The sequence below is a fragment of the Desmodus rotundus genome, chromosome 6 (assembly GCF_022682495.2).
Source record: "Desmodus rotundus isolate HL8 chromosome 6, HLdesRot8A.1, whole genome shotgun sequence".
NCBI lineage: Eukaryota > Metazoa > Chordata > Mammalia > Chiroptera > Phyllostomidae > Desmodus > Desmodus rotundus.
In genome coordinates, this window is record NC_071392.1 from 154,420,261 (window position 1) to 154,662,094 (window position 241,834).

General features: G+C 51.4%; 2 protein-coding genes across 6 annotated transcripts; both read right to left on the reverse strand.

Annotated features, from left to right (window-relative positions):
* Window positions 1-43,015: 43,015 nt before the first annotated feature.
* Window positions 43,016-146,579, reverse strand: FBXW11 (F-box and WD repeat domain containing 11). Of its 5 annotated transcripts, none has more exons than XM_053927104.2 (14): window positions 146,375-146,573; window positions 108,843-108,944; window positions 84,664-84,726; window positions 81,245-81,470; window positions 72,573-72,759; window positions 71,596-71,686; window positions 64,206-64,343; window positions 60,239-60,357; window positions 58,127-58,376; window positions 55,174-55,292; window positions 53,629-53,739; window positions 52,701-52,779; window positions 51,494-51,679; window positions 43,016-45,474 (listed from the first exon to the last, which is right to left on the reverse strand). In XM_053927104.2, the coding sequence occupies exons 1-13, from the start codon at window positions 146,417-146,419 to the stop codon at window positions 51,518-51,520; spliced, it is 1,692 nt and encodes a 563-aa protein (XP_053783079.1). In that variant the 5' UTR covers window positions 146,420-146,573; the 3' UTR covers window positions 43,016-45,474; window positions 51,494-51,517. The 5 variants fall into 5 exon arrangements, with proteins under 5 accessions (XP_053783079.1, XP_053783082.1, XP_053783081.1 ...); XM_053927107.2 differs by lacking the exon at window positions 108,843-108,944 and adding an exon at window positions 137,597-137,756 and having other exon boundaries at window positions 146,375-146,559; XM_053927106.2 differs by lacking the exon at window positions 108,843-108,944 and having other exon boundaries at window positions 146,375-146,579.
* A 4,846-nt stretch (window positions 146,580-151,425) lies between these two features.
* Window positions 151,426-240,806, reverse strand: STK10 (serine/threonine kinase 10). The gene is made up of 19 exons (XM_024577085.4): window positions 240,391-240,806; window positions 220,311-220,475; window positions 202,434-202,482; window positions 200,431-200,580; window positions 188,718-188,790; window positions 187,523-187,717; window positions 186,933-187,014; window positions 178,625-178,759; window positions 176,510-177,046; window positions 173,921-174,051; window positions 170,317-170,440; window positions 169,698-169,877; window positions 167,779-167,871; window positions 165,154-165,283; window positions 163,226-163,350; window positions 161,912-162,100; window positions 161,229-161,354; window positions 157,294-157,407; window positions 151,426-153,826 (listed from the first exon to the last, which is right to left on the reverse strand). The coding sequence occupies exons 1-19, from the start codon at window positions 240,544-240,546 to the stop codon at window positions 153,686-153,688; spliced, it is 2,895 nt and encodes a 964-aa protein (XP_024432853.2). The 5' UTR covers window positions 240,547-240,806; the 3' UTR covers window positions 151,426-153,685.
* Window positions 240,807-241,834: the final 1,028 nt, after the last annotated feature.

The window sequence follows — 241,834 nt, forward strand, 5'->3', positions numbered from 1 at the left end:
ATTTTTAAAAATGCATGTTGCTTACAAGAGACATAAGAATGCAGAAAGGTTAAAAGTAAAGAGATGGGAAAATATAGCCATAAAAACACTAAAAAATAGATATCTTGAAAAGCAGGTATATGTCCACGAACATAGATCCAACAGACATTAAGATCAGTAGGTTAGACATAAAGACAAACATTTCATAATTATAGAGCAGTCAACTCAACAGCAATATATAACAGCCCTAAATTCAAATAAGCTTAATACAAACGCTATAACAACTAAAAAGAGAAACAACCAATTCCATAATCATAGTGGAATGTTTTGAAACCCATCTCTCAGTAACTGATAAAACCAACAGATATAAAAATTAAGAAGGACGTACAAAGATTTAAATGACACGAGCAACAAACTTGATCACACCACCCAAACCTGAAGAAGTCACCTGACTTATAGCAAAGGTGCCACCCCAGCGAAGTGGGGGCAGGACTGTCTTGTCACTAAGTGATGCCACATCAACCGCACAACCGTGGGGAAAATGTGGACGCTCCCTCTTACCTCGTGTACCGTGCTTGAAACCCTATGTCAGGTGAATCAGAGGCCTACCTGTGGAAAGTAAGACAACAAAGCTTCTAGAATAAAACACAGGGGTATACTTTCATGGCCATGGATAGACAGAGATGGCTTAAACAAAACGCAGAGAATACTAAACATAGAGGAAAAGGTCAGTAAGTTAGACTGTTTCAAAACAAGAATCACTGTTTATCAAAAGGCACCATTAGGAGAGTGAAAAGGCAAACAGAATGGGTGGGATATTTGCAGTATATGTCTTTTACAAAGAACCTTCATACTGTATAACACAAAAGGAACTCCTAAGGATCAATGAGAAAAAGACACATATACCCCCCCCCCCTGCAAAAGTGGGCAAAATCTTGAACAGGCTCTTCACAAAAGGGCAGAGTCAAATGACAATTAGTTATCCATGAAAGCCTACTTCAAACCACAATGAGACGTCATCGCTTAGAGATATCAGAAAGTCCACTTTTTAGAAAAACTAACACCAAGGATTTAGAGCACCTGGCAGGCTCATGGACATCCATGGAGGGTAAATTGGCACAACTGCCCTGACCAGTGTGGCTTGGTTGGTTGGGCATCATCCTGCAAAGCAAAACGGTCACCAGTTCACGGCACATGCCTGGGTTGCGTGTTTGGTCCCTGGTCAGGGTGCGTATGAGAGGCAACTGATCGATATTTCTCTCTCACATCAATGTTTCTCTCCTTCTCTTTCTCCCTCCCTTCCCCTCTCTCTAAAAATAAATACACAAAATCTTTAAAAATAAATATGTAAAAATAAAAAATAAATTGGTACGGCCGCTTTGGAAAAGTACTGGAAGTAACTACTAAAGCTGAACCTACGCATGTTTTATGATCTAAGAATTCCACTCGAAATGCAGAGTCTTAGAAATGCACATCTATAAATACATATGGAGAAAGAACTCTGAAAATATCACAGCAGCACTATTTTTAACCCCGAAGAATAGAAGCCATTCAGAAGTTCATCAACGGTAGAATGGATGAGTAAATAGTATTCCGTTCCTAAATGGAGTACCACCCAACAATGCAGAAGACCAAAGCCATCCACGCAAAGCCAGGGCTACGTCTCGCAGATCCGCTGTGGCCGAAAGAAGTCGGACGTGAGCGCACAAATCCTCTGCGACCCCATTCACGCCAAATCCAGAGTCAGGCCAGATGGATCGAGAGTGACGCAAGTCAGGGGGCTGCCGGCTCCTGTTCGGGGCAATCCTCGGGACAGAGTACAGACACTACTCTCTCTGGGGAGCGGGTGATGTCCTCTATCTCGAACTGGGTGGGGGGTACCTACTTGTGCTCACTTTGGAAAAGTTCATCAAGCACTTCACTTCATGGTCATGCATGCAGCTGTATCATTATCTTCCAGTTTAAAAGTGTAGCAAAACATAGTATGTGCCTATTAGTAAAGCTCATGAAACGTATTGCCGTATGACCTGAGGGGAACATTGTACCAATTCCCACCAGCATCCCAACCAATCCTCCCCAAATGTTGAACATTGTCCTCTTCGGAGACATTCTTTGGCTTCATCTTAACTCAATTTTACCCAACAAGCCAGCAAATAGGTATTACATCTCAAGCTGCAATGAATCCAGGCCCTCTGAGCTCCACCCTCCCCCCACCGAAGCAGTGGGGAGGGAAAGGGGTGACCATGAGAGAGGCTGTCCACCCTCCACCCGGACTCCTCACAGACTGCACCCGCTCGGAAAGCAGCCTTTAGAGCAGTGGCCACGGGGGAGGAGGCGGGGGTGGCCTGGAGGAAAGGGTCCTGGGGCGGGAGTCAGGAGTCTTGGTGTCTCACCCCCCTCTGCCTCTGCTGCTGCTGGGTGACCTGGGCAAGTGCCACCCTGCAGCGGGCCTCCTGGGCCTTGTTTGAATTGGTTACCATCACATAGGATGCTGCGGGCCTACCTACAGGGTCTGGCACAAATAACGCCCCTGTGTTATTACAAAATCTTTTACTACAAAATCATAAGCACATAATTCTGTGATGTAACAATATCACACTCAAGCATGCCATATGACATCTTAGGTGAGATGTTCAAATTAAAACCACAAATTATTACATCCTAGCAACCACGCTCAAGCAGGCCTTACTTCTGCCGGACTACATATGTATATATATATATATGTATATATATATATGTATATATATATGTATATATATGTAGCACTGTTTTAAATGCTCTGTATGGCACCTACGGGTACACTGAGGCTTGAGTTGGACACTTCATTAACATTTCATTCTCCTCGGGAAGGGAAATGTATTTGCTGCGGGGTGTGAGCCCCGGGGGTGTGTTTTCTTGTGGAAACTGATGAAGGAGTCGAGCTCCATGTGCAGCCCAGCCTGGGTCAGTCCCAAGGCCGCTCCCTGGAACACAGGGGCCCGGAGCGAGAGGGCAGCGTGAGAACATGCTCCACGGGGACTAGCCCACGTGCAACAGCCACGCAGCTTTCTTACCACGAGCAGGGAACTGGGGCTTGGGTTTCGCTGACTCCAGTCTCCAGGGCACAGGACAGCCCTAGGTGACAACCACATCGCTGCCCTCAACCTGCAGGAAATGACCTTGGGGGACAGACAGGGCTCTTCTCCCACAGCTCCCGTCCCTTCCAGCTGGGTTCTTCGCGCTGGGGCTGGGCTGGACGCCACTGCCCACCCCCCCAATCCCCTCTGACCTCTCATTTGGCGGCACCCTCACCTGGGTACTGAGGGCTGGCAGTGTGTGCTTCAAAAACGCGGCCCTCTCCACCTGCCGCACAGGCTTGGCACCCTGCAAACCGCACACCCCTCCCTTGATTGAAAACAAGGTTGAATTCATAATTTTACAATTTTTCAAAACTGCCTAACTCTGAAGGGGGAAAAGGGAGCTTTCAGTAACCCCTATTCAGTAGCCAAGAATTAGCAAGGAAAACACTGCTTCCCACTTTCTAATTGACGCCTTTGCCAAGGGCCCAGGTACGTGGGCTCCTGAACACGGTCTTCGGGGAATTAGTCTCAGGAAACATATCCCCCTAGGCCATGTGCACTTCCTGTCGCCTGCAGGACTCCCGGGGGCCCCTCGACCACTAATTTTCCTAATACGAAACCATTTCTATATTTGAAATGAAAAATGACTTGTTAAACCCCTGCCGGGTCACTATTTTTTTCTCCTCCCAGAGACACACATTAAAGTAAACAAACTTGAGATGTAAAATGAAAACAACCCTCTGGACCCCTCCCCCCATCCAGCACCTGCAGGTTTTACCAGCTCAGGTTACAAAGCTGGGTCTGAAGTGGCCCTAGAACTCTTTCCATTACAAATAGCCAGTTCTCTTGAAAGTAAGGCACAAGCTGAATTAGTCAGATTACATCAGGATAGATTTTCCTGTAGTGTAAGTTCTTTGGAAACACCTGCCCGACGTATTTCAGACGTGGGCTGAGGCAAGCTGGGCCCTCAGTGGTTCCGGGGCTTGTCAAAGTCTCGGCAGAGGCGGGCGCTTGGGTTGGACTAAGTGAGACCCGGTGAGGCGGCTGTGTGGGATGGGAGTGGCTGCAGACTGACTTTCTGGCACCTCTAGCCAAGTTTTAACCAGCTCTCATCCCTGCAGCGCTTGATGGTGCCAAGACAGCCCTGGAACTCAGGCAACCTGTGCCCGCACCTCCTTTGGAGGGCAGAGGGGAGAAACGTCAGGGCTCTGCGGTCGGGAGGGCTGGAGGGTCTGGCTGCACAAGGAGTGTGTTTTCGCTCTGCGGGAAATGCTAAAAGCAGGGAGGAGAGCAGGGCCCTGAGCCGGGCAGGGAAGATACACCTGGGCAGGTGATGCTCTGGATCACACTGGCGGGCGGTGGGGGGGGGGGGGGAGCAGACACCCCAGCCCCTTATCACTCTCTACGCCCTAATTAACTTTCCATCCTTGGCAGCCTTCTCCAGCTTTGTTATTTATTTCGTCACCACTCAGTCACTGCGGATAATTTACTCTTTCGAGTGACCTGCATTGGCTAGAGAGTGGCGCCCAGCACAGCGGGTTAGTAAATAATGGCAAACCCACACCACGGAAGGCCATAGCCCTGCCAATGAACCAGGGAGCGCGGCAGGGACTCTCGTGGGAAGACCTTTAAAATACATTGGGGGAGAGGGGAATCACGTCACAAGACAATATAGGTATGATGACCTCATTTACTAAAAAGGGGGTGGAGCGACAGTGGATCAGGAGAAGGGACAGTGAACTGTTAATAGTGACCGCCCTGGAGGAGGGAATGGGGACAAGAGAGGTGAGGAGGGACTTTCGTGTTCTCGTTGGAATACGCTTGAAACGCTTACACTGGGAGTGGACTTGTGCGTTGCCAGTGTAACAAGAATGACATAATATAAACAGTGTGTCTGGCGGGCGGAGCCTCAACACCCAGGGGAGTTCTACATCCTGAAGGGTGAAGCGCCCACACCTCCAGCTACGGGACAGGCAGGGCCCCGGGGGAAAGGCCAGGCTCTGTGTCCCTGGATTTCCTTGTCCCCGGCTGGGTCACAGCCAGCCGGCGACACACACAGGCAAGTGCTTGGTCTCAGAAGCCATTCTCAGCAATGCTGCCAGGGCCTCTCGAGGCCCAGAGAGGGGAGTAAACGCTCTAGGATCAGCCAGCCTGGATTCCATCCTGACCTGGCCGCTGACCAGCACTGGGACGTAGGACAGCGACCTTGACCTCTCCGTGACTTGTTTTCTTAGCTGTGAAATGGGGGTGAGAACAGAAGCTACCTAACAGGGTTGGATGGTCACAGGGATGGGAACAGGTTAAACTAGTAAAAACACAGGACCTGGCCCACAGCAAACACTCTCTGTGACTGTTAGTACAGAGCACATTCTACAGGCTCTCCTTGCCCACGTCTCTGTGCTAAGCAGGGACTGGCCGGGTCCAAACCAGTAGATGAAAATTTCCCCTAAAATAAGGACGCGGGTGTTTCCCTCTGGCGGAGCAGGGCCCCACGAATGCCCCGCGGGTCAGGGGAGCAGGGCTGGGTGGGATCTTGCTCCCTCATGAGAGAACTCTTTCTTCTTTAGGGAGATGTGTACACGCAAGACTCCAGGTTACTCAGGTCACCCAGAGGGCCAGCAGCAGACAGCAAAGCCAAAGGAGGCGCTGAGCGGGACACCAAAGGCCGAGAAAGCGGCCTGTCTGTATTCAGGGTGCTGGAGACCTCGAGTTGGCAGGAGGAGCGTGGGGAGGGGCACCTTGGAGAGTCCCACCCCCGCTGTGGTGCCTTGCCAGGGCGCACCAGCTGTAAGGAAAGACCAGGGTTGAACTGAACAGCCAGTGTTGCCTAAAGCCAGGAAATTAGCGACCTGGAGAGCAACTGTAGACAGCCGTCAAATGCAAGACACGCCAGGTCCAGCCTGCCCCCTCTCCCAACCGGCAGGAACCCGAACTGTGCAAACCCTGAGACCGGCCCCCTGGACCCCTTTGTCTCATGCATCACAGCCCAGGTCGGCAGCATGACTCCCCCCGGTCGGGTTTTTATGACTCGTGATGATGTAAGGAGGCAGAGAAAACACAGCTGGTCCTGCGTGCAGTTTACAGAGAGGGCGCTGGGAGGACATGTGCCTGTCCCCAAACACCAGCCCGTACAGCTGCTCGGCTCCCCCTCGAAGGCGGAGGGGTCCCTACTGCCTCTCATGGAAGGAAACACGTGGCTCAGACCAACCAGACATGTCTTTAATTTTTTAACAAAAATCAGGTGTAGACATTGCTGAAGGACCGAGAGGTTTGGGGTTCTCCTTCCCTCACCCCAACATCAGTGAATCCTCATCCTTGCCAACTTCACCCATGAAACACCGCTCTCAAATTCATCCCCTTCCACCCCATCCTGGGTGGGGCCTGGTTTTCTCCCTCGGAGTCTATAGCCACCTTCCGACCGTTCTGCCTGCCTGCAGTCTTGGCCTCCCTGACCCTGCCTCCACCCAGTAGTCGGAGGGGCTTTCTCGAGCGCAAGTCTTATGTCTCTCTCCAGTTGAAAAGCCTTTAGTGGTCTTGCTTCCAGAGTAAAGCCTGAACTCCTTTCGCACGATACAGCCCGGTCTTGTTATTCGCAGTGGTCACAGTCTGCGGACGCCACAAACACCGAATCGGCCAATAATGAGACACTCGTCTTAGGGGACAGCCAGGGGCAGGGTCCGACAAGCCTCTGGTCACAGCGTTCTCATCAACCAGTCGATATAAAGCCTTGCTGTATATGCGTTTCTGTTTCATCTTAATATACATTGAATATACCCCGCTGACTCGCTGACACTGGCCTGGCCAGCAGAACCACGTGACTCACGCCCCAATGAAATGTTCTGGGTAAGGCTCGCCCTTGAGCTTGAGGAAAGTCGACAGCACTTCAACCCTATGGTTGGGGGCATTTTAACCAGCGGAACTGTCATCAAAAAGCTCATAAATGGGACAAATGTGGCACGAAAGCAACCATAAAAGGGACACCTGTTAAGGGCGTAGGAGCTGAAACAAGAAGCCTGAGCACCACCTCGCTCATCCTGGGCTGGCGACCTGTCTGTGGGGTGGGTGACTCGCATTCTTCATGGCTCTCCGAGTGTCCATGAATGACCGCAAACACACTGTGAGCACTGATTTGGGGAATACAAATGAATTTTAGTGAGTGAACTCGCAAATATAAAATTCATAAGTTATGAGGATCCACCATATTATTCACTGTTCACTGCCTATCCAGCTCCTGTGTCTTGCTTCTGTCTGGGAGCACAGTGAACACAGCGGGCACATGACCACACAGAGCCAATCCTAATATCCTATCCCCTGGGCTGCCATGATTGGTTCAGAGATTGGCACGTGACTCATGCACAGCCAATCAGAGGCCTCTCCAGGGATTATTCTACTAGAACTGGGAAGAAAAAATTGGGGGAATGGGTTTAGAAAGATGTGACCCTGGGCTGCTGATGACCTTGTTGGCCACCTGTGGTAGAAAAGCAGGTAACTGAAGATTGGGGGGGGGGAGGGGGACGAGAGAGAGAGGGAGACCAGGTTCTGTCAGGTCTGGTTTTCTTTAAGCTCTGCCCTCAATTCTCTGAGCTACTTCCCCTCTTGTTTACCTTAATTCGGTTGCCTCTTACAACAAAAAAAATCCAGACTAACACAGCATAGGAGGCCCTTCCTTCCTGATCTGGGCCCCATGTACATAACTTCATGTTCCTCCATCATAAGTGATGTCCCCTGATGCAGAAACGCTCGCAGTTCCCCATGCGCACTCTGCAGCTCCTTGCCTGCATGCCCGCCTAAGCCGGTCCCTCCACCAGGGACCCACTGCCTTCACGCCTCAGCTCCGTTTGCCAGCCGTTGTCTGACCTCGCCCCTCTGGCTACCTAACTCGCTCTTCAGGGCTCCTGTTGCACCCAGACCAGGGTCCCATCTCCACAGGGTTCCCTCAGTGCCCAGCCCCAGCCCCTCTCTTATCTCAACACCTGACATCGAACTTACCTGTTTACAGACCATGAGAGCCTGGAGGACAGAACCGGTTGCTACAGCTTGTAGCAGGGGCCTGGTGCACTGGGGATGCCCAGTGGTAGGGTGACAAACTGCTGAATTTCTGACCTGACGTGCAAAGCCCAAGTCTCAGCGGTCACTCCTTTCCTGAGGCTAAGCCAGTGCTGCCGTGCCGAATTAGGCCCTTAGTACCACACTGCACACTGGACGATGGCCGGCTGTTCACAAAGCCATTCTACCTGTGTGAGCTCGTTCAAGCCTCCCAGGAGCCCCGGCAGGCAGCTGTGCCCTTCGCTCCCTTTGAGGAAACCGAGCCTCACAGAAGTAAAGTGCTACTGTCCCGTGGAGATCGCTGGCAGGTGACAGAGCAGGGCACAGAAGGCGGGCCTCCTGGCTTTGAGGCCAGTGGGCTCTGGACTGTAATGAACAGCTGGGCCCTTCTTCGCTGGACTGTCCCTGAAACTCTACATGCCTGTCCCTCTGCCCGCATGTGGGTGAAGAACTGGGGCAGAAAGCAGCGCTGGTGGGAGAGGAGAGCGGCCTGTCCCTTGCACTGGGAACTCGGGCCATCTTGGAGGAAAGAGCTCTTTGAGTTTCCCTAGCCCCAGTCACAGGGTCAAAAACTAGACAGTAAGTAACACACTCAACCTCTGTGGAACATTTTATACGTGTCTTAGATATCCAGCCAACCCCGACCCGTTAAACCCTCGCAATCAGGTAACTAACCCATCGGCTTTTGCTGAGCAGGTAGGTCCCAGGTCTAAATCTCCAAGTCCCACATCTCAGGAGCTCCCTCGATCCCAGGCAAACCAAGACACGTGGCCTCCCGACCTTACCACTATGGCATGAGGCAGGTATTGGAATTATTCCCATTCCACAGATGAGCTCACTGAGGCTCAGGGAGAGAAAGGGACTGCCAAAGGTCACACGACTCACTGGTGGCCCAGCCAAGACACAAACCACCGTCCCTCTGACTCTAAACTCTTCACACCGCTCAGCCAACCCTCTGCTAGCAACCACTTAATCGGCCATCTGGAATGCATTAGCAAAACTGGGGCGCCGTGGAGGAAGAGTGGGTGTCAGGCCGTAAACATCACACAGCCGTGTCAGAAAGGAAACAATGCACCGTACCACCATGCTCGCCGGGCCTCTCTGTCTCATTGGTCTGAGCTGAGTCTGCACGGGGCTTCCACATCAGCTAGTGGGACAACAGGCTTGACAGATGGGTTCCCCCACTGAATTGGCCAACGATCTGACTGTAATTGTGTCTGTACCCGATGCCAAAACAACAGGCCAATTAATCCAACTCCATTGGCCAACACAGTGGAAAGAGAAAATAAACAAAGCCAGTTGTCCAAGAGAGATGACCCAGTTGGGGACTGACGCTGCTGGTCGTCTCACCACACCGACCAGCACACTCGGTTTCATTGGGCCACCTTGAGGCGCGTGGCAGACCCAGCCTGCAGGAGCTGAATTAACCAGTTGTGTGGCAAGGTCTATACGCGGCCCCTATCTCCTTGGCTTTAAGAAACCAGATCGAATTGTTGATGGGACCTACGTACTTCCCATGTTATGTAACGCCTGCCATGCTAAGTGCTTGCTGGGAATCGTTATTTTCAAAGGCCTCCGGGTTCATTACGTAAGAGGCACTAGCTCATGCATTCTGAGCAGACCAGGGCGAAATCGACATTTAAGATATTGCACAAGTTTTAAAAGTAGTGCCTCAATGAATAAACAGTGATTTTTAAAAGAAAGTGGGGGAAAAGAGTTTATACACCCAATAAAGATGCAACAGGGGCCAAGCAAGACAGAAAGAGGCTTCAAGCTATGGGGGAGCCTCCCTGTGAGGCCTTCGGAACACTCACATCCAGAAGAACCCCTCGCACAGGAGGAGGAAAGGGCGTATTCTCGGAAACGCCAACCAACGCCTTCCCCTCCTCCTGCACCACCGCATCCCCACCACGTCCCCACTGCGTCCCCACCACACCCCCACCGCGTTACCACCACCCTACTGTTGGGATTCAACGTGCAAAGAGCAGGGAGGCCAGCAAAGGATTTCACCAAGGATGAACCTGATTGCCCATTCCTTCTCTGGCCCTGTAAGCAGACTCAGCCCACCCACTCACCTCAGGAAGAGCTCAGCTCCTCAGGGTAGCTCATAGACACCTTCCCGGAGCCTGGGTAGCTGAGCTGGTGAAGCATCAAACACCTTCCCTGCTCGCTACTAACCTGGATCACAATGGCTTACCCATTGCAACAGCCAACAATGGGTAACATTTATTGCCCAGTGACCAAGCCCAGCTCTAAACACCTTATACACACACACACACACACATCATCCCACACAAGCCCCCACAAAGCTTTGTGACAGATGCTATCAGCAAGCCCAATTTGAAACTGAGACATGGAGAAAATGATTTTTCCACTGGTCATAGTGGCCGAGCTGGGATTTGAAGCCAAACATCTGATTCTAGAACTTTTTGCTCTGGGTACCTGTTCCCAGCCCCCCGAGACTCTCCAGCCATCGGTGCCACTCTGGCTCCCAGCAGCTGCCCTCCATTCTCCTCATTTGGGGAGCCCGAGCTGGGAGCCAGAGCTGAGGCTGAGTCAGTACACGCGGGGCCCCCAGCAGTGGGTCAGTGGAGGGTTTTGGCTGCAGGAGAGAAGAGGCGTGCACAAACAGCACAAAACCAAGGCTTTAGATTTGCATCTGAGTCCAGAAAGAAGCTAAAGACAGAAGTTAAGAATGTGTCAAAATGTTTCACACAGCGATGAAAAAAAAAAAACCAAAACACCCGATTCAAACTGGCTTGAGATAGTTAATTTATCTGTTCACACAAGAGCAAGTCTTACGGTGACTGAGGGGGATTTCAAGTTCAACTGATACAGCGTTGCAACATGTCCTTAAGTGTAGGGAACCGCCCCGCCTGGTTTCAGAAGCTGCAACCCCCCATTACTAAGGCTGAGTGAGAGACCTTGGGACCATAAGGCACTAAGGAGACAAAGCTTATCTTTCTGGTAGGGGCACCACCTCTGCCCCCTTTTACTTCACCCTGCTTGGCCCCTGGAGGATGACCGGTTAGCCAATGACAGGTAAGGTTCTTCAAACGAGGGACAACCTAAGACAGGCATGGTCATGAAGGGGCCCTCAGGGAAGGACTTGGGGAGTTATAGAAAAAGGGGGTGATGGACCCTTGCCCCTCCATTTTGACATAGCCCAAGTCTTCATTCTGTCTGCAAGAAGTCTCCTAATCTCTTGACTGCCTTACTTCCCCTGCCTGACTTAAGCCTGAAACAATGCCAGAGGGCAGTGCAGCCCTGGGCAGGAATGGGCAGTTCCCCGGGGCAATCAGGCCTAAGAATGAATGCATAAAATCCTGTGAAACCTGCTTCGCTAAGAATGTCCTCAATTTCCTGATAAGGGTCCAAGCATGAAATGAGTCTGTTCCCCAAAGTTTTATGGCCCTTTGGCTAACTGACCCTGACTCAGAATAAGCCCTCAGAGTTCTTTGAATATTATCTGTAAGAAGTAATCAGTAACATCCTTTCCTTTGTTATCTGTAAAAGGTAATCACCGAAAGCAAACCTGAGCATAATGAGTGAGAACCTTCTTTGATGTATGCTATTAGAAAGCAATAAAAGCCTGTCAGGCAAGGGTCAGGGCGCTCTCTCTCTCAGAGAGTGGCCGAGCCGTCCCTTTTTCTCCACAGGACTTCTGCAGTCCATGTGAATTTGTTCGTCTCATCCACAACATACAGACCCTGCTGGACGGAGTCCGCATCACTTAAAGACTTGGGATCTTTCTCCTTTTCCATCGCTCACTGACCAGTGTCAGCTTCACTCCAAGGCTGGTCCCCTTGCCCCTGTGAGACAGCTGTCGGCCGCAGCCATGGCTGCTGCGCCCTGCTCTCTCGGTTTGCTGGCAGAGGAAGGGAGCCTGTCTCCTCTCAAAACAGTAAGAAACCTTCTTTTCCCAGAAGGGACCCTCCCCGCTCTGCCTGGAACTCCTCCCAGCCCCAACCTTGAGTGAGCTCCCAAGGGATACTGCTCGATGGTCCCCTTGAGGGGCTATGGGAGCACTCCAGGTGCCACGTCCTCAGGTCTACATCTCAGTCCCACAGAGCTCCCGGGGACACTGACACTAGCCATGTCCTGCCGTGAGTCGGTTTGGGGGCAGCAGACATTACTAAAGCGACTACAGAATCAGCTCAAAGGATCATTTGTTGGTTCACACGAAAAGACACCCCCAGGGATTCCCAGGGGGCCCAATGTCCCACACGGCGTGAACTGTGGTAAAGCTCTATGAAATCCAAGTGCATCTGCACCATGAAACTGGAAATCCCTGAGAAACACTAGGTTCCATTGCTTTAGTGACCCTTCTGGAGCCATACAGACCCCTACCTGACCCTTGGCTCTCTCCAAGACGTGCGTGTCCCTTCTGGCACTTTGCATCAGAGCAGGGGGTAAGAGCCACCCTCTGCTGGCAGGGCCTGTTCCAGATGGTCAACCATCTTTGCCTCCCAGTCAGGGGAGTGGCTCAGACACCAACCAGCTCAGTTTATCGTTAACTTGCACAGCCCAAGGGGTGGGAAAGAAAGTTGGCTTAAGTCTCCGAGTTCCCAGCCTGGCTCTGAGCATTCCAATAGCCCTGACAGTGAGCAGAACACTGCATCAAGGAAATGCATCCAACCACCTACCCATTCACCCACCCATCCATCCACCCACCTACCCATCCATCTACTCATCCATCCACCCACCCACCCACCCATCCACCCACCCATCCATCCACTCCCTCTAAGAACTTGCTGAAATCTCCTCTGCAATCTGCTCTGCGCCTGAGGTGGAGGTGGAGTACACTGGGAGATGCTTGATGATGTCATTGCAGGGGACCCAGGAATGCATGGAGATCCTACCTTTTACCACCACTGCCCTCCCCCCAGAGGAAACCAGAGGCCAGGGCAGAAGAAAACCAGAGGGGCCATTTCAAAAACAGCATCTCAGGGGACCCTTATAAAAGGCAGAGCACCCTAGACAAAGCCCAAGGTCAAAGTAAGCCCACCTGTCTCTACTTCAAATCTTATGGTTATCTCCTCCCTCCAGTGAACACAGTGAAACATGTTCAGTAAAACTCCAGATGGTGTTGAAGAGAAGAGGGTTTCCTGGGGCGGGGTATGCTAATCAGGAGAGCTCAGGAGTCAGGCTGGGCTTCCCCCACTCCCTCCCGAATCACGGGTATTTCTAAAGTTGGTTTGTGGTGCGCACACACACCCTGTCCTCTCAGGATGCTCGGCCTCCAAGCGCTCCGCACCCTGTCCCTGAGTCCTGCCGAAACAACGAATACCCTCCACTTGCACACAGTGAGCAAGAGGCGGGCCACGTCCGACAGGTCTCTGCTGCTTCCAAAATGACCCGGCAAGCTCGCTGGCACCGGTTCCCATTCTTCCAGGTTTCAGCAGGGGCAGAGGCTGAAAATTGGCCTCTTGAAGCACCCTTGGCTGAACTGTGTGAGTTCATGAAAAGAAAAAAAGAGGAAAAAAAACACCTGCGGAACAACTGCTCCAAAAAAATCCCCACTGGGCTGCAGTTGTGCCGTTTCGTCCGACCTTTTCCGAAGGAGGGGAATCGTCTTTATAGAATAAATTGCCCCAAAGCGAGGGCACACCGCACAGGGTCATGGAGAGTCCAGAGGCTTTGGTATCAAAGAAGCCAAATTCAAAGGCAGGCTCTGCTTCTGTGTGGTCTTCAGCTACCCCACAGAGCCTCGGTGTCCGAATCTGCAAAATGGGAATCCTAATTGGCTCCTCGCATGGATCAAAGGAGAGAGTGGCTGTGAGGTGCCTGGCACCCAGCACTGGCCCTTGGAATGCTTTTGCCATAACTGGATTGCTTTCACAGACTTCGAGTTTGTTGGGGTGGGAAAGGGCCAGAGAGAGCATCGTGTCCAACTTGCAGTTGAACTCATAGTTCTTACAGCCCCGGGGGCTCCTGGCTGATGGCTGACCTCACCCAATGCGGGCAGAGAGGTTTCAAGAAAAGAAATCAAGACAGTATCCTACTTAGAATAAAATACTGGAAGTGTATCCTGCCACCCCAGTTTCTGAGAGCTCGCTGCTATCCATGGTGGCTGTGTGGGCCTGATACATGGACCGTGGCGGGGTGGGGGGGGGGGGGGGCGCGCAGCGAAGGGGGCTAGATGAGGCTGGTGCTTGGCAGCTGGGCAGGAATTCGTGACGTTGTGCCCATGATGTCCCAAGAGCCCAGGGCAGGGGTGTCACTCTGAGACTGCCCCTGCAGGCTGGCCCGGAAGTGCTCCCAACACGAAGACCCCAGTGGAGGCTGGGGCTCTGCAGATCACTCAGGCACAGCTCGTTCCCAAGTCACACAAAACGGATGGACTGAGAGAGCGTATTGGCCCCTGCAACGGAGAAGGCCAGGGCAGGGCAGTTTTCGGCAAAGCTCAGCTAGCAGCTCAGTGGAGTATCCAACAAGCTTTTTTTCCACCTCTGTGCACTGCCTTCTGCCCAAGTCTGCCTCGTGTCAGGGCTGCCTCCCCTCCTGGCCACAAGGTGGCTGCCAGTAGCAGTGAGGGCATCTCAGTCCAGTGAGAAAAAAGAGCTTCTCCCAGACAGCTTCTGTGAAAGGGGGGAAAAAAAAAAGAATTCCTTCCCCAGGACACTGGCCAATCACCAAGGCCAGGCTATTGAGCTGTGAGCTGGCCAATCACTGAGGCCAGGCTATTGAGCTGTGAGCAGGTGCTTCGGGCCAACCAGGATCCACTTCCCAGAGCTAGGACTTGGGCCTGCTTCCCCTTGAAACCCAAGAGCTATGTGGGAGACAGCACCCAGTTGCCCCCACCAGGATGCTGATACCAAGATGAAGGGGGAGTGGGTGGTGGACGGCCAAGAGCAGCAGGTGTGCCCGTCGCCATCAATGCTTTGCCCGCCCCACACAAGCTTCAGCTCTGCCCCTGCGTCCCTGCTCTCCTCTCTCGGGAAGGCAGACCAGCAGACCTGACTAGTTCCTCTCTCTCAGGGCAGACAGGGGGCTCCTTGACTGACTAATGTTTTGGAGGAAGGGGCCCAGGGCTGCCCAACGGCCTGTGCTTGGGGATGGAGGAGGCAGAATGGGTCAGGCTGTGGATTCCTTTCTGCCTTCAGTTCAACATCTGACCCTGGCACCCTCTTAAAACAGGTCTCCGACACCCACTCATTTGCAGTCTTGACCCTGGTCTTTGACCCAAACCTCACATCTTATGCAAATGCCAAGTCCTCTGCCATCCAGAGTCCGGTTACCTGCTTGTGAGCGACCCCAGTCCTCAGTCTGTGTCCCTGAGATATGCCCCCGTAGTGGCCCTGAGCAGACCCCTAGCCCTTGTAGGTCATGGTGGCACCACCTGCACACAGATGGTTCAGCACTGTCACCGCGCCAGCCTGCTTCCACCATGTCCTAGCTGTGTGACCTTGGGGAGGTCACTTTACCACTCTCGGCCTGAACTTTCCTCTCCTTTAAATTGCAAGAACAACAAAACCAACAATTTACACCAACAAAAATGCCGCTTCCTGGGCACTGGGCTGATGATTCCATTTGTAGAATCTCCCTTTTTAGGATCAATAATCACTGGAATTGCGTGACCCGCTCAACACGAACGCTAACTGTATCCAGGCTCCACTAAAAAGAAAGTTCTTTATAAAGGGAATTAGAAGCCCCTAAAGACAACACGTGCACTAAGTGGGCTACGAGCGGCCCCAGGCTGGTTCCCCAGAGCTCCATAACTTTCTAGAGCCTCTCCAAATAGGAGGCTGAAGCTAAGACCCCATTCCAAAGCTGGGTCTGCTTATAAACCCGCCTGCCCCTCAGGACTGCTTTCGGCCGCTGCTGCTGGCAGCAACTTGGAGAGCTGACTGCGAGGTGGATGCCCCTGTCTTTTCACTGCTGCTCCGACCCTCCTGCCTTGGGAGCCCAGCTGCTGCGCTCAGCCAAGGGCCTGACAGTGAGCAGAAAGCTGCCTCGAGGAAATCCATCCATCTATCCATCCATCCATCTATCCACCCACCCACCCAACCTCGCTGGCAGCTACTCTGCGTGACCCATTCCATGCCTGAGGCCGAGGGGAGGAGAACGAGGAGCTCTTTGATGGTGTCGCTGCAAGGGGCCCGGGAATACCACCACCCCGCTCTCCCTCAGCAGGAACCCAAGGAGCAAAGGCAGAAGAGAAACAGAGAAACCGTTTCAGAAACAACATCTCAGGTGACCCTTATAAAAGGCAAAGCACCCTACACAAAGTTCAGGGTCAAAGTAAGGCCACCTGTCTCTACTCCAAATCTTAATCTTAATATCATCACATCAATGTAAGCTGAGAATAAGGACCAGAGAGGGGGAAAGATGGGGGTGGGGGAGCAGGAGGGAGAGAAAGAGAACAACCATGAGAGAGAATGAACCAGGCACCAGGAAAGGGCCTCGCACAGGTATGGAGAGGGAAAGGAAGGCAAGCAAGAATGTCCCCCATCCCTGGAGTCAGACCAGGCTCACGCAGGAATGATGTGGTGAGACCAGGTGGGGGAGGCAGGAAGAGCCTTCCAGGACCCCCAGCTCAGCATGTGCAGACACACAGAGGGTGCGGAGCATGTCCAGGGGATGCAAGGGGTCTTGGGGCTCCAGCAGAGATGCCAGAGAGAAGAGAGGTGAGGCGGGTGAGGGCTTCAGGGCCCAGGCAGCAGAGGGGTGTTCCACAGCCCCACTGCGCCGTGGCCCCGGGGTTCCTTCCCACTGGGGTTAATCACGTGACTTGCTCTCACCTGCGGATGCTAGGGGGCATGAGGGGAGCAGAGCCTAGAACTGTGCCTCCAGAATTAGGGCTGCACTCCTGTCCCCCTGCCTTTTGCCATGAGAGAAACACACTTCAGGCAATCAATGACCCAAGGAGGAGGAGACACCTGGGACAGACCTGGGACTCAACACACAGCCCGGAGTCAAGCCTGTTCAGGCCCAGCCAACAGCAGCCGCATCCCAGCCAACCCACAGATGCGTGCGCAGGAACCGTAACTGCTGCCCTGGCCGGGTGGCTCAGTCGTTTGGAGCATCATCCTGTACACCAAAAGGTTGCTGGTTCTGTTCCTGGTCAAGGCACATACCTAGGTTGCGGGTTCAATCCCTGGTCAGGGCACATATGAGAGGCAGCTGCTTGATGTTCCTCTCTCACACTGATGTTTCTCTCTCTCCCTTCCTCCCTCTCTAAAAGCAATAAACATATCCTAAGGTGAGTATTAAACAAGTAAATAAATCAATAAATACTTATTGTGGCACACGGCTGAGATTTTTGCGGTTACTTGTTATTCGGCAAACGCTGACTCAGCCTTGTATGCTTAGGTGAGACATTTGGGATTTCTGCAGAGTGCAGAAGATGACCATTTACCAACGGCAGGCAGACAGTCCTCTCGCAGGCTTCCTAGTTATCATCTGGGGTACGAGAGCCACTCGCTCCTCATCCCCGGAACAGTGTTGGGCCTGTGGGACCTGCACACCGAATCCTCGTGCGGAGCCGACAGAATTGTGTGCTTTTGCTCAGGCTGGTTCCGCTGCCCGCCTCAGCCACCTAACAGGCATTTTCGCCTCCAGCGCCCCGTTCAGGCCTTCGAGAGCCTTCCCCACGCTGGACTGGGTGCTCCAGCCAACATCACACTATTGATTTGGCTCCTCCTCTTCTGGACTGTGAGTCCCTCGAGAGCTGGGACAATGTCTCTTTTCTCTTGGTCCCCCAGTGCCAAAAGCAGGACCTGGATCAAGTCTGTGACTGCTAGACGTTTGTTGAATGAGTGAATGAACAAATGAACTTCCCAAGAGCTCCTAGCATGAGAAGCTAGGCCAGTGGCCCTCATGCAATGAATACTTGGTTGCTGGGCTGCCAGTGTCTGTCCTCATTAACTCCCTCGCCTGCTACTTCTCTCTTCTCTCATTGAGAATCACCAACTCCCTCCCGTGGGCTGCTCAGCCTCTGCTACAGTGGCCTCTTTATTCCATTTTAATAATACCTAGACTATGGACAGAGTGACATAAAGGAAACCCGGGAGTCAAAACATCCATGGGAGGAAAAATACAGGTGACCTATAAAGCACTTCACCAACTTTCCCGAAGACTTCATGTTTGGACCTTATAAATCATGGGCGTCTGTCCCGCGCAGGCCTGGCCGGCGCACTGCAGCGGGCCGCCCATCTCTAAGAGGCCCGGTGGCACAATGGCTTGTTGATGCCGCTTATTTATACAGAATTTCCCACATCAATCTTGGGGTAAAAAGGGAGGTGATGTCATCCAGCGGCGAAACAACTGTCATCTGTAGAAAATGCTCAGCTGTCTCTGGGCCAGAGTCACGCCTGTTTGCTTACTCAAGGGTGTGTGGATGGTAAGGTGGATGCCCAGGCTGGGCTACAAAGACCGGGAGCTCTGCCCAGGGTCATACCCTCTGACCCAGGAATTAGTCCCCTTCTAGGAATCTGGCCTAATAAAATCATCAGGGAGGTGCGTGGAGAGTTGCGCTCATGGTTTGGGTCCCAGGGTGGTATGTAGACAAGGAAAAACACACACCCAGCCTCTACTTAATACAGCCGGGATCGGGGGAAGCAACTAGACTACGTCTACTTTATGTCGTGGTCGGCAGTCATGAAGCATGATCATTAGGTCCTTTCCCCTTCCCTTCCCTTCCCTTCCCTTTCTTTCCCCTTCCCTTCCCTTCCTAGTAAAGTCTGTCTAAAAACCAGTAGGTATGGCTGAGCAAGGCAGGGGCCTTCGGAACAGCTGGGTGCTGGGTTCCAGAGCTGAGCAAGGTGAAGAGTGTGTCTGTACAGGGTGGTGGCAGTGGCAGTGGTGGCCCAGCCCAGGGTGTTGACGCACGAGTGTCCATGAAGGAGGGTGGCCTGGCACGAGGTATCTCACTGAGCAGGTCGGAAGGGGATCCCTGCAGGGAGGTGGTAGTGGCAGCCTGGCGTGGGGGTTCAGAGCCCAAGCAGGTGGAGGAGAGCAGCCGCCGTGGGCTGGCATGGGGTGGGGGAGCCTGCCTGGGGCTTCAGTACGGGCAAAGGGAGATGAGTCCCGCACATCGGGTCAGAACCCTGGTGCTTAGGTCACCCGTGTGACGGAGGCCGAGTAGCAACGGCAGTGATGAGACTGCAGGAGCATTGGGCAAGCAAGTGCATCTGTTTTGGGTTTGTCATTGCCAGAGAAGGTGTTACAGATATGAAAAGGCGGGACCCTGACTAGAAGGACCCTGTGGTGCTGGATTGGAGACATCAGTGTGAATTCATGGAGACAGACGGACGGACAGACAGACAGGCATGGGTGTGTGTGTACATACATTTCCTAGCTCCTGTCTTCTGAGAGCATCTAAGAGCAACAACGGCTCAATAGCAATGAGCACGCCTACCACGTGACCATCTTGCTTGCTAAACACCGATCTCCACTAAAAGGAACCAGGGGTCTGTGGAGAAACGGCTGCTTGGAAGAGGCGTTTGCTACGGGTCTGCGCACCCCTGCACATTCTTACTTGCTGTGCTAAGAACGGCAGATGTTTTTAAGTGGCCACCCGACAGCCACTCACATCTCTCTTCTTCCTCGCTTTCCTCCTCTAGCAAAGCTAAAAACAATTCACCCTGCCGGACTCCTTTGCAGCTAAGAGTGACCATGTGACCCCATTCTGGCCAATGGAATATAAGGGAAATAATCGGGCTGGGCTTCCAGTAGGGCTTTTTAAGACATAGACTCAGCTGACATAAGGAAGGCAATGAAACTTTTTCCTTAAAAAATATCAAAAATATTACTTACCAAGCTGAAGTTTCCTTTGACTACCCCTCAGCCCTAGCCTCGCACCCTCCCCGCCCCACCTGTTATCATTTTGAGGTACGCCCTCCCTGACCACCCTCACACACCATTGCTTTAACATATTTGTGTTTGCGTATATGTGATCCAGAATATTGTGTTAGGGGTTGCATAAATGGTCTCATCGCGAGAGTATCATTCTGCAACTTGCTTTTTCCATTCAACGACACACTGCAGAGATATTTTCATGCCTCACTTAGAGATCTACCTCATTCTCTTTAATTGCTTCATAGTCTCCCATAGCGCGGATGCTCCACGACTTGTTTAGCCATTTCAAAAACCGACGGACATGTAGAATGTGTCCAGTTTCACCGTTTACTCCTTGTGTTTGCAGAAACAATGCTGGGATGAAAACGCTGTCCATGGCTCTTTGTGCACATGTGCAAGTATTTCTCCAGGGTAGACACTCAAAAGTGTAATAGCTGGGTCAGAGGCTATGCACATTTTTTATTTTTATGTCCTTTTAAAATTTTAATAGATCCTGCCAAATTTCCCTCCAAAGTGGCAGTACAAATTTATAGTCTCTCAGCCGTGCAGGAGAATTCCCCACACTCTCACCAACCTTTCCCCCCCTCCCCAATCTGATGTGTAAGAAATGGCTTCTGGTTGTGTTGCTTTGCAATGTTCTGGTGAGTAGTGAGTTTGGCTCCATTTTTCCAACTTCTCTCTCAGCAGGGCCTTGTCCGGGCCCCCTCCGCCCAGTGGGTTTGGGTCGAGGACCTGCACCGTGTAGACAGGGGGTCTCTGGAGTGGGAACTGCCGGGGTCGGACCCACCATCTCTGCTGCTGTAACCCGGGGGAGTGACGGAACCTTCCTGGTTCCAAAAGCAGATGGGGACTCAACGAGACAATGCATAGAAGGGCACTGGCCTGGTGCCTGGCACAACGAAGCTCCCCATAAGTGCCAGCTATCGTCACCAGCCTCAACACGGGCGTGATGACTACCAGCTCCACTTTTCTGGGGCGGGACAGGCAGCTCTGACACGGCTCCCGCGATCCCCCTTCTGGGTGTGGTATTCACACCTTTGTCTCATCCGCTCTCCTTGGGTGCGGGCTGGACCTAGTGCCTTGCTCCTGCCCCGCTCGCGGGGCCCGTGTGGCCAGAAACTGAGGGGCCCTCAGGCCCTGGGCCAGTGAGAAACTGAGGCCGACAGCCCATGGGGAACAGAGGCCTGTGGACAGCTGTGAGAGGGACCTTGAAGACAGATCCCCAGTCAGCCCTTCGGAGGACGACAGCCCCGGATGACACTGTGGCAGGCCCTGAGCTAGGGGACCCAGCTAAGCTGTGCCCAGATCCCTGACCTCTAGAAACTGTGAGAGAATAGATGTTGCTTTCTCAAGATACTACGTTTTGGGGTAATCCATAGCACAGAAACAGATCATTAACACATGACGTAAGTGTCCCGAGGAGACAGGCTCCACTGGACACGCAGAATCTCCCCTAAGAACACAGTGATCACGTGTATTTGACTGAAAAGAAACCCATCGAACAGTTCCCTGAGAGAGGGAGGTGCTGCGAGGTATTTCAAAGAAAAAGCTTCTGGGTGTTTTCTTAGCCATTAGCCTGACTGGACATCCTGTGCTTACAGAGATGGAAGTCCATGCACAGAGACGGGGGAGCGAGGGTTTGACGTCACACGGACTTCAAGGTCAACTTCGCCAAGTCCCACCTGGGCCACCTCGGGCATGTCACTTCTCCTCTCTGAGCCCCGTTTCCTCAACCATCCAGAGAAAGTGAAAAAAGAAAACCACCACACTGACTTCCCACGGTCCACCGTGCGGACCCAGAGACACACAGCCTGGCCAAGCATGCGGCAGGCACGTAATTATTACTCTCTCCTTCCAAGGCTGTTTTGGCCTTGAAATTTCTGCACCTTTACACCCATGGAAAACACTAAAAATAAATAAATAAGCACAACACCACTGTAATGGTGAAAAAGAAATAGCAGCCTTGTCGATCCTGTACGGAAAGAAGGGAGGCCCGGGAACGGACGGTGTTATAAGAGAACGTTATCAGACTTGTAGACAGTTGCCCTCTCTTCAGCCTTGGGGAGGAAAAAGACAGAATTTGGAGCGCTACCTAAAAGGGTGAGAGTTGCTTTTTCTTTTAACTTCTGAGACCATCTTTTCAATCCCCTCCTAGGGGGAGCCGAGGGCCGAGAAGCACAAGTATGCTGGCTTTGGAGGCACTCATCTGGACCGCGTTTCCTTCTTTTCTTCCAAAAGAAATACTCTCTCTAAAATCACAGACCTGCGCCCGTTTCTGTTGATTTCAGGACCCCCAAAATGATGTTTTTTCATTTAGCAGATGCTTTTCTCTCTATACTTGACCCGAGGCCAAAGCTTTACAGCTCGAAGAAGCATTTTCCCTCACCTCCTTCCCAGCACAAAAAGGTAAGAAAGAGAAGGAAGCGTCCACTCTTTTCTTACTTTTAGTAACGTTTCACTGTGCAAATTCAAGCTTTTCCTTCCGTGGAAGCACGAAGCCTTTGGAATCGAAGCAACAACAGCCTGGGCTGCCCCTGGCTGTGACCCTGACAGGCGAGGCTGAGGGTGGCTTGGGGAAGATTTCAGCTTTGGCCAAAGCCCACTTCTGTCTGCCCTCCTCCCCGTCAAGAGCTCGAGCTCCGTCTAGACAGCCAGCCCTGTGGATTTTGTCCCTTTCAGCTCAGCTCCTTCCTTCGCCTGCCCCTGGGGGACGAGGACTCATTGGTAGGGGCTTCAGAACGACCCCTGGGTTCTCTGCCTCCAGGATGACCCCGCGGGGGAGGGGGGAGGAGGAGGTATCTTTCATGTTGTGAAAAGCAGGCCCAGGAAACGGGCGGCCGTGTGCGTCAGCCCTGCCGCCCAGGCCCTCTCTGGGGAAAAGCAGCTATGGAAACAGTCAGACAGGTGACTTTTAAAAAGGGGATGTTTTGAAGGACTGCAGTTGATATTTGGCTTTTCCGGCGACTCTACATCCAACAACACAATCAAGCCGGTCGCCCGAGGCTGGCGTTCTAACCACAGAAACGGAAGAATAGGATGCGCTGCCCACCGACCTCGGGCAGAGCACAACCCTCCGGATAAAAAAGGAAAACACGGGGATGCTCTGTTAAATGGGAACTGCAGGTAAACAGCATTTTTTCTACTAAAAACAATTTCTTAAAATCTGAGATTCAGGTTTCACTGGGTGTCCTGTGTTTTATCCAGCAATCCAGCTGGTGGGGGGTTTGACTCAGCAGCAGACGTGAAGGTACCATCACCGGGCATGGTCTTCCCTGTGCCTCCGTTTCCCTCTTCCTGCCTAAGGCTCATCCTGCCCTCTTCCTCTTGATTCTGAAAGCTATCTGGGCCTCATCCAAATTCCTTTCCTGCATTTTTAAAAAAAGATTTTATGTATGTACGTTTAGAGAGATGGGAAAGGAGGGAGAAAGAGAGGGAGAAAAACATCAGTGCGTGGTTGCCTTTCACGCACCCCCAACTGGGGACCTGGCCCGCAACCCAGGCCTGTGCCCTGACAGGAAATTGAACCAGTGACCTTTCTGTTCGCAGGGTGGCCCTCAACCCACTGAGCCACGCCAGCCAGGACCTGATCGTGCATTTTTAATGGTAGTTGTCCCAAATGTAGACCTTTTCTCAGCTAAAAACAAACAAAACTGGAAGATGTGCATGACCGCTGCTCCCAGTCGGCACCCAGGACGGCCACCACCCAGGGCCCGCACCCCCAGCCCCTTCGCCACCCAGAGCCCGCGCTGGGAGACGTCAGCCATGCCACACCAAGGCCCTGGTTGGCCGGGCCACCTTCTTCTCTGCCGTTTGTGGGTTCACGAGGAAAGAGGCTGTTTACGGGGTGGATTATAGTGCAACGGGGTGCTGCCATCCCAGCACCAGCGCATTTTATTCGCCCCAGAAGGCCGGTGCTGGCAGGGGCAGGGCGGGCTCTGCACTCCACCCTCCTCCTGTAAAGAGCCCCTCGGGCCCCCTTGTGACTGAGAACAGGTCGATCGAGCCACTTGCTAAAGAATTCAGTGGGGCACAGAGCGGCAGGGTCCAGCACCCGCCGAAAGCGAGGGGCCCCTCTCCTTGCAGCTCACACTGGCGGCTCCGCCACAGCTGGGGCTTGGGGGCGGGGGTACAAATTCAAGTTTGAACTCTGGCTGTACCACTCCGTGGCAGTGGGATCTCAGCCACTGCCCCTCTCTGAGCCTCGGCTTTCGCCTCTGTAAAACACAGGTAAAGAATGAATCCAGCCCTGGGATGTGGTGAGGACACAGTGAAAGGATGCAGGCGAGGTGCTCCATCAGTGCCCGGGGCACCCCTGGCCTCTGCTCGGGGCCTCACTTGTAAATCAGAACTGCAACCCATCCCAGCAGGCAGCTGGCTAAGTGCTCCAGCTGAGCTGGTCTTGTCTTCCTCACTTGGACCATCGGCCCCCAGACAAAAAACCTTAGGGTGCCACACACAACAGTCAGCCAGTGCCTGACGAGCATGGGTGGTAACAGTGATGATACTGGTCCCATTCATTTGGTGTCCTTATGTCCCAGGAATTGCAGCGAGGATTGAGCTAAAATAAAACAAAACGACCAAACCCCTTGCCCTCGGGACGTTTACCTGCTTTATCTCAGCCCATCCTCACTCTCACCCCATGTGGTAATAAGTATGATTGCTGCGCCCATTGTATAGATTAGGAAACTGAGCCTCAGAAAGGGAAAGTGACTTGCCCAAGGTCACACAGCTTGCAAAGTAAGTGAACTGAGATTCAAACCCAAACTCCAGAGCCCACGCCTGCGTGACTATTCGGTTTCCCTGAGCCTCGTGAGAAGGCTGGGAGCTCGAGATCACCGGGCACGATATGGCCAATGGTGAGGATAAAAGAGGGCGAGCCAAGGTGAGTCGCTCTCCCCAAGTCACCAGGCTGGCCAGGCCCAGAGCCCTGAGTGGACACTGTGCGTCTCAATCCACAAGGCCACGGGGCCCTGATCTTACTGCTGGAAGGACCACCCCACAATATCCCTAGGGGCAGCTGAGGCCCAGGGTATAGCAGAACCCCTTGAAAACCCTCCTTTCCTGAAAGAGGCCCCAAGATCTGGCGAGAACGGCAGAGATAAAAGCCAAGGGGAGGTCGGGCGTTCACTTCACGACCAAAGGAACCGGATGCTGAACACCCTGCTCAGCTGTCTCTGCCTTTCTCCCCATTGCTGGGTGGCCGGTGGGGTCTGCCTCCAGCCCCTGCCCCCCCATGAAGTCTCAGGAAGCCAGGCCCAGAGGAGCGTTGTTCGGCGACTCCTACCTGTCAGCAGCTGGAACAAAGCCACCGAGCTCTCTCTGAGCCGCTCCCCGCAGCAACTGCCAACCTGTGAAGCACTATCTCGGGCTCCTTCTTCACAGCCTTTTCAAAAGGACTTCTTCCCTTCTTGAAAGTCTCTTTGGACACAAACTACCTTCTTACTTTTACCTGCCAGCACCCCAGCCTGCCCAACACGATCAGAACACTGGGTAAAGGAGGCTTCCCCAGCTCAGCCCCTCTCGGCTGCGGAGATTCCTGCCTGCGTGGGAGGAGGCCAGCACCGGCTCAGCTTCGTTGTGCTCTGTATCTGCTACCTCTAGCTCTTGGAATTGGACAGACAAGCACTATCTTTGTGAGCTGTGATTTAATTACAGGCAGACTATTTAATAGTTTACTAACTGGTTCCCCTGCCTACTGCTCAGGAGTTTTAGGTGGAATAAGTAGCAGAAATGCAACTCAACCAGTTTAAGAAAAAAGAGGGGAATGGGGCTTAGGTATTTATTGGCTCATAACACTCAAGAGAACTCCAGAGTCCAGGGGAGTATTAGCTTCAGCTTCAGGCACAGCTGGATCCAGGAGCTCAACTAAGTCAGGACACAGTGTCTCACTCTATGTGTTTCCCTGTGTCAGCTTTTGTCACAGGCTGAATTGTGTCCCCCAAATTCATAGGTTGCTGTCCTAATCCCCAGCACCTGAGAATGTGACTGTATTTGTGATGGAGTCTTTAAAGAGGTCATTAAGGTACAATGAGGTCACATGGGTGAGCCCTAACCCAATGTCACTGGTGTTCTTATAAGAGATTAGAACAGAGACATGCACAGAGCGGTGACTACGTGAAAAACCGGAAGAAGACATCCATCTGCAAGCCAGGAAGAGAGGCTTCAGAAGAAACCAACCTTGTTGGCCTTAACCTCAGACTTCCAGCCTCCAGAACTGTGAGGAAATAAATTCCTGTTGTTTCAGCCAAACACGGCTTCATTCTCAGGCAGACAGCGTGGCCCCTGCAGTTCCAGGCACACATCCCAGCTCAGCAACCTCAGTGGGAAGAGTCTCTTTGTCCTCACGAGTCTAACAAGAATCCCAGAGTTGAGTCTCATTGGCCTGGCTTGGGTCACATGTACACTCCTGAGTCAATCCCTGTGGCCAGGGGAGTGGAAGAGGCTGACTGGCCAGACCTGAGTCATGTGCCCACCCTCCGGCCCCCTCCCTGGTCTGGCTGGAGTCCCCCAAACCACATGGCTTGCGAGTAAGGGTGGGCAGTGTTCCCTGGGGAAGAGCGGAGTGAGCAGGTGAAATTGCGGGTGTCCATTCTGCCCAGTTCTAATCTGCCCCACCCACAATCCATTCTCCACTCAGCTGCCCCAGAGCTCTTTCTTCATTTAAAATCCAATCCCATCACCCCTCCTTCAATACAGCTTCCTTATCTGGCCCTGGCTGCCTCTCCATTCCCCGCCCGCCTCGGGACATACCTGCCCCCACATCTCCTGGTACGTGGCAGGCACCCTCAGCTCTGGGGGCCCCATGGTGCTTCTTCCTCTCCTTTAAACATCTCCCTACTTCCTCCTTGAGACCGAGATTTTTAAAATTCCTCTGGGATTATTCCCCTTTCGAGGCAGACCCACCCCATTTCCAAAGCCCATCTGGGGAGCCCAGCAGTAACAGGTGAGACAGGCCATCAGGTACAGGTCTGTTTGCTGTGTGGCCTCGGGCAAGTTGCTTACATCTCTGTGCCTCCACTTTCCCAGGACCTAGCTCCCAGCATTGTGGACAGAAATAAGCAGCTTCACTCATGGGAAGTGCTTGGAGCAGTGTCTGGGGCATGGAAAATGCCTCATTAGCAAGAACCATTACTGGGTTGTGTTGTTTGGACACGCCCCTGTGGGGAACCCTACGGAGGCTGGGCTCTCCTCGGAAGGCGGACATACCCACTCACCCCGCGGGTCCCTGGGACTCAGCAGGGGTGCTGTGTCCCCAGCACACAGAAGGTGTGCAGAACTTCGAAACCCTGAATGCAGAAATGAGAGAGGGAGCAGGTAAGCAAGGGAGGGAACGCACACAGCGGAAGAGCCTCCAAGGCGGAACGGAACAGCATCCTCCCTCCCACACAAATGGCCACCTGTCCCTGGACCGGGGCTCACCTCTGAGTCAACCCCACCCCTTTCTCCTCAAAGCCATTTTTCCTCCCGCCCCCTCCTCCTACTTCATTTCGTTGAAGTCCAAGTGCAGGAAACCACCAGGAAACCCCAAGGAACGTTCATCGGATAAATCACCCGATCACTAATCAAGTCCACCCGGTCCCCCCCACCCCTCAACCACTATTTTCCCTGCAAAAAGTCAACACGCCTCCTCCCCACCGCCTGACAGCGAAGCCATTAAACCCAGGAAGGGTGGGGCTGCACAGCAGCCCAGAAACAACTTGAAAGTGGAAAAACACGGTGGATTCGGTGATTCAGTGGTCGTTAAGATAGCCAAAATGTTTGGTTTCAGCTTTGGCGGAACCAGTTCCTCTCCCCCATTTTGTCTCTTCTCAGATCAGAGGGGCAGAGCCTTGGAAGACACCTGAACCGGTTTGATGCCTCTGTGTTCCCCCAGGTGGGTTTGGCAAGCCCTCGAGTTTCTTCCTGATTTGCCCCCTTCCCCTTGGGACTGGGCCTGGAGGTGGCCAGAGGTGCTGACACAGGCAGGTGAGCCTGAACAGCGCCCCCTGGAGGAAGCCAGAGTGGTGCTTGAGAAACCAGGGCCCCCAGCACTTGGGCGACACGTTTGGCTCTGGCTTCTGGCAGCAAAGGCCGAAAGAGAAACACACTGGGTTGCATAGCTTTCATTTTCCGACAACAGAAAGCATGTTCAGACCTCAGCAGAGACAACATTTTTACTGGAACCAGGCTCCAGAAGGAATGTACTGGGTCGCTGCAGGGATAAAGGACACTGGGTGACAAGGCGGGGGAGCCTGGACACTGCGCTATCATTGGTCCCCACGTTGGGTCCTTCACTCTCAGCACAAACACCTGCTGAGCGTGCCTGCCGGAGTCCAGGGCCACAGAGAGGGCGTGACACGCCCCCTGCCGCCCGAGGCTTCCTGCGCTCTCCCTCCACCTTCAGCGCTAAGGGGGCCCACACTGGAGGAGGTCACCTCCATCCACCCACAGGAAGCAGCCAGGACGGCCATCACTAGTTACTCTACGGGCTGGATCCAACTTCCTGGCTTCCAGGCTGTCATTATTGGGAGTGAAGATGGGACCGGGAGTAGCCCACACCCCCAGGTGCTCCCCACTCCCACTTTGTCTTTGCTAACAGAACCCCGATCTCAGAAGGGGGTGCCCAGCCCTAGGGTACATGCGATGGATCTGGGAAAGCCAGGGTGCCCCGACTCCCCTCTGTTTGTTAAATACTCACTTCCCCATCCCTTGTAGCCAAGGCTGACTACAAACCCAGTTCTGGTCAAAGAGATGTCTGCTAAAGTTCTTTTCTCCCTAATAAATGGAAAGCCCCTACTTTCTGTCTTGAACACTGTGACGATGTGATGCTCTGAGCTCTGGCAGCCACCTTGAGACGAGGAGGTAACAAGGCTGGAGTCTTAAAGGAATATTCGGAGGACAACAGAACAGAGAGTTCGTGGTGTGGACCGTGACTCACTCAATGAACCTGCGACCAGCTGCCTGCCTGTAAAGGTCTTTGTCACGCACAGTCCTGGCTGGGCTGGGTCTCTGCCAAGAAGGCTCCCCTACACCCTCCCAGTCTCCGTGCTCCCCCAGAAACGCCCCCACCCCTTTCCCTCCCATCTCCACACACAGTCCTGACCTCGACGAGTTCAAACTGTCCAGCTTCTAGGCCACCCCCCCAACTCGGGCCTGAAGCACTTGCTGGTGCCGCTGCACCCTCCGCACCAGGCAGTGCAGGGCCTGGCAGGGCTTCATTGCCTGGTGAACATGGCTCTGAACTGGCACAAAGCTGCAGAGAGAGGTGGCAGCCTGCTGGCATGCGGAAGGAATGTTTTGGAAGAATATTTTTTAGATGTTGGGGGAAGGGAGCAGGCTTGGGCCAGGCTGTGGGGAGGGGCCGCAGGGAGGGGCCACAGGGAGGGAGAAGGGCCTCTGCAGCCACTAGAGTCTCAGAGGGAGGAGTTCACCTGCCCCACCCGAGGAAGACAGGAAGCAGGCTTTAGCTCCTGGCTTTGAGCCCAAAGGAGAGGGTGTCCATACCTGAGCTTCCCATGTGTACTTCCTTACCCAAGAAAGGGGGGAATCTCTTTTTCCTGCCAAGGACAAGGCCTCGCTGGCTTTTGGTAGAGAAATAATGACATCCAGTGGACGTCCACGTCATCCTCAGACTCGGCCAATGGCTGCCCCAGCCAGACGACCTCCCAGGGCTGGGACAAGCAGCCATGAACTGCACTCTGGGAAGGTAAACTCTAATCCCGATTCCGCCTCCCAGCTGTGTGACCTTGGGTAAGTCACTTCCCCTCCCTGGGCCTCTGTTTCCTCCAGGAAAACAGGGGGAATTCTGAAAGCCTTTTATGTGAGCTGTTAAGCACACAAGGGTTCTCCTGCTCTCTGAACTTGGGTTTCTTGTAACAATAGGTTCCAGGCACTACTACCAACTAGAAACAAACATTAGAATTAGACAGCCCCAAGTTCAAGGGCCGAACTCCCGAATGAATGACCTGAAGTGAGTAACTAACTCCCTCACTCAGTTCTGCAAAACGGGGTCCTGGCTGTTTCCGACCCCAGGAGTGACGGCCAGGGTGAAACCCTACTGCGGGTGCAGAGGTGACAGCACTCCCGGAATATGTGAAGGCCACGTGTCCCCACCCCAGGGGCACAGGGAGGGCTATGCTGGCGGTCAGCACCCGAGAAAAGGGAGGAGAGGGTCAAGCCCCCACAGCGCCTGGGCAGGCTCCAGCAGACCTCCAGCTACGTCCAGGGGGTGCAGCTGAGATCCCAACGGGCTCCAAGGTGAGCGCCAGCTGGAGGGCAAGGACGCCATCTGGTAGAAGAGTCACCAGGCTGGAGAGAGGTGGAGAGAGTCGGAGGGAGAGGTGGACCTTCTCCCGCCCACCACCACCACCACCAGGAACATGACTGATTTGCACACCCCATCAACAAGGCTGCAATCCCCGTCCCGGAGCCAGGCTGGAAAATGACTGGATTAAGTGGTCTGCCGCGGGGCACCCGGGGGCACTCGACACCAGAGTGGTCAGCCAGCCTTCTAGAAACACAGCTGCATTGTCATGTGCCTGAGTTAGAGCCTAAGAAATTAACACTCCTCTTTTCTTGTTTTTGTCCTCACCCAAGGAAAATTTTAAACCGCTTTTATAAAGAGAAGAAGGGAAGGAGAGAGAAACACTGATGCAAGAGGGAGGTATCAACTGGCTGCCTCCCACACACGAACCAACCGGGTACCACACATGCCTGGACCAGGGATGGAAATCGCGACCTAGGCATGTGTCCTGACTGGGAACTGAACCTGCAACTTTCAGGATGATGCTCCGACCAACTGAGCCACACCGGCTAGTGCAGAAATTAACCCTCTAAATGGAGGCAAAGCATGTGGACCTAGGGGGCCCACCTTTCTCCTTCCTTCTTCCATGAAATTAGCTGCCGGTTGTGTAGAACCACCCCTGCCCCCCCCCGGCCCCCCCCCCCCGCCCCGGCCACACAGGGCTGCGCTTGCGAGTGTGCTGAGGCCCCTTCCCATCCATCGATTTCCCACAGCAAGGGAAATGGGGGTGTAATCCTGACCCCTCAGAGTCTAACCCCAGCCTGGGCAAGTTCTCAGCACTAACATGGTCTTCTCGAATGCCGCAGCCAACCCGCAAGGGGGATGTCATCCCTCAGCCCACCCAGGGTGCGGTGCTGCCCAGGTCACACAGGTAGGAAGCTGAGGGGCTGGAGTTCGAGCCTGCCTCTGGCCACCGCCTCCCAGAGACAGGACTCCGGGCAGTGTCTGCAAGGCCTCAGGCCAAGGCTTCCTAGTGGAACAGAAACAGCCACTTACTCAGCCAGCATTACATGCCACACCCCCTGCTTCACTGCCTTAGGTCCCTCGCTCCCCCAATATTCCTACGCACTGCTCTTACTTCTCCACACCTGTCCCGTTTTGTAGATGAGGAAACTGAGGCTCATGAAGGTTATCTATGACCCACTAGGGGTCACTCAGCTGGTCAGCGGCAGGGCTAGGACTCAGTGCAGATGGCAACGTCCTCAGGCTTAACCACTGTGAGTCCAGGTGGGGCTTCAGGCTGTGACAGAAGCCAGTACCACCCTGCCCATGTCCACACGCCAGGTCTTCTGGGCCCCGGTGCCTTTCAGTCGCCGTCACCATCACCTTGCCGACAAGCGGCCCACCCTTGTGTCTCTCTTCTCTCCCCTCCTCCGTTAGGTCTGTGACACGGTGCCTCCGCCTCTCTGAGCCTCCACGTTCTCACGGCCTCACGCAGCCGGTAGGTCCCGTTCACACACACAAGTGCATAAAGCTCTTGTTTTTATCCCAAATCTCTCCCCTCCCTTAGCACACCTATGAGGTGCCCTCTGCCCGCCCCCCACCCCCAGGGCCTGGATTCTAGCCACCAGCCCCTCCATCCTGGCCCTCAACGCCCCTAGGGCCCCTGCAACAGGCCGGGCCATCTGCCTGAGAACACCCCAGAATGCTGTGCTGAGCAGGGACCCTGCCGGCAAAGGGTTTGAACAAACAGAGAGGAGCAGGACTGGAACGGGCTGTGCCGCGCTCACGGGCTCGGGTTTCATGATAATCCTAGCGATGGCTCTCCTGAGGAGGGTTGGGAAGAAAGTGGTAGGGGGCTCGGAGGGGAGGGGGAAAAATGGCCCTGTACCCAAGGCAAACACCACCAAGAAAGGGGGCCCTGAAGGTCAATAAACCGAAGTTGGGGGAGGAGGCGGTGAGTGGGGCGCTCACGGGAGGAAAGTAGCGGGGCTTTCTCCGAGTCCTCTGGTGCCTCGGCCAGAGGTCTACCCACTGAGTCTGTGCAGAAAGACCACCAGCAGCCCGGTCCCACTGTGGGCAGAGCTGGGGGGGACACCTTCATGGGAAGACAGGGCAGCAAGCTCAAATGTGCTTGGAGGCCACACAGGGAAAGCACGAGAGCAGAGAGAAGACAGAGTGCACACAATGAGCCATGACAATGGCGCTCGGCTTCGGTGGCAGGAAGGCAATAGGGAGTACTGCGGCCTGTGGCGCTGGGGACAGCTGGGCCTGAGCTGCCAGCTCCTGCCGATCCCTGCCCGGCGGGAATGCAGGCCCCGTATTGCCAATCTTGTTTTTTGTGTGTGTGTGGTTTTTTTTCAAGAGAAGTAGAATGGAGCAGACTCTGTGTTTTAACGTGCAGTTCCCAATTTTTAAACATGGGCTACCAGTACACGTTTTTTGAAGGGCTACATGGGCCAAACAAAATATATCTGTGCACCGAAGCTGACTCACAGGCCGGAGATTTGCCGGTTGCTGAAGTTCTGTGTCATGGTCAAGGCAGTGGGATGTGTCGGGATTCAAAGCCCACTTCGCCCATCCGTTGCAGGGTGGCCTAGCCTCTCCAAGGCTCAGTTGCTTCATCTGTAAAATGGGTGTCATAGTAGCACCTTCTTGATATGATATTTGAGAAAATTATATAAAATTGTGTCATGGACAGTCCTTGGAATAATGCCCAGCACATGTTAAGTCCTGGAGAAATGTCAGTTCTTTATTAACGATGCACCCAGGGGGACGAGCTAGAACAGCGGCAGCGGACAAAGGAGGAAGCCAGGAGAACAGACCGAGTGAGCGAAACAGGGCCCAGCCTGGAAAATACCAGTCACGGAAAATGCAAGACAGGGAGCAAGGCACTCCCTGTCTTGCTGTGGCAGGGGTGGCCCTTAAGGGCCTCTTGTCACAAACTGGCACCAAATTGATAAGAGAATTTTGAATGGGTTGGACAGTCACCTGTAGGGTGGTGGCCTTCCACTATCCCTCCACCTCCTTCCAGAATTATCACCAACGAGACCTTGTGAAAACTTCTAGACTATTGCAGAGCAAAACATCGTTAGGGAGGGTGCCCTGCAGAAGGCAAGGGGCCCCCCAGGTCCGTGGCTCGGAATCGGCCCAGCTGTGCGACTGTGGCTGTGTCATTTCTTCTGTCTCTGAGACTCCACTTGCCCATCTGTAAAGTGGGTGACCACAGCCACCTCTCGGGATCCTTGTGGGAAACAGGAATAAAGCAGCGTAGGGTCTGGCACAGAGCTCACGTTCGACAGGTGGGGCCCCCTTAGTGGTTACTGCAGCTAGAATTTGCATTGTTCATGGGGCAGCAGAGGTGTTCGCCAGATCAGCATCCGGTCTGGACCTCTTCAAGTGACTGTCCTGATTTTCCTCTGGGGAGCCACCCCTTCCCCCTTCCCCGCTGAACAGTCCCACCCTAGGCTCCAGGGATAGGTGTGTGAATCAGGCATGACCAAGGAGAACAGCAGAGTCTCCTGGGCCAGGGGGGATCAGAGCCACGATTTTTGTTTGAGCTGTGAGGGAAGAAAAGCTCTCTCTCTTCCACTAGGCCTGCCAGAGTGACGAATAGGACAGAGCTACTCACCCCCACATGGGAAGAGCCTAAGAATGAAGGCAACATCAGGGAAATCAGAGCAAAGAGTGAGGGGAAAAAGTCTTCTTTCTTGATAACCTTGCTTAAGCACCTGGAGCCAGCTATGCCTAAAGTTCACCCTATGCTGGACTATTCCATCACATGAGCCAAAAATTCCTCCTTTGCTTAGGCCATTTTTGATCGGGTTTTCTGGAACTTGCCACCAAGCCCCTCGACAGATACATGAGCCTTAAGGATGAGTTATTGAAACAAGCCCCAAAGGAAGAGTGTGAGTGGTTGGCAGGTCTTACAGACTCGTGGGGCATGCTTCCTGCAAGACAGCACTCTTGCTTCTCCCAGGGGATGGTAAGATACTCTGACAGCCTTTCCCACGTTGCTAGTCAAGCTTTCCTCAAAGCAATGGTTCTCCGCCAGGGGCCATTTTGCCCACAGAGGATTCGGCAATGTCTGGGGAGATTTTTGGTTGTCACGACTGGGCAAGGGAGCTGCGCCAGGGGCATTAGGGAGGAGAGGCCAGGGATGCTGCCCAATGTCTCACAATGCACAGGAAAGCCCTCCTTCTTCCCAACCAAAAATGACCCCATCCAAGCATCAGCAAGAGAGGTTGAGAAACCCATCACCCAACATTTTACTCCTACCAGCCCCTCCCTTAGCAACCACGGCTTCCCGGGGGTGTGAAAGCACCACACGCACACTTGAAGGCAAAGCCGGGCTGCTTAGGAACTTCCCACACTTCGTGGTGTTCTCTCCAAGCAGGCAATGCTGCAGCCCAAGCACAGTTCAAAGAAGTTGCCTAGAGTTGATACAAAGCTTACACATGATCCCCTCCTGGGTCTGCAGCCCTCCCATCACCATGACAACCACAGCCCGCCCCTCCCGGACCACCAGGGAGAGCAGGCCACCTCTCTGAAGACGAAGAGTCTCGTCCACCGACACCTGCGTGTCCTCCCACATCCAGCAGTCAAGGATCAGACAAGGGGGCAAATCACAGGAAACCCACACATGCACTGAAGGGGGAGACAGCAGCTGCCTCTTCTGTCTGGAGCAGCATTCCTCACGTGCTGCTCCTTACAACTCTAGTCCCGTGAGACCCTCTTGGGGGGAAAAATGACTCCAAGTTCAAACACAAACGCCTCCATGACCTCAGAGCAAACAGTAGCATGTTAGCGGCTCTGCTGAGTCCAGCAGTTACAAAAAAAAATCCCACTTAACTTTTTTAACCGGGTATTTCCCAAACTCACTTGACCGTAGAATCCTTTTCCACGTATGATCCTTATTTAACATTCCACGGAACTACTGGTCTACAGGACATACATTGGGGCACATGTCAAGGGAAATACAGAAAGGTGAAACAGAGGGTACTAATGAGATGTAAAAACCGACCCGGGGCAACCAGGTAACTGTGGAGATGGACCAGGGCCCTTTGGCCAGGGAACCTGCCTTAAGCTTTTCAGAACGGCTCTTCCTAATTTCCTGTGAGGATCCCTACACTTCTATGGCTACTTCAAAAATGTCTTTCCAAGGTGGACCAAGGGCCAGGCACTGGGATTCGGGGCAAGGTCAGACTCCGGCGGACACTGCAGTGAGGGGCCAGACCTGGAGAGGCTGTGCAGAGGGCTGGAGAGCCATCACGTGTGATGAAGAATGAGGCCTTTGCCCTTCGATTTTAAGACCTCCAAGTGATTTCAGGAGCATGAAATTCCTACAGATCAGTCAGTCATACTGACCTTGTTAAAGTTTATGAAGGAGCCGGGCAGGGTTGGAGGCTGGGAGAAGCCACATCTAAGGGTCCTCTTAAGGGAAATCGCCCCACCCAAGGCCACAGTGGAGGGAAATAGCTTTCGGCTGTGCTTGAACAAGGGACGGGCATGGATTGGACTGGAGATGAGCACCTGACCCAAGAGCAGCCCACCCATTGGCTGATCGGTGACCTACAAGGAGGCCAGAGCAAAAAAGTCCTGCCTATCAGTTTCAAGTAATTGAGCTGAGCAGCCTCTGTCCCTCTGGGATTTAAATAGGTAACTAAGGAGTGAATCAGCAAGTCGGTGGCAGAAGAAACAGAAGGTGACACTGGAGAGACAGTGAGGGTTGGGGACCTCCTGTTGTGGAGGGATCTAGAAGCCACAGCTGCCCAGGTCCTGCCCTCAGAGCACTCACAGGCAGAGGCTGGAGTCAGGCCCAGGCTGGTGACCCAGCGACCAAGGGTCCTGGCTCCTAGGAGGAGGCCGGCACAGGGAGACCAGGATTCTCCCGTTCTGGCCTCAGCCGACCTCGCCCAAGGAAAGGAGTTTTAAAGCCCACTGTCACCAGGACAGCTGGGACCGCGATGGTGACAGAGGTGTCCACATGGCGGCTGGGACGGGCTTGGCCTCTGTCAGGAAGACCCGGGGCCTTGGAACGCTCCTTTGGAGTCTCGGGCCATTTGAGTGTCAGTGTTCCTTCCTTCCCGAGAGATCTGCAGTCCTGACACATGACAGCTGAAGTCCCCCCAGGGGGTTGGCATGACTGTCCCAGAAGTCACACAGAGGGCATCGCAAAAACAATACACGAAACCTTGTTCCAGAAATAACGATGCTACGGTGCTCTTGATGGTTGGGAGGCATTTTTGTTTTCAGTGGGGAGGGATGGTCAAGGTCACGTACTTGTCCTGAAAATGAACTTATGCTAACCAAGACGCAGGAGAAAGGGGCCAAGGTCAACTTCACTTGCCTGAATTCTGCTCTCTAGCCAACAGGGAGCAGCAGCACCCCATCGTGTGCCCTTGAACTTCAACCCGGGCTCTGGGCCCTAAGCGTCAGTGACCCATGTCTTGGGCCAGGCGTGTGAGAGCCAGTGTGTACAGCTGCCCGTGGGAGACAGAGGCAGCCGGGCCAGACCTCCTGGGCAGCAACCTAGGGAACCGCGTCTTCGTCAGACCACCGAGCAAGACTTGAGCCCCCGCCCCGCGCGGCACACTGTCCTCTGCGCACTCGCACACGGGATCACGTCCGTGCTCCCACAGCAAACAAGTCTCTTGACACATATGAAAGTTATACAATAAGGCTGCCTATGAAGCCAGAATGGAGTGAAACCTGCAGGCAATTTAAAACTCAGAATTTACCATTTTCGCTTCTCCTTTTTCCCCTCTCACCTTCCGACAGTCGTTTTAAAAGCAGCATCAACTGAACGACTATGTGAGACTTTCCCAACGTCTCCCAGGACCAGCTGGGTGGTTCTCACGCTCTGAATGGGTGTCGGAACACCGAGCTGCACACGCCTCGTGTACTCTACCCAGGGCACACTTCGGAGGGTGTCAGCAGTCCCTGACTCTGGGGTGTTTCACCTGAAGCACTCGCCTTGGAACCTGAGTGCCACAAAGGGAAGACCCTCTTGTACCCGCATGGCTCTGGAACCCGTGGGTCTGTCCGTTTGGCCCCCGTCTGTCAGTGCGTGTGATGGGGCTAGGGGCACAGACATGGGCCAGGATGGACCCTGGTGTGAAGGAAGCCGCCTGGGAACCCGGGCTGGGCTGGCTTCCTCTCGCTGACGGGCACGGAGCAGGCCCAGGAGGGGGCAGTGACTAGAAAGAGGTGACTTGTCTATGGTTACCCGACCGATGAAGAGCAGAGAGAGATGAGATGTGAACCCAAACCCTCTGACCGCAAAGGTGGGCTCATTTACTCCCTCCGTCCAGGGCTCCTCAAATGTGCATGTTAGTGGCAGGGCCTGGGAGGAGGGCAGGCATGGAGGGTGTGGCACCTGCTCGGTGGGTTAGGGAGGAGGGGACCTTTGAGCTGAGCCTTGAAGAAGGTGTACAGTTAGTCATTTCCCATAAGGAGATGGCGTGCCTGGGGACAGGAACGGTGGACTCTGTGTTTTGTCTTCCCAGTCCCCATCCCCCTTCTTTGTGGGCCTCAGCGCCCTGATCTTCCTTTGGGGATCTGCCTCCCTTCCCTTCTCATCTGGTTGGTGTGGGGTGGATTCCCACCCTGGGGCTCCGGGGTGGCCATGTGACCTGGGCCTGGCCAATCAGAGCTGAGACCTGCAGGATGAGGAAGCACCAGGCAAACAGCTGGGGCAATGCACACTAAGCATGCGAAGGTCTTGAGGCAGAAATAAGGAAGGAAAAGAAAGCAGGGTAGCTGGCGTGAGAGTGACAGAGCGAAGCACGATACAAGATAACACTGGAGAGGCAGACGGGGGCTACATGGCTGCGAACAGTTACAAGGAGTTTGAACTTGATTCTCACTAAGCACAATGGGCACCTCCTGGAGAGAGCCGGGCGGGGCAGAGACAGGACTGACCTACGAGTTCAAGAGGTCTCTCTGCGCGCTGTGTGGCAGACGGATTTCATCAGGACAGACAGTAACGCTCGGCCTCCGGGACACGAAAGGTGTTCTGTAAACAAGAAGCCCCCTCTGCCGCTCCCAAGGCCACAGCCACAAAGGCCCACCCTCTGTGCCAGGGTCCCTGGTCTGTGCCAGGCCAAGAAAGGGGCTCAGGCTCTCTCTCGCTCCCTCTGCGTACTGTGAGGGGCAGAGGGAAGCCAGCAGACTAAGCTTGGGGGGAAACTGACTACGGTTACGGTCCAGGAGCGCAGATAAGGAGGGGCGGGCGGGCCGCGAGCGGGAGCCTTCTGTGAAACGTGGAGTTGCTCCCAACATGCTTTTCAAACACGCGTCTGCTTTTTGCCCAGTCTCCTCCGTAAGAGACATGCTTTCGGATGTGTTTTGAAAAATATTCCATATGCTAATGGAATGTCACCATCTGCCAAAGAAGGCAGAGCTGTTTTTAAAGGAAAAACTATTACAGAACCGAGGTATTCACAGAGCGGCACTAAAGAGCCCAAACGTCTCTGACCCCAGCCTGACCTGGGCCGCCTCCTGTTACCAACATGAAAAGGGAGTGAGAAAATCTGAGGCCAATTACCTTCTCTCTCTCTCCTTCTCTCTCCTTCTCTCTCTCCCTCCCTCCCTCCCTCTCTCCACCCCCCTTCCCCCTCCCCTTCTTGGAGACATGATGAAATTTCCTGAAACAAAAACTCTCAGCCCGTTCTATAAAATGCTTTCGCCTTCAGTGGGAAAAGCCCCGATGGTCCCTTTTATCTCCTCATTCCTGAGGCGCAGACCTGGCCCCGCTCTGTTTGTGCAGATGGGCTGCAGGGAGCACGCCCAAGACCGGAGGGGCAGGGGCGGCGGCGAGGGGGGTGCGGCGCTGGCTGGGAAGGGACGTGGGAGCCGGTGAGGTGGCCTGCGGCCTCCGATGAGTGGACCGGCATTGTTCCCCTGGAGGCCCCGGCAGCCAGGGCGGGGGTGGGGGGGGCAAGTGTTTGGAAAGAGTGGTTTTCCAAGTCGCGGAGCACCACCCGGGCCCCGCCAAGACCGCGGGTTATCACGTCCCTACCTTTCCGGCCGCTGCGCCGCCGCCTTGGTCGCTGGCTGTCGTCCTGTGCCCTCTTCCTAAATGCGGTCGACGTCCTTCTGGCCGCAGTATCAGACCCCGTCAGCGCCCGGGCTACCTCTCCGGCACCTGCAATGTCCAAATCCAAATGCGTCCCTGGCCACGGCCTCAACCCACCCTCCTTCCCTTACCAGGGTGGGGGTCCAAGCGCCCTCCAGCCACCCTGGTCCAGGACATCCCCACCTCGGGTCTTTGCGCCTCCCTCACCTCCGCCTGGGACTGCCCGGCTGGCTCCTGCTTGTCACTGATGCCTTGGCACAAACGTCCCCCAGACAGCTGCCACCCACCGCCTCATCGGCCTCCTCCGGAATGGAAGCTTCCTGAGAGCAGGGCGGGCTCTCCTTCCCGTCACAGCCCCGCCCCCTCGTGGCGCCCGAGAGACACGCATTAAACTGCCACGCCGGTAGTTGCGCGCCGAGGCAGCACCAGTCCAAACAGCCCCGGGCTCCGCCTTCCCCAGACCTCGATGTTCCTCTCCCACGTCTCCACACTAGCTCCCTATCCGGTCACTCCCGGCTTAAAGCCCGCCAGTGGCTGCCCACTGCCGCGGGACCGAGCCCCCGCTCCTGGATCAGCAGGGCGCACCGGGCGGCCCCAGGGACCCGGCCTGCCCAGCTCCTTGCGCGCCTTGTGCGTGGCTGAAGGCGCGCCGTGTACATTTATGAATGAACAAAGAACACACACAAGGAAATGTGCAGAGGGTCGGCTAACGCAAGCGCTCTGTCCAGTAGGAGGCCTGGCTCCTCAGGGAGCCTGCTGGTGTCTCCGTGCCCATGGAGCTTGGAGAGGTGAGGGCACCGCCCTCTTCCCTGCACCACCCAGCACCCCTGGCCCTGCGGCCTACACACACACGGAGGACACGAAAGTCTCTCCTGTCCACTTTGGAGACCTCATTCATTGAGGATGATGGCAGATGGAGGTCTCAGTCCCTTCCCAGAAACACACTTTGGGGATGATAGGTTGACTGCTTTTCAAACTGAATTATTCTTAATGACAAATTTAACAAAAATAACTTGGTATAAACACTGTTCACCTGGTCCATCTCCCTCCGTCCCACCCACTGAACAGCCCAGGCCCTGGTTACTAACTTCCATCCTCTCTGGGACAGGTCCTCACTGGTGACCAAGTGTCAGCTCCTGCCTGTTCCCTCAGAAGCTCAGACAAGCCCCAGGCGGCCTGAGCATGTTTAATGTCGTCTCACCTCACACCACCCTGAGCCCTGCTGACAACCCTGGTGGTGACTTGCTCTGGTCCGGACAGTCTGTTCCACCTGTTTAAACACCACCGTTGAAGTGATCAAGTGCCTACTATGTGCTAGGCATTGTAGGTTATGCCATTTAACCCCACCTCCTCGGTGAGGAAGCTCAGGTTCAGGGAGGGAATGTGCTTGCCCGTGGGGCCCCCTGCCTTTCCGGGGGCAGGACGCCAATCCCGAGCTAGGTGTGCCACCCTGCAGACCAGGGACCCCCCGGGGGGCAGTCTCCATCAGGACCTGATGGCTGCAACGTTGTAAGGGTGTTCCTTCCCAACCCCCGAGCTGTTGGGAGTAAGACAGAGTCCTTGAGAACAGAAAGGTCTGTTGGAGCGAAGGAGGTGAAAGGCAGGGGGAGCTTAGGTTGCCCTCCCTGGATGTCATCAGAACAGCAGCTTTAAGCTGTCCCTACGGCGCGCCCGCTACAGATGATGTCTCTGGCGTTGTCCCTCGCGGTTTCCCCGAGCCCAACATTAACATACCTTCCCGGGTGTGCGGGCTGCCTCGTCCCACCTCCCGGCAGGTAAACACCTGGATGGTCATGTACTTAGCCCACAGATGTTTGTTGTGGTTTTAGACCCAGCCTTGTGCAAGAAAACGAGCTGGAGCTCAGAGACCCCGGAGTTCCCAGAGTTCTCTCCGGCCGGAAGACCTAAAGATGTTAGGCCTAAACCCTGCCTAACGTGAAACCAGTTCCAGCCCATTAGCAGGCAGCTGGTCTGGACGCTCAGCGATTGCAGAGAGGTTGCCTGCTCTTGGCTCCTCCTCTTCCTCCTCCTGCTCTTTCAAACACCTCCCCTTTTTGGTCATTTTCATCAACATGCACTGATTAATGTGTGCAGGTCACTTTGTCACAAGGCATATCTTTTTCTTGCCATTTCTCTGGAATCACTTCTGTTCTTCAAGACTTCAGTCACGGTACTTGGGCACAATACTTCAGCAGGTCACTACTACGAATGCTTAAAATCATGTTAATTCAGGGAAGGCAAACTGGTGCCCCACAATTTATTAAAAAAAAAATCCCAACTTTTCTAAAGAGGGTGTCTACATAATGTGGATTCCACCTTTCTAGAAAATGTAGACCTGCCATCCCTGGGTCTCCATTCCACAAGCAACATATTGTCCGGAGTTGGGGCCTGTGCCCTCCAGAACTTGAACTAGTGAAACCTTTCACACACACAACCGCTAGGACCCAAAAGGGGGAACACTCACACAGCTAATTAGTAACAGCAGGACTGGCCAGACGGCCCAACTTCTTTTCTCCCTAGTGACGGGAAAACTAATAGGCCGACGTAGCAAAGCACCACTGGCCTCTGATTGCAGATCCAAGTTCTCCAAAACCTCTCTTAGAACCTCCAGCATTATTTTGGGGTGCATTCAGAGCTGTAAATTCCTTGCAGTAACATCTCACCTTTCGAGGAAAAAAACTAGTCTTCACTGAACAGCAGCTACGTGGGGGTAGGAGACGACCAGAGAGGGGCAGGAAGACCTGGCCCACATCTGAAGGCCTTCCCACTCTGCAGCAATGTCAGACACCTGCTAAGGGTCAGCCCAAATCACCAAGCTTATCTTGCTGAGCACGAGCAGGGATAGAAAGACCTGAGCAAAAGGAGAGTAAAAAGCTGGACACCACCTAATGGTCCACCCTCAAGGAACTAGCTAAATAACTTAACGGGGCACCCTTATAACCAAACACTAGGTAGCCATGGACACAAATGCCATCGACGGACCATGGACTGACATGGCATGATCTCCTGAGGAGTGTTAGATGAAAAAGCAAGATACAGTACATGTATAGCAACGTTAAAAGGCGGGGGGGGGGGGATTAACCCTTCTATGCAGAGTATTACACATGGTAAGGTATAGGAAAAATTGGCTAACACTGACTGGGGACTGAGGGTTAAGGGAGAAAAAAATCACTTTCACCCTTCCTTTTATGGTTTATACATTGGTTTTCTTAACCATATGCAAGTTGCATGTTTTCAAAACTTCTAACAAAAAAAACATGGGTAGGGGCAATACTGTCTAGAAATACTCCAATTTCATTCCCAAAGTCCACAGTACCAAATCGGTGGACGAGTGGGGGCCAATCTAGTTACCTGGAAAACCCTTGCTCTGTCTCGGGGCTTTGCAAGCAGTGCCCCACAGATACGGACCCGACCGTATTCTTTCGGGCCTAGGACTCAAGTAGTGAGGTGTGAATCTGCAAACGTGAAGAAGGGAGCGGGGGCAAGTCACACCTCCCCCTTCGTCAGGAACCAGGAACCAGAGATCGGCTCACACCAGGGGCCACTGTCCTACCTCTGTTGAGTTGTGACGCAAGGCAGTGCTTCTGGGAGCGGGTTTGCTGGGGAGGAGCTCTGAGCCAGCTCCCAGGAAAGCCCCCAAGGCACAGGCTGGCGGCTGTCCTACAAGTTCTCACAGGCCAAAAGCGGTTTGCTTTCAACCTCACTTTACAGAGGAGATGATTTTTTTTAAGTCTATAAACTTTAATTGTATGTCACTGAATTACTAATAGCACACGACAGGGTTTTTTGGGTTTGTTTGTTTTTTTTTGGAAAAATTTCTTAACAGAATATCAGAGTATTGCAACACTTTATTTAGAGTATTGGCGCTGAATTAGTAGCCGAAGTAACAATTGCATGAAGCCAGATTAGATGTACCGCGTAATACTCATACTTGATTTATTGACATTACTTAGCAATTTATTGGACAAAGGTCAACGTTTTGTTTTTTATTAAGCACATTCCACAGTACAAAGCTGTCATGAATAATATCTGTACAAGTTAACAGCTTCAATAGCTGTTCAGACACAAATTTATTTCAAACAGATAATTGGCAAACATAATTAATTACAAGTTAGAATCAGACTATCCCAGTGCTTTAAAACATTAATATAGCAGTAATTTACACTTGCTCAATTATGGATTAGCAAAATAAAGTCCAGAGTACGGCTGGGAATTACTACTGTAGTCCCAGAAAGTCAGAATTCCTTGGGTGCCGACGTCCCCTGCTATAGTTTTAGTAGGCACAATTCAAAGGGTGTGTGCGTATTCAAAGGCCATGATCTCCCAAGGAACAAGAACTTTTATATTAAACATGCAAAAACAACAACGGAAAGTCCACTCGTCCAGAAGAAGTGCCTCCCCCCGCCCCGCCCCCGGCGATCCCCGCTGGTCCGCCAGGACGGTGTAAGGCGACGGGCGGTGGAAAGTCACATCACTTTCTCGACCGCTGTCAAGCTTACAACACCCACCTTACGAATGGAGGCCTGTCTTTTTACACTCTGAGGCTCAATTTCTCAAAAACAGAAATTTAGTCACGTGGGAGGGAAGGATGTATTCAGAAAAGGGAAAAGCAAAGCCGACCCGATAAACAGATCACACACACACACACACACACACACACACACACGCCGATCCCCACGCCGTGCTCAGCGTGAAGACCCAAGGAGCCCGGGAGCTTGCCTGCAGCAGTAGAGTGTGCTTCCACGGGAAGAGGTTCATCAACAGGAGGTTCGCATTGGTCCTTTAAAATGTTACCGACATTCCATGATCTTTGGAAACAATGGCGAGGGGCAAATCAACACCTGATACTGGACAAGGGAAAAGGGGTGCCCACCGCTGCCCAGGCCCTTCCCACGCACGGTCAGCACGACAGCGCCACCCACACGTTCAGGCTGTGGGCACTCCGGAGCCTGAGAACTTGACAGGCCCACAGCAGCAAGGGACACCAGAGACGACAGGACAGGATTCGTGAGTCTGAGGCTTCGCACCACACTCGAGTCCCCTTCCACTCAAGACGTGCCCCTGAGCCAGCCTCACCTGGCGCCTGGGCTCCCACACGCAGCAGGGCCTGCTGGTGTGCTGACGAGGCCAGGGCGTGAGACTCCCAGAGCCGGTGGGCACGGGCCCTCCTGTTCCTCCCTCCCCAGGGTTACTAATGCACAGAGTAATGGTTTCGACCGCGAAGTCAAATGAATACTACGGGAAGTGACCACTAGCACTCAGGAGCACTTCGGAGGAAAAGAAGAAAACACCGTCCAGGTACCTCTCTACCATGTGTACTGCACCAACAAATAAAACGTTCTGTGTTAAACTTCAGAAATGACACTGTAAAACAGGGTGCCCGTTAGACGCACGCCACACACACACAATGACGAACTAAAAACAGCGCATGAATACTGCAGGAAGGGTTCCAGGCAGTCCACACCAGCCCTCCGCTGAGTGCCAACGCACTCGGGATTAGTGTCTCAGGCACGGGGCCCTGGCTCCAGCCACCTTGAGGTTAAACTGTTATGTACATTTTATCTACATGCGGATACAGGATTTAAATTAGGAGGCGAGCACGTGTGTAAAGGTGTTACTCTACCAAATACCGGGAGATGGTTGGGGCACAGAGAACAGTTAATGAAAGAAAGTTATGTTACCTGTTGGGAGGTAATACAACCTGGCTTACAGTCCTTTAAATTAAGAGAAATGGTACAGAAAGGAAGTATAACCCCCAAAACGTTCCTAACACAACCCAGAGAAACTTCCCCGTAGTCCGCACGTTCCAACACAAGTCAGATGCAGAGTGACGTGGATGGTCAAGGGGAGCTCCTGCAAAGGAGAGCCCTGGACATTCCGGGTAGGTGTTTGGCACCCAAAATTTCTCCAAAGGATGCTGTTTCTTAGTATCAGATCAAAGTGCAGAGCAACGTAAATTAGAGGCCAAGTCTTCTCTTGACCGTCAATTTACTTCCGGAGAACAGCCTGCATGTTCCGTTCACACGGACAAGTCACACGGGAAGCATTCGATTTTTTTGACGGATGGGGGAGGAATGGGCTGCTGTCTTGCTTGAAGTCGGTGAGGCTAAGGTGTCCTTCTCAAAGTGGAGGCCGGAGTCGGAGGTGGGAAAGGTCGGTGCTTGAAGAGTTAGGCTGCTTTGCATCTACCCAGCGTCTAGAACCAATTCCAGCTTCGTGACTCAGCTGTGAAGAACTCCCTTAGGCATTTGGTAGCCATGTAGCCAGTAGTTCAAGACTAGGAAACCCTGGGGAAAAAAAACACCAGGTGAGTACGGATGGCTCTGCTGGTTAGAAGACAGGGAGCACGCCACAGCCCACCCACAGGCATGCACTGCTGCACCCGGAACACAGGGCTGATCCTCAAGTAATCGGCACCGGGAACGGAAGCTGCGGCCGTTTTCTGCGTCCTGCATGCCGGGGATCACGTGCACCTAACCCTCACAGAAACTGTGTTCGGTACAAACCACTACAGCCACGCCACCGATCAGACCACTGAGGCTCAGTTCAAGGTGTTCAGTACGTTGGTTGGTAAGGAAGAGTGGGGGTTCGAAGCAATGCCTGAGCCTCTGACCTACCATCTTTCAGTGCTGTTGCCGAAAGTGTGCCTCTAACAAAATGCGCTTACTGTCAGATTTTGTATGTAGCATAATCTTTTAGGGCATGCAGAGCCTACGAGCGCCTGTGCCGTATCTTCCTGGAGGCACTAAGTAGCACTGTGGACAAAAACATGCTGAGCGAGTAAATGAAGTAGCTGCTCTACACAGACGCTCATCATCAGAACTGCCTCTGTGAAACGAACCACGGGTGCAAGGGCAACGGTGGAGAGGAAAGACCATTAGGTGGTCCAGACTTTTTGCCCATGCCTCTGAGTCAGGTGCACACTCAGTCACAATCTTCACACATCCCTCGGCAGAACGTTCACGGAACAAGGTGCCTCTGAGTCAGGTGCACACTCAGTCACAATCTTCACACTCACCCACTGCACACATCCCTCAGCAGAACATTCACGGAACAGAGTCAGGTGCACACTCAGTCACAATCTTCACACTCGCCCACTGCACACATCCCTCGGCAGAACATTCACGGAACAAGGCTCATCACCGCGGTACATTATGATGCGGGCTGACATTTCCTATTCAAAGTTTCATCAAAGTCACATTCCACTAAAATGATTTCACAATCACTAACGCATCACAACCCTTTCCAAACGCCACACTAAAGCACTGGTCTCGAAGAACTAAAAGTCACAGGTCTAAAATTCTATTGGGGAGGGAGTGGGAGTAAGGGAGGGAGAGAAGGGGAGAGAGGGGGAGGAAGAGAGATTGATTTTTTTAAGGGAAACTTTCCTAAAAAGTTGTCAATTTTCATAGATATCAAGAATTCAAATGACCTTTCTCAGTGAGTTCAAGAAAGATTCAATTTCACGTGCCACTATTTTCCCACGAGGGATCTTAAGGGTACCCGAATGATTTTCATGGAACACCCAGAGGTGAGAGGCAGGCCGGCTCAAACGCTGCTGGCGGGAAGATGCGCTGACTCAGCCCTTGCGGAGGACAGCGTGCCTCCCCGTATCGGGAGTCTTCACATGTCCTACCTTTTCACACAGACACTCAAGACATGTCTAGAATTTTAGCCAAAGGGTTGGGCAAAGATTAGGCTAAAAAAAAAAAAAAAAGATCAGCAATGTGTTTTATAACAGCTAAAAGCTGGGGAGGGAGGTTATCAAGTATGTAACAACTGGATACAGCCAAACAATCAAACATTATTTTGCCATTAAGATGATAATTCAGGCAAACACTGACATTATTGACACGCAACAATTTCACAACAAAGGGAAGCAAAAACACTTAAAAACGTGTGGTTATCGACCATATTTTTAAAAGCCTGAAAGGATATATATGGCAGAGTTAACAATGGTGAACCACAAACAGAATTTTATTTCCTTCTTTTGGTTTATCTGGTTTTTTTCCTAATTTTCTAAATGATCTTATATTGCCTGGTTATAAGAGAAATGAGAACTACTGTATCTGTATCTCTTCGGAGCTAGTAATTTAAAAAAATGACTTGGCAATAAATCTATTGCTAGGCTCCCTGACAGAGAAGTACTCTTACCTAATATTTTAGGGGTATTTTACTCCAAGGTTAAATCACCATTAGGGTACTGTTTCTCATGATGCATAAATCCTACAGCATCAGATGGTAATAATTTTTTTCCTGTTACAATAAATGAAAAGAATTTGGAAAAGAGCAATAAAACCCATGAAGTTGACTGCCAAGGTTGTCAAAAGTACTTGACTTTGAAGAGACAAACACATTTGAGGTTTCATTGCTTGTGCTGCTTAAAAAGCAGATAAGATTTTTCCATTGATTTACAATTGTGGGTCCTAACAAGACAGCTGTTCCCTACAAGGGGCTGGGGCTGGGAAGAAGTGGCACCCGTCTCCTTTCCCCACGGCCAACGACAGAAACAGCGCCACTGACCCCCGTCTCATCCCTCAACCAAAGGAGCCTGGGCTCGTGGCCTTTGGACGTGACGTGTAAAAGCCGTCCGGTTTACGAACGTTTACTATGTCCCACAATTCACCTATCACGTGTGCCGGGGTGAGGCACATGTGGGACGTCTTGAATTTTATCACGTGCCGCTTCCAACACGTACCCAAGGTGCAGCGGGGCGCACTGAGGCTGCTCTAGGGCTCGCCAGCTCCCGCCTGGGCCTGTCCACTCAGGAGCTCAGGCCCAGCGCGGCCTGTCCACATTCTGTTTCACGTGCTTCCCGGACGGGGAAACTCAAGCAGAGGCCAGCTGCGGCTAAAGCAACGCAGGGAAGGCATTGCACAGCTTATAAAGGAAAAAGTTAAGAATGGAATAAATTGAACAAAAGGTGTGCGAGACTTCAAAAAAAACCCTGCAAAGCAGTGCGGAAGAGAAACTGAAGAAGACCTAGATAGTAGAGATGGGCCGTGCTTATGGGCTGGAAGGCTCAACGAGTGTTAAGATGAAGATTCTCCCCCCAAAAGGTTTTAGATTCAACGCAGCCCTAACCCTCACCCCAACAGTCATCTTCACGGAATCTGACAAATTGAATCCAAAACTGAACGTGAAAACCTGAAGGACTCAGAGCAGCCGAAAGGGCCTTTTCAAAGCTGGGAGATTTGCTGTCCAGCCCGGCACTGGCGGAAGGGCAGCCACACAGCAGAAGGGAGTCCAGACGCAGGCGTACAAGGGAGGGGCCGACTGGTTTCTGGCCGAGGTGCCGCAGCAGTTCCCCGGGGAGAGGAGAGTCTCCATCACTCGGTGCTGGAACAGCCAGCTCACCGCACAGAACCAGGGACTGCGGGGTCCTTACCTGGGCCCCACAGAAATGAGCTCTGGATGCAGCAGAGACCCAACGGAAAGGCTGGAAGTGTAAAACTTGCAGAACAACACTGTCCACAAATGGCCACTAGCTACACTGAACTGTTTAAATATAAGTTTAAAGTATAATTAAATATAATTAAAATCCAATTAATTTCAATCAAAATATAATGAAAAATCCCGTCCATAGGTGGCACTGGCCTCATTTGGAGAGCCGCAGGGCAGCGCACCCACGGGAAACAGAAACGAATCCGGTGGCAGGGCGAGGGGCGGGGCCTGCCGAGGTCGGGGCGCGGTCAGGCTTGGACTAGAAAGGCGACACGGGGGAACTTTTGGGGGCGACAGAAATGACTTTATCTTGACTGTGCGGCGGTCCGTCGCAGGGATGGATACATTGTGAAGACTTGTTGTGCAGGACACTTTAAATCGGGACAGTCTATTCCACACACACCACGCCTCAGTAAAACGGGTTAGAAATGCCAGGACAGAGGCTCAGCGGTGGCGAAGGGGCAGGGCAGGGGGAGGCGTGTCCTCTGGGCCCTGTCGGTGACTCTGCCGGTCTAGACCCTCGGTTCTCAAGTCTCACTGAGCCGTCTTTGTGTTTGCTGCAGCAGCTACACGAATGCCCTGCAGTTCCACACACGCTTATGTGGGGCCACAGCGCTGGGTGGCCCAGGAAAAAGAGCACAAATGCGACCTGTTGGCCCTGGGTGTCACTTGCCGAGCACACAGCAACGAGCACTTAGAATACAGTAAGCGTTTCCCTCGACACTGGGCTGCAGTGGCAGGAGCTCCCCTGTGAGGGGACAGGCCTGCGTGCCCTGTCGGCACCAACCCCTAAAGCAAGTCCGAGGAATGAAGGGGGTGGCGGCGCGCTGGGCGCGTCTCCCCGGGGGGGGGGGGGGGGGGGGGGTAGCACAACGAGGGGTGGGGGCGTGGGGAGGTCTGCACCACCCAGCTGTACTGGGAGGAATTCAATGGAGTTCCGTCAGGTGGGAGCAGACTGCTGGGTGGCAGATAGCACAGGAGGGAGAGGTAGGTGCTGAACCGACCCCCCCTGCCCCCACCGGCCAGCTCTGCGGTGAGACCGTGGTCTGCAGACAACAGGGCGCAGGGAGGCAGAGGACAGCCGAGGCGCGGCTGATGCGACCCTGGTAGGTCGCAGGGTAGAAGCTGGGCTGAAGAGGGAGAGGGAAGGCCAAGGAGGGAAACCAGTTTTCATCTGGGTCCATTCCTCCTTCCCTCTCTTTTCTTAGGCTTTCTGGGAAGGGAGACTGAGACAGGAGCAGCAATCATTCAACCATTCTTCTCCCTCTGTACTTCCCTACACTCAGGAAATGGAAGGACCACATTCAGTAACGTAAAAGTCCTGCCCTGCCGGGGCTTTGCACCTGACTTAAGAATGCATCCAGGGACAAAGCAGCAAGGGGGCCGGTCGCTACCACAAGACCCAGTGTGACCACACGCGAGACCAGGAAGAGAAATTATATTGGCTACCACGGTGGTTCGCCTCCACACCCAGATCGGCACAGCCAACTCATCATGGCACTGAGTCATTTGGGGCCCACGTGGGGTCCCAAAACCTTCCAAAGGAAGCACCCCCCCAGTCACCACTGGTCAAACTGAGTTAGCGTAAAGAAAAGACGAACCTGCCATTCCGGCTGCAGAACCCTTGGTTCATGGCTAATAGATGGAACAGGGCAAGGCCAGAGGTCAGCAAACGGTTTCTTAAAGGGCCAGATAAACATTTAAGATGGTTCGGGCCCTACAGTCTCGGTCAAGTACTCGACCGGCCCCGGGAAGCAGCTACGTACAACACGTGAACAAATGAGCTCGGCCGTGCTCCATAAAACTTGGTTTACGGACACTGGAATCTCAACTTCGTATAGTTTTCACGTGTCGTGAAATATTCTTTTAATTGTTTCAAGTATGTAAAAGTGTAAAAACACTGCTCATAGCTTGTTGTGGTGAGAAAAACGACCGGGTGGTGGTTCACTACCTTTCCGTCAGAACACTCGCAATCCTGCACCCCCACTGTGCTCACAGCTTTAGTCGCCACCGGCCGGAGAGCGTGTAGTGCTGAGAAGCGACGAAGCACTGAGTGACGCTTTCCAGGAAAAACGGACTGTGTCAGTCACACACATACATGTACGGTACGACACACACACACACCCACACACCCACACAGAGTGTTACACACCACTAGGTACACTGAATCCACGGCGTTTACTACGCAAGGAATGCACTGGCTCACTTGCAGATTCTCAGGGTTGGGGGGAACGCCCCAAATAAAGAGGGTCGTCAGGTCCGAGGACACAGCCAAGTAAGGTTTCTCGTTCCCGAGGCTGGACACGCTTTGTTACCAGAACGTGCCCTCACCGATGGCCCCAGTCTTCCTGGAGACAGAGCGAAGGACCCTGCTTCCAGAGCGCCCGCAGCGTCCCGTGGACGAGGAGCGAGCTGTGGGAGCCCTCCCTACACACACCCTTCTCCGAGGCCTCTTCTGGGGGCCCACGGGCGGGGTGGGGGGTTGAGATGGCACAGCAGGCAACTCTGAGTGCTGGCTATGGTGTTTTCTTTTTTGTTTCTAAATTAAAGACAGAAGTGTGGCACAGGAAAGGAGGAGAAAAAGGAGATTCCTACCCCCTGACACGGAGGACTTTACTGGTGTTAAGTTGGTATGACAGGAGCAAACCTGTCTGTCAGTACGAAAACCAACGACACGCAGGATTCCCACGCAGACTTCATTTCAATGGGACCGTAAAGACGTAGCCTCGGCCCGGCCCTCTGTGAAGTGGAGGCATCTAATACGGATGGACCACCTGGGCCCTGTCACCCAGAAAAGCAGCCTAACCATGCGCCCCCCCCCCAAGTGAACCCCGACAGCGAAATCACACCGGGCGCACTCACCTGGAACGGGCGGAGCGCAGACTGTTATCTGGAGATGTACGTGTACGTTCTGGAGGGCGAGCGGGTCTCACTCTGGGCGCTGGGAGGCACGTTTAAGAAATCCCAAATCAAAATAGTGTCATCGTGAGAGCTGCTGATGATCTGAAATTCATCAAACTGTAGCCGAAACACACGTCCAGAATGCTCCTGTGAAGTGTAACAGCTGGGTGAATAAAATGAGACCTTCATAATCAGTCCCTCCTCGCCCGCCGTCAGGGGTTTGGCCCAGGTGGGAAAAGCAGCCGCTCATCCAGGCTCCCGAATGAGTTTCCAGAGCTTACTGAGCTCTGTCCTTCGGCCCAGGAACAAATACTCTGCTTTTCCTTCTAGGCCTTTTCTTGTACCCTAGATCCTGGCCCACTAATATGACAAAGAGAAACTGTGATCATGTCACAAAGGGAAAGGCAAAACGATATTTAATGCCCGTCCTTGGATACGCCGTCAAAACTAGAGCCAGGACAGTGTTTTGAACGTGACCTCGACTATCTCCGACAGCAGCCAACACTAAAATTAATGATGAAGTATCAGAAGCATGCCCACTAAAATCAAAAGAAAACAAGAATGCCCCTAACTATAGTTCTGCATGTTCTAGTCAACGCAAGAAGTGAACATACAGAAATAAAAGGTAAAACTACTGAAAACAAGAAAAATCTATCAATATTTTCAAGCAACTCTCTCTTCAAAAACACAGTGAAAGCAAGCAGACTGTTAGAAATGATGTGTTTGGTAAAATTACGAAAGCAAGATTAACATTTAAAAATTAAGTTCTCCTATGTGTCGAAGCAATAATCCACAAAATACAGCCTGGGGGGCACCCCACCCTAACAGCACCAGAACACGCCGTTATAAAAAAAGTGCAACGTGGCCAGACACCCACATTAAGGACTCTCCCGAACCTCCAGGGGGAAATACCTTTTGCTCTATGGGGACATCAGCCCACCGACAGATGAAGAAGTCTGCTTTCACACCCTAAGCTGTATAAATAGTCCCTGGGGAAAAGCTCACGGTGATGGAAATGTCAAGAACTCCAATTCTGGCTAAGCAAAATGACCACAACGGTACATTTCTCTGGAGACACAAGCTTCCCAGTGACACATCCCACGGGTCTGTATACAGGCGGCCACCCCAGCACAGGGAACACCCCTGCCCACTGCCACAGGCCACATACCACCAGTGTGCGCAGACACAGCGTGCTTGCTGGGGCCCGAGGGTCGAGAGCAGCTTGCAAGTCCCAAACTTTAATTTTCCTGGAAAGGACAGAGGATCGTGATGAGTGGACAAGGTAACATTTTAAACACTGCCACGCATTCCCTTGACCAGAGAGGAGCACGTCTGAACTGCCCGTTACCAAAGTGAATAGGGAGCTATGTTATCTTACAAGTAATTTCAACCAATTAACTTTGAGAAGGATAAGGACCTACGCATTCTCTGACTTGCTGGAATTGTAAAGGAGGGTTTTCAGGGACACAAGAAAACAACTCCAGGTTATCTAAATCCAACCCTGACTTGGTATTCCACGTCACCAACTTCGTTCATCGGGGCTCTCGGGGGCTGGGGAGGTGCTGCCGGCAGAAGCTGGGGCTGTCTCTGAACACCCAAGGGTCCCTTCCTCCCAACTAGGCAGATGTCCAGAGTTAGCAACGGGAGTGTCAACAGACCAGCAAACCCATTTGTGAAGTATATATAAGGTCATCTTGAAAGGTTTACAGTTGCCATTTGCTCATTTAAGAAGTCATAAGGCTTTTAAAAGAGGTTGTTCAGTTCACCAAAAGGAGGAAGGAAATTTATCATTGAACTGGAGAGAAAAAAACCCACACGTGGTTTAAGGGCGAGGGCAAAGAACTGAACTCCCCCACAACCTACGCCACGCTGAGTTTACAACGGTTAAAAGCATTCCTTCAAGGGTCATGGAGGCTGTCCCCGTGGGGTCCAGGGCTAGGGGGCCTCACCCGGCGGGCCCAGCAGTGCAGTCAGACCGGCCATCCATCAGTAACAGAAGCTGCCCGCACAGGACCCGGCCGCACGCAGCTGCTGCCCCTGCGGCACCTCCCCCTCTTGCTCTGTGACAGCCGGCACCTGCAAGGGGACATACGCACCCGTCGTAGGCCCCACTGACGATCCTCTTGTTGTCAAACCGGATGCACCGCACCAGCTCCTCGTGTCCCTCTAGGACTCGTAAGCAGGCGCCACACTCGATGTCCCAGAGCCTAGAAGGAAAACAAGTGTCTGTGAAACGGCCCCACGTCCCTCACTCCGTCCTTATGTGCTTTCCACCGTCCCGGGGTTTACTTCCGTCCACACCACACCCACTTCTGCGGACACTCGCGCCGTCTGTGTGTTTCGAAGCACTCCCTTGGGAGGGAGCCTGCCTTTTCACTGCATACACTTTGAAACTTAAAAATCCCACGTGTGTACTACTAATTAGATAAGGTCAACATGCAAGAGACTTCCATCCCAGGCACTTCTGGCCTGGCGTCCACGAGACCCACGGAGGCCGGAACCAGCACGGTGGTCTCCCTCTCCTGATGAGGCCAAGGGACGCCCCTTCTAAGACACAAACTGTGCACTGGGCTGTCCAGACTGAAAGGCTGGCGGGGCGGCTCGTCAGGTACGCACAGTGTCTTAGGAATATAAACCCAGTATATGGATACACACCGCCAGCCTTCTTCTCTGTACATGATTTACATAACAATTCTGGAAATAAAACGTTTTCTATTACCATTGATTTTTCTACATTATTTGCAAAAAGAAAGCACAGCAGCCTAACATGTACAGAGCAAAGCCAGGACACTAATGCTGTATAATGAACTTTCCTCGGCCTCCCCACCAGCAGCCCCATCATACATGGAAACTGCACAGCAACACACAGTTACTTTGTAGAACCCCAGAGACTCCAGTGAGGAAGTTGAGGGTTGAGTACCGCGGAAACGCTAGGTAGCACAAAGCACGGTGAATACAACAGAACCAAGACTGCAGTCCTAAAGTGACTTTTATCATATCTTAAAAGAAAACTTATAGCAGTCAGAGCCTCACCCTCCCTCCCCCCCTTCCTCAAATAATCTCGTGCCCAATCTTAATTTTTGCCCAAACATTAGGCAGTTTGGTTATTTAAAAAAAGCTGCTAGTACATACGGGCACAGGGAAAATGACTTGGCATAGTGAAGCAGGTGTTTAAGGCAAGCTCCACTGAGATATGAAGTGTTTCAGGGAGGCTATCTTGATCAGAAAGCGAGGACACTGAGCATTGGGAAGAAAGAGGGAAATAAAAGCCATGACCAAACAGGAGAGGATGACCCTGTAACCCAGTCCCAGGAGAGACAGACAAAGCGGCCGCGCCCTGGCCGGGTGGGAGGCAGGAGCTCAGGGTGCGGGAACACAGAGTCAGGCCGGAGCACGCTCTCTTCTGAGCTGGGCTGGTATCAAGGGATGTTGGGTGGAGCTAAGGTCACGGCACCTGTATCCTGGGGGAATCTTGGAAGAATATACACTGTACCCACGTCAGTATGCAGAGCCAAACAGACTCAAGTTTCCTCATCGGAAGCTCCCCAGAGACTGGTCTTTCGAGCATTAGGAATGGGAGGGGAGCGGACTTGATGGCAAAATCATCCCTCCGGCTCTGTCGGGGCCCCGCCTCCACCCACCTGATGGTGTTGTCCGACGACCCACTGACCACCAGCCGGTCCCTGTACTGCAGACAGGCGATGCCTCGCTTGTGCCCATTCAGAGTGCGGACGAACTCACAGGTACTCGTGCTCCAAACCTGCAAGAGACCAGCAGTGTTTTACTTTATTCTATTTTACTTTATTTTATTTTTAAGAGTTTATTTATTTATTTTTAGAGAGGGGAAGGGAAGGAAACAGAGAGAGAAACATCCATGTGTGGTTGCCTCTCGTGCACCCCCTACCGGGGACCTGACCTGCAACCCAGGCATGTACCCTGACTGGGAATCAAACAGGCGACCCATTGGTTCGTAGGCTGGTGCTCAACCCACTGAGCCACACCAGCCAGGGCCAAATCAGCAATATTTTAAAGAGTGAATGCAGAGAAGCCTCCTCACAATATACCTATTTTTTTAAAAAAAGAAAACTAGACCTTCTAGGAATGATCAAAATACTTGACTACGAAACATGGTGGGCAGCTGGGGGACAGACTGGACAGCAAACAAGTCTCGGTGAGCGGTGACAATGGAGTGGACCAGAGTGCGGTGGTCAGGCTCCAGACCCTGTGCTCGTCATAGAGAGTGCATCTCTGGGTTGGTGCGGACAGTCGGCTGCCCAGAGGGAGGAGTCTGGGCCAGGTCTTATGTGTTCACCAGCTGTCTCGTCACACCCAATTAAGTGACGTGAGCGAGTGCCACCCTTCACACCTCCCTCTGTCCCACAGCGTCTTGGTCAGCTCTACTGGCTGTGACCCATCGCCCCCGACACTATAAATGTGGAACAAATAATAGTGCTCTCGTGAAACCGTCTGCAGGGTGGAGGTGTTCACAGACATACAATGTACACCAAACCAGGAGACGCAAAACAGCCCCAGTGCCCCCAATTACTGCACCAGCCGCACCTGCCGTTGAATGGGTAACTAGACGTCCACAAGCGAAAGAATGACGGGAGCCCCTACCTCACACTACGCATACAAACTGAATCCAAAAGGACCAAAGACTGGAATGTAAGAACTTAACGCTCTCAGAAGAAAACACGGGAGTCAATCTTTGTGACACTGGATCAGGCCATGGTTTCTTAGATGTGACAACACAGCGACAAAAGAAAAAAGTTGTTAAAATGGACTTCATCAAAGTTAAAATTGTTTTGTGCTTCAAAGAAAGCCATCAAGAAAATAAGAACATTAAAAAAAAAGTAAAGTAAAATTACAACCCACAAGATGAAAGAAAACATTTGCAAATAATTATCTGATAAGGACTTTAGAATCAGAACACATAAAGAACTTTGTGTGCAACTGAACAATAAAACGACAAACAATTCGATTGGTTAAATGAGCCAAAGACTTAAGAGTTTCTCACGTGAAAATGGCCAGTAAGCACATAGAAAGATGCTCAACCTCATTAGTCATTAGGGAAATGAGAAGCAAAATTACAGAGACACCACCACACACCCACTGGGACGGCTGCGATAAAAAAGACAATACGAGTGTCGACGACAATACGAGTGTCGACGAGGACGTGGGAAAACCTTGCAGGCCGATACAATGCCACGGCTCTTTAAGGCCCAGACCCTCCTGACTTCCAGGCACTGGCTGGTCTTGTACCAGCTGGTGTGGCTGAGCGGTGAGTGGATTATGACAAACCCTAGCTGGTCAGCGTCCAGGCCACCCAGTCTATGACCTGTGGGGTGACACACTACAACGCTGCCAGTGCTGTCATAAAAAGGGTTTTCTGAGCCAAGTCCAAGTATTCGTACATTGCTGGTGGGTCTGTGAACTGGCGCAGCCACTTTGGAGGCCAGTTTGGCAAAACTGTTACCATCCAGGAGAATTCCAGATGGACGTCCACACAGTGTTCGTGGGAGCAGCATCCGTAACAGATAAAAAGCGTACACACCAGAACGGCCGTCGGCTGACGGGCGGGCAAGCACGACGGGGTGCACACAGCCGCCGGACGGCCCTCGGTCACTGGGAGAGGTGAAGCCCGGCTGCGTGCTGCAGCGTCTGTGGCTGGCCTCAACGCAGCACGCCAAGTGAAAGAGGCCAGACCCGGGAGGCCACGTGCTGTGCGACCCCATTTACAGGAAACGCCCAGAGCAGGCAAGCCCACAAACAGAAAGTAGACTAGGGACTGCCGTGGACGAGGGGAAGAAAGCAGGGGGTGACTGCTAATGGATACAAAGCTTTCTGGGGGGACTAAAAACGCTGTAGAACTAGCTATGGTTACACGACACTGTGAACAGACTGAAGGCCACGACTGTGAGCTTTAAAATGATGGGCTCACTGGTTTGGGAAATACAAAGCTGCCATAAAAACGGGAGAAAGCTAACAGTTTAACAATCAGACGGATATTGGGATCAGAACTGCATTTACCGTACCCTGGGGATTACCCTAAGCTACAAACACTGCTTGCCGCCTGCCTGCGGCCCGCCACGCGTGGAGTTTCTGGGCGCCAGGACATGTGCTGCTTGGTGCCACATCGCTAGCACCCAGCCCAGCGTCTGTGGCACGACGGGCTCTGGATAGAAGGTGAACACGTCGAGTCTCAGCTCTGCCGCTAGCTGGCTGTGTGGTCCCCGGTGCAGTCTTCACTCTCCGAGCCACACCCGTACATGGGAGGCAACATCTACCCGACACAGTGCCAGGAGGGAGACGCAAGGAGGCAGTGGAAAAGCTCCGAGCACACGGGACATGTTCAGTAGGTTAGTTCTTGTCCCCTTGTAAAGGTGGTTGACAATGTCAACCCCTGAAACAGAGTACCGCTCTCTATCCCGGTCCCAAGACCCTTTCCTTCTCCTGCGCCCACAACTCTAGAAGCACGCAGAACGGCATGGCTTCAAGGGCTCCTGAGCACAAATGGAGGAGGAGTACCAGGCTGGTAGAAGCCACTTCTGCTTTCTCTCCCTTCTAAAGGGACAAGAGGAAGCAGACACTTACCTTGATGGTTCTGTCACCAGAGGCAGACACGATGTACTTATCATCAAAGTCTACCACGTTGACAGCAGCGCGGTGGCCAACCAAGACCCGGCGCAAAGTGATATCGGTGGCAGAAGCCATGTCCCACACGGCGATGGAGCGGTCCTTGGAGCAGGTCACCATGAGGCCATTGCTGAAGCGCAGGTGCAGGACGGCCTCATTGTGGTGGATCAGCGTGTTCAGGACTTCGCCCGTGTTCACGTCCCAGACTCTGGATGAGAGCAGAGAAGCACACTCTGAATCATGAGACAACCGGGAAAAGACCCTGGCATCCATCTTTTCTGGGCCCTTTCTTTCTTTCTTTCTTTTTTTTTTTTTAAGATTTTTATTTATTTATTATTAGAGAGAAGGGAAGGGAAGGAGCAAGAGAGGGAAAGAAACATCCATGTGTGAGAGACACATCCATTGCTTGCCTCTCACACGCCCCCAACTGGGGACCTGGCCAGCAACCCAGGCACATGCCCTGACTGGGAATCGAACCAGCGACCTTTTAGTTCACAGGCCAGCGCTCAATCCACTGAGCCACCCCAGCCGGGGCTGGACTCATTTTTAGTAGTAGCCTGGGGAAGTGGGGACTCGACTTGCATTTGGTGATTGGGACCTGACACCTAAGTATAAGCTTTAAAGGAGCAATTTCCTTATTTGCTGAGAAGAGTTTCAAAAGAGAAGGCCAAGTCTGGTTCAGGTTCAGGTTTATTTAACAGTCAGGGGTTCACAGACTGTGTTTACAGGCTTGCGTTGATGGCATCAACAACAACAACAAAAGATTCTGCGAGTAAGCGGGCTTTGCAGCGAGTGTGAGAAAACGGGAAAGGAGGCTTGGCGGCCGCAGAACTGAGGGCAGTGCGTGCCAGGCTTACAGTCCTTCTTCACCTGGACAGGCCTCCGAGTCTATGGACACTGTCTCGATGCCACGCTGTTTCCCACACCCACCTATTCACCCAACTGCTTATGATGAAGCCAGTGTCTCCCAACTGGTTCACCCTTGTCACATGGGTGCCTAGAGACAGTCCTTCCATGTCATAGCTTTTCCGCAACCCCAGTCCCCTCCAAATACAGGGTGATGCAGAGCAGGGGCGGAAAGACTCAGGCTCCTCAGGCTGAGACGTGATCTGGGCAGAAGGAGTGGCTGGGAAGTGCTGGGCCAGAGAAAGGACAGTAGGCAGGCTGGTGACTACACTGTCCCTTAGGTGTGCCTGTGAACCCATCCCCTTCCCCTCCCGATGACGTGCTTGCCTAAGCCCCCAGCAGTCTAGCTAGGGCGTCGCTGCACGCCCCCGGCTCTGATGCACCCCTCAGCACGCCCAAACCAAAGCCAGCTGTGGTGGGAAATGTCCTCGTCCCAGTGGTTCAGTTAGGAGTGACCCCACAATGTCTGCTTCCTACTGTCCCGACTCCCACCCAGCAGTCACCGCTCCCTCTGCCAGGGAACGGTGCTGTTTCCTGTGCCACTGCTCTGTCCCGGGGGGGTGGGGGGGAGTGGCATTGGAAAATAGCGTCTCCGTGACTGGAAAGGCTACGTAGTATGAAGATAGTCTTGACTGATACAAATTCAAAGTCCAAAATTAACTATTTGAGCAAGGAACTTAACCTTTCTGATCCCGGTTTCCTCATACACCTGTAACAAAGAAGATACTACCTACCCACTTAGAAAGGTTGATGTGAGAGTCCAATAGGATAACATTCTGCAAAACATCTAGCACTCTGTCCCTCCAAAGGTTCTGCACACAACTGCTCCTGGTTCTGCAGTATTTTCAGGTGACTGCCCACCACACCTCACTTGTAGAACATCCAACTCTTCCTTCCTGCTCTGGAGGGGGAGGCAGCCAGCATGTGCCAGGCAATGTGCCTCTGGAGGAAAGCATGCTGCCATCGCTACACTGTACGGCAACGGGAACAGGTCCTACTTAACAAAAGTTAACTTTCCTACCTACTTAGCTCAAATGCACCTACGCCCACACCCAAAGTGGTTCTGAAATATGGTGTGTAAAACCATCCACAGAGGAGGTGGTGGGAATCTCACCTCCTCAAGGAAGGCCCCCGAGTTCAGACCACTGGAGCCAAACCACTCACCTCACTGTAGAGTCTGAAGAGCCAGTCACAATGACACGCTCGTCATACTGGAGACACAGGACAGAGCCGGTGTGCCCCGTTAACACTTTCAAACACTCCAAGCTGGTTTTGTCCCAAATCTGTTGAGACAAGACCAACCACAAACAGTGAGTTAGCACATTGTGTTCTGATGCATGTTTCTGGCTCACCCTATTTTCTGAATCATAGAAGAAAACAAACCTGATACAGTACGTAAGAGAGTTAAACATCAAACAGGTAGAGAATGACAAGAAGGGAAGAGGGAACAGGAATGACTTCCGGAACAGATGACTATTTGGTGTACTGGACTCACACTTAACAGCCTTTTGTATGGGGAATTTAAAAACAGACTCAATGAAAAGAGTGGGCTCGCCCTCTGGAAAACAATGCGACAATATCTATTAAGAGCCTTTAAAAAATGCGTGCTCCTTAACCCCTTATCAAATTCGTTTACAAAAATATTCAAAATTTCAGAAAAAAATTCATATGAACTATTAAGTTTTTAATGAGAAAATACTTTACTAAAGTTGTGTTTTTAAAAAATCATTATAGCCCTGGCTGGCGTGGGTCAGTGGACTGAGCACTGGACTGTGAACCAAAGGGTCACCGGTTCGATTCCCAGCCTGGGTTGCAGGCCAGGCCCCCAGGAGGGGGCATGTGAGAGGCAACCATACATTGATGTTTCTCTCTTTCTCCCTCTCTCTAAAAATAAACAAAGTCTTTTTAAAAAATCATAATAAAATTTGTCTATAGCGATATAACCACTATGTAAATTTTTTAAAAGAACAAATATATTAAAAGGTAGTAAAATGTCAGTAACAGCCGATTTTGTAGGCTGAATGCTCTCTTTCTCACTTCTTTTGGACAGTTAAAAAAAAAATTCTGTGGACCTGTTTCTTTCCTTGCAAAATAGCATCATAACTTGCAGTGTCCCTAAGGCTTGCTGCAAATGGCCAGGATACTGCCACGCGCTCTAGGCACTTAAGTGACTTTCAGCAAAATAGCAAGGCTTGCTTTTAATTTCCGGCATAGCAGAACCACCGTGATTTTGAAGGACCGATTAGTGACCGACCGATTAGTGCAGAATCAAGCACAGAGGTTTCCAACCACTGGAATGACGGCTGGATCTAGAGATCTGGGCGATCCCTCTGGGGTGCACTTCTGCTGTCTTCTAAACCGAGCGTAAGCTGAATTTAAACACGGGTGTGCCTCTGTGAAGAGAATTCTTTAGAACACATCCAGTGTCAATAAAATGCAAGCCCGCAGCCAGCCTGCCCTCTGACGAGGTCCTTATGAGCCATTCCCGTCTATTCTTAAAGGAGAAGTGCCGGAACTAAACGGTAGCACGTGCCAGCCTTTCCAGAGCGCGCCTGCGGCCACGTGTTAGGGCAATCGGCACCTGCAGCATCACCCTAAGAGTTCTGCAGCAAATGTGTTTTGGAAGCCGGGAAACACTAGGCTTCCCTACCGTGGGCCTCCTCAGAGCCTTTTTCATCCTGTCTCCTGTGAATTTCTAAGGAGAAATGCAGTGTTTTCTGAACTGCTTTGAAAGGAGTTACCCTTCAAATGAACATTCGTTAGATTCACATCCATTGCCAAACATAGAAAACAAGAGAAACACTTCCTTTATATGCTTTAATCCAGAGGGCTTTTTGCCCTAAGCTGCCTGGTTTACAGTAATTCCACTATTTTATGTATTTTATATAAACATGTATATTATATATAAATGAAAAACAAACAAACAAAAAGACCCTTTAAACTCACCCAAACTAAAACAATATAGAGAACAGGGCTGAGATGGAGAAAGCCCACTACGAACTATCTTCACAGTTGATTGTAACTAAAAATTCAAGAAAAAATACAAAAGCGACTGGCTGAGGACAAGGGGAGGGGCAGGAGGAAGGGGGCAAGTGGACCACAGCAAGGAATAAAAGCTTGAAAAGTGAGCCACATGGGGTGAGTCCACCATTCTGTCTGCTTGTTTCCGCATCTCTTTCTGTTGCAGCTTCGGCCCAAAGCTGGGTCTGGGTAGGGGCGCTACACAGGGAGTCAGCGGCAGAGGCCGTTAAAATCCCAAGAGAAGCCACTCTTTCAGGACAGAAGGACTGGAGAAAGGGACCCCTGGGGGCCAGAGAATATGGGAGGACCCCACGCCCCCTTCTCGCCTGGCTGTGCTCAAGGACAGGGCGCAGTCATGCAGATGTGCCGCAGACTGCAGTGGCCCAGGTGACAAGGTTCTAAGAGACACCCCATTTGCCTGGCCAGAGGACAAGGGAAAAAGGACTCCCAAGGTCAGGAGACACTCAGGAAAATCCGAGAGAAAAGACCTGGACAAAAAGGGTCCCGTAATTCTGTGCGAACACCCACACACCACCTGATGCGAGCTGTGCGTGCCCGGGCACACTGAACCAGCGCGGCAGAGGTTATGCAAAGTGAACTGACGTTTACGTTGCTGCTGAAGCCTCGGACCCAGCTCTGAGGCCTGCAAGCTCCAGACAGACCCAAAGTAGAATGGCAAAGGCTCTGAGAAGCAGAGAAGAGATCGGAACCCCTCTCCGCCTTCTGATCCCTCCCCAACCCCCTCTGCAGAAGTCACAACAGAACTCGTGTTCTCAACACAAGTAGATGAATCACCTGCTTCAAAACATACCCACACATTTTCTCTGGGGGGTTACAACAGGGTCCTTCGCCTTTACCATCTAACACCATAATGCCCAAGGTAGAATCCAAAACTCCCGAACACCAAGATCACTTCTCAGGGGAAGAGGCTCGATAACACAAGCTGGAGGTGACCCCGATGTGGTCACGGTCAAGGCTTCAAAGCAGTTACTGTAACTCCTCCCCAGGAAGTACAGATAAACACGCTGGATGGGAATGAAGAGACGTTCTCAGCAAAGAAACAGAAACTAGTGGTGAAGAAAAACTGTCTGAAAAAGTAAGTGCCAGAAACATCTGAAATTTGGTGAAAGAAAGACATAAATTTACAGATTCAAAAAGCTCAGCAAAAATCTTAGCTATGACATGAAGAACACGATTTATTTTTTAAAAACTGAGACTTTATTTCACCAAAATAAAATCTACTATTAAGAAAATGAAAAGACAAGTCCCTGATTAGAAGAAAATATTTGCAAAACATATTTAACCAAGGACTTGCATGCAGAATATATAGAGAACTCTCAAAACTCAGTATGAAACTGAAAATCCCATTCAAAACATATATAAAACATCTGAATAGAAACCGTACCAATGAATATATTGATGGTAAATAGGCAATCTAAATAAGTGAAAAGAGGCACATTATCATCAGTCATTAGGGAAATAAAATGAGGCGTGTCTCCATACCTATCAGAATCGCTAATCTAAAAAAACTGGGAACACCATGGCCTGACGAGGAGGCAGAACAAAGGAACTTCCACGCACTGCAGATGGGAAGTAAACGGTACTGCCGCTTTGGAAAACAGCAGTTGCTTACTTATAGCAAGTTCAGACATACACTTACCACATGAATCTGTAATCTTACTCCTGGGTTTTTACTCAAATGAACTGAAAACTTACGCTCTCACAAAAACTTGCATGCGTATTTACAGCGACTTTATTCATAATTGTGAAAAACAAACCCGAAAAGGTAATGACTGATTCACAGGCAAATTAGCAACAGTTTCACCAGCAAACTAAGTGGTCAAGAGCCCACGGAGACGTTCTTCCGGGTGCTCTGAATACAGGATGGAAACGGCAATGTGCTCAGAGAAGGGAGAAGCGAGGCAGCCCAGGGGTCTGGTGCCAGGGAAGGAGACGCTCTGCCTCTGGTTCTTTAGAACCACACCAACAGCTGCCCACCTCGAGTGGGACAGACAGACCGGTCTGGCATCAACGAAGGCTTTGATGCCAGGTCCAGCGTCTAACACGTGACCGCACCCCTGACAATGGTACACATGGGATGGCCCATCACCTTGATGGAGTTATCCCGCAGCCCGCTGATAATTTTCTCGTCATCGTACTGTAAACAGTAGACGCCTTTACTGTTTTCGGAGCGGCACTGGATCCTCTGCAGGTTGTGTCGTCCACACCGCCAGTTAGATTCTATGGTCTGGGGAGAAAGGAGGCAACAAGTGAGTTTCGGGAACCAACCTTCGGACTCCGGCGCTGCTTCCAGAAACGGCATGGCCCCGATACCCCATCTCGGTTTACGTAACGGTCTGCGGACAGGACCCGCGCTCTTTCCAAGGAGGACGTTAGCCCAACAATGGTTTTTCTCAAACGTTCCCTGCCCTCTGGCAACCAGCACAGGATTTCCAATGAGTTTGGGCTGGGTTTGAAAAAAACGTCCTAGACAGAACTCAGTTTGTTTCAAGAACGCCATTCGCATCCAGAACACACAAATAAATAGTAACTCATTGGGTCACTCTCTAATGCCAATTAAAATATCTGGCAGAAGACTCCCCCCACAACCAAATTAAGCCTATACCAAGAATCTGTGTGCCCATCCAAAGTATTGTCTTGATCACTGAGAAAAGATACTAAACAATTACTACAGGCCAAGTTCCATAGAAAAAAATTTTGTTATCTATTTTTCACCTTCCCCCAGCCTGGAGGTCGTCTGGAGTAAGAACAGCGCCGTTCCACCCTGGGTTCTCATGCTTCCGTCACTCACGTAACACCTGCTGATACGCTAGCGCACCCCAGCTCCTGACTGGGCTAGGCCCAGGGCTCGGACGAGTGACACGAAGCACACTGCGCGCAGGGGCACTGCCGCACTATCGGGCACACCGAGTCTGGAACTGGACACGCTCCAGACTTGTCTATTTGGTGAACTGATCCACACACTGACCCTGGGAGGAAATTCTTACTATTCCCATTTTTCAAACAAGGAAGGAGTTTCGTTTGCCTGAGCCCACAAAACCAGTGCTTGGCTGAGCTGGAAGTCACACCCAGCTCTTCCTGAGTCTAAGTCCTTGCTTTCCCCACTAAGCTATGCAGCGTCTACAAGAAGTATAGTCTTAGCCATTGAGGCAGTGAACACGGAACCTAAGAAGAACGGCGACAATGCCAGATAAAACCTAAGTGCCAAATGAGTGATTAAAAAGTCGGCACCGCCGGCCTCAGGGAGATGCAGGGCAGCAGGGCATGAGAGCAGAAGTGGCCACGCCCAGGGCACTGGAAGCCCTAACCTTCAGTGGTGGGTAGCGGGGATTTTCAGGATCCAAAGACAACAGAGTCTCTACTAACAGCAACTACAAGTATAAAGTCCTGATCCTTGAGGATTGGGACCAGAATAACTGTTTACACCTGAATTCGGGATATAGTTCAAAAGATCAGCTCTAAGAAGTTAGTTATCTGAGTAGGTAAAAGTGTCATTAGTTGCTTTGCCGAAGAAAAGAGGTAAGTCTCACCTTCTTCCATGACAAGCACTAAAACACCGGCTCTGCTGACAGCTAACAGACTGCATTTCCTCCCCTTGTGAAGGCAGTAGGCTTCTACGCTCTCGAATGCTAACACGCACTGGGCGTTACGTGCTGGGGACTACTACGCTCCTGTAACACTATGCTGCACACTTTAAGTATTTTATAGCTAATTTAAGCATCGCAACTCTGAAGCCGATTTACTGTCCTCATTTTATAGAAACGGAAATGGAAGATTGGAGATCCTGATACACATACACCTAGAAAGGGAAATATCTGACCATTTGTGGCACAGGCAGCCGTGAGAGAGGGCGGAGCGCCCATTTCCTGGGCCCAGCGGGTGCAGGGAGGTGCCACAGAGATGCAAGGAGCAAGGAAATGCTCCCCGGCCCACCTGCTACCTGGTCAGAGCTTCTGAGCCAGCAGCATCCCCACCAGTGAGTTTGTCAAGTGTCAAACCTCAGAGCACTTGCCCGAACCAAGTTACCCCACCGCACCTCTGCAGCGCTATCGGGGCAGGCTGGCTCACCAGTCAAACTGAACTCAGTGCCTGGAACCAGAGAAAGCGCATTTTCAGGTGTGACCGGGAAACTCAGCATGCCGAAGCACACAGGACAATGCTGACTTGGGAGGCAAGTGTGCTGGTAACAGGTCTTATTCGTGGCCAGTGACTCTCAGTTACGGCCACCGGGGTCGGGCTGCACCTCGTGGGGCTCAGAGTTGCTGGAGGATGTACGCCTCCCCATAAACCCCAAATATTCCACAGGTGCATGTGTAACATCTGTCTGTCTGTCTGTCTCCCCCCCCCCTCACACACACACACACAGAGAAACATACACCAGGTGTTATTTTTAAAATTCATTTAGCTGTTCTTAAGTTTTAAAACATCCACAACTATTCTTACAGTATTACTGAATCAGTAAGTAGTTCTGTTGTTCTATATTTCAATGAACAGAAAAAGCACATTTACCATCACATGGGAGTTTAAAAAATTTTTTTCTAAGAGGGAGTAGAGGGCTCCGCGTGTCAAGAAGAATCTCCCACGTGTTATGCTCCCCCTCTGTGCACCGTGTTCTCTAATCCTGGGTGACTTGGCTGTCCTCTACTGTACCCAAGGCCATTGAGTGGAGGGCGCTGGGGTGAGGCAGCACGGCCAGCCCATACCTGGGCAGACCGCACCGCCCTGCTCTCCACCTACAACCCTCACAATGACGGCCTGACACGGGCACCTCTCAAAAGGTCTGCAGGCAACAGCCCTTCCTTCTAAGTCAAGTGGGAGCTGAGAAATGGCTTAGCTTCTCGGCACTTAGAACGAGCCCAATTTTCTAATACACATATCTGAACTTTAAAAGAGGTTTGCCAAATAATCCTTGATGGATCATTACAGGAAGTCCCGCTCAGGGCTGTTTCAGATATTGTTAGGTTCCCTAATCCCCAAACAAGTCTTTTTGCTTCAAAACGCCAGGGAGGTGACGCTCACCCAGATCAGGGAGTGGACTGCGCTGCGGCACACCGCCCCCATCTACTTCGTAACCCCCTTCTCCGTTCCGAGGCCGCCCACAAAACAAAGCAGCACTTCCAGCTGGCTGCCGTCTGCCCAAAATACTAGGCACCGCCTTACTGGACGACCTCAACTCTCACTAGAACGCTTATAAGCCAGGTCTTTTTTAGAAAAGCTAGACCCTTAAGAATGGAAGGCAGCCCATTGTGGTAGAAAGCACCTCGGTCAATTTGCAGCTCTGGCAAGTGATTTGGACTGCTGGGGCTGCAGTTTGCTCCTCCGTAAAATCAAGGGAGAAAACCACACCTATTTCCTGACGCAGGTAAGTGCTTGTCGCAGTGCCGAATGGCAGCAGTGACTCTCCTCCGTGCCTGTGCAGGACACTGGCCAAGAGGAGTCGGCTCCGACCCAAAACCCTCCCCACCAAACGGCCAGGAGTGGCGTCTGGGTCAAGGTCTGGGTCTAGGCTGGTATTTAATGCCTGGAGCCCTGCGCCCCGCCCCCCAACCGCGCCCAAGAAGGGGGCTTAGCCCCCCAAGGTAACCCAACGACTGTCTAAACATCAGCAGCAGGCAGACAGGGCACACACAGGCACACCTGGTCAGTGATGCAGGTACCTGCCACTTCACCTGGACATCACGCCGTGTGGCTACTGCAGGGAGTACTTCGTGTTTCTGAGAACTTGTAAAATCCCCTTACCCTGTGCAAATTTTCAAAATACTGGGAAAGTGGCCACAATACACAGAGTATACAGCGGCATTTAAATTGGCAACAGAGTGAAAACAGATGTCTGAGTATGCAGGGATAACATTATTTTTAGAAGCCTAAACACAACTGGGTGGGTGGGCAAGTTCCAGCGTTCTCTGGTCGGGACAATGTTAATATCAAGTCTGCAAACCACAAAAAAGCTCCCCACTTTCCCCGAACAAAATGCGGTTTATTGAAAGGTGTGACAGGACACGCCACGATTTCGCCAGCGGTCCGTTCCAAGGACAGTGCTTCACAGGCTTTAACCCGTGAGGAGGAGGAGGACAAGGCCTGCTACACGGAAGGCCTGCCACCACTCTGAGACAGCAACAGAGACAGAGCCCTGTGCAGGACACCAGGACTCTGAAAGGCTGAGAGAACGCTTGGGGGCTTTGACAATTTGAGGACTACATTAAGTCTCTGGAGCAAAGTATCTGTTATTAGTAAGCTCACCATTAACAGTAACCCTGATGACGATGAATAATAATAACTAAGACAGAGTTGGTGAAGGAGACACAGCTGCTTCTTCTTTAGGAACGGGCCTCAGGTTTTCCAGGAATGCCTTCTCCGTTCAGAGGCACCCCAACCCCCACCCGGCACCCTCTGTGGAAAGAACACCCCTGAGAGAGAAACTTTTGCTCTCAGAAAGCTAAGAATTCTTATTTATTCTCCCCAGGCTTCACTTCTTACATCCTCCTTTCCTGAATCATAGGGGCTGGCCCACCAAGCCAGGTTCTCAACTTTTTCCTTAAAAATTAGCCAATTTCTGGTGGGTCAACATGGAAGGGCAAGGGCAAGGTCATCTACTCATGAGAACCAAACCTGGGAATGGCTAGAGGACAGAAGTCAGCACAAAAACTAGAGCTGTCAAGGAAGAGCAGAAGGAGAAAAGGAAAACAGGTGTTGCAAACTGGCATCCTTGCAAAGTACACAGGGGAAAAAAAGAGACACTGCAACTGTGTGTGCGCAACGGGGGGGGGGGGGGGGGGGCAAAATCCCCCTGACATTCAGGGTATAATGCTTCATTAAAGTCCTTTAGAACACCCCCTGTACTGTAACTGGACTAAAGCAAGGCCAACTAACCCATCTCAACTCATGCCCTTTTTACAACGAACAGTCAAGGACACTGAGTACTCTCGCACCTGGAGAAAGACGGCTTCACCTTGAATCTGTAGGTGTATAACAACACGCACCTTTCTCCTTCACTCCTTGAATTTTCCACTTTGAAAATGACAATACTGAGCCCACAGCTCGCCAGACCTCAGTTAAAATCCCATCTCTCCTTCGTAGAACTATGTAGCAAGTTCTAAAACTCTCTAGTCTCGGTTTCGGTTTCATCTTATTACAGAAGGGGATCTGTACCTTGTAGGAATTAAATGCAATCATCTTGTTACAAGTATAATAGTTACAAGTACTTTGCACTGAAGGTACTTGTAACTATTATATTCTGCTTATGGGGGTTTCACATCTGCCACATGGGCAAGAGCCAAGCCCCGGAGTCTCTCACTGGTTCAATCCATGGATCACTGACGAAACTCTCTACCTGTGTGTGTGTCCACCCTCAATAGAATTAAACATCCTCCCAAAACAGAGCTCTGTAAAGAGCAGAGGTACGAAGTGCAGAAGAATGTGAGGCGGATCACAGACTGTTACTCACCAGACTGTTTCTGCGGGATTCGGGGCAAGCTATTTAACTTTGTGGAGCCTCAGCTTCCTCAGCTTCCTCAGCTTTAGTAAGGACATGACCCACCTTTCACGGATGGTCCAGGGTGTTAAGTGAGAAAATGTATCATAAAGTGCTTAACAAAGTATCTAGCACAAGTAAACGCTCTGTACACAGTCCATTATTTTTACTATTATTCCTATTAGTGAATAGACCCAAGCATAAAACACCACCCCTTACCCTAAGAGATCCAGCCCACAAAAGTCCGGAGGGGACCCTTGTGGCCGACCGGCGGGTTTTCCAAACCACACCTTAGAAACCACTGGGCAGACCACCATGGCATGGAGGGTTTGTGTTGAACGCTGGGCAGACCACCGTGGCATGGAGGGTTTGTGTCGAACGCTGGGCAGACCACCGTGGCATGGAGGGTTTGTGTCCAACGCTGGGCAGACCACCGTGGCATGGAGGGTTTGTGTCGAATGGGGTTTTCCCCCGTAGCTCTATTTTCCCTCACATCTGCCTCCTCTGCTGACTTAAAAATATTAGTCCAGCCTGAGGAAACAGGTATGGTAGCTGGAGTCACATAATGTCACGCTGCAGAACATTAAGTTCATACAGTCGATCAGAACAGCACTCGTGGGGGTTAAATAAAGTACGCCGTGTCACCAAGCTGTCCGCCCGATCGCAGTTCTCCCAAATGCCTGTTCATTAGTGACTGGTTTTAAACATCATCCTTCTCACGATAAAGGGTTTACGAGACCGTTCGAGGAAACTTAGAGTCACTTTGGAAAGAACAATGGGGGGGGGCAGAAAGTTTCTATGATGGAGGAAGAAGCAGTGTCTCAGCGTAACTAACGGTCTAGGGTCATGAGCTACTCTCCCCTGAACACACACCGACCGAAGATTCGAATTAACACTCTGTCCCAGCTACTAACACTGCAGAAGCAATTTGTTCTAAGTGTCGCCAATGGATCAATTAATTCCGACCCTTTATGACTTGTCCAGCAGCAGTTTGAAATTATTTAAGCCTCCCTAAAAGGTTACTTTAATAGCTCATTTTGGGGAGCCGGGTACTTAAGACAAGGGTTTGTGCTTTAACTAATGATATTCCAGTCACACTCAGATTTACTGTTAACCAAATGACTCCATTAGTTCACATCTGCCTCAGAAAGGGGAGGGGGGACTCTCCAAAAAGCACGTGTTTCTCCATTAATGAATTTTGGCACAATAACTTTTATGTCTATCACCTGGGGGAGAGGATTACTTCACGTTTGGGAAACCGAGTGTAACTTTACGGGTGATGCAGCATTGCCCAGAGAAGGCTGCATTTCTCTGCCAAGGAGGAAACAGTGAAGTAGCCAGGACCGGCCAAGAACACGTGTGAAAGAGTTAATGAGAAGCGCCTGTGTGCGTCTTTCCTGGTTCAAGGAAAAGGGCTAGACAGTAAAACTGCACCAATTAGGACACAGGAGCAGTATCAAACAGCTCCAGTGGCCCCCGTCAAGTTTACAGAGCCTCCCTGGTCCGCTGCAGTTACACGCACTTCCCAAGTGGTCCAGACGCTCAGTGTGCTCTGTGAAACCCACTTAATTATTGCTCACAATCGTATTTGAGTCATTTCTATGAAAAAACACGGGAAACTTACAGAGGACACTGAGACTGTGCCTTCTCCAGTCGTTAGACGTGGCTCAAAAACATAAAACTGTTGCCTGAAACACTGGGCCTTGGACTTTGGGAATCTTATCAAATTAGAAGGAAAAGTTGGTTTGGGATCAAGGTTTTAATGATGGCAGCCCCGCAGACGCACTTCGTGACTGAGAAAAGTTAGGTCACTTTTTACAAGAAGACGTGATGTGTTCTGAATAGCTTCAGATTATTCACTGATGGTGACACATTTGCTCCAAGAGTTGAACTTGGAAAAAAAAAAATTACTTGTTCCGTGATTGCGGATCAACAGAACACCAAGGCAAGAGAAAACGTTGAGAATGAGACACAAAGAGGCCATGAAGAAGATAAATCGTAAAGTTACCTCTATATCCTGGATGATCTTTGGGTACAACGACCTATAAAATGAATTGGGAGGGCCGTCTGTAGGTCTGTTTTTAAACAGGTACTGGTCCCTGGCAAATGAAAACAAACAGCGGTTACGTTTTTGCACACAAAAGGGTGAATTCTGTTTGAACGCGGCGCTCACAAAGACGCTGAGTCTCCTGACTGCACGGACCTTTCACACGCGCCAGGTGAAAAGCAGGGCTTCTGAGTCGGAACTCACTGGACCGCAGTCCACTCCAACGTCCAGCTCTCTGACACAACCCTGCCCTCCTACTCACCGAGCACTCAACACACGACACCTGGCCTTTCCCTCCACAGTTTGATAGAAATTGCCACTGCGGCTCTGGGGAAAACCAACCCTAGCGCCATCCAACTCCCTCCGTGAAGGAGACGCAGCCCCGCCCTTGCCCCCACCGCTGCCAACGGGCTCCCACTGGGCCCCCACCCGTGGCTCTTCCTCTGTGCTGGCTGGGCCAGGTTTCTGGGGAGTACAGAGCTATAGAGCTGTGCTTAAGTTCACGGGTTTTCTCTAAAAAAATGGCAAGCTGCCTGCTGTGCCTCCCACTACCTTCAACCAGGAGCAACCAGGAATGACCACCGACAGGGAGATGGCACTGTGTGATTTTTCTCAGTCTCTTTTTTCCTATCTATCTCTTGGTGAAGCTATCATCACTTAAGGAAAACGTGAAAGAAAAAGCATGAATGCACAACTTTGAAAAGCCAAATCACTCAAACGATACAATACTTCCTAGCACTTAATAAATATAAAGAAAACATACATTTCAGAAGGAAACATTCTATCAGCTTTAACTCCACCCTTCCCTCAAACTCCTTTTCTGCTCATTTAAAATAGGCCAACGCATTTGGCAGGTATAACGGCTCTCTCGAGTCATCAAACTGACCCGGGGTCAAAGACACTTTGTGACCTAGGGAACAAGCAAGCCCGGTACTCACCACCCTCTTCTTTCCGAAAGCCCCTTCCACAGGGGGTCAGTGCGCACCATCCGCTCGATCAGCTTCTTCCACAGCATCCCTTCGGAGATCACCCGCTGCCATTCTTTGCACACCAGCTCTGCTGCACACAGAGACCTGGCGTCCAGGTAGGAAAGAATGTTCTCTGCTATGTGATCTAAGCCTTGCTCTGCAAAACAGAAAAGGCAATGACGGGATGGGGAGGGACACGGGCCTGCACCAGTCACCGTTCAGGAGGACAAGAGGAATACAGAAGTCCTGAACCAGGCCACATACTTGAGTGACATCAGTCGTTCTGCAGACACACGTGTGTCCATCAACGCACCCACTTCTTTTTCGTTCTGATTTTTTTAAGATAAAGCAACTCACGGCAGCAGTTACTGGGTGTGAAAGCTGATCCCAGACAATTCAGCATTTGTCAGCTATGACAATAAAGTAATTTTACGTAACTCAAATTTTTAAACCACTATGGGATAAGGACTTCCCAAACTTTACAGATGGGGCACAGAGAAGCCTGGTAACACACCGAACCCCAGAGCAGTACGGCCAAGACGGGGACTCTGGTCTCCTGCTCCCAAGTTTGTGTTCTGTCCCCTCTGATTTACCGTCTCTTGTAACAAACTGTCCTATCACTCCATGATCTGTGTGAATCACTCGGGGATATGGAGACAAAAAAGTGCTGACATCTTCAAAGCTCTAAGTCAGGTGTGCTCACATATAGTTTTGTCACTACTTCTTCATCTCCTTCTTGTGGAGGTCAAGTTCTCAAAAGCAAGAACCACGTGTCTACAAATTCTAGAACCTTAACAGGCTTATCCCATATGATGCGAGGGTCCCCTTACAGGCAGCCAAGAGTCAGCCTCTGCCCGCCATCCACAGCATAAGCTCACAACAGCCAGCCCCGGGCTCTGTGGCTCTAAGGAATAAAGCTCATCACCGGGTGTCTGCTGTGTGGTGGGAGGAACACTAAGCCTATAGGCAGAAGGGTCCAATCTCAAGTCTAGGTGCAACACGCAGAAGATCTGTGACCTGAAACGAACACGGAAACACCCTGCCCCTGGTTCCTTTCACCACGCACAAGGGGAGTTCACCAGTAACGGCGGTCCTTTCCCTCTGCCTGTAAAAATCAAACGAGTTTACAAAAAGATTTTAAAGACAACAAAGCACCGTGAGAGCTTAACCTCTGCTCACTTTTGGAAGAGGAACAGGAGCAGTATGGCAGCTCTGACTTGGCAGGGCGCACAGGTATGGCGCGAAACTTTCAGGACCTCGCTCTCCTCATCTGCATAAAGTGGGGACAGTACCCTCTGCCTGTGTGAAAATATCAAAATGAGACGAAATGCCTCACAAACTAAGGTTTTCTTCGACTCTACCGTGACTACATACACTGTTGACTGTGGTGCACGGGCCTCCCTGTACTGGTCCTCACCCTCCGGACTAGCTCCGACACTCAGGTTCTGACCCGGCAGTGAAGACCGCGCCGGGACCACGGTCTCTACTGGGACACAGCATCACAGTGCAGTTTAGGCAGCCTGAGCCTGTGCCGCCTTCCTCTGACACCCCTATCACAGCGGACTCCTAAGATGCAGCAAGTTAGAATCTCCCCTCCAAAACATCCATTAAAACAATCCTCCCGAGTCTGTATCGGATGGTTAGTTGAAGAGGTGGGGGTCAGCTTAGTGCAGGAGCTTATAGTTATTCTTACTCTAATTCCCCTTCAACGCCTCATCTGACAGCCATGTCAGCCTCCAGAGTTCTGATCCTGTCATCCCAGGGAGCGGGTGTTCCACACCAGACCTGCACGATGGGCAAGTGTAGTAAGTCTTCACCCCAAGTTGTGGGCAAACGTTACATGGGTCAGAACCAAGGACAGCACCCATGATTCCAGGAATTTCCCTCCAGGACACTCCTTGACCCGGAACGACAGAGACACCAGGCCTGTGGCCCTCCGGCTGCACTGCTGCCCATCCCTCTGTTCAGTGTCGGGGACATCTGGAGAAACTCTGTCCCACGAAGACACCCCCACCCCCACCTCAGTTCTCCGACACACTAGCGCAGTGACTTTGCCCGAACAAGAAGCGAGGTGGATGTGGTGTGGGCGTGTGTCCCCTGGTTGGGGCTTACTGCAGAAAGGCGGGACCACACGTTTTCTCTACAAGTCGGCTTTGGCTGCCTCGTGTCCCTTTTTAACACACACGACCCGTGTTCAAAACAGAAATGGGAGGTGCTACATAATGCACAGAGGCATTTACGCCCTCAAACCCCAGCTCTCAGAGACGACAAGTTTTCCCAGGCTGGGGACACCCTTCTGGCTTACACAAACCTACACAGTCTTCTCAGGTGCTAATTAACTTTTAATACTACATTTAGGAGTTCTGCTGGAGTGTAAGATCGCGTCTATCCACCAACACCCCCCCCCCCCCACCTCCTCCAGCTCTACAACCAGGCAATCTGCTCACCGGCCAGCTGCCTCAGGGTGCGGTCACGTGCAGCCACCAAGCGCAGCCCGCAGCCGTACAGGCACCATATCGGGCCTGCCCTCCGCCAGGTTTTCAATGCCCTCCAGTCTGGAAACCACACTGCAGGCGCTGGCGCTGTCCTGACCGGCGCTGTCCCCCACTCTGCTTGTTCCCAGGAGCTGGGTGTCTCCTAAGTACCTTCAGAGCTTTCTTGGACTAGTTTCTCTCCTTCCTGGTGTTAAAGCCGCCTTCTTAGTGGGAAAGAGCAAAAGGGGAGTGGAAATCTGCCACCTCCTGCCACAATCACTGCACACCCGGTCCCAAGGACACCATCCCGTCATTCTTCGTGCTGTTGCTCCAAGTACAGTTAATTTTCTGTGTTCGTTTCCCACTCTCCCAGATTACGTAGCCATTTCAGACAACGTTACATTATTCAGGGTTCTGCCTTCTTGGTACATTCTCTAAGGTTCGGGCTACCTTTTCGTGTATCTCCATGATGACGCGCCCCTTTCCTCCACCTTTCCGACCTTGTTTATTTCTAATCAGGGAAAGCCATGGATAATCAATCAATCGACCGCATGGGCTTCTCCCCGTGCCTCTCCATTTCTGGGGCCGACCAAGTATTAGTCGGAATTTCAGATTTCAGAACCTCTCAGCCTGCTTTAATCACGTTTTAGAGCCCTGCCCATGGGCCGATAAACTTGGGTCCTCTCTAAGTCTTCCTCCTGCCAGAGTACTTCTAGTACTGTCTTCTATCTTCTAGTCCCACACTTGATGTTAGAACACGCCACTTCGCAAGGTCTTCATTACTTCCCCGTCAACAACCAGTTCCCCACTGAGCCGTCTGCTCTCTGAGAGAGGAAGCGCACAGCAAGACCAGCAAGCGTCTGACGCTGCCTCCCCAGGCCGGAAGGGCTGCAACATCCCCACTGCCTGCGCAGCATCCCAATCTCCCACCTGGCAGGGTGCTCTGTGCGCTGGTTCTCAGAAGCCTGTACATTGTGGATGAATCACTCCGGGTTACTGATTTTAAAAGCCGGCAAGAACAACGGCAACAAAAACAGAGTCCCCAGACATCCTCCCGATCTACTCCTGAGTGAGCATCTTTAGAGGGGAGGCCAGGGATGTGCGGTGAAGAAGTGCCAGCAGGCAATTCTGGTACACGGGAGCTGCTGCCTCTCAGCACTGGCACCCCTTTCGTCCTCTGTGACTCTGCCTCCTCCGCCGGGGAGCTCACCCCTGGGCCATCAATGAGTTTCTGCAGGAGGAAACATCTTACTCACACACACTCCCTCCTCTCAGAGGCCATCACTCCCGTTCAGCAACATTCCAGTGAGATTTAATTCCTTTGGGTAACACTTTAAATTCACTGCATCCTTCTAGGAGGCAGCCTGCTTTAGTCTCTTGCAAATGCACTGGCTGCAGGCTCAGATAACCTGGGCTGGAACAAATCAGCTCTCCCGTTGGGACCTCGGTCTTCCAGACCTCGGTCTTCCGTATAACAGGTACGGTATTAATCACTCGCAATGGATTACCTCCTATCATCTGCCCACTCACCCCTTGAGGGAGGCCTCTCAATAGCCTCAGTTTAGAGAAGGAACTTCCTAAGCTGGGAGAGGAACTAACACGGGGAGGTTACCTAGGAGCCAGATACACAGCAGGTCCTGCCAGTGACCCCTCCCTCAGTCCCCAGTCCCCTAAGGCTGATACTGTTGATCTAGGAAGCTAAGTAAGCAGTGTTCCTGGTCCTTCCCTGGTATTTTCTGAGAGAAAATATGACACACCTCCTCCAGCAAAGTGCTAAGCCCCCTCTAACATCTTGGGCATAAGTCTCAGATTCCATAAGTGTCTGAGGACTAGCGCTCACACAAACTCTGCCTGAGCGCCTACGAGCAGCTGCCCCCGGACGCTCTGCAGACCTTGTGACGCTGTTTCAAGCCTATTCGGGATGAAGAAGTCACTGAATAAGGTGGTCCGTCTGCCTGGGTTAAATCGTGCTCTGAGGTGTTCACACTAAGCATCCTCTTAAGTACCAGCCCCTGGCTCTCACTTGCTCTGTCGAGCGAGACTCCCCATCTCCCACCACCACCCCTCCCCAAGGCAGCAAGAGGACGCTCTGCACCGTGGCCTCGGGAAGTAAGGCAGAACCCTGCACTCACGGTGCTGAAGAAGGGCTGCTGGAGCTAATTATAGGCACCAGATGAAGGTCTGGAAACATTTCAACAATAAATTAAAACAATTAAAAGGCACGAATTTCAAAGCTCAATATGTAAATAACACTATATCAAAATGAAACTCAAATGTGTAATGTCAGGTCGATGCCCTTGACTGCAGCTGACTCTAACACAGCTGCTTAGATCAGACAATTACAGCAACTTTTACTGTTTCAGAGCCGCATTTCAAAGAGTAGCCGCAAAGAAGCTTCCTTCCCCACCCACCCCTGCTGTCCCTTCCCCCTCCCAGTGGCAGAGATCTGTGCAGTTGTAAAATCTGCAGTGAGAACCCAAACAAAACAAAATGCAGTTGCTGACAGCAGTCTGTCAGTGCGGGCCTTGAACTTGGAATATATTGACCTCAGGAACCAGAGAGAAGTGAAGTGACATGATGCTTGGGTCACAAAGTCCAACATTTTGTTGTGCCAACAAAGTGCCACACACACCCACCTCTATGATGTCAGGATGAATCAATTCGGAAATCAGTGGGTGAATAATAACAACTTCCTGGCAATAAATCTTATTACCTCTGGAGAAGCAGGTGTTTCCTGTCTCTCTGGGCTTCCCCCCACCCCCAAGCTGCCATCCTCAGAATACCCACCACATGCCAGGCATATTATATAAATTCTTTAATCTTCACAATATCCCTTGAAGTCTTCTTCTTATTATTATTCCCACAAAAATAAGGAAACAGAGGGTCTGAAAAGTGGCCTCCAGACCTGCTCTGTGCCCGGGGCTCACGTTGAGGGGTTGTCTAAATCCAGTGAGCACCCCGTGCCCCTGGGCTGTGCTGGGTCTCGGCCCTGCATCCAGCCTGAAGCCTTAGCTTTCCTCTGCTTCTCCTGCGGCCCCAAGACCTCTGATCTAGTCCCCGTCACAGTTCTAGTCCGTAACGATTTATCACCCTTACTTAGGGATAAAACAAACGAACGAACCACAGCCAAGAAGTGCAATGTTTCAAAATTCTTAATTGCTTAAGACACCTCATCAAATGGATCATCAACGCTTATCATCCTTTTTGAAGCACAGTCTGCCTCTACTTCAAATGGCACAAATTTCCCCTTTAACAACCGTCCTTACAAACCACAAACTTAGCCTGCAGAAATTGACATTGCAGACTAAACATTTACCACAATTTTTAGAAAACCGTATCATAATTATCACTTTCTCCACTGAACCAAAAGGAGCCAGAGACCACAAACATTTTTCCATTCTCCCAATACTGACAGGTATGCTATTCACCATAAGCACCAAAAAGGCAAAACTGTGGACAATTTTTATAGAATTAATGGTTTTTACAACCAAAAGAGGCCTTGAGTTGACTGTCCCTTTCAGCAGAGGAAGAATTCAAACTCAAGGTCATCCACCGTAAAAGTTCAACACCAAAGCAGAACAGTGACTAGGAGCTGCTCCGCACACGGCTACGTCCAAGTGTGAGCATGCACGTGACCTGTTTCTCCCCCGGTGCTGTTGCGTCCGGGTCTGGGTTAGAAACTAACGCCAGGTTTAATGCAAGTCTACGGACACCAACTAACACAATCCACTTGGCCAGCTTGTCCCCAGCCATTAGAGTCCCGTGCATGATATACACTGACAAATGTATGTATGTTCAGATCAAATCCTGTTAAAACAAATAGCATTTTAACAAAAATATTTCCACGTCCCAGCCAATGGTCCATTCCTTTCATGTAATACTTAATGCCACAAAATTCCACTTTAACAGAGATACGGACAGTACCTTTAAATTCGCTGCAATGAAAGCTGGACTGTATGTGATTATACTAACCATATTTATATACATAACACATGTCCGTCTGTTCTGTCTCTTCTCCAAGACTGTACACTCCCCAAGAAAAGGGGGTTGCCTCTGAACAGCACTCTACAAATGAAGAGAACAACAGTGCCACCTCGTGGATATTCTGTAAACACCAGGTGAGTTCCCTGGCACTGAAATATTTGAGAAGCAAAATACAGGGGAAAATAGAATAAGACCCAACCAGTAAAAACCAAGCAACAACAACAAAAATCGATAAACGGATCTGCTTAAGAAAAATGGAGGCATAGCTTCATTTAGTTAAACGCACTTACGAAGAACAAGTACAACCACCAGTTTTAAAAACTACCCTGACTTTTCTGGGTGAGCTGCAGCCTGAGGCGGTAGAAAGGCCTGGACGACGGGGCTCCGAGTGCGGGCGCTGCACACCCGGAAGACCTGTATCCCACGCGCTCACCTTGCTTAACTCCACCTCCAGCTCTCCAAGTCCCTCCCTCTCACAACTACAAATAAATACTGCGGAACTGTGTCGTAAACCACGTGTTCTACACTTCAGGCCGATGTGAGGAATCTCCTGGAGTAATCTCACCTATAAGCAAACGATTTCCGCCTTTGCACGCATTTTTGAACCAGCCTGCGCAGTTGCCACGGCACTCAAGATGCAAGACCTTGGGTGTCTCACCCACGTTCTCCGATCCTTGGCTCCCTAGTCTACAAATGAGAAAGAGGACTAGGTGATGGCTCAGATTCTTTGTGGCTATGAAATACTACGATTCTTGAAAGAGAGGGATCGTATTTTGCTTTCCTAGAAATACTAATGAACGAAATGGGGCAAACAGTGCTGTATTTCAGCACAAAAACAACAACAGAGTCAAAATAATCCAAGCCACCTCTCAACATCCTTAAGCACTGCCCTGGTAGCAAGTAAACTTACAAGTACGGGAGGCGGGATCAGAAATCTGGAGCTGGCCTGTCAAGCTGCGGCCCCAGGGTCTGGTCTGAGACCTCAGCCCAGGCCCCGTTTGCTGTGGAAGCACCTAGAACATGGAGCCCTGCTGCACTGAGGATCCCACAGGGGCTGAGTGAGGCGCTGCCCACTGAGCAGCCGCTCAGAAGCTCCGATGGGGGCAGAAGTGGTGGCAAGGGCCCCGGTTCTTCCCCAGCTATTTCGAGGCCGAGCCTGGCATGGCAGGTATAAGCGCCAGACTGCACCGGCCCTGGTAGGGACACCGTTCTGCCAGTATTCTCTTCAGGAACGAAATCCTTCTAGCTTTCCTAATCAGATATAAATTAAAAAATTTTAAAAAACCCCAGAAAGATGACAGAAAGAGATGGAAACAGAAAAAAAGAGAAAAGAATGAGTAAGTGGTAGACCATCAAAGGGGGTGAACAGGCAGCGCACAGGACTCTCAGAGCAGGGAAACCCTCTGCAGGGTACTGTAAAGGCAGAAACACATCATTACACATTTGCCAAAACCCACCTCATCAGAACACCCGAGTGAACCCCGAGGTCAGTACGGACTGTGGGTGACAAGGACGTGCCAGTGTAGGTCCACGTATGGCAGCGAATGTGCCGGGATGGTACGGGGTGCTGACAGTAGGGAAGGCGGGAGTGACAATACGGGGACTTTCTGCACCTGAAACGATTCTATCAGGTAGTCCATTTAAAAATAACCCAAAGTAGACTTGACCAGAGGCCTGAGGGCGGGGAGCACGCGCTCAGGGAAGCAAGGCACCGAGGAAGGGCGCAGACTAAGTTTTGGAATGAGCACACGCTGTCAGTTTCCCCGGTAGGTTTCCGCCATCCCTGCCTCACTTCAGACACCAATGACCGCCCGAAACTTCCCAAGCACAAGGAGGAGAGGGAAAATGCTTCCATATTTTTAAAAAATTAGTTATAAAGGCAAAATGCAGAATGTACACAGACTACATAAAAAAACAGCTTGGCAATCCCAGTCAAACAGATTAAAAACGCAGCATTGACCAAAGGCCCACACCCTCAGTCGGAGAACCCCCTCCATCTCCCAGACAGATGCTCAGTCAGAGCCGGTCCTCCAGTGCCGCTCATGAAAACACCGTGTGGGTCCCAGACAGCTGCCTGGCTCTGTCCCCGTCCACTGCTCTCACAGATTCCTAGTCAGGGCCACCCAGGCCCTTGGGCTGGGCGTCCCTCCGCCGCTGGGCCTTTGGAAAGCGGAGCCGCGTTACCTGGTAAAGCGGTAATGAAGTCCCGCTGCAACATGGGCTTCAGGTAGGAGTTAATGTGTCCATGCTGGTAGTGACACATCCGGGAAATGAGGTGCTCCACGAACTCCACTTGATCGGACTCGGACCACTGGTCGAAGTACTTAATACACAAGTCCTTCTCTTTCTGATAGTTTCCTTCTGATGGCCTCTTCCTGGAGACGATCACAGATGATGTTCCATTACTGATCTATTTTAGGAAAACAAAAAACTAATTAGTCTGACAAGCAAAAAAAGCTCATGTGCTATTTCATTAGAAACATTTTTCACTCTGTGTATTTAATTTTAAAATGCCAGTTTTACCCTAAAGCCACTCATTCCTTTATTAATTCATTCAAGAAGTAATTAAAAATGTATTCAGAGCTCACATCCTCAAATTAGTCTCGAAAGTGAACGCCGAAGTTACAGCTATTTCTAAAGCTTGACGATGTCTTAGATCGTCATTCCCCAGTGCATGTCCCCAAACCGTGCTGTTCTCAGATGACTAATGCTGGAGATGGCCATCTCGAAAAACTGCTCGACTTGGCAACCGATCGTTTTACTTCCTCAAAGCTGAAAGTTAATGCTTTGCCTGCGCCAGTGGTTCTCGCACGTCAGAATTACAAAGGGCTTCTTAACACACTGATCAGTGGGGCCCCACCAGAGACGCTCTGATTCTACTGGTCTGGAGTGGCACCCGAGAATCTGCATTGCTAATGAGTTCCCAGTGATGCTGACGCTGCAGGCCACACTTTGAAAACCACTGTCTCCCAGACACAGAAACCCCGAAGGCAACTGCATCTAAAAAGCTTAATTTTACCCAACAGTTCTTATTTCCACATTGTTTCCAGGGCTACAGACTGCTGGCAGAACGCCTAAGCCTTTCAACTCCCTTCTTTTGGTCACCGACTCAGAAGGTGACCCAAGGCCCAACACGGATGTCTGACAAGCCCTTCGTTTCATATAGGAGGTTTACGCACACCCCACTCCTATGCTAACTGCATCTCTCATCAAATCCGCGTGGTCCTTGTATAAAACCAGTATGATTTTCAAAACACTGAAATGACATTCACTGCATCTGAACCGTAGCATCGACAAAAAAACTGCATCCCTAGACTGAAACCACCACTGCTGCTAAGGCCATGAGGCTCAGCATCTCCCCCGTTTAAAACGAAGGCACCTCGATGCTTCCATCCAACACTGGTCCCGCCACGTGGGCAACAGCAGGAGTGACGTGTCGGAGCGCTTTAAAAACCGCAGCATTGTATTACAAACACGCACAGTTCCACGAGGAGCTGCTCTCGCAAGTAGTTCGCAGAAAGAACCGAGAGCGCCTGTCATCCGTTCGTCCCTAACTGAAAGCAGGCTGACTAGAGCTGTTCCAGGAAGAGGACACCCTTGGTAAACGCCTGCCTTGGCGAACTCGTGTAAGCCCTTCCTGTGGGAGGAAGGTTCCCATGTAGAACCCTCTCTACCTCATGGAGACATAGAGAGTGAGGGCATTTACCTCCCACCCCTTCTATCTTCTGTGAACCTCGGCCTCATCTAGGAATGTTTTCGCCCTGGGAACGGGCGGGAGGGAGAGCCCACTGACACTGGGCACCACCAGAGGGCAGCACCAAACAGAAGTTTTTAATGTTTATTCAGACCTCAAAAAATCAAAATTCCAAACCAGCCAGAGTAAGTGAAAGTTCTTCACTGTGGTATCGACTGGGATAAGGAGCATCTTTGCTACTTTTGAGCATAAGATCATTCATCATAATGTTTATAATAGAGAAAAATTAGAAACAACTGACCAATTACAGGCAACTGGTTAAAGCGAATTATAATACATCAACACAGAGCACTATAATGTAGCCATTAAAATTAGGTTTATAAAAATACGACTTAATAACAAGAGAACATTTCTATGAAACCATGTGAAGGAACAAAGATGAGATGCAGGGTTTTACGCAGCCCAATCACAACAGTCCGCGAGGGGGACACTCCCGGACAGAGTTAAAAGTATACGTGAACATGTTAAAAGTGCCTAATCTTGAGAAAGAAAGCTCTGTGTATCTTCCTCGCCCTCTGTTTACTGTATTTTTTCATAACAACTTGCCAAAATACTATACAGTTGTTTTCACAACAGGTTAAATATAACGCTGTAGTAACAAAGCACGCTGCGTACTGCTTTACAACTCACAAAATACTTCCGCAGCCATTATCTCACTCGATGAGCAAAAGGCTCCTCACCATTCTCCCTCCCTAGGGCTGGGGTGCGCCGTTAACTAGCTGCCTGAAGGGCAGATGGAAGAGAAACTGAAAGCCGGAGCGTTCGGTGAGAACCACTGTGAGCTGCAAAGGCAGCAGTAAACGAAGGGACTCCTGCAGCAAACAGCACATGGGAAGGAGGGGACGGAAGGCGGCCTGCACACAGACCCGAGAACCAGCGGCAAAGGCTGGATCCTAAAGCCCATCTCCTCTCCTACTTCTAACCACCCACCCGGCCCAGAAAGACATTCCTGGCTTGCTTTCTTTTTTATTTTTACTTATTCATTTTTCGAGAGAGGAGAAGGGAAGGAGAAAGAGAGGGAGAGAAACACCAGTGTGTGGCTGCTTCTTGCACGCCTGCTACTGGGGACCTGGCCCGCAACGTAGGCCTGTGCCCTGACGGGGAATGGAAATAGCGACCCCTTGGTTCACAGGCCTGCGCTCAGTCCACTGAGCCACGCCAGCCAGGCCAAGCTTTCTTTCTTTCCATCTTAAATTTGTTGGGGGTACTTCATTCTTGCTAACTCATCTACCCTTTTGTTTCAAATCAAACCTAGAGAATTTCACCATCATGCTCTTCAGTTTGGATGGGTTCTACCTTTGTGCCCTCACGAAGGGAAAAACGATTTGCACCACAATGACTGACAAAGACACCGAAGCACGAAACTTCACATGCTCGTCCCCCCGCCCCCTAAAAACCTGGGGGGTTGGGAGGAAAAGTGGCAAGCTCCGACAGAGCCAGGAAAGCAGAAAACAGAGTTGAAACGGGCAAAGGCACAGGAAGTGAGGGAGAAGGGGGGACAGGGAGAAAGACTCATCGATGCACACGTCCTGGTGTGTGGTATGACGCCACTTTGGTGACAAGGGACGCCACCTTGTCCATCTCTGGCTTAGATGGTAGACACAGAAGATTTGGGGCTACAGGCCCTTCAGAATCTTTGTGAAAATTCCAGTATCTGTACTATTCACAGCGACACTTCCCTAAGGTGCAGCAGATAAAATCAGGGTGAGTCCTCAAAGTAGCCACTGCACGAAAAAACCAAAAAAACGCCCAGACTGCTTGGCTCTTGCTTTCGTTGCGGCACGAGCTGAGGGAGCACCTTCTCTACAGTAAGTCCACTGCTATCTTATCTGTGCGCGGTCATTCCTACCTGCCAAAGAGTACTTTTCTTGGGGGACTCATCTTCATTTTGATCCTCCATAACTGAAGTGTTCTAAGGGGGGAAAAACAGGTTATTTGAATTATGCCAAGTTTTGCAAATGCTAAATAACTACATCAAAATATAATTTTGAAAACCCACACTGGAGTGTACCAACGCAGACCCGAGAGCTCATCTGGCTTATGGCTAACGTGCTATTTTGGGTCACGGAGGCTGCGCTCATCTGTCATAAATCAGAAGTCGGTGGCGGGACAGAAATCTCACTTCTCTGAAGGTTGGGCTGACTGAGAAAACGGGCTAAACTAGGGCTCGGGGGCTGAAGCTCCACCTCAGGTATCACCGTTATTCTTTCACTTGTGGCAGGAGCCCCAGAGACCAGCCAGTCCCTGACTGCTGCACAGCACACGCACTGGAATGTCTGCGGTTCAGGGACCCACCCCAGCCACCCATGCCAAGCAGAGCTGACAAAGCCCTGGAAGTACCCGCCCACTCCCAGCCTTTCCCGCTCCTCCTCTGATGGCCCCGTTTTTCTGGACTGCCTTTGCGATCTCCCCTAAGAGGCATGGTGGGTGCCCCAACCTTGTCCCTGGAGAGGAGAATGCTGTCAGGCAGTGACAATCTGGCTTGCCTTAGGAATGCATTAGCTTCTGAGTTTGTGTTTACCACACAAAGAGGCACTGTGTAGTGGTTCTTCCTGGTGACCTAGTCGTTCAATAGATGCCCATTAACAGGAGATTACACATGACTGGGTTTTCCCTTCTGAAGCTCCTGTCGAGTAACTAAATGGAAGCTTAATGAGAAGGGGAAGGGAAAGAGTTGTGCCCAGAACGGAGTGACAACTCATCTGTGGTCGGCAGTCCCTGCAGGATTCCTTCCCAAACCCCAAATCAGAAGCCTGGGGCACAGAATTTAAACTGCAGCGTTTGTCCCATAGCATGATTCAAAAGGACCCCGCAGACCTGGTTAAGTTACCAGTATTGACGTGACTCTGTTACTGCCTGTTGGGGAGCAGCCTACCTCCCAGACTTTCCCGACTTTTCCTCTATGTTCTTCAAGTCGTAACATGCTGGGACCCACACAGTACTTCCAAGCAACCGTCTGGAAATGCCCAAAGCAGGTAATGGCAGAAGAGTGGGCACGAGCACTGGCGCTCTGCTCTGCAGGTCCCGCCACTGGCGCCGATCGGGAACGGGTGTGACAGAGAGGGAAAGCGGAGGCTTTGGAAACCAGAGAGAAGGTGGGACCACGATCTGGTCACTCGCTCAGAGTGTGTGTGTGGTCCTGGGCAAGCTGTGTTAGGCACGGACAGATCAAAATCACACCTGTTCACGCCTTGCTTCGAAGATGCTCCTTCTCCCCCACCCCCCCAGCCCCACTGGCCCCTTCTCGCACTTTTCTAACCTCACACTTTGAGGGGATGGCTCCAGATGGTTGGCAGTAGAGAAAGCCCACTGCTTCCTCAACAAATCTTGTAAACCCAAAGCAACGAGGTCTGCAGCAGGGAGGAGCAGGAGAGCGGGGCTGCAGCTGGGAAAACCAGCGATGAGCTAGGGAGGAAGGCAGTGTGTCCAGGTGCCCCAAAAAGGTCCAGCGTGGTGGCAGGTACGGGATCCTGAATGGGAAGGGGGGAGGAGTACAGTGGGAAGAGTGACTCAGTACATCGTCTCCTGTGTCTGACGGGTGGGCACAGCACCGTCCTTGCTATGTCACAGTGTCCTGGGTTCCAGGAGGGTGGCGAGAAGCAACAACGACCACGTGAAGAGCTGAGCACAGGAAGCAGACGAGAGATGAGGAGTTCCTCCTGCCCCCTGTCTCTAGGCACCCCGGGCACCGTATGAAAGTGTGTGTGTGACGTTTTCAGCTGAGAACTCCTGAAATGCAGGAGCCTGGACCGCCTGAGCCGCCTTCCTCACTCCCTCAGAGACAGAACAAAAAAAAAGTCCCTGAAGACCACCCAGGAAACAAGTGTCTTCACAGTGAGAACCGTAGCTCGTGCTTTCCTTCTTTCCAAACCAGAGAAATGGTTTCTGCGCATGCAGTTGAGAGGGAAACGACCCCTCTGACCAAAACAGCAACTATTTTCGGAAGGCTTGATGAAAGCGGACAAGGACACACCACTCAATAAAACTAGATTTCATGCAGCCCTGTGGGGCCGGAGGAGTTCCTTATGCATTTTCGCAGCTTGCCGTACAAAGCCTCCAGGAGGGGGCGCCACGGGGAAGGGCTGCTCTCAGCAACACTGGCCAGAGGACCATTTCCACAGAGAGTTCCAGGAGCCACCAGAGACGCTCAGAGAAAAAAAGGGTCCCAGGGTCTAATGAAGTTTAAGAAATGCCACTTGTGTGCACCTCCTGCTCGTGCCCCCTCCCCCTAATATACTTTATCAACTTACTAAAGGCTCTGCAAGGCTCACGATTTAAAAGCCAGGTTAAGGTGGCTGAGCCTAGCTTCCCCACGTTCGTGGGGTGCGGACACCCCCACTTCATGATAACAGCTCGGCTCACACTGGCAGACACTGGACTGGGGCAGTGTCTGAATTCCAGCACCGCCAGACCCCTTCCTCCTCCCACTCCAGGACGAGGACTGCAGGGAAACAAAGGAAACGCCCACTTTCGGCAAATAAAGTACATACCTTTTCCACCCCCATCATCTCTCCCAAACTGCCATATGGGGTTGTGGGAATAAAATCCCCTTACAGGGCCACGATTTTGAAAATTACTTTGGCATATTCCTTAGAGGTACAACAGACAGAAAGCCACAGGCTCAAGAGTGAGGTAAGAAAAAGCAACGTGAAAAAGGAGGTGGTTTCCTACATCCAAGCTCGCAGGCAGAAGTGTGAGGTGAGCTAATCTCAGAGCTGAAATCCTCTTTAAACCTCAACACTTCTGGGAAAGTTCTTTGAAATACCAACCTGGCTTATTCACTTCCTATCCACCTCGTCATCTTCTCTGTCCTCCTACACCTCTACCAAGAAGCATCACACGTAAATAAAAATGTAGACCTTGGTATTCTGATATCATTGCCGATGAAAGATACAATCTAGGAAGCAGCAGCTCAACTCTAAGGCAGATCAGCCTCCGTACTACTGACACTGGACCCAACCACTCTTTGCTGTGTGGGGCTGTCATACACATTGTAGGATGCTCAGCAGCATCCCTGGCTTCTACCTACAAGAAGCCAGCAGCATCACCCTCCCCTGCCCTAATGGTCACAACCAAAAGCGTCTCTAGACTGACAAATGTCAGGGGGTGGGGGGTGCCCCCTTCCCTTAAGAGCCACGCTCTCAGGGTGTCAGCTCCTAAACCCGCCGCCTTGGGGAGACACGCTAAACAGCCATCATCTCAGGACTGGCCCTGCTTCCTCTTTGGGCTTCTCTGGCCCGTACCGGGATGCGACTTCTTCAAGCACAGTCTGCTCTCCCCATGGCTGTGCAATTCATGGAGGACACAGACAACCAGATTCTGGGATGAAGTCCTGCTGGACGTGAAATTCCTATGTGGGGAGACCTAATTCAGGAGTCCTTACTGTATTAAGACCCTGGGCTTGGGGGTGTGGACGAGGGCTGTAAGTGCCATGCAGTCAGGGACGGAAGTTAGCGTGCGTGCATGCCTCCAGCAAGAAAGCCCAGCACTCTCAGTAGGTTCTCAAAGGCGTCCCAAATGCAGTAAGACAGCAAACCGTGACTTTGACCAAGAAGCAGACCACAGTGGATAGAGCCTAGGCGTATCTTTGGGTTTTTTTAAGTTCCCCAGGAAATTTTTATGTGTATCTGTTCTAAAATCACTGTTCCGGCAAGATGATGTGGTCTTTTTACAGGGTGGCCCACCCACAGTAAGGAATCTGCACTGGTACCATGACGACAGACTCCATCCAGTGCATGATATCTAAGAACCGCCAGGAACCACGAGAACTAGTAACGCCCGTCCCTTCTCATGCAAAGCCTTCAGGAGGGGATGCCACAGGGAAGCATCCCCTTGAGCGTTGAGCGACACTGGCCAGAGGACCATTACCACAGAGAGTTCCGGGTAGCACCAGAGACGCTCAGAGACAAAAGGGTCCCAGGGCCTAATGAAGTTTGGCAAGTGCTATGTACTCAGTGAGTGCTCTGCCCACCCCCACTTGCAACGCACTTCACTCAGACAGCAAAGGCCCTGTGACATCTCGTGACTTAAAGATCAGGTTAAGGGAGCTGAGCCTCCCTTTCCCAAGTTTGGTGGATATGGACGCCCCCATTTCACAGTATCTCTTAATCAACCGCTCAGCACCAGCCAAACACTGGACTAGGGCAATAGCATGGTAGAATTCCTTCCCTCTCCCACTCAACCAGACAAGTAAATACTTCGGGGAGATGAAGGAAACACTCACTTTTGGGAAATACAAGATAAGCTGTCCTATTTCCCACTGCCCTTCCCAGACTGCTCCGCGGGGTGGTCCGTGGGCAGGCAGAACAGGCTCTCAGCAACAATCTATCTTCGCCAGTGGGTGCCCCCAGCCAATGCAAACTACATCTCCCTTAGAAAAGAATGCACTCGAAGAGCCATATGAGAGGAACAAATTCCCTCCTTTAAAAATGCCACCCATTCCCTGTTTTCGGTTTCACGATGAGAAATGCATGTACATGTAAGATTGTCATACAAAAAGCATCTTTAAGCCTGAGAGGAGGCAAAGGGAAACCCACACAGGGTCTGGAAAACAAGGGGGCATTCTGCCACTTTCTCTTGTGCCTTCAGATTTGGGGATTTAAGGCATTAAGGGTGACAGCTACATAATCCAAAATGCTATAGCTAACTTTGTGGAGTCTGTAGTAGGCTTGTTCATACATTGTGTTTTGATCTTCAGAAAAAAAATAAAAGTAGATATTCCAAGCCACTGAGGATCAGAGAAGCAAGCAGTGATTAAGAGTTACAGTTGGTGAACTTGACACTCAGATCTAGGTCGGTTCCACTCAGAACTCAACGTACTTTCCATATTGAAAAATACATCTCAGGTGTTTTCCGACTGCTGGCTGTAGCCTAAGAAATCGACTTCATGGGCTGCAACCGGCGTTTTTTAATAAAATGAAATTGAATCTGGGCATTCCCCTGCCCATGATGATAAGCATAAGACAAATCACACAAAAAGGCTAAAAGGAATGAGCAAAAACATAACAGGAAAACTCAAATTAAAAGGACGGCAAGTCATTACTGCAAGGACAGCAATATTCAAGTCAAACCACTGAATAGCCTAAAAGTTCTTTAAAATCGCTAAAAGGCAGAATGTATAAAGAGGATAGCATGTGCTTGTATGCACCGAATAAAATCCCACCAAGTACATCAAGGAAAAACTGTGTTTCGTTATTTAAAACACCTTTTCATATTTGACAGAACAAGTAGGCCAAACCATCTGATTTCCCACGGACCATTTGTAAAAGCCGATGGAGCACCCTGGGCACATGAGAGATCTCAAATGCAGTTAGAAATCAGGGAGAGATTACTGTGTGTTTAACGTCAGGCCAGCCAGAAAAGTCTAAATCTAGTCTGCCAATTATGACATGCCATAACTTCCGAAGATAAGCACACAGCACAGTGACTGGCGGAGGCAAGCCGAACACCTTTGTTTTGTTGCCGTTAATTCCACCAAGGCCCCTAACTTAGCCTAAAATTCTTTCTCCTTAAAACTAAACCTTACCAACACATTACTGAGAAAAATGAGATCACTAGAAAGCCAGAAGCATTCATTTGGAAAAAGAGATGAGCTTAGCCAAAAAAGCAGCCCAGTTCTCACACTGATCTTGCAACTCAGAAGGAGAAGGCCAGGATACATCTATGTACAGATGACTTTTTAACACCATGGCTATGGCCACCATTAAAACATAGCTTAATCGGAAATCATCTCTCCTCCCTCCGCATAATACTAAAATGTAGGGGAAGTTGTTTTCCTTTTACAATAATTAAAACCTAATGCATTTTAGATCCACTGGGAGTTTGACTGAACTTACTGCTACATGGTTTTTATAACGTATAACTTTTTTCTAACTTATCTAACCCACAGTTCCACTCAAACTTACAGGCGTGTCCCCCGGAATGTGGCAACCTAAGCAATCTCCACCTACACAAAAAGAGGAGAAAATGCAGCTAACGGAACCCCCACACATAAAAGAGCAAAAGAGAGGATAAAGGGTAGAGAAAAAGAAGAAAATGAAAACAATACCTCAAATCAGCCTTTCTTAACTGGAGTTCTGCAAGATGACCAAGTAACTATTTCCTTAATTTCCCTAAGGACGGGACATAGATACTATCCCTCTGGTTATCACGAGAGAAGTTAACCCATCCTGTACCACCGTGCCTCTGTGCATCACGGCACACTGCTCTCATGGAATCTCATTGAAAAAAGCCATTCCAAACGGAATGAAACACGCTCAAGCAAGCATTCGAAGTTATTTTTCAGTGCCTTGAATCACATATTCAAAACTTAAGAACAGAAATGTACCAAAAGCGGAAAAAAATGACACAAGGTTTAGCTCACAGGAGAAATAAAAACAAGATTATAAAGGAAATGAAAATAAATTATGATGTCCAAGAAGGATAAATTCAAATGAAAAATATAATGAGGCATTGAAGAAAAGCAGAAAAAAACCCTAAGAGAATGAAAATGAGGTAAAGAAAGAAGCAAAATGGGACAGAGATGAAGTAGTTTACATGGAAGACAAGGAAGATCCAACCTATGTGTAAGTGGAGTTTCTAAACACACACACTCAAATAAAATAAATAGAAATAACGTTCAAAACTATAATCCACATGGTTACCGAGGGCTGAGTGAGAGGCAATGGGGAGTGACAACCAAGTGTTTCATTTTGGGATAATAAAAGTGCTCTAAATTGACTGTATTGTAATAGTTGCAGAATTCTGTGAATACACTAAAAACCAATGAATTGTATATTCCAAGTGTCGAAATTGTATGATATGTGAATCATATCTCAATAAAGCGGTACTTTTTAAAAACTGTAATTCCAGAACACTTTCCAGAAAGAAAAGGAACCCAGACTGTGCGGTGACAGGGTCTCTAGGTACAGGGAACCCTGGCTGACAGTACTAACCCAAAGCCGTCGCAGGTACACTACCAGATTTTAAAGATAAAGAACACACTTCTCTGTCTCCAGTCCCAGGTAATTTAATTGAGAGAGAGACAGAGAGAGAGAGAGAGAACGCGTGCACATTAGTTAGATTGGCAGCAAGTGACTTCAAAACACCAGAGCATTTTGAAGAGCATTCTCCAAAAACTGTAGCAAAGAAAGTGTAAAGCAACAATTTTATAACCAAAGGCAACAGAAAATAGTTTTAAATGAGTAACAGAGAAGGGAAGTTTGGATTCACGAACCCTTCCTGAGTAACCAAGAGATGACTTGAAAATTTTGAGCAAAAAGATTAATGGTAAACATTTAGGATAATTACAAACCTAAGAATAAAGCAAAGATGAAAATGAAGGTAGAAGAATATTTCATACATTTTGATAAAGTGCAAATAATCCAACTTAAAAATTGGAAGGAACCCTGGCTGGTGTGGCTCAGTGGACTGAGTGCTAGCTTACAAACTGAAAAGTCACTGGTTCGATTCCCAGTCTAGAACACATGCCTGGGCTGCAGGTCAGGTCCCCAGTTGGGGCCGTGCAAGAGGAAACCGATCAATGTCTCTCTTGGACACCAATGTTTCTCTCCCTCTCTCCCCCTCTCTCTAAAAATAAATACAATCTTTTAAAAAAATTCTTAAAAATTGTAAGGATAAGGGATCAGGAAGACAAAAGAAAAATAAACTCTGATTATCGTACAGACAATAGGTGGGAGGTAAAGAATACCATTAAAAATTGATAAAATTGTTAATAAAACATTAAATAAGAAACCAAGAATTATAGACATTTAAAAAAATTATAAGTAACGGTTAATTAATAGAACAAAAACAAAACTTCCTGATTTTCAAAAGAAATTTTAAAAATTAAAGAGCAAAAAAAAGAAAACAGTATAAAGAGAGAAGCCAAAGACATGGACTAAAAAATATAGTAACACACACTCCTCACAGTAAGACTGATCAAAAGGACACAGAATAAAGTTCAGAAGAATAACCACAATCAAGAAGGCAGGCAGATCTTGGAAATGCCAAACTTTACACTATTAACTGAGACTAAACCTCCTCTTCAAGCACCCATGAAAAATTTATAAAAATTGGTCATGTATTAGGTCACAAAGAAACAGTAAGTTCCATAAAGGAGAAGAATCATAGTCTCTGATCAAAAGACAATAAAACTACAAATAATTCCTATAAAGAATTAAAAGTCTTCCTTCAAAAATCAAAGCTATGGAACAATTTATGAAGCTTCTGGCCTGTATGTTCTTTGAAGATTTGGTGGAATTCCCCTGTGAAACCAAGTTCATTTGATGCATTTTTGTGGATTACTTAGTTCTTTGGTAAGTGTCTCTATTCTTTTCTTCATAACTTGTTCTTCACTAAGACAACTCAACATTATAAAAATGACAGTTCACCCTAATTTATAAATTTAACACATACCCGACAATCACACAAAAAGCTCCTTATGGAAAAAGGCAAATTGATACTCAAGTTCATATAGAAAAACAAACTTGTAAAGAGTACTCAGAAAAAAAAAGGAGAAAAAAAAAAGCTACAAGGGGGATTAAGCCCTACAAGAAGAAAAAAACACGGTAAGACGCTCTAACTAAAAATGAGGTGCTTTTAGGGCACATAAATACACAATTACTTCAGTGCAGGGGTCAGCAAGCTTTGTTCTGTCAAGAGTCAGGGGGACAATATTTTAAGCTCTGCAAGCCTCGCAGTTTCGGTCGCAACCCCCCCTCTCCTGCGGCAGCACTGAAGCGGACACAGATGGTATGTGAGTGAACCAGTGTGGAAGTGCTCCAGTCCAACATTATTCACAAAAACAGGGCTGGGCTCGGCCACGAGACCACAGTTCGCCAAACCTTGGTCCAATGAACAGAATGTCCAGAAAGAGCCCCAAGTGCATATGGAAATGTAGTACATGACAAAAGTGGCATCTCAGATCACCGGGGCACTTCTTAGTAAGAAGTGCTGGGACAAATGGGTAGCCATTTGGAAAAAGATAAAATTAGATCCATACTTAATACAATATACATGAATAGACTCCAAATTGGTCAGAAATGTAGAGTGAAACCCTAAGTACTGGAGAAAGACATGTGAATGTCTTTAAAACTTGGGTAAAGGGAAATGTTATTTAAGTATGAGTCACAATTCAGATGAAATTAAAAAAAAGAAAAATTTGGCTAGATAAAAATGTTAAACTTTCACGCAGCAATGTTTTTAAAAAACACCATGAACAAAGTCAAAGGACAAGTGAAAAACTAGAAAAAGTATTTGCAACACAGCTCACAGATAAAAGGACTTGTATGCCTTAAAAATTTCTTTTAAACTGAAGGAGGTAAAAATCACCAAACGGTCAATAGGAAAAGACATGAACGCTTTAGATATAAAACGACCCTTAAGTGAAAGTCGTTCAGACGTATAATCGAAGAGAGGCAAATTAAAGCTAGGTATCCCTCACCCAACACCGGTAACCCTCCAGAAGCATGACCGCACATCGCGGCTGTGAGCCGGAGGAAAGAGGCCCTCTCGGGGGAGAATCCGGCACCCGACAGAACTACCCAAGCAGCTTTACGTTTTGATTCGGCATTACCTTTGCTCCAGCGACCCCACTTCTAGGAATCTTCCCTGAAGATACACTATAGTTAAATAATATGCAAATACATGTGTACAAGGTTATTCACTAGAACATTGGAATTTTTTTAAAAAACCACCCTGAAACAACCTCCATGATCATACATAAGCTACTGGCTGAATAAGATATGGTATCAACACAAGAGAGTGCTTTGTAGCCTGAAGCAAGAATAGGGAAGGCCACTATGGACCGAGAGAGAGTAATTTTCAGGGTTCGTTTTTAGGTGAGAAAAGCAAGTGCTAAAGAGCACACCTGTTCACAGTGCACTAAAAAGCCCAGGAAGGACAAACCAGAAACTACTCAAACTGGCTACCAAGCAGAAACCGGAAGGGAACAGAGAGAGACGGGGAACACGACAGAAAGGATAACTACGCCTTTCTGTGCTGCTTTAATTCTGAAATTACACTAAATGCTTTGTATACTCAAAAATAAAATCAATAAGGACCGGGGGAGAGAGATGGAACTTGAGCAGAAACAAACAGACCTAAATATATTTCAAATGAATACGAATCACACTTAATGGCAGAGGTAAACTAAGCCAAGTGACTCTTGAACTCAGTAGTTACACCACAGCCACGAACAAACATAGTTTTCAATTGTAAAGAAACAGTCAGTGTGGTTAGTACATTTATTTTTCAGTGATATAGGGGAGCAACTCTAAAATCACTTGATGTGTACCCTAGAACTGAGCAGGTATACATACTGCGGGAACCAGAAACCGGGTTCTCACTGTTAGAGAAGGGAGTTATGGGAATGAAAAGGTCGCCTTACAGAAGGCTGAAACGGAGATACCACTGTGAACTTGGTTGTTAAAACGTAACAAAGGAGGGAGTCGTTTTTCATGCAGAGAGACAGAATCAGACCACCAAACCAGACTAAGAGAGCCCAGAAGCAGTGACCCCCCAGGAGCACACTAAGCACACCTACCACCCAGACCTCGGTACCACTGCTCCCTGGAAGAACGAGGGCCTGCTGGAGGACCGAGTGACTGCAAGGCTGAGCATGGGGAAGCGTGAGATGAGCGTGGAACAACTCTGTTCCCGCAGAAAGGAAGTGCTTGAGGAGGAATTATGAGGACAGATCCCAGGATACAGGAGCCAGCCTGAAAGGGTACCCACTGGACAAACTGTGCCCACCAAAACAAATGATAAATACAAATTATATCCCACTGAATAAAAGAGGAAACCACAAGTCTATACTGACAGACCAAATGAATAAAATAACATTTCAGTGAAAAGAGAACATTTGCAGTTTCGATAGACCTCTCCACAAAACAAACAAATGACCTTAATTACAAAGGAAAAAAGTGTAACTTCACAGCTGAGACCCCTGCTAATACCACCTAACTCAAGGAGTCGGAGGGATCACCATTAGCGATGGGACAAATCAAAATCACACGCCAGCAGAGAGAATGCAGTGAGAACACAGCACTACTTCTGTGACATTTCCGTCACAGATGCATAACCTAAATCTGATCACGAGGAAGCACCAGACAGACCCCACCTGAGACAGGCCACGAAATAACTGATCTGCTATCAAGTGTCCAGGCCACGCAAGTCCAGTGAAGACTGAGAAACTGTTCCCGGTTGAGAGAAACTAAAGTACGACACGTAAAGGCAACACAGCACTCCGAACTGGACACCTGTGCTAGAAGGGACACTACTGGGACTGGACAGTCGTGGTGGGCTGGACGGCAGAAATGCAGAAACGGTCATTTACTGACTTGCTCCTCACGCCATGATGCTGGGAAACACGCTCCTTTGTAGACATCACATACTGAACCACTACAGGAAGCATCCAGTCCACCTTACACTCCGGTTATTTCGGAGTCAAATACGTCTTGGTACTCCACTTACAGCTAAGCGCGAGACTGCCTCAGAATAAATAAATAAACAGCAATCTTTCAATGGCTGGTTCACATTAATAGCCAACACTTCAAACTGTGGGATCATATCCCCAGGAAAAAAATGTGCTGAAATCCCTTGTGCCCCCTTTCACCGCCGCTGTCAGACGGCCTTACTAAACACCTGGAACTAGCACTGACTGGTCTGTCTTCCCCAGGCCACTCACTACTCATTGCAAATTAGGGGTTCATCCACCTACCCCTACCCTGTGAACACCACCAGGACCCCCTGAGCAAAGCTGGTTTTGGCAGTCTTTTCGTTGTAATTAACTAGGTAGATGACAGTTTCTTCTGCCTACCACTTCTCTAATCCTTAATTCTTCATTTCCTGTGGGCTTAAAGACACTTGCCTTTTACTCCAAAGCAAACAACTAGAAAGCACCCTTTAATGTAAGAGATTTTACAAGGACTCCAGTTAGTGACACCTGGTTTTCTAAAGGGAGGACGGGGTAGAAAGAAGGTTCCTTGCAACAGGCAAATGAGTCTTTAGAAGCGATCCACCTGCAAAGGTTGGCAGCTGGTTCTCTGCATTAGCAGACCACGGCAGAGCGCATGGCGCAGGGCCGGCGGTCAGTAAATATGCACAAGATGTACGAGTGATTATTCTACGCTTTAAGTCATTCCTAAATAACCTCATTCTAACTGAGTGGTCTTGATTTTGAACTCTAGGCACAGCCCCAGGCAATTTGGCAGGGAGGTGGCTCTCCAGCTCCTTCTCCTGGCCACACAATCCAGTGGCGAGAGACCACTCAGCAGCCCGTGCCTCAGCTGACTCCGCACACACTCACACCGCTCAGAGGAGAGCTGCCACTGGTAAAGAGGCTCGTGAATTCAGTTACTGCTGAATCACGTATAAAAGGCTTGTCAGACTTTTCCACAATAATAGTGTTCAATCCTAGTGAGTGTACAAACCCTAGTGAGAGATGCAAGCCCTCTGGAAAATAACTGGACGAGATATACACAGTACATTTCCTAGAAATATATCCTAAATAACTCAAAATAGAGGCGAAGAGTCACACACAAAGATAGCGATTCATTTTTCAACAGCTAAAAGTGAAGATTCTAAGCACCCAGAAAAATGACAAATTTTGGGATGTTCAAAAAATGCATTGCATAGAACTTTCAAATGAGAAAATTTTAAGAACAGAAACATACCACCTCGACCGTCCCGGACAAGCGCACAAGGCACGCACAGTAACACGCAGCCTACAGAACTGCAGCCGGCCCGTGAACGACGCAGGGGTGCAGGGCGCTGTCCCTCAGCACGGCCGGAAATCCACGTATAACTTCTGACCCCCCCAAAACTTAACTGCCCCTGAGTACCCGCATGGGATTGGTTCTAGGACCCCCGCAAATCCCAATTTGAGGATGATCAAGGCCCATGCAGAACATGATGTGTCCAGATGAACGCATGCGTTAGCCCTGTGTATCTGTGAATTCCAAACCATGGAGGGAAAGCAGTATTTATTGAAAAGAAATCCACGTATAAGTGGACCCATCCAGTGAAAACCTGTGTTGTGCGAGGGTCAACAGCATATATAAAAATATATAAAATATTCTCAGCTATGTAAAACATATGCATAGATTAAAAACTAAAACTATGCCAAAATATTGTGTGGCACTCCCTAAGTTGAAAATTATTTCTCATTTTCTTTTCTACTATCCAACATTCCTCAATATGCATATGTTGTGTAATCAGAAAGAGTATTTTATAAGCAAAACGAAAATACAAGTTCGTCTCCAAAGCAAACAATTTTTATTCAAGGTGCTCTTTCAACTCACAGGAATACTTGGACTCAGAGAACTAAGTCCCAAGCAGGTGTGGCTACGACAGCGAATACTACTCCCCTAGTCCTCCCGAAGCTTGGGGGCAGCCAGCAACCCCCTCCTACTCCACTCTTATCACGTGCACTCAGGGCCTTTTCTAGACACGGGCATATTTACCACGCAGTGAACAACATGATCCTTTTTCTCGTGGAACGTGGGTTCCGGGGAGGGAGAAAGGCCGGAGGAAAACAGACAAACATGGGGTATAATTTCAGGCAGTGCTAAGTGCTATGAAGCGGAGAGTGAAGCCGGCTAAAGGAACCAAGTGAAGAGGAGAAAGCTATTTTAGACTGGGTGGTTAGAGAAGGCCTCTGAAGAGGTATGTGATCGTGAAGCCACTGGCATAACGACAAAAATAGCAGTCCTATTGCGTAACTGTCCTAAGATTTAGAAAAGTCCGTTTACAACTTAAAATACTCGTCTCTCTGGAAGTGAATTCCACTCTAGGAGGCAGTGAGGTGTACTGGAATGGGGACTTGGCGGTGCCTCTCGGCAGGCGCGTGCCCTTGGGCAGCCACAAGCTGCTGCCCTCCGAACCTGAGTGTCCTCACGTGTAAAACAGACGTAGCAGCCGCGAGGTGACCACGCTGCTGGGAGGACAAGAAGGGGGAGGTACGGGAGAGAGCCTCGTCAATGTGTCGTCAATGGGTCTGGCACAGCCGTTCACGACCTGAGCTCCCCATTCACTCCCCCACATGGTGAGCGCTCCAAACAGAATGACCCCTCACGGAGGCCCATTGCTGCGAGCGGACAGACCACACGTTCATCGTCTGACCACACCCGGGACTCCCAAGTCCAAATCACGTCTGTCTGCACGCCTGTTAGACAGCGGTGACATAGCTGCTGTGGCACATCAGCCTGACAAGACTGGTATCAGTTTTACCAATGGCACACTCGCCTTTTCGTTCTTCACTTGGCCATGAACTGCCTTTGACACTATCTTTATCCCTAACTCCAGAGTCTGGCTGCTTCTCAGTCAACGGCTGTGATGGCTGATTTTAGGTGTCGGCCTGGCCCTGCCACGGGGCCAGGTGTTTAGTTAAGCACTAGCCTGCGTGTTGCTGGAAGGATATTTGCGATTAACGCTGCTCATCAGTAGACGCTGCGTAAAGCCAACTACCCTCCACTCTGCAGGTGGGCCTCATCGGTCAGGTGAAGGCTCCGCCTCAAGCCTACAAGACAGAAATCCCCAGTTTCCAGCCTGCGGACCTGCCCCCAATTCCAAACTGGCCAGTCCCCAGAATCATGTGAGCCAATTCTCTACAACATCTGTTTGCCTACCTACCTACCATTGGCCCTGTTTCTACGGAGAGCTCTAATAGCGGGTCAGCCTTCGGGTTGGTCTCGCCCCTTCCCTCTTCATTCTATCATCTACACGGCAGCGAGAGATCCTATTGGGGTGTTAGATAAATTACTGCTCTCCCCAGATTCTCCACGACTTCCCGCTTCATGAAAGATTTAAGCCTCCGACTCTGGAGCGTCCTAGCCCCCCCTTCCCCAGAGCACTTCTTACTGCCTAACATATTATGTGTTTTACTCACGACTCATTGTATTTCTTTATTTCCCCCCCCCCAAATTTAGTTAACCACAGACTGGTTTTCAATTTATTCTTTGTGCCTTCCTGTTTTCTACATTGGGTATATGTTTCTACTGTAATCATACACTGCTGAGCATAAATAATGTAAATTAGAATAACCCTTTTGATCGAAGTTTGGTCAAAGTTTAAAAGCCTTAAGAAAGGTCCTGTCTCCCTGACCGGTGTGGGTCACTTGGCTTGGCATCACCCCGCAAACGCAGAGGTCGCTGCTTCGATTTCTGGTCAGGGCACACCCCTACATTGTGGGTTCAGTCCCCGGTTGAGGCGCATGTGAGAGGCAACCAATCCATGCTTCTCTCTCACATGGATGTTTTTTCCCCTCTCTTTCTCCCTTCCCTCCCCTCTCTAAAAAAATAATAATAGTAAATTTAAAAAATGGGTCATATCCTTTGCCTCAGAATTCTTCCAACGAATAATAACAAATTAATGAGCATACACGAAAATTTAATGACCTAAATAAATGTCTACCAATATGTGACTGATTAAGTTGCTGTACGCCCAGACAATGAGAGCCTACAGTTATTAAAAATGAAGGTCTAAGTTTACTAATGTGAACTATATTGCTAAAAATCGGTTTCTAGTTCAGCACGCAGAGCATGAGCCCATACATAAACAAACACAAATACACATAGTGCGTATGTAGAAATGCCAGGAAGAAACAACAAAGAATGGATACTAAAGCGAAGTGGGATTATGGCTGAATGGTTGATTTCTGTACTCCTTTACTGTCTAAAAGTTTTACAATGAAAAAGTGTTACTCTAATCAACAAAATAATATAAATCAATAGAAATACATAAAACCTACAAGCAACACAACGAACATGGGTAGTATGAGCTCTATCAACATTTTTGTTGAAAAAGGAAAGAAGACATCTTCTAATGTGGTATGAATCCCATTTACCCACTTCCCTAGCCTCAAATTATACCGTGGAACCTCATCCATCATACGGACTGTTCTGGAAACCGTAAATTGAAACTGTTAGTAAAACCAGTCTTTAGTTTTCACTTTCCCATGGCTGAGGCTCTCTCCATGGGAATGCGTGCGATCTCCCAAGTGCCAGTACCATATGGGAGGCACGGTGCCACCGTCAGAACTTTCAACAAGAGACGGGTGTACCTGCTGACCACTCAATCTCCCTGTTTTCAGAAACTATGACATGGGAATGATTAAAATTTTTTTCAATTCATAATAAGAACAAAATCACTCTTTTAGAAAAATGTTAAAATGAACCTCTGGCATTAACCTTTCAAAGCCTATCGTCATTAATAAGACACTTTGAAACCAGTGTTATGTGTAAGACGGCACAGCACGGGGACCACAGGCCTACAGAGGCTGGCCCACGGTGACACTAAGGAAAGCGAGAGCAGCCGAAGCTCCATCGGCACTCTGTGAGTGGGCGTCACTGGGCAAAGGGAGGTGAAACATGCGTGCGTGATCACAAGTCAATGGGATCACCGAAAAACTGGATCACAAACTGTAAGAATTAAATGTAAAAAATAAAGCCATAAACCACTTGAGGAATGGCAAAGGCAAGTAGTAACTATGACTACATAAAAGGTAAATTTCTTTCAAAACTTTCTTCAAGGCAAAAAGCCTTATAAACCAAACTGAAATGCAAATGTCAAACTGGGGAAAATATCTGCAATAAGAGTTCCTACAAATCATACTCTTAAAAAAAATAATGCCATCAATAAAAACAAATGGAATAAAGGAATGAAGAGATGACTCATAAAACAAGAAAGAGAAGTGGCCAATAAATAAATACGCATGTATATTCCATCTCACTAGCAGGCAAATAAATGTATATTATGGCATTATATTATTTTTACATTTTCATCCATCAAAATGGCAAAGAAATACAAGATTAAAGTATCCAATGCCATTCCGTGCATATGAAAGGGACTCTCACCCACTGCTTTTAGGAGTATAATTTGATCCAGCCTCTCAAAAGTACAATTTAGCAACCTTGGGTTTCTTTTTTTTATTTAAATCATCACCTGAGGACATGTTTATTGATTTGAGAGAGAGAGGAAGGGATGTGTGTGTGTGTGTGTGTGTAGAGAGGTGGAGAGGGAGGGGGGGAGAGAGAGAAGGAAGAGAGCGATCAATCGGTTGCCTCCCATCCGTATATGCCCCAACGGGGGATCAAACCAGCAACCTAGGTATGTGCCCTGACTGACTGGGGACTGAACCTGCAACCTGCTGGTGTTCGGGACGACACCACCCAGCCAGGGACCTTAAGTGCTTTAATTACGCGTACACTTTTACCTAAGGAAACAATCACAGAAGTACACAGACTTAGGTACAGTAACGTTCTACTCAACACGACTCAAAATGTTTCAAAAATTTAAAGCAGTCTTTGTACAGAAGGGAGGTTTTCTTAAAATCAGTAATACAACTATTAAACGGAACGTTATGCAGGGATTTAAAATGATGGTAGAAAGTCTTAAGTCATTATGTTACTATGTCACTTTTTATTAGTTTAGTTCTGAACAAGTTTTAGGTTGTTTTTAATATTTTAAAAGTAAAGTTTAGCCTTTTTTAAAGTGGCACCCCAGCTGCGGCAATGCCTGGACTAACCCAGACTGCCCTCCACGAGAACGATTTAGCTGTAGCTAAAGCACTGCCCTATAATTGGTACTCATCACTGAGCTACATACGCTTAGGATTTCTGCACTTTTCTTTACATACGTTGTAATTCAAAAAAGAAAAAGAAAACTACTCCCCCTCACCCCTCCCAATCTACAAACGGTCACAGAACCACTGGTGAGAGAGTCACAGATTGCACGAATCTGGGGACACGTGCGCAATACAACATTAGGTAAATAAAGGAACTGAAGAGAGCTGCGTGTGGTTTTTCTGGGGTGAGCCCACAGGGGAGGACTTCTGCAACTGTAGCTCACACACCCTCCTGTGAACAAGGGAAACTAACAAGCAATGGTGGACAAACTGTGTACATCTGTTGAGGGGTGGGAGAGATGATTAAAATTGTCTGTCCAGAGATAACTGAATTAACCTGAAGCCTAAAGTTCCTCGAATAGGGAACTGGCTATATTTTTTTTTTTAAATGACAAAGTCATTTGATAGAATACTATTAAATAGCTATACAATAGTAAGGTTTTAAATGCTGATATGGAAAATGATCAAAGTATATTATTAATTGAAGAAGTTACTGGTTAACAATAATGTGTATTATTTTTAACATACATACAGTACGGTTCTATTGGTAGTTTTTAAAGCCTTTGTCTAAAATAATGGGAAACCGTTAGGGAAGACCTGGGGTCGAAGGAAACTACGTGTCTTTTAGAACTTTCACTACCGACTGTATGGTTTTTAATTCTTTGAACCTTGTTTAAAATTTTTTAATGCTGACACAAACTCCTTTTTTATTTAAGACATCTTACATTTGCTTTAAAATGCCCCAGAAAAAAAACCCCAAAGTTGGAGAAGGAGAAAGCTGAACTAAGAATGAGAACAGCATAATTTCAAAAACTGCTCGAGGCTGGCCTGAGTATTGTTTTCTTTAATCTTGTGTGTATATGAAAACGTCAATGAGAGTAAGAGTTTTATGTAAAAGGTGCTACGAGCTCCACTACATACAGCAGATACGCACAGAGCTGTTCTGGGAGAGGCGGCAGTGGGGGCCCGTACGCTCAGCCCTCTGGTGAGGACTAGGTCCAACTCGGAGCCTCCCAGGGGGCATTTAAAACACCACTGTTAAAACCGTCATCATCGCCCTAACAGCAGAGAGAACCCGCACAATGAAGGATGCTCCCCTGCCCGACCGGCAGAAAGAAGACAGACCGAATGTCTCTCTGGGTGGTGATTAAGTGGGCAGATTACCAATGGATTTTTTTTTCTGTAACTACATTTTGTAAAATTTCTTAGAAAATATGTTCTTTTTAATATTCACAAAATATCACAGATTCTACCATCAAACACCCCAAAAGGTTTCTCCAGGCCTTCACATGATTGGACCCAGAGTGCAACAGGATAATCAACACGGAATGACAAAACCCCAGCAGTCAGTAGAGAAAGAGACAAGGAGCGGCCCAGCCTGACCTGAAGCAGACAGGACCCAAAGAAAAAGAGAAGGGCCACCTGACAGTAGGAGCCACGTCACATGCGCAGTCTTAATTTTCTTTTTTAAAAGTAATGACTCTTTTATTTATTGATTTATTGATTTTAGAGAGAGGAAGGGAGAGGGAGGGGGAAGAGAGAAAGATCGATTTGTTGTTCCACTTATTTGTGCATTCATGGGTTGCTTCGCATATGTGCCCTGACCAGGGATTGAACCTGCAACCCTGGCATATCGGTATGGCACCCTAACCAACACGGCTACCTGGCTGGAGCCACGGTCTGAATTTTCTTATCCTCACCCTGCCCTGGAATCTAAGGATCTAAGACTGGAATTTCCTCTTCTTGAATAGCGTAGGAGCAAGCAATGGAAGAAATGGATTTCTGTCCCCAAGAGTAGGCAGTCAGTAAGAGAGGTTGCTGTTTTCTTCCTCTACTTCACAAAACCCTGCAAGGTAGCTCAAACTACCTGCGTTTGTGAGGATGAGGAGACTGAGGTTCAGGAGAGTAACGTAAGGGGCCTGGTGTCAGAGCTGTGAAGCAGCAGGAGCAAGACTAGAACAGAAATGTGTCTGCCCCAGAGCCAGGGTTCTTTCCCCCCAGCTACCTCCCTTCTCTAAAGAGGCCCCTCTTACGTAAGTAGCCATGGTAAGTCTGACTGCGCTGTTCTCCAACCACGGCGGCTCACCGTACATATTGAAAGTAAGAAAAGAAACAAGAAAAGCAGCTGCCAAGAAGCTGCATTGCTGTCTGGCTCTGTCTCCACTGGAGCTAGGAAGGAGGCACTGAAAGTGGACTCACATGACCCGCACTGTCCTTCCAAGGAATCGGGCCTACCCTTGAAAAAACTACCACCACTCTCCCCAGCCGAGAGCTGGCCGAAGGCATTCCCGGGAAAAGCTGCCAGCCCACTCACATCGGACCTCTACATTCAGGAGCACTAGCTTTAAGCTCTTTTTTTAAAAAATCAATATATTTTATTTATTTTTTTTATTTTAATTTTTTTTTATTTTTATTGTTGTTCAAGTATAGGTTTTTGCCTTTTCCCCCCACCCCAGGTCAACACTCCAGCACTCCCCACCTCCCTCCCTTTTCCACCTCCGCACGCTGTTAATCGTCCATGTGTCCTTTATAATTATTCCTGCAAACCCTTCACGCTTTTTCCCTGAAATTCCCTCCACTCCACCCTCTGGTCACTGTCAGCCTGTTTTCAATTTCAGTGTCTTTGGTTATATTTTGTTTGTTTGTTTTGTTGATTAGGTTCCTGTTAGAGGTGTAGGGAACACTAGCTGTAAGCTTTTAATACTAAAAATAAGGAGGAATTTGTTTCAACCTAAAAATGGCAGTTGCCAAGGTGATGTCACTGTATGATGACTAAAACGCTGGCTTTGCAGTCACCCAGACCGCTGTTCATTACCCAGTTCTGCCACTTGAAATACCTGTGGAAGCTTAGGCAGGTCGATTCAACTTCATACACAAAACAGGCATGACAGGTAACTTCTCCATGAACGGTTAACGAGAGAACCTCGCGCCTGAAGCCTGACACCCAGGAGGTGGAAAACAGATGGTCGGTACTATGGTTAACAGTGGTGTCACTCTTGTGCCGTAGCAGTCTTGGAGTCTTGGTAAACACCTGGTCTGAACTCCTGATGGTCGGGTGTTAACCATCACCTGGCTGAACCTGGGTATCTGAACCGACTGAAGTATTGGTCCAGTTCCGCCTGGTCCACCCACATACATCTGGATACTCCAGTTCAACTGTTCCAAAAACTGTGGAGGGTTTGGTCCTAGTCTAAACTGCTTCATGTTTCTTTAAATGCACACATAGGTTTGGCTAACTTCAGGGTTTTATTACACACGCACACCCACACACACACAGACCTGGACTTTGTGGTTCAGCCTGGATTTTTGTTCACAGGCCTGCTTACCCCAACAGGCTCCCTGACAGCAGGTAACGAGGCTGTACTGTCCATTTTTATGTGATCAGCACCAGCACGGGCCCTGCCACACACCAGCTGCTCAGTAAACAGCCAAGGAATTTAATCTACGCAAGAGCCACTGCGCAATCTCACTAGCTTTAAGATTCGGAAGGCTCATTTTGGCAAAGGGAATACAATTCCTCACCCTCTCCCCCACAGGCATTTGGCAGGTAGTTCTTTTTTTTTTTTTTAATTTTGAAATAAATAATGACTTAGCAAGCTGTAGACCAGATTATCAATAGTGAAGTTTTCACGAACAAAATAAAGATGGAAAACTCTAGAAATGGCTAAACTCCAGAATTTTGGAACCAGGCAAATCTGGGGTTCAAATGCCAGCCCTACCACTGCACAACTAAGTAATATTAACTTGGATCCAATCACACAGGTCACAGGAAACTCACCCTCCACATCTGAAAACTGCGGATAACACCACCCCCTACCGAACACAGTCGTCACCAAACTTGTGTACGTGAAGCCCAAGTACGACTGGTGGTGAGCGGGTTTTTTTAACAGCTTCGTTGAGGTAAATGAATTTTATTTTTTAAGACTTTTCCATTCTCACCGACAGCAGAAACTAGAGGGATTTTATTAGGCCTAAAGTTATCTACATCTTTACTTCTGCTTTTCAGAAAGTACATTAATTCAGCCATATAAATAGGTTAACCGGCTAAAGTTGCAACTGTCAAGAGGTCCAGTGTGATCATTTTAAGGGGGGCCCCTTCAGGCAACTCAAGAGCCCGAGTGAAGTCAAGCAGGCTCTTCAGCAGGCTGTCCTCCTCCTCACCTGGGGCCTGCTGACAGTGGGCCTGCCGGGAGGTGTGTGCAATGTCAAGCAACAGGAAGCTCTGGGATAGACCAAAGACAGAGTATATAAGGCACAGGCATGCTTCGAAAGCTCAAACCCAAACAAGTCATTTTATATGTGCGTTATGTAAGTGCATTTCAGCACAGGTCAGAGACGGGAGATGGAAAGGAGGAACACTGCTGTTAAATATGTAAAGCCAATGAGAGGGGAGAAAGGAAGTCTCCCAGGTTCATCAATACATGTTTACTTTCCATTCACAAGTAGAACAAAACACAGTAATGATTTTCTCATTTCAATCAGCTTGGTACATATTTCATTTCATACACAAAAGAGGAAATAAAAAGCTAAGTAAACAAAATTCCCTACACACCTCAAAAGACAATATTTGCTCCATTCACATTTTAGTATCTATCATGCAGTATCTCCCCTTATTTCAATCCAATCAAGGCAAAGTTTCCATTTTCTTCTCTTAAATGATTTTCTCTGGGAGAGATGAGTCAAAGACAAATTTTTAACACATCTGGGTTTCCATTTTCAACAAGGTAGGAACCCATACTTCCTCCCACTCACCCAACCTTGCGAATTCTCAACACTGTTCAAAAATATATTGAGTGGTGCCTTCCACCGGTCAATTACTTTAACTGAGCACAATAAAAAGAACCTGTGCTTCCAGACCTCATTAACGACTAGTACCATTCTCCCCCTACTTAAACTTCTGGGGGGCGGGGGGAACCCTACTTAAATTTCTGGGGGGAAAAAAACTAAAAAAGCAACTGTAACATTCGAGTAATAAGCATTTTCAGGAAAATAGAAACAAAGGTTACACTATGACTACAATGCAAATATCCATTATTTAGCACCAAGGGGAGCACATGCAGTAACTCCAGCCACGTCAAGAACATTTCTGTTAAAGTTACATCGCATGCAGGGAAGCTGCTCTTCCAGAGACAAATATACACACGGCACTGGCGCCTCACTGGAGCACCTACTCCCTGGGCCCCGGGGAGTCATCACCCACCTTTTTACACGGACTCTAAGACAACCGGATCCTTTACTGAATTCACTTTCTAATTATGTTGGTGAAATTACAGAACAATACTCTAAAGAAAGCAATTTGAATCAATAATCACACCACTGCTAATCAGAATGTTTGCCGACAAGCAAATAAAGTGCACAATCCCAATATGAAAGAAGTTCTCCTCCTTCCTGGCTCCCCAGCTCCGTTTACAGACCGGAACATGAACAGAAAGATAACCTTGAAAACAGTAAAGTCACCGCTGACGTCAATAATATCCCTCTAACTCATTTCCTGATTTTTACTGTGTTTCCCTAAAACGGGGCAGCCTCAACAGGATGCCAGGAATTTAATAATGCTTTTTAAAGATATATCAAACTGTCTGGAATATGCAGTGATGAAAACTGAATATTGCCACTGAAACCGTACTTAATTGAACACACGCTTTCTCTAAACAGACTTCCCCAGCAAAGCCACAATGCCTTCTGCCCTGGCACCCTTAGAATCTGCCCCAATCGTTGAGATTGGTCCAGCTGTACTCCTGTTAGCAGTTTCTTGCTTTTTTTTTTTTTTTTCAAGCAACCCCTCCCCACTCCCCCCGAAACGTTTCACTTTTATCTGTGGAATTCTCTGCCGGCCTCGGCCTGGAAAACTGGGTGGGCCCAGAGGACAGGTGTCAGATCTGGCCTTTGGGAAGTGGCACAAACTGACAGTTGTTAGCAGCGTAAAGCTGTGATCTTTATAAACTTCAATTTGAAGCTTTCTACCATTAGTGATTCTCTCCCCCGCTCCTTTTTTGGAGGAGGGAGAGAAAGCAAGCCAAAAGGATGAGTTTCAAAATAGGAAAACAACCACTTTAATTATAAAACCCTCCCAACCCAACAAAGAACTGTTAAAAGTAGCCAAATGGAAAATGTCAGGGTTTTTTGGGCACATGCACAACTCTTAAACATGAGAATCGCAGCTTCAAGGTAGGGGGGTGGGGGGAGAATTAACAGCAGGAGCAGAAAAAGAGGAGCAGAACAGGGCCCAGCCGGAGGCCCATTTGCTCAGAAGGGCCCTCTGGGTACTAACGCCCCCGTGTGGGGCACCCAGGCTGGAGGAAAGCAGAGGGTTACACAGAACATTTAGCAGACTTAACATTGGATTAAACACACTACTGCAAGTTTCAACAAATGTTCATGGCATACGTAAAAAACACATTTACAACAAGAAAGAAGAGAGGCACCTGGAGACATCTGACACTGGGCATGCTCTGCAGGCAACTCAGTGCGCACATGCTCTCTACCAGGTTGGCGCAGCCTAGCCACAAAGACCTTGGCACAGAACACTGCAGGATGACAAAAAGGAAGGAAGAGAAGAAGCAGTTAGAGGCCGCAACAAATCACTCCTTCACACAGGCAACTTGAATGTTAGTGGGGCAGGGGCTGTACCCTGGGCGGTCTGGAGGTCAGGGATGGGGGGCGTAGACAACATACTGAAACCTTGGGAGAGGGCCCACTTTCTGTCCTAGTCAAAGGTTCCTGCTGCCAACCACTAATCCTCTGGATACACGAACAGGATCAAGAGGGAGAGAAAGAACGATTAAATGACAACCCACTAAAGGGAACTGTGAAAGTCTGTGTGCAAAGCAAGATTAGCGGTGAGGCTGTGACTACGGCTTCCTGAAGTGAGTTTCTGGTCTAGGTCACAGTTATAATTGCCATCAACACTTCGCCTACTATGTGCCAGGCACGTGTTATATGTGTTCTCTAAACCCCACACCAGTGTCAGGAAGCCGAGGCTCAGAGGGGAAGTCAGTCGCAAGGACACACGGCAGACGGGGAGCCGGCATTTCAAACCTCAGTTTGTCTGCTATTAAAACCCACCCCCATCACACAACACTGACGCCTCTTCTGTAAAAACTCTGACCATCTGAGTTTGTACCATGTGGCCGCAGTTTTGCACTTCCCTAAATAAAGTCGCAGGAAACCAGAGACATACAGCAAAAGGGACAGGAAAGACGAGTGATAGATTGATGGGTACAAGTAATAAAAAAAGAGCTGACTGAAAACATCTTGATTTTCAGGGTCACCCACATCTTTGCTGTCCCAGAGGAAACACTTAGGAACACACGGTCTTCCCTTTGGACTCTGTTTACAAAGTTCACTGGACGACTAAAAGCTTATTTCATTTGCCTATTCCCATTCTCTTTAAAAGCTTGCTGGTTTTCAGGGAATTAAAAGAGAAAAAAGTAAAATATAAAAATAAACATACATTATGTCTAGTATTTTAAAATCATTAATTATCCGTGGTATTATTCATAAGTATGTTTTCTGACCTAAGGTCAATTAACTGACTAAGGCAAAATCAATAATCATGCAAAAAAATTTAAAGGTGGACGTTTGGGTTTAACGAAATACTCCAGAAGTGTTAGACCCGACCTCATAAACTCCTTTATCCTTGTTAGAACTAGTGCAGTCAAACACGGTCAAGCATCCGCATTTTCTTGGGACGGTACAGGTTTACACTTATTGTTCCAGCATAATTTTCACTCCCAAAGTGTTCTGGTTTGGCAGATCAATTCTGCGGTCACTCCAACTGCGACAGAAACAAGGCAGCTGTACTTGAAATCAGATAGACCTGGCTTCCCATCCAGCATCGGCCACTTCCTAGTCATAGCTCACCTACAGTGTAACTAGAATATTGAGATTATTTCAGAAAGGCAGTTAAAACAACACAAAACCAGAGGAATCAAATGGAATCAAAGAATAAAAGCCTAAGCAGTTTGTCGGGCTTTGTTTGTTTGTTTGTTTGCTTTGGGAACGATGAAAACCCCACGCGTTTCCAAGGAGCACCTGCACCCCAAAGCTCCGCGTGGCCACTGCGAAAGTAAGTACACTACAGGCGTTCACACTCCGCGGCCCGACACCTGCAGAGAGCGCCAGAGGGGGCTGGATGAACGTCTGCACAACGGAGATAGCTGCCATTTCTCAAACTCCCGTCGCGTGCTAGGCAGCTGACACAGGAAACCCTCACAAAGCCCTCGTGGAGACAGGTACGACTCCATTTTACAGAGGAGGGGTCTGTGAGGGTCAGGGAGCAGAGCCTGATTGGTTGAAAGAGCAGCTTGTCCGCGGTGCGAGCGGCAGAATTAGGACTGGAGGTTAATCCGGTCTGACTCTGAGCAAACTTGTTTTCTTCCCTCTACAACGAACTCCCTCTATCCAGAGATATCTAGCAAATGCTTATTAAAAGAACCCTTACATCGGCATGTATCAGAAGTAGATGCGGAGAGAAAGGGCCCAGACACATCACGTATGTACACATAGACTGCACAGATTACGTGACTTAAACAAACCCCCAACACCCTCACAGTTCAATTTAATTTCTCCTTTGGAATCTTTGCAGTTCTCCAAATCACAGAATCATCTGGGTCTGAGAACAGAGTTTAAGGGTCACACGTGCAGTCATCAACTAATTCCAAATTAGCACCAGAGTTCCCCTGCAAATCGATTTTCATTTATTCAGTAAAAACAAGCTGGCTCCCTCTGCAAGGCTCCAAACGTATTTGCCTCAGAGGTGAAAAACCATGAAGGCACGACACTGTACCCTGACTAGATTCTGCTAACGACTGGGACCCAAGACTTAAAAAATAAAATTGAAAAAGACGAAGCTTCACATTCGATAAATCAAAGAATCATGGACTATAAAAACTGGAACACTATTTAATCCAAACTTCCACCCCTGACTTTAGAAGTGAGGACAATAAAGTCCAAAAGAAAGTACCAACGTCCCCGAGGTTCCCTAACCATCTAATGATCTGATCGATACTTACACAAGTTTGGAAAGCAATTATAATAAAGAAAATTTTGAGGAAGTTCTAAGGACTTATTTTCAAAATATTCACCATAATGAGCAAAAATGTTAAGGATTTAGCTGAAGGCAGACAGTGGTGACCCGCGGTGTGCCTGGGCCCACGCACACGCACCCCCCGCCCCCAGCAGGGCCTCGGGACGCTGGTGAGCACCCAGCTCTGCGCTTCCTTGTTTTCACGCCAGCTCAAGACACTGGGTCCGGCTCTCTCTCCCACCCTACCTACCTCTGCTTGCTTGCTCTTATTCCCTTAAGTGGTAACTAAAAATGTTTTCCAATATATATATATATATAAATCACTTTTAAATGCTTGTTATTGAATGTCTATATTCAGGAAAGAAATTTTAAAGGACCTTCTGAGGGTCTAATTTCCAAGGATTTATCATTGCACGACCCGTGGAAAACACTGTGGGTCAGAGAGAGTGGCGCCAGTGTTTACAAAAGGTACCAGCACTGGCCTACTTTCACACTCCATTACCTGGAAGCTGAGGGACCAACCACGGCGCTTAAAAATAGGCTTTTCAACAGAAAACGCCACTCTAGGAAATACACCCATCTTTAGTAAGCGAGGCCACGCTGGCAGTCTAAACAAGGTCTCTCTTCGGTCTAACAGACCAACAGAAAGTACATTTCATTCGAAAATAATAGGTAAAAATAAAAGCTCCACATTTATCACCTAAGAGCATTAAAATGCAACTAGGACCACAGCAGTAATTGATTCTTGAAGCTTCCAATTTTAAATTTAGGGAACTAGCTGGAAACCCAGGTTGACGATTGTAGAATAACTATTATCCATCATTCTTCAGCTGAATAATGTGAAGCTTCTTCATACTGGCTAGATTCACAATGTAGACTACCCTCTCTCTCTTTTCCCTTCTTTCTTTCAAAGCTAACTTTTAAGTAGTCTACATTTAAACTTCTAGAACACTACCTCATTGTTAAATATGTCTGGAGAACTTACCCTGACACCTTGGGTATTTACCAATTTTAACAAATACTTCTTGACCTACTTATTAAGCTAAGAATACAAACTAAGCCTCTTTCCTTTCAGGCTTTAGCCTTGGGCTCAGCAGGAACCCAGGGCGATCACAACAGAGATACTTAGGGGAGCCCTTTCATGGGCAGAAAACCCCCAAGAAGTGCTTGTTACAATTTCACACTTAGCTGCTTGTAATGATCACTGTTCTGACTTTGGCCTGTTCGTAGAGCCCAGGAAATGATTCACACAGGTTCCTCTAATAGCAGCCACCCAGTCAGACTGACTATGTTTGTAGGTGCTATAGCCGAAGATTGTAACATTAGTTAAGGAAACTAATTAAGGAAACTAGTAGCTTATTAATTCTGTCATACCCACAGTATAACCAAAATTCAGGATCAGGGCCGCCATGCTGAGAAGCACTGGGAGTCAGTACAGACCAGAATAATAGCTTTTGGCATTTTTCAAAAGCAGAAAATTATTAAAAGAGGTAGGAGAGGAATACCCTAGGCTCTCTTCATATTGCCATAGGAACCACAAATCAAAAGGAAAAAGTGGCTGCAGGCACCTTGTCTTCTGATTGGCCGGCTGGAAGAAGAACTCACAAAAGCTAACTTTGGTCTGTTTCTAGATGGGATTGTTTTGAATATTCTCCCCTGATTCCTTCTCAAAGAGGCAATTCTTTTAAAAGTTAACCAAAGAGGTATTTTATATAAATTGTCTCTCATATCATTCTGATTTAGAAATATGTCTTATTATAGGTTTTCTTTCCATAAATCTCATCTTTTAGTTTAAACTACTTCCTACAGAATCCGTCAGCACCGGCCTCATCTAACTCCTGTCGTTAATGCCTGCGGTAACCAAACTGAGTGGCTTAAATACTATTCCTCCCACAAAAAATTCACCTGAACTTCTATCTATCTGCAGACAGAACAGTGAGACAGTCTCTCCATTCTCTGTCTCGTCTAGCTCAGGATGGAATCTCGAGAATGCTCAGTGTAAACATACACACACACACACACAGGCGTGCACACACACAGAGACTTAACCACCCAAAGGAGGAGGGTGCCTGAACTAAGCCATAAAGGATGAGTAGGAGGCAGCCAGGGGGAAAAGCCAGCAAGACATTCCAGGCAGAATACACAGCACAGGCAAAGCCAAAGAGCTAGGAAATGGCACGTCCTATTCAAGGCTGCGCACAGGATTTAGCATCACTAAGGTATTTAAAGGGGAGATTTTATTAACGTGCACAAGACTTTTCCCCTGCAATCCCGCAAACGTGCTGTTTCGGCACTATCCATCAGAGGGAAGGAGGGGTCCTGCAGCACCCTGGCAAGGGCGGAGGCGTGCTTCTCTGGCTAAGAGGCAGCGGGTAGAGCTTACTATCAAGCCAAAACCTTGCCAAGTCAAGCCAGCACCAAAGAAAGATGCTGTTTCCTGGGACACGTGGGGAACACCTGCCACATGCAAGGCAGAGAGAAAAGAAGTCTGCTCAACAGTAACCCAATGATAAAGCGAGGAGGTAAGTAGTACAAAACCACGTATTTTGTATAGATATTGTGAAATAAAGTGTTTTGAACCTTTTAATTCCTTCAAGTGAGGCATCAAAAACTCAAATATTCAAACCACTGCTAGAGGGAAAGATGAGGCCACTATTCAACTGTTCGGAGCAGAGGACTGGCCCCCGGCAGCCTGAGCGAGGCACGCTGGGAGAAGTCAGTCTCTGGGGAAACTACACAACGGACTCTCATTTGTGTCTGACAGCCAAGGCGGATTTCTTTCGGCTGGGCCACCAAGGGTAGACAGGAGTGCCAGCACTTACCTTTGCAAGTACACATCTAAGGCAATTTGTATCCTCGGCCTAGGTTCCTTTTTCCAGTAACACTTCTACCGTGCCCACTGAGCAGATGTAAAACAAAGGTGCCGTGCCAGTGACAAGGGGGCGACTGACTGACTACACAGAGGTCAGAGGATGAAATAAAGGACCTAGTTTATGATAACCATTGGGCGCTGACACCCTCTCCACGGGACTCTGTGTGGGAGTGAGGATTTGGTCCCGAAGAATCACACAGGAGGCGGGCTCAAGGAGATGTCATAACCCCAGCTCTCCGAACCCAGGTGTGAAAGCTACAGAGCATCCCCTCGGTTTTTGTTGGGGGCCGTCTTCACTGCAGAGCAAATGAAGCAAGTGTTAAAGTTCATCAAATCAGGGACTATCCTGTAGTGCCTGAAATCTCAGACTTGCTTTTCGAGAAGGAGCAGTAGCTGTACTGAAAATAGGGCCACAGAGCTTTAAACAGATTCAGAACGTGGGCTTCTGCTCTTTAAATGTTTGATGGCAACCTGTAAGAAAGAGCTAACTCTCACCAAAATAACTGTTCTGTTTTAAAAACTAATCAGGTTGTAGAATAAAAGTTAATTCACAATTTAAAAGCATTTTCCAAGGCCTGTTAAAGAACAGGCCTTGAATAGTGGCCCTCTGTTTTAATGTAGAAAGGGCCCTCTCTTTCTTATCATGGTATCTCATTGTAGCAGCATTGGACAGTAACTATGTGATGTGTAACTAAGAAAGGTAATATACTTTAATTCTTAGCGACTGCACTGTAGAACGACATATTCAGAGACAATAGACCATTGGGTATTTTCTTCAGGCTAGAGTTTACGTTAGGGGAAGAAGGGGCGTGGGGAGCAGGAGGCAGTGGAAGGAGACAGGAAAAACAAGAGTAGAACGAGGGAAACTGAAGTTTGCTACCTGCCAGGTTTTAAGGATTCAAACCAGGCTAGCAGCAGTGAAATCAGAACTCAAAGGCAGAGCCCAAACTTTCCTTAAACTCTACTATTTAAAACAAAACAAAACTTTTAATGTCCGGACAATTATCTCATCTTGAATGATTATCTAAGATAAGATGCCAGAACCCAAATATTAACAAATGAAATCTTTGCAGAGACTTATCTTTGGTAGGAGATGAAGGGTAATTTTTCTTTTTAAATTTGTATTCATCCATATTATCTAATTTTTCTTAAATGAGCATCTGGTACTTATGGAGATATTTTAATACTACCTTGTATAATTTTACATATGCTTAATTTTGTTTACTTATGTAACTAATTATGTAAGTTGTTATGTCATAAATAGTAACTTAACAACTTAAATAAAAACAAATTCTTTTCCCAAGAATTGAGTCCATCTTAAACACCTATAATTTAAATGTGTTAAAATGCTGATACTTGCAAAATATTTTACCTAGGTAACCCTCAGAAACAGCAGGAAAGATCAAAATAATAACGGTCCATTCCTGAGTAATTCCAAAAGGGTAAAAAAAAAATCCTTGTCTGTTTCACGACTACCACCCGTGAATCAAAAATGTCACCAGGTTAGAAGCTGGAGAAGGGAAGCATTTAGATGTATCGGGGGAGAAGCAGAATCTCTATTCTAAGCACCGTGGCTGAGAACAGAATGTAACAAAATAATCTATTTCTGGCATAGAGACAAAGATCCTCAGTGGTACTAGGACCAGTCGGAGGTTCCGCTGCCAAGGAGAAACAGATTCCCCCAGCAAACTCCCGGTCAGATCATTCTGGACCCAATTCCAGTGGGATTTACCCCAGACCCGCAAATCCTGAGACTGGAGAGAATTAATCAACAGTTCAATTGAGTACATCTGAGCCTCTGTCGGTTAACACCTGTGGCCCAATTAGAAACGCAGCTCAGGACCCGGGGAGACACTTCACTCTACGTGTAACCTCATTTTCGATGAAAATGATAAAAGTAAATGAAGCTTTACAAAAAAGGAGGGGGTACACAGCGATCGTTTCCAAGTGCCTCCTCCTGGGTGCCAGACACCGTCCGACTATGGTGGCCTCCCAAGTGTCCCACCACCTCTGGCCGGACAGGCACCGCAGTTTACAAAGGAGGCCACGGAGGACCAGGGATGTCAATTAAGGGGCCAGAGGTCAAAGGTGGCAGGTGTGCAGTTCTACCTGATTCCAAATCCCTACACTCTTCCTTGACCCGCACTGCCCGTCAACTCCTTTGTTTGACGTTAAGTTCCCCAAAGCAGCAGCAATTTCCTCTGTTCGTTTTCAAATTTGTCTCCTTGTCATTTGTCCATGCTGCCGAGTGAAGCGGAGCTTTTCAAGCTCTCGCACGCCTGTCTGTCTCCGCACAGGCTCAAGACTTGAGAAACACGTGCAGCACTTGACTCAGCAATTTCACAGAGAAAATCATACTACGGGAAAAACAGACACAGCCAAAAATGCAGCTAAGAAGACATTTATCCTATCGCTGTCATAACGGCAATAGGGGCTGGCAAACGAAATGACCCAGAAGACAGAGTGTCATGTGTCCACCGAATAAAAGTCACGGCTGAGCGTATTTACTGGCCCAGAGGAAGTCAACAGTGTGTAAAAGAGTCACAATACCCCGGGAAAGTTCTAGAAACATTAAGTGAACAAAAGCTACAAATCAAGACGCATTATAATTCCATTTTTATTTCATTAAAAAAACACACACAAAATATCCAGAATTAAATACAAGTGATTTTTATTGATTCATTTGTCCACCGTGCTTTTTTCAGATGCAGCCAGTACACAGCTGACGATAACAGCGCTCAGGTTTCTCAGCCCTTGCTCCCGGGGCCACCTCTGAAGAGTAACCGGTATTCCACAGTGTGACTGGGGGTCTGGTTACAGCGCCTGGCCCCTTGATTCGAAGCCATTTTCTTCCATGTTGCATAAAGTTTGGCTGCACCCTGAAGTGACAAGGATACTACCCCGAATTCATTTCAATGCCCGTGGCTTCTCGATAGCTCACTGAGGGCACCTGGCCAGAAAGCTCTTAAGTAATGGTGTTGTGTCCTAGGAGACTACAACTTCTAAGTATCTGACAATCCCTACTCCATACTGCATTACACCTGAGAGGACTTCCAGGAGGCAACTAAAAACGCTTCTTGTTTTTCAGACACCATCTGAGAACTGGGAGACACCTGTTCCCATCACCCATACCAGGGCCCCGGCCCCGAGTTGGTCCCACTTCCCTTTCCAGCACGGGTGCTGGCCACGCCCCTTCCTAGCCCTCTGACCCATTCTCACAAGCCAAAAGGATGCAATGGGAGAAACTCTGGAGCTGCCTGCACAAGCTCTCACCGCCCTGTGATGCACCGAGCCGAAGCCTCGCCCCACTTCCACTAAGAGAGTACAAAGTTTACCAGGTTTTAAAGAGAGCATTAGAACACAGTGGAACTTTTCTTCTGCCACATAGTGAAAACATTCTCATTTCTTTCTAGGAAGAGATAACATTTTCAGAAAAGTGGCTTGAGGAATATTATTACATCTACTCTCTATGGGTTTGACTCAGTGTGAGATCACATCTTCCTATTTTAACTTTATCATTTTAAACTGCTTATTCATGTGGAAGCTTACTGACCATGTCACTATACCAAATGCTTCAACAGGTAACACAGAGTTCTCAACGCTAAATATTCGGGTACTAAAAACTGTTTCAGGACATACAGCTGTATTATTTCCTGGCTCACTAAAGGGAGTAAGATGACTAAATTCTTTAAAAAGTACAAAATCTTTTAAAGAATGCAGTTTCACCGTTTTCAAAAGTATTAAAATTAAGTTCAACTAATGGTATTTTAAAAACCAACACCAAACTCCAGAACTTCCACTTCATTAAGAACTCTGAGTAAGCACCTGCAGAATGGGCCTGCTACAGGTACCTCCTGGATTCCTACCTCACACCATTTAAACAGGCCCTCAACGATTTCATAAACACCGCTCACTTCTCAAATGCATACTCGCTCTCAGAGACTGAACCGAACCTACCCCAGAAAAACACACTCTCTTGAGTTTATACACCGTCAGTGTTGAAATTTTACACACTCACAGGTGTGAGGGGAGAGAACAGTGGAGATCAAAATCGTGCTTCAGTAACTAGGAACAGGCATGAAGAGGGCGGGCTATCGAAGCCAAGACATAAAGGGGCGCATTTTATCATCCCTTAATGAAATTCCTAGTAAACCTAGCACTTGCTCTGCTTTCTCCGAGAGCCCACGGTTCTCTCCTAAGCTGACCTTGTTCTGGAGTGAGGCTGAAGCTGTGTGCCCCACAATGCATTGGACTCCTCGCCCAAACGGCTGTGGCTGGCTGTCAGCCGAGCTGGGCAACCCAGGAAGGGGCCGCTGGGCCCGCTGTGCACGCAGCACAGAGGGCTTCGATTCCCTTCTCACTGCCCGTCTCCTGCGGGCAACTGGGCAAGGGAGTTTTCTCACCACCTGAAGCCAGAGATTTCAGTACACTCTGGAGCTGAAAGGGACCTTTCAGAGCACTCGGCCCAACTTCTTAACATGCTTTCCCAGCCCAGGTCCTCTGCCATGCTTCGCGTGGCATTTGTGGGGTGGGCCCCCTTGAAAGCAGCTCATCTCACAGCAGATGGTGCCTGCCAAACGCAGGCGACAAAGCCAGCCACCCCGGAACTTCTCAAGCAAAGGAGGTCAAGAGACACTGGACCTGTTCTGCCAGAAGCCCTGTTCAACTCCATTACTCCGACAACCTCATCCGTAACTCAGCTACACGCAACCTGTCAAGACACAAGACCGAGCGCAGAACACGGATGTCACTGCGATGGTCAACTGTCGTTAGCGCCGAGAACACAGAACAGAGAGGGGGCCAGAAGGCAGGTCTCGCAGGAACAGCTCCTGCTGCATTTAAGAGAAAAATGAATGTGACATCCGCCTTCCTGGTAATGGGTGAGTTTAAGTGCACAGGGAGACCGCAGAGACAGCTACCAGAACCGCGACACGAGCGAGGGGTTTGAAAGGGTGACGTTCCTCGGACTTTGCAAATAATCAATGCAAAAACCAAAACTTGGTCTCTAAGCCACAGCGGAATACTTAAAGTCACGAACTTTCTTGTAAAAACTGTCCTTTATCTCCAAATAACCTCTATGTTTTATTTCCAAAGTAATTTATTAAAAAATATTACGATATAGAGGAACCAAGATGGCGGCGTAGGTAGACACACTGCGCCTCCTCGCACAACCAGAACTGACAGAGAATTGAACAGCAAGAGGGACTGACACCAAGGAAATAGAAAATAAACATTCATCCAGACTGGTAGGAGGGGAGGAGACGGGCACCGGGGTGGAGAGGACTCGCGTGGCTGTGGCGGGACTGAGACTGGCGGAGTGTGGGACAAACGGCGCAGGCAGTCCGAGCACTAGCAGACCCTGCGGCCCCACATTTGCACAGATAAACCCAGAGGGCTGGACTCAGAGTGGCGGAGAGTGGGGCAGGCAGAGTGGCGGGTAGCACCCTGCGGCACCACATTCGCCCACAGATAAACCGGACGAACGGCGGGCAGCGAAGCAGACCGCGCAACCTAGGGCTCCAGCTCGGGGAAATAAAGCCTCAAACCTCTGATTGAAAGCGCCCCTGGGGGTTGGGGCGGCAGCGGGAGAGACTCCCAGCCTCACGGGAGAGGTTGTTGGAGAGACCCACAGGGGCCTAGAGTGTGCACAGGCCCACTTACTCGGGAACCAGCACCAGAGTGGCCCAGTTTGATTGTGGGTATCGGAGTGAAAGATTGAAATCCGGAGGAGAGTGAGGTGGGCGCCATTGCTCCCACTCGGCCCCTCCCCCACGTACAGTCACAGCGCAGCGACCAGCATTACCCTGCCCCCGTGAACACCTAAGGCTCCGCCCCTTAAAGTAACAAACAAACAAAATGGCCCAAATGACAGAACACTTCAAAGCTCCAGAAAAAATACAACTAAGCGACGAAGAGATAGCCAACCTATCGGATGCACAGTTCAAAGCACTGGTTATCAATATGCTCACAGACTTGGTTGAATCTGTTCGAAAAACAGATGAAAAAATGAAGCCTATGCTAAGAGAAACAAAGGAAAATGTACAGGGAACCAATAGTGATGAGAAGGAAACTGGGACTCAAATCAATGGTATGGACCAGAAGGAAGAAAGAAACATCCAACCAGAAAAGAATGAAGAAACAAGAACTTGGAAAAATGAGGAGAGGCTTAGGAACCTCCAGGACACCTTGAAACGTTCCAACATCCGAATTATAGGGATGCCAGAAGGAGAAGAGGAAGAACAAAAAATTGAAAACTTATTTGAACAAATAATGGAGAACTTCCCCGATCTGGCAAAGGAAATAGACTTCCGGGAAGTCCAGGAAGCTCAGAGAGTCCCAAAGAAGCTGGACCCAAGGAGGAACACACCAAGGCACATCATAATTACATTACCCAAGATTAAACGCAAGGACCTACATCCAAGATTACTGTATCTAGCAAAGCTATCACTTAGAATGGAAGGGAAGATAAAGTGCTTCTCAGATAAGGTCAAGTTAAAGAAACTCATCATCACCAAGCCCTTATTTTATGAAATGTTAAAGGAAGTTACCTAAGAAAAAGAAGATCAAAAATAGGAACAGTAAAAATGACAGCAAACTCACAGTTATTAACGACCACACATAAAACAAAAACAAGAGCAAACTAGGCAAACAACTAGAACATGAGGGTTGTCAATAAGGGAGTGGGAGGGGGAGAGGGGGGTAAAGGTACAGAGAATAAGTAGCATAGATGATAGGTGGAAAATAGACGGGGAGGGTAAAAATAGTGTAGGAAATGTAGAAGCCAAAGAACTTATAAGTATGACCCATGGACATGAACTATGGGGGGGGGAATGTGGGAGGGAGGGGGGTGGGCAGGATGGAGTGGAGTGGGGGGGGAATGGGACAACTGTAATAGCATAATAAATATATTTAATAAAAAAAAGAAAAAAAATATTACAAGCAACAGGTAAGGCAATTCACCAATTTACAATGTAATATGCTCGGGTCCTTACAGTGCCTGGCCGCAGTAGAGACCAGGTAAATATCTGTTAAATTATGAAGTGATAACATGCAGAACCCAGAAAGTCTACACGCAGGGCAACACCACAGTCAGAGGCTGCAGAGACTATACTGTTACAATGTGAGGGGCAGGGAGGGGGGGACACTGGTTTGGCCGCACGGCTTCACCCCAGTACTGGTTCAGAGCCGGCACATCCTCCAGCCCAAACCCCAGGACTTCGACATGGAGCCTGGAGAGAAGCCCCACCGAGCCTGACGCGAGCAGAGGACAGCGGGAGCTGCTGATGCCACCGGGCTAGCGCAGGGGCAACCTGGAGCAGTCCCGGGGGGTCCGAGGCAGGAGCCTGGATCCACCGCTCTCTCTGAATCTTTCAAATTCTAAACTTCCTTTTTCGGCTTAGGCCAGTTTTGAGTTGGGTTTTCTGCCACTTTCAACTGGAAAAATCATAAACCTTAACTATTTAGTTCAAGTAAAACATATGCAACTCCAAAAAGATATTTGGCATGGCCAAGGTCATAAAAATACAGTAGTCAGATGAAATATAAATTATTACGTTTATATTTACTTCCCATAAGTCTTTTTATTCTACTGACAAAGGTATTTAAAACTAAGTGTTCCCAACGACATCTGATTCCTGCTACCCCAGATACTAGAGAAAGAAAAGAACGGGCGGCAGGATGAACCACTCAGCACCTGCAGAGAGAAAGCGCCGCAGAGAAAAGGAGTTCTGATTTTCCAAAGAGCCCGGAAGCCGACACTGAGAACCCAACCCACACCTTCACAGGCACCTCACTGCAAATAAGCAAGGAGACTGGGATTACCAAGTAGAAACATGAGTACATAAATAACCCTGGAGAAAGGAATATATCACCTGAAATTACAAAAGCCCCGCAAACTGCCGCAGATGCAGAATATTAGGAGCAGAGCGTAATCTGCGCCCCTCCTGCAACACAGCGAACCTTATTCTGGCCGTCTTTGCAAACTTTATCCCTGCCCTCATCTGATTTTTCTACATTTACTTTTCCTTCCATCTTCACTTTCTTTTTATCACCTTACGTCATCTGTGTCACTATAATCACTCAAATCCTTTTTGGGAGGAATAAAGTAGCAAAGGTCATTACATTTCTGAACTGAGAAAAAGGAAAAAGTTAAAAATACAAAATAATACACATGCCTAGAAGTCCTGTCATTCCTCAAGGATCGCTTACTTGGAAAGGATGGAGAACATCGCCAAAATACGAGAAAGCACCAGAAAGAACAGGGATTCTGGTTTTGCTTCACTTTCTTTTTTGAGACAGAAACACACTAAATCTGAACTCAACAACCTTCTGGATGTAGCTACCAATTTACAAGAAATACAAAGGGAAACAATATGTAGACCTAATGAGAACATGATCAGCAAAATCCAGAATGGGAGACATTACACAGAACAAACAACCAATCCAGTTTCTTCAATGAACACATGATAAAAATAAACAAATAAATAAATAGGATAAAAAAAGGTGGGGGAGGCACCTGTTACAGATTAAGAGAGATTTAAAAGACTGTTAACTATATGCAATGTGTGAACCAAGTCTGGCTGCTGAATTGGAAAAAAAAAAAACCTATAAAAAATTATGAGAAAAAAAGCAGTTAAATTCCAATAGAGGGCAACACAATAATCCTAACCAGTCAGTATTCCTCAAAACCATCAAGGGAAAGAAAGGATGGAAGGGAGGTGGAAGGGAGGGAGGGAGGAAGAAAGAAAGGAAAGAAAGAAGGAATGAGGGCAGAAGGAAGGAAAGGTGGAAGGAAGGAAGGAAGGAAGGAAGGAAGGAAGGAAGGAAGGAAGGAAGGAAGGAAGGAAGGAAGGAAGGGCAGAAGTCTGAGACACTGGAACACTCAAGAAGAACCTGACCACATGACAACTAAGGTGTTATCCTGGCGTGGGATCCTGGAAAAAAAAAAAGGACATTAGGTAAACACTAACCCATGATTTCATAAATTGTAATTCCTTAGTGTAGGCTTCCTTTAGCAAAAACATTATTGAGGCAAATCAACAACATCAACAAAAACAAAACCCAATGAATACTATGTGACCTTAAGCAGGTCAGATCTTTGACAGGCTAGAGAGGTACAGTATCTGCTTCCCCTAAAGCAAGCACCCAATAAATATCAGGTGCTACGTTATTGTTAAGAGCCGACCTGTAACTCCAACAGAGATGCCAGATGCCAGTAGCAAAGACTGGAACTATAGGAAGTGAGTGAAGGCTGGCACGAGGGAGGGGAAGACCGATGCGGACGGGACGGTGAAGGCTTCGGCACCCTTTTCTTCTCGATCACCCCAAATACTGAGAATCTGCTGCTGCCCACCTCAAACCCGGTGCCCCTGCTGCTCCTGAGCCCAAGCTGCCTACACCCCCCAGACTGAGGTGACACAGCCAGAGGAGCAGCCTCTAGAATCATCAGAAGAAACCCCCCAGGCAGGGATGAGAAAGTGCACGAGGCCCTTGCGGAGACAGGGACCGAGTACAAGATACAGACAGACAGAATAACCATGTGACCTTGAGCAAAAAAATAATCCCCTCTCAAGTCTCCATTTCCTCACACGTTGAAATGTGGAAAACAGCCTACCTTTCAAGGTTAGAGAGAAGGTTAAACAGAATAGATGTAAACCTGGCATCACTGAGAGCTAGTTCCCGCCCTCCTTACTTTGGCGGGTGATGGAGGGCTCTTAAGGGAGTTGGGATGAAATGCACAGAAACAGTAGGGAACAGCCCTCGGACTGCGATGGCCTGGAGCCAAAATAAAGGAGGAGAGTAATTCTGGGGTCAGAAAGTTTGGGGGAGTGCTGGGAAACACATTATTAAAATGACAATTGTCAAGTGAATTTCCAAGAGAAGGCGATTACATGCAGCACTTACTAAATTTACTGGACCTAAGGAAGCACCATTCACGGGAACAGTGACCCTATTAATCACTGCCACAAACACACACAAAAAAGACTCCGAAATGGAGGGAGGGAAGGAGGCAGGGAAAGGGAGAGAGATGGAGGGAAAACAAAAGAAAGATGCAGTTGACAACTCCTTCCAGGGGACAGTGAAAGGATTAGTGAGATAAGACTATCTGGACAGGTTTTAAATCTGGTTTAGAGGCAGAGAGAAGAGATGCTTTTTGATCTTCTGAAAGGAGTCTGATGCCAAGTTGATTTTTAGGATCAAGTCATTTTAAAATTGAGAGATGATACTGAGAAACAGCACCAAGAGTTTAAGAAGTGAATGTATCATTTTACAAGCACAAGCAGACTTCTGAGGCAAGATGGTAATTCTCATTTGCCCTCCCAAACGTCTCCCTCATTCAACTGGGCAACTGTAGGGCATGCACTTACTGTGCTAGGTGCTGAGAATGCTCCGAGCTGAACGGGACGTGACAGACACCATCTTTGTCCCCACAGGGACACCTTCCAACAAGGGATTATGCAGTGCGTTTATCAACTACAACCGCGTTAACAGCTGTGAAAACGCAGAGTGCTATAAGAGCACGACAAAGGCACCTAACCTCGGGGACCCCGACACAAGCCCTGAGGAATTCATACTTGAGCTCAGCTCTAAAGGACAAGCAGAGGTTACCTGTGCAAGAAAGGAGGAAAAAGTGAAGCCACCCAGATAACAAACCACCATAATACTTGTTAGGTCAAGACAGAATGTGAGGCGCTGGAGGAAAGTTGCGGGGAACTGGGGAGCGGGGGGCGGAAGACTGAGACTGAAGAGCAAAAGGCTAGGATGAAAAAGCAAAAATTGACAAGACTCGGGAGGTAGACGGAGGTGTCAAGGTTGGGGTTTCTGACTGGTGCAACTGCAATCATCAACAGGATATCAAAATAAAGGCCGTCGACACAGCACTGGAAGCCTGGCAAGGGGACCCTTCTGGAGGAAACAGGGTTCACTGCATGTGAACAAAGAAAAGCCTCCCTGCAAAGCGGGAGGAATTCCCAGCGGACCCTCACCTCCTAGCTCACACGGAGGCCCGGAGGAGTGAGTGTCCCTGCAGCCGCCCACGAGGCCACACGCCCGAGCCTGAAGTGCTCCACCGCGGGCATGGGGCGTGGGGAGCCGGGGTCCTGCCAGAGCTGGGCTTCCGCCCGCCTGCGTGGTGTGCTGAGTGAAGCTTGATGCTTCTGCAGCTGGCCTCTGGCAGAAACGACCACTTCAATCACAGGAGGGCAGCCCTGGCCCGGCCACAGCCAACTCAGAAGTTCCTTCCCCGGGGGACTTCCTTCCACCACACTCCCCAGATGCACCTGGATGGAGGATCGGTAGCGCAGAACCACAGCTCATCTCAACATTTCCCCTTTCTCAAAAGAAAGACAAATAACCACAAGCACAGGAGAAATGGGCCAACATCACTAGTAATTAAACAGTTTTTAATTAGTTTAGCCAAACTGGGATTTAAAAACTATTGATACCCTAAAGTGGCCTACAGGTGGAGAAAACAGCACTTTCAGGGAGAACGTGGTCTGTCAGGTCGCCCTCACTGAGGCAACAGAAGGGGATAAAATCTTTGGCATATGAAACACACATGCCCTTCAGAATGCGCACACCCTCCAACCCAACGTTCCACCTCTGAGAACCCACCCCAAGGATGCACTCAAAGGCTCAACTGCAGGAGAGCGCAACCCGGCGTTCCGCTGCTGTGAGTCAGATAACTCAAATGTCTAATAAAGGAGGAGTTCGACGAGCTCGCCATTTACACAGTCACTATACACCAGACACCCCTTCGGAATGTTATAAAGAAATATATAAGGGCTTAGACAGATGTTACAAATATTAGCGAGTTTTAAAAGCAGTTTGCAAAACAACTGTAGGTAAAAAAAAAAACCCAAATATATATGAAATACACATAAAAACGTGTATATGAAGAAAGGGAAGTATACCAAATATTAAGTCACTAAGGGAAACTTATTCTTTTTGTTTCTTATTTACATTATTTTTATTTTCAATCTTCCTATAATAAACATGAATTACTTCTGTAAAAAGAAAATATACATTTCTTATTCAGCAATTTTTCCATAATTTTTTAATGTGTACGTGTAAATAATAGCACTAGGCGAACTGGATAACCACTTGGGAGAAAATAATCTTGATCCTCATCTCAACCATAAATACCATTATTTTCAAATGGTAAAATAAAGCTTCTAGAAGAAAATAGTATCTTCTAGGCCTTGTGAGCAAATGTTTCTTTAATAGGACACAAAAAACTAACTAGGAAAGTAATGAGTAATTACACTTCATTAGTACGAAGACCTTCTATCAAAATGACACAGAGACCCCGTCACGGAGGGAGTGGTGCCTGGGGCAATGGGAAGCAGTCCAGGATGGGACTAGCTAGAGTGCATGGGATTGTGGGCCAGAAGATTTAAAACAAAGGAGGGCAGAGACTGGCTCTCAGGCTCTTCCTCCTGGAGGGAGGGTGCCTGGGTGAGGGTGCCGCAGCTGCCTGCGTTTCCCACAGGACGGTGTTTTGGATGGGAAGGAACTCCGGGCACAGCCTAGGGTCAGGCTGGCCTGGCAGAGGGCGGCAGGGTTAGTCTTCTTGGGTGTTCTAGAAGGGACGGGCTCTGAGGCAGAAGCCTGCAATTCTTCCAAAATTGTGTGGGTCTTGTACCTTCTGTTGTTTTAGTTTGTAAGCTATCCCTATGGAAAGACAATAAAAACTAACGGGGGGGGGGGGGGGGGAGGATAGGAGAACTCTGGCGTTAAAGACTTTAGCCTTCACTGATAGGCTTAAATAACTAATGCCTGTGCAAAGCGGTTATTCCAGAATTGTGTGGTTTCTGAACACAGACCCGTTCCTTTACCACCACACCTGTGCCTCTGGAACCCTGCCCGGAGGGTGAGGCCGCCAGCAAGACCCCACTTGCTGTTTGGTGACAAGCGTCAAGACCTTGAAAAGCAAGAGCAGGAGAACAAGTGCGTGTCACGTGCATCCGCCAGGGAGCTTACTTCCACATTCGTATACAGACCTCCCCCAATCAGTAGGAAAAAGACACCTCATTTTTCTAAGGTTCAGAAGATCTGTTAGGCACCTCTGTAAGGAGGGTAACTGAATGGCCAATAGGCACAGGGAAAAATGCCCAACAGTCCCTGGGGATTCAACACGAGACACTGATTCACACCCATCCGAATGGCTGAGGTCGGATAACAACGCCCAGTGCTGAGGAGGACCCAGAGCAGCTGGAATGCCCATACGCTGTAGAAGGGACTGCAGGGACGTACGACCACGTGGGGAAAGACCTCGTAGTTCTTTGAGAAAGCAAACAACATCTACACTCTATCCCAGCAATTCCCCTCCTAGGTATATCCAAGAGCCCCAACAAGAACGTCCACGCAGGCTTTGTTCCTAACGCTCAACCCGGCCACAATCCGAGTTCCCGTGGGCAGGGCAGCGGGTGAACAAACTGTCCTATGCGTGTGAGAAGGAACAACCAACCGCTACGACAAGGACCAACCTCAAAAATGTCGTGCTGGGCGACATAAGCCAAACACACTGAGTATGTGCAGCGTGTACGTGCTGTGCAATCCCACCCGTGTGGAATTCCAGAGCATGAACAGCAAGTCTGAGTTACGGAAAGCAGGTCGTGAGGCCAGGGATGGGGTGGGGGACCACAAGGGGGATTGAGGGAAGTTTGGGGGAGGCAGAGATGTTCTATGCATTGATCGTGGTAGTGGTTATATGAGTGCATACAGTTCTCAAAACGCAAATGGTACACTTAAGTGAGTGCGGTGCATTACATGCTGATTACATAAAAAACAAACAAAACCACAATTCAGATGCTACTGCACACCCATCAGGATGGCCAAAATTAAAAGGACTGGAAAACGAGTGGTGAGAGAACTGTCGCATCAGAGGTACAAGCACTCGGAAGCCAGCTTAGCAATATCTACTGAAGCTCAACACGCCTATCCCACGGCCTAGTAATCCCATTCTGGGGTTTTATAACCGATGGAACGCACTGCTATGTCCACCTTAGAAGTGTTACTCTTAACAGCAGCCAAAAATTGGAAACAACCCAACTAATTCATCAAAAGTAACATGAACAAACCACAGACTCTACATACAATGGGATAATTTATCGGGGGAAAAAAACTAGTTAACGAAGTAGATGAATTTCACGGATATAATAATGATGGGGGAGGGGTGTACACAAGAGCACATGCTGGATGATTCCAGTTACATAAAATCCGGAAATAGCCATAACTAACCTACAGTGAAAGAGGCCAGAATGGATCTTCGGGAGGGTTCACGGAATGAGAGGTACAGACACGAGGAGACCCTCAAGGGGCTCTGGGAATGTTCTGTATCTCGATTTGGGTAGTAGTAACACAGTGTGCTACGCACATATGTAAAATTCACTGAGCTATACTTTTAAGATTTGTGTTCTACACTCTATGTAAGCTTATACACAATAAAACACACACACACACACACACACACACACAGCAAATGCCCTTTTACCGAGCTTAGCTCTTCCCTCGACCCTGGAAGCTTAGGTCACAGTACCCAGGAGTGGCTTCTGTCGGTGAGTCACTCGCACTCCGGGCCCAGTCCTTTACATGTTCTCCATGACTCAGACCGTCAGAGCAGGCGGCGCTACCGGGTATCAGAAGTAATGGCGCTGCCAGAGGGACTGGACAAGTCACGCCCCAACCAGACAGGGGAGATTTGCAAAACAATTATTAACAGTATAGACAGACTCAACACTGGTGTAATTTTAAGTGTATGGGACAGTCCCTTGTCAATTCACTATCCTTCTTATTAACTTCATGAAGAGACTGTGGGGAAAATTAATACAAGCAGCCAGCTCTCTGAAACAGGTATATAGCTTTGCTAATACTTCTGCTTGAAAACTTAACCCCATAATTACAGTCACGTGCCACTGAACAACGGGGACACCTTTGGTGAGACGCGCCATTTGGCGATTTCATCACGGGGCAAACATCACAGAGGGCACTCACACAAACCTAGATGGTCTAGTCTACACACGCCAAAGCTACATGATATTGCCGATCACTCTGCAGGGAGAAAAACATTCTCCCTCTACCCTTCTGGTTCTTGGCCTAAGACACCCCTGAAATAAAACGCAGGTTAACAGGAGACAAACAAACACAAGTTGAATCACTCGCACACCTCCTCCATAACGGGAGAGGCCCAGGAAAAGCGTCAAAATGGCCAGAGTCCTTCGATACAGTACCACCTGCACCTGAAGACCAAAGGGGCTGGGGGCGGGGCCCATTTACCGGGAAGCGCACCTTAAACAAAGGTAAGGGGGTTAAGCAGATTTAAGTCCTCGTCTTGGGCGCTGACAAGACTTTCTAGAGATGAAGTCATCCTCTTCTTCCAGGTAAGGCCAAGGAGACACCCTTACAAATGTATTTTACAAAAGGTAACTTCTATTTGGTGTGCAGGGTTTCTCCCACATCTGCAGTTTCTTAAAATTACCCAGCCTAAAATAACTTCATGCCAAATAGACATATTTGGGGGTGACATTCTGTGCCCCTACGGTTTCTAAGCTACAAACCTGGGCGGCATGTTACTGTACTAAGTACTTGTGAGAGTGACACAGTGATACTTGTAGGTAACTGTAACACAGTGGTTTGTGTAGGGTTGCATTACAGCATTACACTGGCTACAACGTCACTAGGTGACAGGAATTCTCCAGCTCCATTACAATCTAACGGGGCCATCTTCACATATGTGGCCATCATTAATTGAAACATTGTTAATATAGTGCATGACTATATAAGAAAAGTGATTTTTTTTAATCACTATAAATTTTCACTTTACACACAACTTTCAGAAATGAAACGTAGCCGGAATTAGTCTTTTTGTCAAAGGATGTGATTTGCATATTGCAAAACTAAACTTTGCCCAATTACAACCATGAAACGATTACTACTGTTTTCCAAACTTAACCAGTAGACTACAGAAACATGCAGTTAACATCTAGAAACCGATTAGTGAATACAAAGCCTTTGAGAAACGGAACTTCATGCTTCAATATGGTCTGATTTATAGTGCTGTCGATACACACACACACACACTCGTATCTATCTGTACAATCTATCCATTCTGCACTTAAAATGATGCGTTTCCTCCTCTTCGGTCACCGGTTCCCATCCTGTCACTTGTCCACCCCCCAGCAGTCCAACAGTCCGCTGACTGGGACCGGCCTCCCGCAACAACGCGCCCTCCAAACTGACGGAAGCACAGATCTTGCTCAAACTTTCCCAGTCACCTCTCTCCTCAAACCATACCTTCCACCTTCGCCGCCCTCCAATCCCTGGGATCACAAGCTCAGCCAGTACAGCCACGAGGACACGGTGGATCTACAAGGGCTCCCGTGACCAGGAGGGCAAGCCCGGACTCACGAAGGCAGCCACTGTTCAGCTCCAACTTTCAGGTTACCCAGAAATTAGTGTTCGACATAAAATGTCTCAATTTTTTAAATCTATACAAACCAAATAAAATATATTGGTGGAGCTCTCTCTATCCACAGGCTACTAATTTGTAACTTATGACCTTAAGGATAAAGTCCAAGATTTGGTTATAATCTATTTTTTTTAATTTATCTACCTCAATCTCCTCATACAAGCTACCCCCAATAATCCAAGAACTACATAACCTGCCCCTCCTAAAAGACAGTACCCACCACTGCCTGCTAGCCATTGTTCACGGGGAAACAAGAGAAAACCAAAAGACTAACGGGTTCAGAAAAATGCCCCTGTGATACTACATTTGACTCAGAACTAACATGAACTGCTGGTTCTTTTCAGATGTACTCCATAGCTCTACCCACTGAGCAGGTTCTAGAAGCAATGACAGACAACCCAACGGCAATCGTTTCGATCATTTTGGTTTCTAAGGTATCATTCTCCATTAAAAGGGACGAAAGCTCTTGGAGAAATGGCTGATTCCTGGTGCAGGGCAAGTAAAAAGCCGAGACACACGCAGACTGATGGGCTCGTGTCAAAAGGAAGCAGGAGCCGCCCCAACGGGGCTCTGGTCAGCCAAACCTGGACACACTGAGCATCAACAAAGACTGGAAGGGACGGGTGGCACGCTCAGTGCATGGGCGTCCAGGGCAGTGGGGTGACACAAACAGGAGAGAGGAAAAAGGGAGTCAGGTTGTGTGAATGCTGGCTAGCAGAGGTAGACGGAGGGCAAACCACAATTTTGTAACTCCTCCTGTAGTAACTGATTCCAGGATCAGGAACAGGATATTCACAAGGTGCCGAAACATCCCATGCATTCCTTTCTAATGAGCTATTTCACAGGTGAAACTGTACCTTTTTAATGGGGAATGAGAGAACCTGTCATTACGGGCCTCCGAGCGAGCGTGACTCAGAGCAAGGTACACTTCACCCGTGATGAAGCACCCTAGACAAAAGGTTTCACCTGGCTGCAGTCGGCCTCTCACCTAACTTCCAGTTTCCGGGAAGTGCAGGAGTTAGAGAAACAAGTTAAACGACACAATGAGGAAATGAACAAGCAGAGAATGCTGCACATCCTACAGGACAACGAACTCAGCCGGCCTCCTCCCCCCAAAATCAATGCCAGGAGAAGGGGGCAAAGGGCGCAGGCAGGGGCTGTTCCAAACGAAAAGAAATTAAAGAGACGCGACCAAATACAAAGGGTGTATTCTGCTTGGTTCCTAGTGTTGTGGGTTTGTCCGTTTTTTCCAAGGGGGAAGGGGACTACTAGAAAAGACATTCTTGGGACAATTAGGAAAATTTAAATTAACTGAATATTTACTATTATATTACAGAATTAGGTTCATTTTCTTGGACGTAAAAATAGCATTGTGGTTTTGTATAAAACAGTACTGTGGTATATGTATAAAAATTATATGGCTGTAGCGTTGGCCGGGTGGCTCAGTTGGTTAAGGTGTCGTCCGGTACACGAAAAGGGTTGTGGGTTCGATCCCCAGTTGGGGCTCGTATGGGAGACAACTAATCGATGTCTGTCTGTCTGTCTGTCTCAGATCAATGAAAAAATATCCTCAGATGAGGGTTTTAAAAATGACTGTATATAATATGTGGTTATATAAAGATGTGTATACACACACACACGTGTGTGTGTCTGGGTCTGCAGTTTGAGAGACAGGAACACACCATCCTTATTCTCAGGAGATACATGCTGAAATGCTTAGAGGTGAAGCCCCATGTTTTCATCTTACCTTCAAATTTTTGACAACAAAAAAGGGTATTATTTGGAGAGAGAAACACGGAAGAGGAAGAGAGAAGGAGGGAAGATGGGAGTACAAGGAGGGAAGGACGGAGGGAGAAGGGGAGAAAGATGGGAGGGAAGGGGGGGCGGGCCTGGGGGCAGAAGAGAAATGATCCAAATATGGGAAAAATGTCAGTAATTGTTGAACCTAGGTGGAGGGTATATAGGGTTTTACGGTTTTCTCCCCCAAGTCTTCAATATGTATGAAATTAAAAAATGTTACGGGGGATTAAAAAAAGGAAACCGATTAAAAAAAGCAGTGGGCTGAAAACGCACAGAACACCACGAGAGTCGGACACAGAGCACCCTCACACGGCCTGGGAGAGCAGGGGCCGCCGCAGGTGACAGGAGGGCCGCATGCCGTGTCCGCCAGGTTTCCGGAGCCTCCGACCCAGGGTGCTTACAGGCAGGAGCCTTTCCTGACCACTCCTCCACGTGACGTGGCATACCCCCTGCGTCATTCTTCACGGAATTACGTGTAATAGCGAAAGACTGGAAACAACCTACCCACGTGTGTCGATCCAGACTGCGTTCGCACATTACCGCGCATACATAAATCAGCACGCATCTCGTAAATTTTTAAATCTGTGCAAATCCATGAGAGCTCTTTGGGAACTGATATGAAAGATGACCATGTCACATTTTACATTTGAAGAAAACCAAGGTGCAGAATAATGTGGTTGAGTCGCTAGAGCCACAAAGAAGGAATGGGACACTTTATTTTCCGTGTACTTCTTTCGGTGCCGTGTGAAATGGGTACCACAGGCATATATAATGGATTCAGACTATTTCTTGTTAAGTATTGACTGACTGCAGCAGGAATGAACTTCTCGCATCTCCTTGCTCTTATTACCAAACCTAATCACAGTGCCGTTACAGCTCACCTGGGAATGGGGGCTGACATCGTGCAAGCGGTGAAAGTAGCACATAGTAAAAATCTGCCTTAGAAATCCCTTAAATACGTGCCCCTCTGGACCCACACACCATCTCAGTAACTCCAACACAGCCAATTTTAACTCCAACACAGCCAATTTTCACTCCAGCACGTGAGGACTTTGCTGTCTCTTCAGCGAAAGACTAGGGGGTGAAGTATCTGGTCTGCGCTTGCACCTAGCCCAATGCTACAACTGTGCTTAAAACTCCGCACTCACTCCCATCACAGCCAGCTGAGAAGCACTCGGGAACAGAGACGGGCTCAAAGGAAAGCAGGTTTCCATGTCTACCTCACGCATGACCCAGAACCTTCACTGTTTAGGTTATTTTCCCCTGGTTTTTGTCACCAGATGCATAGAATTGAATTTGCATAAATGTACATAAGACGTATAGTGACAACATGGAGTTTTTAAAAAAACACTTCAAAAAACGGTACCTCTATTAATTAAACAAACCACTACAGTGCAAAAGAAAACACAACCCAAGTGTAATGCGCTAACTTCTGGCTGGGAACGGGCTGAACAGGATTCCCAGATCCAGAAGGAAAGACAGAGCTGTAAGTTCTTCATCAGTATCACATGTGATTTACAAGGTCACATGACCTCAGCTGTGGCTCACTGCTTTATGTCGGCATTCTCATACACCAATACACAGAGTCCTCAACCTGTCCACTGAGTCACCTCCCAACCCTAGGCAGCGGTGGCTACCGCGGAGGCTAAATAAACACTCTGGAGTCTTCCTATCCCTGCTCTCTCTGGGGAGCTCCAGATCAATATTCCTACTAGACACTTACCCTCTTAGAGGATTCAGTCATCAGGCAACTCAAATTCCTGATAAACTGAACTCATTCTTTCTCAACCCCCCACCCCCAGCCCAGCCAATCTGTTCTTCTAGTATTCCATGTCTTGGAAAGAGAAAAGCATCCCTCCTTGGTGCCCATGCTAAAATCTAAAACTCATACTACGCTGCACTGTGCCCTACCCCCATGAACAACCCCCGAGTTCTGTAGCTCCTCCCACCACATCTCTCTGAAGTGCGCCCACCCCCATCACGGCCACTGTCAACCCCTGGTTTGCCTTCATCATTGACCTCTTGAACTAACTGGTCTCCCTGCCATGGCCTCTTCAATCCATCTTGCACACACCTGAAAAGTTAACAGCCAAATATGAACTTAGTTACACTACTTTTTCTATTAATATTTTAAAAGCAGAAGAAGAAGTCCCAGAGTACTGACATAGTAAGCTAAAAACAAGCTCATTTAATGACACACGTAATAATGCAAAGAGGATGTATCACCAGGTGTATTTTTTATGAGTATGTTCCTGTTCTAACCCACACTATACGGCCAAATTAAGTAAGCGATTGTGTGTGTTTCGACAGAAAGAGGCCATAGGAAGCCAGGAAAACTCAACTGCCTTCTCAGAGTCAAACATGTGCACAGAATGGAGCACAGCAATGACAAAGTGACTGGTGGAGAACAAGGGCTTCCGGACCTGGGTGAGTGCCTTCAAACTGAACTTACTAACACGCCTAAAAATGAGTGCCTCACCAGGAGAGGATCTGGGAAGTGAAAGCCAGCAGAGGCTGAAAGAAGGGGTTCTGTCCTAAGGAAAAGCCACCCACCCCCAAAGTAGCCCGAATGAGGCTGTCTGAGTCCCAGTTCAGCAAACACCTCAACCCCCTGGTTGGGTCCGTGCTAACGAAGCTGACCTGGTAGGTAAAGTTTACCTACGTGAAGAGAATATTCCACAGTTATTTGGCTTGAGTCTCAGGTTTCTTACTTGAAAAATTAAACTGGCATACTCATTAGAACCAAGTAAGCAAACGTACTTATCAGAAAAGGTTACGTTAACCATGACAAGCACATACTATAAAATAATAAACTGGGATTCTGGCTTTACACTTCAGCCTTGCACAGATGGTTGATGTGAGCCCAGCCCTGGGAGAAGAGGGGCCTGGAGCATGCTGACCAGATCAGATTTCAGGAATGTTAAACCAAGGACCAGACCTAGGATAAAGGCAAATTCTAGAACTGTATCTGTGGCTATTTGGATATAAATTAAAACTAAAAATTTAGTGCCTCACTTAGAGAAACATATTTCCAAATAGCCAGATGTGGCTGGCGAGCGGCTACCACGGGGAGCAGCACAGCCCAGACACGGAACACGCCCCACGTCACAGGAAGTTCCGTTGGCAACGCTGCTCTGGAAGATGACCTTCAGCGACCCTGCGGCGGGTCCTCCCGGGAAACGAGCGGACAGGCGGTCCTGGATGGCTAACGGGGCCTGAGAGCTGGACCGTCTCTACGGAAGGTAAGGGACAATGAACAACAACTGTCCCCTTTCCCTAAGTGATGATTTCTCCAAGTCAGAACACACAGGTGGGTCTTCAGGGTCTGTGCCCCTCTTTTTATCACTGGGTGATACTCTAAACTAGAAGCAGCACGTAGCACAGAGGTTAGAGCACCTTCTCTGAAGCCAGATTGCGTGGAAACATATCTCATCCTTGTCTCTTACCGGATGTGTGACCTTGAACATGTTATTTAACTGCTCTATGCTTCCACTTCCTCATCAATAAATAGAAATAACGTTACCTCCCCACCTACCTCACTGGGTTACTGTGAAAACGAGGTTAGACATAGAAAGTGCCTAGAACTGTGCTCAGGACAGAGTCGGGGCCCGGGAAGTACCAACTGCTATTCATTTCTATCCCCACCACTGTCCTGCCAGCTCTTCAGATGGCAAGCGCTGAAAATGCTCACCGAGGAGAGTTACTAGCTAATATAAAGGATTAAACTAAAAGGATCACAAAGTCAAAGTATCAGTCTATAATAAAGAAGAACTTATTTTATTTATTTATTTTTAGAGACAGGGGAAGGGAGGAAGAAAGACAGGGAGAGAGACATCAATGTGCGGTTGCCTCTCATGTGCCCCCTACTAAGGACCTGACCCTCAACCCAGGCATGTGCCCTGACTGGGAATCGAACCAGCGACCCTTTGGTTCACAGGCCGGCGCTCAATCCACTGAGCCACAGCAGCCAGGGCAAAAAAGAACTCTTTAAAGATTAAAAGGAATGGGTAATCTGGAGAGAATATTAAATACCAAAAAAAGGCACATTTTCAAGAGAGTTGCCTACGACAATGTCCTACTTATAAGGCTGACAACACAGAGATCAAAAGAAGTCTGCGTAATAAGCTACTGAGCTATTTAAATAACCAATAAAAACTCAGGAGGAACTGAAAAAATACAAGTTTGAGTTCACTAGACCAAGCGATACTTCCCTCTATAGAACATGCTTTGACCTTTAAATTCATTGCCTCTCTCACACTCCCTAAGTAACCTTTAATGTCTGCTCGACGAGCTGACTGGAGATCTCCCAATTTCCTCATTAAGTTGGGAGAGCACCAGACATAATTAAAACACCCTGCCACACCACGATCTACCGTGTGTTCTCCGAGCAGAAATCTGCTGTAAAACACCACACCTCGCTCTTGCAGAGAGGCAATTTTGAAAACCCAGAAGTTGAAGTACACACACAGTCCCAAGCTTAAAGCTTGGCTCTGCCATTTCCTTGCTGTGTGACCCTGGGCAACTTGCACTTGACGCTTACGAGCTCCACGTCACGGTCTGTAAGATACACAGGTACAGCGTGTGCCAGCTGAGTAAGTGTATGGAGAGAGCAGAGTGCCTGGCACTCAGCAGATGCTCAGTAAACAGCTGTTTTTAAGAAGACCTTCCAAGAGTCCTGAGAATAAAAGACCACTACTTTAAATGGTAACCACAAAACCTATTTCGAGGAGGTATTAACCCTAAATCATGAGATAGTATCATTTGTTTTCCCTATTTTACAAGCTATTGCCTAAACCAAACTCCCCGTTGGGCTATTACCATAAACCGTTCAAGCCTTTAATAAAAGTAACTGCACTTGCTACACTGCAACCAAGTTTTTACCAGCACTTCTGCCCCGTCGCGCGGGCCTGCAGTAGTCCACACCCCAACATGACACTGAAGTAAAAAAACTTCAAGTTTCTTCCAGAAAGTTGAGTTCCACAAAGCAAAACAAGACAGGGTAGTGGCTTACCTGGGCAATATTCTGCACGTCAGATCCACCAATCCAGAATGAATGGGGATTCCCTCTCAGACTAGTCTGAGAAAAGACAGCGGTCAAGCAGCTTCCCAGATGCTTTCCGTTTACCGTATCCAGCTTTCTTCAACAAAATCCCAAACATGCACTTCGGTAACTGTTGAAAGACAGAAAGCAATCCATACACCCACCATGGCACCAGCGGCAAAGGACAGCCACCAAGAAATGGAAGGAAGGGTCGGTGGAGTGGTGGACCTGAGGCACAGAAAGGGCGCTGCGGCCCCTGAGCACGCTACCTGCTCTGGAAGGTCTGCAGCAGCGTCCCCGCCTCTGTGCTGAGAGGAGGGTAAGAGATTCTGCATGGCAAAGGCTAGCGTCCCTAACATTAATATTTACTATGACAAATAACGTGCACTTTCCAAATGAGAGCGGCTGAAAGCTTACACCGTTATCCACATATTGTCCCGGACCATTCGGCTACAACGAACTTGCTGAGCCATTTTCTAAGACAGCTCCTCCACCGTTACAAAAAGGCTGTCGGCCAAAACCAAGGATGATGGGAGGGCTCCGATACCTCCCAACAAAGACATTTATTTAAGCGCCCAACAAGGTATCTTTCGGTTTGCGACACGTAAGACGTCAAATCTGCACATTACCCAAACCTCCCCTCCGCTGAAGTACGGACATTTTAAACCACAGCATAATTGTAAGAGTGTGCTTTTGATTCAGTAAAGACCAATCCCCACAATGGCCAGTCACTGGGTAAACGAAGGAACATAATACAGCACGCTACTAAGTAATTTACGGGATGACACCTTCAGTAACATAAGCCCAATCCACATTACATGAAAATTCTTTTACTACCATACCAACTTGTCTATGGGACTGGAAATCCCAAACAAACTTTGAGAGAGAAAACGGCATTCAACAGAATGGCACAGATACGAACTTCGAAGACCGCAAACTTTCTTGCGCATGATTTTCTACTTCCTCACTTGCCACGCTGTTGCAAAACTACTCCCGCAGTCATTAAAATACCTGCCTTGACCGAAGGGCTCCTAATGGGCCAGGCCCTTTCCAGTCATCACTCACTCACTTCTCAGAAGAGATGAGAAGAAAGAACTTGCCAAAGTCCCCCACCTACTAGGTGGTACAGCCCCAACCCAGCCCTTTACACACAGCCCAGCTGCACCCAAGTCCAAGGATTCGAAAGGGCCAAGATTCCCGGGGGCGGAAGAAACCAAGCTCTACTCTCAAAGGTCCCTGAGTCCATGAACGTCACTGGAGAACAGAAAAGAAAATAGGGAAGAGTAAAGACTTCAGCCTGGCTGGACGAAACACAACGGAACCGCATGAGCCGTCCTCCAACAGCTACCTCCCTACACCTTGCCACTTAAAAAAGCTCTTCATTCACGAAGAGCCATGGAAGACCGCGGCCTACAAAATCAATGATAAAACAACACAGTACAGTGTTCCCCAACTAGTCTTTGTGTTTATAGGCAAAGACTGTGTCTCTGACGGACGATCTCAGGTCTGGTTGAAATGGAGGAATTTTTAAATTCCAAGATATGTTAATAAAGCAAAGGCAATGACTAAAGATGCTGATTCTTCAAGCTGTAAGCAAAGCATCTGAAGTGAATGAAATACCAGTTAGTGACCAACCTCCCCAGAACAATCCGATGGAAATATCTTCATACCCAAAACAAGTAAAACCTCAAGTGAGGTATTAGTGCTCACATTTTTCCCATCGAGTGATATTACTCTGGAGCCTAAGAATAAACTAGAAGCCCAATTTTGATAAAAGCAGCTGTTGTGAGCTGTGGCTAGTAGCTACCTAAGGCAATCTTCTGTTTTTCAAAGCGTAACTTACTGCTGTAACGAAAATGCAGAACAGTTATAGCAAAACACAACCACACAACTTGACTAGCGAACTCACTTCTGAACCTCTTGAACTGTCAGGCCTCCTCCCTGTATTACTGAGTCAATTTCCCCTCTTCCCTTCAAATTAACATGGACTGAAGGCCTAGAGGGTGGGAGGCCTTCCGCAAGAGACGCAGGGATGGACAGATGCCAGCCCAGGGGTGTCAAGACCGAAATCTTCCTGTGCTCCGTCCCTCTCTCTCTGGAAATCTCCCAAGCGATCATTTCACAGAACCAAAATATGTTTGACTATTAGTTCTCGTAAGTGGTTAAGTGTTCTCAATGTAACTCTTAAACAGATGAAAAAGTACTCCAGTTCCTTTTTTTCTCTGTAGTAGAGCTCTCAGTTTTTCTTTCCCTTCTGTGGACAGAAGCTCGCTATTAGACAATAGTTTCCCATGCTCATTATTATCCTTACGTGTGCACACCTCTCTACTCAGAGACTTTTTTTCATGTTACATGTCCACGTCCCACTGTTGCTACCGCACGGCTTTGCGCTGGGTGAAATCCTCCTTGTTAACTAACCCTGAGAGGGAATTTCCTAAAAGTGCTTCCTGCTGACATCACGCACAGAACTCTGTAATCTTTGAAGTTTGTTAAGACAATAGTAAGATCCAGTTAGAGATACCAGCTCGAGTGTCAGGTCTTCCTGGTTTGTCTCTCATTTGCCTACACAGACAAACTTCCTGTTGGGCAACTGTGATCAGCAGAAACTAACTGAGGGTGACAAGCTCGCTCTTGACCAACAGGTTTTCCCCCTTTGTCAACTCTTCAATGAACAACTCAAATACAGCTCAGGAGGAAATCTTGTATTGTACTCACTGCTCATTCTGTTAAAGGTTGAAATCATCAGCTTTGCTAAAATGACAAGAAGTCAAAAATCCTACACCAATCAAACATAAATCACAATGCTCGGTGTTAATCCAACGACTCACCCGTCTCTTTCTACCAGGAAACCTCAGACAGGGGTTCTCTCTCGTTCGAGTACAGTCCAACGATGCCTCACTGCAGTTCTTAGTCATTTTAACAGTACTGCCCAGATTTCCAAGACAATACTGTGTCAGTCCGTCATTTTCCCCAAAGATCCTGAAACAACTGTATGCTGAGAAGCAAGTGAACTTCAGGCTTCTGTAAAGCTTCCCAAATAAATACATACACAACTTGGGGGGGGGGGGAATTAAAGCCTCTTCACGCCATCTGTCTCGACGGTGCTTTACAGATGCAGTCCTTGAACTGGGGGGGAACGCTAGTACCACAAGCAGGTGCCGAGAGACCAGCCTCGCACACACGCATCGCTAAGGCAACCCACAGGCCTCTCAACAACTCACGGCAGTGACTACATTTTCTTTTCTTTACATGTAATAAAATCCTCAGGTTAACTTCCTTAGGTTCACACAGCTGGCCAGTGACAGAGCTGGGAGAAAAATCCGGGGTTTCACTCTGAAGCGCATGCCCTTTCTGCTAAATCATGCTTCCGAAAGGCTGCAGGACCCTTAGAACTCATCGCCTGTTTGGCCGGTTGGCACCCACAGCTGTGCGAGGAGTCCAGGTTTCCTCAATACTGTGCGATCGACCGCACTCGGGGGTGGACGGAAGTCAACCTGTGTGTATGTCAGTGTCAAGTTCTGTGAATACGGTTAACATGTCCGCCACACACCACCTTCTTCTTCCCCTTACCAGCCTCTTCTCGTCCATCCACGCGTCCGCCCTTGTCGTAAGGCTGTCAAAAGGAAATCTTAAAACGGTTTCGCAGCATGGGAAAAAACCCTAACGTTAATTTAAATCAACAAACATCTACCGCACACCTAGGTGCTAAGCATTAGGAAGGACGGATTCGAAGGACAACTGTGTGCAGCCTCTGGAAGGGAAGCTCAGACGTGACCAGAAGGCTTTGATAAACGGGAAGGTGTAAGCACTGTAAAAGTCGGGATCCGATTGTGATGAGAATTAGTGATGTATGCCGGAATTCCCAGAAAAGAGGGTTAAGATACAAGCAGACGGCAATAATGCATATAAACGATCAACCAAAAATTCAACACAACAGTTACCAAACGCCTGCTACAAGAAGACACTGTGAGTTTCTCCTTTAACAGAGCACACAAGCCGGAAACTGCAATCCAAGCCCGGAGTGCGTGGAGTGCCACAGGATAAACACCAAGTGCCAGGACCCGTTCGCTTCACTGGACAATGATTACCACGTGGGCGGTGCTACAGATACAAAACCCAAGTGGTACCTGCCACCCTAACAGACACTGACACCATGAAGTGGCACCTACATTGTTCTGAGGGGACAGGACTTTATCAGCACAGCTAGGAGAGAATTGCTGAGACCTGACCTAAGCTAATTTAGCCAGAGAGCCAACTATTACATTAGGTCCTTCCTGAAAATATGATTAGCCTTCAGTACACGGGCTTAGGTCAGTTCCTATCAGTGCTGACCAGCGTGATCAGAATCAGGACAAGCAGGGTCCTCCAAGCTTTGGCTGGGACATAAAATAAGTGAGAAATGTGGGAAGCAAAGCCAGAAGGGAGGCTGGGATTGGAATTCGAGGACTTGAAATGCTTTCTTTCCCTTAGAAGTGTGACCGTCACCACATAAAACTCAGGACCCCAGGCACCCCCCAGCACAGAAGAGTTTGCTTCTAGAACTGGTGGGCTCAAACAGCAGGACCCGGAGGGACACGCGTGCTGTTCTGTGAGCCCGAGTAATGGGGTCCCCGGCCAACTCTCCATTTTCAGGGTACAGCAGTCAGGCCAAGAGACTGGTATGCGGGATCATGCTTCTCTTCGGCAGATCTGAGAGGACATCTGACCGACTCCAAAATCGGGGGCCAAAACTGATGCATTTTATCCACAGCCTCTTGAGGCACGTCGATGGGATCTATGAATATGCATACCATTTACTTCATTCGGACCTACTTAAACCTTTCTCTATTTAATCTGCATTTGGCAAATCAGCACAGGGCCAGACTTAGACGAGGCTAAGTGACAGTCACATCCAATTTCATAAAGGAGTTACTAAACAATCCCACTTACTCCACTTTGGAAGCCAATGATAGGAAGGGAGCGATATCCAAAAAAATGTCTTCCCAGTATCTGCACTTGTTTCTTTCATCTCCGTGGCTTTGTGGCCTGCCTTTCTCCAATAGCTCCGAAAACAGCGCTGACATCACACCTTCTTAATAAGGTCCGATATACTTGACCTACATTACTGCATTCAACCAGGGAGACAGCCACTTAGGCGTAACGCAGAAGGGAAATGGCTCACTTAAGGTCACTTAGCAAAGAGGGGAACCATTCAACAGATAACAACAGAGCACCAACCGCCCATTAGTTTGGTAAAGGTGGGGAGAGGGATGAGTTCACACCCATAGAGGAGCCAGGATGACCCTTCCTACACTTCGAACACCACCTTCTGCCACCTTCTAATAGAAGATTATCCATCTTTCTGTCCCAATTCGCAGCTCCGCGAGAGCTTTCTAGTAACGAGGGCCCCATATCCTAACTCAAGCATTAATACATATCACGTGATATACGATGCACAATTTTCTTTCTTTCCAGTGAAGTCCACCAGACACAGCCTGGTGAACTTGGTACAGCTAAAATTGGTTACTACTTTTCTACCTCATTAATAATAATGAAGCTGATTTGCCAAAGCCAGAAGTATGAAAAACAGTCCCACAAACAAGGTAGTATATACTGGACCAATATAAGGCCATAAAGGTCATTTGGTGGTTAAATTATTTACCATCAGCAATTGCAAGTATAATTATCTCAGTCAGAAGTACCTAGTCTGTATTAAAGGCCGAACCCAATGAGGCAGGTCTAGGGGGAAGCACTCTTTGCGGACCCAGCCTCCGGCGGGAGCAACAATCACAACAGGGTTTTATTTCGGGAATTTTCATTGCCCTGTCACCAGCTGTATTTCCTAGTAAACTAAAAAAAGTGCAAGAAAAAAAAGGAGAATCAAAATGAAAGAAAGTAAAAGAACGAAGATTAAGAAATCAGAGATGCCCAAGAAGTCTGTGTCCTCTCTTTACTACACAACGCTCCGAAATACCGAATGGAGTTGCCCTGTTAACCGTGAAGTCCCGCGCTGGTACAGGCAGCACACTCACAAATATTTGAGTACTGAATCTGACTCATAAACATCTAAAAATATTCCATGCTTTAGGCTTTCAAAACACCATCCCTTTAACCCCTTCCGCTCCTTCCATCATGTTTGTTTTGAAACCAATGTAAAATGTTAGTTTTAACTTACTGATTTTGAGAGAGAGAGAAACATGGATTTCTGTTGTTCTAGTTATTTACGCAGTCATTGGTTGATTCTTGCATGTACCCTGACTGGGGATCGAACCCACAACCTCAGGGTATTGCGACAAAGTTCTAATCAACTGAGCGACTCAGCTGGGGCTGTAAAAATTATTTGTAACCTACTTCTGCACGCTGCAATGAGAATGCAGTGAATACAGGAAGCCACCCGCAGTCAGATTTAAGGCTTTATCATTCCTACCTCTGATCCTGGATCAGATGTATTAAATCAGTTGTTAAGTATTTGTGCTATCCACTACACTAAAACAAATACATATAAATAAAATAAATAAGTAAATACATACATACATTTATGTTTATGAAAAGGGTTGCCTAAGAGTCTTAACAGGTATCCCTTTGAGGGAATATCAAAATCCATATATAAAAAGCCATTTTAAAATTGATCTAAACAACTACTAAACTCTGTGTTAAATTTCCAAGAGTCCAGTTTATAATGTCTTTAAAAGGCTGAAATATCTTTTCTGATCATAGACAAATACAATCATGTAAAGTCAAAATATTTTTAAGTTGTAAGGATAGAAAGCCAGTAAATTTAGGCAAAAGATTTTTTTTTTTTTTACCATACACCCACACTTAATGGATTACACTGTATTTCTCCTAATCCTTTTGAAAATAAAGACATTTAGTTATTTTTTAAATGAGTATGAGAGGGGCACAAAACAGCCAATGTCAAAGAGGCACCAAGATACAATTTTTCAATTATGAAGTACTCCTGTGTTTTAAGCACATGTACTGTAAGTACGTCCATAATAGGTATTACCTTTGTAATTCTAATTAAGATATTTTACCAAAATAATCTACAAAAGTTGCAGAATGTCAAAGACTTGATAAATTACAGTGAGAAGAAAAAAATTACTTAATAAAGGAAAATGAAATAAAAATCCACATGTGACAGTATCCCTTAGAAAGCAACCACACGTGTACACACACACACACAAATCGGAAACTACTAGGGCTATTGTTTTTATGGTTCTCAAGAATGAGGGAGAAGTGTAGTTCTGGGGATTACGCAAAGGACAGCAAATATTAACCTGCCTCCCTATTTATGCTACTGTACTTCCATTTTTAAAACAGGTATCTCGACTCCCCAGATACCAGCATCCACAGAGACCATGTGGCTCTCCAACAGACTCTCAGTGTCACCATTTATTATTTATAGCATTAAATGGGGGAAGTGGCTCTGATGTCACCAACCCTACCCAGTGGAATCACTGACTCAATAAGCATTTTCACACTGGAGAAAATCTGGCTAGGAAAACATTTTGCTGGGTTAAGTAGATTCTTTCACCTTTCCTCTGGATCCTGGGTAGAAGTTGTTACCTTGTTAGGAGAGATACAAAGAAACTGTGGAGGTTTCCACAGGAAGAAGCCCTGGGCTTGTCCATTTGCTGAGGCAATGACTTCCTCCACAGCCCAGTCTGGTTTCCCTAACGTTCGAACTGGCAGGTAATGTAGCTGTCGTATTTTATTTCTCCCACCCAATCATCCACCAATTAGCAAATCCTACTAGCCAATCCTTCCCGGACCTGTTTCTGAAAACCCCTTCTGGCTCCACGTCCTAAGGGGGAAAGGGGTTGGGGGTGTCTGCGGGGGCGAGGAAGTCTGGCCTGGCTACCAGTGGTTTCTAACAGAAGAGTGACCGCTTCCCCAGGGGCTTAGGATTCTCCTTTTTCTTTCCTTTATTTTATTTTATTTTATTTTATTTTATTTTATTTATTTTTTTCTCTTTTTGAGAAGAAAGAACTGGCGGCAGTCATGAGGACAACCCCTCCCCCCCTCCTCCCCAATTTCCCCAAGCAGCTCTGGAAAACGTGAAGTTACGGTTTCCCTTTTCTGGGAGATGGAATCCAGAGTACCTAGGGCCTCGCTATGCGAACATCCCTCTCGGCCCAGTAGGAAACCCTTTGTCCCAGAAGCTGGACATCACTGGGGTCCGGGAAAGAGGCCCCTAATCCGTCACAGCCTCCAACCCCAGAGCTTCCACCTCCACCCCTGTGGGGCTTATCCCGGCATCTACACAGCCCTAGATTGTTGGGGAGAGGGTGCTGAGACCCCTATTGGGACGCGGAGGCCCGAGGCCCGGACCGATCTCCCACGGGCCTCCTCCCACCACCATCTCGCTCGGCCTAAGTGGGGCTTGCAAGAGCGGTGCAGGCCTGGGCCGGAGGAATAGAGGAGAAAAATAAAGAAATCCACTTCTAAGAGGAGGATGAAATGCTAGAGCGAGTGTGAGCTCAGGCCACAGCGTTAGCGAGCGAGGGTCGTTCGAGAGACGGGCCCGGAGACAGGGCAGGGGGAGGGAGAACCGAGGGGCAGGAGGGGGCCGGGCCAGCTCCGGCCTGAGATCTCTAGGGATCCGAAGAAACCCCGCCGGGCCCGAGGCCATGGAAGGCAGGGGGCCGGAGTGCGGGCCGAGACAGCGGGGAAGGGCCAAGGGCCGGCCTCGCGCCGGACGCTGAGGTGGGCAGGCCCGCCCGGGGCCCGACGGACAGAAGAACAGACGGTCCAGCGGGCCGCACTCACCATGAGCTCGATGGTCTTGTCCTCAATCACCGAGTCGGGCTCCATGGCGGCCCCGGCGGCCCCGCCTCGCTCTCCCGGCGCAGCAGTGAACCGCCCGGGCGGAGGAGGCGACGGCGGAGGCGGCAGAGGCAGAGGCGGTACTCGCACCCACTCTAGCTGCCAGCCCGCCCGGGCCGCCGGCAGCTCCGCCCTCGTCCTCGGCGAACGCAGTACGCAGAGCGAGGACTACAGCTCCCAGCAGGCGCCGCGGGCTCCGCAGGGCCTTGTGGGAGCGAGAGTCCGACGCCGGGCCAGTCCCTCCTGGCAGCGCGAAGCTGAATTCTGAGCCGAAAGTAGCGCACTGCAGAGTGAATGCGGGACGTGCAGACCTGAAGAAGTAAGGGCTCCCTCCAGGTAGCGCCTCGAGAGTTCCTCAACTACATGTCCCAGAAAACCCTGCGCCCGGTTTCTCTTTCCGCCACTTTCGCCCGACTTCCCGGCAGCCCAAGTCGACTCAGACAGGAAGGGAAACTCAGAGGCAACTCTTCACTTGTCAGAGGTCCTGCGTGTGCGACCTATTTCCGTACATGCGCGGTCGGTGCCCGCAGTGCCCATTAGACGTTTAGGTAGCGGCTCCGCTGGTCTGCGAGTGTCTGGTGGTAGGGACCCAAGTTGGAGACAGGTGGGTTCTACGTGCTTTAGGAGGGGATGGTCTTGGGGCCCAGGTGTGGGAGAGGGAGGGAGCGCGAGAGAAGCTCAGGCAAGGGAAGAGGATCCGTGAGGGTATCCCTCTCCGGCATCCCAGCGAGGTGTTTGGAGATTTAGCTGGAGAAGAGGTTTATGGAGAGGAGCTGTGGTGCTGTCTGTATGCACCACGACCTGGAAGGAGCCGAGAAAGCAAGGGAACCTGCGTATATTGAGCCCCTCTTACTCATTTATTCGCTCCGAAAGTATGAACTTCCAGGCCCTGCCGGGCACTGGGAATCAGCTCTGAACATCACAGAAAAGGCTTCTGTCCTCGTGGAGCTTAATTCTAGTGGGAGGTGCGGGAAGGGAACATGAACCAAAAGAGTGACAGGAGGCCTGGAGACTCCTCGTGAACTCTGTCACCAAGCTCCGTGTGAACTTTGGCGGGTCGGCCAGTGCCTTCTAATCGAAGACCATCAGGGACACTGTAACAGTTGAACAAGTGGGTTCATTAACTGGTTACTGGAAGGAAGAACGCGCACCACGAGGAACCGTGCGGCATCTCCGTGGGGGTTGTTAGGTGACTTGGGAGAGGGTTTGAGGAAGTAGGGCTGTACCGGATTACGGTAGATGGTGCCAGGAATCGGGGAATTCAGTGAGTATCTCAGAAATCTTACCTGGAAGGGAGGAGTACTAGGCTGAGGGTAAGCTATTGGCAAAGCAGCAGCAGCAGCCCTGCCCTGGCCGGTGTGGCTCCATTGATTGGAGTGTGCTCCCGGAACTGAAGGGTTGCAGGTTCCATTGCCAGTCAGGGAGCATGCCTGGGTTGTTCGTTCCCCAGTCCAGAAGTGTACAGGATGCAACCAACTGATGCTTCTCTCTAAAAACAATGTTAAAAAATGTCCTCGGGTGAGGATGCAAAAAAAGTAGCAGCCCCCTCATATTAGCAAGGATCGGGGTGTTTGGTCATTTTTGTGGTTTAAACAATGTTTATGTTTTATGTGCTGCTCCGAAAGATTTAACGGCCTTGTTCTGTCTTCACCTATCGTGGTTACAGAATGCTCTTGTCTGATGTTTATGTACTGTGAAATTATATTCAACAGGAGAAAACAAGGCCAAGCTAAGAGGGAGAGGCTATCACCTAGTAATGTAACAGCCTGGCTGCAATGTACCAGGTCAGCTTCCAAAGGTCAGAGGCAGCTTTTCCCTCTCTCACGTGGATTTTTTTGTTTGTTTGTTTGTTTTTTCATTCTCTGCACCTGTAAAGTGAGGGGACTAGATGAGCTAGAAATCTTCCCATTTCTAGGGTCCAGATTATTACAGTATTTCGTACGCATGCAGAACACCGTGTAAGTTCCTTACAGTTAGCGTTTGAAGTTTCGTAGTCCTGATCTTGTGCTTTCCAACAGGGAATTGAAAGAAAAGCAATAGGAAGACAGTGCACAGGACTGGAAATTTATTGCCACTAACTTGCTCTCTGAATTTCATCAGACCCCTTCTCCTCCCTGTGCCTTGGGACATCCATTAGTAAAGCAAATGGGTTAGAATAAATGACCTGTGTTTCAGTTGCCTATTGCATTATAATAAAACACCCCCACGACTTAGTAGCTTAAAATGCCTTATTTATTTTTTTTACAATTGTGTGGGTTGACTGGATTCAGCTGAGCCCACATAGTGCAAGCTGAGATTACTCACGGGACAGCCATCAGCTGGGAGCTCATCAAAACAGCCTCTAGGGCCTCCCTTTGCACGTGGCTTATCATCAGTCAAGCTCCTGCAGGATAACTAGCTGCCGAGGGGACAGGGCCCCAGTGAACAAATGCTCATTAAGCCTTTGCCAATGTCCCATTGGCCAAAGCAAGTTTCATGGCCCAGCCCAGAATCGGTGTGGGAAGGGACTACACAAGGTTGTGAATGGAGTCGTGGTTCACTGGGGACACCAGTGTAACAGCCAAGCAGGACTCCTGAGGTCCCGGCACGTGCCCCAGGACCTGGCACAGAGGGGAAGGGGAGGACTCACAAGCTGAATAGGATACACCAGTATGTGCATTTATCACACCATCTTTTTTATTGCTGTGAAATTCTGACAGCTTGACACTTTAACATCTGCATTTCATGCTTCTGTCAAAAAATTAAACTCTGACTATATCGGATCCGCAGGGCAACAATATGCAAGAATTAAGTAGCAACCATCCAAAGCCTGTACTCGATTTCCACCGTCACTATGCCTCCCTGTTGCCTTCTGTCTGCACGCTTCTCTCATTTAAACTGTGTGCCTACCCCTCACAGATACTTGAATTCGCACCCCTTGGCGTTGGAACTGTGGTGGAGATAACTCACGGTTTCTTTTATTAAAGCCATGTCCCTCCTTACGGGGAAGAATACTGCAGTTACTGGGTCAAATTCCAGGAGCTCAGCATGGTAATCAGAGGCACGTATGACAGAAGCCTCACCCGGGCTGTGTGAGAAGCAGACCGAGCCGCAGCGTGTCACTTGGCGCTCTCCTCCTCTCAGACACGGGCTCCGGAATGCAGGTCTTTTTACTGCTTCAGGCTTAATGCCAGCCGGTGACTAGATTGGGCCATAAAGGCAGAGGACCTTGACACGCACTCCCCCCACCCCTGTTTTTCAGATACCTCTGAACTGGGGTTTACAAGACACCATTACAACAAAGTGGTACAAGTCTGCCATCCCTTAACAAAAATCGTGAGGTCCAAGTAGGTTTCAGAATCCAGAATTGTTTGAATTCATTGGTTGATTCTTTTTTTTTTTAAGATTTTTTGATTGACTTTAGAGGAAGAGAGAAACATCACTTTGTCGTTCCACTTTATGTATTCACGGGTTGATTTTTGTACGTGCCGTGACTGGGGATCGAGCCCACAACCTTGCCATATTGGGACAACACTACCCAACTGAGCCACCCGGCCAGGGTTCCACCCTTCTGTTCCATGCTTCGCAATACTGGAGTGGGACCCTGGAAGTATTTCTCCTCTGCCAGCTGGCACAGTGGTTCCCTTTGCCAGTGCAGCAGCCTGGAGGGCTGACAGCTGACCGAACGGGCTTCTCTTCCCTCCTGGAGCATGCGTTCTCTTCCTCTTGCCCTTTTGGTGCTCAGCAGCAGTGGTTTGCAGAGCTGCAACCCACACACAGGTGGCTGGCGTGTCCAGAGGGTGGCCTCCCGGTGAGTTCAGTGGCACCCCAGCAGGCAGTTTCCTGCTTGCCAGTCCCAACCGGTGGCATGTTAAAATGATGTATTTTCACCTGTGATGATGAGATTTCTGAATTCAGATACATTAGAGAGGATAGATAGTGCAGTGAAATTTTGACTTACTCATTTCCAGCTAATGTCAAAGAATGCAAGTCTTCTGAGGGAGAATCTTGTGAAACCGTAAGAAAGAGTGTTGGTAAGCAGTACTGAAGATAGCCCTGGCTGGTGTGGCTGAGTGGATTGAGTGCCAGCCTGCAAACTAGGGGCTTGCTGGTTCGATTCCCAGTCAGGGCACATGTTTGGGTTGTGGGCCTGGTCCCCAATAGGGGGCACATGAGAGGCAACCACATATTGATGTTTCTCTCCCTCTCTTCCTCCCTTCCAACCCGACACATTACTAAATACACATAGACACGTCTGGTTCCTGTGAAGTCCAACGTGGTCAGCTAGCTCTCCATCTTAAAGTTAGACTGTCTGGCGCTCACGGTCTGCCATGTTGCCAGGCCAGAGGGGAGGCTCCCCCGCTGTTAACGGCCTGGTCTCAGATCACGGCTCCCAAGCACTGTCTTCATTGGTCCCCAGTTGCACAGTCGGTCCTCAGGGGCTAGACGGGATGCTGAAGGGTATGCTCTTCCTGTGTGCCTCAAAGAGGGAATGAAGTAGGTGGAATTTGCTGAACAAATAGGGTTCTCGCTGCTGCACAGGTACAACTAATATTCATTGACAAATCGTGGTAAAGAGCTTTTGGTATGCTCCCAGAAGTTGAGAAAGTGAATTTCTCTAGTGACTTGATAAAAAAAATCCTTTTGCTACTCAGGTGGTTCCCAACTTTGTTCTCAACAAAACTGATTGACTTGAGCTTCCATTTCCTCCTCTATAAAATGGGAATGACACTGTCTTTGAGGGTTGTTGAAAGGATTCAGTAAGTTAACACGTGAAAACTCCCAGTAGTCAAATGTTTGTTGTTAAGTGAGACTGTATTAAATGTCTGTAGAGAGCAAGCGCCCACACAGCCAGGCATAACTTCTCTCAGAACAGAAGCCGCGAGTCGGGCCTGCTGGCTGGCCCACGCCTGGGCTCCGACGCCGGCACGCTCTTTCTCGTCTGGCCAGTGTGGGTAAGTGTGCCCTGCCCTCCCCACCCCAGCCCAAGAGAACAACCCCAAAGGCAAGCAGAGTTTCTCCCCTTGTTATTTTATTAGAAGCATATTTACATTCTTGCAGTTAACTTTGCAAAGAACATTTTACAAAAGTCTTGTATAAAGTCTGGAATCTACATAAAAATAACTAGTATCCTTCATAAAGGGAATAAATATGTTAGTTATATTTATTCTGCGATCAGCTGACTGAAGATGAGTAACAGTCTCACCCGTCCCTGCCAGAGGAAACGTTAGCACAGGGCACAAGGAATACTGCGTGGGCTTCCCAGGGATGGGCATTGCACACTGGCCCAACAGTGAGGCTGGGCGACCCAACCAGACCCCATCCAGCAGGAACGGGGACCTTTTAGGGCTCAGGAGGCGTTGAGCAGGGAAGCAGCAACTCCTGCAACAAGATTCTGGCGTGAATGACAAGTCAAACCAGAGAGTGACCGAAGACTTGTCTGAGCCACAGGACCCGCACTTCCCCTGATACTCATCCTTACACCCCAGGCTGCAAAACACCGTGTTGTAAAGGAAGCCCCCGTCAGCCCGGCCTGACCCCTCGCCAGCCCTGGCGGAACTGCTCTACCTGCCATCACACTGCCACCGACTCACGTTTTCCAGCACCCGTGTACCTGAGACAGTCAAAAGGGACACTCGGTTCGCATTTCATGTGTTCACACCTGACAAGTATCCCACCTGGGTCAAATACTGAGGCGGGCAAGCTGCACTCGCAGCAGCCCAAGAGGACACCACCTTCCACGGCCCCCAGAGCCTCTTCGGTGCATCTGTAACGCTCGGGAACCCCAAGTCCCTTCTCCTTTTGAATGGCTGCCCTCCCTTTGTGAGAGCCAGGAGGGCAGGAGGCTAGCCAGCGCCGAGAAGACTTCCAGGGAATCGCTTTAGAAAGACAAAACTTCTAACCTATCGCTAAGGAGTGAAGGAGGAAAGTCCTCCCCAGGTGTGGCAGCTGCTCTGTCACCAGCAAAACAGTACCCGGTCCCAGTGTACCCAAGGGATTCCTCAAAATCACCTTCACTTTTCTCGTTTCTTTAAACTAGGTATCTTCCTGAAGAAACCATTCATTTATACTTGGTGACAAAGGTTTTCTTTGTAAATGGGCCAAATGCCACTTTGAGCTTTTTGCTTTCATTGTGTGATTGACACTGCAGCCTTGGGGACCGGAATCCAGGAGGCCAAGTGAGTGAGCCGAAGCCCCGGGATTCTGTTTGAGCTACAGAAGCTTTGCTTCTGCCATGTTGGGGGGCGGGGGGGGGGGGGGGGGGAGCAGGAAGCATCATGTTTCTCCCTGATGCTTTTGCTTCCTGAACAAAAGTCCCAGTGACCTCCAGCCTCTGTCTGAAGTATAAGGCTGGACTCCTAGAGGTGGAGGGGCACAGGGCCGAGGGAGACAGCCTTCCTATACCCCCAGGCACGTGTGAGATGGAAACAGACTGGGCTGTGAAAGTGTTGTGTGGTGAGGGGTTTATCCCTGAACACAGGGTACCACCTGGGGGCCAAGAGGAATCACAGGCCGTTCGCCCTGTGCCGTCCTGTGCCTCTGGTGCCAGTACCCAGCATGCCCCATACCAGTGGCTCTGCCCAATATGCTCCGTGGCTCAGGCAGCAGATTCCAACCCAGCTGGCACAAGAGGCCCAGGGTGGGGGCAAGCCTGGTAGCACCAGGGGCCCAAGCCCTTTGTGTGTGAGGGGCGAGGGGCGTGGCATAAGACAGCACGAAACACCTGAGACCAGCAGAATGGGTGGTGCTGGCTCTCCCCCACTGCAGACATGGCCTCAAGAGCAGAGCAAACTGGGGGGACTGCAGAAGGGAGGGCACCCCTGAGCATGACTGTTAGGAGCCATGATTCTTGTCTGACACTGCAGGGAATGGCTGAAAAGCCACCAAGAATGACAACAGACAGACGAGCCCACGCTGATTTCAGGCAGCACCTTGCGCCCACAGACAACAAAACTGGTGTCGGGGCAAACAGGAGGGGCCTGGGGGCCACAGAACACTCGTTGCTCTTAGACCCTGCCCCACCCACAGCCCAAATCTCTGACAGCTTGGAGTGGCCTGGGGTCCAAAGAGAACATACTAAGATTAGGCGACACATAATGAAACCTCACCCTCCATGAGTGAGTGAGAAGTCAGGCGCACCGGGGTCGCACAGGCAAGGGCTGGACTGGAGCTGGCAGGGAAATGTGAGGGAAGGGGGTCCTGAGTTACTTGTTCACAGAGAATGGGAGGGCCCCGGAAGCCCGGCGACCTGCCAGCCACAGTCCCGAGTGGCTGTTAGGGAGCATCCGTGGAGCTGTAGGGGAAGAACTTGGTGGCCTTGTTTGGGGTGGTGGGAACCGGGCACTCGGTCTCCTCGTTCAGTTTGAAGAACATCTCCTGCTCCCGCTTCTTCTGGTTCAGGTCTTCTTCCAGAGCCTAGGGCAGAGAGAGGGTAGATGGAGCTCGGCCAGGTTCCACAGGACACAGGTCTCCCAACATCAGGACCCCGCCCCAAAGTGGCCTTCTCTGGAAATGTCTCTCCCAGGCCTTAGGGTGTGGGTGACTTGGTCTTCCCTCTCTCCTGTTGCAGAGCTGTCACCCAGAAGGTAAGCGTCCCCTCCCCCTCCCCCTGGCCACAGCCATATAGGAGTTTCCTGTGAGCCGAGGGCTACGGTTTGGGGAAATGCCAATGTACGTGAGTCGGGGGAGGCAAATCTGCTGGCACGGAAGCAGCCAGACGAGTGGAGGAAACCCCGAAGTAGAAAATGGAGAGAGAGAGAGACTGAATAGCAGGGGGAGCAGAAACGTCCGAGTTACACCGTGCTCCTACCCAGGACCCGGTCCCACAGAAGTCACCCAGGGAGCTTGTAAGAGCACGTGAGGCAACACAGGGGAGCGTGTCATTAACCAGCACTGCCCCGGCCTCCCTGGGAACACGCAGGTTCATCTAGCCAGACTCGGTCCTAGCAGAAAAATCTGAGGGCTCTGCAGTCAGGCTGAATTCAACTTCATCGTTCCCAGCTGTGTGCCCTGCACGTCACCTTCCCTCTCTATTTCCTCGGGTGTGACAAGGCTACGCTCCTCCCTGCCCAGCAGGGCTGCGGTGAGACTGAATGAAAAGCGATTGGATTGCGGTTCCTGAGGGTTCCTGCACATCAGGCGCTGTCTCTGTGCGTTAAGCCTCATCTTCACCCTGCGAGGTAGACGCTGTCGTCCCATGTCAGAGACGGGGCAGCTGAGGCTCAGCGAGCTCGGGGCACAGCCAAGACTGAACCCAGGTCTAACGTCAGCACTCACGCCCTGAAACGCTGGGCCACCGCCTGCACAGCTGGGCACCAGGTTCACTTAACGCGGCTTCGTTACAGAGTATTCGATCATCAGCCAGAATTCCTCTTTCCTGTAGAAGTGTCTGTGGTCACAGGGCTTGCCCACCCTTCTATTCTCTCTGTTAAGACAATTCTCTGCATGCCCTAAAATAGCCTCCACTTAACAAATAATTACCAGAATCTCCCCTTAAGCTCTTGTTCCTTCAACAGTACTAAATTCTGGCGAGTTCTCTCGACCTCTAAGGGAACATGGGGAAAGACACAATCACAACACCCATTTTTCCTGTCCTGGGACATCCATGGGAGAGAAGGCAGGGTATCTCAAGTCATGCCTCATCATGGTTGGACATGAGTGACTAGAAATTTCGGGTAAATCACACAGACTCTTGGCTCAAGCTCCCCTTTGCTGGATGCACTAGTAGCAAAGTGTCTCTGACAAGCAGACATACATAAGACAGACAAAAGCAGCGCTGTCTACGCCCCGTAACAGAGGTCACAAAACCCAGGGCCTAGGCGAGTGAGCCAGGGGACCGAGGGGGAGGGTCGACAGGGAGGGTGGGGACTGTGGTGAGGGAGGAGCGTGCGCTGCTGCATCTGCAGAGGGCAGTGCTGCTCGGTTCTCTGTGGTCGCTGTCCTGTAGTTTGATGGGTCCAGTGTTGCTGGAGCTCCTGGGTTTTCAAAAGAAACTTGGAAGTCCACTTTATGTAAAATTTAGTTGGCAACTTTCAAAAAAAATTTAAATTGCTACGTACTGGCCAAACCTAACATCTGTGAGCCACCGTCAGCACATGGTCCGTCAGTTAGGGGCTTTGCTATAGGAACACCAATTTAATGCCCACAGCTACCACCGAGAGGGTCGGTGACTTGCCCGGGGCCTCACGGGCAGTCATGGGAGAGCTGGGCCTTTACCCCACGTCTGTCTCCCGCTCCGGAGCCTGTGCTTTCCCATACAGCCCTATTCCCCCCATCACTACGATTCCTCCGCGTACCCTCAGGCAGGGAGGGCGATCCTATCTCGGTCAAGGGCCAGTCTGTAAATGTTTTGGGCTTTGCCGGCTGTAAGGTCTCTGTCACAACCTCACCGCGGCTGTAGGGCAAAGTCAACCACAGACAACGTGCGAGTGAACGAGCATGGCTGTGTTCCAATTAAACCCCATTTTCAGATACAGGCGGTGGGCAGTCATCTACGAACACCTGCTTCACGGGACTACACGTTATTCACGTTTCACAGCCCCACAAAGCAAGGCTCACGAGTGAACACCGGGCTTACCTCAGGCCACGTTCTGTGTTGTCCACGACCCAGGCAACACTTCCCTGACGCTGCCAGACATCCTGTACTTACCTGAGAGAAGCCTGAACTTTTCTAATAACGTTCCACAATGCCCGATCCTCCCCCCGCCCCATACACAGCAGCTCCAGGCTCCTGACTGTAACGCGAGAGGGTTGAAGCACATTTATTCCAGAGGGAGAACCACCTCCGGGTCAGTGTTCCAGCAGCAGCCCAGGTCACTAACGACAGGACAGCTCTACAGGGACTCTGCAGAGGCAGCTCCCCGAACACACCCCTGCGTGGCTCCCCCAGGTCCGGGTATCCCGTGGAGCGATCCGGGACATGAGGTGATCACTAGAGGCAGCGCATTCACTCGTTTCAAACCCTCTCAGGATGTGCCAAGGGTGCGCAGAACCCCAGGTGAGAGACCAGGTTAGCGTTCATTCCCTGTGCCAGAGTCAGCCTGTGTCAGCAGGAGCGTTACCGATTTGAGTATCAAGTAGCGAAAGTCCCAGCAGGCTGCAGTTACAGAAAGTGCTGAGCGTGGGCCTGCAGACAGAAAGTTCTGGGACCCTGGCCAGCTTCCAGCCAGGAAGCTCTATCAGCACAGCGAGGGAAGCCTCAGCTCAAGGACTTCCAAGGCCCTTTACATGCTGAGGTGGGCAGCGCCTCCCGCGCAGACCACCACTACGGCTAGCCGAGCTGATGTGCAGTGGCGAGCAAGCCTCAGGGCTTTGGGCCCCGCCACCGACGGTAAACAGGACAGCGCTTTCCTCAAGGGGTTAGGAGACTGTAAGGCAATGAGGACGCCCTGGCCTGGACTGTGGGCTGCTGACTTTTCCCATAACAATGTACAGCATTCACGGCTCCACTTCACAGTGACCACACGGGGACCCTGGGATGGTTAATTTGTTTGTCGACCGTGGCAGTCCGTTGTCTGGTCAAACACCAGTCTAGATGTCACTGTGAAGGAGTTGTGGAGGTGTGACTCCCATTTAACTGAGTGGACTTTGAGTAAAGCAGATTACCCTCCATAGTGTGGGTGGGCCTCACCCAATCAGTTGAGGGTCCCCTAAGGAAAAAGGAATTCTGCCTCCAGGCTGCTCTAAGGACCAAGGACTGCAACCTCAACTCTTCCCTGGGTTGATGCGCCCCCCCCTGCAGAGTTCAGACTTACCAGCCCCTACGACTATGCGAGCCAGTACCTCAAAATAAACCTGTAAATGTGTATCGGCCTCCTAGGCAGGCAGACACCTGTAGCATGGGCAGAGCCCACCACTGAGCCCGCCAGCCCAGGCGTGGTTACCTTTTTGCGTGGCCGAAGCTTGTCCCGCCATTCCTTCAGGTTCTGGTTGTGGCTCTCGTCCAGGGCCTTCAGCTTCTGGGTTTCGTGCTCTACCAGGAGGTGACACTTTTCATTCTGGAACAGATTCCAGGCGGAGCAGGTAAGAAACTCAGAAGGCAGAGACACAGAGGGCCGGGACACACCTGTGCTGTAGCCGCGTGGGCACCAGCATCATCCCTTCACTACTTCCTGTCCTTGATTATAAACTCCACTTACAGACAACTCCAGGAAAGTTAATACGTAGCACCCCGAGAGCTGGCTGGGGGAATATCCCAGAGTATTCGTGTAAACATTTCTCACTGTGCAGCAGGATCTACAGTAACTGCAACTTTCTGCTTTGCGCACTGTTTGAATTTTCAATACGAACACGTCATTTTAACAAAACAGTAAAACTAACAGCAAAGGTAACATGTGCCCTATCCCACCACACAGAGGCAACCGCCACAAAAGCTCAGCTAGCGGGATATGTCCAGTGCAGTTCTGTCCTGCGTGGTGGTTGGCTTTTGCTCTGCACAGCTCTGAAGCCTGTGTCCCTCCCCACAGAACACTGTCCGTCCACACTCCTGTAAAGAAAGAACAGTTCTTGTACCCATCACTCGTAGCGCCCAGAGTCTCCGGCAGTAAGGATTCATCACACTTAAGATATCCCCCTATTTTTGGCCACTGAGGTCGCTTTTAATTTTCACTATTTAGCATTGTTTCCACGGACTGACTTGTGTCTCCCCAAAACTCACATGTTGAAGCACTAATCCTCGATGCGACTGTATTTGAAGTGGGGCTCTTGGGAGGCAAGTATGTTTAGATGAGGCTGTAAGGACAGGGCCCTCCTGATGGGCTTAGGACTCTTGTAAGAAGAGGCCCCGGAGGGCTTGCTCATCCTATCTCTCCGCCTGCTATGTGAGGACACAGCGAGGTGGCCGTCTGCAAGCCAGAAAGAGGTTTCTTCACCAGACTCCAACCATGCTGGCCAGCTGACCTTGGACTTTCAGGCTCCAGGACGGGGAGAAAATGAAGCTTCTGTGGTTTAGCTGCCAGAGCTAACTAAGACAATCCGTATGCACAAGTAGTTATATTTCTATAAACAATGTGGTTTTCTGCACCGCATCATATTCTGTCGGGATAGATTTGTGCGGCAAAGGCTGGTGGCCGTGGGCCTGGCTGAGGCTCGGCCAGCCTCACTATTCTCGCTCTGCGTACGGTGTCTGCCTCCCCAAACTTGCTCTGGTCTCTCACGGGCAGGGATGGCAAGTCCTCATTGGTTCCTCACAAGGAAATCAACCTTGGGGTTCGCAAGGAGCTTAAGCAGAGGGAGCACCTTTATCCAGAGACCTCCACCCTGCTGGGCTGGAAGAGCAGAACCCCTTGGGGGATTACTCAGAAATTTTTGAATTTTTTTAACTTACAGTTGGCATACGACATTGTGTTAGTTTCAGGTGTACAATGTGTGGGGGGGGGGGAGTTAGACACTCATATAACTCATGAAGCGATTGCTCTGTACGTCGGGCACCGGCCTGATGCCGCATAGTTAGGAGAATATTAATGACTGTTTTCTCTGCTGCCCTTTAAGCCACTGTGACTGTTTCTGTAACTGCTCGTTTGCACCTCTCAACCCCTTCCTTCCCCTCACCCCTCCCCCCCTCACCTGCCTTGCGACCACCAGTTCCCTGGATTGAGTTTGTTTCCATTTTTTTGATTCCACATCTAAGTGAAATCACATGGTACCGTCTGCCTGCCTCCACTCAGCCTAACACCCTCTAGGTGGATCCGTGTTGTCCCAAACAGTGAAGATTTCATTCTTTTTTATGGCCAAGTAAAGGTCCATTGCGTACGTGCACACTGTCACCTCTACTCATTCATGTGATGGAGGACACTCAGGCTGCTCCTGTCCCCAGCTCTCGCCCATAATAACGCTGCAGTGAACACGGGGGCACGAATCCCTTCGAGCTGGCGTTCTGGGACCCTGCAGACAATACCCAGAAGTGCGATTGGTCTCATGTGCTAGTCTCGCGTCAGGCTTCTGAGGAACCTCCATACTGTTTCCCTAGTGGCTGCAGCAATCTGTACCCCACCAACAGTGCGCGAGGGTTTCCTTTTCTCCACGTCGTCACCAAAATTTATTGTCTGTGGATTTATCACTGACAGCCATGCTTTCAGGTGTGGGGCTGTACCTCACTGTGCTTTTGTTGGCATTTCCCTGGTGAACAGTGACGTTAGGCATCTTTTTGTATGTCTATGGGCCATCTGTATGTCCTCCACCCATTTTTTTAGTTGGACTGCTTCTGTTCTTGGTGTTCAGCAGCCCCTCTGCCACGCTCAGACGCTTCCTTGCTGGCTGTCACAGGCAGGTATTACGAGGACGCCTCTGCCCAGCACTGGAGCCCTGGGCTGGGTGTCTGTCGCGGGGCTGGGACCCCTCGCTCCTCAGGGGCGACCTCTGCAGCAGAGTCTCCTTCCCAATTCTTCATTGCCAATCCGTGAGTACGGGACCTGCCTACTCCATGTCTCCACCCACCCTACCAGTCTCGATGTGGTTTTTTATTTCCTCAGTTTTAGGACGTCTGTTCAGCTAATCCCCAGGTGGCTTTCAGTCGTAGTGGTTCTATAGTTTGATGTGCTCGTGGGAGGAGGTGAGCACAACACTGACCTACTCCACCATCTACACCAGGAAGTCCTGCTGGGGGCGTGTATTACTGGGTTGCAAGCTCAAGGGTTCCGGGAGCTTAAGAAACTCGTTTAGTTAGCAATCATACTCGTAATAGCACTGAGCAACTGGGCCCTGCTAGGTCCTGGGCTCCCAGCATTCAGCGTGGGTTTTCCCAGTTAATCCTCAGGTAACCAACCCCATGAGACAGAGATGGGAAAACAGATGCAGGTGAGTGGCCCAAATTCACACAGCATCAAAGGGCAAAGCCCCAACCTGGCAGGCCTCAGTGCGCATATAACGTCTCCATCCGCGCCGGGTGGATCCAGTAGCCTGAGCCATTTCCTGAGGTCACGGAGGTTGAGTCGGCCCACCTGTCGCTAAGGCGATGCCTCGCTCCACCACAAGGGGACTCACAGCACTAGCGCCTCAGGTGGGGCAAACTCAGGAACCAGGAAATGGGAGGTGAGGGGTCTCCTGAGGGAAGGGGGCCACCTGGGGGGCTTAGCAACAGCAGGACACCTTGTGCTAAGCTTAATGAGAGAGCCTGGAGCGGCCCCCTTCAGGATGAGGCTGGCTGTTAGTGTTTTGTAGACGTCCTTTACCAAGCTGAGGAAGTTCCCCTCTCCTCCTGGTTTGCTGAGAGTGTTTCTCATGAACAAGGGGTGGCTTTTGTCAGATGCTTTTTCTGCATCCGATCCTGTGAGTTTGCTTGTTCAGCCTGTTGATGTCATGGATTACATTAAGGGACTTTCAACTGTTGAACCAGCCTGGGATAAATGACACTTATCATGGTGTACAATTCTTCTTATGCTCTATGGCATTCAGTTTGCTAATATTTCGCTGAGGATTTGTGCATCTGTGTTCAAGAGGGAACTGGGCTGTAGTTTTCCTTTCTTGTCTGTGTCTGGGTTTGGTATTAGGACAAATTGGACACCGTTCTCCAAAACACGGTGATGCCTGAGAAGTCTAGCAGCAAGGCCCCGGGCAAGGCACCCTCAGCTCATTTTCAGAGCCTTACTCCAATCCTGCAAAGTGGGACTTCCCGTCCTCACCCCACGCCCATTCTATGGATGTGGGAACTACAGCTTGGGAGGGTGACGTAACTTGGCCACCATCACATGGCACAGTGGGTTTGAAGCTCTTCTACCCTCCGCTTGTCAGACGAGAAGCCTCCCCTGTGGGTAGAGTCTTTGCCCTGAACTGACTGCCCTGGGGGAAACTGAGGCAAAGGGGGGCAGCGGACGGCCGGTACCTGCAGCTGCTGCAGCTCGCTCATGTTGCTCTCGCACTGTGCCGACATGTCCCGCATCTGGTTCTCGTGCTTTTGCTGCTGCTGCAGCCGCTCCGACTTCTGCCTCTTCTCCTCTTGCTGGGAGAACTGCAACAGAGAGAAGGTGGGTGCCTCAGGGCCCTCAGCTGGGCTGGGGGCCCCCCTCGGCCGGCCCTGTCCAGGGAAGCCCCATCAGAGGGACTGGCACCCCACCCCCCTCAGGCTGTGCCCCCCCATTTCAAGTCCTTCCCCTGAGCTGAGACCCAGCCCCTGCCCTCGAGGCTGGTGGGGACATGACACGGTGCTGTGATGTGCGCGGGGACAGCGTATGTGCCACACAGGAATCACAGAAGCAACTCAAGTCCCTGAGCCTCACGGCTGACGTGCAAGTAGGGTCCTGGTGAATGAGAGGGTTTAACAACCGAGGAAGCTGCAGGGTAGCGGCTCCACAGTGGGAGGGAACGGAGCATGAGAGAGTGGCACCAGGCGTCCTCTGCCCACCAGAGAGGGGTCGTGGTGAGGTTTAGGAGGCTTCCAGGCTGTGGCTTGAACACTTCCTTCCAAGTCCCTCTGCTGCCTCTTATATTGTATGTTCCCCAACCAGGTGAGGTACAGGCCCCACCAAACCCAGGCCTGCGCCCACTCCAGTGCAACAGGGACCCTACCTGCTTGATCTTCTCGCGCTGCTCGGCAGCGCTGCCCGCCCCGCTGATGTGCAGGCTCTTCTTGTACATGGCCATGCGTGTCTTGCCCTCGCTCCTCTGGATCTTGGGCAGCCGAGCCTTCTCCTGCTGCTGCCGCACCTTCAGCTGCTCCACCATGCGCTGGTTGTAGCGCTGCATCTGCTCCCGCTCCTGTGGGGGGAGAGACAGCCAACCAGGGCCAAGGTTAGCGGCACTCCTGGCACGGCGGTGTCGTCAGGGGCCAAAGGCTGCCACACTCAATTGGAAGCCCGGGACCCACGTGGCCCAGAATGCTCAGCAGAGCAAAGCTGTATCTTTTGCATCTACTGTTAAGTGCCACTTTCTGTTCTCACTTTAAGAAGTATTGTTATGAACATTTGGGTTCTTCTAAATGCCCTCTTGTCTAATCAATGGTGGCATGCCGTCACGAGCTTGTATCTCAAAGCAAAGTGTACACTAAAACAGTTTATCATTTCCATGACAGGTGTCAATTCATACTTTTGAAAGTCTTGGTAAATTTGAATTTTTGGTTTACCTAACACTTATATTTCAAAATTTGGCACAGGCATCACCTCCTGCAAGAAGCCCACCCTGACTTCCTAGCCAGGTCGGGCACCCTTATTTGGAGCCACCACAGCCCTAAGCTGACTTCTGTCATTGCACTTAGTTTAGGAATAGGAATTACCCACACCAGCTGTGCAGCCAGACCTCGGTTACCTGTCTGTGTCCCCACAAAGGGGACTAAACTGAGACAATTACATGAAAGTGGAGGGTGCTGTGGCTACACAGCCCAGGGGCCTCCCCCGCTCTGGGGAGGAGAGGGAAGGCTCCGGGCACAGGTGGTGTTTAGGTTGATACCTAAGGGGTGTCCAACCCATGGCCCAGGCCGGCTATGAACGTGGCCCAACACAAAATTGTAAATTTACTTCAAATGTTTTTTTTTGCTCATCGGTTTTCCTTAGTGTGTATGTATTTAATGCGTGGCCCAAAACAACTCGTCTTCTTCCAGTGTGGCCCAGAGACGCCAGAAGGTGGGACACCCCTGCAAGTACTCCAAAGGAATCCGTGGGAAAGACACAGTGGAAAGGAAGGCAGGACAAAAGAGTGGAGAAAGAGGGAAAAAAGCACGAAAGAGACACACGCATGGGGCGTCAGAGTCAGTGAGGGAGCTGCTCGGGTCACTGGCCTCCCTGCGTGGTGCCCCCCAGAACCTCCCCAGGCATCACCATGTCCAGCCTGACTCCCCTGGGAGCAGAGAAGGCGCCCGAGTGGGGTGCCATCAGGGTGCGGCCTCACCTTCTCGTGCTTGCGCACCAGCTCGTGCCGCTGCAGGAAGTACTGGTCCTTGAGCTGCTGCTTCACCAGCTGGTGCCTCTCCTGCAGGTGCTGCTCCTCCATGTCCCACAGCGCAGCCTCCCGCTCTGTGGAGGACACACCGCCTGGTGAAGTGCTGATGGCCAGAGCCCCACTGGGCCCTCCCCTCCCCTGCGCCAGGCCTCCTCCCTGTGCAGGTGATAACTGTGGCTCATTAGACTGCACTGGAGGAGCTGACTGAGCCAACTCCTAGAAACTTCCTTAATACCCATGGGACGAGAGTGTGCTAAATACAGCAAGACATGTTCGGAGTCAGGAGCGAGAGACACTGAGACCGAGGCCAGCACCCAGCTCTACCACTGGGATTTAGGACCAGTAAAATACCTCCTCAGGCCTCAGCTTCCCTCTGCTGAATGGGCACAACCATGCCCTGGAGGGAGAATCGTCCTGGAGAGACATTTCTGTTCCATCTGCACGTGTCCTCTGCTCTCCTGGCAGGCAAACGGGAAGGGCTACAGAAGCCCCATGAAGATGAGAGCCTGGCCTCGTGGCACTATTTCCTCCTGGGGAAATGGGACAGACCCTCCCTGTCCCTTATATGCATCACCAGGACAATAACACAGCACTTTAGCGCTGAAGTCTATTAATCAACCCTTGGGCAAGTCACTGAGCAGGTGGCGCTCAGCCCACTGCAAATGGTAGGTTCTCTTCACTGCACTCCCGTCCCGTGAAAGCCGGGACCTACCCTCGGTACATCAGAGCAAAGTCAGAACCACCGTCCCACAGGCAGGATGGTTCCTGGGGACATCACGGGACAAGCAGAGGAAACGGGGCTTCCCTGGGACATCCGTGGCTCTGCTCAGCACATCGGAACGTCAAGGGCCCCGTTTTGCTGGTCCACGCAGAGTGCAGAGGGGTTTCCCCTGCTCAGTGGCACTGGCCCTCAAAGCCCTGACGTGACCTGTCCTGTAAGTGATTCAGAGATGGCGCGGGTATAACCAGCCATCTAGGTTTACTTCTTCACAAAAGCCACCCAACTGTTTTAAATGTGGCTCCCATAACAGATTTCCAGACATTTACCGCTCGCTTGCTCTGCACACCCCACAAAACCACACCCAACCTCTGTTAGCCTAAGAGAAAAAAACCCGGGGCTACAAAAGAGCCCCCCCGTTGCCCTTCAGAGCCATCTAAACCAGGGACTCCCCAGCGGAGCTCCCCAGGGACTGAGCGACAGGAGCCAGGCACACGCACACTACGTCTGATCCCCTTCCTCCCCAGGTGTCCCCCAGCCTCCTCCCTCTGGGTGGTGGCCCACTCTGTTGTCCCTGGAAGGTCTCATGCTAGAAGACTGCCAGCGTGCAAACCTGTCAAAACACCACTGCACCAGAGGGAAGAGCTCAGCCTCACGGTGAGGTCTGCATTCCAGGCCCATCGCAGCCTCAGTAACTGCAACCTCGGCCGGAGAACAGCCACTTGCTAAGCCCCAGTTCCCCATCTATGAAACGGGAGAATGGCAGATCCAGCCTTGTGTGCCTCGTAAGGGTAAGAGGAGGGCTCAGGTATGAAAAGGGCCTGGCGGAGCGGTCATTCAGTGGGGGGCAGCTGTTACACAAGACTCTGAGAACCATCTGCGCCCCCCGCCACCCTGGTAATCCAGCTCCCTTAGAGGTCCCGTCCACTCGACGTCACCTCGTTTTTCCCCTGACATGTGGCATGGTGTCAAAAATAATGTGTTTACGAGAGCTGGTATCTTTGCCTTGCCCCTGACTTCAGCGGGGGTTTACTCATGTTCCACCATGAAGGATGACGCTGAGTTTTAGGATAGAGACGACCCAGCGGCTCTTTCTTGCCAGAGGCTGGATGTCCACTGGCAGATTCCAGCGTGGCCCTGCCGGCTCGTGGGCACGCACCTCGAAGGAGCTCCTGCTTCCTGGTGAGGCACTCGCGCTCCTTGTCACAGATCTCCCGCCTGTTGTCCGCCGTGATCCGCTTCATCGCCAGCTCCAGGTCCTCCTTCTGCTTGGCTAGGAAGTCCCGGTCCTGCGGGGAGAGGGCAGGACAGACCTCGATTTAGTGCTGGCTTTGGTGTCTCGACTCATTTTATTACAGAAGAAAGGTCACATGATCCCAAAGAAAACTTAGGAAATACACTGGAGGAAAATTTAAGAGAGACTTAGAGACACAGCAGCCGACTGTGATGTGTGGGACCTTTGATATGGGCCCTGGTAAAAACCGGTATTTATGAGACAATTGGAAATGTGAACGCTGACTTGACTGCAGATGATGTTATTAAGCAACTGTTGTGAGATATTTAAATTTTTTTAAAGACTTTATTTACTTATTTTTAGACAGAGGGGGAGGGAGAAAGAGAGGGAGAGAAACACTAAAGTGTGGTTGCCTCTCATGCGCCCCCTACTGGGGACCTGGCCTGCAAACCAGGTATGTGCCCTGACTGGGAATCGAACCAGCAACCCTTTGGTTTGCAGGCTGGCACTCAATTCACTGAGCCACACCAGCCAGAGCGAGATCAATGTTTTAGGTGTGTTTATGGGATTGTAGTTAGAGATCCATGAGATCTGGACACCCGGTGTACAAATTATTCACAGCAGCCACGGGAAGGAAACAACTCGGGTATCCTCAGATGAACAGATAAACAAAATGTGGTCTATAAATACAATGGGATATTACTCAGCCTTAAAAAGGAAGGCCATTCCTCTACATGCTACCACGTAAATGAATCTTGGGGACATCATGTTACGTGAAGTAACCCAGTCAGGAAAGAACAAATGCTGCACAGTCCGCTTATTTGAGGTCAAACGCAGAGACAGAAAGCAAAACGCTGGTGGCCAGGGGCTCTGGGGGGAGGACCCGGAGGTCGGTGTTTGACGGGCAGGGTTTTGGTTTGACAAGGTGAAAGAGGTCGGCAGGCAGACGGCGGTGACAGCTGCACCATGTGAACGCAGTTAATGTGCCCAATGGGGTGCAGAAGAATGGTTGAGATGGCAGTTTTACACTGTGTCTACGCACCACAATTTAAAAGACCTTTCCACGTTATAATGTAACATTCTATCAAATGAGGCTCATTGGCTGAAAACTTTGTACGGTAAGGCCAGCCCCTAACTCATTCACCCAGTACCTAACAGGCTGTTCCCAGGTTTCTCTACGTTAGATAGTGCCCGCTCTTCCACTCTGGTAGCTAAATGTCTGGGAGTCTGTGATGATTAATCCTTGGGATTAGTCCCTAAAGGCAGAAAATCCAGGCCAAAGGGTGTGCACGTTTTTGAGGCTTTTGATTCAATTACCAGATTGTCCTCCCAAAGAAAGGGCCAATGGGCTGTCCCTTTGTGGGGGTGAGGGCCTGCCTCCCCCCCCTCCCCAGCCCTGCATTCCTTTCCTAATCAGAGCGTCAAGGGACGGGCTGTGGGCAAGAGTGGTGGTGTCCTGGAGACAGCGGGAAGCCTGGAGTCAGACTGAGTTTGAGGCCTCCGCCCCCACTGTCACCTCCTGGAGCCTTCAATTAATTCCCTCCTCTGCAAAGGGGGCGGGGAATGCTAAACCAGATCGTGTACCAAGCATCTGTAGATGTCGACTGTAAATGTCTGTGTTTGGGGGCACAGGAGCAGAATGTGCAAAGGCTCCGCAGAGGGAGAAAACGCAAGCACGGCCGTCGGGGGTGAAAAGAGGCCGGTGAGGCCGGGGCAGAGGGACTGTGTCAGGGGGACAGGCTGGCAGGGGCCAGACCTGCAGGGTCTCGCAGGCACGTGAGGAGGCCGGTCGTATCTCACGGACAAAGGGGGAGCCACGGCAGGTTCTCAAGGCACAGGGCTGTGGGGGGAGGGTGACATGGTCACACTTGCTGGTGTGACAGAGAACCGCAGGGGAACAAGAGGAAGCAGGGAGACTGGCTGGGAGGAGGCCGTGGCAGATCAGGCAAGAGACGACGATGGCTAGTGGGTCACGGCGGTGGGCGCGAGTTGACCCAGAGTTCGGAGATCAAACACACACACAAACGAAGACATGCTGCGGGAGGTGACGCAGGGCTGGAGGGAAAGGAGGTGTCAGGAATGGCAGGGTTTCTGGCCTGACAACCGGATTGGGGGTGGTGCCCCCTCAGCACACGAGAAGAGGACCACATCCGGGAGACGGTGGGCCTGATGTCTCTGAGACCCCAAAAGATGCCAAGTGGACAGATGATGTCCTCGGTTGGTCAAGGAGATGTCACATACAAACCACCCCCAAATGAGGCAGGAGGCACTAAAGGCTTTGGGAAAGGTGGATGTGAAGGGCTGGGGTGTCCAGGAATGGGGGAGAGCTCACTTCCAGCTGGAGGGAGGGCAATCAAGGAAGACTGCCTGAGAGAGGTAGTAACAGGGATAACAAAAGGATGGGCTGGATTTAGGTATCCAGCATAACAGACAGGTATTCAAGGGACAGGGCATGGGGCAGAGACGAAGAGGGGACCTGGTCCCCATTCGGGGTCTCAAACCTGGGACTCCCGAGCCCCTCTACTCCCTGACTGAGGGGCAAGGACTCACAAGAAGCTGCTTTTTCTGCGCATGCTCCTCCATCTTCTGCTTCATGCTCTCCTTCCGCTGCTGCCTGGGGAGCTTCTCCACCTCATTCTTGACCTGCACCAGAGACAGCAGAGCATGGCCGGGTCAGGGTACCTCCTCATGCTTCCTGGGCGCTGGACCCCAACCTGCTGCCCACCCGACCACTCTGACAGGTGGGGCCTACGGGCCCCCTCCTGACTGCTGCTGTTTCCAGACTGCCCAGGGCAGCCAGGTGCTGTTTCTGCTGCGTGGTGTCCCCGCTCTGAGGACAGCACCTCAGTGTCCTTTAGGGCAGGTTTCTCAGCCCTGTTCCCATTACTGTCCCCTCCCAACCCTTTCACACATCTTCCTAATCACCCACCCCCATGAAATATCGACCCCCCAGATACCCTGTCAGCCTGTTAAACCACAGTAGTACCTACGGGTTTCCTTTTTTTAAACCCCTCGGTGATCATATTACCCCGGTTGAGAATGCATGCTTTAGGCACCCTCTCCTCAGTTCCTGGGGTGGGGGGGTGACACCCCAACCCCATCTGACTCTAGCCTGGGAATACGATCCCCATGCCCTGGCCTCAGGGACTGGTGGAGAGGGAACATGTGACCCTCCCCGGGCCAGTGAGGGCTTCAGGGTGTTTGCTGGGACTGTCTGGGAAACGCTACCCTCTGGCCTCCGGGACTGCTGAGCTGGGAGGGTGCAGGCCAAGGCCCCCAGCTGGGGGCTTGTGATGTTTCTCTCCCTCTATTCTCCCTCTCTTCCCCTCTCTCTAAAAATAAATTAATAAAATTTAAATTTAAAGTAAAATTGTTGCACATCGAAGTTTTAAATACAGACAGGAGTTAGCCCTGGGCTTGTGGGGCTCAGCCTCAGTGCCTCACCTTAACCCCCGCCCTGTCGGATCCTGTTTTTATTTTAAATAGCCCATATTCTGTCGTTCGTCACAACTACTGTGCATGAATTTTTATTTTAACACATTGCATTAGAATGTTACTTATCTTGATTCCTGAGCTTTTGGGCGACCTCTTAAATTTTGTGCCTGAGGCGAGAGTCTCACTTGTCCCACCCAGCCCCAGCCCTGCCCCTACAGGCCCCTGGCGACACCAAATGCCATGCCCATCACGATCAAGTCTAGGAACCGGGCTCTGAGGCCCCACTGTGGACTACCCCAGAGGCTGTTCCCCCGCTAGCTCTCATTTGTGATTGGGAATGGCCAGGATTGGTACACCCACACTCGGGACTTCCACCTCTGTGCCCCTCCTTCCTCTTGAGAACGTAGGAGAGCACGTGTGTCCCGCCTCCCAGTGTCTGGCTAACCCACAGAGGTGCGGGCTGTTCTTTGGGACCCCCTTCCCCAGGGCAGGCTGAGAGCCATGCCTCCTCCCTCCCCTCATCTCAGGACCTTCTCCCTCTTGGCCGCCTTCCCTCCTCTTCCAGCTGGACGGGGGAAAGGAAAAAGGTTCCCTGGGTCCAAACTCAGGGATTGCTCTTCTGGCGGAAGAGTGGGTCAGGCATAGAGGACGTGTGTGTTTGCCCAGGCAGCATCCACTACCCCTTCTGGTCCAGCATCTCAAATCCCCCTGGGCCACCATCCTCCCTTCTCCGCTGCTCTCTTTGCTAAGCTAGAAGGTATAGAGGAAGCTGCCGGAGACCCCATGGTCAAGGCCTGTCTGGGAGCCAAGCCAACACAGAGGCAAGGAGAGCCCAGGGGAGGGAGGAATGCTCCTAAGGGTGCAGGCGGAGCCACAGATCCCGACATACCAGGACGTGCGCTTTTTCAGGTAAAACAGCTCCCCCAAACTCCCTGTTGCTGAGGCAAGGTTGAGCTGAGGTTTTGACTGCTCGCAACAGAGAGCATCCTAGGGCTCTCAGCCCACCCTGTCTCCTCCACCCAGCACACATTAACCTCCTTCTTCATCAGTTTGAGCTGCTCCTGGAACTGGGTATAGTCCCGCTCCTGCTCCAGGCGGATCCGCTTGGCCTCCTCCCGGCGGCGCACGGCGTGATCTTGCTCCATCTTCTCCACTTGCTGCTTTTGCTGACGCTCCAGGTTCTCCAGCTCCGTGTCAAAGAACTTCTTCTTGGCCTGGACAGAGCAGGAAGAGGAATTCAGCAAACTCCCTTTATAAGTCACTGGGGGAAAGATGGGAAGCAGGGATGGGAGAGCCCAGAGCTTGTCCTCAGACCTGGGCGTAAATCCCAGCTCTATCACCTCTTCACTGTGTGACCTGAGACAAGTCACTTAACCTCTCTGAGTCTCTGTTCCCTCATGTGCAGAAGGGAGACCAGACCATCGACCCTGAAAGGTTCTTGCACATCCTCCACCCAGGTTACTTTCCCTCTAGACACGCTCCTGTGTAACTCAGAGGAGCGACATCACCTTCGTGGAATTCACGTGTTTACATGGCAGTGCCTAATGACATCAGGACACCAGAGGAGTCGGGCGACCGTGAATCCCTCTCCACCGCACAGGCACGCCCACTCCGCAGCTTCTGCTTCAGGGACCCATCTTTTCTCACACTCACATTGATTTCTTGTTCAAAACGTTTATGCATCTGCTCCAGCTGCAGCTCATGCTTCCTGCTCAGCTGGTTCTGGTTCCGATGCTCTTCTTTCTGGAGCAGCCGGAGCTCTCGGAGTTCTTGGCGCCTGGAGGGTTATAAGATTTGGACACCTCCATCAGCAAGTGGCCCCAGAGATCCCGTAACTCACAGCTAGGGACACTGAAGGCCGGAGTGTGGAGCAGCATGACACTGGTCTGGGGCAGAGGCAGGGTCAGAACTCAGGCTTCAGTTGACACTTATGGACAAAACATTAATCATCTTCATATGTAAAGAGTGCTTACAAATCAATAAAACAGGAATAGCCTAGTTTTAAAAAGTGACACAGAACATGAAGAGACATGAAACAGAAAACAAACTTTTAAATCGCCTATGTGGACATGAAATGTAAATTTAAAAGAAACACCATTCTGATTAATTAAACAGGTGAGATCATAGGGGAAATTGATATTTTGTAACCTGCTAAGGTATAAATTGTTACAACAGTCCTGCAGGACAATTTAGAATAAGTTTATGCCTTTTGAGACAACAGTTCCACTTCTGGAGAGTGATTCCGAAGCAGCGTTCACAGATGCGCGACTAAACTGAATGCAGATATTAATAACAATGTACTTGTACTTGTCACAGCACAAAACTGGGGTCAAAGGTCCATCCGTATAGGTCTAATACAATTAGAACATACCCGTCTGAAGTGGTTTTATGCAACCATTAACAATCACGTTTTAGAAGACACTTAATGATGTGGAAACACACCTACTAATGCAACTGACTGTTCTTTACAGCGGACACAGAACGATCGCTGGGTTGGCGGGGGGTCATTATGCTGCCCACCATCTGGGTGAACAGTCAACATGTGTGTGCACACACGTGTATGTGTGGGTTTACTTTCCTACGTAAACACTGCGTATTTCTGGGAGGATTACCTCAAAAAATAGTAACACAGGGAAGGGACTGGCTGCCTGGCAGAAAGTGAAAGGGGGATTTTTCACTATTTACCCTCTTTTTGAGTTTTTAAGTATAATATTGCATTACCTATTCAAAATATAAATACAATAAAAAAAAACTTGACCTAAACCACATAATATACCTTAATTTTCTACAGAACTGTGTAAGCTGCATGTGTGTGCTCACAGAAAACACTGGCAGGGTGACCCCACCTGCTGACTGCGGCTCTTACTGAGCAAGCCCCCTGAAAACTGAGAGGGATCGTTTCTGTAATCAGAAAAGAAGAACTCGGGCCCCCCGATGAAATGGGGCGGGGGGGGCAGCCCTGCAGCCTGCACCCCGGTGTCCCCACTGTGCCGCCTGCCTCGCCGCTCTGAGAGGGGAGAGGCCGCACACTCTGGGGTCAGAGGGACCCTGTTCAAGTCTTAGCCCCTCCGACTTCGCAGCAGGGGCCTCGCCTCACCCGATCTCGGCAGGTCGCCGCTCCTGCAGCTGTGAAACGGGGCAGAGCATCTCCACCGCTCGGGTTCTCGGAGGGTTGAACGAGAGGATACCTGTCCTGCCACGCAGTCAGCACCCCCAGAGTGGCGCCTTCTCGAATGATAATGAGGAAGCAGAGCCAATCTCTGAGAAAGGCCAGAGACGCTTTGCACAGCCACATAAAGAAGCTTCTTTGAGCCTCTGCTCTCTGGCAAGTGAGGAGGCAGGAGGCAATTTTGAGAGAGTGAACCAAAAAATGGAAATTTTGACTCAAGAGAAACAGGCTTACAGAACAACTGACCGAAAGACACAGGGAGACAGAAAGAGCCAGGTTCCAACATTACCTCCTGGCCTCCCCGTGCTCCCCGAAAAAAAAAGAGAACAGCACCAGTTCCAGGGAAAAAGAGAAGGAACTCTGACCCAGGAGCCTCAATCTGGGAGAGTGACTATTCAGTCACGTGCTTCCAAGGACTGCCTGTGACCCAATCCTCCAGAAATGCTAGGACCCCGGTGTGGCTCAGCCTATGGGCCAGCTGTGGGTGGCATGGCCACCGCCTCCCGCACCCCTGCAGCCTGGCGTTTTGACCGGGCTTACAGGACACTCAGCCCTCAAGACCACGGCAGCAGACAAAAAAAGCCTTGTTCCCTGTGAGCTCCTCTCCCCCACCTCAGCCCATCTCACCTTCCAAACCTCAGCAGCACAGAGCGCCTCAGCTAGGGAGGAGGGTGGGGCCGAGGGCAAGGCCGGAGGGCACGGTTTCTCCATGGAGAGTGGTCAGTCTGGAATCTCAGCCCCAGCACCCTGAGCGGCCCAGAGGGGACACCTGATGGAAAGCCAGTCCTGGAGGTCTGACGCTTGAGGAACACAGGTCGCCTCCCAGGTGACCATTCACACAGAAGGTGGTGTCATCCGCCGACAGCAACCCTGCTCTCCTCACTGCCCCAACCCACACAGATGACACCAAAGCACGTGCGTGTGCGCACACACACGGATGTACGCAGAACCACCCCCAGTGAAGGCCCAAGGCACCCCAATCTGCTTCTTTGTGGCTTTGGGGTGTCTGTGCTCTTCAAAAGTATAGATGTGTTTGATGTTCTAGAAATATTCTCTACACCAAAAATAAATTTACCCGGCGAAGGCCTGGCCCCAAGGGAGCTCCTGGGCCCCAAGGCCTCCCAACTGCTGAGCCCTGAGCCCCACGCCCCGTGACCCATGCCAGCAGCCCCCGGGAAGCTTCACAACCAGCGGGAGCCGGGCAGAACCCTCCCACAGACAAGCCTGGTTACCACGGATCAACCCCTTTTCACTGGGGCAACCTGCCCAAAAGTTTCCTCATTTATGAGATGGTGAAAATAGGGTCTCCCTGGGGAGGGCTGTTGGGGGCCTAAGCACCTAAAATGTGCACAGGAGGCTCCCAGCAGACAGCTTCGCCTCACCCCCTCCTCCCCACATAGCCCCCTCTCAATTTCACCAGTTTGGCCTCCAAGATATACGTTGGGTCTGACCACCTCCTCCTCGCCACCGTGCTGGTCGGGGTCTCCACAGCCCAGCCTCGCACCGCAGCCAGGGCCAGCGTTCCAAAGGGACGTTAGAGCTGGGCAGGCGCCAATTGTTTCACTGGCTAGGGCAAAGTCCACGCTCTTCCACCCTGACCCCGGCCCTGTGGCCTCCAGGGACCCCACCCCAGCCCTGTCCTCCGGGTCCGTTCACGAGGTTCCCTCAGAGCTGTGGCCCCCAGCCCAGCTCTCACTCTCGTATTATCTGTCACTTCCTTCACGTGCCCACAGCTGGGGATTATCTCTGTGCTGGGCGTTGGCCCTTCAGGTATAAGTTCTACAAAGCCAACAGCCTCAACTGCCTGGGGCTCCACCAACATGTCCCCCAACCTGGTGGGTGGGTACATACACAGATGGATGGACAAAGCATGGACAGATGGGTGGGTAGATGGATGGGTGGGTGGGTGAGTACAGGATCTCAAGCAAAACCAGTTTCCTTTTGCCCCCTGGACCTGTAGTTGCGCCTGGACCTGCAGACAGGTCCTTCATGCTATAGACAGACAGCTCTCTCGCCAAAGACCCATGCCACGCCCGCCCCTCTGACGGCGCCCCCGTCAGCACCACCAGCGACCCTTCCCCGGCTTGCCTGAGAAATCTCATCTCTTCGTCCTTCTTCTCATCCTCGCTGATGATCTTGGAGGTAGTGATGCTCACCTCTACGCCATCCACCACAAACTTGCGGGTCCTCTTGAGGGTTTTATTGTGCAGCCTCGAGTCCTGGCCAGGGAAGACCACCAGGCAAAGCTCAGCCTTTTAGCTAAGAACCCAGGGGTGGCAGAGGGTGTGGCCCACAGCCCTCCTGGCCCCACAGCCCCATACCCAGGGAGGACACGGCTGTCCACTGTCCCCTTGCTTCAAGCTTCTCAACCCAAGGGTCTGAGTGTCTGAACTTATCATCCCCTCTTCTCTCTCTGCCCTTGGCCTTCAGACACTGCCCATGCCTTCACCACCCGCTGCCCACACTCTCACACACAGGACATTTCTAATCCTGTCACCCACTGGCTCTGTGACCCTGGGCAGTCCCTTGTCCTGCCTGAGCCTCAGCTTCCTCATCATGTCACAGGAGAAGAAAAACAGTGCCTGCCTCCCAGGGAGGTGACAGAGGTTCGGTGAGAAAACGTGTGGGGCGGCACACAGGGCAGCACGCAGCGCAGCACCCAGCTCACGGCTCACGGCGAGTGTTCAGTACTTGGTGTTTACATCTGACAGCCGGTACTGCGAACCTAGTCTTCTGTCCACAGCGCCAAAACCCAAAGAGCCCGGAAAACCAAGTTCATAACTGCTTTGGCAGCCAAAGCTGACCCTGACCTCCACCGGAGGCCACACCCGTCTGGGGCGCCACAAGATTATTCACAGTCTTTACCTTTTCCTGAGAATAATCACGCATCTCACACGTTTACAGAGCACGGCCAGGGCCCCGGAGACGTTCCAATGCCCCCTGAAAGTCCTCCCTGATTCGGATGAGGGCCTGTGAGCCTGCACTGGAAGGGGTCCACGCAGCCCCCTCTCTAACCTCCCCCTGGCTTCCGAGGCCGGTCCAGGAGTGGCTCAGCCCTGCCTTTCCGTCACTCCCCTGGGGCCTCCCGGCCCTAGAGGGAGGGGGAGGGAGGCGGGGAGGGCCAGGGCAGTTCTGGCCACAAGTCTCTGTCCTCACAGTCGCTCTGGCCCCAACTCCCGCTCAGTGGAGACCCAGGGGCTCTGGACGGCATCGGCACTGGACAGTTGCACCTGACTGTCCTCTCCCTGCCACGTCCAGCTCACGTGTCCTAGGACTCAATTCAAGACAGCCACAGGGCCACCGCCTCTGAGGTTACTTGGCACGCCCAGGGAGCCAACGCAGCCAGTGGACTCTAACCAGAACAGCCGTGTCCCTGACTCCCTGCGGGCCAGCCAGCAAGACACGCTGTCAACACCCTCGAGAAGAGGCGGGGCCCCGGCTCTGGATAGACCGCTTTTTTTTTTTCTTTTTTAATTATTTTTTTCACTCTTTCAGTGTCTTTTTAAGAAGAGACAGGACACCTCTAATGACAGGCCCCGCCTCTAAATGTAGGTAAAAGCTGCTGCCTCCCCGTGGTGCCGGCGGCCCGTTGGAGCTGCACTCTCCCGCTCCCAGGGCGCACTGGGCTGGCCCGCGGCTGCGCCCCTTTTCAGCTAGCAGAAATTTTAGCTTCTGCTGTTTTTCCCCAAGCGAGAAATGAAAGGAAAAACCAAAAAGATACAGTAACTTCCCTAAAACCGGCCTAGTCAAGTAGGTGGCCAAAGGTGACATCAAGAGCATCCGAGATTTGTCAGAGCAGGCAGGGGACAAGGTCAGCCCCCTCCGGCCACCCGAGGAGGAGGAGGAAGTGGAGCCAGAGTCCCAGCGGGAAGGCAGAATGGCCTTCGGGGTCCAGAGCCCAGAGTGTGGGGTCTGAGCAGCTCCCCACTTCCCACCTAGGCCCCTGTTTGTTCATCTGTACGTTGGCGAAGGGGCCACTTTCATATTTTTAATGCAGTACCAGGCCCTCAAGCACGGTGGCTACTGTCCTCACAAGGGAACCTTCCTCTAGAAAGGCCACGGAGCCAGGAGACAGCCTTGAGCCCACTCCTTCTAATCGACTCCACCAGTCCCCCGCTGGACCACCCGTAAGAGAAGTTCCACTTCTAGAATTCTCTCTCCCCGATTTCACCAGGGCCTTTAACCAAACCCAACTGAAATGGATACCCAGATTGACATTTAAACCCAAACCAACTGTTTGAAGTGACTAAACCCCTGACTGAGCTCGGATATTTTGGAGATTAAACTGCAAGTTGAACTGAAAGCCCTTTAAAGAAAGAGCAATCCACCCTGACTGGTGTGGCTCAGTGGATTGAGCACCAGCCTGAAAACCAAAGGGTCACTGGTTTAATTCCCAGTCAGGGCGCATGCCTGGGTCGTGGGCCAGGTCCCCAGTAGGGGGCACACGAGAGGCAACCACACAGTGATGTTTCTCTCCCTCTCTTTCTCCTTCTCTTCCTCTCTCTCTAAAAAATAAATAAATAAAATCTTAAAAAATAATAAAAATTAAATTAAAAAAAAAAAGAGCAATCCTTGTGAGCCACTCAAAAATGGAAGACAGCCGTCAACTGCCTTCTAATACCCCAACCCAGCAGAGAACCATCTTGCTCCCAGCCTATGAGCAAGAGGCAGCATTACCTTGATGGACAGAGAGCCCGTCTCCCTGTTCAGGGACAGGTCGGCGGACAGGGAGGCACCGTAGTCCGCACTGTCGGAGGTGGAGAGGCTGCCACAGTCAGAGTCCCTCTTGGAAGGGCGAGGAGAGGCCTGGGCAGGCAGCTCCAGGCTGCCGTTGGCCAGTTTCTCGCTGACCAAGGCCTCCAGGGCGCAGCTGTTGGGACGGCTCTGGCTTGTCTTTTGAGACAGGTTGGCTGCTGGACCGAGGTCCCCACTCTGGTCAGTGACTTGCTTGTCCTCGGGCACCTGGATCCTGGCACCCATGGACACTGGCCGGGACTTCCGGAGGGGCACGGGCACTGCTAGTCCATTCTCATTTCCAGGGGCCACATCTGGGGGGCTGGTGGTTTGCAGGGACCTGTCCTCGGAGGGCTGGCTGGGCCCATTCACGCTGTCCTGAGGCTGGCTGGGTGGCACTGCGGTGATAAGTGGCTCCTTGTCAGCACCGAGGCTCACCTGAGTCACCTCGGAAGAGTTGGGCGCGTGGTTCCCCAGAGGCTAGGAGAGAAGAAAAGGCAGTCAAGGTCAGGCTGGTGTGTGTGCAAGGCGACAGTCAGAGATGCCACGTGGCTGCTGGTCAGACCCCGACAGGGTGGCGTGGGCCCCAGCCAGGGAGGTGCAGTCGGTGTCACCCCAACAAGCCGCAGTCCCCAGGGCTCCCTATGGCCTAACCGACAGTCAAATTACTACTTGTCTGGAGGAACAGGAACCTGCTGGTTCTCTCTGATTGTAGGCTAGTTCAACACCTGTTATTCCTCCTAGGAACATGGGCAGCTGTGACCCACTGGCTAGCCCCCACCTGTCTGAAAGGGGCACTGGCTTCCCTGCTCCAGCCAACTGTGACAAAGTGGGGAAATGGGACCCTATGGCCAGACCTCCCACATTTTCCAAGACAAGCTAGAATCTGGATTTTTACACATCTTCTGATTTTTAGACAGCAACTAATTATTATTGTTTTTTTTTTTACAAAATTGCATAAAACCCAAAATACATTTATCCAGCGGTGGGATTTCACCTACAAGCCACAAACTTTTTAGCGTTTTGTTTTCAGAGCTTTCGGGGAGAGGAAAGGATTGGAAATGTTGCTGTTGTGAAACAGAGCAGCCACGTATCTGGCTGACACCTAAGTCTCCAGCCCATTGAATGAAGTGAGCACCCACACTGCCCCCTTCCGGGTCAGGGGTGGGACGGGGCCCGGCCCCAGAGCCCACCCCCCACCCACCCACGTCCACCCTTTCCACTGATGTAACCGCTGTGCTGACTTCGATGTCTAAGTCCCATAGGTTGGTTTGCCTATTTTCAAACTTGGTATTAATGGACTCACGCTGGAAGCATTCCCTTGAGTCCTGAAGGCTGCTATTTTTTAACCTTGGATATGGGTATTTTTTAACCTTGGAAGCTTCCAGAAGCAACGTTAATCCACCTTCTCTCAACATGCAGAGCGAGGGTTCAAAAACTCAGGTGTGATCCTGTCCCCGCACAGCAACGCCCAGCCCCTGGCTCTCCAGGCTCACGGCACCATCTGGTCAGCAAACGGCCCTCCTGGCGGAGGCCCCCCCACCCCCACCCCGCAAACGACTAGACCAGTGGCCCAAACGCAGCAGCTCAGCAGCAGCTCAGCCGGGATCCAGCCACTGACACATTTCCCTGGGCCCAAATGGTTTTACATTTTTTATATTAGCTTTCGTTTACATTTAAATTCAGCCAAGTGCTAAAGCTGCCAATGGGTTACAAATGGGCCAGGTCCCCTGGGCCCTCAGGGCAGCCGGGCAGGGTCTGTGGTGGCCGGAGCCCCTCGGCCTGTGGCCTCCGATCACGTGCAGCCCCACGAGAACTCAAACACATGTGTTTGGTATGTGAGCCACGTGGGGAAAAGGCTGGGAAGCAAAGAGCCAGCTACCAACTTTTAAAAATTGTCGGATCTCACATAAAAATCTAGACTCCTGGGAGCCTGTGACCTGCATGCTGGGGAGACACAGAAAGGAGGCCTTCCTGCTCCCCCAGGCCCCTCCCACAGGAGCCAAGGCCCCCGGGGGTCCCGTCCCTCCCCAGCAGCCATTCCCTGGGGGGCCTTACAGACGTGGCGTCCCCGGAGTCCTCCTCTTCCGCCTCATCCCGGCCGTCTTCAATCTCCTCCATCACCTCGGCCTTGGCCTCTGCCACCAGCTCCCGTAGAGCCTTGTTACTGGTGACGCTGCTGACGAAGGGGTGCTGGGGGGACAAGACACCCGGGTTAGAGCCTGGGGAGTGGCCAAAGGGAGGCCACTCTGGCCAGGGGGTGGAGGGGGTGAGGAGGGCAGGCAAAGGCTCTGGTAACTCCGACTTGGTACGGGAGACCAAGCGGCGGCTCGGAAAGTCCGGTGTGTGACAGAGAGAGGGCAAATCCCAACTCTGTGACACCGGGTGTGTGACTTTCCCTGTCTGAGCTGCAGGTACCTCACCTGTGAAAGAGAGACAACGACCACAAGCCCACAGGGAGGCCGTGACAGTTAGGAAGCTGCTGCTCAGCCAAAGCAGGAGCTGATGCAAGGTTGGGGCGGTTTCTTTGTGCCCTCTTTTCTTTCTTTCTTTTTTTTTTTTTTAAGATTTTATTTATTTTTATAGACAGAGGGAAGGGAAGGAGAAAGAAAGGGAGCGAAACATGAATGGGTGGTTGCCTCTTATGAGCCCCCTACTGAGGACCTGGCCTGCAACCCAGGTATGTACCCTGACTGGGAATCGAACCAGAGACCTGTTGGTTTACAGGCCCGCGCTCGTATCACTGAGCTACACCAGCCAGGGCTATTTTCTTTTTAACAGCAGTACTGAGTTCACAAATCATTAAGCTCGGAGACTTTTTCCGTATTTTTCACATATACAGACCTGGAGGAACCACCACCCGAGACACAGAGCACTCCCATCGCCTCAGCAAGGCCCCTGCACCCCTTGCTGCCAACCCACCGCTGTCGCTGCCCAGCTCAGAAGCTTGTCCTGCTCGCCCTTCAGCTTCATACGAACAGAATCTGACAGCCCGTCGTCTTCTGTGACACGTAGTGTCACGCCAGGAGGTGACACTGAGATTCACCCACAGTCGCGTGTGCCAGTGAGCTGCTCCTCTTGTGCTCGCACGCAGCATGTTCCCCACGCACACGTCAGCTTGCTCACTCACCCTGCCACACGGGGCATCTGTGCTGTTTCCTGTGTTTGCTGACTGTGACTAAATCTGCCAAGAACACACTTGTGTATGTCTTCCGGTGCACACACGTGTGTTTGCAAAAGCTTGAAGCGGAGTGGTGTGTGCTCTATTCCGAGGCGCTTACGGAAATGTCACCCCTTCACAGACCTTGTGGAGCACCAGAGCTTTCGCGGCCTCAGCAGACGTTCCATCACACGAACACCCGCCAGGTGGAAGTCTGTCCGTGGGTGTGGACAGGGACGGGGCTTCCCCAACTCCCCACACTCCCCCAAGGCAGCTCAGAAGGAATGCTGGGAGTGGGGGCAGTCTTCGCGGGGGAACAGGCTGGTCTGAAATTCGCAGGAAGGCTCGGATGGAATCTTGCTGACTTCATTGTCAGAAAACGTGGTGTCAAGACAGCAGGGAAGCGTGCGAACGGTCACGGAAAATACACTTCACAGCAGCCTGAAAACGCATTCACACCCGACAGGTCCACGGAAGTCATTTTCATCTGCTTGTTCGCCTACATCAGTCCACTTGTGGGGGGCCAGGAGGCAACACCCCATTCCACCCAGGCACCTCACTTTGTACCTCTGCCCGCAACAGGCCTCACTCACCTTGAAGAGCCCTGGCACTCGGACGACTCTCTCTGGTTAGTCCAAACTAGTGAAGGGGTGAAGAACTGCATTCCTTTTTCTTTCCTTCCCCATGTCCCCACTCACTCACTGATTCACGCCACAACCACACCGTGAGACCTGATGTGCCAGGTGCCGACATAAGGTGAGCAAGGGGACAGGCAAGGTCCCAGCCCCCGGGGGCTTGCAGCTGAGGGGGAGACAGCAGGTCCATCACTGGGTGACAAGCAAGATCACTGTAGATCTGGTAAGAGGAGAGCAGGAGGCTGGAACAGCCTGGCCTGGCCCGGGCAGCAGAGGCTACTTAGGTCTGTGGTCACAGGTGCCTCCCTGAGGAGGTAACCTTGGAGCTGAGACCTTGAGGGATGGGAAGGGGCCTGCCAGGGAGAAAGATGTGGGCAGAGAGAATTCCAGGCAGGGGGAAGAGCAGGCGCAAAGGTCCTGAGACAGGACTGAGCTGGCTGTGCGGGAGGCACACCTAGAAAGTGCAGACATCAGGAACTGTGGGAGAGGAGAGGGAGGAGCCAGAGGAGGAAGGACAGGGTGGTGTGCACAGGGAACCCTGGCCGGGGTGAGAAGCTGAGGCTTTATTCTCAGAAGCCAACGGAGGGCTGCGGCAGAGCAGTGACATTAAAGGTGTCAGTTAAAGTGACATTGAAAGTGTCATTTAAAGGTGTTGGTCTGGCGGAAGTGGGACCATAAGTAAAGGTTTACTAATATGGGAGGCCGGGGAGAACAGCAGTGAAGAGCCTGACCGCCTGGGATAAAATCCTGCGTCCCCCACCAACCTGGGCAAGTCACTCACCTCTCCGAGCCTCAGCTTGCTCATCTGCACGCTGGGAACGAGAGTATGGCTGTTCTAAGCATCACAGCTCAGACTGTGAGAGCTATTGTCTACATCATCACCACCGTCATCAATACCTTCTCATCATCATCACCATCATCTCCATCACCACCATCATCATCACCACTGTCATCAATACCTTCTCATTATCATCACCACCACCATCATCATCACCATGACCCCCATCACCATCACTTCCATCACCATCACTATCACCACCATGACCTCCATCACCATCACCTCCATCATCACCTCCATCATCATCACGATCATCACCATCACCTCCATCATCACCACCATCACCTCCATCATCACCTCCATCACCATCACCCCCATCACCATCACCTCCATCACTACTATCACCACCATCACCATCACCTCCATCACTACCATCACCATCATCTCCATCACTACCATCACCATCACCGCCATCACCATCACCACCATCACCATCATCACCACCATCACCATCACCCCCATCACATCACCTCCATCATTATCACCATCACCTCCATCACCCCCGTCACCATCATCTTCATCACTACCATCACTATCATCACTACCTCCAGAAGCAGCAGCAGTATCCCAGTCACAGAAGCCTCTGAGGTACCAGTTTTGCACTCCCCACCATTCCTGTACCCTCCCGCGTCCCCACGGGGCACAGATTTTTAGAACAGAGGGTGAGGACCAGCTCCCAGAGGTTCCCAAGCCTCGCACTGCACACCTCACACATGGGAACCTGAGCAAGCAGCCACAGGACAATTCCCACAGTGGCTGAAGCAGACGTGGCAGAAATAAATGATGCAGGCACAGGCTTCAGGGAACACCAGGTTTGCATCACGGCCCACTACACATTGACCAAATTAGTGGCTCTTCAGCTCCGCCAGGAGCCTTGCCTTCCTGAGCCTGACCCATCTGCCCCACTGCTTCCCTGAGCCCCCGGGGTCCTTAGGAAGTGAGGGGGAGGGCAAGTCGTGGGGAGGAAAGCCTTTGACGGAGGGGCAGGTGAGCTCCTGAAATCGTAGGTAAGCAGGGCAGGAGGCAGGTGGAGCAGGCCCTCCTTGGCTAATGAGGCCCAGGACACTGTTTTGTCAACTGCCCGAGGACACAAAGCACAGCCCACCTCCCCAGCCCCTCCTTCAGCTGCACCACCTCCAAGGCGGGTGTTTGGGAGACGCATTTCCGCAGTCCCCAAACCGCAAAGGCCCATTAGAGAGACAAAGCCCCGCAGCCGGGCACTGCCCCACTGGGGCCAGCACGGGGACAGACCGGGCTGCACACACAGGTCCCCAGAAAGCGTTTGTGCCCCTGCAGAGCGCCCGATCTGAGGGGGAACCCAGGCGTCTGCTCCTTCAGGAAGAGGACCAGCTGCTCTGTGCCATCTCTGTGGGGAGCCCCAAGATGTCACACAGAGCGCCAGCTGGCTCCCGCCCTCTGGCCAGGACCCCTGCGGCCATCCACACACACTTCCCTTCCAAGAACCCAAGCCTATTTTCTCCTGTGCGCCTGGAAGCCACCGGCCAGGAGCCCCCACGCCAACATCGGCTTTAGAAAACGCCTAAGAACGTGTCAGCATCTTCCCCTCAGTCCTCCCTCCCGCCCTTCCAATCGCTTCCCCTCTCGCCTCCTCTTTCATTTCTTCTTTCTCTCCTCCATTCATTCGGTGGCAGCTTCCCAGAGGGGTCAAGAGAACAGGCTGTGGAACCAGACAACCAGGATCAGAATCCCAGCTCTGTCGCTTACAAGCTGTGTGACCCCGTGCAGGCTACCTGACCTCTCTGTACTCAGTCTCACGTCTGATGGAGATCTAAATACGAACCACTTCACAGGGCGGTTATGATGATTCAATTAGTCAACGTTAAACACTTAGAGCAGCACCTGCCATGGAGAAAGGATTACCATATTTTTCAGAGTGTAAGACACACTGGACAGTAAGTCAAACTAGGTTTTAAAGGAGTAAAATAGGAACCCCCACCACCACCACCACCACAGTGAGCCAGGTAAGCTACATTTGGAATATAAGACACACCCCTATTTTCCTCCCAAATTTGGTGGGGTGCGTCTTACAGTCCAAAAAATATGGTACCTGGCAGTGTGTTAAGTAAAAATGAGTAAATGCATTTAACGAATACTTGTTGAGAGTCCTCTCCATCCAGGCACTGTTGGGATGCTTAGGACACATCAGTGAACAAAACAAAGACTACTGTCGCCCCGGCAGAGTGGCTCTGTTGGTTGGAGCATCATCCTGTAAACTGAAAGGTTGCAGGTTCGATCCTCGGTCAGGGCACATTCTAGGGTGTGTGTTTGACCCCGGTTGGGGCACATGCGGGAAGCAACCAATCCATGTTTCGTTCTCACATGGATGTTTCTCTCTCCCCCGCTTCCTCTCTCTAAATGCAATGAAAAAATGCCCTCGAGGGAGGGTAAAAAAAATAATAAATTTAAGAAACGAGTAAGTTATGTTCCACCACACTATAAGCCACGGAAAAAGTTAACGTAGGGCAGGGAAAAGAGTCATGGGAAGTGAGAAGAGCAGCAGGCTTGCAGGGGGGGTTCTCTTTTCTTAAGGAAAGTTTTTTATTTACTTTTTGAAGATTTTATTTATTCGTGTTTACAGAGACGGGAAGGGAGGGAGAAAGGGAGAGAAACATCGATGTGTGAGAAATGTATTAATCAGTTGCCTCTCACACACCCCCACCTGGGGACCCGGCCCACAACCCAGGCTTGTGCCTTGACTGGGAATCAAACCGGTGACCTTTTGGTTCACAGTCTAATGCTCACTGAGCCACACCGGCCAGGGCGGGCCCGCAGTTTTAAATAGGGTGGCTGGGGCAGGCCTCACTGACAAGCTGACGTTTGCACAATGACCAAAGGAGGCGGGCAGGGTGGGCAGGGGAGGGAGAACAGAGACAGAAGGACAGCCATGGAGGTGTCTGGGGGAAGCCCAGTGCAGGCCACCTGGAGAGCCAGTGCAAAGCTCCTGAGGCAGGGTGTGCCCAGTGAGTCTTAAGAACAGCAAGCAGGCCAGGGTGGCTGGCACAGAGTGAGGGGCAGAGGGAGAGCAGAGGTCTGCGGGGTCACGGAGGGGTGGGCAGACTATGCAGGAGGACCTTGCAGGTTGCTGCGATAATGGATTTTACCCTGAGTGGGGTGGGAGCCATTAAGGGAGGGACAGGAGCTGACCAGTTTGCGAGGTTCGCTCTGGCTGCTGTGCTGAGAGCAGAATGAAGCGGGGCAGGGTTGGGGCAATGGTCCAAGTGAGAGACAGTGGCAGCTCAGACGGGCAGTGAGACGTGGTCAGATTCCAGCATGTTCTGAAGGCAGGGACAACAGGGTTTATCCGTAGGACGGACAGGGGGCGTTCGAGAAAGAGTGGGAGTGCTTCGTGTATCTCAGGATGCTTGTAAGGCCTGGGGCCTGACTGCCAGAAGGGTGGGGTCGCCACTGCCAGAGACAGGACAGCCGTCGGTGGGGCACCTCTGGGGAAAGACGCTCCGTGGTGCATGTATTCAGTTTGAGGTGCCGAGTGGACATCCAAGGGAGGATGGATGCAGGCTGGGCAGCAGGGTGGAAATGGGGGAGTCACGGCAAACGGGGTGAGGTCAGCCAGGTGAGTGCAGATGGCAGGGACGAGCAGGGCAGGTGAAGGAGGCTAGGGAATGACCAGGGAGAAGGAAGGAAACTGAGAAGACGTGAGAATCAGAAGTCAGTGCTGACAGCGAGGATGACCGGAGCCGGCCGTGGTGGCTGCTGCTGCTGAGGCCTGAGCTGACCATGCCACCCAGCAATGCGGAAGGTGTTGGTGACCTTGACAAGGACACTGTGACACAGTGAGTGGGTTTAAAAACAAATTCAGCAAGTGCAGACTGTGGCCCTGACAGCCATTATGCTAAAAACGGCACCTAGAGGATCTCATTCACTGCGCGTTCTGTGACGGGAGCATCATCCACATCTGACAGACGAGGAAACTGAGGCACAGAGAGAGATTCTGGGGTGGGGGGCAAGCCTGACGTCAGAGCCTGGGCCACCACTATGCAACACGATGCCAAGGAGCATCCGTGCAAGTCAATGAACGACCCACAAACCAAGCAGGGCATAAGCCAGTCACCTCAAGGCAGAGAGCAAGAAAGATGAGGGGCTGGGAGGAAGCTTCCCAGACAGACACGAGGGCCCAGGCGGGGGCATGAGCAGCTCTGGAGGGGCTGCTGGGATCTGGAACTCCCTCTGTCTCCCCAGGCCAGGCGACTTCAGCAAGGCTGCTCTAACCCCATGTCCTCCCCAGAGGGGGCAGGTCATGGGCTGTGCCCTCCCACTCGCTGGACAAGCAGGCCCGGGGGAAAGTCAACCCTGAGAGGTGCTTTATGTATCTCAAAGGGTCTCTCCCCTCTTCTGAGACCCTTTCTGGCTCACGCTGAGAAGCCTCTGCCAGGACATTTTTCCGACCAGGGAACGGAAATTCCTGGCGCAGGTCAGGGCTGCGGGGCAGCCACGTGGGGACGGAGGACAGCTGTCTCTTCCTGCTGGAAGGTCCTGGAGGCCGGATGTGTCGGGCCACGGGGTGCCTGCCTACAGGAAGCAATTGGCCCCACGCAGGCTGGAGCTTCTGGTCTTATAGTGACCACAGGCTGACCACGCCCCCAGCTCTGGCTGGCTTAGTCCAGCCCCTTGGACACTGCCCCAGCGAACACAATACCCAGGAAATGAGGCCTCTGGTCCTCCAGACATTTGCTTTGAATACACTCGTGACCCCCAGCAGGCAGACCCCTGTAGGCAACCTGGTTTCCTTCCACTTTTTTATAACTCAACACACCAAGCATTTGAAGACACAGGGCTTACCAGTCAGGCTAAGCTCTTCAGAGTATCTTCTCACTAAATCCTCACAAACACCTTGACCAGGAGACAGACATAATCCTGTTTCATCCTCACAACCACCTTGCCCAGGAGACAGACATAATCCCGTTTCAGAGCGTGAGCTGAGCCCAAGAGGTCAGCCACTCGCCCAGGGCCTCGCAGCCAGTGAGCGGCAGGGCTGGGGTTCGAACCCAGCGATTTCCATCCCAGTCCACACACCTCATCGCTGCGCTGCACAGCCCCGAGGGCCGGCACTGCACACGCGGCACACCTCGGTGCTGGGGGAACCACGTGCGTCCCCGTGCGACTCTGAAAGCTGGAGCCCGGTCCCCTCCCACGCACCTGTTTCCCTGCACCCTTCTGCTGTAACAGGTGAGTACGACCCACCGAGCCCTGCGTGTCCTCTTCGTGAACCATCAAGTCGGTGGTGGGCACCCCGTACCGCCCAATGCCACCCCCAAACCCCCTGCCTTCACCCTGGCTCCCATGCCTGGGCCTCCTGGCTCTTCCAGGCTCATGCTGCTGACGCCGACGTCCCAGACCTTGGCCTCCACCATGGCCTGGCTCCCTGCTCACCTGTGGAGCCCTTCTGAGGAGAGCCACCTCTCCCAGGCCCACCACCCGCCCACGCTACTAAGCCCTCGTCTCCCCTGTCACAAGCACATGCCTGCTCGTCCACCCCGTTGCCCCCACTGCATCATCAACTCCGTGAGGACGGGGTTCTGGGGGCTTCCTGCCCTGCAGCCCCCCACCAGGGAACATCAGTGGATGAATGGATGGTTGTGCATGCTGTCACCCAAGCTGGGCGAGGAGTACATCAGCTTTGAGGTCACAGCTGATCTCATCCAGAGGAGGGACGGGGCAGGGGGAAGGCAGCTCCGGGATAGGGGACCCACTCACCTCCAAGAGCTGCGCAGCACTGGGCCGGGTCTCTGGGTTCTTATCCAGGGCGGTCTTCAAGAAGTCTCGGAACTCCGCAGACCTGGGAGGAGGGGGCTGCAGTGAGCTCAGAGCAGGGTGAGGGCCGAAAGGATGCCATGTGCCACAGACCCCACTCTCCCAGGAGTCCTGTGCCTCCCAGACAAGCCCAATCACAGGACAAAGGGCGCCTTCATGGGCTGAAAGGTAGAGGCGGTGGTGCCTTCAAGGTGAACTTCTCATCACAGACATCGCCGTGCAGGAGGGGACATGGAAACCCAAAGAGCAGGGGCTTGCTCAGGCCACAGAGCAAACCACAGCGGTGCTGGGGCTCCAGCCAGAGCCCCGAGTTCCAGCCCAAGGTTGTGCCAGGTGGCTGCAGGGCTCACTCGGGCGCTTATTCCCACAGTGGGACCCGGTTTCTCTGAGTCACCAGGCTGCCCGTGTGGAGGATGCAGAGGGAGGACGGGGCAAGGAGGGCCTTGGGAGCTCAGAGAAGCCCTCCAGCTCGCCCAGCCCCATGGGCCAGCACGTGTAGGGCCCTGGCCCTCCTGCAACGCCCCACCCCTTACCACCGAGAGGGCGTGAGCAGCGTGGGGGGCTCGGACTTGGCGATCTTGAGCAGGACCCGCATCGGGTTGAGCTCGTGGTGCGGCGGCTCGATCTGCGCCATCTCGATCAGCGTGATGCCCAGGGACCAGATGTCGGCCTTGTAGTCGTACGGAGTGTCCTTCATGGTCTCGCACATCACCACCTCGGGGGCCATCCTGAACCAACCAAGGCACAACACAGGGCTGAGGACCTGGCCTCCCAGGCACTTCTCAGAGACTCAGGGACAAGGGCCAGCATGGGCCAGTGTCAGGGGCTGCCGGCACCACGTCCGAATCACGATTTGCCTTCCTGTCCATCCCACTGTCTTCCTGCTGGTGGTCTTCACACAGAAAGACGCCCTCCACGTGGCTCCACGGCCAAGGCCTGCTGCAGTTCCCGATGCCTACCACCAGGTGGCAGCCACAATCCAGAACTCAGAGTCCTGGGAGGGTGGGTGGGGGCAGAGGGGAAGGGACCCAGAAAAAACTGGGGGCAGGAAGGGTAGTGGAGAGAGTACAACAGCACAGAGAAAAGGGACAGGAGAGAAAAGGAGGGAGAGGTATCAGAGGGAAGAGAGAGAGAGAAAAAGGGTGAGTAAAAAGCGAACAAGCAAGGAGCCCACCTCCACAAGGGGAATTTAATGCACAGGAAAACCAGAAAGCAGTTAGGTGTGAAACAGAATGAAAGAGTTTCGCAGGCTTTTTTGTTTTGTTTTGTTTTTTTAAGTTAAGTTTGGAAAAGGAAACACCAAGGACTCGAGAAGTCGGGAGAAACTGCACGGGAGGGTAGGAATGGAACTTGATAATTCGTCTTCACAGCCCCAGCCCCGTACTCTGCATTTTTTTTTTTTTTTAGGCATTCCAGTTAAAGTGCGACTAACAGAGCATTTTCTATGTGCATTACCCCATTTAATTCTCACAACCACCCGTTCAGTGGGAGCTACGATGTCCCTGATTTTTCGGGTCGGGAAACTGAGGCACAGGGATGCGAAGCGACTGGGCCCAGGTTACAGTGCCAGGCGGTGGCGGAGGCTGGGCTCAGACCCGGCAGGCTGACTCAGAGGCCCCTGCCTCCTGCCCTCCCCCCCCCCCCGCCGTACCAGTCAGAGGTCACCCTGGGGACTCTGGGGCCTGACGTCCCCTCCACCAACCCATGTGCAGAAGCCACCCAACTCACCAGTAAGGCGTTCCGATGAAGGAATCTCGTTTCTGCAGAGTTTTCAGATTCTTGGCAGACACACCAAAGTCAGCTGCAAGACAAAAATCTCCGATAAAGTATTCCACGGACATTCCTCCACCCACAGCCCTGGGGCGTGGACTCGGAGGCATCCGTTCCACATCAACGACCAAATGCCATCTTCTGTATCACAAACCAGTGGCCACTAAAAATGTACCTACGGCTGTCAGGGCGCATGGGGACGCACACTTTCCCACGTGCTAATGAAAGGATACACCGAAAAGAGCCTTTCAGCAAAGGCGTTTGACAATAAATTGCAAGAAACTTCAAAAGATCCAGAGTCTTCTAACCCCAAATCTAGGAATCCACCTAATAAAATAATCTTAAGTCCAAACAAGGACTGCGTCTAACGATGTTCACCAAAGTGCCATTGTAAGGGTGACAAATTGAAAACCACCGTAACTGCTTCACTGTGAGACAGCAACTCTAATTAGCAATAATCGCACTTCGGTACACCTCGTTGGCTGCGATACTGTCACTGAGCAACGCTTGGGGAGTGATGTTAAATGCTTGATACACGATACATAACGTACCTGTCTTTTCTGAAAGGATTTAAGATATCCTCTCTCTCTCCCTCCCTCCCTCCATCCCTCTCTCTCTCTCTCTCTCTCTCTCTCTCTCTCACACACACACACACACACACACACACACAAAGGAATTAGGAGAGGTAAGAAAAGGTAGACAGTAAACAACTGGACAGGTTAAGAAAAGTGTGATGAACCCCATATGATGGAATATTTTATAGTCATTAAAATTAGTCTCGAAGTATTTTATTCTGTATTTTAATGTGAAATTCTACATCAGTATTAAACATTTACTATGTATTTAACACTAGTATTTACTACATAGCTAATACTTTAATACTTAACAACACTAACATTGTCCTTACATACTTACGAGGTTAAGTGGGAAAGGGGAGATGCAGAGCTGACTGGCTTGTAGGTCAACATTATGTCCCATCCCCCCCTCCCCCCAAAAAGGGCAAAACATACACTGAACTGACGGGGAGGAAATAAGGCAGCTGCTGCAATGGTTGCCCGTGGGTGGTGGGTGAGAGAAGACGGGGTTTCCTCTACTTTTCTGAGTCCCTTCAACTTGCTATGCTGAACGTGTATGATTTCAGGACTAACAGAAAGTAAACACATTTCTCTTTAAACCCACACCCGGCACCACTCAGCGTGTGGGGAAGGCTCCAGTGCCACCAAGGAACTCTCTCTCACCCGTGCTCTGGGCTCTGGGCCAGTTTCATCCTGATTAAAAAATAAACTCAGGAGGAAGCGACACCCCGAGAGAACAGGTGGTGGCCCTCTTAGAGCTCTGCCGCTAGAAACTGCAAAGCTGTTTCACCGTCCTGAGTCTCCAAATGAGCTGGTTGGGAGCAGGTGACAGTCGCTGTGTTCCACCACTCAGGAGCTCGAACCAGGAGGGAGGACAGTGCCAGGGGCAGGGCCCAAATGTGAGGAAACGGGGCTCCCGTCTTGGCTCTTGTATTATCTCACTGGCTCATTCCTCTCTCTGTCCATGCGGGGGCCACCAGGAGCCTGGGGCAGAGACTACAGGGGGGGCCAAAGCAAACTAAGTCCTTGTCCTCGGGCAGCTCACAGGCTACTAGTGGAAGCAGATGCACGCAGATGAACACCAACAAGTATCTGATATTCGTAACTTTGTAAGTGAGGGGAAGACAGGAGTGTGGGGCTAGGGGAGGCTGGGGAAGAGGGGGATATGACCTCCAGAGTGGGGGTGGGGAGAAAGGAGGGCCTGGAGGAAAGACAGCTGAGTGCCTCCAGACTATTCATTCATTCCACAAATACTAACTGAACATGTATCACGTGCCAGACACTGTCCTAGGCGAAGAGATGAACCACGCTCCTCACCCTCGTGTGGCTTGTTTTTCCAGGGATGGAGAGGACCAAGCAGGGAGAAGGCGGGGCAAAGCCATGGAGCACGCTTCGGGAGGTGGCAGCTCCTGCAGCCAGGAGGTCAAGGTCTGGGAGACAGCCGCCAAACCCCTGACCCTCAGTTTCCCTGCCTGTTAACAGGGGATGACAATACTGTAGAACAACTTCGTAGGGTTGTCAGGAAGATTGCAGAACACAGGAGAGCACTCGGCTCCAAGCCGGGCCCTTGGTAAACGCTCTGGGCACCTGAGCCAGTTGCCTGAGATTTCTAGGTGTGGTCAAGGCTGAGGTCCCAGAGCTCCAAGCCCCAGCTGCTAACAAGACAGTTGCTCAGTCAGCTGATGACGGCCCCACAGGGCTGTAACAGGGAACAGGCAGAGCCCGCCACCACCCCGCTGCTGCAGGGCGAGGTGCAAGTCCAGGTGAGGACGCAGCTCTGCTGCTCCCTGCCCCGTGCCCTGCGTGAGTCACCCACCCCACCCCTGCCCAGCTTCCGGGTAACGGGCAGCTGGGCTCGCCGCCTCCCTGCAGGGCACCCTGGGCCCCAGCTGCCCTGCAAACGCCAATACTGGATGGCCTGTCACCCCCGAAATCTTTCAAGAAACCGTTTGGGAACCGTGCTGGCCTCTCAGACCCAGAGCTGGGTTCTGGCAGGGAGCTGCCACGCCCCACCACACCCTGCTGGTCCCTTCCAAAGAAGGGACAGGAAAAGCCGAAACCACTTACTTTCACAATGACACCCGGTTGGCCTCCCCGTCCCCAGGGCCCCCTGAGGCAAGTGCCGCTGGCTTTCTGGGTAGCTGCTACTTCCCCTTCTGCCCCGCAAGATGGGGCCTGTACAGGGAGGGGGTGCCAGTAGGGTCTCCCTGGGCACGGGCAGGGGGCCCCCAGCAGTGTGCTCCCTGCTTGGGGGTTACTCTCCGCCAGGAGGCTGGCTGCCCTCGGTCAGCTTGAGGCAGCTTTTCTCCAGGCCACCTCTTGGGATGAAAGGTCTCCTCCTCCCATTTGCAAACAAGCCTCAGACACGGGGCAGCAGTGGGCAGGAAGGGAAGGACGGGCTCTCTCCGAGAACTATCATTTCCGTAAGGAAGAGACCGTTTCTGCTTTGCCCACCGCACCCGGCCCCTGACGCGCTCAGTGGGGGCTTCGAATGAACGAACGAGCAGACAGACTCTGCTAGAACGCCTTCACTCTTGTGCCTTTGGGGAAAACGGTGACACTGGGTTTAAAGAAACATGTTTGCCAGCAACTCTCTTTAGAAACACATCCCCCAAACCAGATTTACCACACGTAAGGAAGCCTAGGAAAGCATTACTCAGGAGAGTGAAACAGTGCAAATGAACTACGTTGCTCCTGGAGCCTGGGCTGGAATGGGAAGGCTGGCTCGCCCAGACCCTAAAACAGGAGGCAGCCCCGAAAAAGAATGAGGTCAGAGTCTAGGTACCAACTTGGGACTTAGTTCGTATAACACGGCATCCCAAACAAGCTGCGACCCACCGATGCGCATCACAGAACGTGGAGCGTGACTCCAGCAGCACCTTAGAAGGACACGGGCTGCTGCGTGTGCACACGCACCGCCCATGCGGACACGCGTGTGGAGGCTGCACGGCAAGCTAAACGGTGACCACCTCCCCGGGAGCGGGACCTGGGTGGGGGCAGTACACCGAGGGGCCTTACATTCTTTTACTTTCGTGAACTTTTATCCTTTAAAATGTTTTTCATAAAGCGTGTGCACCGCTTTCAGGGTTTAAAAAGCTGAAATGCATACGGTGTTCTGGGTTTTTACTTTTGTCTCATCTTTTCTGAAAACCCAGTGGGGGCCAGGATGTGGTGGGTGGAAATCAGCACACCAGCCCCAGGCTTTCGTGAAAACCTGAAACGCTGCACAAACCCCACGGCCTCCTTCTGAGAGCCCCTCCTGCGGGCGTCACAGAGAGAGACTCGGCTCCATCACACCCTTGTGAGAGGAGAGTGTGGGAAGCTTCGTGAGGAACCTACACACCCACCTTTCAGGGCTTCAAAGGTAAATCATGGTTGATGCAAGTGACAGAATGCCAGAAAAAATTAAATAATCGTGCTTCTGAGAAATATTTAAGGTTTGGGGGAAAACATCCTAATATTATCAATTTAAAAAAGAAGCAGACGAGAAAATGGTATATATACTACAATACCAACGTTTATCTAATACATATTTATCTCATAAAACCTAGTATTTACTGGGGACCTTCTAGGTGTACAGCACTGTGCAAAGGCTTATGCATCTCATTTATAGCTGGCTCTGCATATCATCTGCATGTCATTTGCATATATAGTCCTCTGCATCTCATTTGTATCTGCCTCTGTATATACTTTATATCACATCTGCATATATATTCTTATGCACAGCCTTCCTATCCATGACCTTGTGGGCAGGGAAATTTACAGATGAGAAAACTAAAGTTTAGAGAGACTGAGTAACTTGTAGACGGTCACCCAGCTCTAAGGACAGATGTAACACTAAGACTGTGCTCCGCCACAGTGTGGTCCCACCTTCTCTGGCACGGAAGACTGGAAGGAAGTCTACAGCGATGCATTCTGGGAGACTGGGAGAGATGTTAATTTCCTTCTCTGTGAGTCCGCTCATTCCAAATTATATATAGCATTGTATCGCTCTCTATACTCACTGATATGTGATATAGATCATTAACATGATGTAATTTTCACGCACTTGCTACTTTTAAAGAATGAAATCACATTAAGCATACTACAGTACAGCATGGTTTCCCCCTTCTCAGTGTCTATATACACTTGACCCTGGAACAACCCAGGGGCTAGGGGTGGAGCCAAAAATCCACATATAACTTTTGATGTTACAGTCAGCCCTTTGCATCTGCAGACTCGACCAGCTGCGACTGAAGACAGTGATTGTGAATACTCTTCAATCCGTGGTTGGGAATACCGTTTTCCATCTGCGATTGGTAGAATCCACAGATGCGAAACCTGCAGATATGAGGGGCCAACTGTACTCATTGGAAAAAAAAAACAAAAAACAAAAACCCCCATGCCTATGTGGACCTGCCTCGTGCAGGGCCGTGTCATTCGAGGACGAACTGGACATCTTTACAAGAGATTTCACATTTTCTACTCCGCAGCTGAGGTTCATCCCATCATGTGACAGTATCGTAACTTACTTAACCCCCTACTGGAGTAACCTTGAACCATTGCTGACTTCTTGCTGTTGTAAACATTGTTGCAATAAATATCGTGCATGTATCTTTCCACACAGGCACATAAAAATATTACCTATGTAATCTGAAAATTACATACACAGTGTAAAATGCATTATGTTACCACACAAGCAATGAAATCAGACTGTCTGAAGACATAGAAGAATCTCTCGTCTGTCCACTTAACTACTTGTCTGTAAGCAATCGGAAGATCCAAAACAAGAGGAGCCTTCTCCCAGACCACGCCGGGCCAGTTAGAGCCAAACCACTGTCCAACTGCAGTGCTGAGCCCCCTCCTCTCCTGGACCCTTCACCTCAAATCAGGTGAGTCCGCGGTCCAGCTCGGTCAGGCCCTTACCCTTGCATTCTTGGTCTAAGAAACTTCCAGGTGGCCCTCACCAGGAGCGGTACCATGTGCCCCGGGAAGTGTCTGGAAACGGGTGGCTGTGGTCTGGCCGTCACAATGACAAGGGTGCTCCTATCAGTCCATGAGGGAGAGGCAGGACACTGGGCCTCCAGCATGGCACAAACTGCCCCATCCAAAGTGCCAGCAGTGGCCCTGTGGACAGACACGAGCCAGGCCCCCACGGCAGACAAAGAAGGGAAGCCTAGAGGAGGTCCGAAACCTGTCGAAACGGGTGGCAACAGGAGAAAGTGAAGGCTCACACCCTCTAGCCTGGAATCCCAGGGGCCACCCCCGACCCCCTCGGGTTACAGCAGCCAGCGCTGAGCCCATTGAGAGGAAGGCTTCCCCTGGCACCCAAGCGACTTCTCCAAATGATCAGGGCCATCTGCCTGGTGTCACAGAAATAGCACGAGGTAGGGAAGTGAGAAGGTTCTACCATGATCTGGGACAAATTGCCTCATCTTTGTGCGCCTCAGTTTCCTCATCTATTAAACAGCAATCATATTATCCAGCCAAATGGAAGATGGAAAGAACTGCTCCTCTCACTTTTCTGTTCCCTTTTTATTTTGTTTTCTAGGCAGCTACCATACAAAACCGTTAACACACGTGGCCACAAATGATGCCTCTTCTCCCACTCATTCCCGTTTTCCACTCCCTACCCTCACGGCCTTCTTGACCCTCTTTTCTCCCTCCGTCACCCTTCCCCCCCCCCCCCCCCCCCCCGTTTTCTCCCCGACCCCCCGACCCCGATCATAAATTGAGTCCTTTGTTCTTGCTTCCCTCCCCTCAACACTCCTGCCTCACTCACTGCCCTTCCTCCGAGTCTCTCTTACACTAACAGGCTGGGCCAGTCCATGGTGGACAACTACTTGTTTTTCTGGCCAAGTCCAAGCCCTCTCTCCTTCTGGAACACCATCTTGCCCGCCCCAACCACACTGTTCTGGAAGGGGCAGGGGGACTTCCACATTGCCTGTGACCCCGCCCCCGATCCCGGAGACTGACCACAAGCTGGGCCTATCAGAAAAGCCCTCCTCCCTGGGCCTCATTGATTGGTCCAAGGATCTGCTCCTAAGCCAAGCTGGGCCAATCAGAGCCCTTCGTGGGATTATTGATTCAGATCTGAAATGGTAAGGTTCAGCTCATCCTGCAGGAGGCCAGGCTGGGAAAAGTAAAACTTAGACTTTGGCATTAGCTTTGGGGAGGGGGTGGGTCTGAGAGCCTAAACCACACGCACGGACACGGAAGGGCATCTACGCAGCGTCTGTGTTACAGGGTCCAGCCCCGCTGGACACCCGACCAGCTGTCTCTCTTCCCCAGACCCATTGCATATACTCTATACACACATTGTCCATCTGTCCCTTCACAGAAGAGGATTTTTTAATCATTTGCCACCAAAATCCTTTAAACACAGGCAGTGTTAACCACGTGGGCTCTGGAGCCAGATGCATTGGTCTGAACCCCACTTCGTACAGCTGTGTACCCCGGGCAAATTAATTAACCTCTCTGGTTGCCAAATCGCTCCTCTATAGACTGCCATCGGTCATGGTCGAGGACTAAACGAAGTACTACGTATAGAACACTGGATCAGTGCATGGGAGCCAGAGTGGAAGAACCAGGACCCCAGCCAGCTGGCGGCAGCAAAGAGGAATTCTGGGTTGGGGTCCAGGTGGGCATGGGAGGTACACCGTGCCTGGTTCCTGCCAGGCCCCCCTGCTAGGCCTCCTGTACAGCAGTGGGCCTTTGGGAGTTAGGGACCCTGCAGAAATCATAAACTGGTAAAGTAGTGAAATGCCAGAAGCTATGATTTATTGAGCACCTACTTTGTGCCAAGTTCTGTGCTGGACACTGATTTTTAGAACAGCACAGGCCTCTGCTTAGAACTTGAAAGACCCCAAAAGGTGTGGAAGTCACCTTCCACCCTCCGACAAGACCGTCTGGGGAGAGGAATGTGGGTTCTTTGGAGAACAGGGAACAAGCCTTGTCATAGCAGCTGCTCTAAGACAGTCCTCAGCTGGGGAGAGAAACCTCACGCTGCTGGGCCCCTACCACGCACTGGGCATCTACAGGCGCTTTGCACGTTCTGTCGTACCAACCATCACATCAACGACGTGGCACCTATTACTAAGTTTCAGAAACTGGGGCTCATGAGGTGACTTGCCCAAGGGCACCCAATGCCAAGGGGCAGATCCAGGACAAGAACACAGATCTTTGGACTTCAAAGTCCACACCCCACTTAATATCCCAACTATCTTGGCAGGCAGATACGGCTCCTTTTTCCCTCTGCACAAATGGATTCCCAGCTGCCATGGAGAACAGCTTCACACCCGCCCAGAGCAGCAACTGGGGCTTCTCTTGGCACCTGTCAAACGAACCGCCGAGGAAGCCTGAAATCCTAGACAGAAGTAGACATTTAACACAAGGAAGAAACAAAAGGCCTAGGAGCAGGGAGAGCTGTAACCCTGAGCCCCCGGGCTGTGCATACGGACGCCCCACAACAGCCCTGTGAGGCTGGTCTATGGTTATACCCATTGCACAGATGAGAGAACTGAGGTTTGGGCAGTCCGGCATGTTCCTCCAGCTCGGAAGTGGAGGAGCCAGGATCTGAACCAGGCCTTTCTGTGTTTAGAGCCCACACTCTGCTCAGCTCACCCCGCTACTTCCTGTTTATTGGCAGCATGCTATTGAGAAGCAGACACAGTCTCCCTCGAGGTGAGGCCCTTGCTTGGGAGAAAGATCTGCTGAGCAATCGATTCTCTCTTCCCCCCCAAGTTGCATAAGGAGCCGGGCGGGGGGGGGGGGGGGGAGGGGATGCCTCCAGGGGCCCAACAGGGTCCCAGGAAGTGAGGAAAAGTCAGACAGGCCTCCTCCACCAGGGCAGATTCCAGGCAGGGGAGGATTTTCCTAAACAGAACAACAGGCCCCAGGAGGCGTCCACCCCAAGGCTCCAGAGCCGGTGACAATTATGTCAAGTCACAGAGTCAACTCTCCCTGAACATTTCTCCTTCTTAATTGGCTTTCTGATGTTCTCCATCGCCTGTGCCAAGTCATTTGGAAACCAGATGCACCCGTCTGCTCCCATCCACCCTCTACTAGGTTTGCAGCAGGATTCCAGAGCCTGACCCGCACCTCAGCGCCCTCCGGGGCTACAGAGGGAGGACAGTGTGGGAAGTGAGAACCCCACTGGGCACCGTGGCTGCTGGGGCTCTCCCTCCACCCCGGTCCCACCCCGGGGCTGGTGCTGGCTCAGGTTTCCTGTGTTATGCCTCTGCTGAGCAATCAGTTCTCCCAGGCTGAGCCCTGAATTCCCCAGAGCACACGAGACTATCCTCTGCCCCTGGGTCCTCCCGGGGCCTCGGGGTGCTCCCTGGCCCAGCCTGGCCCTGGCCAACCACGCTCTACCCTCAGCTGAGTCAGGCCACTGGCAGCTGTGACATGGGAAAGACCAAACTCTGCTACTTCCTCCCGGAGTCCAGCCTTGACCTTGGGCATCTTATTTCACCGTGGGCCTCAGTGTCCTTGCCTGTGTTAGGTAACGTGTACACATACACACACACACACACACACACACATCCTGGAAGGCTGATAAAATGAGATGGTGCCCAGAAAGTGCCTTTTCTAATAGAGGGAGCTTCATAAACCCAATGAATGAGTGTTGTTACTTTTATCATCACTCCCCCAGAAACCCGGTGTCTCGCCCGCATGCCTCTGCCCACTAGGCGCCCCTTGCTGGACTGCCCAGCCCACGCTGGTGTACCTGACAGGCACCTGCCCACCTTGCACTGCTCAGCTCAAGCTACTCTCTCACTGAAACGTCTTCTACACCCAGGCCCCTGGCACTCCCCGCCCCCCACACACTCCTGCCCCAGCTGCCACCCCCGCCCTGAGGCCCCCTCAGGTCTCGCCACCGGCCTGGGAACTCTGGGTAGGAGGAGGACCAGGGCCTCGTTCCCCCTGCCCCAGAGGCCTGCACAGGGCCTGGCACAAGCAGGCACAAACCTGTGTTCTTGTACCTGGTGTCACACTGTCTAGGGGAGGTTTTAGTGTTACCCCAGTTCACAGATGAGGAAATGGACGGGCAGCAAATTAGGTGACTTATCCAAGGTCACACAGAGATAGAAGCTGCCTTGGGATTTGAACCCAGGTTTCTCAGATCCAGAGTGTCTGCTCTTAACCCCTCCAGTTCAAAGAGGGAACAAGGAGGAGGAACAGAAGCCTGGGACACAGAGTGGGGTGTGGCCCAGCTCTTGTCCCAGGCGAGGAGCCCTCCCTCTCTGCTGTTCAGGACAGATCCCACCCCACACTCTGGACCATGAGCCCTTCTAACGAGCTCCCAGGTAATACTGGGCTGCCACCAGCCACACTCTGGGTGGGAGGGTCTCAAGCAGTGGTTCTCCAAGTGAGGCTCTCCCAGACCAGCAGCCTCGGTGAGGAGCCTGGGAGAAACGCAAGTGGTTGGGCCGCATCCCAGACCTGCCGCATCAGAAACCTTGGCAGCTGCGCAAGCAACCTGAGCCTCCAGGGGACTGAGATGCACTGAATATGGGGACAGACCCGTCTTGTACCCGCCTGGTAAGGCCCAGCCCTGCCCTAAGCCGGGAAGGTGAGTGCCGTGATGTGCGCCAGCGAGCCTGGGTCAGACCGGCCCTGGCCTCTCCGGCTCTGTGACCCACAACAGGTCCTCACCCTCTCTGAGCTTCAGAGTCCTCCTGCTGCTGAGCCTGTGCCACTTCCGCGCCAGCCCTGTGACTGTCCCTACAGTCCTCAATCACAGGGGCTCAATGGCAGTGCAGGTCCTTGTGGACATAAGGACGACATTCCGGACGGAGACAAGGGCCACCAACAGAGAAAGTCCAACAGTGACACCTCTGTGTGGGAAGGACGAGGGGCGGGCAGATGGATGAAGCATGTTACCATCAAAGGAGAGTGTTAATAGAAAGTGAAGTTAAATGTAGCCCAACTGACAAACGAGAGCTCTGTCTCCCTAAACCCTCGCTGGCTGCACCCCTCCTACCGGCGGAGCACACCAGAAGGCTCCCGGGATGACAACCGGGGCCAACGTTGGGATAAGAGATGGAGACACGTCCCCGCTTTCCCCTTTGAACCTTCCCGTACGATGTGAATTTTGTATAATGAGCATTATTACTTTTCACCAAACAATAGGAATCGTTACTTAAAAATGGCTTTACGGGCCTATTATTTAGCAATGCAGAAGCCAAACAAGAAGAGTCACACGTGATAACCTCTGGAGTGGACGGGGCGAGGGCGGAGGGAGCACAGGACGTGTGTGTTATGTTGGTTAAAAAATTACTAAAACACGAAGAGATGCGGACCCGTGCGAGGCCAGGGATAAACCCTGAGGACGTTATGCTCAGTGAGAGAAGCCAGCCGCAAAGGGACAAATGCTGCCACTTGCACGAGGTCTAGAGTTGTGACCTTCGTAGAGACGGAGGGGGAAGGAGGGGGCCGGGGTTGGGGGGAGGGAGTGTTTCATAGGGACAGTCTCAGTTTGGGACGATGAAAATCATCGAGATGACAGTGGAGATGACGGTGGGGACAGCTGTGCAACAGTGTCATTGTGCCGAGTGCCACTGAGCTGTCCACTCGGCCATGGCTAAGGCGATAAAGCTTCCGCCATGGGCATTTCACCACAATTGAAAAAAAAAAAACCCAAAGAGAGAGGAGACATAAAAAAATGAGGTTCAGACACAAGTCCTAACGCAGAGCTCCTCTCTGGGAAAGGGCACAGGCCTGGCCCGCCCTCTGCCCCTCTCACTGGGCCCTCTCGACCAATCAGAGACAACAGCAACAGGTGGCACCGGCGCCACCCCCTGCCCACGGGCCGGTGGGCAAGGTCACTCTGGTATCGAGGGGCCATGTCCTGGGTGCTCCGGGAGGTTGAGCATCCCTCACCTCTACGCACCACGTGCCAGTGTCTCTCCCCAAGTTGTGACAACTGTGGATGTCCCTGGGGGACAAAATCACTGTCCGCGGAGAACCCACGGGAACTGTACCTGGACGAGGCTGTCGCTTCCTGGGTGGCCACAGCAGTGAGGCCCCCACACTCGCCCCCTCCTGCCCGCCGAAGCCAAGGCAACACCCGCAGGCAGACGCACCCCGCCCCCCACGCCGGCAGCCGCCCTTACCCAGCCTGATGTCGCCCTCCAGGGTCATCAGCACATTGCCAGCCTTCAGGTCCCGGTGGATGACCTTCTTGCCATGCAGGAAGTGGAGGGCTTCTAGCATCTGGCGACAAACCACCTGAATCTGAGGCTCGGTGAGGCCTCGGTCCAGCTCTGGAAACAGAGAGAACTGTGGTCAATTCAGCAGGCGCTCGCCGCAGGCCACTCGGTGTCAGGCACACAGCAGGTGCAAGGAACACAAAAGCCGCCAACATTACCGAGCACTTACTGTGTGCTGGGTTCTCACTTGTTACCTACCACCTCTCCATGGCACCCTGATGGAGCAGGCACCCTTACTGCCCCATTCTACAGAGGAGGAAGCTGAGGCTCAGAGAGGTCGGGTCACCTGCTCAAGGTCACAAGGACAGCAAGTCACAGATCTGGGATTCAAGCCAGCCGGTCTGGCCTCAGAGCTCGGGTTTGTAAACACATCCCTTCTGAGAGGCAGAGCCGGTTCTGTGAGCAGGACTGAGTGACACTGACTCCGTGTCAGGCTCCGTGCTCAGTGCGGGGACAAGGGAGGGGCGTGGGGACGGTGAGCAGTGCTGGGGCAGAGTGGGGTTCGGGTGCGCAAGAGGACAGGATGGGTGGCAACCCCCTCCAGGTGGGGAACGGGAGGGTCCCCAGAGGAAAGGACACTCCAGCTGTGTCTTGAAGGAAGAAGAGGTGTCTTGAAAGGAGAAAACGTCGTTCCTGGCCAAGGACCCTGCAGAAGCAAAGGCCTGGAGGCCGACAGGAGCTGGTGGCATTGGTGCTGCTGGAGAGTGGAAAGTGAAACTGAGCTCTTCTGACAACTTCTGTAAAAACTCCTAGATCAAGCTATGCCTGACAGTTAATCGCGAAAATTCCCCCTCCCACCATCTATTTTTCCCCTAACCCAGTTTGAACAGTCTCCTTACAACCTGAAGAGTCTGAACTGACACCAGACCGCCATTTTTATTTTGTTAGATTCTGCCCAGAACAATAAAAAGCTTCAAAGGCAGGATTCTGCTAAGAGGGGGTGCCCCCGAGGGCCATGTCACAAGTACCCCTATCCGGTCCCTCACCTGGGGACTCTGGGAGTGGCAAGGGGCTCAGCAAGGAAGGCCAGCATTCCCACAGCTCAGGTGGGGAAGGGCCGCCACAAACCAGAGACATTACGGAGATAAACTCAGGGACGATACCATCTTCATAATAAAAAAAAAGTGGCTGAATGAGGCTGCATTGTACTGAGGGCCTCTGCTCCCCTGAGCCACCCCAGAGTCCTGGACAGGTCACTTAACCCCCAGGGACCCCAGACCCTCAGCCTCTCCTCACTCCCCACCCACCAGGTCAGCAAGCACAGGGAGTAACAAGGGGTGGGCGGTGGTTAGGAGCCGGGCACCCCAGCCCTGGGTGCACAGCTCAGCTCTGCTGGCTGGCCCAGGGCCGGCTCTGTAACCTCTGCCGTGTCGGTCAGGTCGAGGAAAACACAGCAACTGCAGGTTTTACACATGAGGATAATATACGTGAAAGCAGCTACCACCACCTCCGGCATATAGTGCCTGTTCCCCAACCATGGTGATTATTACATATATTTTCATTATTGCTCAAGCCTGCCGGGAACATCATGACAACATCCCCTTAAGTTCTTACAAAATGGGGGGATCCCCACTTTTCAAAGAACCTCCCTCAGGTGTCTCCCTTTCACCTCCTCTGAGTGCTGTGGGGCTGGGCAACGGAGTCCAGGCATCTGTCTCACGGCCAAGAAGGCTCAAGGTCGCAGGGGACCAGCTCAAGGACACAGGGCTCTTAGAACAGGATGCACTGGCCTTCCCACCGGGGAAACGCCTTCTCTCCGGGAACGCAACCCCTGCCCGCTCCCCCACCCCAGGAACAGAGTGGGGAGGTGCTCACAGGCCAGGTGATTACTAGGTGGGGGAGTGAAGGACCCCTGCCCTAGACGGAGCCGACCCCGCCACCCCCGCGCTGGACCAAGGCAGACTCACCCAGCATGACAGCGTCCACCGCTCCCCCAGGGCAGAACTCGATCATGATCTGCAGAAAACACAAGGCAAAGTATCGATGAGCCTCGAGCACAGCCCAAGCAATGGGGAGATGCCCAGAGCCTCTCCTCCTCCTGCCCCGGGGCCTGAGCAGCCCCCATAGGAGGCTCTAATGCCCAGAGGCTGCCTGGGCACTTCACTTTCCAAAAAAAGCAAAACCAACTTGACATGATACCCACAGATTCAGGGAACAGCCTTTTCAGCCAAGCACATACTCTCCTTCCCCTCTGGCCCATCCCGCTCACTTGTCCCCACCTGCCCGCCACCTCCCTTTCCGTGCTCCACAGCTGGCGGTCGCAGAGGACACCACATGTACAAGCCACCCAAGTCCTCCTGGAGTCCCAGCCCCTGTCTCCTATCTCTCTCCATCTTCCAGAGCCCAGGGCCCCGGCAGCCTCGGAACACGGGGAAGTCAAGGCCTCGAAGAGCAGCTCGGATAGAGAAGCTGAGGCCCAGAAAGGGGATTTGACTGACCACAGACAGATTGTTTCGTGGCAGGTCCCCAACTAGAAAGTAAGAAAGTTAGAAAGTTTTCTAACCCTCTGGTCGCTTAGGCAAGTATTCGTTACTTCATTCATTCATTCATCATTAATTCATTCATTCAATACACACCTACCACACACCCCATCGGTAGCAGGCCCTGGAAGAACCACCAGGCCCAGGCTCTCAAGGAGCTCCCAGCCCAGGGCAGGGGACTGAATCAGAGTAAAAAGTGTCCTGAGGACCAACACAGGCCTCCCCCTCCGATTCACTCTCTCTCGGCCCCTCTGGGCTCATACGTGCAAACGTGCTTTCTCTTTTCCTTAAAGTGGGGTTCAGGCGGGTGGGAAAGGTGGGGAGTGACACATGCCTGGAGACACTCCCCCGCACCCCCGGCTCCTGCCGGTTGAAAGCCCCTCCAACCAAGAGGCAGACACACTGCCCACAGGGTGGCCAGAAGGGCAGACCCTCCCTTGTCTAACAGGGGGCAGCCGGACAGGAGAAGGTGGTAGCTTGAATGCACGTCCTGGTGGTGCCACTTAATTCCCAATGTGACCTTGGGTCAGCCACGTCCTCTCCCCAATTTCCTCCTCTGTGAAATGAGACTCGTCACTTCTGTCCCCAATGTCAATGAGTGAAAGCCACGCCAACAAGTACGTGCTTGTTAAATCTCTAGCAAACAAAGCCACCTGCAAGCGCCACACTTGGGCTAGGTTCCTCGGGTTTCCTGCACAAAATGAGAACTGGCTCATCGACACGCCCGCAGTGATTATCAAGAAGCAGGGTGAGAACTGGTCAAACCCAGCGGTTCCTTCCTTGTTCGGGGAGGCTGACCCTTGTACCACACCCTTACCCCAAGGTCCCCAAGGCCTCTGGTCCCCACGTTCAGCACCAGGACAGCACGAGATCCCGCCAGCTCCTTTGCTTCCCCTTCTGCCATTCGAGAGCTCCAGGATCCCTTGCACTTCCCTTTTTGTTCATTTTTATTGTTTTGCCTCGGCTGCTGGGGAGCTCGGAGCTTAGTTTTCGTTTTATTCCCATGAATACTCGCACCCACGCGTGGCTCTAGGCCAGGACTGAACCCGCGATACATCACAATCCATGTGTGGGCCCCGACGAGTGTTCTCAGGGAACCAGGGTGCTCTCACCACACGGAGAAAGTGGGGAACTTTTCTGGACAGAGCAGCCCTCGGTGTCGCCTACAGCAGGCGCCCGAGTGGGGTGCTTCCCTCAACCTTTCTGTAAATGCAGCCCAGCAAAATGGTTTGGCTTTTCCTCTTTTTTTTTTGAAAGCATTTTTTTTTTTTTAACCCCTCCTTTTGGTTTGAAATGTTTCACGTCTTCATGCCTTTTGCGTGATGCAAAAACAAAAACCAAAACTGAAAAACAAAACAAAAAAACCCCCATGACTTGGTTCTTACTGGATCACATTTCGTGTGTCCTAACGCTCACCTTTCAGCTTCTCAGTGGCAGGGTTGCAGGGGCCTCTTACAGAAATGCAGGGGGGTTAATTAACAAAATAATAACTTCAAAAATAAAATAATAAAAAAAATAAAATCACCGTCTTAGTACCTTAGGAAGTTACCAAGTATGCATGCTTAGAAAGGAGAAAGGAAGCACACAGATCAATACCCAGGGAGGGTCGAGGTGGCCTGTTCTGGTATTTTCCACATTTTATTCCATGAGTGCGTGTTATAAAACTGTGCTATACAGAAGTACCTACTTGGGCCCATCTGTAATGAAAGCCCCAGCGCCCTGGGATGAAAGAGGCTCCTGGGGACTGAGGGTTCCTGAGAGCAAAGCTCAGGGCCTCTGGGCCCCAGCTCAGGCAGCTCCCTGTACCAAGGACCACCTCCTTGAACCCATCAGAGGCCCCTCCTCTGTGCGCCCTCAAGAGGGCCACAAGCAGTTTGTGGTTTGCGGTTTTCTCAGGGCCTGCAGAAGTGACCAGTTATCAACCGAGGGTCCAGCAGGGGCCCCATATTGCTCGGCTCAGCGGAGGCCATTAAAGTAATACTCGAACAACAAACACTATGTGGGCTCCTGGTCGGTGACAAGCCCAGGGACTGGTGACCTAGGACAGATCAGACAGGTACCTGCCCCAAGGCCATAGCAGAGACAAATACAGAGGGGAGAGGTATGGGCACTTGGAGGCTGCGTTACCCAGAAGCCAAGCCTGAGGCTGAAGGGGTTCACCAGGCCTGGAGCTGTTCTGGAGGGCTTCCCAAAGGAGGCGGCATCCAGCTGACTTTGGAAGGGCAAGTTTACCAAGTGAAGAAAGATGACATTCCAGGCAGGAAACAAGTGCAGAAGCAGGGGAAGGATGCAAAGGATGGGAAGGGAGCGGGCTGCAAAGGTGAACTGGAACTCGAACATCTCAAAGCATGAACTTTATCCTGAGAGCTGTGTGTGTGTCTGGGAGAGGCACCAAAGGGTTTATTTGTTTTTTTTACTTTGATTTTTTTAAATTGATTTTAGAGAGAGGGAGAGGGAGAGGGAGGGGGAGAGGGAGGGAGAGGGAGGGAGACAGAGAGAGAGAGAGAGAGAGAGAGAGAGAGAGAGAGAGAGATCAATTTGCTGTTCCAATTATTGATACAGTCATTGGTTGCTTCTTGTATGTACCCTGAGTGGAGATTAAACCCGCAACCTTGGTGTATCGGGATGACACTCTCATCTACGAAGCTACCTGGCCGGGGCCACGGAAGGGTGTAGCAAGGGGTGTTGTGGACAGGTTTCTGCTTCAGGGAGATGCCCCTGGACGTGTTACGTTTGGAAGCCGGGAAAGCCGGGGATGAGTGGATTTGGGGCAGAAGCAAAAGGGCTGATTGGTCAGTTCTGGAGCCGTGGGCATCCTTCGCCCTGCACACACAGCATCGCCTCCCTTCCCTGCCTGAAACAGCCGTAAGAGCTGGATGGGACTCCTCTCATCCCCCACGGGGAGGGGGCGCCTAAACCTATCAGGGCAATTCTCTGCCTCTTGCCTGGATGGCTGGTTCAGGGCTGGTCTATTCAGAGAAAAGATGGTGAGCTCTGCTTGATGTTGTGAGATGCTGTGTCATCTCTTTCTGGAGCAGATTAGGAAGCATACAGCCCTGAAGGTTGCAGGCAGCCCCTTTGCAGCCATGAGGGAAGCCAACATGCAATCAAAGCTGATACACAGAGAAGGGCAGAAAGAATCACAGTGTGACCGAGCTCTGCTCCAGCTTCCCCTCACACCTGACCTCACTCTGGACTCTTCAAATAGGACACGCAAGCCAATTAATACCTTTCCTTGATTAGGTGAGTATGAGTTGGTATTTTCCGTTACTTGTTACAGGAAATATCTGATCTCACTTTTGGCAAGAAATAATGAGGCTGAATTGGGGCAATGAGACAGGAGGACAAGGATACCACCCGGCTGGGCAAGCAAGAGTTTCCTAGGAATCTCTAGGTGGGACCAGCTAAAAACCCTGCAGCAGGGGTAGCGCGTCCCCTGGAGAGCTGGCTGAGACACACACAAGGAGCTGTGCCCCAGTTTCTGGTTCAGCAGGTCGGAGGGGGTGGGGGAGCAGTGGAGGCTGAGAGTCTTCGTTTCTAACAAAGGACCCAGGGATGTTGCTGCTGGTCCCCAGACCAAACTTCAAAAGCCGCTGCTCGATGGGAATTCGCAAAAGAACGAGAGGCCTGGACCCTGGGGCCCACCACTCCTCCCCCAAGCAGAAGATAATGGAGGACAGAAGTAGAGAAATCCCAGAGACAACCTGCAGCAGGAGCGCCTCTTTCATGCTCCCTGTGAACCTGAACCTTATCATCAGTGTTCCACTGACTTCTTGCCTCCAACCAGGGAGCGAGGGGCTGGAGCAGGGGGCAAGAGCCTTTTCCAAGCAGAGGGGTGGGGAGTGCTGGGTGTTGGCAGAGGGGCATCAGAGGTCTACAGTATGAAAGATGTTCAGATGGGACCGGGCGGGGTCTTTCAATGAGTATTCTGAAAAAATAACGAGGCAGGTGGGCCTGAGCTTGGACATAGGGAACACTTCAGGGAAGGGAGGCGCTGGCTTGTTCTGGGCCCTCTCGCCAGACCGGTACCCTCCACACCACTGGCCTCGCTCCTCAGGCTCACGAGCTCCGTTTCCCTGGAGACCTCGACCCATACACATGCTCAAACGTGCCTGAAGGGGGCCTGGGCAGCAGCCTGGACTTGCGGCTTTCCTCTCTGGCCGGGGGCCAAAGGAAACTGAAAACCTGTGTTTACCTCCATCCCCATCGGTTTAGACTAAGCAGCTGTCACGATGAGCCGCAAGGGTCAGGGCCTTGCCTCGTGACCCTGGAAGGCCACGGCACCTCTCCAATCATTCGTTCATTCGTTCATTCATTCATTCACTCATTCACTCATGGATTTATCAGGCAGCTGGGAATGTAGCGCTTTGCCCACACAGCTCTGTTCAAGGAGCAGTCTCTCCCCTCCAGGCCCTGGGACAGGCTCGTCCCAACCTCCTTTGGAGCTGTGCGAACGAGGACTCAGCTCCATACCCCTCCGCACTGAGAGCACCAGGACTTAACATCTCTCTTCTCTGCCAGGTCGACCCTTCAGGACTGCACCCTGACCCCCGGGTACTGTGCCAAGCCGATGTCCACCCTGCTCAGTCAGTCGCATGCAAAGAAAACACCACGCGCACAGCCGCTCCCCCTCTGTGGTCCCACTCTACCCCCTCCACCTCCTCACACAGTAAGCGGCTGCCTGGACAGCCTCAGTTTCCCCATCCATGACATTTAAGGGGAATTGAAGGTTCACTCTGGGCCCGGCCCCATGCCAAGGGCTTTGCATGGATTATCTCGCACACACCAGGTTGAGTAGACACCCTAAAAAATGCCTGTACTTCACGGGGTGTATGGCAAGCACCAAAGGGGATTGTGCCAGGTGCTTAGAACATCACCTGGCACGCAGCAAGCAAATGCTCAACAAACGTTACAAATTATTGTCAGCATTTGGTGGTACATTTCCCCCATTTTTCAGATGGGGAAACTAAAGCTCGGGAACATTATGAAGGTCACATAAAAGAGTAAGTGGCAGAGCCAGGATCTGAACTGAGACCTCTATTTGGGTGCCCAGTCTGGGCTCCTGTTCATCTGCCTGATAAAGGAGACTGAGTGACCCCATTCTACCCTCCATGTGCCTTGCAGAGGGAGCCACACACAGCTGGAGTTGCAGCCTCCTGGCTTCCACCCTCCCTGGGCCCCACTGATCTGCTCACACACACATCAAGTGCAGGCTGCCCCGCAGATAAGGGAGCCAGGATGTCCCAGCCCAGATAAGAGGCCCTGGGACCACCCACAGCGCGTGGGCTTCAAGGTTTACAGCCCACAGGCCAAGGGGCCCAGCAGCAGAACTGAGTCAGCAGCGCCACAGCCTGGGGGGGTCCCCAGGAGATAGCCGAGGCACGTTCCGGCTGGAGGGGAGGTACCAACATGCTGTTGACCACTCAGCACCCTGGGCTTGGGGCCCCTCACCTCCGCAGCCTTTCCTGCAGCCAGTGCGGGTACCGGGTCCACAAAGGTCCTCAATAAATAAATGTTGGCAACACTCGTGGGACTGAGGTTAAGTAAGCCACAGGGGGGAGGTCTGGACATGGTCCCAGACCTGCCACTGTCCTGCTGTGGGGCTGTCACGTCCCCATTCCTGCTCCGAGCCTCAGTTCCCCCACCTGAAAAATGAAGCTTTCAACAGCTGTAAAGTCATTCGCAACAATAACTTTGTAGGGTTCAAGGAGACTGAAGTCACTTTATCACTGACGAGGCTGTTTATATTTATAAAAGTCCATTCAAAGCCCTGGCTGGTGTGGCTCAGTGGATTGAGAGCCGGCTTGCGAACCAAAGGGTCACTGGTTTGATTCCCAGTCAGGGCACACATCTGGGTTGTGGGCCAGGTCCCCAGTAGGGGATGTGAGAGAGGCAACCACACACTGATGTTTCCCTCTCTTTCTCCCTCCCTTCCCCTCTCTCTAAAAATAAATACACAAAATATATTTTTTTAAAGTCCATTCATATCATCCACTTGCAGAGCCTGGAATCTACTGCATGAGCAATAAGGGTTTGATGAATGAATGAATGATGAAAATGAATGCAATGTTTCAGTGGCCTTAAGATGCCCAGAAATCAGGGCAAAACAGTCAGAAGGTGACTAAAATAGCCAATAGTCAGATTCTGCAAATACAGCCAAACACAGCGAGCCTGTCCCTTGCTCTCCTGTCCCCCAAGAGTCGAGACGATGGCCACCGTCGCTGGGCCCTGATGCAGGCCTGGCACAGCGCTAAGCGTTCTGTGAGCAACCCTCGAGTACTCCTGTGAGCGGTTCGGTTCGTCCCTATTTTGTAGAGGGGGAAGCTGAGGTTTGGTGAGGAAAGGGCTTCCCCAAAGCCACTGAGCTTTTCAGTGACAAACCCCAGTCTGCCTGGCTCCAAGACACCAAGACACGGAAGTGGGCAGCCCCGAGCAAACCCCTTTCCCTCCCTGAGCTTCTTTCTTCCTGGGGAAGCAGAGCACACGCTTCCCCACCCCCAGGTCCCCCTCTCAGAGAGGTACTGTCCCCTGGGTGTGGGGACATCCCACCAGCACAGAAAACAGGCTTCTGGTGACTCAACTGAGGCCTGTAGGAAGGAGACCACAGAGCCAGCCACCAAAATCCACCACGGTCAACACCCAAAAGTCCGCAACTTCTCGGCCACCCGTCCCTGGAGGCGGTCCCGGAACCTCCGCACCTCTGAGCTCCAGTCCAAACAATGTGGCCATTGAGCCAGCGACCCTGCCCACAGGCCTCCCAGGAACTCAGCCTGGCTCCACCGCCCCACCCACCCCCGCACCCACAGAGAGCCCGGGGAGGGAATGCGGGCTCCCCGTGTGCACTGAGTGCCCCCAATGGGAGAGAAGGGTGCCCGGGCACAGGGGATGATGTTGGGGCTCCTGGGCAACAAACGGGGAGCGCCTGAGCCTGTCTGGCCCTTTTGCCACAACGCTTGAGGAGTCCTAGGTGGTTCCAGGGCCCAGCGTGCCGGCCCAAGTCCCAGGGGTGGCCCTGAGGTGGTTTGAATTCAGGGATGCCCAATTCCTCCTGACCCCGTTGAACCCAGAGGTCAGGAGCACTGGCTTGGGGTCAACATGCCCTGACTGTTAAGTCCCAATGCCACCCCTGGGTGACTCTGGACACATGCTTAACCTCTCCGAGCCTCCAGGTCCTCCTCGGTAACACGGGAGCAGCACGCTCCTACCGTGATGCAGTCCTGGGGGACTAAACGAGATGGCATGAGCGACGACAACAAGGCAGAGCAGGACACACAAGTCACTGTCATCACCCTGTCCCCACCACACTGCCCTCCAGCAAACACCCAGACCACGGTTGGGACCAGACCCCAGGCCGATGCAAACTGGACTTTCTGCCCCAGGGCGAGGGGCAGGGGGCACAGGCCGTCTGTACCCGCACATCTGTGATCCACTGGATCGGGTCCGTCCACCACCCTTCCCTACAACCAGCTGTGCAGGGCCTGTGGGGGCAGGGAGGAATGGGCCAGCACCAAGCCGCTGCCCTGAGGGACATGACCCGGCGGGGCAGTGGGGGGACGGGCGCAGGTCAGGAACCGGACTCTGGTATCTGTGCGGAGTGAGCAGGGGCCCAGGAAGCACAGACACACTGCTGAAAAGAGACACCTTTGTCAACTACAGCTGTTCCAGGCTTGTGGCATTTGACATGGTGCTCGAGGGTCAGGTGGGATCCGCCACCGAGGGGGGATGGCAATGTGGAGCCCGGGGCCGGCAGCCAGGGCCCGGGAGACGGCACAGCTTTGGGACAAGTTCAGAGATGGGCGCCTCAGTCTGCTCCCCTGTGAAGTGGGGTAACTGCAGGACCTACCTCATGGGTAGTGAGCAATGGGGACGTGTGTGCCAGTGAGCAGGGACGTGAGGGGCACACGGGTGTGCTGCATGACCCTGGCGGTCGGGGTCAGATGGCTCAGAGGCTTGGGCATGTGGCTGGACCACAGGGCCACCCTTGCTCCCATGAGTGAGACACAGACGCCCCAGTCCGGCCCCTCCAGCAGCAGGATCCCCAGCAAACTCAGGAAACCCAGCCTATTGGTTCACATCTGTGGGTTTCCACCTGCTCCTGGCCAGCCGGGGACACCAGCTGCACCAGGAGGGGCCGTGGTGCTGGAGGCTGGCTGGGGTTGCATGGCCAGTCAGTCCCCGATCCAGGAAGATCTCAGGTCCCCCGGCTCCAGCCCAGGGCCCCATCTGCCACACCGAGTGACTCTGGAGATGCACACGTCGCTGCTGGCTGCTTTCGAACAGCCATCTCTTCGCGGTTCTGGCTTTGTTTCAGACCACAGATAGGATCTCCGTCAGCGACCCGCTGCTGGCTTCTGAGTCCAAGGGGACGAGCCACAGAAACCCTAGTTGGTGACAAAGACCGCTGTGGCCAGCGGGCCCGCCTGCCCACACCCTGCTGTAACCCTGAGACCTGCTGTCCCTCTTTGCGAAACATGCACTTTTCAGACAAGAAGTCACACCCCGAGAGGCCCACAGTCACCCCTTCAGGGTGACCCCCGGACACACACGCACACCTGATACACAGGTGCCGGAAGCTCACAGCCCCCTATGAGCCTGTTTTTGGACTCCTTAGCCCGGGAGCCTGGCTCCCATGCTCACCTAGGAGGGGAGGGAGGCTGCAGAGATGAAAACATGTCCCCTCACATGCTCTCCTGGGAACTCAGTCCTCTTGGGTACCCCTCCGTTTTGACAGACCCCTGGCATGGGAACTGCTTCCTCTCAATTCTGCTTTAAGAGAAGCAACACCACATGCCAATGGCAAACAGCCCCCAGGAGGGGGAGGGGGCGCTGGGGAGTGGTGAGGTCTGAGGCTAACTGGAGTCCACACCCCCACCCGGAAGGCAGCTGCTGCTCAGCCCAGGCCACCAAGGCCAGGCAGAAAGGTTGCCTGGTTGTTCGAGAAAAGTCAGAGGCCAGCATTCCATGAGACATCTTCTGACAAATCACTAGCAACAAATTTCTAAAAGCGTCACACATGCCAAACAAAACATGTCATAGGCCAAACCTGGCCTGAGACCACCAGTCTGCCACCTGCTCTGAGTTTCGCCACACAGGTGGGGGCCGGGCCTCACAGTGTTTGTCTGCCGTGGGGACACACTCCCACACAAGTTCTGGGAGTGGGAGAGACCTGTGGCCCTCAACCAAGGGCGATGTTGCCCCCCAGGGGGCACTTGGCAACATCTGGAGACGTTTTGGGTTGTCACGCCTGAGCAGGGAGGTGAGAGGGTGTTCTACAGGCATCTGGTGGGTAGACGCAGGGATGCAGCTAGAAACCCCTTAACGTACAGAACAGCCCGCCTCACACAGAGAAGGAGCCAAACCCTGGTGTAGACCACAGAGAACCCACAGGCCTAAGAGCTATTCTGGGGGACACGTCAGGAGTGGGGAGCAGCTGAGGGTGGAGGGGGCCGTCCACCCCAGCATGGACCAGCTGCTGTTTTCCGTGGCCCACGAGGACTTCTGTGAAGGTTTCAACAGAAGAGGACCCCACAGCTGAGAGCGGTGGAACAGCCCAGAGGCAGACAAGAGTCGAGAAGTGAGCGATGAGCACAAGACCGGCCTCCTGTCCAGCAGAGGTGGGTCCGAGCTCAGTCCCTGTCCCCTTGAGTGACCCTGGACAAGTCACTGAGCCTGGCTGACTCATCCTCAACCTCTGACCTTCCGGGCAGCCAGCCCAAACACCCGCCCCGCCCCACGAGGCACATCCCGAAGCAAGGCCCCAAGATAAGGAGCAGAGTCTGGGGCGTCGCCCAGCACTGGGGCAGCACAGTTGTCCTCCCCCGTCCGGCCTCTGTCACCCCGCACGTCCACTCAGCACTTTTGTGCCGCGGAGCCCACTGGGACAGCCCCCCAGTGAGCGGGAACGTGGGGCTCCGGCCGAGAGCTTTGGCAGGCAAAGGGGTCGGGGCAGAACTTTGCTGGTTTGTTTTCTTTTATTTCTATTTATGGCAAGTGGGTCTTCGTTTTCCGTTTCGAGTCGTGAGACGAAAGTTTCCTTTCAAATAAATGCATTTAATTTCTAAAAAGTGAGTCACCTTTTTAAAGTTATATGAACTATTATGGAGGTAAAGGAAGGAAGGAGGTTTGGGAGAGGCGGCCCTCCCGAGAGTGCCATAAAACACTGCGGACCTGTGGCACCAAAGATAGTAATTGACGCCCCCCGGGGGGGCGCAGGGAGCTGTTGGGTGGAGGGGGTGGGCCAGGAAGACTCCACGCCAAGCGAAGGAGTCACTGTTTTGTTTGGTAGACAGCAAAGAGACTCCTGGGAAGATAAACTCCCTGAAAAACTTTCTGACCAGACTCCATGGCCGGGGTGGGGGTGGGCGACATTTGAACTTGACCTGTGCAGGCCTCTAGGGCAGGTCGGAGGTAGCCAGGCCTGCTGGGCACAAGAAAGGCCTCCCCTCACTCTGTGCTGGTGCTGCCACCCCCCCAATGTCATCTTTCTTTCTGTTTGGGGGTGACATCGTCACAGCAAAGGCTCAGGAAGGGTCACCAGGTGAAAGGCAGAGACGCCAGGAAGAGTGGGTAGCCCGGAAGAAGGCAAAGACCTGGAGGTGTCGGCCACACGTGGCTCCGAAGAGCTGGAGGAGAGGCCTGGGGAGGCCCCGATGGCAGGCTGTCAGCAGCCTGCACGTCCCAGGCAAAGGGTCTAGACTAGGAGGACGAAAAGGGGCGACAGAGTTGACCCCGCAGCTCAGCAGGTGGCTGGGCAAGCCTCACAAGCTCAGTGACCAAAAGCAGTCACACAGGACACTGATCACAATAGGACAGGTCATGCGGGTAGTCACACCCCAGGCCCAGAGCCTGCTCGGCAAAGGTCAGTCTTTACCTACAGTGAGCTCTGTCCATTGTTCTTACGCACGTAGGGTAACATTCCTTTGAAAGGTCAGAGTAATTCTTGTGGCTGGACCCTTGGAAGGCACCAGAGCACTAGACCACAGAACCCCTCGTCGTGACCCGGTGCCCACAAACCCTCTCCATGTGCTGTACAAGCTCATTGTTATCCTGCACCCATGTGCTGTACATGCTCACTGTTATCCTGCGCCCACCCGTGTACAAGAAGCACGGGTTCCTCTTTTGCTTTGTATCCAACCCTAGAGATTTCCCCGCTTTGCTGTCTCCTGCGCCTCCTTCATCAACCGCGAATGGATTTCCGGTAACTTCCTCCCATTCTCTCCTTTGATTCTAAGTGTATCAGAGATGAGCTGCAAAACTGCCGTCCTCTGCGGCATTCTTCTCTGCCCCTGGGGGTCTTGCTTCTGAGCACATTCTCAGAATTTTGGCCCAGATAAATTCTTCCTTTTTATGGTAATGCAGTGTTTTACTTATTTTGTCCACTAATAACCAATATTTGAGAACATTTACAATATTAACGGACCTTTATCTAACAGAAGTTCAACTTACACTTTTCAAAGTATTTCTATACCGGATATTAATAAGAGAGATCCTTAGGGTGGAAATGATTATGTCAAAACTCCCAATGAATGTTTGATGGCAGTCTACATACTATGCAGCCGTGGGTGTGACGTTCTTGGGCCCTGAGGAAGAACGTTCGGTTTCCTGCACTAACAGGAACACCTCCTCGCACGGGGAGGCCTCTTCTCGGTGTTTCTGCTGCTGCTCATCTCAGCAGAGTTACCTGTGACTGCGTGAGCGGAGCCGAGTGCCAAGGTGCTTGTCACACGTACTCCAAATAAGAGTACGCACCCCATGACCATAGTAACGAGGGGCGGATGGGTGATGCAGCTGCCTGATATTTTTGAGGCCAACCGGTTAAGCCTAAGGAGTTGAGCCATTCAGGAATCAACACAAGAGACAGTATGAAGCCGAACGGGGAGCTTCAGAAAAGAACGAAGTCGCAGAGCGCTCCTCGGTGAGGAGCGACAGTGACTCTTCCCCGTGGTTTTAGACAATCTCAGCGTGGCGTCCCCTGCACGAGCTCTGACCGGGGAGCCACAGGCAGGCGACGGTCAAAACTGAGTGAAAAGCCAAGTGGCCGTGACACCCCCACCCCCACCTAGGCTAGTTCAAATGCATTCCTATAAAAATTTTCTGTAGGTTTACTTACAGGCACCAAGGGGTGGAAAGAAGTATTCCAAGTCATGAAAGGCAAGGACCTGCATCCAAGATGACTCTATCCAGCAAAGCTATCATTTAGAATGGAAGGGCAGATAAAGTGCTTCTCAGGTAAGGTCAAGTTCAAGGAGTTCTTTCTTCATCACCAAGCCCTTATTATATGAAATGTTAAAGGGACTTAACTAAGAAAAAGAAGATCAAACCTAGGAACAGTAAAATGACAACAAACTCACAACCACCAACAACTTAACCTAAAAAAAACAAACAAACTAAGCAAACAACTAGAACAAGAACAGAATCACAGAAATGGAGACCACATGGAGGGTTATCAGCAGGGAGGGTGAGGGGGTAAAATGGGGGGAAAAGGTACAGGCAGTAAGAAGCATAAATGGCAGGTACAAGATAGACAGGGGGAGGGTAAGAATAGTACAGGAAATGGAGAAGCCAAAGACCTTCTATGCACGACCCATGGACAGGAACTAAGGGCAGTGGAGAATGCTGGAGGGAGAGGGGGTGCAGGGCGGAGGGGAATAAAGGGGAGGAAAAAAATGGAACAACTGTACTAGCATAATAAAATGTACTTAAAAAATAAATAAATAAAATAAATTTTCAGTAGGTTCAGACGGTCTGTCCTTGACAAAGACATTGTTGGGCCGACAGGAGCCGTGGGAAGACTTTGCTTAGGGCAGCGGGATGTGAGCAGGGTCTCTCTCCCACGACCGCTGGGGACCTCTGCATGTCTGGCCTTGGGACTGACTTGCTGTGTGACCTTGGGTGAGTCCCAGACCCTCTCTGGAACCCAGCTATCTCATCTCGCAAGTGAGTGGTGGGTTGTGTGACACCCGCTGGCAGCCCCCCTGTGGTCGGTCACCACTCCGCTGGCCCGGCTCTGGGGGGTATTCTGGAGACACCGGTCACTGGCTCATGAGAACCAACTGTTCAATTTTCAGGAATTTTTATAAGCTGGTTGTTAAACATAACCCTTATTTAAAATTACATTATACAGCCTTTTAGTTTTAAAAATCATATTAAAAACAAAGATGACCCATACTCAAAAACGCATCGCTTTCCTAATTATTTTACCACATTCTTCTGTTATCTGTACTCCTGAAGTGATTCACAGCTACTGCACCAGCGTGGCAGAAATATGTCATCGTGGAGGCACATCCTCCCCAACTCTGCCTAGTGACGTTGCCCCAGCAGCCTGAAGCTGAGGTGGGAATACATACATCGCCCAAACCGGCAGATGCTAGCAACCAGGGCTGCTCTCCCCAGAGGAGGATTGCTAAACGTTTGCCATAAATGCCACTCTCTCCCATTCCCGTGATAAATGTAGGAAAAGAAACCAAGCCTCGAAAGACTCCTAGAGACAGAAATCTGGCTCAGGGCTGGGGCTTGGGGGGCAGGCAGGGGGATGCTCAGGGCTGTGGGGGGTGCTGGGGGCAGTTAGAAACCAGAGCAAATGCATGAGGTCGGCCCCTGGTTTCCTGCATTCACCCGCCTCAGGGCCTGGGTGCGGCCAGAGCTGCCTAGAATACACTCTCCCACAGCGCAGGCCACTAACCACCTGCGGCTATTGAGTGCTTGAAATGCGGCTAGCACTGAAAATTGCTAATTTTCTTTCTAAAACAAAGAATAGATGTCTCTCCCCTGGAAAAATTGCCACGGGGTCGCTATTACATAAAACAAGAGTTCTCAAACGTATTCAAACCATAGAAGGCTCCTTAAAACACAGATTGCTGGGCCCCTCCCCAGAGTTCTCCTTCAGCAGGTCCGCTTGGGGGGGGGGGGGCAGGGGGCCGAGGTTTTACATTTCTAACAAGGCCCCAAGTGCTGCTGCCAGTCCCAGGGCCGCGTGTCGGGAACAGATCAGTGCTAACTCTTCAGCTTGGCCTTCAAGGCCCTGCACACCATGGCCGCCAACTACTTTACTGCCCTCGTCTTTCACCACTGGTACCCCGAACCCCATCCACCCATAATCCAACGTGCCGTGCCTTCCCTGCCTCCACACCGGGGCCTATGCCGTCCTTGCTGCCTGAGACCCTCTGTCCCTCTTGATCCACCCAGTTCTAGTGTCACTTCCCTGACTTCACTCGAGTCTCCAAAATGAGGCGGTGGCTCCTTTCAAGGCTGACAAAGTAGCAGATGGAGGCCGACGGGGCGGCTATAAAACAGGAGGGAAGAAACGGGTTCCACAACAGCAGTAGCCCTGGATGAGAAAATAGCAGCCTAAAGTGACAACTCAGGGCCAGAAAATGCTGCTGTATCTCTTTAAATAACCTCAGCAGTCACGGTCTAGTTACAAAATGTCCTTTTTCTCTATCTGGTTTTCCAGCTCTGCTGCTTTCTAGCAGTGTGGCCTTGGCCGGGGCGGGGGACGGCTGGGGGGGGGGGGTGCAGGGGAGGGACTTAGCCTCTTTGTTTCTCATTTTCATCTGTAAACTGGAGATAACAACCTCACAGAACGAAGAAGAAATGACATAATGCACAGCCAAAGGCCTAGCACACAGCATGTCCTTGAAACAGGTTGGCTGCTGTTGTATTATCTTTGGACCTGAGACAGTAATGACCTTGGTACCCAGCCACAATCAATAATGGGCACAGACACATAAAAGATGTTTTTCTTGATGGGCACACAATCAGCAGCCCTGGAGAGGCTGCAGGGAGGGACAGAAGGGCAGACGGACAGATCAATGGGTGGACAGGTACCGGGAAGACTAGGGTACCGGGATGCCGGGTACGGGGAAGACGAGGAAAGTCCTTCACACCCTATCAAATGTGGCTCCGTGGGGCCGGCTGCACAAAACAGATGCCCAGAAATCTGAAAAAAGCTCCAAAAGAGGTTCTCAAGCAACAACACAAAAACTCAGAGATGTCCACCACAGTCGTTTACAACCAAAAGAACACCAAGGAGGTGCCTAAATGCGCATCAGTAGGGGCAGCACAGTCAGAAGTGGGATTATATGGAAAATAAGGATGCAGGTATGTTTCCCTACGGACATGAAAAATTCTTCTTAATATACCGTCCATAAAAAAAAGAGTAGAGTAAAAGGTTTAAAAAAAGAAAAGTAACCAGGTACAGTACAAATTACAAATTCATTAAAAAAAAAAAACACACACAACAATGAACCCGTGGGTATGGGAGTGTGTATACATAGAAAAAGTCTAGAAAACACATTCGGAGCATTATCAGTGGTTATCTCCGGTATAAAAATCTGGATGACATTAATCTTTTTTTTTTCTTTTGCTTGTCTACATACTCGTTTTCTCTGATGGCCACATACTCGCAGGTGACGCCCAAGCAACACTGGTTAGGAGTGCCGACCCCACGCAGCTGCAAATCTGCTCATAACTTTCGACTCCCCGGAACTAGCTACACCAGACGCCCCTCGATACCTGCAGGGGATTGGTTCCAGGAGGATGCTCCAGTCCCCCTATAACACGCGCAGAAGAGTGCATACAGTCGGCCCTCCGCCTCCGCGGGCCGCCAGCCTCGGGTGCGACAGTGCAGGTATTCATAGGGAGAAATCCACCCAGCAAGTGGACCTGCGCAGTTCACACCCGTGCCGTGCAGTTCACACTGTAATTGCTGCATTTCTTAAAAGAAGAAAAAACATTTTAAAAAGCACAAGACAGAAGAAACGTGTGGGCAGCAGCTTCCTGGGCCTCAGCTGTGTGACCACGAGCAAGGGGGCCTGCCTCTCTAGACCTCTGTCCCCTCCTCTGGAAAAGGGTGACCAGTCTTCTCCCTGCCCTGCTCACTTCTGAGGTGTCTGGAGACCGTGGACGAGGAGGAGCTTTGAAACCTGCAGGCGACAGCAGCTGGTGGTGCTTTTATCCCCCACAACATCTAGGAGGGCCCCAGCCCCTGTCGGAGGGTGGGGGGCCGTCAGTTTTAGTGGACGGAGCTCTGAGGTTGGGCCACGGTCCTGCCCAACCTCAGACTGGCTTCCTTCATCCCTGTCACACAAGAGGCATACACTTCAACCCTGTTGCTAAACTCTCCTTGGGTTTCGGAGACAGCAGGGGGCCCTTTTCTCCGATTTCCCTGGTAAACATCAGTAGTTCTTCTATTCCTCAAAATCAGGCATTCTGTGCAAAGGAAAAAGCCAAGTGGGGACCGACTTCCCATTATTTTAAGTAGGAAAATTATAAAGCATCACAGGTCAACTCCAAACTCCTCACTGACTTCCTAAAATGTAACTGAAACACACTAACACTCTTTCTACACACAATAAACCACAAGGCGAAATGTCTGTTGAAAGAGCCCCTCCTGACCCCCAGACCGTCACTGGCAGCTGGCAGTAACCGTGCGGGTGCAGGAACGTGAGCCTGGCTGCTCCCCGTCCTGCACTGCCGGCCCCGCCGAGCCTGCGCAACCTCCACGAAAGGTTCACGTGTGACCCAACAAGCCTCCCACCTGCGTCAAGAATGCACTAGCGACTTCTCCAGCATGTCATTTTGTTACAGCCGTACCGAGTTTTGGGGACACAAACCTGTTGTTTTACATATAAAATATTGGCTGAGAAACATTGAGAAAGACACGAACCTTCTAGGAAGCCTGGGTCTTATGAACTGAGAGGCGTGACTACCAGGGGGAAGTCAATGGGGGAGATGCTGAGTGGCGCAGGGCAGACCCAGAAAACCCAGGGCCCTCCAGAGAGCAGGGGGATGCTATTAAAGGGCCCCCTTCCTTGGTGCTGCCCCTGAAAGAAATCCCTGTGTGGCAGCCACCGCAGCAGCAGTGACGATTTTACTGCTACAAGTAACAAGGGGAGCCGATGCTCACCAAGCTCTTACCTGTGCCGGGTGCCTAGCAGGGATTAATTCACTTATCCCTGTAACAACTTTGTGAGCTAGGTGCTGTTATCATCCCCACTTACAGGTGGAGAAACTGAGGCACGGAGCGGTGAAGAACTCGCCTAAAGTTACGCGACTTGTAAGCAGCAGAGCCGGGATTCGAGACCAGGCAAGAGTGCTTTAGAGCTCCTCCCTGACCTGAACTCTGCCGCTACCCCAAACACTGGGGAGGCTGTGCAGAAAGGGGGTACAGCAGGGGACCCCGGAAGCCCCCCTACTTCACTTTCTCCTTGCCCCAGCCCTTGCCCTCCAGGCAGACGATGAGAAAAAGCGGGGGCCCTCAGCCAGGTGAGAGGGGCCGCGGGGGCAGGCGGGCGGCACCCTTACCCACAGCTTCCCGTCGTAGTAGTAGGCTCCCAGGAGCTTCACAATGTAGCGGTGGTGGCACGTGGCCAGGATCTCAATCTCCACCATGTAGTCCTCCAGCTCCTCCTCGCTCTTGGTCTCGATCACTTTGGCGGCAGCCAAGTCACCCGTCTCCTTGTTCTTGGCCTGCAAGGCAGAGACAGAAGGTCAACAAGGCGTGCTCAGCAGGAAACAGCCCCCTGGAAGCCAGCTCCGAGAGGCCTCGGAGTGTGCAGACAGAGGCCGGATGTCCAGCTGGGGGACTGAGGGCTGACGCGGGGGATACACAATGGCCCGAGCTCCCAGAATGCGTGAGAAACAATGTTCTATGCTTCACAGTACGATGTGTATGTTAAAAGTCAGACGCACGTGAGACAACTAAAAATACCCGAGAGGCCCAGCTCTGCGAATACCAACAGGGAAAGACTGTTGAGTTGCTCAGTCAAAATTCCAAGTCACGGAACAATCAACGTGGTACTTTTATACAAAAATGGGAAAAAAGACGCTTTTGTGGATGCTCACGTGCATGTAAATACATGGAAACCGCTGGAAAGGTACTGCCTGACAGCAGGCGGAGAGGGGCAAAGGGCCTTCCGCTCTGTGTGGTCTGATACATTAATAGGAAGGCTGCAGGCGTTACTTTGTATCACTTCATACACATTAAACGTGAAGGGGAAAAAAGGGTTTCAACTAAGTGCCCACCAGTGACACCGGAAGTGCTTCCCTGATGGCATTTCACGTGGGCGTAACAACTGCTTCTCACTTGATGGAAAAGAGAAAGAGAATGTCACACCTACAGGGATGGCTGTCATTTTTCTGGAATGACAAAGAAGTGTCGGTGATGACGTAGACTAACTGGAATCTTCATGTGCAGCTGCTGGAAGGGTCAGAGGCGGGGGGCAGCCACCGCAGCCACCGTGGGCAACAGTCTGGCAGTTTCTCAAAAGGTGAAACACAGAACCAGCCTGGAGCCCAGCGGCGCCAGCCCTGGGAATATAAATAAGCAAAAAAATGGAAAGCTGGGGTAGGCCCACCGGCCACCCAGCAGCACCGTTCCCAGGAGCCGCGAGGTGGAAGCAACCCAGGTGTCCATCAGCGGATGAACGCATAAACAAAACGTGGTCCAGACGGTCCGTGGAATACTATTCAGCCTTAAAAAGGAAATTCCGACCCGTGCTACGACGGGGATGAATGTGGATAACATGATACTTAGTGAGCCACGCCGGGCACAGAAGAACCAAAACAGTACGATGCCACTCATAATAGGCACCCAGAGTTACCCGATTCAGAGCCCAGAAGTAGAACGGAGGTCACCAGGGGCTGGCTACTGGAGGGGTGGAGAGTCAGTGTTTATTAAGGACACAGTTTCGGTTTGGGATGATGATGGAGTTCTGGAGGCGGAGAGTGGGGAAGGCTGGGCAACACTGTGAATGCGCCTAATGCCACTGCGCTGCACACTTAGAAACGGCTGCAACGGCCGACTGTATGTTACACATATTCTGCGAGAGTTTATTTGAAAATTGAGGGCGAGAGAGAAATCACCGGGTAAACAACACAAGCAATTCCGCCCACAGCGAGCTGGTGGCCAAGAAAAGGGAGCAGAAGCCACAGCCCCCTCCAGTGGCCCCGTGAGCCCCAGGAGCTGCTGCATGCGCCCCGTGTGCTGCTCGGGGCCCCGGTGGTTATTCAGAGAGAGCACTCCTTCCTGCAATAGGGGCCCTAAAAGCCGGCCACTGGTCCGGAGCCTTTGACAGGCAATCTGCTGGGACACCGTGAACAGCCGTGTCAGGCTCCGCCAAGGTGCCGCCCTGGGGACAGCAGCGTTAGGTGGGACAGGTTGTAAACCAAGACAGGGAGGAGGAGGGAGACACGCCTCCCCCGCTGACTCAGCAGCCCCAAGCTTGGTCCGATAAGATTGCCAGGTGTTCCGAACCTGGCAGGCAGGGCGAACGCAGGGGGAGGGGAGTCCTTGAGACTCTGTGCTGGGAAAGGGGGCCTTTGTGGCAATCTCACTGGGACAAAGCTGCTCCCAGCTGAGAAAGAAAGCCTTTGTAGCTGTACATTATTCCCAAGGTTTAGATGGGGGAGAGGAAGGAGGGACCTAGAAACTGACTGAAGTATATAGCCCTGAACCCCGATTGTCAGCACACACAGGTTAGCTGAGTGCCCACTTGTAGCCCCGGCTCCAGTGTATAGAATAAACTTACGAACAACTTCATTTCCTCTAAACACGGGGCACTCAGACTGGGGCACTTGCAGCTTTGTGCTCAGGTGCGTTTCATAAACAAACCTTTATCTCACTTCCACTACGTGGACTGTCTCTCCTGTGAATTCATCCCTTGCGAGCCACACGAGCACAGAGGAGAGGCGGGAGGGCCCTGACCCGGGCCTCCCCGGGAACGGCAGCACGGGCCACTCTGGCTGTACAGGATGTGACCCCAGCTCCCCGAGGATGACGATGGGCACTCGCTTCACCTCACACGATCTTCACAGTAACCAGCGCCTCCGTGTCCCCATCCTACAGACAGGCAAGTCCAGGCTTGGAGAGGGGACGTGACTGGAACTAGGGCAACGGCGTCAGAACGTGAATCTGGGTCCTCTAACCCCCAAGACTCTGCGCGCTTTGCACTGCTGTACAAGGGCTCCCTGTCGGCCCCAGAACCCAGAAGCCCCTGGGACCACATGCCAACAGACACCTACCGGTGGTCCCAGGCCGGCTGGCACAGGGCACCCACCACTCGGGGGGCACAGAAGCCCTGCCCCTGGCCTCGAGGAGCTCAAGGTCCAGCTGGAGAGACCCACCCCCAGAGCTGGTGGGAAGAGACAGGGCAGGGTGAGAACTGGGCATTAAGTATGGAGCCTTCTAGAAGGGAGTCATGCCAACAGGCAATTGTCACATTCGCTTGTAAATTTTTTCCCAGTTCAGGTAAATGTTTCAGTTAATTGAGTTGCAAAGTCCACACTTATTCACGCCCACTCTGCATGGGACCTTGGTTTACACTTCCACGTGGGTCAGTTCCTTTACCTCCTCAACACCCCACCATGTAGGCACCACTATTAGCTCCTGTGCGGATGAGGAGACTGAGGCGGAGTCCCCAGCGACTCTGGTGACGCAGCTGGGTCTGGAACGCTGGCAGTCCTCCTCCTGGTCTGCGCTCCTGCGGCCACCTTCTTCCTCTGTCACCGAGTCTACGAAACCTTCCCCATCTGGCCCAGGAGCCCAGTTCAGGGGTGGGGTTTTCACATGGGGCCATTCCCCAGGCTCAGGCCTTGTCATAGAATTCACCCCAGGTGGCGTGCTCTCCCCTAATTCAATTCTAGAAGCTTCTTCAGAGGCCCATCAGTTAGGCAGTCAGGTTCTCGGTCCGTCCGTCTGTCTGTCTGTCTGTCTCTCCTATGCGTGCACACACATACACCTTACTGATAATGCACCTTCCCCACTCAAGGGCCATCAACACGTCCTGCCTCACTGCACACAGCCCCCCTGCAAACCTGAGACATGCTAGGAGGGCTCCTCGGTGGCCTTGATCAGGCCGCCCAGCCCCCCCACCTTCACCACTGGAGAGCAGGCCCCCCTCCACCATTCACCTCTCACTGCTGAGGGCTGGCAAAGGAAGCTGCCTGGCACCTGCTTCTGAGTTTCCTAACAAGGGACGTCTTGTCCTGGAGGTAGAGGCAGGCGGGTGCAGGCAGGGTCCGTTTTCCAGGACTGCACAAAACCTGCCTCGCCCACCCCCCCGAAAGCCCACGCTGACCACAGGGCCGGGCCCCCGGCAGGGCTGCTGCGGCCACCCTGAGGGGCGCATTGGCCCAGCACCTAGCTCAGGGTCCAGAGGCCAGCGCTGGCCAGGGAGGGGTGATGGCGATCGTGGCACACAGTGACTTGGCCAAAATCAAAGTCTTGAAAAGCCTGGCCGGGACAGCAACCCATCCCCCGGAGACCCCAGAGGACGTCACAACGGCAGATGGTAGAACACAGCTAACGCCGCATGAGCACGTGTGTGCCGGGGCAGGCCACAGGTGCAGTTTCTCACTTCACCTTCCCTCTGGTGCTCAGGGATGAAGGTTAGCATCCCCAGCTTACAGATGAGGACATTGTGATTCAGAGACACACAGCGGTTTGCCTCAGGACACACAGCAAGTGTAGGGGTGGTGGTGAGGGCTGGATCCCAACACAGGCCTGCCTGAGCTCTGAATCACTTGCCCACAGGCCCTGCTTGGCGAGTGCCCAGGTCCCGGCTCCGTCTCCCTTTGCTAAAGATAAATGACAACCACAGCGGACAGAGCACTTGGCAGCTGGGCTACTGCAACCGCCCGAACTCCATCTGCCCACGGGCCAGCGAGGCAGGTGTTGGCCGTCAGGCTCCAAGAGGCATCAGGACCTACCCAGGACTGACCTGAGGCCTCCACTAAGCTGCCACAAGTCAGCTTTACCCCTCTCCCTTCTCTCAGCCATTATTTAGCAAGCCCAGGTTAGTGTGAAGCCGTTTTCTAGTGAACAAGACAGTTTCTGCCTACAGGGCATTTGTGGGCCAGCATCCAGGCCCTCCCCTGCTGCAGAGCTAACCCACCCTCATTCCCAGACCCCAGGATGCAATGGTGAGAATTCCACCTGTCTCTCAAGTGAGCAGGTGACTCATGCTGGCCAATCAGAACACAGTGACAGGCTCAGGGATAGGGATGTGAGCAAATCAGCCAACCAAATGCAGCAAACTGCTGAGACCTCCACTGAGAAAGTGTCCTGGGCCCTGCTCTCCAGCTGGCCTCCTGCACTGCCCAAGGCAGGCCTGGAGCTGCTGGGCCATCCCTGCCCCCAGGGGCACCTGGAAATGCAACTAGCTGAGCCCAGAACTGAAGCAGCAGAGCCTAGAGAGGACGACAGAGGACACTGTTTGACCCCTCCATTAATTTTTATGCCAAGGAGATACTACTATTAGGAGCCTCATGCTACGTAATAAGAAAACTGATGCTCAGAGAGGTCAAGTCACTTGCCCAAAGTCACACAGCAAGTAAATACAGGGCTGGGAGTTGAATTTGGGCCTGTGTGCCTTCAAAGTCCATGTTCGTGACCGCTTTGCCAGAGGTGCCTGTAATTCTGCAAAGGTCCTCTCGGGGCCTCAGTTTCCCTTTCTGCACAGTAGGAGGGTGGGGGAGTGATGCCCAAGATCTCTGTGGTCATCTTGGAGAGCGGGTGGCTCTTGGAAAGCTAAGGGTGGTCCAAGCGGACAGGGCACCCGTGGGAGGGGACAGGCAAGGAGTCACATCAAGAACAAGTGGCTGTCTGTGCCCTCTGACGTCTGTCTCTCCCACTGGCTAAGGCCCAGGGAAGGGCGGGGGAGCACCCACCCAGCCCTGCACCGCTGGCCAGCAGTGAGGACCGCCTCAGTCCACACCCTTAAAAGCAGACACAGTGGCCACTTGTGTTTCCCAGCCCAGGCACCTCTGTGGGAACAATCCTCCCCCTTGTGCAGCTCTGGGCCCAGCCAGGAGGAGGTGGGGACAGCCCTCCCTGTAGGCAGCCCGGTCCCACCCAAGGGGCCCAGCCAGCCAGGGGCTAGAGGCTTCCTGAAAGTCAACAGTGACAGCCAGGAGGGGACAGCCCCCAGGCCCTCCCCTTCCCTCCTGGCTGGTGGCTGATCACTGTGTCCCCTGTCTCCTCCTCCTCCCTGTCCTCCTTGCCCTCCTCCAAGGAAAGAGCTGATATCACAGAACTCGTGAACCAGAAAGAACATTGGCCACATCCTAAACCCCAGCTGCCTAACACCCACTCTGCAGATGAGGAAACAGAGCCCACAGAGGGGACTGCAGAGGCCAGAGCCCAATCCGTGACAGCTGCCTCATCCGCAGAACGGGAGGGCAGTCGGACTCAAGCAGAGTAAAGAAGAAGGCAACAGCGAAGACCCCGCAGGGGACGGATTCTCGGGGGCAGCTCAGGCCTGGGAGCCGGGGAAGGGGCCCAGAGATGAGGCCTAAAGAGGACAGCAGGGGACCTAGACAGCACCCATCTCCCTGGCCACCCACAACTCCAATTTCCTTTGGGAACCGCCACACCCTCACTCTTGGTGCAAGGGATTCATGAGGGGCTGAGCTCACCTGGCCCAGGTGCACGGCCCAGGACCAGCCACTCAGTCCAGACCCTCTCAGTCACAGCCCGTGGTTCAGACATGCCATGTGACTCAAGGCAGGCCAACAGGGTTGTTCTTAATAGTTTTTTGGTTTGTTTAGAATTTTGCTTTTTCTTCCTCGAGGGTAGCTACACTGGCAGAAGGATCGTCTTGCAGCCTATCTTGCCACTCCTTTGGAGAGCCTGCCTGAAATGAGGTCAAGACAAGGAGCAGGGCCCACACTAGAAGAGGGCAGGTGCAGAAGGTCTGTGAACACCTAGAGCCAGCTGTTCCTGAAGTTGGATCTGCCCTCAGACTTTCCAGTTATGTGAGCCCATCGGCTCCCTTCCTGACTTGTACCATTGCCCACCAAAATGGAAATTAGCTCCTGATGATTTAAGGCCAGGAAATAAATTCAAAAAGGACCACAAAAATATGTACTAAGGTCATGTTCACAGTATTCCACTACAATGGCAAAAATTGGAAATAACCTTGCTATTCAACTGTAAGACAGTGGTGGAATTAAGTTGGCGGCATATTAAGCAACCCTTTAAAGTAATAAATAGGAACAAATAGTAATGAGAAAAAAATAATTAAGCCAACAGAGAGTCAGTCAATAAAGCAGAGTAATAAAATTATAGCTCAGTTATAACTTTGGGAAAACTGTCAGCACCTGTGGCCAGGGACAAGCTGAAAACTCAGCAAAAGGAATGCAAGGGGGTTTCAGAAGTTAATTTCACCCAGTGACATCTGGCAATTACCCGCAGGGGCCCTAGTGAGGACAGACTGGGGCTGGTGCCCCAAAAGTGACCGCTGCACCCTGCCCTTGTCTGTCCTCTCAGGAACCCACTTGGGCTACGCCGTCCAATACGGCAGCCAGAGGCCACATTATGGCCGTGGAAATGCTACGAAATTAAACTTTTACTTCCCCAGTTGCATTAGCCACACTGCAAGCACTCAATAACCAGTCGCACGTGATTAGTGGCTGCCACATGGAAGGGAGCAGATCCGGCACACTCCCATCCCTGCAGAAAGTTCCAGCAGGCAGCTCTGCACGTGAGGCTGTACCTGGCAAACGCTGCATCCTCACCGATGTAAGGGAGCATCTAAAACCCACCCCCACGGCCCAGCCCCAGCCTCAGAAACAGGTATTTCCTTTCCTGGGAAGAAGCAAAGCGCTGGGTGCAGAGAGGGGGAAGAAGAGGCGCAGGCGGGATCACTTGCTAGTGTGGTCTCCTAGCAACCAGGCGCAAGGGACGGCTCCCAGCTGACCTGTCAGATGAGCAGCCTGGGCGTGTGGGTCAGAGCCAAAGAATGGAGCAGTGAAGGCTAAAGGTTTCTATTTTCCCCGTCCTCTGGATGCTGGACAGCTGGGCCAGCCATGTGTCAGATGCAGTTCAGGCCACTGGAACTGAGGAGGGGCTTGGTCTGTGTCCCAAACTATAAGGCAGTGGCGTCCCTGCATGGTGACGACTGTTGCCAGTTGCGGGAAAGGCTTGGCCTCCATTAAGGAGGGAGGAAATCTGGCCCCAGAGGGAACCCGGGTCACAGCAGAGCTGGCGTCGTGCAGGGAAGCCAGGCAGGGTGCTCGGAGGGCAGCGGAGAGCCAGGATGGGCGGCCCGTGCATCCTGGGTTCAGAGTCCCAAAGAGCCCGGGTTGGCGGGCGTGAGTGAATCACAGAGAGGAGCTGTGTTGTGCCACGGCGTGGCCTTCCAGACGCTGGAGCCCTTGTGGGCCTAAGGATAGGGCAGGCCTGCCAAGGCCCGCTGTGGTCCCTGGGGGCAGGAGAAGGAGCACCCGCCCTTCCTCAGCAGAAGTCCACGAGGCAGAGGGGCCACCTGCCACCTCCTCCCACTGAAGGGGAAACTGAGGTCCAGGTAGAGAAGGCGGCTTGTCCTGGGTCCCACAGCCAGCAAGCAGCTGCCAGGAATCAAACTCTGGTCTGGCTCTCTGCCTGGCGCTCTTTCCCCTCAGTCGCCCACGAGAATAAACATCTCCTGGGCCTCCTGCTCGCTAGAGGCTGCATGTGCCAGCCCCCCAGCCCACCCCTGCCTCCATCATCTTCAACAATCTGAGGACGAACCTTCCATAGCTCCCAGCTGCCCACACAATAAAGCCCAAACTCCCTGGCCTGGCACCCACGGCCCTGGGGGTCCGTGCATGTCTGCTTTTCTGGGATTCCACTATCCACCCCCTGCCCCATGCCCACCTCCATCACCCGTGCCCTCCTGCTTTCCACTCCCACGCCTTTCTCTACGTTGTCTCCTCCACCCAGGCTGCCGTCCCCACGCCTGTGTGTGACCCTCCCACACCATGTAACTCAACCAGAGCCCACCCGGTGACACATCTCCAGGGCTCCTTCCCACAGCCCCCAGCAGAATTTCTTTACGCCTGCTTATCACAGACTAGCTGGTGCCTCAGTCACCTGTGTTCATGTCTTCTCTCTGACCTGGCTGTGAGCTCGGAAAGACTACGCCCAGGTCTCATTCATTTTAGGCTTTCCCACAGAGCTGGGCACAGAACAGCCAGTGGATGGATGGAAGCATGGGAGGGTGGGTAGAGGGGAAGAGGGGAGAATGGGTGGCAGAAGGGCAGACGGGTGGGTGGACATGATGGACGGGGTGGAGGGGTTGATGGGTGGGAGGGTATACAGAAGGATGGATGGGTGAATAGGTGGATGAATGAATGGGTAGATGGGTGGATAGACAGAGGAGTAGAGAGATAGGTGGGTGAATGGCCCGGTGGGTGGATGAAGTGGTATTTGTACCTGCCTGCAAACAGAGAGAAATGAAGCTCCCCACATAAGAGGAGAAAGGAAAGTGACAAGAGGTTCATTTTCTCCTCAACACATTTAGATTCCTGAGTCTCGCTGGTTTTGAAAGGTGGGTCCCCTTTATCCTAGAGAAGCCAGAGGCTTTGACCGGATAGCACACCCCAGCACACTCCGTGGGCAGGGACCACCCGGATCAATAACCACCAGGGCCAAGTGTCAGCTCAGCGACAATGAGATGGCCGAGTTTCACAACCACTGACACTTAAGGATGACGAAGATTGTGAAGCACAAAAGCAGGAGAGTGACTGCTTCCAAGCTGGGCACTTAGCACTCTCTCCCCCTCGGGGCGGAGAAGCCTGGACAGCCGTCCTGGCACGGGGGAGGGTGGGGGGAGTGCCAAGCTTCAGAACCCTTCTGGGCCAGCAAATAAAAACTAAAACCCAAATAGGTTTGGCCCCAAAGATCATCACGTCCCGGCCTTGGCCGCAAACCCCGGCGACCTGGCCAACTTGGCCAAGGCTGTGGGAGCCTGCGGATCTCAGCTCTGCAAAAGTGACGTGGAACCCAAGCCTGCGTATCACTGATAAAGGACACGAGAGACGTGCTGCCACCTTCCCCAGGTGCCCTCCAGCCAGAGGACGGGCACCCAGTCCTCACAGCAGCAGGACAGCCTGGGGTCAAGGGCAAACCCGAGGGAGAGAAGGAAGCGTCCTTCTGCGGGCCTCCTCCGCTCCCCGCACCGTCCAGGCACCTTGGGCTTGACCTCCCTCACCTCCACCACAACCCTGAGGACCGCAGCCCTGCTTTCCAGCCCCCCCCCAAACCTCAAAGGTTAAGGTTACGCAGTGTTTTCCAGCAACAGTACTCTCTGTCCTGTTTTTGATTGTTCTATAAACAACATGTACTCATTAAAAGAATCTTGAAAATAGAATGCTACAAAGAAGAAAACCCACCCGTAGTCCCGGCGCATCTTGGAGCACCTCTCCCCCAGGGCCCAGAGCCGCCCTGCAATCCCTGCGTTTCCCCACTTACTGTGTGACCCCAGGGGACCTACGGGACCTGTCTGTCCCTGACTTGCCTCCCTCGTACAATAAAGATGCTTGCAGCTCCCGCCTCGAGGGCGGTTGCGAGCAAGCACTGGCTGAGTTAACCTGGGCCACGGCAGGCACCCCGCAAACGCTCGCTCACTACTGTCTCCCCACGCTTTATGACACGGGGTTCTACTGCATGCGCTGACCTGTCCCTGTCCCTTTCATTGGGCAGTGTGTCCCGAAAAGCCCTTCGGATCACCGAGCGCTTCCACAGCATCGTCTGCAGCAGCTGCAGACAGTCCCCCTGACGGGTGGGTCCGCCCTGGGGCAGACCAGTCACCCGCCGTCAGCCGTAACCACACGGGTCACGTGGTGCTGCGTCCACAAGCCTGGACTTGACTGACCTGTTGCCAGGCGGCTCCTCAAATGCCTGGGCCACTCGACACCCTCCCTGGTCACCCAGGCTGGTCCCTCTCCCTGTGCCCACGCTAACACTACATTAGCGCCGGCCAGTTCTGCTGCGCCCTGACCCCAGGCTGTGCCCCTGACTGTGTGTCCTTGGGCACCAGCCTCATACGGTCGCAGGTTTAAAGACACCTGTGACCCAGCCCTGGCCGGGTAGCTCAGTTGGAGCTACTGGTTGGAGCATCATCCTGATACACCAAGGTTGCAGGTTCGATCCCCAGTCAGGGCATACAGAAGAAGCAACCAATGAATAAATAAGTGGAATGATAAATTGATGTCTCTCTCTCCACCCATGTCCTCTCTCTCTAAAACCAATAAATAAATGTTTTACAAAGACACCTACGTCCTGCTGGTGAGAGCTATTGTCATCTCATTCTGCAGAAAAGGAAACCGAGGCCCCTCTAGAGAGGTGACCCCCTTGCCGAAGGTCACACAGTAAAGAGAGCGGCAAAGCTGGGACTGGACGAGCATCACCGAGTCAGGGCCTCCGAGGGTGGCTCCTGTGGAAGGCGTGTGCTTCACGGGTCTGTCTGCTGAGGGGCACCCTGCTGGCTGCAGTAGACAGTCCTGCAGACACGTCAGGGGTGGCACTGGCCCAGGTCCCTCATTAGCAAAGGCACACCAGTCACCTCTCCTCAGCCCTAGCGACAGATTTTCTGTCACCTCAAAGTGGGGGTGGGGTGGTAAGGGCACCCCAGGGAGAAAGCAGCTCCAGAAAGAGCTCACCTCCCCTGCACGCCACCAGAGCCCACAGAGGGGCGGGTCAGAGGCAGAAAGAGTCCCAGGACGAACAGGGACGCCTGCCAGCTCTGCCGGGGTCACCACCTCGGCACGACAAAGCCAGCTCTGACAGCGGCAACCGTCCCGGAGGGCCAAGAACTGGGCCTGGGCAGCCAGACAAGCCGGGCCGGGGCTTTCCAGGAAGGCGGGCGAGAGGGAAGGGGCCCGGAGATGCTGTCCTGTCCACCCAGAGGGACCATCCCCGGGGTGGACAGGGAGCTGAAGCTGCCCTGCCCTGGCATGAACTTCAAGGGCTGGACTGGAGGCTCCATCACCACAGAATCACGGTTATCCTAAGCCAGCAAGAGAGCAGCAAGCTCCCGGCTGGCCCAGAGGAACTGGACACACCAGCGTCTGTCCTGGAGCAGCCTCTCTGCTTCTCGCTCCTCAGGAAGCTGGGCCAGCCAGGCACCCACCGAAGAGCCACCATCAGAGGATGACAACGATAGTCACAGGCACTGTCCCCGCTCTGAGCTGGGCCCCGAGTCCAGGGCTGGCCACATGTCCCAGTGGCTACAAAGTCTCTGAAGGGAACACTAGTTTGATCTTCCTTTTACAGCTACACATATTGCAGCTCAGAGAGGTAAGGTGACTTTCCCAAGGCCACACAGCAAGGAGCAGAAGGGACTCCAGGGCCCATGTCACAATCACAGCCGGGGAGGGGGAAGCGGGGCCTGCCATTTCCTCGGTCTGGTCACCTGTTCTGCAGAGACTAGCCGGGCACCAACCACAAGCAGAGGAGGCCCCTTACCCACAGGAGACGGACAACTCCCTGCCTGCAGGGACCTTCCCTCTTCCAGGGAGGAAAGAAAATAAACAAGGAAACACACAAGAAAATCCCAGTTTGTGACAAGCTCTGACGGATGTCACTACAGCCAGGGAGGGGGGTCAGGCAGGCCTCTCTGAGGGGGGCCGTGTGAGGAGACCCAGAAAGTGAGGAGGAGCCAGCTGTGCAGTCGTTGGAAGAGAGAGGCAGGCAGAAAGGGCTGTGCTTCCTTGGGCCCCCCTGGGACGCCCTCTGTCTGTCCTTCCCGCCAGACAGAGGCTGGTCAGAGTTAACTCTTTAGTCACCCGCATCGTGGTTAACCGTCAAGACCCAGGGCCGGAATTCTGGCTCTGGTAGAGCCTGTGAATGGGAAAGAAAGAAGCTAGCTAGGGAGGAAGGAGGGGAACCATAGCAAAGGGGAAAGCAGAGAGAAAAGAGAAGAGAAAGAAAGGCTGGAGGAAGGGGAAGGTGAGGGCAGTGGAGGAACAGAGAAGGGGTGGGAAGGGCGAGGAGGGGAGGAGGCTGTTTTGGGGATGCCCCTCCCTGCCCCGCTGGCGGAGGCTCCCAGGAGCGCTCAGCACCTTGGATATGCGCACCAGCAGCCCCACACCCACCAGGGCCCCAGGAGCACCCTGCTTCCCCACCCTGGCACCCGCCCCCTTCCCCTGCCACTTCCTCTGGTGGCCCTGCCTTCACCACTTCCTCTGCCTGAGCGGTTGCCATCACCCTCAGGGGCTCGGCCCCAGCTGAGGCTGGCATAGGCCTGGCAGGGAGAAGGGTCACAGTCTGGGCAGAGACATCAAGGCTGAAGTCACCCTGGACCCTCTCCTCGCAATAAGCCCCTTCATCTCCTCCTCCATTCTGTCCAGTAGAAAAGGCCCAGGCTCCTGGCTACTGAGACTTGGGTTCTGGTCCCAGCCCTACCACAGAACAGCTGTGTGACCCTTAGCAAGTCACTGACCTCCCTGGGCCTCAGCCCCCTCGGGTGTGAAGGGAGGATACTAGCCCCCACCTCTCCCGGGGCTGGCAGAAGTGAAATGACGGACAGGTAAGAATGGAGCAGAGGTCGACTGCCTTTTTATTTCTCTCACTCCCCTTGGGACCCACAGTGCCGGGCACACAGTAGGTGCTCAATGAGCAACTCTAATGCCCTCACTCAGGTGAGCTTCCCCAGCATCCTGGACCCAGTGGTGTGCCTGCGTCTCTTCACCCTCCAGCAACCCAATGAGGTGGGACCATTCCTAGAGCCATTTGGCAGCTAGAGAAACTGAGGCACAGCGAAGTCACTGTCTCAGGACCCCACGACCCACCGGAGGTAGCGCCGGGTTCTGACTCTGGGTCATCGCTGGCCCTGAGGGGCGAAAGCATTCCGTCCCATCTCACCTTCTCTGCTTCCCCTCCTCCTCCTGAGTACCATGCCCAGCTCCATAGAGCCTGGCAGGCCTCCCACCCACATTACCACGTCTCCTTCTCAGGCCAATGGCCTTCCATCGGTCACTTGCCCCCTGGGGCTCTGACTTGGGCCCCAACCAGTCTTTCCTCCCACCCCTGCCTGCGCCAGCCACCAGGACCTGCCACCAGGACCAGGCCACCCTAAGCCAGGCTTCACTCATCAACGGCCTCGGGCCACCAGGACACCTGACTCTGACATCCCCCAGCTCTCTGGGCAAGTCCCTCCTCCCTCTGGTGACCACACAGAGTTCCTCTCTACCTCTGAGGGAGGCCACCTGCTCAGGCCTGCAGGCTTGGGACACATGGGCCTTTAGCTGAGCTCAAACTGTCAGACCTAAATTCCTGGACTTGGCATTCCAGGCTCTCCTGGCCTGGCCCTCAAATACTATTCTACATGTGGCCCCACCCGGCCAGCCCGCCCGGGCCAGGCCCAGCTTCCAAAACCATTGACCCCTGGGTCTGAGGAGGCAAAGAACACATGCAGAGTGGGCTGTGGGGGAGGCGACCGTGACTGGCAGAGGCCAGGTCCGCACTGCCCGGGGCAATAGCGACATGTCAACTTCTGAGCCCCTGTGAAGCGGCGTGTCCAGACTGAGATGGGCTGTGCAGGCGAAACACACACCGATGTCAAAGACTTACTACAAAATAAGGACGTTAAATATCTCTTTCACTCTCTATTGATTACGTGCGAAAATATAACAGTGCAGACATACTGCGTTAACTAAAATATACTACTATTTTCTGTGCTCCTGTTTCTTTCTGCTTTGAATGAGGCCACGAGGAAGCGGACAGCTGTGTGCGTGGCTCGTGGGGCATCTCCTTGAGACAGCACTGGCCCAGAGGGCTGCTCCCCAGTCCCAGCAGATGCGGCCTACAGGCCAGGGGTACCAGCTCCTCTGATCTTTCTGGGGAAGAGAGGAATCTGGGCTTTTGTGAGGAAGCCCCTGATGTCAAAATGCTAGCAGTCACTTCAAACTTGGTTTGGCCACATGGGAGCCACACAAACCCATCGGCAGGTCACACCAGGCTCAAGGGCCACCCACTGGCAACCTGGGGCGTCCTGGTCAGACATCTCTCTCATCCCAGGTTTCCTTCTCTCCAGCTTTCTGTCGCCCTCCCACCCACCCTGCCAAGTGGAAGAAGTCTTCCTGCTCACATTCGCTCATCCCAGCCGACCCTGACCTTCCTCTGGCCTCCCCCACGTGGCAAGGAGAGCAGCGGGGGAGGCCACTGGCCCATCCCAAGTATCCGCTAAGGCCAAAGCCCAGCCCACAGTGGGAGCTGCTGCTTTACTTCTCACAGCAGCTCTGTGGGTGAGGAGTGGGCCAGCCGGGATTCGAACCCTGGTCTGTCTGGCTGGAAGGCCCGAGCCTTTGATCAAACACCCGGGGACTGGACACACAGCGATGAGCAAGCACTGTGTGCCCAACGGAATCGAGCACCTCCATCTGTATGGGGCAGTGGCGCTCAACTGGTGCGACTTTGCCCCCCAGGGGACACGTGGCAGTGTCTGGAGACGTTTTTGGCTGTCACAGGTGGGCAGGGGGTTGGTGACACTGGTGCTACTTCCTTTTGGTGTATGGATCGACGCTCCAAGCAGCTTAGCCATCTGACCAGGACTGGTGCTACCTCCAATGGGCAGAGGCAGGGACACTGCTAACATCCCACTCTGCACAGGACGGCCCCCACAGCAAAGACCGGCCCACCCCAAACAGTGCCAAGGCGGGGAAGGTCAGTGGGAGGAACAAGCCACAAACATCAGTCTTGGCCTTGTCCCCAGTCACACAGCAGTACCTGGCCAGGACCTTCTCCCTTTCATACAGCCCATCAACAATCTTGAACTACCTTCCTTTCCTGACCACTTCCTGGGGCAGGTCACATGATCCATGTTATCACCACCCCCCCTTTAGCTCCTCTCAGCCCTCCCCTCCTCCAAATCATCACCTCCACTGAGAGTCAAGGGCCTGAGGCTCAGACCAAGAGGCCCCTTGCCAGAGGTAGAAACCCAGATTTCACCGGGCCCCATTTTTTTCTCTTAACCCCAACCCCCACTGCTCCAAGGCTCTCAGGACCCCTCCAGGACTGTTTTCTGGGCGCCTGCCCGTGGGGACCTCTCCCTAGCCAGGGGAACCTCAGGAGGCCAGGGGACTGGGTGAGCCTGCAGGTTGGGAAACCAGATGGCTGCTAAACTCACTCCACCTTGGCCCGCTCTGGAGCCAGCCAGAAAAAGGCTCCTTCCGTGTGGCAAGTACTAAATCAGCCTCTCAGCTCAGCCTCTTGGCACCCACGCTGACCCCCCTGGCGGGCCACATCCCCAGGAAGCTCAGGCCACCTAGGTTTTAGGACCCAGCCAGGAACCTACTCACAATAGCAAGGACTTCTGTTTAAAAACACTGGCTGAGCGGAAATAAGGTTACTGCCTGGGGCCGGATCTCTTTCCGGAGGGAGGAGGGGGCGCCCTGGACGGAAACCGGGCTTTCAAACTATTAGCAGCAGAGGAGGTGAAGGGAGAAGGACCCAGTGGGGAGGGCGGCAGCCGCAGTGCACTTCTGCTTTGTTGGTCGGGCAGGACGCAGCCCTTGAAGGATGTGGGTTAATCAGCGATGGCCCTCTGTGCGGGAGAGGGCCCCGCTCCACAACTTGGCTGTAACAGTCTGGAACCAGCAACTCCGTCCAACACCCATGGTGTGGTAGGAAACAAGTTCATCAAAATGCTAAACGTGCACTTGCTTACGGTCTGTTTCGTCTTCCGGAAACACAAGGTGGACACGGAAAACTGCACCCGGCTGAACCGAGCAGCGAAGGATGCCCAAAGCACACAGGTGTGCACCGCGGACATCTGACCGCCGACCCAGAGGCCCGCCCGTCCACTTGTGGCCCAGCCTCCCTCCTTCCTCCCGCAACCCTGCCCATGGCCACAGGAACCCCGCAGGTCTTTTCCACCGTAGGGCGCGGTGTTTATTGTAATTTTTTTTTTGTATCTCTTATCCACAAAACTTGTATAAAACGGTGCAACTGGATTTTTAGGTTATCTTTTTTAAAAAACGTGCTCCTGATGAAGTTTCTGAGCGTCGTGCCCTTAGCCCTGTTTCTAACGAGGCCTCTGGTTTTTACTGCGTGACCCTGCGGAGCTCAGGATCAACAGGGACGGGTTTATGTTGTAGCAGAAGTGACTTATGTAAAGTGCTAAGCACAGCGCCCGAATGATAAGCACCGAATCAACTTTAACTTGTTGATAGTAAAAAGGAGGGAGAGGGAAAGGGACAGAGAGGACCAAACATCTAATAAGATTAAGATAAAGGAGTGATGAGCCATTCCAGACGGTATGTGTGAAGCTTTTAGAATGATTCAGGAAGAGGTTTAGGAATGAAAGATAGCACAAAACACCGTAGGTGTGTGTGATTACAACCCAGCCCTAAAATTTTTTTGCACCATAAAAATCTATGGTCTGGAAGGAAATACATCAACGTGTCAACAGCAATGGAGGGACTTAGAGAGACTGTTGACTTTTTAATTTAAAAACATGTTTCCGCTACTCCCAATTTTGCAAAGTCGTAAACCTTTTAAAAGCATAAAGACAAACTAAGATCAAAACCCAAGCAATTTTCATGAAGCAGACAATTCACCTGTCTTGCTAACCCAACCTCACGTGGGCCCACACCCTCTGTTGCACCCACGGGTGTGGACCTCCCCCCCCCCCACCAACCCCCCCTGCTGTGACAGGAGGCAAGTACACCCTGCTTAAGGCAGCTTTTTCCCCTCAACACAGTAACAAACACTTCCTCTCCTTTCTACCTTGTCTTCAGAGTACAGATGATTTTTAAGGGCAAGAATTGTGAAACAACTAGTAGCTTGTGACCCTTACTTTGTATCTCATAAAGATCTAACTGTGACTTTCTTTTGAAACTAATTTGCCATTACATGAGGATTTCGTAAGAATGAGCTTGACTTTGCTCAAAAATCACTCCTACCCTCTTCTTTTTTCTCCTGAGGCCGACTGCCGGCTCCTCCAGGAAAGAGGAAGCCCGAGCCTTCGGGTCCTCAAACTGAGCTTGGGCAAGACTCTCACCCCATCAGTCGTCTGAACCCTCCCCTGACCAGCATCCAACGAATTGGGAAAGTCCTCAGGGATGCTCTCACCACCTAGGCCACCCAGACCCACTGATTCTAGAACAGGGAGAGAAACTGTGCTGGCCACACTCAGCCCACTCACAGCCAACTGGTTCCCAGGCGCCATGTCAGAACGCAGGTCCTGGTCTCAGCTGTACCAGCTACCCTCTGCCCTGTGCAGCCTGGAGGCCATGCCAGGAAACAGTGAAGGGGGAATGAGTTACACCCCTGATTAGTCTTTAGTACAGCACCACCTGCTTCAACTTAATTCCAAGGGCCTCAGTCTGCCACCCTTTTCCGGGTCAGAGGCCTGAGTGACAGGGACCTCAGGTCCAGGATGGGACTTCCTTAGCAGGCAACTAAGGGAAGTGTTCAGCTGAAGCCCAGAGCCTTGGGTTCCAGTCCCATCCTCTCTCTGGACCCAATATCACCCCACGTAACACAAGGTTGGGTTAGATCGGAAGGTCACACACTAAGGTCAGGCAGGTAATGGAATCAACTCTCCACCAGGAGTATCAGCTCTTAATCTAGTTGTCCCTAGTCTCAATGGTGAGCCAATGACAGGTTTGCAGGGGGAGGGGCGGGGGCTGTGGTGCAGCCAGGTCGCAGCTTTAAGAACTACACTCACTTTACGAAGCAGCCGAGAGGAGACAGAAGAACTTGAGAATCAGATGAGCTCCTCAGTCTGACATTTCCAGAGTAGCAAGGGGGTGCTTTACAGAGCTGAAGCCGGAAATGACAACTGAAACTGACAAGGGGGAAATCTGAGGGGCACAAAGGCAAAGTTCTGCATTTAGGTTTGAAAGGAAATGAAGGAGTCTATGAACCCAGGACACACTGGGGGGTGGGGTGGAGGGAGGGCGCAGGGAGGGAGGACAGGGCTGCAACTGAAAGCCAGCCCCTAAGAGGAAAAACCATCCTTGACAGCCAATGGCATGCACGAAAAACACCAATTGAGCCTTCTGGAGAGAGGGAAGGGTGTGGTCAGCTGACCAAGGGTCCAGCTGCCCTCGTGGTGGTCACAGCACATTTGAAGCACAGGCTGCTATCCTGGGAAAGGGGAGGGCAATGGCAGGCTGTCCAGGGGAGCCACAAGGCTCAGGACAGCTTCCTGGTGCCACTAGGCGGACGATGCAGCTCTGAGAAGAGTAAAGAAAGACGCGCCTACTAGAGAAGGTGCCCACGGCTCTCCAAGATGTGCGGAAGCCTCAGCCAGAGAAAGGCAGCAGAGCAAGACAGCTGAGAGCTCTGAGCCCCCGATGAGAGAGGCGGCACAGAAGCCCGCCTCCAACCACAGAACCTGTGCTTCAATGGGGGTTCCACCCTGCAACAGGAAGTGCCAGCTCACAGGGGAGGTGGGAAGGTGACAAAACAGGCACCCAGATGGGCCTAGCTGGCCCCCAAATAGCCTCTACAGCAGTGCTTGTCAAACTTCGATGTGCTTAGCTATCACCTGGGGATCACGGTTAAAAGACGAATTTAGTAGATCTAGCAAAGGTGGGCTTTGCAAATCTGCTTTTCTTACACTCCCAGGTGACGCTAACACTGCCCATCAGCGCACCGCGTGCGGTAACTAGGCTCTAAACCACTTCCAAGGCAAGCAGAGCAAGTCCTGGAGGGAACATGGAGCTGGGCAGAGAAGCCCTGTCTGAGGTCCAGGCTCCTAAAAGGGCAACCATGGGGTCAGAGTGGTCTACAGGCTACAGGAGCCCCAGGGAAGGTGATGGGGGCTTAGGCAGGGGGCGCCCTCCTGGAGGATTCTCTCCAGGGTTTCCTGGAGAAACGGAGACCAGGGAAAGGGTGGAGTCAAGCCCGAGGCGTCTGGGTCCTCAATACAGCTCAGCCACGCGGAACTGGTTCACGGGAGCAGGAACCAGACAATGTCCTGCTGCAAACATGGCCAGGATCAATCACCTCTGCCCCAACCACCCCTTCACAAGAGCTCTACCCCGCATTCCGCCTGGGGAAAGGTGACTGCAGGCTGGGAGACTCCCCAGCTGTGAATCATCTGCAGAGTCAAATATGACCCCCGCAGGGCAGCTCTCCTCCTCTGCCCAACACGCCTTTCCAAACCTAACCTCTCCCTGTGGACCGCACCCGCTCCCCCCACCCCCGCCCCGACTTTTCCGGTCTCAGGATCCTCTTCAAGTGCGTCCCCAACTCCGCGGGTCCTAACCCTTCCAGACGCGGCGAGTCTCTCTGCCCATCGCCTCGGCATTCTCACAGCATATGCGTGCGTACTCTTTAAAAAGTCTGCCTGGTATCACAGTTTTACGGAAGATGCCTCGGGTGGCCCTCTCGGATGCTAAGGTCCCACACGCGCCCCTTTGTCTCCCCCTGCGGCGCCGAGCGCAGTGCCAGACACACAGGAAGTGCTCAGCAACTGAGCGGTGTCCAGAGGGGGCGCCAAGAGCGCAGAGACTCAATGGGGCTGAGTGAGGGTCCCTCCTAAGAACAAGGGTCACCAGGGCAGGCGCCCCGAACCCCGGTAGAGCTGGGCAGCTCCTCTGCGCCCTCCGGAGCCGCGGCCGGGGCTGACCGAAGCCCGCGCCCCGAGCAATCCACCCTCAGCCCCCTCACCTTGTAAACCTTGCCGAAGGCGCCGTCGCCCAGCTCGCCTACGATCTCCCACACTTCGTTGGGGTCCAGGTCCCGGCGGACGTGCTCATATTCGCGGGACTTTCTCTTCTCGAAGGTAGACAGTCGCAGGATGCGGCGGAAATTGGCGAAAGCCATGGCTGGGGGCGCGCGAGCCAGGGGGCGAGGTGGCGCCGGCTGCGCCTCGGGCAGTGGCTCGGGCGGCCGCGAGGAGGAGGGGCTGCGGGACGCCGCCGCGCTTGGGGGTTCTCACCAGACCCGCCCTTCCCCGCAGCTGGAACACGATCAAGTGCGCCCCGGGTTGAGCGCCGCCGGAGCACCCGGAACCGCTCGCGCAGGCGAGGACCCCGCCCCCGTTCGCTCCGTCCCCGGGGACTCCTCCCGCGTGCCGGCCCCTAGTGCGCCCAACCCCTCACCCTGCCCGGGAGCCCCGGGACGCGGTCTGGGACACAGCCCGCGCCCGCCCACCCGCTCGGCTCCACCTGCAGCGCCCCGGCAGCGCCCGCAGACCCCCTAATTGGCTGCGGGCGTTCCCCGGACTCCGCCCGGTGCCGCAGGGCACTCTGGAAACTGTAGTCCTCCGCGAGCCCGCGGGCTCACGACTGGGCTTTGGACAATTCAGGGGACCCCTCGGGGGGACCCTCCTGGGTCTGAGGAGGCCAGCTGTGCCTTGTGACTCCCAAAACTTCTATGAGAGCGAGAGGGGAAGTGAATTGGCTTCTCGCCAGCGCGCACCGACTGTTGTCCGAGGGCCGGGAAGGTGAACCGGCATTAAGCCCTGAGTCTGTCCTGCAACTCCCCCTCGAGGCTGCGCTGCTCGCGCCCACTTTTCAGATGGGGATGCCCGGCGGGCGAGGGCACCAGCCTCGGGCGGCACATCCTGCCGGTGGATGCGGTGTGGGTTCCTCGGCGCGGTGCTGCCTCCTACTGCGCGAAATGCTGCGCCCCAGCGGCGGCGCTGGTCCCGGGAGGCCCCGGCTTGCCGGCTCGTTTCCTGCTTCCCAGGGACTCCCCTACCCTGATCCAGAGCGCCAGAGTCAGAGGGCTGGGAGAAAGAGCTCCCGTGGGACTGACTTATCACAGGCTTCAAGATGGATCTTCAGATATGGTCGCATATTAAATTAAAAGCTTCTGATTCTTAATTTGCCGCTTTAAATAAAAGTGAGCTCATTACAGATAAAAACGAAAATCTTCTTTGAGCACGATCACGCCGGTCCCGGTCGTTTGACTCGCTTCGCTGTCGGTTACCGGCTCGTGTCCTGAATACAGCTCTTCAAATGGTGAGCCTTGGATTGGACGCCCCACTTTTCCAGGACAACGGGCGTCCTTTTCTCCCCCAGCGCTTCAAAGAAAACCAAAGTGATCCCTCTAGGTTCCCTCCTGGTTCCTCCTTCAGCTGGTCAGGGCTGCAGTGGAGTGGCTTTAT

What these genes read in the sequence shown, in the direction of transcription:
- FBXW11 (XM_053927104.2), bottom strand. Translation starts at nt 146,419, where the DNA reads ATGGAGCCCGACTCGGTGATTGAGGACAAGACCATCGAGCTCATG. An exon ending in AGATCATCCAGGATATAGAG is followed by an intron (nt 64,344 to 71,595) that starts GTAACTTTACGA and finishes CTTTCTCCCCAG; the next exon opens with ACCATAGAATCTAACTGGCG. An exon ending in TCTTCAGACTCTACAGTGAG is followed by an intron (nt 58,377 to 60,238) that starts GTGAGTGGTTTG and finishes GCTCTCATCCAG; the next exon opens with AGTCTGGGACGTGAACACGG.
- STK10 (XM_024577085.4), bottom strand. Translation starts at nt 240,546, where the DNA reads ATGGCTTTCGCCAATTTCCGCCGCATCCTGCGACTGTCTACCTTCGAG. An exon ending in CTGCTCACGCCCTCTCGGTG is followed by an intron (nt 187,015 to 187,522) that starts GTAAGGGGTGGG and finishes CCCTCCTCCCAG; the next exon opens with GTCTGCGGAGTTCCGAGACT. An exon ending in GCGAGCTGCAGCAGCTGCAG is followed by an intron (nt 157,408 to 161,228) that starts GTACCGGCCGTC and finishes AATCTGTTCCAG; the next exon opens with AATGAAAAGTGTCACCTCCT.